The sequence below is a fragment of the Oryctolagus cuniculus genome, chromosome 1 (assembly GCF_051225735.1).
Source record: "Oryctolagus cuniculus isolate XC-2025 breed Fujian yellow rabbit chromosome 1, ASM5122573v1, whole genome shotgun sequence".
Classification (NCBI taxonomy): domain Eukaryota; kingdom Metazoa; phylum Chordata; class Mammalia; order Lagomorpha; family Leporidae; genus Oryctolagus; species Oryctolagus cuniculus.
Window position 1 is genome coordinate 50,960,075 of NC_142867.1, and position 226,435 is coordinate 51,186,509.

Below are 226,435 nucleotides of genomic sequence, written 5' to 3' on the forward strand. Positions count from 1 at the left end.
CACGCACAACCCATAAAGAGGTTTAGAGAACACGCCTGAAGAAGATCCTGGTCTATGGCCTTAGATAGAGACCCAGAAAGATGGAGCCTGGGTGAGGAATATACCCATGTGAAAGACCATGACTGGCTGTGGGGTCCTGAGTCCTCATGGAGACTCTCTCCAGAGGCTGAGGTGCTGTCTGTACAGCAAATCTGGCAGGGCAGCATGCCCTGTGAAGCCTGCTAGGAAGGGCTCTGCTGTTGCCTCTGGTCAGGTTAGAAAAAGCACACATTGATTCTGAACCGAGAGCTGAGCTCAGTACACGGGAGCTCTTTGAACTACCCTTGCAACTCTTCTATAACTCGGAGGTTAGCTCAAAATCAAAAGTATGAAAATAAGAAAAAGACCCTTCTCTGTACTCCCTCGTTCTTCATCTCCCAGGCCTACACACAGCACTGTTTGCAACTGAGCCTCATGAACTGTTTTCTTTGTCCCTCTTTCTTTAAGTCTTATACATGAATCACCCAGGCTGCTCCAGGGGCTTTGGCTGCTGCTCTCCCCCCTTCTCCTCTCCCTACAAGCAGACTCCTTTCTGAAAGGCAAATAATCAACTCAAATCATCTGACTTCAGAAGCCTTGCTTTTAACCACAGGACCATGTAACAAATGAGAAAACTGCATTTGTAGAGATGATATCAGGTGTGATATGATAGGAAATTTTGATGAAACAGAAAATTCTGGTTTCTGCCAAGATAGTAGACTAGTTTTCTCTTCTTCCTCCAGCATTAGCACAGAAAAACTGGCAGAAGTCAAGAGGAAAATGTGAGCTCCAAGGACAAACAACAGAACAGGAACTCCCACCCCAGAACGTTGCCTGGAACTGGCTTGTAGGGGGTGGGGGGCAGCTGCGTGGTGCTGAAGGCAGCCAAAAATGGCGCCAGCAGAGATATGGGAGCAAAACATTGAAGTTCTGCTTTCACCGCCCTTGGACACACCACCTTCTGCACCTGCACAGCCCAGCCGGGCCAATGCTGAACCACCAGGAAAGAAAGCCTGCTGGGACTGAGTTGAGGAAAATAGGCTGGATCTGTACTGCAGCCTGAGACACTCACAGCTACACTGAACCCAGCTCAACCTAGGGACCACTCCCTCTCCACGTCACTTCACCTAGACATTTCCAAGCAAAGCCCCAAGCAGTGGGTTTGAGGACCCCTGGCTTTCTGCCCGGGGGCCCATCCGTTGCCCTTTCTCCTTACAACTCTTGGAACTTTCCCCCAGTACACATTACCCAAAGTGGTTGATTGACAGCACAAGGGAAACTCCATTTATTAATCAAAATAACTAAATTTGAGGATGAAATTACTATAAAGAAAGACAAACGGAACAACCCCTGAAGCAGAAACATTGAAATTAATGATCCAAAAATATAAAATAAGCTAGCTAAATACACTTAAAGAGATATGGGGAGAAATGTGAGAAATATAAAGCAAGAACAAGGGAATCAGTAAAAGGTTCAAGTGGAAACAGTAAGTATAATAACTAAAGAGAACCAAAGTCAACCACACAACCAGTGGGATAAAAAGATGAATTTAAAGAAAAAGGAATTTGTGAGTATAGCATATAGATAGAAAATATGAAACAAAGCCAAGAGATACTAAAGAGAGAAAAATATATGAAATATAAGTGTCCCAGGGAAACATGCAGGAAAATTCTGTGAGAAGGTAAAGAACACAGCTACAACTCTGTCTGGAAAACAAAGGGTATGCTTGATAAAGGTAGGTCTTTATCTGAGACGTAAACAGTGATAGAAGTTAGCCAGGTGGGCATGAAACAGAAACACGTGAGGTTGGCTTTGTGGTATAGTGGGTTAAGCTGCCACCATGACTACAGCAACTCACATGGGTGCTGGTTCAAGTTCTGGCTGTTCATCTGATCCAGCTCCCTGTTAATGCACTTGGAAAAGCAGTGGACAATGACTCAAGTACTTGGGCCCTTACCACCCACATGGGAGACCCAGATGATATTCCTGGCTCCTGGCTCGTGGCTTCAGCCTAGCCCTGTCTTGGCCGTTGCAGACATTTGGAGAGTGAACCAGTGGATGGGAGACGTCTCTCTATCTCTCTCCCATTCTCTCTTTAACTCTGTCTTTCAAATAAATCAATCAATCGAAGGAAGGAAGGAAGTTTGAAAAAAGGGAAGAAGGAGAGGAGAGGAGAGGGGAGGGGAGGGGAGGGGAGGGGAGGGGAGGAGAGGAGAGGAGAGGAGAGGAGAGGAGAGGAGAGGAGAGAGGAGGAAGGGAGAGGGAGGAGGAGGAGGGGAGGGAGGAAGGAAGAGGGACAGAGGGAGGGAGGGAGGGAGACATTCCAGGCAAAGACAATAATTCTGCCTTTCAAATAAATCAATCAATCGAAGAAAGGAAGGAAGTTTGAAAAAAGGGAAGAAGGAGAGGAAAGGAGAGGAGAGGAGGGGAGGGGAGGGGAGGGGGGAGGGGAGGAGGAGGAGGAGGAGGAGGAGGAGAGGGGAGGGGAGGGGAGGGGAGGGGGACATTCCAGGCAAAGACAATAAGTACAAATGCAGGGAGGCACAGATGAAGATGATGACTATGATCTAGGAGCAGCTTGCAGCCCAGGCTATTTAAAGGACATTAACGAAAGCTGATGTTGAAAGGCAAGTGAGGGACAGATTGGAATGGGACGTGGGAGGCCTTTTCCCTTGGGAGTATAATTTCCTCTCATTTTAAATATGAAGAAATTCAGTTCAAACACATTTAGTGAGCTGCCCCGGGGCAGGAGTCCCAACTGAGTTCTTGCTCATTCCTGCATTCCTTGTCCTCTTACTCAATGGTGGCTCTGAGTTTACTTGGAGATCTTGGTGTTTGGCAGTCAGTTAAAAATGTAAAAGTAGGATCTGGCACTGTGGTACAGCAGGTTAAGCTGCCTCCTGTGACACTGGCATACCATATGAGAGCCAGTTTGAGTCCTGGCTGCTCCACTTCTGATCAGGCTCCCTGCTGGTGCAAAGCAACAGCAGATTATCCAAGTCACTGGGCCTCTGCCACTTACCTGGGAGACCCTGCTGTAGCAACCATTTGGAGAGTGAACCAGTGGATGAAATCTCTCTCTCTCTCCTTCTCTCTCTCTCTCCCTCTCTCTCTCTTTCTCTTTCTAACTAAAATGTTTTTCAAAACATTTTAACAAGTAAAAAGTCAAAGCAGCTGAGGAGTGGGTGAATGATGAATTCAGGATAAGATGCATTTTTCTCTGATGTGCTGGGTGTACAGTTGACTTTTAGTAATTCAAAGTTAAAAGTAAGAGGATCAAGGCTACAGATACAAATTTGGGGGTCAACAGTGTATGGGAGTGAATGGTGTTGCCACACTGACACCCCACATAAGGTTGGAAAACATTTTCTCAGGAAAGAAACCCAAACTGGGGGGGGAGGAACCTTGAATTCCAGGGGCTCAGAGAAGAGCCTTTTTATCCAGGAAGTATATGTGATGGCTTCTACATTGTAAATCAGGGATCTAACTCTTACAGAGGTTAAAGGACTTGCCCAAGCTCACAGAGCCAGGACTCAAAGGGTGAGCAGGTTGACTCTAGAGCCTGGCAGGTGGACTTCATTCAAGATTGAGCCCTGAGTGTACCCAGCATTCATTTTCCAAGCCCACTACTCAGAGTGCATCAGAGATAAAGGTCTATGACCTCGGTCCTAAGAAGCTTAAGAGTTGAGGTCAGCATTTGATGAGGAAGAGGGAGCCCTGGCTGCAGGTTTGTCACCACTTGCTATATAACTGTGGTCAAGTCACTTCCCTCCTATAGCCCCCATTCCCTCTATGCTCCCCATTCTCTCTGTACATGGAAGACTCCGTGCCAGGCAAGAGGCGGCTTCCAGTAGTCCCAATCCCCAACCACCAAGGTTGGCAGCAACCATTTCTCTCCTTCCAATGCCTCCCCTCCCCTCCATGCCAGCCAGCCATTCCAGCCTGAGCTTCCCAGCGGAGGGCGGGTGAGGATTGTTTGAAAAGACATATGGCATCCCAGTGTAGCCGAGAGTCCAATCTCAAGAGGAAGCCATTGTTCATTCATCTGGACCAAGTGACATTCTTTATGCAAGAATAACTCTTGATTAAAGGGTGAGTTTTAATGGAAACTAATTAGGCAAACTCTTTAGCCTGGGCATAATGATCAAATGAGCTGTCACACCGTACCTGATACAATGATCTCACTCGCTACAAGATTTTATTCCTTAGCAATTACACTCCCACATGGCACTGCGTGCCGTTATTGCCTGGAGCACACATGTCAAATTAAAGAGCAACTTATGCACCTGATATTTAATTATTGCCTAGTACTACAGACACCCGGGGAATGTCAAAGTGAGCAGTCCTGCTTGGGAGAAACAGAAACTGAAATCTTCTGCGAGGGAGCAAAAAAAAAAAAAAAATAGGGATAAAATATGTATAGGCTACTATAGTTTCTTATTCAGCCGTCTTACAATTCACAGTTACAAAACCTGCTCTCCCCAACCTTGAATAATTTACCATTTTTTTCCCTTCATCCAGAAAAGTCAGCAGAAGGAGAGTTGCAGGTGAAGGTGCTGGGACCCTATTGGTACTTGTTTGCTTATGTGATTGAAGCCATCTGGGTCTGGTCAAAGTTGAGTTCTCTGGCCAAGTTATTCTTTCCCTAACAGGCTCTGACAGGGGAGAGGGTGCCTCGTGTGCCTCACTAGCCCAAAGGGAAATGTTTGCCCTCCAGGCTAAGCACTCAGGAAGCGCCATCTTGCACTTCAGTACGCTTGGCAATACATTTAAAAAGTTAACCAAAGTTTGTTCCCAGCATGTTTGTCCAAAAGCTGGGAAGGTGAGAAGCTATGAAATTGTCAGGATCAGCCTCAATTGGGGGCTGCGCATTGGAATAATCCGGAGAACTTCTCAAACGTACTGATGCTCAGAATCTCATCACAGACGAATGCAGTTAAAATCCGGGAAGGGGACTGGATACCTTTGAAATCTCCCAAGAAGAGTCTAATGTTCAAGTAGAGTTGAGAATTGCTGAACTGGACAGCAACCAGCCAGACATAAAGGGGCAGTTATGGGAGCTGCTTCCTGTCCTCAAAGTGACAGGCTCCAAGCCTCTATGCCTTTGCACCTGCTGGTCTTGCCTTCGGAGTGACCACCCCTATCCCTTCTTTCTACCTGGAAAAGAAAACGTTCATCCTTCAACATCAAGTGCAAATGTCACTTTGCCTAGGAAGCCTTCCCTGATTTCCTCAGGAAGAGTGGCTTCAGCAGGAGCCAGACGTGGGTTCACTCAGGGATGGTTCTATCCCACTGCCCCGTCAGAGGGGGTTCCAGAAAGGAATCCCCGTGTCTCCAGCCACCATCTGTGTCCCCCAGCTGAGCAAATTCTGAGAGTGTCTTGGTCTCTTTTGCTCCACATAAAGAAATTCAATTACCCATTCTCAGAATTGCACCACCTAATACTAAAAGGCCTTAATAAGAGTGCTTTGTATTTAGTAAACGGCACAGCTTGTGAAAACCCCCTCCAAACATCTGGCAGGAGGCCCAGCAGAGGTAAGGCTGGAACCTCTAATGATGGCAACATGTAAACAAGTGTTTTGTTTCAACTGATAGTCATTAACTTCCAGTGTCAGCCTTATCCCCCAGAGGTCTGGTTCCTCAGCCTTGCAAAGGCTTCTGGGAAACAGCAGCCCAGGGCGGGATCTGTGTACTTCCAAGGAGGCTGGGGAGGGGGAGGGAGGCTGAATGCTTCTAATGAGAGGGAGGAGATCTGGAGACTCTATCCGCTTTCCAGGGACTTCGATACTGGATGAGGATTGACACAACTGTGTCACCAGCTGGGCCTGTGATTGGAGCCAGGAAGCCTCAGTTTCTCTGTCTGTCAAATGGAGTTAACAAAGATCTCTGCTTCACAGAGCAGTCATGAGAAAAGATGCAGCAGCCCGGCTCCTGGCACAACGCTGGCTTGCAGAAGGCAGTTGACAAGCGAAACAACTCTCTCTGTTGTTCCCTTCAGACATTCCAACTGGGAGCCCTTTTGCTAACTCAGTCAGGAAAGGCTCCTTGACCGCATGATCACTGGGCTGGGGTCTGTGGTGTTTGTGGACACGAATCCTTAAATAAATGCCATAAGGGAACAGGCTCTCCCTCTCTCTGACCACCAACTAGTGATCTGATCCTGAGTAACCCTTCACGTTCTAATTCAAGTGCAGCTACCAGTTCACTCAACAAACATTAATTGAGTAGCTACTATATTCCTGGCACTGTACACCCTAAAATGACTTAGGAGGTGTGGGGACACTGCGAAAGGAAGCCCCCCTCAGCCCTGCAGGAAAAGAGTCCTCCACAAGAGCTAACCAGTGCACTTACTCCCCATGTAGGATCTCTGTCCTTAATGTGTTGTACTATGTGAATTAATGGTAAAACTAGTATTCAAACAGTACTTTATACTTTGTGTGTCTGTGTGGGTGCAAACTGTTGAAATCTTAGTATATACTAAATTGATCTTCTGTATATAAAGATAATTCAAAATGAATATTAATGAAGAATGGGATGGGAGAGGGAGTATGAGATGGGATGGTTTGCAGGTGAGAGGGAGGTTATGGAGGAAAAAACAGCTATAATCCAAAAGTTGTATTTTTGAAATTTACATTTATTAAATAAAAGTTTAAAAAAAAAAAGAGCTAACCATGGTGACTCTTTCTTCTTGAACTTAATACGGGAGACTAAGAAAGTGGGAAGGGACTGCAATGCAGGCTCAGTGCAGACCGTGGCTCTTCCCACGGCGGGCCCTGAAGCTGGGATGACCACTCAGAGTTATTTCTCGCTGGAGGGAGGGGCCAGCCCGGATACCCCCCAGGAATCAGTCAGAGCAGGCTGCCCCTGAGCAGAGCCGGACCTGGAAGAGGCTGTTCTCTTCAGGACTCAGTGCACGCAATCAGCGCATCCCCATGAAGTTCCCCACAGCACACGTGAGCCGTGCCCTTGCTCTGAACCCACCTCGTGCCATGCCGGGAGCATCACTCCTGTCATTCTCTTTGATCGTCACAGTGCTTCTATGAGATAACATCTATGGTACAGAGATGGTCAAGCCACTTGTCCAAAGCCACAAAGGAGGGCTCTGTTCCCAGGGACCCCACCCTGCCCTTGACATTGCACTGACTCCTCCCAGGAAGTCTTCCTCTTCGGCAAGAAGCTCCCGCCGTCCTCCCCCAGCAGTTAAATGTCCCCATGGCACTCGCACAGCTCTCTACAAAGCCCTCACCCCTTGGCCTGCACACAGTCCCAGTAGCTGACATCTCTTTTCCATTTGCCTTGCCCCTGGCACCGCCCTAGCACTTTTCACTTATTTATTCCTCTAATCTTCCCAACTGCCCTCCGACATTTGGTTTGCACCATTCCTACTTCACAATGAGAAGGCTCAGGAGACACAGGACAGGTAATGACTTCCCCACGGACTCCCAGCCTGGCCTGGAATGCAGGAGTTCTGGGGCCAGACACAGGACCCACGTCCTCCACCCGGGAAATGTGCTCAAGTCTCACTCGCCTTTCCCACCCCAGGGCCTGACCCAGGACTCAGACATACTAAGTTCTTTGTAACGTTTTGCTGAATAACGGAATGCTGGCTTACACATAAACATTTTGAAAATAATTTGAGTGGATGTATATGAACAAATCCTGGAAGAAAAGACAAACATCGTTTGCCTTGTTGAAACATTAAGATCATGTGTGAATTTCATTCTTTTAATATCTGATTATTGATATTGTATTGGTTAAGAGTTCAAAAAGCATAGGAGAAACTTCCTCTCCTTTGTCCATCACTGTCAGGTAGGAAGAGTTCTATTACATTTCTGGCTGCATTATTGATGGAGTACAGGCCCTAGAGGATCGAACCCAGGTCAGAGCCCAAGTGGCACAGTAGGACAATGCCAAACCAATTCTAATATGAAAAGATCAAAATTCCTATCAACACTCCAACTTGGAAGTGACATTTGAATGGAGACCTGAATAGCAACAAGAAACCAACAATCTGGGAGGAGAGCATTTCAGGCTTAGAGCGGAAGTAAGTGCAAGGGTCCTGTGACAGGACTAAGGTTCTTGGTGTTCCCAGGGGCAGAAAGAAGGCCAGTGGGCATGGGAAGGAGGAGGAAGTGGAGAATAAGTTGGAAAACATCAAGGCCTGACCATCTGGGTCCTTATAGACCTTGGAAAAGGACTGTATTTTATTTCTTGTATAATGGAGAAAGAACCACTGGAGGAGTTTAACCAAAAGAGAAATGTAGGATGACTTGAAAGACTACTCTGGGCTGGCACTGTGGCTCACTAGGCTAATCCTCCACCTTGCGGCGCCAGCACACCGGGTTCTAGTCCTGGTCGGGGCGCCAGATTCTGTCCCGGTTGCCCCTCTTCCAAGCCAGCTCTCTGCTATGGCCCAGGAGTGCAGTGGAGGATGGCCCAAGTCCTTGGGCTCTGCACCCGCAGCACGCCGGCCACGGCGGCCATTGGAGGGTGAACCAACGGCAAAAAGGAAGACCTTTCTCTCTGTCTCTCTCACTGTCCACTCTGCCTGTAAAAAAAAAAAAAAAAAAAAAAAAAAAAAAAAAAAAAAAAAAGACTACTCTGGCTTCTGAGAGAAGAATGAACTATATAGGTAACAAAAATGGAGTAAGAGATTCAGTTCACTTTCTCTTGGGTGTCTGGCCTAGCCATTCAGCTCCTGTTTCCAACACCACTCAGCAGTCTACATACCCTAGTTCCTCCTGCTACCACCCAATTCTCCCCAGGACTCAACCCCCTCATGCTATTAGCTGCTTCAACCACCCTCCCACCTGCCCAGCTGGCTCTGCACAAGTTGAAGCAGGGTGGATCTTCCAGATCCCAAATAGGCACTGGCAAAGGTTTTATAAGATCCATGAAAGCAGAACACGGTCGGATACAGTTCATCTCCAGGTTTCTCTAATGCCACACAGAGTAACAGCTTCAGAGATATTGGTTGGGTGAATGATGGATGGATACAGATGTGTATGTGACACATCTTTGGCTGAGATAAAAGGATCCTCCAAAAACAATGAGGGCAGAGCCATGGGGAGAAGTTACAAGGAAGTTGCACCCCAGCAAACATCACCTTGTCTTAAAGGCTCCAGGCTAAGTGGGGTGAAGTGCACAGGGCTCCTCCTTGGGTCAGGTGGAAACACTAGGCTGCCAGGCTGGTTCATTAGTGGTCTGCCATCGCACATGTGCAATTGAGTAATTTCTATGTTAACTACCGCCTCCCAGCCATAATGAGTGCTCATAACTGTGTTTTATATAAAGCCGATTACACATTGGCACAGAGCTCATAAAGGGCCAGCGATTATGAACTGTGCTGGGGCGTCCATGGTGCACAGCCCCACCACCCATGTGGACGCATGTGAATTGACAAAGGATCCCTAAGTTGGAAGGGGAGGGAGCTGTGTGTGCACGACTCCCAGCAGACCAGGAAACGTTTCTGATATATGTTTCTCTCAAAGCATCCTGGTACCAATCCAGAAGAATTCAAGGCAGACTTGGAGCTTGATGAGAACACTAATCTAGGGGAAAGTTGTTTTCTAGAATGCTCTTTCATTTTCTCAGTCTCTATCATACTTACTCACACTGACCTGTGAATATAGAAACATGTACAATGTTTGACTTTTCTTTTAAAAGAATTTTATTTAAAAAGAGGCCACCTCTCATACCTGGGTTTGGTAATGAGGCAGTAAAGGATGTCAGAGGACTGGCATAAAGTCTGAATCTGCAGAATTGGGTTCCATTATCTTCCCCTCCACTTACTAGGCTACCTGGAGTCAGAGCCATCACTTTGCTGGGTCTCAAGCCCCTCATTCATAAAATTGGAGAATGGCAGCATCATTCCTTCCATTTTTGGCAGGGTTGTTGTAAGAATTAAAGTATAACAGGCCAGCGCCACAGCTCAATTGGTTAATCCTCTGCCTGCAGAGCCGGCACATTGGGTTCTAGTCCCCGTCAGGGCACCGGATACTGTCCCGGTTGCCCCTCTTCCAAGCCAGCTCTCTGCTATGGCCTGGGAGTGCGGTGGAGGATGGCCCAGGTCCTTGGGCCCTGCACCCACATGGGGGACCAGGAGAAGCACCTGGCTCCTGGCTTCGGATCAGCGCGATGCGCCAGCCGTAGCTCGCTGGCTGTGGCGGCCATTGGAGGGTGAACCAACAGCATAAGGAAGACCTTTCTGTCTCTCTCACTGTCCACTCTGCCTGTCAAAAGAAAAAAAAGTATAACAATAATATGTTTTGTGATTTGTTAGTTTCAGGCCCTTTATATGTGTTAATTCATTTAAACTTCTTAGCAACCCTCTGGCATAGGCAGTAGTAACATTCCTAGCCTTAAAATGTGGATACCGAGAGGTTAGGGTGTTGGTTTAAGGTCAAAGAGCTGGTTAGTCAAGGAGCCAGCGCCGAAGTCCAGGCAGTGTGATTCCAGAGCTAAAGAACAAGCCCAGTAGTTGGGACAGAGTGAGATTAACTACATAGAAAGAACCCACCACCTTCCTATTTACCACCTGCAGGCCAACTCTATGCACAAATCTTTGCTACCATCATCAGACCCGGTTCACTGTCATTAATAAAGGAATGGAAATGACATTAAGGGTCTCAGTGAGGCAGAGCCAGTATCTGGTGCCCCCAGGGACTAGGTGTCTGGGCTAATCAGGCAGCAGACAGAGCCCCTTAACCCCAAAGTAATATGGACACTAGGTTAGTGGGAAAAGACCACAGGGAGGGAGATAGGAGATCTGGACTCTAGTCCTTAACTGGTTGTCACCTGCCTGCCACAGAACCAATCAAGGTCCACAACCCCCAGAATTTGCCCAGAGAATGGCAGGTCCAATCTAAACTGGTGCTCGGATCCAGACATAACAAGTAAAATGCAGAGAAGAGAAGCAAAGACATTCGCATTGAAATGTGACTTAGACCAACCAAGGGGTCCTGGGTCCTATTTCACTCCAGTTTTCTTCCACCAGTCGCAAACCATGTTTGGATGACCCTGCTCCTTGTCCCAAGTCAGCCCCTGGCTCAAACATGGACACCTAGGAAGACAGGGTCAGGGTGCCAAAACTCTGGCTCAGACTCCCGGGGGTCTTTGGCACACCCCAGGGCAATCAGAGCCCCATTCTGGCCTCAGTTTTTCCCATGTGTAAAATGAGGAGGTCGATTAAACAAATTCTAATGCTTCTGACATCTTGAAAATTCCACATCCCCAAGCCTCACTTCATCCACAGCCATATACCAATATCCCTAGGGCAGAGCAGTTTCATTTAAGTCAAGAGCTTTCCCTGCACATAAACAAGAATGTAACAAAGGCCTCCTTTCTCTGACTTGTTAGCACTCTCACACACATGCTCCTACACCCTTACAATGCGCACACAGCCCACCTCCTCCGTAGTCACGCATAAAGGCACACACACAGGCCAGGCGAGGAGAGGCACAAACACCTGGACTCTCTAAGCTGCTCCTACCTCCCACCCCCTGTCTCACTCGCTCCCCACCCTACCCTCTCTGACTCCCCTGCTGGGAAGCAGTGGGGGCCTTACACGCCACTGTGAGCTACTTAACTTGATGGGCTGGTGCCACCCAATGGTCAGGTTCAGAAGTGCACCCTTCATTCCAGGACCCAAAAGGTACTGGAAAGTGCCCAGGGTATATTTGGTCTCCATCCCTCTCCTTCTCATGTGGCTGTATCACGAACTGCCCTAAATAGATGAGGCTGAATATGGTCTCAAAACCTTTCAAACAAAGGTTCCCTTAGGTGACTCCCCTAGTTCTTTCCAATGCTCGAGGGATTGCCACTGACACTCAGGACAGCCTTGGATTAGAGCCTAAACATATTTGGTGCAAACTGTGTGCTTAGCACCATTCTAGACGCTTTACCTGTCACGCCTACTGTCTTTACAGGCCATGTATCACTGTCTTCATTTTCAAGAGCTACAACCAAAAAGTACAGCACCATGATATGACTCCTGCTCTGTCTGACTGAAAAACCAGGGCTCTTTTCAGCAGCTATGTGGCCACCCTGCACACTCACCTTGTTATTTGTACCTGCTCAATTCTAATCATTCCTTCAGTCATCAATTCCTTCAATGAGCAATGATTGCGCACTGTTTATAGACCAGGATTAGGGGCAGAAGATCCAATAAACACAAAGGTGTGACCCTTGCCCTTAAGAATCCCCTGCTTTCCCAGAACCAAAGACCCTCATGTCTTCCTGGGTCCCTGACCTGATGATCTTAGTGGATCTTCTTTGCTAAGTTGGATAAGAGTTCTGAGAAGAGGCCACAGGGAGAAAAGTGAGCAAGCTCTAGCCCACGAGTGACAAGGCAGCTGCCCCACAGAGGAAGAGGGAAGTTGGCGTCCTTGCCCCCAAACCCCCTCACCCACACGCTGCTGGCTGGGAATGCCGCAAGCCTGTCCAGACCCCAGACCCACCTTGAGAAGGAAGGGGAGGGGAATGCAGTTATGTGGGTCAGAGCAGGTGCCTTTTGAACCACCCCTGAGAGGTGAGACAGGAGCAGCGGAAGCACATAAGTGCTGGAAGGTGAGGTGATAGAATAAAGCTTTAATGATAATTGGAGTTCTTACTTCAGAATGTTATTCTGACATTCGCAGCCCCCACAACCTGATTCCAACTTCCATTCCTAGTTGTCTGCATCTTCGACTATTTCCTCATGGATTCACACTGCTCCAGACCTACTTCCAATGCCCCGAACACACAGCTTACCAGTTCCTAACTTGTGCTCTTTCGTTTACTGATTAATGCACATACAAATAGAATAATGGAATCCTGGAAAGTCACACACTTGAATAAGTCATCCTGTCCAAACTTTGTGGCAGAAAAGAAATAAAGGCTTATTCAAGATCACACAGTGACCGTAAGGTGTATTATATTCATGGTCTAATTGGATTCAGATACTCCTTTCTAATGTGAGGACATTTTGCTACTTTCACTCTTGGTTTCCCCCATTCATGTACAATTTGATATTTATGTACATCTATCTCTTTTCTGAAAAATCTTTTCATCCTCCTCTTCTCTCCACTTACCCAGTTCAAACTCTACTAAAGTATAAGTCTTTGAAGATAGAAATATATTTTATTTTTCCAAAGCCTTAACTCTTAGTACAATTACTGATATGTAAATGCTTAAGATTGGATGAATGAACAGATAAATGGAAGAGTAGATAGTCAGGGGGATGGGAGGATGGATGGTTGGGTGGCCAGACAGAAGCATAGATGGGTAAAGCTGTTCATATTGGGTGCCTGAACTCACATCTTACTTAGTCTTCCTGTCTCCAATTTCCCCACAACCCAGCCTATCCTCCACAGTCAAATTAGAATGATCATTTTTAAAGACAAAACTGAGTCATTGTGTCTCCTCTCTAAAAGCAGTTAGAGACTTTCCTGTTATTTAATAGACAATTCGAGACTAGTTGTCATAAAATACTGGTCTTTTACATAGTTCACCAGGCTCACAAGCTACTGCCCTCCCAGTGCACACACATAAGCAGCACAAACACTAGGGACACTTGACAATATGCCAGTTCCTGAAAAAGCATACACATCCTCATTTTAAGGACTTTTTTCTGCCTTTCCCCAATCCTCACATTCCTTTCTCTACAGTATCAGAGTCTGTTAAGATCCTAACAATCCATCAAATCCCAATTCAGATGCCACCTCCCTAAGTTCTCTCCAATTTCCCAGTGAAATTGCTATGTTCAGAGCCTACAGTCCTTTGAGCTTTGGTGAACATAGGACATCTCGTTTTGCCCCTTCAAGAGTGACATTCTGAGGTCTTTATTCTGGATATTGTGGTTGGTCACTTTGCGTCCATCTCTTCCTGAAGATCCTTAGACACCAATATGACGCAAAAAGTGAGTGCTTATTCAGAAAGATGTCCTTACTATACCATATGCTCCAATTGTAACCAAGGATTCAGTTATATTTAACTCTAAAACCACTTAAATTACTTCCTAAGCCACTATAAATGGGAGCCCTACAGGACCTGGACACAATGTCTTCAACTAGAAATGGTTCCAGGGCAGGAACTGAATGGGACCGAATAACTGAAAACAATTTGTAATCAAAAGATGATCTCTTGAGGGAATTAAGACCCATGGAAAAGAACTACATCTCAAGGATGGAAGCCCAAGGAATCAAATTTTGAGTCAACATAAAAATATTTTTCATAATTAGAGCTGTACAATGATGGAACAGTCTGTCTCAAGAAGTCATGAGTCCTCTTTTTAAGAATGTTTAATAATTTATTTGAAAGGCAGAATTAGAAGAGAGAGAGAGAGGCAGAGACAGAGACAGAGACAGAGAGAGACAAAGAATCTTCCATCTGCTGGTCCAGTCCCCAAATGGCCTCAATGGCCTGGGCTAGGCTAGGCCAGGCCAAAGACAGGAGCCAAGAGCTTCATCTGAATCTCCTATGTGGGTGCAGAAGCCCTGGCACTTGGGCCATGTTCTGCTATTTTCCCAGTTACATTAACAGGGAGCTAGATTGGAAGTAGGGCATCCTGGTCTCAAACCTGCACACATATGGATGGCAAGGGTGCAGGCAAAAGCTTCACTTTCTATGCCACAATGCTGGCCCATGAGTCCACTTGCCCTGCAGATATCAAAGTAGTGGCTACAGTTGGTCATTGAGGACAAATCTGAGCATATGGGATCCTGTACAGGAGGCCACAGCAATGAGTGTGAGGTCAAACCATATAACTTGTAAGATACATTCCAGAACTGAGAATTTATGATCCAACAAACCCCCAAGGAGTGGCCCAAGAAAATTACCAAAACTATGAATTAACTTTTATTGCCCATTCCCAGCCTTCATTCTAGTGCTCCCACCCACACTGACTCTCCAAGATCTCTACCACCACAGAGTTGCTGGAGGTCAAAGATCCTCTCAATGGCCCTCTAATATCCCCTCCACCCACCCTGGAGGTCGCCTGTGTCTTGGTGGGCAGTTCTCATATACACCAACCACCAGAAGTTCTCAGTAGGACTGGGGCCAGGTGCTCAGTGTGGTAACCCACTTACCAGAGGGCAGCTTTCATTGGCTTCTCTCCTTTCCTTGTTCACTTCTTCATCATCTCACTGCCACCCGGGATCACTTTCTAAATAATCTACTTGTTCCCAGATCTTTATCTCAGGATCTGCAATAGGAGATACTTTTCTCAGCAGAGTCTGTCTTGGGGGATCCAACCTACCCTTCACAGTAAGAGACCAAAATACAGGCTTCAAGATTACCCAGCACTGCATAGAGAACACAGTTTGATGTTGGGCAAGGTAATAAATACCTGTGAATCTATTTAAACTGTAAAAGATGTTCAGAAGACCATCTTGCCAGACTTCATTGTGACACAGTTCTCTACGGTGATTAAGCTAATGATCTCAAGAACATCTTGGAGTACAGGATAGGTCCTAACCCCAATGACAAATATCTTTATGAAGGACAGAATAGAAGACACAAAGTAGAAGGTCTTGTAGAAAAGGCAGAGATGGGAGTGACACAGCACAAGTTAAAGGTTCCTGGAGCCACTGGCAGCTGGAACCAGCGAGAAAGAATTCTCCCCTGGAGCCTTTAGAAGAAGTTCAACCCTACTGACACCAGGATTTTGGATTTGAAGACTCCAGAATTTGAAGAGAATATATTTCTGTTGTTTTAAACAACTACATATGTGGTACTTTGTTTGGGAAACTAATACACAGGTATTATTTTCCTGGTTTCACAAATAATACAACCAAGGCTTATAGACAAGTAGCCTGCCTAGAGTCACTTGATCAGAATATGGCAAAGCTAAGATTTGAACCCAAGTCTACCTGAGAGTACAGTAGCCACTCAAAATCCTCAGCGAGTGAAATGAGCAGTGCAATGCACCTAGAACTACGTCTGCTAAATCCACACTCAGTGTTAATTCACTCCTTCTGTCTGAACTTGTCCTTCCTGACACCCATCCTACCCATTAACTATTAGAAGGTGGCCGAGAGTTAATAAGATAACCTGCTAAACCATAAGCTGATACCTCACTTCTCCTGGAGGGAGCTTCCACCTGGGATGCATTTACTCGCATGAAAAGATTCTTAAGAATTGACTTGTCTGATAAGTATTTCAGCTCCATGGCAGCTGGTAGGAAAGATAGATTGGGACTGTGCTTTGAGTTAATGTCACTCTGAATTGAAGATGTGCCAGCCTCATCAGGACAGCTTCTTTAATTAACCTGCTAATCCTGTCAGGGATTGGGTTCACTCTCTTTCTCCAGAAATGTGTTATGTGTCTCTTCTTTCACCACTTTGTCATTTGCTCTACTTCAACTTCAAGGTGTCCTTTAAGCTGCACTTAAAAAGACTCTCTGTCCTCCAAGTCAGCAGCTATTGCAAAAGTGGCCCCTCAAACACAGCCTCATTGCTGAATCATCACAGCTTTTGTCACAGTGCCTACTCATCGAAAACAGTCAGCAATTTCCATGCAATAAATACACCTCCAGCAACCACTGTGTGTCTGGCCCTATCCTAGGTATGGCAAAGAACCAATGAATTAGTCACATCCAGGTGCTGCTGCAGGCACCTGCTTTCAGGGTAGCAGGAAATAAAGCTGGTGACCACCATGTTTCCCAAACTTCTCACTTCATGGCAGGCACAGAGAATGACAATAATTTTCAGGGCAGATGGGGATAAATTCACAAGCCTACTTGTGTTCAGAGGCAATTAGATCAGGGGTTCCTGTTCCCCATGTCCATCAAATCATCCCCCCGGACAGGAGGAACAAGGAGCTCTAGTTGCTAATAATTCAATCAGCCTGTGTCAATTTGGAAAATACGCTATAGAAATGAAACCCTAGCTGTCACCTTTTCGCTTTGCACGCATTTTTGTTCCACAAATAGATTCTACAGCTAAAATCCAACATTGGCAATACTATTCCAATTTGTAGAACACATTCTGTTAATGAGGGACAATTTTTTTAGCTACAACCTTTACTCTCTTTTTTTTTTTTTCTTTAAAACTTCAGACCTAGCTACCTTTGGATGGATAGACGGGGCTCACAGGAAGCAAACAGAATGAGCAAGATGTTACTCCAAGATGATTGATAATGTAAATTCAATAGCTGATTCCACTTATGGTTTTGTGTGATGAATTGGGGAGGGAGATTGTACAGTCTGTTTTCTGATGAACTTTTATGAAAAAGATCCTCCAAAAATGGTTCTGATTTCTAGGGATTCCACATTCTGAACAGTTTTTGAAAATATTGAAACAAAGCAAGAACTAATTAACTCTGTCCCAAAAAGAACAAATTGGTGCTCTGGAGATTATAAAATCCCCCTGCATATGAATGAACAGATGAAGACGTTTCCTCTAAAGTTACCCTTAGCTGTACTGATTAGTAACCTGTTGTGTTCATCCATGTACTGGAGTGTTTTGGGGGAGAGTAACTTGGTGAGTCAACTCAGCACCATGAGGGACACCCTGAGAGAGACAGCACAACCCCAGTGGTTTCCTGTAAAGTGCCCAACACAATTCTAATCAATAGAAAATATCTGACAAATAAGGCATAGTCTACAAGACAGATATGATCAAAAATATGTCAGTATCTTCAAACTAAGGACCCTTTCTGTATAAAAGGAAAATAGAGCCTCATGAAAATTAAATGCAAGGCATGATCTTTTTTTTTTTAATCTTTTATTTAATGAATATAAATTTCCAAAGTACGACTCATGTGTTACAATGGCTTCCCCCCCCATACCGCCCCTCCCACCCACAACCCTCCCCTTTCCCACTCCCTCTCCCCTTCCATTCACATCAAGATTCATTTTCGATTATCTTAGTATACAGAAGATCAGCTTAGTATACCTTAAGTAAGTATTTCAACAGTTTGCTCCCACACAGAAACATAAAGTGAAAAATAATAGATGATTTTTTTTAAATGATGATGAAATCAGATCAGACCTATTGTCATGTTTAATCCCAGTGAGAGTCAAGTTGGGAATTGATAATTTCTTTCTTTTTTTTTACAGAAGATCAGTTTAGTGTACATTAAGTAAAGATTTCAGTCGTTTGCACCCCCATAGAAACACAAAGTGAAATATACTGTTTGAGTACTCATTATAGCATTAAGCCTCAGTGTACAGCACGTTAAGGACAGAGATCCTACATGAGGAGTAAGTGCACAGTGACTCCTGTTGTTGACTTTACCAATTGACACTCCTGTTTATGGCATCAGTAATCTCCCTATGCACCAGTTATGAGTTTCCAAGGCTATGGAAGCCCCTTGAGTTCTCCGACTCTTATCTTGTTTAGACACGGTCATAGTCAAAGTGGAGGTTCTCTCCTCCCTTCAGAGAAAGGCACCTCCCTCTTTGAAGACCTGTTCTTTCCACTGGGATCTCACTCACAGAGATCTTTTTGCCAGAGTGTCTTGGCTTTCCATGCAAGGCATGATCTTGAATTGGATCCTGAACCAGAGGCTGGTGTAGGGGATACTATAAAACACATGTTTGGGATAATTGATGGGAATTTAGTAGCATCTATCACTTAGTATCAGTGTTAAATTGAGTGATTTCCAATGATTGCACTCCAGTTACACCAGAAATGACTACCTTCGTAGGAAAAACACAAGGAAATATTAAGAAAGAAGAATAGGGTGATTTTTCTAAGAAAGAAGAATACATATAATGATGAGGAAAGATGACAAAATGTTACAAATATTGACAACTGGTATACAAGAGCTCTTTCACTGTGACTGAATTTTCTCATACAATTAAAATTATTTCAAGTTAAAAAATTGAATGATATGCAAATCCTGAAAAGTTACAGCTTGCATTTTCTATTGGTGCTTTCTCTCCCACTCACTATGTCGCTGTGCATTTTAAATAAATAGATAAATGTTAGAAACAAAAAGGTGAGCAAGACCAAGCTTCCAGTGGAACTTACATTCTGGTGGGAGTAAATGAAGGTCATGCTCGTCATAGACCAGATCCTTCTGCTTTAATGCAACACAGAAGAGAGAGCAGGAGCTCGAGATATAGAGAGATAATTACTTAAACATGGGGCCATTCCACCCACAATTAGGATGTGCCCTGGAGGAAGCCTGAAAGGGGAAATTGCGGTGAATCACCACTCTCTCAATTGGCTCAGTTCCCATAGGCTTTCATCATGGGGCTTCTCAAGCTCTCTGGAGTGCGATTCTATGAAATTTTCAAGGGTTGTTTTGGTTCTGAGACTTTTGCCTTACACTTCTGGAACATACACACATACTTCCTAAGGTGAAATCAACTAATGTGACCAGTTGGTGGATTCATGATGAAGCCTAAAGTTGATGGTGAAGGCAGAGAAAGTGGTCCATGTATAAGAGATAGCAACCTAATAAACTCTCTTTGTGTTCCTCAGTTCCTTTAACTACTGCTTTCTTGTTTCAGGAAGCAAAGCTCTGAGCTTATAGCACAGGCTGAAGCTATCACAGTGCTGAAGGACTTGACCTCCCAGAGGAAAGTTTACAAGGTGTATGAAATGTAATCTTAACTATAAAGCCATACAAAGTTTGGATTAAAATCAAATCTAGCTTTTTTATCCCCAAACCATCAGGGTTTTGCCCTAGTCCATAAGAGGCCCTCAATTACAATCTGTTGGTTAAAAAAAAAATTACCTTTCATTATGATGCATTTCCTCATTTTTCTTCCATATTAAGAGTGACAATTTCCATTTGTGATGATCAGCCACAACGTAGATGCAAATGTGCTAAGAAAAATTAGGTATATCGGAGCAACTGTCTCATAAAAGACCATTTTACATCCTAACCCAGCAAGCTGAGAATTACTCCTGCTCTATGTACTACATGCAAATGCTCAGATTATAGCTAATTATAATGTTGCAAAGCAGAGCCAAGAAACTGCTACAATACTCCTACTCTCCTTGGGGAACACACCATGAAAAGAACTTTTTTTTTCCCCTCCTTTGTAAATTACACTATGATATAATTGGGTCTCACTGTTCATGTAACACTTCGCTCAGGGATAACACAAGAGAAATGAACAATGTCTGACTAAGTCCCTGTTAAGATCATTAAATGTAGATCACAACACACTAGCAAGCTCCCAAATCTGGAAGTGTCACGGTAACAAAACCGGGAAAAGGAAAAAGTGACAAGTTGCGTCATATTATTTCTCACGTACAATAGAGTTTAAGGTAATAAAGTGTTAATGAATTCGGCTTTGTGTAGTTGGCATTGTGAGAGAACTTTTTTTTATATATTTTTACTACATTGTAGGAAAAATTGTCATATTCTGTTAAGCAGCTGTTTAGAGAAAAGCTTTGACAGTGTGTAATTGACTCTATTTTTACTGCATTTTCATATGGCATTGTTAGGATTATATACTGTACTGAGTTCTGCTTTTCAGTTCTACACTGAAAATTTTCCCTTGAACAAGTTTTCCATGGGGATGAATTAGAACTCAGCTAGCCATGGCCGGCGCCGCGGCTCACTAGGCTAATCCTCCGCCTAGCGGCCCCGGCACACCGGGTTCTAGTCCCGGTCGGGACGCCGGATTCTGTCCCGGTTGCCCCTCTTCCAGGCCAGTCCTCTGCTGTGGCCAGGGAGTGCAGTGGAGGATGGCCCAGGTGCTTGGGCCCTGCACCCCATGGGAGACCAGGAAAAGCACCTGGCTCCTGGCTCCTGGCTCCTGGCTCCTGCCATCGGATCAGCGCGGTGCGCCGGCCGCGGCGGCCATTGGAGGGTGAACCAATGGCAAAGGAAGACCTTTCTCTCTGTCTCTCTCTCTCACTGTCCACTCGGCCTGTCAAAAAAAAAAAAAAAAAAAAAAAAAAAAGAACTCAGCTAGCCAGGCACAAGTTGCACATCCCAGGCTTCTCCCACACCACCGGACTTCTTAATCAGAGTTCTTGAATTATTATCACAACACTTTAGACCATAAGGGACCTCTAAGAACCCCTGCAGAGCTGTTGAGGTGGTCACAGTTGTTCGCAGAGGTGTATCCTAGGCATTAAAACTGAAAATTATAGATGATTTTTCCTTTCTAGTGTTTTGCTTGGGTCTTTTGATTTCCTAGTTTATTTCAGCAACAGCATCTTTCTTTCATAAGGGGGCAATGTTTATATTAAGTCATCTCCTCCAACTCATATCCCCATCCTTCTTCTCATCCACCATATTGATTAGGTATTGCAAACACACTTGGTCATTACATTCCTAAGATCTTGGGCATTTTACATTTAGTTTTCGTTCCCTTTACATTCAAATCAATGTGTCACAGAGTCTAAGAAGACATGCCATCTTTGTCTCTTCTTTCCAACCATCTCTGACTGTACCAACGTAAAGGTGACTGAAGTTGAGAAGAGCTGTGGCAGTGGAACTATTGACCAATCATAATGACAGGGCACCTACCCATCAGAAAAGACACTGACTACCAACACCCCGTTCTGTCATCCTCTCTGGACATCAGCAGCAGTTAAGACCATTGCCTGCTGGAGTCAGAAAGGTTTGTGTCTTACTCTTGGTTGCATTATAAACTGACCATGTGATCTCAGATCAGTTAACCTCTGAAAACTCTTTCAAATCATTCTTCCAGGTATTATCACGATGAAATGAGATAACACACTTATAAAACACTTAGTAACATGCCCCCCACACAGGGAGTATTCAGTAAGTGATTGCAATTGCTGTTATGGACAAGAAGCCAGCACATTCTTTAAGAAAACTGAGGTAGTAATAATCTCAACAACTGTAAATTGATTCTCTGATTCTCCCACCCTCACCCCCATTTGTGCCCCTTCCCCTTGCCTATTCATACTTTTTTGTGACCTTGTGCTTGCTGCCAAATGAGTAGAGCAAACTGGGAGCTCAAGTTATTTGCAAATGCATATGTCAATGTCATAGGGTGAAAAGGGTGACATCATTTCCCATCTCACACACACACATACACGGGGAAATTGTATGGTATTTGTCTGAATTGTTGTACAGCTCTCTGAAAAAGGAAATGCCACTGTTGCTCAGTGTAGAGATGACCATGTGTGGATGTAGAGTGATTACTTTTAATTATGATATTAATAGCTATAACATGCAACATGCATATAGCACTCTTACATGTTATTTATATTACATATATAATATTTACTTATTAATTATATTATATATTTATATGTAATTATATGAATGGATTTACCCATATTGCAGGTCTACAAAACAAGTGGTAACATGATATCCGTTTTACAGGTGAAGAAGCTGACACACAGAGAGGTAACATGAATTGAATTGACCACAATCATACAGAAAGTAAGGAGATGAGCTTGGATTCACAAGCAAGAAATCTAGCTTCAGGAGTATGCTTTGACTGTTCTCTTACAACCTAACATGTGCCACTTATGGATTATTACTTCTGTGCCAGGCTATCTGTGTTGTGATGTTTCATTTATCCACATTTACTCAACATCATAGAGCTAGTAAAGAATAGAACTCAGCTGCACACTCATGCCTACCCTATTCCAAAGCCATGCTGAGAGTCTCTGGGATACACTAGGTCCCAAGCATAGGGCAGCTCTGGAGAACACTCCCAGGGACCCACCTTGAATGGTACTACCATTAGAAATGTTCCAGTCAACACCTGCCCATGCTTCCCTCTCCTTGCTTGGAATCCACACAACACATAGTGCCTGCATCTCAAGAGCTTGCTGTCTTGGGGCTCTCTTACCTTGTCACATGAGTTATTTAAATCTTTCAGAAGCAAAATGCAAGTCACTTGAAAGTAAAGCTCCTATTTCCTCTCTCATATCCCTGAGTACATGGTATGGAATGACATTAAATGGAAACTCTCATTTTCGGAACACTTTATGTGAAATCTAAAGAGTGGGTTTTCCACAAAAAAATAACTGGGCAATCTTTGCACCCCAAATCCTCAACCTTTGTCCATGCTCCAATGACACCTTCAGTAGGAAACAACCTTGTCATTCTTATCAACAGCAAAATTCAGCAGCAAAGACAATGGCATCCTCAGAAAAGCTTCCAATAAAACAGGTAGAGTCAGGAGACATCTTATATTAAATGTTCACGATAATTTTATTAAAGAACTCATCAAACCAGTGCATGATGTGACTTCAACTTCTGGATTTGATAACAATTCTAATTCTCTCCTGGAAGCCCCATGGTCACTGATATTACTTTGGCACTGGTTCTCACTCATTCTTCTAAGTGATCCTCCTGTCTCAGTTCATGACCTCTCTTTTCCATCCTGTCTACAGAAAAAACAAAAGATTGTATCATGGCCAAATCCATTCCCATTTCCTTCTGGGTATAGAGATAGTTGAAATACGCAGCCCATAGATGAAGCAGAATAAAATCTAGGTACCAGCAGGTATACTATCTAGTGAAGACACTCTCTCTGCTCTTCACAGATAGTTCCTTCCTCTGGAGTCTTCTGATGGCAGAAGAGACAAACAAACTCCCTCTAGCATCTGGTCCAAGAGCTCTAATCCCATTCGTGAGGACTGCATCTTCTTTTTTTTTTTTTTTTAAAGATTTATTTTATTTTATTTGAAAGAGAGTTATAGAGAGAGGTAGAGACAGAAAGAGAGGTCTTCCATCCACTGGTTCACTCCCCAGATGGCCACAACTGATCCGAAGCCAGGAGCCAAGAGATTCCTCCAGGTCTCCCACTCGGGAGACCACTCAGGTGCAGGGGCTTCCTCTACTGCTTTCCCAGTCCATAGCCGAGAGCTAGATCAGAAGAGAGGCAGCTGGGACTAGAACCAGCGCCCATATGGGATGCTGGCGCTTCAGGCCAGGGCGTTAACCCACTGAGCCACAGCGCTGGCCCCAAGGCCTGCATCTTCTTACACCTCCCAAAGGCCCTACCACTAAACACTATGACCTTGGGGGCTAGTGTTCAACATAGGAGCTCCTGGAGGACACAAGCATTCTACCTCTGGCCCTCAAAACTAACACCCTTCTCACATGAAAATACATTCATTCTTCCCCAATAATCCCCAAGTCTTAATTCATTCCAACATAAACTTCAAAGTCTGGATCGAAGTGTCATCTAAATATCAGCTCATTTCAAATATGGATGAGATTCAAGGTTTGATTCATTCTGAGGCAAAGTTCTCTCTAGCTGCAAGTCTGCCAAATCAAGTTTATGTGCTTCCAAAACATACTGGTGGATAGGCACGGATAGGCATTCCCATCCCAAAAGGGAAAAACAGACAAGTAGGAAAATGTAAGTAGCACCACGTTAAGTTGAAAACCAATGAGGCCAACAACATTAAATTTAAATTTTGGGAATCATCTTTGACTCCAGATTTTGCCTTATGGACACCCTGGAGAGAGTGGTTGTTTCCTAGACTCTGAGTAGCCCCATCTCCTGGCTCTGATGGGAAAAGTCCACACCACAGCCTTCACAGGTGAGGTCTTGTGCCTTTGGTTCCCTAGGGCTGGAGTTGCATGCCAACAACCCTACAATACTGTGTCTCAGTATAGTATCACTCTCACTCCAGCTCTTGTTTTTGCTCTTTTGTGCTCTAATTCCCTGATATTTAAATATTCTGTTCCTCTTCCTGGAGAGTCTGCCCCATCCCTATTCTTTTTTTTTTTTTTTTTTTTTTGACAGGCAGAGTGGACAGTGAGAGAGAGAAAGAGACAGAGAGAAAGGTCTTCCTTTGCCATTGGTTCACCCTCCAATGGCCGCTGCGGCCGGCGTGCTGCAGCCGGCGCACCGCGCTGATCCGATGGCAGGAGCCAGGTACTTATCCTGGTCTCCCATAGGGTGCAGGGCCCAAGCACCTGGGCCATCCTCCACTGCACTCCCGGGCCACAGCAGAGGACTGGCCTGGAAGAGGGGCAACCGGGACAGAATCCGGCGCCCCGACCGGGACTAGAACCCGGTGTGCCGGGGCCGCTAGGCAGAGGATTAGACTAGTGAGCCGCAGTGCCGATGCCCATCCTTATTCTTTATTCAGTTAATTTCTCATCCTTATAACCCAGCTCAAGAGATTTTTTTTTTTTTGAAATATCTGAAACCCCTGGGTCTGAGTTATTAAATAGCAGCACTGTTTTTTTTAAAGATTTTTTATTTATTTATTTTTTATTTGGCAGAGTTTAAGAGAGAAAGAGAAAGGGATGGAAAGAGAGAGAGAGAGATCTTCATCTGCTGGTTCACTTCCCAAATGGCTGCAATAGCCCAGGCTGTGTCAGGCCAAAGTGAAGGATCAGGAGATTCATCCAGGTTTCCCACATAGGTGGCAGGGGCCCAAGCACTAGAGCCATCTTCCTCTGCTTTTCCAGGCACATTAGCAGGGAACTGGATGAGAAGTGGGACAGTCAGGACTCAAACTGGCGCCTATATGGGAGTCCACCATCACAGGCACTGGACTCATTTGCTCCACCACAACATCGGCCCCTTAGCAGCACTGTTAACCTTTTGGGCCATTTAATTCTTTATTACAGGAGGTTGTCTTATATATTACAGGATGTTGAACAGCATTCTCAGCTTCTGCCCCATATATGCTAGTAGCAAGCCCCTACTTCAGTTATGAGAATTAAATATATCTCCAGACATTGCCAAATCATCTACAGTTGAGAACCATGCTTTGGATGGAGAAAGAGAGCCCTTCCCTAGCTAATACCCCACTCCATATTAGCATTTATCATATTGAGTTTTAATGGCCACCTTCCCTCACTATGCTGTATCAACATGAAGAGAAGGCTCTCTACCAGCACATTGAGCATGCCTGGTACATAACAGACTTCCAATAAATGTAAGTGAATGAATGAGAGTTAGACCCTCAATAATGGAGTGAATGCACCTCATCTCCTTCCACTTCCCTTCATAGCTATCCTGATTTATTCATTCTTCTTCAAACAAGTTCTCTCTTTGCTGGACTCCCCAAGAAGTTGGATTTTATTACAAATTGCCTCTGCTAAAGTCCAGATATTTGCATTTGATGAGTATCTCAGCCACCAAGAAAATCAAATTTAAACAAATTGAAAGGCAGAAAGACAGAGAGGGAAACAGAGAAACAGAGATACAAAAAGAGAGAGACAGAGAAAGAAAGACTCCCATATGTTGAGTCACACCCCAAATGTCTGCAACATCTAGGGTTGGGCTAGACAGAAGCCAGGAGCCTGGAACTCCATTGAGGTCACCCACGTGGGTGGCAAGGACTCACATACTGTTGCCTTCCCAGGTGCATTAGCAGGAAGCTAGATCAGAAGTGGATGAGCTAGGACTCCAACTGGTGCTCCAATATGTGATGCCATTATCACAAGCAGAGGCTTACTCATTTTGCCACAATGCCAACCCTGAGAAAGTCCAACATTTTGCTTCTTTTTAGGAATCAGTGTAAAATTTAATTTCAAGCTTAAAAATACTGGTCAATCTCTTCCCCAATAATGCATAGTGTTGCTCCTGAAACCTCAGCTCCTTGAGAGCAGCTCCCCTGTTTTATTCATTTGTATCTTTTTTTTTTCTTTTAATTTTTTGACAGGCAGAGTGGACAGTGAGAGAGAGAGACAGAGAGAAAGGTCTTCCTTTTGCCGTTGGTTCACCCTCCAATGGCCGCCGCGGCCAGAGCACTGCGGCCGGCGCACCACGCTAATCCTAAGCCAGGAGCCGGGTGCTTCTCCTGGTCTCCCATGGGGTGCAGGGCCCAAGCACCTGGGCCATCCTCCACTGCGCTCCCTGGCCACAGCAGAGAGCTGGCCTGGAAGAGGGGCAACAGGGACAGAATCCGGCACCCCGACCGGGACTAGAACCCGGTGTGCTGGCACCGCAAGGCGGAGGATTAGCCTAGTGAGCCGTGGCGCTGGCCCATTTGTATCTTTGCTCATACCCAGTTGGCCAGCACTCTTCTGTATGTACAGATGCATATGGGAATGAGCCCAGCAATATTTTCTGAATACAAGGCAAGCACATGCTACAGTAAACTCTGAGAAAGCAAGGGTGGTGTCTGTTCACCAGTGACTCTTCCAAGCTCTTAGCCTACAAATGAATGAATGAAAGATTGGATGGGTATTTCCTAAGGTATGTTTTCACACCTGGGCTGCTATTAAGCTTTTGCATCCCACTAGGGAGGATAAGGTCAAGAATTGGGAGCCACCCTTGAAGAGAGAAACTGACAAGTTTACATGAGGAGGAAAGCAAACTAGGGAGGGAGCCTGGAACCAGTTCAGAAGAGTACAAATTAAAACAACTGGAGAAGTGCTGAAGAGTTAAAATTGTATATGTGCGGGTGTAAAAAGTTAAGCTTAAGCTTACAGGTTTAAACCTTCCTAGTGCAGCTGTAAAAATAAAACAGTGAAGTAGCACCTTGACAGTAGGGACTCCATTTTGGAGCACTTGAGACTGCATTCTGGGAAAGCAACCCCCCCACCGTGAGACTCTGGTCCGAAACTATGATCTCAAATAGTCGGACAATAGCAGTGCACTACATCACCCTTGGCAACGCACAAAAACCCCCTAGCATGATTGCTCAAGCTTAAAAGTAGAAAGGTTGCACCTGGGTTACCTGGGCTAATAATGAAGATGTGATTTGTCTATGTCTTAAGATCATAATTGCTGATTGTAAGACTTTAGCAACTGCTTAACAACCGTGTATTCTCTTCCCCTTGCTGGTTTTGCGGTTTTTGCCTTTATAAACCCTAACCTTTGGTTATTCGGGGCTGCTCTGTTCATGTATGATCAGACAGCCCCAGCATGCTGGATAATCAATAAAACTTCCCCGTGCTGTTTGCATAAGAGACATGTCTCTTGGTGACGTTTTTCGGGTGGTCGACTCTCACAGTGCCTCTGTGGGGGCTTAGCCTGTAACTCCATGCCTCTGCAGAGCTGCCTTACAGAAGAAGGTTTGGACCTGTCTTGTGTTATCCCAAAGACTAATACAGAACAGAAGACATGGGTTGAGTGTCACTAACAGTGCAGAGTGTTTTATAGTCAGTACTGAGGAGGGAGGGAGAAATGGAAAGAGAGGAAGGAAGAGAAAGGAAGGAAGGGTATGAGCTGCCTCAGGTGGGTCTCTTCGCTATACCCTGTCAAGTCGGACTCCAAAAGCTTCCCACGAGGCTGGTAGGTGCTCGACACAGAGTAGCCACTATTATTAGGTACTGGTTATTGTTGGATCAGCTGATCTTGAACGTTTCTCCAGCCCCAGGAGTCCCGGATTCTCACTCAGAAAGCCCCCGAGTGTGATGCCTCCCTTCTTGGTGGCGATTTTGCCTTCTCGCCTCCATTGCCCTTCACTGCTGTCTCTTCAATCCTTCCACCTCACCAGTTCAAAAGACTTTCCCAACACATGACAACAAAGTGAAAATAGCAGAAATCAAGTCCCAAGTTTCTGTCAAACCACCTAATCATAAAACTGCCAGAGTCAAATGCAGAGTCTGTTGATCAAAAGTCCCTGTTACAACAATGAACTCCTGACCGAGAGCTTGAGTGGCCAGCTGGCAGTGACATTGGTCCACGTAATTCTGCACCTAAGCTGTCCTTCCAGAAATGCTTCCCGAAACACTGGCTCATACCAGCCTCCATGGTGGCTATCCCAGCACCACAGAGATGACGGATAGGCTTAGGCTTTTTTTCCCCCTCCTTTCAAGGAAACAAAGGTGTGGGAGGCCCAGCCAGGTAGATGAAACTCCAATTTGCAAACCCTTTGGGAGGGGTGATACTATAAGAATAATCTCTACCATTAATCAGGTTCAATCAGGAAATGTTCCTTCAGAATGTAACCATGCATAACCGATACCTCCTCTTCATGTCATTCTCTCTTATTCACTTCGTCACAACAAAGATACACACACTCAAGTATAGCACAGCATATTCATCCAAAAATATTTATGAAACACATACTGTCAGGAAAATCCTTGCATATATATACACAGACACACTAGGATGCACTGACATACACATTCCACAAATGAGGCACATACATTAATACATACAAATACAATTATGCATAAAACACATAGCAGAGTGGTTTGCACATGTGTATGATCATACAAAAGCATGCATATAACACTAGAGTCTTGGTGAAAGTGACAGAAACTCAATTATCATTGGATTTTATTAGAAGGAGAATTCATCACTCAGAATCAAGATGTGGTGGGACAATGAAGTTGGAGGCTAAGCAAGAATGTTGTTGGTCTCAGAATTAGCTGAACTGCAGAACTATAGCTTTATCAATTCCATGGCCCACTTTGGTCTCTATTCTCTAATCTCTACTTTTTTTCTTATTTGTTTAATTTTATCTGTTTTATTTTTTTTTGAAAGAGAGAGGGAGCAAGAGAGAGAAAGAAAAATCTCCCATTCAATGGTGCATAGCCATGCCAAAGCCAGAAGCCCAGAACTCAATTCAGATCTCCCAAGTGTGGCAGGTGCCCAAATACTTGAACCACCTGCTGTTTCTCAGGGAGCTCATTAGCATGAAAATGTAATGGAGAGCTGGCACCACGGCTCAATAGGCTAATCGTCCACCTAGCGGCGCCCGGCACACCGGGTTCTAGTCCCAGTCAGGGCGCCGGATTCTTTCCCGGTTGCCCCCCTTCCAGGCCAGCTCTCTGCTATGGCCCGGAAGTGCAGTGGAGGATGGCCCAAGTGCTTGGGCCCTGCACCCCATGGGAGACCAGGAGAAGCACCTGGCTCCTGCCTTCAGATCAGCGCGGTGCGCAGGCCACAGTGCTCTGGCCGCGGCGGCCATTGGAGGGTGAACCAACGGCAAAAGGAAGACCTTTCTCTCTGTCTCTTTCTCTCTCTCACTGTCCACTCTGCCTGTAAAAAAAAAAAATGTAATGGAGAATAGAACCAGGACTCAAACCCAGGCATTCCAGTATGGGATGCAGGTTTCTCAAGCAGTAGCTAAATGCTGTTCCAGTTTCTTCTCCTCTGATCTCTATTTTTCTCTGTGTCGGCTTCATAAGAAAGTGTGTGCAAAGTCAAATGTGAGAAACACAGTCACAGGCCTCCTGAACCCTAGTATGAATTTCAATAGATGGAAGTTACTACCAGTACTGGCCAGTTCCAAGATCAAAAATCCAAGGTAAGGGATTATTGATCCTAATGCCATCTGTTCTAGTCAGCTTAGGATAGGTTATGCTGTAGTAACAAAATTATATATATATATAAAAAAACACTTAAAATGTCCCTGGTTTATTGCCACAAGATTTATTTCTCATTTATGTAACAGTTTATCATAAGTTAGCCATGGCTTTGTCCCTAGTGCCATCTCCTTTCTGGGACCCAGGATGAAAGAACAGCCTTTATCTAAATATCACAAGTCTCCTGGCAGAAGGAAAAAAGAGATGGAAAGTTATGCAAATACCCTCAGAACTTCTGCTCAAGGATGGAATGTAGCACTTAGGATCTCACCCCATGGGCCAGAGTGAGTCTTTTGGTCATACCTGGCATCTACAGGGGGAAGGAGGCAATGCATTTTTTAAGAGTAATACAATCTATCACACCATCATCTCCTGACTCCTGTGACCAGATGAGTGTGAACTGAGACAAGAGTCAGGATCAGACTGGGCTACTGTGCTGAGAGTAAGAAAGGAAAGAGGCAGTTGCCCTAAATGGAGGGAGCTGGGCAGATAGTTTCATTGGGTTGCAGGAGTATCTTAATGAATTAGTGTGCAAAAATGTGCTTGGCTCAACACACTACACATCGCGAATGTCACCCTCCTATCCATCAACATAGACACAAACATGCAGGCATGTGCACACATGTGCATGCCTATGCACACATACAAATCTGTAGTGGTGCATGTGAGAGTGCATGCATGCACACACTGGCATCCAGTATACCTTCATTTACATGTGAACCCACACACACTTGCCACCCTCAGGCACACATGCACACTCCAGCTCAGCAGGGAGTGGCTGCTTCTGCGGCTAGAGAGATCAAAGGCAGCTGCTCCCTCTGCATATTTAAGGAGCCCCTGCTGCTTCACTGTAGCTCTTAGCTGAACCCCCTGCCTAGCCAAAGCCCCACTCTGGGAAATGCCTCCCACAGCCCCAACTCTACCCCAGGGAAAAGCCTTGGGAATCTAATCACTTCCTTCCCCAAGCCTTTTAGGAAGGACCCAGAGAGAGCCTCCAGGCAGTACTGGGGGGCAGTGACCTGGCCCCAGCTTCAGAGCCCCCTGCTGTAGTCAGGGGCATCCCCACTGGGGCAGCCAAGCTCAGTCCCAGGGAAGAAAAGCCACTGGCATTGGCCATTCATGGAGAACACTGATGCTGCCCAGACTTGAAGTAGGAATTGAATTTTTGTGGAACAAACCCCAAACAGAAAGCCAAGCCTGAAAAAAAAAAAAAAAAAAAAAAAAGAAAGCCAAGCCTGGGTCATATTCCCGGCCTTGCCACAGACTCATCTGGACAACTCCCTTCCCTCTCTGAGCCAATGTCCTAGAACTGTAGCAATTCAGAGCTAAGAGAAACCATCCAGTCCAGGAATGGCAAACACCTGGCACATCTACCCCTTGCCGCAACACTTACTATGCCAGACATCACTAATCCAGCTCAGCATCCTCTCTAGCCAGCTCTGCAGGCAGCCTCTGAACAATTGCTTTTTACAAAATACTCTCTGTGTGGATGCTAACTCACCAAAGCAGACACATGAACAGGAGCCCATCATCAATCCTAAAGTAATTCTGAGAACTCACTGAACCCATGAGGGAAATGAGGCTCACAAGAGGAGTCTTCTTCTAATCCCCCAGAAGTTAGGAGGTTGAGTTAGATAAACCCTCAGTTCTTGCCTCCTCTTGGGTACAGTTAGAAGTGATACGTGAGTTTCATCTTATTTAGTGTCTCTGATCAATTGGCTGCAAGAAACACTGTGTTGAGGATACTCCCAATACCAGGCCTGGGCTCAGTGGGTAAGGGCACCATGATCAATTACCAGCATTGCCATTAGCACTAGCATGCAGAGTGGCATACCAGGCCCCAGTCTAGGTTAAGCCTCATTTATATGGGAATGAATAATACTTTCATATATGAGGACAAGCCAGGTAATAATCCTGACCTGCCTGCAAAAGGAAATTTGCTTTTTCCTAGGAGTGAAGATGTTTTGAGTTGAACTCTGGGAGGTAGGTAAATGCTTGTTTAAAATGCTACTGTCAAGAAGGAGAAAAGTCATGAACTTGATAGCCAACCACCATCTCCTTATCCCTGGGATCCTGCAAGAGTTCAATTTTATTACTAACTCAATCTGCCCATCAGAAAATATGAACATTGTATTCATATCCATACTCTCCAGTTCCATGAATGTGATGATATCAACAAGACAACCATCACAACAATTTACTGAACACTGCTGGTTACACACTAATTATCTCAGCGTTGTCTAATTCCCTCCACATTGCTGCAAGCTAGGCTGTATACTGCACTTTACAGACCAAAAAAAAAAAAAAAAAGGCGATCAGGGAAGTTATGACTTCTTCAATATCATCAAGTAGTCAGAAGGTTGGATTTGAGTCCATATCTGTATGACACCAAAGTCTTTTTTCATTATACTAAGTAATGGTCAGGTCTGAGTTAAAATAAGAGACATAATGAGCTCTGTGAGTAAGAAGCCTGGACAGCTTTGGGAAAGGGGCAGAAGGAATGTGATACTGCTGTCTAAATCTTGGTAGTGTTTCCAACATACTTCACTTCTCAAACTGTGCACCCACTCTCCTACAAAATTTAATACTAGTCCACCAGTATTACCACATTTATAGGATTTGATAATTTATATTATAAAAATTGTATTAATTTAAATTTTGCTTGAATTGTACAAATTGTTTAAATTGCTGTTTAATATAATTTATTCCATCTTTAAGCAACAAAAGGTTTATATGAAGAGAATGGAAATGAAGAGAATGGAAAAAAATACAAAAAAGCACACAGAAGAAAATAAGAAACCCTCCTAATTTCCTAATCTCTCTGCCAGAAATAAGCATTGTTAATGCTATAATGCACAATCTTCCAGAACTGCTCCACATACAATTTTTATGTGGTAAATTTATTCCTCAATACTATTATTAAAGTTTACCTTTTTTAATGATATCTGATACTATTCATTTATATCACCATTTAAGTCAATATTTACTCAATGTTTACCAGTCCATTGTGTGTATATATCATATTTACTTAATAACTACTTAAAATTGGCACTTAGGTTGTTTCCAATTAAATGTCATCATCATATAGCTAAATCTTTGTACATCTTACTAATGAGTAATTTCTTTAGAATAAATTGCTAGAGTTTGAGGGCCAACTATATGAATATTTTAAGGATTTTGTTACTTAACCCAAATTGCCCTCCAGAAAAGTGTGTATCAATTCTATCAGCTTCTCCAGATCTTTGCCCCAACTGGACATTTCACTTTAAAATCTTTGCTTCTTAACACTTGTGAACATGAAAACAGAGTGATGCACTTTGGAAGAGTCCCCGGAGGCACCCATGGGCAGAGGCATTGACTGTGGAAATGGATGTGTTGATTTATTTAAGTGGACAAGTGTCAGCACCACTTGAAACAAAGGTGCTGATACACTAGATCATGTGACAACACTCTACACAATGGCACTGCTGTACTTAGATTGAACATACTGTAGAGTGCTGTCTCCCAGCCAGACACTAAGCCCTGTGAGGGCAGAGTCGATGCCATATTTATCTCTGAAACTTACTGGAGCTTAGAGCAGGATCCCACCAAGAAGTAGCATTTCTAAATATCGTGTCTTCATGTCTGTCAGTGTTGAGATGTATTGGGACTTAAAGCATCCAGCCTACAGTCCCACTAGAAATACTAGAAAGGGAGGTGGCTTGGCTCAGGAAGGCATGGGTGGTGTTTGTCTTCAGGAGTTCTAATCTCAAGTACTGACTCTTTACTTGGAAAAGTTCCTTAATTTTTCTGAGCCTCCTTGGCTCATCTAGAAAAAGGGATGATAATAATAATGATTCTACTAGTCTAGGGTAATTAATGAGGCAATGCAAGTGAAAGCCTTTACAAACAGGCACAGTAGTGATGTTCCCTGGCTTGTGGTTATACTGAACACTGGTAGTTGATTTATGGATGCCCCTCATCTGAGGCATAAAGGTAAACTCAAAATTAATCAGTTCAAACTTTTTTGCTTTTTGAAGATCCAAATGGGAGCAGACATTTGGTGTAGCTGTGAAGATACTCTTGTGATGCCTGCATTCCATATCAACATGCCAGAATTCAAGTCTGACCTCTACTTCCCATCCAGTTTCCTCCTAGTCCTTACCCTGGGAGGCCTCAGATGATGGCTCAAATACTTGATTTTCTGCCACCCATGTGGAAGACTCAGATTGAATTCTAGGCTCCTAGATTTGGCCAAGCCCTACTATTGCAAGTATTCAGAGAGTGAGCCAGCAAATGGAAGATCTCTCTCTCTCTCTCTCTCTCTCTCTCTCTCTGTCTCTCTCTTTCTTTCTCTCTCTCCTTTCCCTCTCTCTGCCTTTCAAATAAATGAAAATAAAGATTTTTTAAAGAGTATCCCAAAACGATTAGGGTTAGAGTTTCCAAGATTTGCAACATTGATGAAGAAACTTAAATATTTTTAATCTAAGTTATTATTGACTATAAAACGAGGAAAATAATAAAGTCTACTTCACAGAAGAAATAATACATCTAATGTGAATATCCAGTGAAATAAAATAAATGTGAGGGCTCAGCCCAGTCAGGAGGCATGGCAGGAACCAAAGAAATATCCCCTACTCCTTTCTATCAACTATAAACTTGATTCCCTTAAAAATCAGCTTCAGCACCCTGGCTGTCATCTTTTGTTGTGTAAAAAATCATCCAAAAACTTACTGGCTTAAAATAACAACTGCATATTTAGCTCAGAATTCTGTGAAATTAAATTTGGTCAATTTGGGCTGGGATCAGCTGGGTGGTTCTTCTGCTGGTCTCCACTGGGCTCATTCTTGTGGTTTTAGTCAACCAGTGACCTTGCTCCATGTCTGGCAGCTGACTGAAGGTTAGCAGGGGCAAAGGAGGTAGTGCTCCTTGGGTCTCATCATCCAGCAGGCTATTGGGGACTCATTCAAATGATGTTGCCTGCAGATGTCCAAGAGCAGTAAGAGGGATAGTCACTGAGAACATGGGTCCTAGTGCCCCTCTGGTCAAAGCTACCACACAACCAAGCCCAAATTCAAAAGGTAGAGAAATAGACTCCACCTCTGAATGGGAGGACTCCAAAGTCACGTTAGACAGTGGTATACACACTGGGATAAAAGAATTTCTGGCCATATTTTTAATCCATCTCAAAAGTGAATACTTCTTCTATGGCTGTCTGTACTCTGGGATCCAATAGTTCTCCCAGAAAGTAAATCTCTGTGTTAAAAAAAAAAAAAAGTCTTCCATACCTTTCCCAGGGTTCCCTCAAATCAGTGCCAAAATGGTGCCATGATCTCCAGCCTAGAAGCCTGCTGAGCAGGAAATGGAGACAAAAGAACAAATGCTTAAATTATCTGATGAATGTCAGATACATTAAACTAATTTATGTAATAATGTAAGCACAGTGATGGGAAGGTAATATGAGAGACATAAATTATACATTATTATTGTCAGCTCTAGCACTTATCTTAGTAGCGTGTCAAAATACATCCTGATATGTTAACATTTATAGAAATGAACAACAAGTGCTTGTGCTCAGGGATCCAGCAGTGAGAAGCTGGATGTAATTTGCATGTGTGCACCAAGCCGTCATTGTCTTTGCCAGTACAGACAAGGTAAGGAGAAGAGGGTGCCCTGGGTGCTCGACTTCCCCAGAGAGCCCTGGGATGGAATCCCCTGGGAATAGGTTCCAGGGTGTGGTCAATATAGGGAGCCATGAAAGAGCATCCTTTTGAGGTCAGACTCACAACTTACCAGGTTTTTGATCCAAATCATTTCACTTCTTCAAACCTCAATTTCCATACCTGTGAAATGGGAATAGTAAATCTGTCTTTGAAAGATGTCACAAGGATAAAATCAAATTATTTTGTTTTTCTTTACACTGAGGCATCCTTTGGGTAGTGGTGATGGGAGGCATATCTGAAGCAATCATAAATATTGTGCACTAAAGGAAGGCTATCCCAAGCACAGCTAATGACTCTAGCTATTCTTTTGTTTATTTATCTCCATTACATCCACCAATTACTTTCTGATGTTCTTCATTCCCTATTGTATTATGGACAGACTATAATTCTCATGTCCACAGTAAAACACCAGGAAGCTCCTAATTAGCAACATCCTAGGGCTAGCAAGATCCACGGGGAACTTCGCGTTGATCTTGGACACAGTCAGGGCCTGGCCTCTGAGGCAGGTGAGACAAAAAAATCACTAAGCATTAGAGGAATCAGCAAACAGGAGAGAAGCACAGCCCTGGAAAGGGAATCTGGCAGGCAGGTTCAGGCAGATGAGCAGCCATCCTCAGAAGGGATAACTCATGGATGACAGCCCTGGGCCACATACACACCCTGACTTCAGGACAGAGAACCAAGAGAGGGTTTCTAGCTAAACCAAAACTAAGCCCAGAGGAAGATAGGATGGTTGTGGGTGGGAGGGAGATTATGGGGGGAAAAGTTGATACAGTTCAAAAGTTATACTTTGGAAATTTATATTTACTAAATAAAAGTTGAAAAAAAACAAAACAAAACAAAACAAAAACAAAAACAAAACTAAGCCCTGAGTCTGAGCAACCATGCTACAGGAGACTGAGAGAAGAGGCAGGCAGAAGCTCAGTGGGCAGCCCCAGACAGACAACATGTACAGCCCCAGCAAAGTCAGAAGCAGACAACAGCTGTTTATATTTCGCCCACTCAGTGTCCCCACTGGTCTGGACACAAAGGTAGGCTGACTCTACAGTGGGAACAGAGGGGACAGAGGTGGAGCAGGAGAGCAGCAATGGTCTGGAGGCTGGAGACTGGATCCCTGGAGTCTGCCTCCCTTCCTCCTCCCTTTCCTTAAGACTGCTCCCTTCTAGGTCTATCATTCCTTCCAAAGATTCACTTGGGCCAGCCCAGATCCCCTTCTGGACCTCATTTCTCCACTCTAAACATGAGTCAGAGAGTCCTTTTCTCCTAGTCTATGTATCTTCTGGACCAGGAGGATCTGAGTGATGCCTTCTTAGATATGGGATAACTTAAATAAGTTATGGTTATGCCTCCTTAGCTACCTTGTCTGCCTCACCCTATCCCAGTCCTGCCCCTCCAACTCCTAGGACCTGTGTGATGAGTCCTGGGTTACAGCTATAAGTTTATTGGAAGTTTCCAGAAAAAATCTCATACTACTCATGCTCTGCTCTCACACACCCCTATATATTTGATTCAGAAAGTTTAAAATCAGTAATTCCTGGCAGTATGGTAGCAGATTCTAAAGGAAGAGTTTCACTATCAGGACATGACCTCTTCAAGGCCAGGACACTTTTGAAAAGAACAATCTATGGGGCCGGCACTGTGGCACAGTAGGTTAAAGCCCTGGCCTGGAGCACTGGAATCCCATATGGGTGCCGGTTCAAGTCTCTGCTGTTCCTCTTCTGATCCAGCTCTCTGCTATGGCCTGGGAAAGCAGTAGAAGATGGCCCAAGTCCTTGGGCCCCTGCACCCCTGTGGGAAACCCGGAGGAAGCTCCTGGCTCCTGGCTTTGGATCAATGCAGCTCCGGCCCTTGCAGCCATCTGGGGAGTGAACCAGCAGATGGAAGACCTCTCTCTCTGTCTTGCCTCGCTGTAACTCTGTCTTTCAAATAAATAAAATAAATTCTAAAAAAAAAAAAAAAAAAAGAGAGAGAGAGAAGAACAATTGTGTTACCATTTGCCCAGCAGTGCCTCATGCTTTAGAAAAAGATCAGAAAACATGTGATGACTGAGCAGTCATGGTTCTTTCTTAGGAGACATTTAATGGAGAACATTCTGTTGAGAGCATTCTGATTGGAGTCTCCAGACCAACACACAACATTCAGCCTACAGCATGGGTCAGCTAATGATAACCCTTGGAAGAAAAAAATAAAAAACAACCTCCTGTTTCATTTTTTAAATAAAGTTTTGAAAAACCCTAGCCATTCCCATTTTTTTTGGCTGTGGCTCCTTTCACATGACAGTGGCAGAGTTGAGTGGTTGTGATACAAACGGTAAAGTCCTGGGCAGAAAGTTTGGTCTCTGAACTAGAGAATCACAGAATACAAGGCATAGGCAAGGGCAGATTGCCCCAGGAACAGATCCTGAGTGCTCCATGCCTTTGCTTCTGTGACAGCGTGGTGGCTTCTCCAGTTTTCCCAGGCACTGTGTTGGCATAAAAGAGCACAGAGCCCCGCACCACACAAGGGCACGCCAGAAGGAAGGGATGCCCAGGAAGCAGGCTTCGGCTGGTGGGAAGGCCAATCCTCCCCCAATCGGATCTACAACCCCCCTGATACCCAACCAGCAGTATCGTTTTCCCCATCTCCTAGCAAAGCCAAGCAACTTTGCCCACCCATTTGCCATTCGACAAAGTCTTTTTAACAGATGACTTTTAATAAGTTAATCCATTCATTGTCTGGAGCTCTGCAAACTGACATAAAAGCACAATGACGCCTAATTAAACTTGTTCTGTGAAAACTAATTTGTCAAACCCAGAAGCACAGTTCATAGATAAATGCTAATATTTGAAAGTCAAATTAAAGTTGAAAAGGTTTGTAATAACAGTTAATTAACTCTTGTTTTGTTTTCCTTCACTGCAAACTTGAACCAACTGCATCGCGGGCGCCTCTTTAACATTTTGGACCACAAAGATAAAATTCAAAGCTTTGAGATACGCCTTTGATGTTGGTATTCTCTGCAGATTCGATATTATTTTAAGTCTCTTTGTTTAAAAATTCATTTTTATTATCCCTGCATGAAATGCATGGCAATTCCCCAAATAACGAGCCATCAGTGCAATTAACATCGTCGATCGACACCCGCGTCCTGATAATTAATACAGACGCGCTGCCTCCCCAGCGAGAACTGTGAGGGCTTGATTTTTCAGAGCAACTGTTCATTTACAGACTCAGCTTCAACCTAATGAAAATGGATTGTGAAACTTTAATGAACAAGACTTTGCTGTCATAATAATAAAGACTTTGAAACAACGCGGAGGCCTCCATAGCAAGCGTCTGGCGCTGTGCTTGTTGCTACGGTACATCAAACCAATTAAGCTGTATGATGAATATTTACACCGAGTTTTTTTTCAACTCTATGACATAAGATAAACTCGTAAAAGTGAGCATTAATTCTGCATCCACAGTCTCTGACATTACATTGCAGCAAAAGACGCATTTGCCTATTCAAGAGGCTGTGCCTGCCCACCTCTGTTTTGTCTTCATAAATGTCAACAAAGGATTAGAACGTTCTGAAAATCCAATTTGCATACACAGGTTATGAGTAAAAGTAAAAGGAAATTATCTTCCTTGAGGAGTGTATGTGTGTGTGTTTATGTTGCTTGTGTGACATGTATAATATTCCTCCTGTGGGCCTGTGAGTGAATATGCATCTCTGTACTTGGGGGAGTGTGTGCCTGCTTCATGCCTGTGGATCAGTGGTTGTATATGAATCATTGTGCATCAACGCATCTCTTTGGACGTATGTTTGTATATAAATCTATATTGTTGTCAATGTGTATCTGAGAGTGATTTTGCTGGTTGACTTGGGTTTATGTGATCATTTCTTGTATCTATTCAACAATTTTTATTGAGCATCTATTATGTACAAGACATGTAGAGTTACAATGATTATAAAATCTTTGAAAGCATATCTACTCAGAGAGTTATGGTTTTGTAGGGAGGCTATATATATATATATATATATATATATATATATCAATTAATAGCCAATCAGAGTCATGCAGGATAAGAAGGCAGAAAGAAAAAGTGTTTTTGATATGCATAAGTGGGGCATATAACTTAACCTAAGATCAGTTAGCAGAGAGTTCTTCAGAACAAGTGGTACTTGAGCTGAGACTTGGAAAAAATGAGGAATCAGCCAGGTAAATAAAAGGCACCAGGTGCTTTTGAATTCATACGTGTACCTGTGTACACACCAGATGGATTTTGTCCAGGGTCTGAGGTCTGTATGCATCCTGTGTATGTACACATATGCACCTCTGAATACTCAGGTCTCAGTACCTAGGAATGAGAACCCTCCCTGCCAGGCAACATCTCAAAACCAGAAACCATTCCTCTGCTTTATTAATAGTCAATAGGAGAGAAAAGGGGCATGCCTTGGGAAGGTGTGAGGAAGCAATTCTGGCTCTGAAGATCTGTTGCCCCCATTTCTGTTCTAACCCAAGTTTGCAAGCCAGGCTTGCACATTCCCACCATTGCCTGTGGCCTTTATTTATAGATGCTTTGAGCCTCCCAGGGGTTGCTAGAAAACGCATTTACTCTCTGGTGTTGGGCAGAATCTCATTAGTTTAGGATTTTTTGAGTCACACATTTCCAAACTTTTCCAGAAGTTCAAGTGCCATTTATAAGCAAACTTCAATAAGTTCTGAGCCTAGCTGTATCCCAACCACACACAGCTGTGCACACATATATGGACACAAAAGAGGAAGCCCTGATAAGAGTACATTTTAAAAAAGAAAAGAAAAAGAAGGAAGAAAACCAAGGAGTTAGCACTGCTAACTCAGATTTCCCCATGCTTCTCAGATAAGCCATATCAAATTCATCTAAGATTCCATAATTTGTTTTCCAGTTGGAGGTTACAATATAATTTACCCTGTGTGTCCAGAGTGCATCCAACTACAAGGAAGAAAGCAAATAAGACCTGAACCATCCAAAAGAGTTGTCAAGAACCAATGTACTCTATCCACAGGGAGTCCTTCAGGCATTTGTAAACTCATTTGACTCACAACATTCTTGCATGTTATTTTCCCAGCCTACAAAAGAGGAGAGGGAGCCAATTAATTTGTCGAGAAAAGCTACAATTCAGGGATGTGATAAACAGAAGTGGTGATGCACAGGTTTTGTTCTGGAGCCATCCATCAGTGGAGGGAAACTGTGCTCCCCACCTTTCCTGTGGCCACGCCAAGCAGTAGTGAGTGTCTATAGTGACAACCCTGAGCCACCCGGAGACTGTTGGTTGTACTCAGCTTTCTCTGGTTAAGAAGAATACCTGTCAGTCCTACAAAAGGTACAGATTCAGTTTTGCTAGCACATACCGAGTGCCAAATGAGCACGGGGCTTGCTGCTTCCACCAGTTGCCTCTCAGAATCCTTACGGAAATCCTCAGAAGTGGCATTTGTTACTTGTAATTTAGAAAAGAGGACATAGAAGCAGAGAGGAGCTGTGTGGAAAGGGGCGAGGATGGATTTATCTTTCTCCTTCCCAATCCTTCTTCCAGAGCGAGTAGACCCCGGGGCGCTTACAAAGGAGGCTTACGACCTCTCTGCACCTCAGCCAGCAGGTGGTGCCCCATCATTTTGAGAGGCTCCTCTCCCTTTTCACTTCTGTACACCTTTGGGCAGCATCCTAGCGCCTGCTTGGCCTCCCGTCTCAGGACCAGCAGAAATAGGGGATTCTGAAAGTGAAGTGTAAAGAAAGATACATGGCTACTGTGAGTGACACTGATCAGAGGACAAGCAGCCTCCCACACATCACAATGGCTTGGTGACATCTATACTCCCCCAGGTGTTCTCTCATCTAGTCTGCACAGCCTGACAATTTTATTAATGAGGGGTTTTCAAAAAGTTCATGGAAAATGTGTTTTAAGAAAAAAAAAATGTGGGGCCAGCGCTGTGGTATAGTGGATAAAGCCACCACCTGCAGTGCCAGCATCCCACATGGGCGCCAGTTCAAGTCTCGACTGCTTCACTTCTGATCCGTCTCCCTGCTAATGTGCCTTGGAAAGCAATGGAAGCCCTTGGGCCCCTGCACCCATGTAGGGGGACCCAGAAGAAATTCCTGGCTCCTGGTTTTGGCTTGGCCTAGCCATGGCCATTGCAGCCTTTTCGGGAGTGAACCAACAGATGGAAGATCTCTCTCTCTCGATCTCTCTCTCTCTCTCTCTCTCTCCGCCCCCCCACCTATCCCTCTCTGTAACTTTGCCTTTCAAATAAATGAATACATCTTTTTTAAAAATACCCATGTCCCATATTTCAGAACTCGAGTTTAAAAAAAGAAAGAAAGAAGAAAAGTGCATGGATTTCAATTTCTTTGCATGATATAAGCCCATCTTTCAGTTTCATTTTCCACAAACTTTTACAAATACACTGGCACACCGATGTATATTACAGAACTCATCTACACTGCACCAGTCGCCATGCAAGCATTATCTTTCATCTTTATAACGCAGTAATGTATCGCTAATCTTTACAATGTAGATAACATGACTCCAAGAAATATGAGGTTCTAAGTTTCACAAATTGGCCAAAGTAACAAAATCATGAGTGTCAGGACTAGAATTTAATGCAAGGATGTCCAACTGCAAGACAAGTGTTCTTTCTATTATATGATGCTGAGAATAAGTCTGCAGCCCTAAAGGGGCTAAGGCTGTCATATCCACAGAAAGCCATTCCAATCTGGGTTCCCAGTGCAGAAAAAAAATCAATTATTTCTTATCATAGGCTACTTAAGTAGCCCAGCTTCCTGGTAGGAGGCTCTGAAATTTTCAAGTGTGGAAAAAGACCTGGTTCAATGCCTCCAGGAGCAAAATGGCCTTGTGGTCCAGCCTAGAAATTTAGGACGAGAGTCTCCCAGAGTCCTAGCACCCTGAAGCATCATCTTGTCTAACATCTTTGCAACAACTCCATGGACCTTACTGAAAAACTCTGAGAGGCTGGAAACTCCCCTTAAACAGGACTTGTACCCTTTCGTGGGGCCTAAGGGGAGGCCAGGTGCTCTGGTCAGGTCTGAGCCTTAGCAGCCTCCACTGGTCAGGACTCTCCCTTCCCCCATATAATGTTCATTCCATCAGACAGCATCTCCTCACCTCCTTCAACACTGGGGCACAGGACCCTTAGGAATTATTATCCCAAAGGGCTAAGTATCTACAGAGTTCCTAGCAAAGTACCCCAGAAGGAGAGTCCACTTAGTATATGTTAGTACCACTATCATGGTTGTTGTTTAAAAACAGTATCACAGGGCAATTAGCAGGAAGTGCCACTGATGCCTGCTGAAGACCCTAAGCTGCCTTTGATGAACATAAATTGTGCTGAAAGGGGGATCTGGATCCTAATCAGGACTCCATCATTCAAGGTGATGAGGAGGAAGAGAAGGGGAAGGAAGGCGATGATTTTGATGACTAGAACCACATCGAGAGCAGCCACTATTTCCACCATGCTTCTAGAACCTGGCATATTAAATGGAATGCTTACTTTAGAATGTAAGAATGGATGATCTTATTCCACCCCACCTCCCATTTTACAGATAAAGAAACTGAGGTTTAAAGAGTTCAGGAAATTGCCAAGGTCACAAAGTCTGTGAGAGATGGGATCAGAATCCTGGTGACCCAAGAATCCCTGAGCCCTGGCAATTAATCACTGTGTGAAAGTTCCTATCACTCTCTTGCTGTGTGAGTTCGAGTTAAACAAGTCCCCTTCCTGTGCTTTAATTCCCCGTAGTCCAAGGATTTTACAGTTCCAGCAGGCAAAGAAATTACCCAGAGAAAGACAGCGGGGTTCCTGAGGAAGCCAAGTCTCCCAGACAGGGCATATCACCCTGTACCTTCCTGTGTATGATTTCCCTCCCCAACTGCCAGGGCCGCTATTGGACCCATCTGATCATGCAAAGCAGAATGAATTATTCAAGACCAAACCTACTTTGCATACCAATTCCATGTTCTTCTGTGTGGGAAGGTTCTCACCCCTTTTAACAGTTTAGAATAATGTACATCAGATCTCAAAAAAGAAAACAAAAGTGTAACAGAAAACTGGAGGAAGAGGAATGGGCTGGCTCTTCTGCTGGTTGCTCTCTCTGGCAGGGGCTGAACTGGGGCTGCCTGGAAACCAGGACGGCCAAGGCCAGGCAGGCTAGGAAGACTTCTGCTATTGGTACTGGGCAAGGGGTTCTTGAATGTCTAGATCATGGATATGTTGAGAATCTGGTAAAAGTCATGGACTCTCACTTTCAGGAAAAAAAAAAGGCAAACATAAAATTTGTTGCACAATGACCGGATGTTCCCCAAGAAACTGAAGCTCAGGCATGGATCCCTGGCTCAAATAAGAAGGAAGGGCTCAAGTAAGACGTATCATGGAGTTTAAGGCCCATCGGGTCTTTTGGGTATGCAGCTATGTCAATGAGCACTAGGGAAGATGCCTGAGTCAGTAACCCCCCCCCCCCCAAGTCAAATATAGTTCATTTGAGCTGCATAAAGACCTCTGTGTCCTCCATTGAGATGAAAGGTGGGCCAGGAGCCTCCTCAAGGCAGCAGAGCCTGCATGGGCTCATCTGAAAATATGTGTGGGGAGGGTGTTCTGCTCTCACTTCTCCCCAGAGAAACAGAAAGGCCTGCCCTGGCTCCTGACTCTCTCAGGAGACGTGGCTATGATTCCCTCCAGAGCTCCATGACATGCTTTGAATCTTTCCCACAAATCTTTTTGGCCTATGTTGGCTTGAGTGACCTTGTTCACGTAACGAAATAATACTGAAGACAGTGTGGAGCCAAAGAGAACCAGCAAGTCCACACCAGGTCTGAGTGTCAGGGACATCTGTGTGAGTGTGGGCGAAATCTGAGCAATTATGTGTAACATCTGCATGGGTGTGTTTGTGTAACAGGCTGAGTGTGTGTAACATCCAAGCGTTTGTGACATCCTGAGAGAATGTGTGTGTGAGATCAAAGTACGGGTATGTAGCACTGGAATAAGTATGCATACTTAGCTGGAGTCAATAAATGTTTAAATCTGTGACCTGTCAGTTGTGATTTGTATCAATTGCCCCTCTACAATCTGGTCTTACGCTCAGCCCAAGGGTCCCATCTTTGAAAATCTCACCAGGGCAGATGTTCTCTGGAAGCTTTTCTGCCCAGACTCATGGACCGTCACAGACAAGAGCAGCCAAATTCCTCCCCTCCCTGCTCTTCCGCCACTGTCAGCTGATACCCTGTAACCCCTTAGCAACAGGGGAAGCTCACCCTTGACCTTGGTGTCAAGCCAAGTTCAAGCATGATGCTCAAAGCAACTTTGGGTGTATTCAGAGCAGCGATAACTACTCTGGATCACAGGTGAGTAAAAGTGAGGTGCATAGCACTGAAGGGAGTGGTCTGCATCACACGGGTTAGGAATAACAGGGTTTGGACTCTTGTTCTCCTAATTCCAGAGTCGGGGCCCTTCTGATTATGTCATTCTCTTTCCAATCAGACTCTGCAGATATACTGGTCAGCTTTCCCCAGTCCTACTCTGGCCTCAGCTCACTTTCAAGCTGTGATCAAGAGCTCTCATATGAGCATTGATGGAAACGCTAAGCCTGTGACAGCAGAAGTACCTACACTCCATTTGCTGGTGACTTTGAGCCCGCTAGCACTGGGAATGACATGGAATGAAGAACACTGAGACCACCAGATGAGCAGAGCTATCATCTGATAGGTGCTTGGAAGGCAGGTTCATTCTGCTGGGTTTTGGAGATTGGTCTTATTTGGAGAACAAATGACATACAGCTTGCTGCATGGAAAGTCCTCCTATAAGAGCTACATCAGCCTTGTTTCATCAATGCCGATGCAGAATCCAGAAAGTCCAGGAAACAGCTAGCCTGGCTGAGCACTTCTTGTAGCTGTTTCTAAAGCTCTACCAGAAAAATGAGGAGACTCTAGCAACATCCAACAGACACTAGAAGGCATCTTACTTGACTGACACCTGGGAGAATGGATGGTTTCAGCATCTGCTGAGGCCACTTGAGGAGTTTAGCATTGGCGGCTGACTGTTTACTATTGCTTCCTCCTAATTTGGTTCAACAAGACCTGCACAGCCCATAGGTGTGCCAAACAATTGCATGAGTTAACACCTAGCTCATTCCCCCAAAGCATGTCTTCCTTTCTCAGAATTCCTCAACTGGACTTCAAACTCCAATGAGATTCTCCCTGTAAAATGGGAGCTCTCTGACTTCATGCCCCATCCTAACTCTGAGATTACACAGAACAATATCCATAACTGACACACCACTGTGAATCAGTCCATCAGAGCCTTTCCTAGGAGCAAGGTTTTATGAAAGGATGTGGGAAGCACATTCAGAACCTGGCCAAGGTGAGGGAAAGGTAGAGGAAGTGGAAACTCCGAGACCACAAGCTAAAATCCCAGACGATGGGCTGTACCGACATCTCAATTTGCAGAAGTCCTGTCCGCACACATTAAAAACGGTGATCGTTATGACTGAGCAGTAATGAAATGAGTTCTGCCTGCTGGACTCAGTTTTAAGCACTTCATATATATTAACTCTCTTAATTACTTTTATATTCAGCTCTTGGACTAACTACTTTGCACCAATAAAGTAATCCATGGGCTAAAAGATAATCAAAGTGGCTAAGATGAGTAGATATAATAGTGAAACTGTAAGAAACAAAGAAAGAAAATAGCCTATGGGTAATGACTCTGTGTCACCTATATTAGCTTGGAAAACACTTTCCTGCTCTTATTAAACTATTTTCATTGGATGTATTTCATCCTGACTGTCTTTTTCCACCTTGTCTAGAAAAACATCAAATGAAAAATGATAGATTTCTATTAGAAATAGAAGACAAAACCACCAGCACCACTATTAATGAGGTGATTTAAAAATATATATATTCAATCAAGAGTAATTGAGGCTGAACATAGTAAGTCATGGAAAATTATAAACTATGCCCACTCTAGGGCATGACTGACTATTAAAATCTTTTTCACACCATTGCCTACAGCAAGCAGCTGGGCACAATGCCATGATGGAGGTGGCAGCAGAATGGCCTCATTCCCTAGCCAGGCTTGCAAAGAAGAGGACAATCAGATGGATTACCAAATCAAATTTAACTCTTTTTATGCCACCCCCAAGTGGATTTTTTGGCAAAGAACAGCTAAGACTTCTCAAGAGCAAGTCTTGAGACAGCTTATTTATTTGAAAACATCTATCAGATAATTTTATTAAATATCCACCATCTAGTTTTGTATTAGCTATCCTATTTAAACAAGGAGATGTGGCCCATTTTACTGACTCACAGAGAAGCAGAAATGGAGTTAAGAGAAGTCCAGTGATCTCCCCAGTGTCACAGAGTTGATCTGTCACAGAGCAGACAGTGTATACCTTAACTCCAGAGTTCTCCTGACCCCACAGTTGCCTGGTTTGCTTGTACATTCCCAACCCTGGCTCAGTGCAAACCACCAAATCTCAGCGAACCAGAATTTCTGGCACCTGCAGAATTCCTTTAACTTCATCTTGCATTTTCCTCAGTTAGAAAGAAAACTTCCATTCAACCTTGGCAGTAGAAAAAATTGTTACAATGCCCAGATCTCTTCTGGAACTAGCCAGCACAGAACATAGAGTGAATTAGATGATTTCTCAGAAGGAACTACTTGCAGAAATAATGTCTTTGCGTGTATTTCCCACCGCACAAGGCTGGGAGTAGATTTGGAGGGTGAGTGGGAATCTCAGGATCCCAGAAAGTCCAAGTTCTCTAAGGCAGCCCCTTATCTTCTTGTCATCCTTCTGTTTCCCTTACCCATACTCCTTATATTATAGATTAGGATGTAGAAGGAGACAGAAACTTAACTTACTTGGATGTGAGCTGATTCTAGCATGTATTATTTGTTTCTTTCTAATAAATCCTTAATATGAGGCTGATTCATTGTGTTATGCTCTGTATCTTAAAAAAAAGAAAAGTACATGTTCTATTTGGGTGAAGTAATTTATTAGCTAGGTGCTATTTTGCCAAAGCTTGAGCACTCATGGTATGATGGAAAGAACTCTGAATCAAGCATCAGTTAACAAAAATTCGAGCCTCAAATCCACACTTGTTGCTAGGATGACCACTGAACATTATTAAAACACCTCTGAGTCTCAATTTCTTCAGCTTTGGGCAGAACAAATGATACCAATCTATGCCCTAAGATGGTTGCAAAGATCAAGTAATACAACAGCTATGAAGGTATCTGGAACATTTACAAGGGCTGTAAAACATGCGTGTATCACCATCTCTGATATGTGCAAGTCAAGCACTGCCTGGTCCAGAAGCAGAGTGGCATGAAAAGAACAAAAGGCTTTGGGATCAGACCAATGCTGGTTCAAGTGGTGAATCGACCATTGACTAGTTGGACGCCATAGAACAATTCGTTACCCTGAGTTTCAGGTTTTCACCTACAAAGTGAAAACAGCAATGCTCTCCTCACTGAGTTATGGGGAGCACTACAGGGGTGTGCTGGTGAGTGTGTAACAACCAGACATCTGAACAAACAACAGCAGCAGCAAAAACCTTGGTTTTCAGCATTTACTGATGTCTGCGGTGTGAAGATTCTGCATCCGATCTCATGTTGCCAACATGGCGACACCAAGTGCCAGATTTGGCAGTGGTGGGCATAACTGGAGCTCACAAGTCAGCCTGAGCCTGCCCACCCCCTAGCTCAGATGAATTCATTCCGATCTGGGACAGGTGCCCCTGGTATAGGAAACCAGTCACTTTATTTTGCTTGGGCCTTGTCCTCCAAAAGTCAGAATCTGTGGCAGACCCTGAAACAAGCTGGAAACAACATCTATAGCAGACTCATTACTGGAGCAAAGGATGTAAGCGTGATGCCTGGTACCACTGTGAGGACCACATGACTGGAGGATGGCGATCAGCAGAACAGGGAGGAAGCTTCCCCTCCAAGCCTGGACACCGAGGAGGACCTGGAATTCAGCCCCACTCTCAACATCGTCCAAACCCTCTTCACGCCACCATCACCTAGGTAACTGGGGCAGTGTGGGATTAGTTGCCTGGCAACAATGCCTACCACTCCATTCCTCAGCAAACCATGTGCCCTGACCACCGGTGACATTCCCTCCTGAGACCACTGCATGTCTCAGCTACCAGACCCTGGCTAAGCCAGACCCAAGGGCCATTTTCAAGAAACTGCCTACCCAGAAAGCCACAGTTTTGTGTGTTTGCATGGGAGAAAATCTTCAAAGACAAAGATCACAGTCAAGCATCCAGCAGACTTGAGTCTAGTCTCAGCTCCATCCTGGATCAGCTGCTGTGGGACCTTAAGCAGGTTGCTTAACTACTCTGAGTGTTTGTTTCTTCATCAACCAAGGAAAGCTTTTTCCTCAGATCTGTACAAGGGGTGGATTTTCTCTCATCTGCAAAATGGGAACATCTAATGCCTGCCACAGTTTCTTTGAATCCAAGTGTATGACAAGTCCTTTGAAGTATACAAATACAGGAGGAGACAAGGTGATTATTGTCATCGCCAGGAGGACTGGCATCATATCAACTTCCAGCCTCTGCAGAGTTCCCCCAGACTAGGATGAGGCCCTGACACCAGGAAACCAAGAGAAAAGCGAAGCAAAATCTCTTCCAGGACAAAGCAGGTGACACGTTCTAATGGACTCTGAAGAGGGTTTGTGTTCCTGCCCTGAACCGGCATAGTTGTAGTCATTTGTACCGGCAGCCCGGAATGCTGCCCAACAGCTCTTTTTGTCCGAGAAGGAAATTGGCAGCCCAGGGAAGTGAGCAGCTCTCAGGTTGGACTTGATTAGGAACCAATTTGGGCCTGTTAGCCGAGCCTCCAGTATCATCTCAGCCAATTACTGACCCAGCCTGGCCTGCAGCTGGCTGCTCCCTTCCAAGCCGGGCTCTTTTATTTCCAGCAGAGCACTCCCCTGTGCCTGAGGCAAGAGACCAGGGTGACTGTGCCCCATTAAAAAGATGGAGAGAGAAATAACTCACTCAGGAAAGTAATGGTGTGGGTGGGGCTTGAGCTGGAGCTTTAATTAAAAGAAAATTCTCAATAAACCGTCTTGTGGCATGCGTATAATAAGTATGGGAATTTATAAACTCTCCCCAGCTATGGGGCTCTGATGACTATTAAACTTCCCATCTGGCAGAGGAATTTTGGCCTGATGGGCTAAGTGTGCTGCTCCATCTCTGCCAAGCCAAACAGGCTGGCAACCCAGGAGGGAGGCCCCTGAAACCATGCTCAGACCTCCCCTGCACCCCCCTTCAAGGACTTCGTGCGTTGGGCTGTCCCCCAACCAGGGCTGGCCCTGGGAAGAACCATGTCTGCCAAAAGACTCCCCTCCCTTCCCCTTTCCCAGCCACTGCAAGAATCCATGCTCACCCCTGCCTCCCTTCAACAAACGCTGCTCCAAGGATTGCGAGGGAGAAGACCAAATCTCAGAACAACAAGCTGCCTCTCCTCCAGGGCTGGTGCTGCCTTGTAGGTTGAGCACCTCTCACTCTTCAGCACGCCATCCAAATCTCCCCACTGTCTGCTCCCTCTCTACTCTATTTCTTGCCACTCTCTGCTTCCCACACACCTCTCCATGGACTCTTCTCTTGCCTGTGGGTCTTTGCTTATACTGTTTCCTCTGCCTAGAACATCCACTTTCTTATATTCTTCCATGGTGTAGAGAAGTCATTAAGGGCATGGACTTTTGGGCCAATCTAGAGTTGCAATCCCAACTCTACGACTTTTTAGTTGTTCAACTTGGGGCAAGTTTCTTCACCATTAGTGCCTCCCATTCCTCAATGAGAAAATGGCTGTGATATCTACATCATAGGGTTATTATGAGAATTAAATGAATATGTGTGTGTATGTGTGTTTTACTCGGTGCATGCTATTATGTAGTTACTTGTTATTATTAGCCTTTAAGACAAATGTCACAAAGTAGGACCTGCAGGCCAAATCCACCTGCCTATCTTCATCAATAAGGTTTCATTAGAGCAATGTCACATCCATATGTTTGCATATCATCCACGACTACATTGCTGCTACAATAGCAGAATTGAACATTTATAACAGAGGTTGTGTTGTCCCCAAAGTCTAAACTCTTTATCTTCCGTCTCTTTGCAGAATAATTCCATTGACTCCTACTTTGAGATTCAGTTAGAGAAGATACTAAAACAAATATCCCCATCTCAGGTTGCATTAGGCCACCCCCTTCATCCTCCCGTGCCCCCTCCCCGCCATGGCTTTCTCCCTTGCATGCTTGTTGCATTAGTGCAGTGACCCATTGAAGCATCTGCTCCCACCTTGCACCAGAAGCCCTTCAAGGGAAAGAACCACATTTTCTTCATTTGCTTTCCCTCAACAAGGGCACACTACCCACATTATGAATAGTGGATGAACTAGGTGGGGACTACCCCTGGAAACACACAGAGACCCAATCACAAACTTAGTAAGCTCAACAATGCTGCCCAATTTGGGGTGAAGCAGACCGAGCTCACTGAGTGGGGTCTCCTGGGACATTTACATGATGGACCTCAGGCTTATCTGATTTTGTCTTTGCTCCCCAAGTCAGAGCCATTTCAGAATGAAGTAACTTTAAACACACAAGATGATGAGAGATAAGGAAGGAAACCTTGATGCACATACATATTTTTCATTATCATTAATTTTCAATGTGAAGATTTCTTCACCATCTTTCATTGACATTAGTGTGGTGCTCAGAGGTACTGGCCAAGCTATTCACATCACATTGAGGGAATGGTGATGATGAAGTGGAAATGGGAGTAGAAACCTAGAAACACAACAGAGAATAACATTCCCAGTATGGGGGCTGTGTAGATGGAAAGATTATCTAGTCTGAGGATTTTTAGAAATTTTTTTCTGACTACCTTCGGTCAAGAAAAGAAAGACATCTAAGCTTGAAGAGAAAGGTAGTGGGAGGAAGAGTAATATGACATTGATGTACACCTAGTGTCAGATTCATACAAACAGGAGCTACTAACTACTCAGCCCTGTCACCTGAACTGTTCTACGTCGTGCACAAGGCAAGGATCTGGCCATAGGTAAGCAAAACAAAAAACAAACAAACAAACAAAAAACAGAAAAGGAACCTTAGTCCCTGCCTTCAGGGAGTCCATCATTGAATCAGAGTTTAAAACCAGTAGGACTGTAATAGTCTTTGTAATCCTGAATGAAAACCCAAGCAACAATGGGACAAAGAACACCTGAGACTGGATGGGAACTACTACCATGAAATCTCAGTTTAACCAAAGATTCCCAGCTAGTGATGCACTCATCATCAGCAATGTTTAAAACAATAAAATATCCCATAGCAGAGAGATAATTCAAAAAAGCCCTTGGTATCTTTGTAAAAAGATTTAGCCTATGTAAATGCTTGCTGCATAAACTGAGTACCCAAGAACACTGAGCAATGGACCAAGTGAGATAACTGAGAGTTGTCAAGAGAACCATGGGCAGCAGAAATCCCAGGACTAGAAGTCCCCATCATCTCAGCATTTTCTGAAGTATGTTCCTTGGAATATTTCTAGACATTTTACCTAGAAATTGCTTAAAAGTTGTCTTTTTAATGAATGCTGCAATGTTTTGTTTTAGTGTGTTTCTTAGAGAGAGAGCATATATTATTTTGTAAGTGACTCTCATTAATTTGACCAGGAAACATCTTTTCTGTAGAGGGTCACCAAGCTCTCAGGTTTTGAGAAGCACAGTTGGCAATAAGGGTATCAATAACAGGGTGAGCTCTTTAAGGAAAGAATGATTTACTTATCTTTTTTTTTTTTTATATCACCACTGCCCAGGACAGAACTTGAAAAAGACAAAGTGCTTCTAAAAATGTCAGTGTTTGGAACTGATCCAAAGTAAGAGGCTGATGTCCTGAGCTTACACCATGAACCTTTCCTAGCCTCAGGCCTGTATGGATCTTCCCTCCCTCTATGGTTTCCAGATTCGAAATAAGCTCAACTAATACTAGGGGATTTCCAGAGGAAATTTAGGTAGCCCTGGAATTTGTCCCATCAGCTTTGGAGAAAGGGTATACTTCCCTGAGAGATAAGAGAGTCCAATTCTTTTGAAATAGTGACAGCCTATGGACCTTCCTTCAGAACCCCATGGTGGTCAACCAGCTCATGACTACCCCAAAGCAGCCTTCACACAAGAAGAATATCATGTGTCAATGTCATCTGAAATTAACAGGTTGTCCAAGCTGGTAGAATCTTAGATAGTGTTTTAGCAGAAATTCTCATGCCAGTTACAAATAAGTTTCAATAATTTCCATGAACAAAATTCCATAAACATTATTCCTGCACCATTCCATAGACTATTAAAGTGCCTGATAATTATAGAAATTCTTTTATTGGCTGCACTAATTTCCTCTTGAAACATCTCAATGTATCAACTCAAAATTAAGCATCGAGATTATGCAGTTGCATTTAAATATATTAATAATCATAGGTAAACAAACCCAAGGCTGAAATCATCCACAAAGAATGGGGGGCAGCTTGTTGGAGGTTCACAAACACAATGCAGGATAATTATATGCTGAAACACTTAACCTTGGGAACACACAGAAAATTTACAAAGATCAATTGCTCATAAAAAAAAAGAAAAAGTTTTAATCAAATGAGAGAGTTATCTGATAAATGGTTAGAAAATTGATGGGAATTCCATTTTGATTTGATTAGTTGTACTATTTTTATGTCTTGAGTAAACAGAATTTGATTATACCGCTGAGCTCTGTTTCTGCAGAAATATTACAAACCCATTAGTGGATAACAAGAAAGTGGAGGTGGAGGTTTCAAAAGACACTTTTAAAATTACAACCCACCTTATCATCTCCTTCTCCTTGTTTTCCAGCTGTATTAATTTACTAGAACTGCCATAACAAATACCACAGACTGGGTTACTTACACAACTGAAGTTTATTTTCTCATGATTGCTGAGGCTGGAAGTCAGAGATGGAGGTGTCAGCAAGGTGGGTTCTTCTGCAGTTCCTCTCCCTTGGCTTGTATATGACTTTCTTCCCCCCATGTCTTCACAGTGTCTTTCTTCTCCCCATGTGTGTGTCTGTGCCCTAATCTCTTCTTCTTTAAGGATCACCCATATAACCACACTGTACATTATTTCTCTCCTTGAAGACCTGACTCCAAATACAATCATATTCAGAAGTACTCTAGGTTAGGGCTTCAACATATGAATTTGGGTGGGACACAAATGGACACTAACATTCTCTTCCTTACAAAGTAGGATAATGTACCAAAAAATCATGAAAAAAATGTACAACTGCACTCCCCAAATCTGTCATCCACTCCAAATGACAAACATTTCTATGCAATAATCTCCTACATTTCTCCTTCAAGTCCTCAGCATCCCTCCCACGGATTCCTATAGCAGCTTCTATCCCTGACCTCTCCAATATCCAGCAGTCAGTGTGATCTTTCAACATAAAAACCATATAGCTGTTTCCTCAAAGCCTTTCCTGGATATTCAACCATCCCCAAGTGCTAAACCATTGTCATCCGTGTATTTCTAAAGGAAGAATCATCGGAAAGCTACGCTGACACAAACTTGGAAAAATTTTTGTTGTAGTATTGTTTCCAACAGAGAAAATTTAGAATAACCCAAATCGCTAAGAATAGAAGACTAGTTAAATAAACTCTACAAGTGTGTCTATGCATTAAAATATCATGTAGCCATGAGAAGGATGGGGCAGGAAATATGTTTATTGACAATGTAAAGATCTCTGTTGTCTTTTAAGTTAAAAAAAAAAATAGCCTAGTGGTTAAGATACCCACTCCCCACATCAGAGTGCCTAGGTTCAGCTCTCCACTACGCCCTTGATTCCAGCTTCCTGCCAACACAAACGCTGGGAGGCAGGGGTGAATGCTCAAGCGTGTAGGTCCCCGTCAGATACATGGGAGACGCGAGTTGAGCTCCCAACTCCCAGCTTCAGCCTGGCACAGCTCCAGTGGTTCAGGGCATTTGGAGAGTGAACCAGAGAATGGGAGATCTGTCTTGTCTATCTGTCTCTGTGTCTCTCAAAAAAAACAAACAAATAAGTAAGTAAATAGCATTATTTTTTTAAATCTAAGAAAGTAATGATGTATGTATATAAAATGTTTGTATATGAAATAATAGTCCTTATAGATGTATGAAAGACAGATTTACAGAAAGATATAGATCGAATTGTTACCAGTGGTTATTTTTATTGGGTTAGGTTGAAAGTGAATATTTTGTTTATTTTTCTGTATTATCTAACTTTTAAAAATAATTCTATATTGTTCATGTGATAAAAAAAATTAAAGCTTAGAAAGCAGAACTTCTATTATTTCCCTCATCCTCACAGATATAAGTTAAAACTTGATATCCAAAGAGCGTGACTTCTAAAGATCTTCATCTGGAACCAGACTATTTTTCCAGGTGCACCTCTCCCAACCCCAATCCATCACTCCATTTTCCCCAAAATGACACACTGCCTCCTATCCCAGTGACTTTCCCATGCTTTTTTCTCTCTACTAGATTATTTGTCCTCACACTCGTTGATTGCAAACTCCTCTTCGTTCTTTAAAACCCATATCAGGGGTCGGCGCCATGGCTCACTTGGTTAATCCTCCGCCTGCAGCGCCAGCAGCCCATATGGGCACCGGGTTCTAGTCCCGGTTGCTCCTCTTCCAGACCAGCTCTCTGCTGTGGCCTGGGAAGGCAGTAGAAGATAGCCCAAGTGCTTGGGCCCCTGCACCCGCATGGGAGACCAGGAGGAAGCACCTGGCTCTTGGCTTCAGCAGCTCCAGCCGTTGCACCCAATTGGGGAGAGAACCAACAGAAGAAAAACCTCTCTCTCTCTCTGCCTTCCTTCTCTCTTTATAACTCTTTCAAATAAATAAATAAATAAAATCTTTAAAAAAAAAATAAAACCCATATCAAATGTCATTTCCTTGTGAAGTTTCCCTACTCCTCAAGGCATGATCCCACCCTCTTCTAGATCCCCACTATTCTTTGTTTATACTTCTTTCACAGCAAGAGCCTTCTTCCATTTGGGTTACTTTTTATGCTCTGTTCACAACTCCATGAGAACTTCTAAGACAATATCCAAAAAGCCCATGAGATATTGGTTCCCTCTGCTAAAGAAGTAGCCTTGATGTAGAATGGGAGAATTAAAGAAATTCTGATTCCATCACAAAGGCACTCCATGGGTCCTCTTGTCCTCAATCAACCACGCTGTAGAATTCAGATTGTAGGCCAAGGAATGCTACATCCACCATCAGCCAGACCCACTGGAATGAAGAAATCAGCACAGAAAAGCTGCCTCCTTACACAGTGCAGGCCTTTGGATTTGGTTTGTCATTGTCTTGATCCATTTGGGCTGCTATAGCAAACTACCAGAGACCGGGTGGTTTCTAAACAACAGAACATTGATTTCTCGCAGTGCCAGAGGTTGTGAAGTCCAACATCAAGGCACTGGTACACTCAGCGTCCAGTGAGGGCTGGTTTTCTAGGTGACAATTTATTTGCTGTGGCAGGGACAAGGAGCTCTCTGGGGCCCTTTTTATAAGGGCATTCATCCCAGAGCTCATAATTTCATCACTTCTCAGTTTTCTCTTACTATCAATTCGAAGGTTAAGATTTCAGCATACAGATTTTGGCAGGACACAAATATTCAGACCATGGCAACCATGTTTCTGAGTCTGCATTTACTCATTTGCAAAAACCTCACCTCAAAACAAAACCAGCACTCAGTGGACTCTCTCTTAACAACTCTCATTCTGCACTTCCCGGGCAGCTGTCACCTCGGCCAGTGTGAGATCCCTAAGCACACTGCCAAATTCAGCTAGCATTTCCTTGTACTGAGACTTCCTCCGTGAAAGCAGCAGCTCCCTGGTTTTCATTCAGGAGAAAGCTTATCTACTTGCCCACTAGTAACAAACAGTTCACAGGCCAGCTCAGCCCACAGATCTCACTTTGCATGGTTTATTAAACATGTGCGAATTGTATATTGTGTTTCCTCATTGAGTTAGATCATTCATTCAGTAAACGTAAGTGTGCAGCTTGATGAAACTTTACATACACAACCTTTGTCTAACTACTACCTGCAAACGGAAATTTTCTAGAACCCTGTAAATTTCCTTTGTGTCCATCCCAGGGAATAACAGCCCCTCAGAGATAACCACTATGTTGATGCCTATCTATCATCATAGATCAGTTTTACCTGATCTGAACTTCATGTAAATGAATCATATTTCTTATTTGATACAAGGTGTGTCTGTGTTATTCACCCGTGTTATCACACACACACTAGTTCATTCTTCTAATGGCCCCTAACTTTGTTGGCATCTCGCTCCCCCTCCCTCTCTGTGCTCTCTGATCTGTTTTCATCTCCGTGACTGTACTGTACGTCCTCCAGATAAACACTTTTTGAAAATCCTCTCCCTGCTTCTTGGAACGCTTCTTCTTCCTCTGCCTACACTCAATTTCATTTCAGCCTTCAGGCCTCAGACCCAACCCCTCTTCCCTTGGGCTAGCCTTTCCACCCTTGTCTGAGACTAGCCGAGTTCCACTTTACATTCTCTGGGGTGGCCCCGAATGAAACCTCTCAGCCTTTCCCTTGACCCAGCTTTCACTGTGAGCAGGCCCCATGCTTGCTCTCCATGCTCCCCATTGTAGGCCATACCCAGCACTGAGGGTAGCCAGACATTCTTGAACAATAACTGAGTAAAGTATCCAACTCGGTGCTTGGCCAACAAAAGCTGGGCCGTTCTCTTCTCCTCTTATCAATCTCAGCCCTGTAGAGAAGGCCCTGGAAGACATCACCTCATGACTCTCTTTTTGCAGAACAATTTCTAAAATATTTCCACCATAGACATTCATTTGAGGTTGAATAAAATCTTGGCTTCATAAGGGACTGTGATATTTCTTTGACTCCTTTCAAGGTCATGGTCAAGGATGCAGCTAGGGATATAACGAGCACAGGAAGAAAAGAATCAGGATGAAGTGTTTACACTGGCTTTCTCAGGGTGGAGGACACTGTAAGTTAGGTTTTTTTTTTTGTATTTTAGTGCAATTTCAAAATTTTCTGTATTGACTATGCTTTGATTTCATTGTGATAATATAGCATATTTTTAAGGGAAAGATAGTCCTCTCTGTCTGCAGCAGAACCTGAGAAAACCTAATTGAATTTTATCATTGATGCCCACAGTCAGAATCCTATAATCCCTGCAAAAGATTCCCTTATTAGACAGCCTAATGGGAAGCCAAGGGAGCCCAAGCGGCCATGGGTCAGTCTCCTCCCCAGATCACAGGGTCCTTACCCATCTGGGACAGATCACATGGCTTTGGCCCAAATAAGCTGGAGAGTTCCCTACTCAGCAGAACTCCCTAGGCCTTAGGAAAAAAGTTGCTGCACCCCCAGACACAGGGAGGTCTGAGAGTCCATGCAACTATTCGAGAGCCGTTTTCCTGGCCTCCACCGTCAGGCTATTTTGTCCTCAAATAAAGTGATTCCAGCACCCTTGGCACCTTCTTCTAGGAAGCTCTCAGCAACAACCATCTCTCTTAAAATACACTCCCATGGGCTGACCACCGCATCCAGGAATCATTGCAATGTGCAAGCCTGTATTAGGACTAGCATCTCCTTTGTTCTGATGTTACACCCTCATTAATGTCAGGATCCAGCTACAATGGAGAGGTTCAGAGCAGAGAGCATCAAGCCAGACTGCCTCCTTCAAATCCCAGACCCAGTACCCACCGTGCAGTGTTGGCCAACACAGCCGACATCTCTGTGCCCAGATCCCTCATCGGCAAAGTGGTGATGAGAACAGTACCTTCCTCAGAGGGCAGAGAGGAGGATGAAGGGGTCTGCCTGTGAGAGCGTCAGAACAGCACCTGGCACAAGGTGAATGTCATGCAAATGTTAGCTGCGATTATTATCGTGAGTGAAAAGGCACCGGTTTTCTGTCAGCCTCTTCTGTTTTGTCCCTATCAAGAGAGAGTTTACTTCCCAGAATTCCGCACTGGCAGACACTAAGATTCAAGTTAAACCCCCGCAGGTCTCAGACTTTCCCCATCTAGGAACTGTGAGATGGATTCTTGAACCTCGAGGCAGCAAAACGAATTTGCATTTTTCCCAGAGAAATTCCAGCGGGAAAGTGAGACACAAAGTGAGAGAGGGGCAGAGAAAGAACAGTGACAGAGAGGCGGGGTGGGGGGCCGGGGCGGGGGAGGCAGACAGAAACAACAGATTGAAACTGCTAGCTTGGCACCAGGAAGGAGAGCCTCAGAAAAGATGTTCATTTCCCAGCTGGGTTTTGTTTCTGTGGATTTTTTTTTCCCTTCCTTCATTTGTGTTCACACTTCCCCCTCTTGTGGCTCATCAGAAAATCACAGGTGCTCCTTGTTTCCAAAGGATCTCACAACTGGTGAACATGCGGGGCTGGCAGTTCTGGCTAAGGCAGCTGAGTCAACCCCTACCTGAAGCCAAAGAAGAAGAGACAGGTGAGAAAGGGAGGCCAAACTGTTACCTGGTCCTTACTCAAGTTTCACATAGCCAGAAAGAATCTTCTCCTCCTCTTGTAGTCAAGACAGAGAAGAGTTCCCGGAATGACTCACAGTGCCAGGTCCTCTCAAGGATACTCCCAGAAGGCTTGAGGTGGAAGATGGATTCATTTAGGGACAGGCCAACAGGAGAGAAAAATGATACAGAATGGCCCAATGAATCCATCATCACTCACACTCACCTTGCTCCGAGCCAACTCACACCACAATCTGTAACAAAATGGCCCAACATCCAAGGGTTAGGGTAAGAGTCATCCTTTAATAATATCTTTGCCAACCTGTCCCCAGACCCTTATCCCCAGCAGAAGTGTTTATCTTCTCCTTCTCCACAGCACTGTACCTATGACTCTAATGTAGTACCGATCAGATCTGCTTCCTACTGTAATTACATGGGTCACTGTTTTATCAGCCCACAAAATAGCAAAGAGGAAATGGAAGAGACTGGATTTCATTCATCTCCAAAGACCTAGCCTCTAGCATAAGGCTTCTTGTACAAGAAGTGTTTGGTCAACCTTTGATGAACATGACCTCACCCGTGGGCAATGAATGGCTCCACTCCATGATACAGTGGCCAGTGAGGAGGGTCTGAGGGTGAAGTTGTCCCAGAGGGAACCCATTCCTTTCTGTGAGGATTTTGCATATAGAGACAAACATCTATTGCTCCATTTCAAATGTACAGTCTACCTGCATTGAAAAAGTAGTTAAATGATCTCTGAAACCTATTTTCAAATAGTTCAGGAGAAGAGGAAGAAAAGAGGGAAGAAAGAAAGGAAGGTAGAGAGGGAGGGTGGGAGGAAGTAGAAAAAGATGGAAAATGGAGAGATTTAAGGAGGGGAGGAAAAAGAAAGAGGAGAGAGGAAGACGCAACTGCACCATCTGATGAATCAAGCTGAAAGATACACGGATATTCATCGGACATGTCTTTTGTTTTTTATGCAGTTTTGAAATGTTAAACAAAAATTTGAGAAAAATAAAAGCAATGATTTTAAATTGGCAAATCAGCTTAAAAATACAGGAGATGCAAGTGTGAGCAACAAAATCAAGACACAAATTGAAATTAGCTTCTCAACCTGGAGACAGGTTGTAAGCCTTACAAACAAGAGGAAGTTTGAATACAAGTTGTAATGTTAGTGCATTTTTCATGGGAGAAAGTTTCTGTATTTTTCATCATATTCTCAACAGGTTTATAACATCCCATATCTCCCCAAAAAATGTTAATTTGGTAACCTAAATGGAACCCAAAGAATTGCTATTAGCAGGCTTGTAGGAATCAATAGCTGGAGATTGATGGACTGACTAATCAATTTTCAGAGACAAGAAATACCTTGGAGATCATGTAGCCCAGAACTGTGCATCCAGATGGGGAGCTAAGCCCAAAGAGAGGTCAGGGAGTTTGACACTAACAAATTTAACATGTTTCACTGCCTCATAAATGACAGCCAGGCCCACAATGAACGCCCTCCTTATACCATGGGGAATTTTTCGCGGAGAAAAGCCATCCTAAAAAACATTCTCAGACAATGGGCATCTTGTCAGGCCTCATAGACAAGGACATGCATCTTTGTTCTGAACCAGATGACCACATTCTTACAGAGCTGATTGCAAAGGAAGCTTTGGGAGGGGGTTATGGGTGTCTCGGTGGGACCAGAGACACTCTCAGCTGTAGGGTAGAAGGAGCGGGCCACTAACTAAGATTGATGGATGGTGCCAGCCCTGGCAGACCAAACACAATGCAGGGATGGCCAAGTGGGGGAACAAAATTAGTTTGCAAGATTAGAACGTATTAACACAAGTCAGACAACTGTCATGTCACAGCTCTTCACCGTAATGCTGATTGGCAGGCAAGCATTTCTGATTCTGATGGCCACGGAGGCGAGGCGTCTGCAATCTGTCTCGCATGACATCCCGCTGGCTGGCAAATCCCCCCTGCTGGAGAAGTCAGCTTTTCTTAGAAAACTGTGTCCCCTGGGTCTTGTTTGGCAGGCCCCCAGGCCAAAGGTGTGTGTCAAGGTAGTGAGGGCCGGAGGGAGTAGCAGTTGTCAAGAACTTCAGCTGAAGTGGAAAGCTGTTTTGGGCTCAATGCAACAAGTGCTTTCTGATCATTCACAGGCCTGGTATACTGGGATGAGGAAAGAGACACCATAATCCCTGTCTCAAGGAATGTTCATTGCCTCTGGGGATCCCACACCAACACATAGGGTCAGGTTCAACAGTGATACAAAGCAAAGCTGGAATCAGCAGGCCCATCTCTTGGCTGAGTCCCATCTATTTGACTATAATGAATGCCCACTTATCTCTGTCCCAATCACTCTTCAATGGGCCCTACATAAGGTCATTAGATCAGTATATAAATTTTCAATACCATTCAAACTGGTAGAAGTCAGTCAGGACTGACTTACACCCAAGTCCTAGCTGAAACTCTATTGGTTTGCATTGTTAGAAATTTTGAGTGTGGGTCTTCTAAATTAATTTGATAATTGATTTTTATCTATATTCATTAAATTATAAGTATTTTATTAAATATTGACTTTAAAGTACTTACGAAAGTATGTGTGTTAGCCTCGGCAGGGTTATATGGCAATGACAAGCACCCCTGAAATGCCAAGGGCTTAATGCAACAAATGTGGATTTCTCACTTCTGCAAAATTGGCTGCCAGTCTAGACACCTATCCAGGGTAACTCTTCCTCGGGCTGCTTTTATTCTGTGGCTTCTCTATCTCAACATGAGACCACTGGATGATAAGAATCAACTGGAAAAATACTCAATTCAAAAACAGACATGAAAGAAGATAAAAAGAAACAAAAGTCAAGATACACAGAAAGCACAAAATGAGGTGACAGAAATGAATGGTCGCAATAAGTGTAAATATACTGGGCCAATTTGAAGACAAACATTGTCAGACTGAGTAGAACTCAAAGTCAGGCAGCCCTCTCTGATCAGGAGCATACCACAGTAGCCTGGCATTCCTGGGTGTGACCTTTGGAACTAGGGTGTGACCCCACATGCGTATATGCCCTCAGGTAGTGGGCCCAAGGCTCCTTGGATTGTCTGTATCAATGCTACACTTTCTTTTTAAAATAAATTGCAAACTTCTTATGTTTGTTCTTGAGCTGGAATAATTTCAGCATTATCAAACTTACTTCTTCTTTGAATATTAGCTCCTACCCAGCTCTCAAACAATCTGTTTTGGTTGCCATTTATAAGTTTCATCACAAATGTGGTAAAGAAAAATTATGCCCAAAAGAGCTAGGATATATTTTGAAATGGAAGTTGGAGATAAATAGTTTTGTGGGTTATGCATTGGAACAGAAAGGAAGAATTGAGTTTTAATGCAAAGTTTTCAATCTAGGGTAAAAGGATGGATGGAGGGAATTGTCACTCTCCGAAATGAGGATGACCATAGTAGCACAGGAAAAAACCCTGCTGGAGATGGGAAATCATGAAAAGGGTTTGTGTGTAAATGTTTGGTAAAGAATTTCACAATAATGGAAACACTAACACTGAAAAATCTAGATCATTCCTCTTGAAGAAGACCTCAGGGACAATTAAATATACAAAAACCAGACAGAATGACTCATAAAATTCTATAGATACATACATACAACTTGGTCTGGGGAGTTTGAAAATAGTAAGTTCCAAGGATGTAGGATGGGATAATGCCAGAGAGCATGTTTACCTACACTGTAATGTGAACCATGCCCCCTGGGAATTGTGCAACCAATAGCCCTGATCCAACCAATTTAAGTCTCTTTGGAAGAGTGAGCATGGAGAAAGAAAGACAGTGAACCTGGGCAGCAGGTGCTGCAATGAAAACCTTCCTCGGTAAGAAATGACATGTTCTACATTAGAACTTGTCATGTGATCAAGTCCTACATTGGTTTGCAAGGCCAACTTGAGCAGAAGGTTTTATTTTGTTTGTTTCTTTTTAGTCACGGAAAGCCACATGTCTTAGATTTATAGGTAAAACTTTGATTTCCACAGGGTTGATCAACAAAGACTCGAATGACAGAGACAAACTAAATGATTTTCCATGGGATACTGTTCAGCAGATATTTCACTTATCCACGCAAACCATCTTCTTTCCATAGTAGGGTCCTCCTTTCCATTATTGAACAAATTTCCATGTCATTCTGGAAGAAAGGGACACCAAAACCAGAAGATATCCAAATACCAATCGGCCACAGGCAGGGAAAAAATAAAGCACCAGAATGCTGCCACAGAAGGGGGGAAAAGGCTTCCAGGAAATGGAAACATTGAAAGCCTTATACTATAAGTGCCTAAAGAGAGCAGGGAGACCTTGGCCATTTGATTACAGGTTAGGAAGTCGTAGTGTCTCAGAAGACGCTCACGACACGTCAAAGAATCATGACATCTCAGAGCTGTGAATGATTGGGTATTTAATAAGCTACTTTAAATTAAACAAGCAAAATTTTCATCAAAGTACCCATTCCAAAAGGATAACTGAATATTTGAGCACCTGGAACAGAAAAAAAAGGATTACTGTATTGATAGAATAATAACTGCTAATGAAATACATATACCGTTGAAGACAAAATTGTTGACATACTGAGTACACTTTCATTGTTTCACAAGCAATGATGGCAGGTTAATTAGGATATTTTATTATAAGGAATTCAGATTCAAATGAATGCAAAAATATAAAAATTGCAGATTACTCTGTATTTCTCTGTATGAATAACAGATGTTACATTTTTAATACCAATTTGAAGTTGCTAATGTAGGTATTTAGGATAATTCTTACTTCCAAACAGCATATTTTCAAGAAACTAAAGCTGTAAGAAAAACTCCCATAGTGTATGTTATTTCAGCTTCAATGACCACTGTTGTGACTGACTGAGTGAAACATAACAGACAGACGCTGAATAATCAGATAACTTGACCAATTCTGATAGGAACAATAGATACCTTGAAACTTACAGTATTTGACTCCTTGATATCATAACAACTATTTTATCTGCAACATTGCTTCTGTTTGGCTAAATACAAACAGTCCTTATACACCAAGGTATGACCTGCTCATCAGTTGATGTAGGATAATAAATTGTCTGAGAAAGGAAAAACAAAGAGAGACTTCTGATAGCTCCACACCACTACCTGAGGAGTGTTGCCATTCCACAGTTTAGGGAGGTAAAAGGCAGGCAGATCCCAGTGGTCTGCCTGAATTAAGAAGATGAAGTTGGGACTGAGAATCCAAGGCACTTGAATTCCTAGGATGGAAAAACAGAGAAGAGAGGGTAACGTGTGCATGTGTGCATACATTAGAGCTAGGGGAAGAACTACTCAAAAGGATTATAGTAAATAATACCTAGTGCTCACACAAGGCCAAGAATATTCCGTATTCCTTCTTACAAGAATGGAAAACATCTTATAATTCATAAGACATTGGATACACAGTGTTCAGAAAAGCACTCATGCCTTAGTGGGAAAAAATGTATACACAGACTAATGGCTACTCTGGTTCTCCCTAACAACAAATAAAAACAACCCTTGAAAGATGAAATTGTTTCAAAATAACTTTACTGCATCCTAGCACAAAGCTCACAAATGTATGCAGGAATATAAAAATATCCAGTTCTTAAGAAGTAAAATCCATACTGCTTGCAAACAAACAATAATAATCAGGTACTTAAAGACGTATGAAGCTAAGACCCATTATAAGAAAAACAACAGCAACTGATCACAAAATACTGCAGATGGTAGTTTTGTCTCGGAGAATATTAGTTACTATTTATGATCCATATGTTCAAGAAGGTAGAACATGTTAAATTAAGAAGATAGAGCATACAAAGATATGACAGACATTTTTCAAAGATTCAAACTAGGGCCAACCCTGTGGCATAGTAGGCTAAGTCTCTGCCTGCAGCGTGAGCATCCCATATTGACACCAGTTCATGTCCTGGATGCTCCTCTTCCAATCCAGCTCCCTGTTAATAGCCTGGGAAAGCAGTGGAAAACGGCCCAAGTACTTGGATCCTGGAGACCTGGAAGAAGCACTTGGCTTCTGATTGGCTGAGCTCTCGCTGTAGCAGCTATTTGGGAAGTGAACCAGTGGATTGAAGACCTTTCTCTCTGTCTCTCCCTCTGTCTGTAACTCTCACTCTCAAATAAATAAAATCTTTTATTAAAAAAAGATCCAAACTGAACACCTTAAAGATAAAGCTGAGCATATATTTATACGTCATTAACAGATTAGATATTGCAGAAGAAAAGATTAGTGAACTTAAAGATATAATAGTAGAAATTATAAAAAATAAAACAAAAATTTTAACAAAAACTGGGAAAAAAATGAACAGAATATGAATGAGCTCTAGGATATTTCAAGCAACCCAATATACAAGTAGAGTACTTGAATGAGAGGAGAATGTGTAAACCAAAGAACTCAAATAATGACCAAAATATTTTCAAACTTATAAAAATAACAAATATACCCAAGAAGAGGAAATAATTCATATCACCATAATCATATAAGAAAGCACATCATGGAATATCACAATCTAATAGCTTAAGACAAATGATAGAGAAAAAAATTTTAACTGCTAGAAATACAAAATTTGTTATACACAGAGGAGCACAGATAAGAATGATAGCAGACTTTTCATCAGAAAACACACACACACACACGAAAGCCAGAAGACAGTGAAACAAAAATGGTTTTTAGGACATGGGGACAAAAACCTACCAACCAAAATTCTGTGTCCAGGGTAGCCATTTGGCATAGTGGTTCAGATGCTGCTTTGGATGCTGGCATTCCATATCAGAGCTCCTACATTCAAGTCCCAGCTTTGCTTCTGATTATAGCTTTCTGCTCAAGCACAGCCTGGGAGACAGCAGGAGATGACTCAGTGGGCCAACCTGGATTGCATTAAGGCTCCTGGCTTCAGCCTGACCCAACCCAGGGCAATTACTAGCATTAGGGGAATGAACCATTGGATCATTCTCTGTCTCTCCCCGTCTGTCTGTCAATCTCTCTCCCCCCCACCTTCAAAAATTAACTAGCTGATTAATTAATTAAATTCCATATCCTACAACAAATGCTTTTACAGTCAAAAGCTAATATAATGCAATACTGTCTGATGCCTGTTACAAGAAACGTTAAAACAAATTCTTCAGGTACAAGAAAAAGTGATACTAGATAGAATTAGATAAAAATTAGATATTAGATGCTAGATAGAATCTAAAACACAAAGAAATGAAAATTACAGGCAAAAAGCATTATATTTTTTGCTTCACTGATTAACAGGGACTGGGGATGTAGGACAAACCTCATCATCTCTGAGTGTCTTACTATCCTCCATCTTCAATCCAATCATGAAATCTTCCTTTTCTAAAGTTACTTGCAAAACACATGTGAAGTAGTTAGGAGAGTGGATCGGATGTGAAGTTGAGCATCTTGAAATGCATGGAGGAAAAAAAATACCTGCCTTCTGAAACCTCTTCTACTTCATGATGAACAGGGCTCCAATTTCCCGATTGCTGTATATGCTGAAGCCTCTCATTGCTCACTAATATTGGGCACAAGTATCATAATGCATCCTTATAGACCAGTAGGGTGAACATAAGAATGTGTCTTCTAATTAGATACCACATAATCTGTGATAGCAACCAAGATATATAAGGAAGATATTTTCCTTTCTTCTGACCACTAGTTCTACCCATCTAAGAACAGTTTTATTTGCCTTTCATAGCTTACTCCTTGTAAAATTCTGTGATCCATCCCCAACCTGATGGACATGATCAGAAAGTCTGTAAGTGACCTGAAATTTGCTCACAGACCACTATGAAGGCCAGGGCAGTTTCCAAAGCATCTAGAAAAGTTTTTATTCTGGTGTGTGTCCCTGCCAGATTGTGACTACTGTGCCAAGAGGCTTTTTCAGAGCATATCATATCATCCATTGCTTGAATCCCATCCCTGATTGAAGATGAACACAATGTGATGTGCCCCTTCAATTCACAATTCAAAGTGTGAGTCAAGAACTGATCTGGAGAATGCAGAATGCTTCCACCACCTCCTAAGGAACATCTGGAGTATATGAATCCTCTGCTGCCTTTGTCTATTTCAATGCTTCCTTGATGACTGCTATCCACATTCCTTCTTTGACACACCCCCTGTGAATGACTGTTATCTCACTGAAGTTGGCTTCAAATCCAAACTTTCCTTTTACAATGTGTGTGCCCAGAATAAAGGCTGGACAAGGGCTTCCCTTCATCCTAAGCATGCCTTGAAAAATAAAAATCTTCCTCTTTTCTGGGTCCTGGTGCATCTCATTAAGGAACAGTGATCAATGTTCCTGTTGGTGATATCTACCCATTTATTCTCCATATTCCAAAATTCCATATCATTGTCAAAGACATTATGCACATACGATGCAAACTATGTGGAACTTCCCCTGGTTCTACAGAAATCTGAACCAGCTTATAAAATTCTTACTTTTATTTGAACCCTGATGGTATCTCTTTGCCAAAAATTGGAAAGACGCTGCTTTTAGCTTTGAGTGTGATATAAGCGGAAACTGGTATTTCTTTCTTCTGCTCTTAACAGCATAAATGTGCCTAAAAATGCTTATATACAGAGTTAAAATCATCACACCAGCTTTGAGGAGCATTAGATGATGTTCAATTGAAGAACAATAGGCTTAATGTCCCTTTTAACCCTCTGTTACTGTTGGAGTACCTCATCCTCTTATTAATTACATACAGATGTATGACATTTCTCTTTTCCTCTGAATAAAATGAGTATACCTTATATTACCATGAGACTATGAGTTAGACTCCATTTGTTTATAGATAAATAATTTTAGAAGCTGTACACAAATTGCTCTGTTCTTGGTCTCATTCTAGAGGAGAATTTAATGTTTTATTACATTCTAGAAAAATACAAATAACTTTTCATAAAAATAAAACTAATTCTTGGGTAGATCACTTTTTCTCCACAACTAAGAAGCATTTTGATATTAGCCCTTGTATTCTGGTGGAACAGCCCTCATCCTGGAAGTCACATCAAAACTCGAGCAAAAATCTGCTCATGTTCTCTGGCCTGATGAACTTTGTTCCTACGAGGACCTCCAGAAACTTCTCACCTGAGAGAATCACAAGACTCAGAAAATTGCATTTAGACAAAGGATTTCACGCACTTCTAAGTTTTAGATACATTTTACTATGCTGATTGGGAAAAAAAATGCTAAAATAAAAGAATACAGAGAGATAAAATTAAAGAAAAAAGAAATTAAAAAAACATATACCTGAATTGTCTACCAAATGATAGATTAAAAAATTATTTAAACATTAGAACCTAAAACAGTACAAAAGTCATGAATAAGTTCTTTGAATACACTAATACAATCTACAAACATCTGGCACACATGATCAATACAAAAGATACTAGAAATGAGGAATGGGACTTAATTTGGATTCAATAGAATTTAAAAGATCATAAGGAGAAAGTATAAAATCTTTATGCCAATAAATAATTGAAACATGAATTTTAAAATCCTCCCAAGAATACAATTTACTAAAAGTGACTCTTGTAAAATAAAAGGGGACTAGTCTAATAATTCCCAAAGAAATTTGAATTGTACTTTAAAATGTTTAAAAATCTTCTCATACAGAACCCTAGCAGCAGCATCTTACAGTTTTGCATATTATTCAAAATATTCCTATGTTGCAAATTATTCCAGAAAGAGGCCTTTGTAAGTTTCATTAACTTTGATCCCTAAACCTAACACAGACAAGTGCAGAGGTCTTCGGTCTCAAGCACATCCTTCACTGGAAGCCCCTTTGTATTCAAACAATGCATACAAGACCCAGAACCCATGCACTCCACCCAACCTGTACAGTCTTTTCATCAGATACTTTCAATTAATCTTATTTTTTAAATCCATAAAACACTCCTACTACTGTTTTATACAACATTTACTATGATGTATCCACATACCTGTCACTTTCTTTACTTTTTCTTTCCTTCTTGCATCGCAAACCCTCCTTCTAGAGGTTTCCTCTACTTAAAACAATCATTAGAATGGCAGTGGTTTGATGACAAATTATCTTAGCTATTGTTAATCTGAAGGTGTTACTTTCCCTTTACTCTTGAAAAATATTTCCAAATAAATAATTCTTTTACCATGTGGTAGGAAGAAAAATGACCACTCCCCAAAGGAGCACACAGCCTAATGCCTGGGATGGTGAATAAGTTACACTCATTGTATGGCCAAAGGGAGTCTGCAGATATAATTAAGGCTACTGAACTTTAAAACAGGAATATAGGGAAGCCTGCAGATGAGGCCACTCTAATTGCATGAGTCTTTCAAAGCAGAGGGTCTCTCTTCCTTCAGCAGAGATAAGCAACTTCAGAGTAAGAAGAGAGGTGCAACAAAGGGGAAGACTGAAGATTCCAAGCATAACAAGAACCTGAGATTCTGTTGCTGCCTCTGGGATACAGGGGCCTGTTTGCAAGGACCAGAAAGAAGCCTCCAGAACCTGAAGGTTGCTTCCCCCTTGACAACCAGCAAAGAAACAGAAAGTCTAGTCCTAGGCTGCAAGGAAGCAAATGACACCAACAACCTCAATGAGCTTGAAAATGCAGTCCTCCCAGAACCTGCTGGCCAATACTTTGATTTTAGCTTTTACCTGAAACTCGGAGAAACCACCTGAGCCCACCTGGACTTGTGACCCACGGAGATAACCCATTTGTGTTGTTTCAAGCTGATAAATATGTGATAATCTATTGACAGCATTAGAAAAGTAATGCCCACTACAGTAACAACATCATTTCACCTACAGCTTTCACTTTTGTTGTTGAGAAATCAGCTGTTGTTCTAATTATTAGTTTTTACAGTAATCTAGTTCATCTCTACCCACCTTTAACATACTGCCTTTGACTTCAATGTTCTGCAGTGTCATTTTTCATGTCTGAACGTGCTGGCGCATCACACTGATCCGATGGCAGGAGCCAGGTGCTTTTCCTGGTCTCCCATGTGGGTGCAGGGCCCAAGGACTTGGGCCATCCTCCACTGCACTCCCGGGCCATAGCAGAGAGCTGGCCTGGAAGAGGGGCAACCGGGACAGAATCCGGTGCCCCGACCGGGGCTAGAACCCGGTGTGCCGGTGCCGCAGGCGGAGGATTAGCCTAGTGAGCCGCGGCACTGGCGGAGTTCTCCTTTTTATTTTATTTATCATTAGAGTCTCTGAAAGTTCTTCAACAGTGTTGAACAATGTTGAGCCCTTACTTACATCTTCAGATATGGTCTCTGCCCAATTCTTTCTTCTCCCTCTTCTGGAATTGTAATTTAATATGTGTTGAACCCATTGACTCTGTATTCAATTTTTTCATAGCTTCTCTTCCATAATTTTTCCTCAAAGACTCTCAGATGTATGCTTTTTTCAGATATCTCTTTCAGCTCATCAGCTCAGTATTCAGCTGCTTCTGATCTGCTTTTAAAACCATCAAGTGAATCCTCACTTACAGTCTTTTTGAAATTAACTGAAAAGTTCGATTGTTTGTTTTAAATCCACTTAGTCCTTTTGGTAGTCTTATTCTTCTCAAATATTGTGAATCCCCTTTTTATTTCTCTAAAAATTACATATTCTAATTTATATTCTGTATAGGTATCTATGTTCAGTGTAGATCTAGTATAATTTTTTTCTCTTGACTTTCTTGTGAGTTTTTTGGACTTGGTTTATGTATCTTGGAACTTTATCTGTCGAACTGCTTTTTGAGGTCTTTGAAATTGTTTCTTCCAGAGAGAATTGGGCTGTCATCTGACTTAAGGACCACTTTCATCAAAATTCTTGGCCAGGAGATTTTTCTTTGGATCACTCAGATAACGTGAATTCAGGCTGAAAATTCATATGAAGGCCATCTTGTGGCACAAATTTCTCTCTTTATTGGTGCCAAGAATACAATCAGGAAGTTTTTCCTCCAACCTTCTGGGTCATATGTCTGGGTTTATTTCTAGCTCACCCTTACACTAAATATGAAATCCTTTATGGACCCAACATTTTTCTAGGGGCTTCTCTTTAAATTCTCCACATGCAGAAAGTTCTGAATTTTGTTTTAATTCACAGTACCATGCAAGATTCTAAAAGTTAAAAACTCTTTTATAATGGGTTTAGCAAATGCGCTCATAGTAAAAACCCATTTTGGGTTTCTACTGTCAGTTGATTCATGGCTTCTTATTCTTTTACCAGTTCATGCAGGTACTTTATAAGATATTATATATAATTTATTCAGTGTTTTCCATTGTCATCAGTAACATCAGTGTACCTTGTATCTGTCACACTGCTAAAAATGCAAGCTCCAGGCACCGTTCTGCAAGATGAGTTCTTCAAGTAGAGGTCAAGGTACCACCTACCTCTCTTCCTCTCTTTCAAGTACCTTCTGAGGAACCAGGACCCAGAAAGAAGGGAGCCTGTCCCACACTCCAAAAATTAGGTAAACTTACTTGCCTGCTTCAAATCTGCTAATTCTACCTGTCCCATTCCTGAAGCTCAATCTCATTCCTGTGTCTGTCAAATCCTGCCGTGCCTGCTCTACAGTTCTGAATCTTCCTCATTCTCATTTGGCTAACTCAAACCAGTCCAGCATGATTTCCATATCTACACAGAAGTATAGAAGTGGATTAGACCAGAAGTTCTCAACTGCAACTCATTTTTAATAAGCCAATTCCATTTTGGGAACCCTGACAACTTCCCCATCTCTTTCAGTATTCTTTGGGAAAAACACTAAAAAGTTCTACATCCTCTCCTGTGCTAAATACTGGCAATAGATTCTAGAATGTAGCTTGTGGTATGAGAGGAAGAACTCCAAACTTTGGAAGCAAGGTTTCTAACCCAGATCTTCCATTTTGAGTTACCACTTAAATTCTCTAAGCCTCTGTTTCTCTAAGCTTTCATTTCTTCCTTTGCAAGCATATCTTTGTCAAATTATTGGAAGTGCCACAGATTATTTCTGATTATTTTTGTAAAGTATTAAATTCACAGTATGTACTTATAGGGTGGACTCTGGTGCAGCAGTTAAGATCCAACTTGGGATGCCACATCCTGTATCCAAGCACCTGGGATGGAGTCCTGGCTCTGCTTGTGATTTAACTTTCTACTAATGCATACCTTTGGAGACAGCAGTGATGGTCAAGTACACCCAAATGGGAGACCCAAACTGAGTTCCTGGCTCCTGGGTTTGGCCTGGCCTAGGGCCTCAACAAATAGGAGTTCAGTCTATCTCTCCCTCTCACCCTTCCTTTCAAATAAATAAATTTTTTAGATAAGGCTTAGTTAGGTATTAAATTGCTAGAACAAAAAAACCCACACATATTATGGAGTTCATGTGGTCAAGATTGTATTACTCTATACTTTGAAGACTGGACTTAGAGCGATTGCAGGAAGAATGAGAAGACTTCATGGTCACATCTCTCTCAGCTGTGATGCCATAGTATTTGAAGTTAGCTAAGGCCAAAATGGGGCATAGATCAGTTTGGGATATAGAATGGACTAAAAACCAAAACAACAATAGTAAAACTCAGAATATGGTAGGAGAGAACTTGAATCAGAAACAGGCAGGCAATATCAGAGGAACAAATGCTAAGTACATGTTTCACACTGCTCTTCCCTTCCTCACCACTGCAGAGGTTGCTAATTAATAACAATGATAAATAATAACTATGTTGAAAATAATAACAGCTAAAATTGGCACTGTTCTAAGTTCTTTAACAAATTAATCTTAATAACAATCTATGGTACAGGAATTGCTATTGTGAGCATTTTACAGATGAAGACACTAAAGCAGAAAAAGAAATTTGTCCCAAATCAAGCAGGAAAGAGAGCCATCTGGCTTCAGAAGCCAAGGCCCCTTAGTCTATCTGATATACTGCTTCCCTAATGTGAGCATACTTTCTTGCTACTGTCAGAATTCCCACCAAGAGAGTCATGCTGGAAACCACCATCAATTATCAGAGTTGGCACATGAAATGTAATCTAATTTCCATCTTTGGTCCAGAGATTCCTGGCTTAGGGATTTATCCTAGTGAGGCACTGGTGAAAGCAACAGCCACCAATGTCTTTAGACCCCAAATTATTTGTAGCTTCTTTTTTAAAAAAGATTAGTTTTATTGGCTGGCGCCGCGACTCACTAGGCTAATCCTCAGCCTGTGGCGCCGGCACACAGGGTTCTAGTCCTGGTTGGGGCGCCAGATTCTGTCCTGGTTGCCCCTCTTCCAGGCCAGCTCTCTGCTGTGGCCTGGGAGTGCAGTGGAGGATGGCCCAAGTGCTTGGGCCCTGCACCCCATGGGAGACCAGGAGAAGCACCTGGCTCCTGCCTTCAGATCAGCGTGGTGCGCCAGCCGCAGCGCGCTGGCCGCGGCTGCCATTGGAGGGTGAACCAATGGCAAAAGGAAGACCTTTATCCCTGTCTCTCTCTCTCTCTCACTGTCCAGTCTGCCTGTCCAAAAAAAAAAAAAAAAAAAAAAAAAGATTAGTTTTATATATTTATTTGAAAGGCAGAATGATAGAGAAAGAGAGATTGATTCCATCTGCTGAAATTTGTATACCTTAAATAAAGTGTAAAAAAAAAAAGAATTTGGAGTCTAAGTTCTCCAAATGACCTCCTCTTGGCTCCTGGGTCTACATTTACATCTCCACAGGCTCCAAGATCTGGAGAACCACTTTGGATTGGACTTTGATTCTGGAGAGATGATCAGGCCACAAACTTGCATCCAGAGGCCACTGTATCAGAATCTGACACAATTTCCTTCCTGCTGTACAAAGGACGGAACAATTGCTGAGCTGGGTCCTGAAAACAAGGACTTTGTTTTGTGTGGTTACCACATGGTCCCTTCCTCTCTCTTTGGAATTTGACAAGCAAATTGGCATTTGTGTTGCTGAGACTGTCATAGAATAGTGATTGTTAATTATACCCTAGATGTCCTGCCTCATTCTGCCATAGATGTATTATGCTAAATGTGTGCAGTGAGCAAAAGATCTTAAATTTGATTTCAAGTTGCATATCTCAGCATGCTGCCAGACCCGCCCCAGGTCAGAGAGCGCCCCACAAGGCCTATTGGGAGTTCTCCTTCAGAATTCCTGGTTCTTACTTATACCAGGAAGTATTCAAAGGGTCCAGCAGATGTCAGTGTGAATTCTTAAGTCTCTCCAGGTTGAGTATTCGCAGATCAAATTACATCACTCACTGCCCTGGAGAGCTGTCTCAACGGGGTATTGTATGAGCCTTAGCTTCAGAGACAGTATTTTCCATAAAGATCTACTCCTCTAATTGGTAAAATTCTGACCTTACATCTCCACCCCAAAGCCACATGAATGATGCAGTCACAATTATAAAGATTCTTCAAGGGATGAGACAAGTGAATAAGGCGTTTGTTAAATATAGCTCTGTCTATGCCAGCTATCTGGTTTCCTCTGCATAACCTGTCTGGATTGACTCAGTGTCTCAGTTTCTGACCCAGTAGGCTCTCCCTTTATAAGCAGTGATGATCAGGGCATTAGTCTGATTACAGCTTCAAAAATCAGCAACCAGAGATATTACAGCCATGCTGGTCTTTGGTATGTACATATGCTCCTCTGAATAACTTTTTGATTTGTTCTGGGGTAATTTACATATTAAGAGAAGTACAGAGAACAATATAACAGACATGGACATGTCCAGATTTAACAAAAATTGGTATTTTACCATTTTTTCCATATATACTTTTATTTCATTATTAATTCAATAGGGACTTGTTTATCAATCCTCAATTACATTCCCTTCTCTCCCTCCCCAGGAGTAGATATTATCTTGAAGTCCGTGTGTATCCTTCCTATCTGTGTTAGTTTTCTGGGGTTGCATTAATGAAGTACCCCAAGCTAAATGGCTTAAACAACAGAAATTCATGGTCATACAGTTCTGAGGGCTGGGAGTTGGAGATCAACGTGTTGGCAGGGCCATGCTCCCTCTGCAGGTGCTAGGGAAGCCTCTCTTCTAGTGTCTGATAATTCCTTCATTTAGGGCAGCAAAACCCCTACTTCACATGGCACTTCCCCCATGTATGTGCCTCTGTGTCCAAATTTCCTCTCTGTTGAAAGGACACCAGTTATGTTGTTAGAAGTCCCCCTTAGCCCAGTATGACTTCATTTGAACAAATTAGAACACTATTTCCAAAGATCACATTCTGAGCCACTAGAGGTTCTGAGGGGGACAAAATTCAAGCCATAATGTGTAATTCAAGCATTAATACTTTCACCATATCTGACTTTTCCATAAACATTTTATAGAATTTTGAGTGTATTCAAGTTTTGTTATAAATGGTATTGTAATGTGTATGTCTTTTTTAACTTTTTTTTAACCAACAATACATGTATTTATTTGACAGATTTTTCTAGTTAATGTATAGTTCTTCTCTGCATCAATTTACCACTATCTCTTACCTCTGCTAAAATTTAAAATATCTACAGGGCTCAAAACTCATTGGACCAGGAGATAATAAAAGGCTTAGGCCCCATGAGCTCCCTGATTCTGGCCCTTGCTAAGGTGATAATGCCTCTTTAATTGTATTTTGTGTACCTGCAATTTCATGATTTCAGGCCTCAGCAGGCTCCACCATGAAGCAAGTTCCAGGCAGCAAGAGGAGAGTCGCATAACTGTTAAGAAATATTTTTAAACAACAAAGAAGAGAAGAGACATATTTAATTGATGAATATATCTTGAAATTTGAATTTAGCTAGGGAGAGCCCTGGGATGAAGGCTGCATGTCCCAAGCTAAAGGGATAAACCTGAAGTGGGTTTCTGTGGCCCATAAGGAGGAGTGAAAAGTCCACCAGTGGATCCAAGTCCTCCACAAAGCCGTCAAACCCAGGTGCCAAGAACTAGACAAAGAAGTGGCCATCCTGGGCAAGTCCTTAGAGAAAGTGAAACATCCACCGATGCCTGGACTCTGACCTCCCAGTGGGGGTGAGACGATGAAGCACTTCCGAAGGAGCAGTCCTGGAGGGAGAGATGTCAGTCACCACTCCTGAGGGTCACTTTCTTCCCCTTTGATGGTGCAGCATCCAGGGACATCCGGGTGTGACCACCTTCTGCTTTTTGTATCTCCATCTCCATTGCTCTTTGAGGAGCCCCCATGGGAGAGCTCCATGTCACTCCCAAATTCTGAGCTCTTAAGGAAAATGCTGGAAAAAATGAAATGCACCTTCCAGTGGTAGCAAATGAGGTTGTATGTGAATTTTAAGGAAAGACCTCCACTTTGCCCGCTTGCTACCTGGGCTTTTAAAACATCTTGTTCAAAATTCCATAAATTCTCTCCAAGCACCTCCACACAGAAGCACCAAGCTGACGTGAGATGGTGAACTACCCCAGGTGGAAGAAATTGCCACCCCCACCCCCACACCTTGTTCTTCAGTGCGAGTGTGGGTTTAGCAGAAAGCACAGCACAGCTGGGAACAGGGTGACACCCTGAAGCTGCACTTCTCTGAGCCTTCAATGAAGACGGAAACATAAGGACCCTCCCACAAGTGATGTGACTCTCAGGTCCCTGCTGTCATCCACAATCACCAGTGTGAGAGATGTGCCTGTTTCCATGCTGATGATGGGATGGGTGTGCTTGCCGTGACACTGCCTCTGTCTCAGGGTGGGGCAGACAGAAGCCAGGACTTAAGAAAAATTCTACGTCAACACATAGGTAAACTGACAAGATTTTTGTTTGCATGTGATGCCAAAATGTAGAAAGAAGCAAATTGTCTTTTATAGGTTTTTCTGTGCATTTCCATTGGAGATCTGCAGTTTCTTTGGAAGACATCAAATATGATACACATACACACACCCACATTCATATATAAATACCTTCTAATTACTGCTTTTACCAAACATATATAGCTTCCAAAGCTACATAAAAGTCGCAGTGAAGGAGACAATAAGATTGTGGACATAAATAGAATCACTACAAAGGGTTTGTTGGAAACTTCTAACAAAAAGAAATTTAAAGCAGTTGTTCCCAAAAGCTCTTTCTGCTTTATAAACAGGGCTGCTGATGTATAGCATCCACTTTTATCTGTGATGATTTGGTCTGAAACTAGAACAAGGAGTAGCTATTTTAGAGATTTTCTCGGTGTTGGTTAGGAATTACACTGGTTTTCTATTTCATTATTTAGGTTATATTTTATTCTCATCCTTATTTAGGTTATATTTCATTCTCCTATTCTCTTTCTCTCTGAAATAATTTATCTTTCACTGCAATTTTTATTTATTTATTTATTTATTTGAGAGCCAGAGTTAGAGGCAGAGGCAGAGGGTGATGAGAGAGAGAGAGAGAGAGAGAGAGAGAGAGAGAGAGAGGTCTTCCATCTGCTGGGTCACTCCCCAAAGAGCTGCAATGACCGGAGCAGGGCCAATCTGAAGCCAGGAGCCAGGAGCTTCCTCCCGGTCTCCCAAGCGGGTGCAAGGGCCCAAGGACGGGCTATCTTCTACTGCCTTCCCAGTCCATAACAGAGAGCTGGATTGGAAGTGGAGCAGCCAGGACTCAAAACAGTGCCCATATGGGATGCCAGCACTACAGGCGGCGGCTTTACCCACTATGCCACAACACCAGCCCCTTAATGCAGTTTTAACAAGTGAATAATTAAAATTATCTGTGTTTAAAAATTAATGAATTTTAAAAGTAAGCACTTTTTTAAATAAGAGAAAATTTAGAATTTGCCAGTGTTTTACTTTGTATAAAAATGAAATAAAACATGTGTAATAAGTATGATAGTTGTGGGCCTTTGATCAAATCCTGTCTTCTGTTACTAATTATGTGGTCTTGGACAAGATGTAGAGTCTCTCTAAACCTCAGTTGCCTTATTTGTAAAAAGGATCATAATCACTACTTAGCAAGGGGCTGGCCCTGTGACTTAGCAAGTAAGGCAGCCACTTGAGACACCGGCATCCCATAAGACCACTGGTTCAGGTCCTGGCTGCTCTACTACCAATCCAGTTCCCTGCCCATATGCCTGGGAAAGCAGAAGATGGCCCAAATACTTAGGACCCTGCACCCACGTGAGAAGCTCTTCTGGAAGAAGCTCTTGGCTCCTGTCTGGACTGGCCCAGCTCCAGTTGCTGTGGCCATCTGGGGAGTGGACCAGTGATTGGAAGATCTCTCAGTCTCTCTGCCTCTCTCTCTCTCTCTCTCTCTCTGTGTTACTCTGCCTTTCAAATAAGTAAATGAATCCTTTAAAACAATCTACTCAGCAGGAGTATTTTAGAAATTTAGTGTGGTGTAGGTACAGTGTCTGGCATAAAGCAGACGCTTATGCTTAAAACTGCCAGTGTTGGTGGCAAGAGCTGTCGTTTCTTGGATCCAAGTCCTGACTTTTCCATGCAATTGTTCTAGGCATATTTCTTTACTGCTAGATGCAGGATTTAGAGATGGGCCAAGATGATCTCTAAAGCCTTTGCAGGAGTAATACTCTCTTTCTCCCACACAATGGGTCTGCATTTGCAGCACTGTCAAGTGGAACCAGGCAACCAGAACAGAGGCAAAGCTGGGATGTGGTTGACTGTAACTGAAGTCGTGTTTACTGCGCACTTGCCATAAGGCATTGTACTAAGCCTTTCCCATGTGTTAAATCTCACAACAATCCTAATGATTAAGGCAGTCCTTATCCTATCCTACAGATGAGGAAACTGAGGCACAGAGAAATATGCATTTTCTCCAAGGTCATACAGTTGGTAAGTTATAGAGCCTGCATTCAAACCAAGATACCTATAGTTTAAACAACTCTAGACTAAGAATTTTGCAGCTTTTTTGGAATGGACTGACTTACAACTAACCCACTATCTTCGAGTCTAACATCAAAGATAATCCTAGCACTTACTCATTTTTATTCTTCCCTAACCCTAGAGCAGCCCCTTATAATAAGTTTGCTGGAGAATGATGATGGTTCTACAAAGGCCCAGAGCCAAAGCTACCTTCCAAGTAAGGGTCCAGTGCTAAGTTTCTACTTTCTTCCTAATTAGTTTTTGAAGGCAAACAGATGTGACTGAGTCCCTACATCCATATTAACTGATTTTGGAAATGCTCATTAACCTCTCTAAGCCTCAGTTTCCCCATCTGTGATGGAGAATATAAATGAGAATTTTCATAATAGCACCTAACTCATAGATGTGAGAATGAGAGGTAACACATGGGAAAATGACTGCCCCCAGGAGGCACTCATTAAAGAGAACCAGGATTAGTCCCATTTTGGGGCGGGGCGGGAGGGGGGTAGAGAAGATAAAGTTCAAATGAAGCCACTCCTTCAATTCTCACTTGTCCTGAGGCCGAGTGGGTTCTCAGCCCCAGGGTCCTCTGTTATGATTTCCTGCCTAGCGTGGCCCAGAAGCTGCTCCTAGGCGTGTGCAAGCTCTCAGTTGACACACTCCAAGGCTACTTTAAACTCAGTGGGACTCAGGGTCTCATCAGCTGAGGCTGAGTCATGTCATCCTGCCTGCCCTGCAGGGGAGGGAGGATGGGACAGTCTCCCCGCTTCCATGGCCTCTAACCGTGAACTCCATCCAGGGCTGATGTCATCCTTCCAGTACTCTTTTCAACTTTCTTCTTCAAAAGCTCTGCTTTTTGTATTAATATTATTTTTAAAAAATCTCAACTCTTTGGTCTGCATTTTCCATTCTTGCTCAATTCTTTTTTTTCCTCCTCCTCCTTTGCGTATTAATAAAGTTCCCTTTATGTGTAACACCATCTCTTCATGCTATGAATTTGCGGGTGTTACAAAAAGATGCTCTTGAAGGGACAGTAATTATTCGGAGGCATAATATAACCAGAGACAAGATGTGACCGATAAGGTCCTCTAAGGGCGAGATTCAATCACAGAGGATCTTACAATGCAGGCTTAAGTGATGTCCTTTGTGTCCCTGCACCTGTGAATAGTCTCAGGTTCCTCATTCTTAGATCTTTCCTTTCCATTCTGTATCACAATCTATGTTACAAAATTAGATTTATACACCTACCGCTCCCAACCCTCCTTATCTCAAGCAGAAAAACCCAAAAAAGTGCAAGAATATGTTCTTTCACTTAGTGCATTTTCTTTAGCTTCCCTTTTGAACTCCTGCCCCTTGAAGTAAAAATCTGGTGAAAATCATCACTTTTCCCTTTATCCTTCTAAAAAATGCAATTGTTGATGGCCCTGTTCTACCACACTGAGTGGCTGGAGACCCAAATGAACGGTGGAGAGTAGCGGAAAAGGGGGTGGGTGTGTTTTCAGTTCTGACACCTCATTTTGATGAGTGTGGGACTTGAAGAGATGAATGAGGGGTGAGGGAAATTGACACATTGGACTTTCTAAAATTGAGTGAGCAGTGGGAGAGAGTTCAGAAAATATGTCACTCAGAAAGTAGTGTAACAGAGAAGACTTGATGGAAATATAATCAATGTAGTGGCTTTTAAACATGTCTGAAAATTCTTTGCTGTTCCTTTCTTCAAATGTGGAGATTAATTCTCCTCCCTTGAATGTGGGCTAGGTTTAGTGATGTGCCTCTACCTAAGAAAATGTAGGGGAGGGAAGTAATCACAGCTATTTCACAGGCCAGGCCAGACCAAGGATGGATTCTGCCCTGCTCTCTCCTTGGATCACTAACCCTGTGGGAAACTAAATGCAGGACTCTCAGCCAGCCTGTGGGGAGGACTGTGTGAAGAGGAACAAAGGCCTCCCACCAACAACCAGCACCGTCTCGCCAGAGTGGTGAGTGAGCCATCATAGAAGTGAATCCTCCAATCCTGTTCATGTCGCTACATGAGTGTACCCCTGGACTACACCTTTTTTCTATATAACAGTTTTTATGGATTGAGATGTAATTTGTATATCATAAAATTCACCCTTTTAAAATGTGTAATTCAGTGGTTTTGGAAATACTCTCAGAGTTGTGCAACACTCACTACGAACTTCCATCTCCTCCAAAAGAAATCCTGTACTTGTCAACAGTGACTCCTCATCCCTCCACCCCCACCCCGCCAAACCTCTGACAACCATTCCTCTCGAACATGTACTTGGAGTGGAATTCTCTTTGTTTAACATTTTGAGGAACTGGTTTTCTTTTTCAAAGTGGCTGTGCCATCTTACATTCCTGTAAGTAACATACAGGGATTACAACTTCTCCACATCCTTGCCAATACTCGTCATCGTTGTCTTTTATTTTTGCCATCCTAATTGGTATAAAGTGGTATCTCATTACAATTCAGATTTGCAGTTCCCTAATGAGTGATGACACTGAACATTGTTTTATGTTCTTTTTGGACATCTTCATGTCTTCTTTGGAAGAATGCCTATTCAAACCCTTTTTCCATTTTTAACTGGGTTATTTGTCTTTTTATTATTACTGTGGATTCATTATTGATGGTAATGTCAATCCTTTATCAGTTGCAGGACTTAAAAATCCATTTTTCCCATTTCATGTGTTATCTTTTCATTTTCTTCATGATGTTCATTAAAGCACAAAAATTGTTACTTTTGATGAAGTCCAATTCATCTAGTGTTCTTCAGTCATTTGTGTTTGAGTGTCATATCCAAGAATTCATTGCCTAGCCAACACTTACGAAGATTTACACCTATGCTGTATAGTTTTAGCTTTTTTTTAAAGATTTTATTTGTTAATTTTAGAGGCAGAGCTACAGATAAAGGGAAAGACAGAGAGAAAGGTCTTCCACCCTCTGATTCACTCCCCAAAGGGCCACAATGGCCAGAGTGGGGCTGATTTAAAGCCAGGAGCAGGAGTTTCTTCCAGGTCTCCCATGTGGATGCAGGAGCCCAAGCACTTGGGCCATCTTCCTCTGCTTTCCCAGGCCATCAACAGAGAGCTGGGTTGGAAGAGGAGCAGCTGGGACACAAACTGCATCCCCTAAATGGGATGCAGGCGCCACACGCAGAGGCTTAACCTACTACATCACTGCATGGGCCCTATAGTTTTAGCTCTTACACGTATCATGCACTTTCCATTAATGTTTGTCTAAAATGTAAAGCAGTGATCCAACTTGAGTCTTTCACATATAGATATCCAGTTGCAGGTCTTATGGAAACTCCCAACTCCAATGGCTATTAGGCTGCTGGTTGGCATAGCTACTGTGGTTTTGAGACTACTGGTTTTCAAGGATACAACAGAGCTGTGGCAAGGGGTTTGGAAACAGGACAAGTTAAAAATACAACAAAGCTCACTGTTCTTTCTGAAACTTATCCTTTTTTCTTGCATAAACACTCCTTGAATTATTTCAAGGCTTTGATTAATTCCCAGAGTTCCAAAGAAGCTGATTTTAACAATCTTTGACAGTGTTCTCATTGCTTTTATGGAAGAGCAGACTTTGTGAGTCCTGACTCTGCCCTTCTGAAATACTTCCAACATCTTGGAAACTAATGAGAAATCTGGAGCCGTATCTGCCCAGATAAGCCATTCCTGAAAACCTGACCCACAGGAAATATAAGAACAAATGTGCTGCTGTTTGAAGCCACTAAATTTCAGGTTAATTTGCTTTGTTTGGTGGATAACATGCAATCGATCACTACTTTCAACAGTTTTGAAGGCTGATTGTGGAAACAGATAGTATTCCCTGACATGAAAACTTGAAGCATCAGATAAATTTTCAGATTATGGCTTCACCTAGGGTGGAACTTTGTGACCTTGGACACTGCTCAATAATAGAGTGAGGTAATGAGTTTCACTGAAAGTGAGTGAGCAACTGCAAAGGATTATTTTAGAGGGGAAATTGTCAAGGAGGTTAAGGCATAAAGATAGGTAACTACTAGATCATCCATAGTGCCATTTCCAAATTGGAGATGATGACCAAAATGATGAAAGCAATAACAATGACAACAACTTACATCATCTGGACAGTCTAACTCAGTAAGTTATGTAAGACACTATTACTAAAAGCAAGAGCTTTATATAAGTACTTAGAAGACCTTGATTTGAATCCAGAGTCTACCGTTTTCTTGCTACTTCAGCTTCACTGTCTCATCTATAAAGTTAGTTTTCTGTGTTTCCTTGTACATAAGACAAGAATGGTAGCTACTACACATGTGGAAGAATTGAATAAACAATATACTGAAATACATTTTGCTGTATATTCATGAGTTAACATATACAAAGATATGGAATAGGTGTTTGGAACATGGAAGCATTATACCGTGTTTTTATCCTTTTCACCCATATTACTTCAGGTGGGAGAATATAGACACTATCTTTATATTCAGCATAGGACATCAGAAAAGGCTCTGGTAATAGATGCTGTCAGGTTCAAATCAGATCCCAGCACCACTTACTAGCTATTATCGATGGGTGATTTATTAATATCATCATGTCATAATACATCTGGATATACTGATGATCGTGTGATTATTGTGAAAAATAAATGAAATACTACATTTTAGATGCTAAGACCAGGATGTGACACATTAGGTTAACACACACTGGTATTTGGGAATTCAAGAAATGTTTCTGGAGTTATATAAAGATCACATCACAATATGATAGCATTAAAACTTTCAGAAAGATTCAGAGATGTTTTGTGAAAACAATCAAAAGCTCTGACTTTTGCATCTGCCAATTTCGGTAGTATAAATTCTCCCACCAAGGCCAATTTCCAGCTAGCTAACGTGAGGTCATTGAATGTTCAGTTGGGAGAGATTCTCTCAGCTATTCCTTGAAGGCCAGTATGAGTCAGCTGTAGGATATCACTGCTTTCAAGCATCCTTTTGAAGAGGAATCACTCAAAAAAAACCTTCATCTTAGGATTCTATTCACCAGCAGGTGAACAGGAGATCACACAAGAGCAGAGGAGAGGCCAAAGGAAGCTGAGATTCTGGTGTCTTTGGAAATATTTTTGAAAGTCATTGTGATTTCTTATTAAATCACTCAGAACTTGATGCATTAATGTACCTATGAAAACAAGACAACTCTACGCAATTTTCATAGTTGGAAACATTTTTGTGGTATGAAACCTTGGGAAACAAGAATTTAGTTTAAGACACAATTTAATCAGAAAATCCAAAACACATTTTGCATGATTCTATTTATTAAAGAACAAACTTTCCTTCCAATATTCTGTCCAACTATGAAATTCATCTTACATTTTTGGAAAGAGTGAATTCAACTTTTAAAAAATTTCTGGACAGTTAAAATACTCTGTTTCCAAAAGTTTTAAAAAATGATAAGTGAGAGTAGAAAAAACAAGATGAAGTGAAATCGCTCATGACAATCTGTCATATAAACCATTATGCATTTCAACATCTGCAACTGAAAAGCCACAGAAGTCAAAAAATAAAAACAAAAAAGATTCCAAGGACCACAGACTGTTAGATGATGTTGTATAACATATTACCCCCTATTTCATGTAAAAAATAAATTAAGTATAAATAAGGAGGTGAGGAGAGCTGGTGTGTACTCAGGTGTGTCCACAGTGTGTACTCAGAGAGGGCATGAGTGGGGTCTGCGGCTTTCCTCTCCAACAGGCGCTACACAAAACTCTCCTCCATGTTGCTGCAGAGTAAGAAGGAATCCACAAGCCGGGGCTGGACCAGCTGCTGGAAGTCAGAGTCCTGGAGGCCTTCAGGGCAGACCCCAGCCAACTGACGCAGAGCAGCCTGGGGAGGAAACAGAAAGATGACTGAGCCAGGCTCCAGGGCAACGATTTCCTTCCACCACACGGAGAGGTGCGTTTCAGGAACAGTGTACTCACCAGATCATTTGAGCTGCTCACTATGTGGACCTCCAGGAAACTCAGTGATCATTTTGGCCACCTGGACACCATGGCAGTTTTATCACATGGTCACCCAGTTTCACCTGCACCTTGGTTACTGTGACACATTTCATCTGGAACTGTCTTAACGACTGATAATAATGGCCTTGCTGCAGAGACAGTCTGACCATCTGCTGTATACTCAGAGTTCCTGTGCTGACCTCAAGCTTCTCACACAGGAATAGAACTGGCTTCTGGTGTTTCTCTCCTACACTGGAGTCTGAGCTCACCAAGGGTAGAAATCCTGTTTTATATTTCTCTCCCCCATCCAATCTACAGCTGGCACCACAATGTTCACCATGGCTTTAATACATTTTTGCTGAAAAGAAATGAACATATAAACTGCTTTAAAGCTGAGAGAGCAACCTGAAACTGTAAATGTGACCCACGTGCCTTCCTTGACCTGCTTATATTGACTGAAACACACGGCATCCTAAGTTCTCCACGAATATTACATCTTTCCCTCTTCCTAAACAAGCACATTGAAGGTACAAGGCACCCCTCCTCACTCACTCCTGGAAAAGCAGGGAGTCGAGGTAGTACCCAGAATGGCAGAAGAAGCAAAGAAGGAAGGCATGCCAATACTTACTGAATATCCACACACAGTAGTCTGTTCATTCCCTACACCATTCTGCAACTCACTTTGGAAACAAGAGAATCGAGGTTCCGACAGGAAAAGCAGCCTTCCTCAAGATCACTCAGCAATCTTACTTCAGGACCTTCTGACCTACACACACAGGTAGGATGCTGCAGCCTAAGAACTCTGTTATACCGAACAAGGCAGGAGTAGAGTTCATTACCTAGACATGGCAAGTAGCCTGTTGCTGAGGAATCTGACCAAGGGCCAAGAAAGAAAGGAGACAGTGGTTTGAGCCGACTGATGGAGTCACAGTGCTGGCATGTCTATGGCAGATTAAGTATAAGGAATGTGTGCCTCTGTACACATGAGCAGATCTGAGATACTGGCGGCACAGAGGTGACTCCCCAAGGCTGGCTTTACTCAGTCTGCCTGCTTCTCCTAGGATGTAATTTACCCCAAGGGCTGAGCTCCATAGCACTTTTGACCCCTCTTGGGGCTCCAAATGGAAGGAATACCCAGTAGGGATGGAATTGGGGAATCATTTTACATGTGAGGATAGGAGGCCCTGGGGCATTCTGCATCATTAGAGGTAAAAATAAAGCAAGAGGGAGAGGGGACAAAGAGAGACAAGGAAATAAACAGAAAGCAGGTTGCAAAAGATGATAGCAAAGAGACAAAAAGAGGCAACAGAGAAACAGAACAGAAAGTAAATGCACAGAAATGAACTTGGTAAAGAAAAAGACACCAGGCATGAAAGGGTGATGGAGACAGCAAAGAAAATAGTAACAAAGGGAAAGTGCTTTTGCTGGGAGAGGGACAGGAGACAGGGAGGAGGAGGGGAGGGGGAAGAGAGGAAAAGGAAGTCGAGGGGGCCAAGGGGATGATGGGTGAGGGGGACAAAAAGAGGAAGATGGGACTGGCACCGCGGCTCACTAGGCTAATCCTCCACCTGCAGCGCTGGCACACCAGGTTCTAGTCCTGGTTGGGGCGCCAGGGTCTGTCCCAGTTGCTCCTCTTCCAGTCCAGCTCTCTGCTATGGCCAGGGAGGGCAGTGGAGGATGGCCCAAGTGCTTGGGCCCTGCACCCACATGGGAGACCAGGAGAAGCACCTGGCTCCTGGCTTCAGATCAGGGCAGCACCGGCCATAGCAGCCATTTGTGGGGTGAACCAACGGAAGGAAGACCTTTCTCTCTGTCTCTCTCTCTCTCTCTCTCACTGTCTAACTCTGCCTGTCAAAAAAAAAAAAAAAAAAAAAAGGAAGATGAAGGGAAAGAAGGAGAAAGTGCTAAGAGAAGAGACAACCCTTGGGAAGAGGGAAAATGGAAACAGATCCTCTTCTCTCCAGGGTCCCCAGAAAGTCAGCCAGACCTGAACCCCACACAGCACAGAGCACCCACTCCTCAGTGTGCACCACTCTCAGAGGACCCTGCACCCTTCCCTGGCCTTTCTCAGCCTCTGCCTCCCTGGGAGTGTGGACAGCCCATCCTCCCAGAGCCTCCTTCCCAGACGGCCTGAAAACACCCAGGGATGAACCAAGCCCAGCAGCCCACTGACAGCTGCTTCATTAAGGAAAAATCAATTCTGTCTGTGAAAGGCGATCTTCGGTGCCACCTTGCCAGACGCGGAGATGGTAATGGAAATTTCCTCCCTCCACCTGAACAGAGGCCTTTGGGGCTGGAAAGAAAGCTATGGGGAGGAGCAGGAAGGGTAGCTTCCAACTTCGTCTGCCAGGCAGGGCTCCTAGTGGAACCCATGTCACCAGCTGGGGATTGTACCCAGACATTGCAACCCTTCTGAAGCCAAGCCACAAACACCCACCATCACTGGGGGCTGCAGGTGAGTAGACAAGTCGGCCAGTCCCAAACTGAGGCAATAAACAGGCACCAAGCTCAAGATCCTATGGAAATACTAAGAGCTAAGGGCCCTTGTCCTAAGGAAGCTTCCCAGGCCAAAGGGAGAAATAATGCTTCCCCATGGGTCAATATAGTGAGACCAGGGCCACAGATGACCAGAAGAGAAAAACTGTGGCTGGAAACAAGATAATGTGGCCCTAAAGTCCAGACTCCAAGAGGCAGGCAGGCCTGTTTGAATTCTGAGAGCTTCCCCTCACATCACAGGGAACATGGTTAACACAACCTGTATCAGACAAGGTGCAACAAATCCAAGGGGGGAAGCCGGGGAACTTCTGTGTGCTCATTGTCTTTGCACCACAGACAGCTCCTGGGAAACTTGATGTGGAAGAGGCATTCAGATCAGAGCCCAGAATGATGGCAGGGCTTGAACTAACAGCTGTGGGGAGGGCACTTACCTGGGGCAAGGGCAAGGCATGGTTCAGGCTTGGCCAAGTTGAACAGGGCCTAGAAGCCACAGATCTCCGGACCCCAAGATTGGGTTAGGACTACACTGTCAAGGGCTGAACAAGGGCCCACAGATAATGGGCAACCATGGCAGGGTTCATGGACGTGTCATGATTATGAACTGTCGTTAGGAAAATTAACTCAGCAGTCACACAGAGGGTGGATTAGGGAGGAAGAAGCTCTCCATAGCATCTACCGACTCATTCACAAGAATAAATACAGTTCCCTTTCCACCTGAAAGTCATTGTAGACTTACACACAGTAGCCAAGCCCGCTGTGTGCTCTCCTTCAAGTGAATAGTAAAAATGACAATTGTCATAATAAGCCATCATATCTAAATGGGGCTTTATGACTACCAAAGTGTTTTCAATGCTAGCAACATTTCAGACTCAGGCAGTTACCAGCGGCTGAAGCTGTGAGGACAATCACAGCTGGGGCTGTCATTTCATCTTCGTCAGCTGTTGATTTCCCCCCATTTTGCTCATTAGTTGGGGCAGAATTAAGAGAGTCCGTGAACCTGCATAAGAGTTACATCCTTATTTCAAACTCTCAGTGAAACTTAGTGTTTCCTTCTGTTGCGAATGTAGCAACAAACCAGTAAAAATCAGATATTTTCATATCCCATGACTTAAAACGCCTCCAAGTAGCATTCACGGCAATCGGTAGTCAAGACTACAATGCTTATTAGACCCACTACTAGATCTGACTTAATGTTGATTGAAAAGCACATATATCATATGGTTAAATATTTTAATATATTTGGTTTCTTTCTTAGTTCTACACAGTTTATGCATTTAAAACAATATTCTGGGGTGAGGACTTGGCACAACAGTTAGGTTGCCAATGGGGACAACTGCAACCCATACTGGAGAATGTGGGCTCAAGTCCTGGCTCTGCTTGTGATTCCAGCTTCCTTCCTGCTCATCATACCCTGAGAGGCAGTAGGCAGTGAGAGGGTCAAGTAGTTGTATCCCTGCCATCCATAAGGAATACAATTCTGGGCTCCTGGCTTTGACCTGGCTTAGCCCTGGTTGCTGCAGGTATTTGGAGAGTGAACCAGAAAATGGAAAATCTTCATCTCTACCCCTTCCCTTGCCTTACAAATAAAATGGAAATAAATTTTTTAAATGTTCTGAAAGGGATCCATTAGCTTCACTAGACTGACAAAGGTACAAAGAGTTCAGGTTGCTTGTGTGACCCAAAGTAAAAGCTTCAGGAGAGTTGAGATTATCTTATGTTTCCCCCAACAGCTGTGTCCTCAGAGCCTAGAAAAGCTAACAGCACATACACTCATCCAGTCAATATTTACTGAATGAAATTTGTAGCACTTAATGACTTCCGCACTGTCACATGGCTCACCGGTGGTAAGACCAGGGCAGGTCTGACTGCAATGCCCTGCCATTTCTACAACCACACAGCACACACTAGGAACACCCAGAAATGAGATGCTCTTGGTAAAAATATGATGGGGAAGAAGATAACTCTGAAATGGCTTGCAGGATCTTTAACTCCTTAAGTGGCTCCACCTTTGTGTTCTTGAGGACCAATGATTTGCCACTGTCTTCTGGAAGTCCCATCGCTGTGATGAAACAATGGCTCCCATGATATCCAGGGAGGAACATGTGAACAAGCATGCTCCCCACCTGGTACCACTGATTCTTTCACGGTGGAGCCTCAGCGGCAAGCGGCTGAGAGGGGACTTCCCAGGATGCATTTTCTTGGGTTCAAGGTGAAGACCCTGGTAGCTGGCTAAGTAATCCCTGCTGTCCTGTCATGTTCCCTCTTTTCCTATTCCACAAAGGAGGAGCCCAGCAGAGGGGTAGAGGGAGGCTTTTCTCACCAGGTCCACTTGGCGGTAGAAAGGAGATACCATATGCTAGCTCCCCGGTTCTGCAGGAACCATCACAACCATACCACCACCTAGCATTCCACCTACCTGCTGCTCTGGTTTGATCTCTGTTTCCAGAATCTAAAAAGTTCATGGTTACTAAAACTGTGATAATAGGATGGGGGCCAGTTGCTCAGGCCCTATCTTTCATACATATGACCTCACTTAATTTTCATCACAATTTTGTGAACTGAGCGAAACAAGGATGATAATTATCACCATTTCAAAGAGAAAAGTTGAACGGAAGAGAGATTTCACTGGCTCACCCTGCATATGCAGCTCTCCAGGCCCCTTGTCTGCACTCTCATGGGCCCAGGAAACAGCTGGGGGAAGAACTTACCAGGCAGGCCACCAGCACAGCGTCACTGCTGTTCCTCTCCGACGGGGACCTGCAGAGCTCGATGAGACGCGACATACCTGTGGAAGAGCCAAGGAGAGACTCAGGCTCGGGATGCGAAGACCAGGCCAGACTGACACAGAAGCACTGGCTCTCTGCATACCCATGCCACACACGGGCCCTGCACACACAGGAGGCTCACCGGGAGGGCTCCAGCCTGCTGCAGAAGGGGACTGAGCCCACCTCCAGGAGTCTGCGGCGATTTTCTGCTGACCAACAGGAGTGGCACAGTGCAGCCAACGCCTGCAGCCCAGCAGCCCAGCAGCCCCAGCTATAGCAGCTGCACAGGCCCCGCCCATCTGAGAATGCAACTTCCTATTTGAGCACTTCCGACTTGAGCAGTGCTGGCTCTGGCCTTTATGTCTTTACCAGAGGAACTCCCCAGCCAACATTACATTTTTTTCCACAATTGCATGTTTCAATCAGAAAATATACTGTAGCTAAAATTATTGAAAACTACAGATTCTAACCATGCTTCCTAGAACTTTACAAAAGTTAAATAAGTGATTTTCAACACAGATTTAAACTATTTAAGAAAGCATAAGATCATAGCAAAAGGTATGTAGACAGCATCTGCGTGTTTTTCCTGCATCCGATCTCTCTAAAGCAGGAACCCTCCGCTGCCCCGGGTACCTCCTTCTCTCTCTCAGGGTACCTCGGTGTTTGGTGGCACTACTGGGCCTTTCCCTGCCTCCACTTAGAGTGCCCCTCCTCAGCATTCACACCAGGATGACTCCCCAATGATTCACCTCCTGGCTAAAACCTCTTGACTCGTGGAGATACACACGCGCTCCTTCTCCTGTCTGCCTAATTTGCCATGCACGCTCTCTGAGCACTGCTCCTGTAGCCAAGTGCATATCTCCTCATATCTCTCACCCCCATGAGGCTGTACGTCCCTGGGGTCAGGAAAAAATTATATCTAATGTTTCACAACCTGCAGTCAGAGCTTAGCACAGAGCGAGTGAGCTGTAAATATTTGTCATGTAAATAAGTGACTAAGTAAATGAATAAGTGACTTAATGAATGAGTTAACAGTGAAGAAATGGGGGCTGACGCTGTGGCATACTGGGTTAATTCTCCACTCGCAGCACCGGCATCCCATGTGGGCGCCAGTTCTAGTCCCAGCTGCTCCTCTTCCTGTCCAGCTCTCTGCTGAGGCCTGGAATAGCAGTGGAGGATGGCCCAAGTCCTTGGGTCCCTGCATCCACAAGGGGAGACCAGGAAGAAGCACCTGGCTCCTGGCTTTGGATCAGCCCAGTTCCAGCCATTGCGGCCATCTGGGAAGTGAACCAGCAGAGGGAAGACCTTTCTTTCTGTCTCTCTCTCACTGTCTGTAACTCTACCTGTCAGATAAATAAATAAAGATATTTTAAAAAAATAGTGAAGAAATGAAGTGATGAATGAACAAAAGGACAAATTAATGAGCAAATGAATAAGCAAGGAAATGAATTAGTAAGTGAATAATTGCGTAAATGTATAAATGAACAGTGAATGGAAGTATGGGGCCCAGGGACTCCACAGGTGAGTAATTGTCACAGCCAGCTTACTTCTCTGGGTTCCTCCCTCTAGGTGCTGTGCCCTGAGGCTCTGGCACAGCCTTTCCCAGCGCCCCAGCCAGCCCCTGCCCATGTCCACTGTTGCCAGCACACAATCACTCCAGCCACAGCCAACACCACTCACAGCTGAGACGCACAGCTTCCCGGGCCACCTCTGGGTCTCTGCTGAGCCGGGCCAGGGTCACCGCTGCTTTCTGCTGGACTCGCTCACAGGCTGCCACTTCGGCGGGGGTCCCAGACCTTGGCTTTTCAGACAGCATGCCCATGATGAGCTGAACCCCTAGGCAGGAAGCAATGAACACTTGGTACCCACAGGGCCAAGCTGACAGAGGCTGCAGGGCTCAAACAAAAACTGCCAGGGAACAAGCGGAATAAGGCACCTCCTCTCCTCCTTCCACTCCCTGGGGGTGTCCCTGGTTTCAGGTAACAAGTCACTATACTTGGAGGGGACATGGAGGCACATATTGATTTTTCCTAACCCTTTGAGAGTTTTTGCTACATGCCTAGCGCTGTGCTAAATGCACAGTAAATGCACAATCCTCTAAAACCTCCCAGTAGTCTCATGAACTAGTACTGTTATGATTCTACTTCAACGCCTGGAGAGAGGTGAACTGTCTCACCCACAGCCACTTAGTAAGTGGGGAGCAGGTGTTGGAACTCCAGTAACTGGTTACTCCCATCACTTCTTCAACCTCTGATGCTGCTTGCATCTGAGACAGGTCCAAGGGTGCTAAGTCCCCTGACAGAAAGCGACCTAAACCTAGACTGGACATTCACTAGATGAAGTGTTTTAGAGTAGACTCAAGCACTGGAAGAAGGTGGAGTGGTCAGAACAGGTGGCTTAGGCCCTTAGATGGCTCAGAAGCCTTCCCCAGAAACCAGATCCATCTTCTGATTGTTCTACAAACCAGCGTACCCACAGGCACGTCTGCCTGCCTGCCTGCCTTCGCCCACCCTCTCTGCAGGAGATTCCCCTCTCCATCCTAGTCTTCATTGGAATAGCTCCTGCTCTGCAGCTTTGTGGCAAAAACCCACCTTCTTCATGCAGCCTGTGACTTAAACCGTGGACTCTCAAAGTCCAGAAGGACTCCTACTGTCTTCCACTGGCCCCTCACTGCATCACCACCATTGCCAACTGCCCAAATCCTGCCTCACTTTTGTAAGTAGCCCCCTTATCAGACAGTCTTCACTTAAAACCTGGAGATGGCCACTGACCCCTGGAAGAGCATGCAGACTTGGCCCAGTGCTAATTCTGTGCCAGAAACTCTTCTAACACACATCAGTCCTCACATCTTCCCTAGGAGGTAGGGCCTGCTGCTATTCCCATTTTATAGATGGGAAAACAATGAGGTCACACGGTAAATAACAGAGCCATATGGTCTCTGCTCTACCACTCTCTCTCCATGGCATTATTGTACTGTGGATGTCACACTTCTGTCTTGCTGTCACTTTTGTCAGCTTGGGCTCTCCTTCCAGGCTGTGAGATTCTCCAGGACAAAGGCAGGTACATATTTATCTCTGTGTTTGCTTGTTAAGCACAGTGCTGGGCACATGGCCATCTCAGGAACTACTGGCCGAGTCAGCCAGCAGCCCTTCATAAACCACAAAACCATCTACAGACGCCAGCCATTGCAATCTCAAATTCATGGGCCTGGGGAGACACGCTCCCACTGACCATTTGAACCTGCCACTGACAGAACAGGGCACAGATGATCCCTCTCAGCCTCTAGGCCTCAGCTGGCTCAGCAAAATTTCTCATTATTAGCTCAATCACACAAAATTAACACAAAATGATGCCTTTCAATTAGACACAGAGCCATGGGGGATGGGCAAGGGTACGTTTGCTAAGGCAGCAAGGCAGGCTGGGCTTACCACTAGCAAAGGCAGCCACCAAGGCTCCCAGCTAACTCAGCCTCATTAGCGTCTCTGGTTTCCAACCAGTTGCTAATTGTTCCCTTATTATCTGTCCCAGGAAGCCCTCGGCGCTTCCTGTTCCCAGCTGCAAGGCAGTCACCTTGTCCTCCAGCAGAGGTTGCTCAGATCAGCTTCCAGGGCAATGAAACCTGGCCCCACCTCCACTGGATCTTAGGGACACACTCAGCACAGAGCAGAACAGGGGAGCCAGTGGGAGCAGACGTGCTCGTGCTCTCACTGCAGGCTCAAGGCATTCCGACGACCTGACACCCACCCTCACCCCTTCCCAGGCACTTTAGTTTTCTCCTGGGGGTAAATCCAGTAAGATGGAAACGATTTAAAGTTGGAATGCATCCCCTCTGAAAAATATGTGTACTCTGGGATCCTAATACCTGCCTTCTCCTCACCACCACCCATAGCCCCTTACCCTGGGGCTACCCCCCTCCCCCGCCTTCTTCTCCCTATGGTACTATCACCATATGACATTCTCTATCTTCTTGTTCATTGTCTCTCACTAGACTTTCAGCTGCAGGAAAGCAAGCAAACATTTACATATTGACCCTGCTGCATACACACTTATGTTTGTGCAAATGTGGAGACATGGGTATTTATGCACCTATACCTATGCATAAACATTCCTATCAGCATGAAGGCATGTGGCTCCCTATACCCAGATGACCCATAAAGCACGCACACTGCTGCAGACACACCATTTTCCTGAATGATGTCAGAGGCACACTGCTCCAGGACGGACATGTTTGCCAAGATGGTCACAATCTGGAAAAGAAAATTGGGAAACTAAGAAAATGGGCATCGCTGATCCAGATGGAGCTCTCCACAGGTGGTCAGTCAGGGGCTCAAAGCATCCCTTCATCCCATGACTCCTTACTGTCCCCCTGGCCACTCCTCCTTCCATCCTCATGGGCTCCTGCCACCAAGATGTGTTACCCCAGTGACCAATGTCCATTCACCAGCAAATGGTCCTGATGTCCCTCAAGAGCCCCAGGACCCAATGGAGAGAACAGTGACACAGGTGACACAGGGGCCCTGCCATTTTTCTGCATGGCCCCTCTGATCCCAGACCTTGAAATACAGACAGGATGGGCAGGTTCCTGGCCCCTCTAACTCTTCTGTGCTGGCTCATCCTTGTGACAGCTAGCACCTGCCCTGGATTGGGTTCCCCCATCTCCACTTCTCCATGACACTGTCTCCCACCTACTCTCAACCTGAAGTGAATGGAGAGTAAGGTCAAAGTAGAGCACTCTACTCCAAGCATCAGATGTTGCCTGGAATCTGATGAGGAAGTTCACACTCGCTCTGCTTGACAGGCCTGTGGTCTGAAAGCCTTGTATGTCATCCTACAGAAGTCCACAGGAGGGTGGGTTCTGCCTATAGGAAAGGGGCACTGACACCAGGTGGACTGGAGCTGTGATTACAACTTCATGATCTTCATGAGCTGCAGTCCTCTTTCCTTGAACTCCCCGGCATAGTCAAGAGAGCACAAAATTGAATTAATGGGCCAATAAAGGACCTATTCCAGGGACCCCAAACTGTCAAGGTTCCCAAACATCACTGGAATATATTAGAAATGTAATATCTATTAACTCAGACACTACTGGCATAACCAGCGAACTGAAAATTCACTCACTCTCAGGAAGCAGACAGCACTCTGAAGTGCTAATTAAAATAAATAGTTAAGCAAAAGAAAAACCCTTCTCCCAGGTACAAGTCAGTCTCTCCTCTCTCACTCTCTCTCTCTTTCAGATTCATTTTATTTATTTGAAAAGAAGAGTGACAGAAAGAGAGAGAGAGAGGAGAGAGAGAGAGAGAGAGAGAGACTCCTCAAATGGCCACAACAGCCAGGGCTGGGCCAGGCCAAATCTAAGATCCTGGAGCTCCATCCTGGTCCCCCACATGGGTGGCAAGGGTCCCAGCACTCGAGCCAAGTCCCACTGCTTCCCCAGGCTCATTAGCAGGAAGCTTGATCCGAAGCAGAGCAGCCGGGACTGAAACCAGTGCTCTGATATGGGATGCCAGGGTTGTAAGCAATGGTTTGCTTTGCTATGCCACAATACCTGCTGGATGTTCTATCTGTCTTTAAGTGTTTCTTCAGAGTGTCTGGCACAATCTAAGCAGAGGTGGTGCCCCCAAATCCAGGACAGTGATTTGCAGTCTTCTGAGGACAAGCTAGGCAGCTTCAATTCTGAAACTGGGCAGCAACATGATCTCTACTAAGAATGATGAATACGTCCATTATTCTGGATAATCAATGCACATAAAATCTCTTCTTTTACACAGAAACTTAAGAAAAGTTTGCCATCTCAATAGAATGTCTGCTTACCCCTTCTCTAAATGCATACTGAAGAAGGAGACTGCATTCCTAAGCTACTGTGGCATTTGTATGTGTCAGCAGCCCCTTCCATCTCAGACTTGGCCAGGGATCTGGATGGGGAAGCATGACTCCAATGGGTAGCTGGGGCAGAGACAGGAAAAAGACCTGGAAACTTTCCTGAAAGCAACCGTGCAACACTGGATGTTTTAAAATGGAAGTGACAAACTCACAATTTGTGTTTCAGAAAGATAATGAATTAATAGAGGTTTAGTTCTTAGAAGCTCTTTTTCTCCTCTTTCAGGACTATGAGTGCTTATAGTCAGTAAAAGGAGTTAGACAAAGACAAAACCCATCCTTCTGTGGACTTCTATAGGACTGATATACAAGGCTTTCAGACCAAAGTTTAGTCAAAGGCACAGTCAAAAAATGCAAGATTCCCAAGAGGCATAAAATGCAGAGTCTTGCAAGAGAGGAGAAATAAGTCAAGTTAGTGACAGATCGGAGTTCATTTGGTTTCCTCTGGGCTGTTACTGCAGCAGGTATCATCAGCCTGGCCTATCTGAACAAAGACACCTGCATGATATCTAGATTCATGGAGGAAGGGCAGGAGGGAGGAGGGGGGAGGGGGGAGAGAGGGAGGGAGGGAGGGAAGGAGGGAGGGAGGAAGAATGGAAGGAAGGATGGAAGGATGGAAGGAAGGAAGGGAAGAAGGGAAGAAGGGAGAAAGGATGGAAGGAAGGGAAGAAGGGAGAGAAGAGAAACTTTTGTCTGCAGCAACGGGTTCATTACATGGCAATTATTAGCTGTGTCACAGGCACAGGTAGGTCTTTGTGTCAGACTAATTTAGATCCTGTTAATGAAAATTACTTCCTCTTTACAGAGCCTATACCCCATGTGGTTTTCTGAGGTGCAGATGAAGTATTCAATTAAGCACAATTTGAATAAATGCCAATTATGATCTGCTTTGAGTCCCCCTTATGCAACATCTTTATGTGTACCGTGATGTGGAGGGGAAAGAGGTCAATGCCTCTTCTCAGAGCCAACTCCACGGCTGAGATTTTAGAGACAACTGGTTTACCCGGCTGCATGCAGGACAGCAGCACTGTCAGGGAACAGCAAGCAGAGTCAGGCAGGCAGCTTTCCCTGGTCCAGGCTAGTTCAATACTAGCTGATGATGTCAATTAGCTCCTATTTCCCATGAGGGGAATGACACTGTTTCCCCTGCAGCTATTTGGTGAACACAGAGGATATCATCAATGGGAGAGATGCTAGGTGAGAGGTAGTGTGGTATTGGGCTAGTCAACCAGATCAGCCTCAGTTCAAACACTCGCTTCACTTATTTCCTGTAGGGCTTTGGCCACATTATCTACCTTCCATGTCTTGGTTAATGAAGGTGTGTCAGTTTCCTGTTGCTGCTATACATAACAAATTTCCACAAAATAGTGCCTTAAAACCACACATCTTTATCTTGCAATTCTGGTGGTCAGAAGTCCTAAATGGGTATTAGGGAGCTGACATCAAGTGGTTCATGGGACTTCATTCCTACTGGAGGCTCCAGGGACCTAAGTCCTTGCCTTTTCCAGCTTCTAGAGACTACTTACATTCCTCAGCTCTTAGCTCCACCTCGCTTTCACCACTGCTTCCTTAACTGTATCTTGCTCTCTGACTCTGACCCTTCAGCCCCCCTCTTATAAGAATCTTTGTGGGTCTGGCGCTGTGGAGTAGTGGGTAAAGCCACCGTCTGAAGTGCCAGCATCCCATAAGGGCACCGATTCAAGTCCCGGCTGCTCCACTTCCAATCCAGCTCTCTGCTGTGGCCTGGGAAAGCAGCAGAAGATGGCCCAAGTCCTTGGGCCCCTGCACCCACATGAGAGACCCAGAAGAAGCTCCTGGTTCCTGGCTTCGTATTGGTGCAGCTCCAGCCATTGCGGCCATCTGGGGAGTGCACCAGTGGATAGAAGACATCTTTTTCTCCCTCTGCCTCTTCTTCTCTCTGTGTGTACCTCTGACTTTCAAATAAATAAATAAATCCTAAAAAAAAAAGGAACCTTTGTGATTACCTTGGGCTCGCCTGGATAATATTCTCATATCAAGGTCCTTAACATAATCACAATGTGCAAGACCCTTTTGACACATAAGATAATTTATTCACAGGTATGGAAGAGTAGGAAATGGAATCTGGCACGGCCATTATTTGGCCTTACTACAGGAGATAGAAATAAGATAATATATACAGCCAGCACCGTGGCTCACTAGGCTAATCCTCCGCCTGTGGTGCCGGCACCCTGGGTTCTAGTCCCAGTTGGGGCACTGGGGTCTGTCCAGGTTGCTCCTCTTCCAGGCCAGCTCTCTGCTGTGGCCTGGGAAGGCAGTGGAGGATGGCCCAAGTCCTTGGGCCCTGCACCTGCATTGGAGACCAGGAGGAAGCACCTGGCTCCTGGCTTAGGATCAGCGCAGCATGCTGGCCATAGCAGCCATTTGGGGGGGTGAACCAGAGGAAGGAAGACCTTTCTCTCTGTCTCTCTCTCTCACTAACTCTGCCTGTCCCCCCCCCCCAAAAAAAAAAGAAAAAAAAAACAACAAAACCCAATAAGATAACATATACAACTATTATGATTTATTGTTTCACTAAGCACTCAGAATCTGTGTTAAATGAAATGAACATCACACGACCCCAGGGAGCAGAGTCTGAAAGGACTCGGGCCCTGAAGGGCTATGTCCAGATGCACTAACTGAAATGACAGAATCGCCCATGGGGCCAGGCACTGGTGTTGCCCAAATGTGCTGCTCGTGGGAAATCCCTCCCAAAGGGAAGTAAGATGTCAGAGGAGGAGAAGCCCTTCTGACCAAACAAGTAATTTGGTGCCCACTACCTTCTGGGGCACTTTGAAATTGTTCCTCCTTTGGCTTCTAAAGGTCTTAGAAAAATTGAGGCAGCTAGTAAATTGACCCAGAGTAGCAGGGGAACCCCCCTCTCCATGTAATTACTTTAAGAATAAAATATCCTGTGCAGTAGGAAGGAGGTTGGTAAAGCCTTTTGATATCCACATATGCAGAGGAACACACTGGCCCAGAGCAGGTGTTCTGGAAACACCTGTCCACAGACCGATGTGAAGATATCGATCAGGCCCACCTCACTTCCTTAGAATGACCTCAGTGGTCAGTCCTGATCACACCCTGACCTGACTCTTCCTGGACTCCCTCTCATGTGTCATATAGGAAACTCATAATGAAGAACAAACCATGTGAAAGATCTGTGAAGAGTGCCCAGGACACCCAAATGGAGACAGGTGCTCTCATTTGACAGAACTTACAACACAGAAAATCTGACATAGATTTAACGAAAAGTTATTATTACTTCTATGCTGTGTAGGAATTAGGACAAAAAGGCCAACAGCGCATATAACTGTAATTAGAATTACTCTTTAATTGCCACATGGAACATTTAGATTTCTATTATCACTGCATTAACTATAATTAACAATGTCAGTGTAGTATTACCTATAGCAGTTTATACTCTTTCATATATGTCATATATGAGTAAGCATGGATATCAAAAAATTTTGCACCAAAATAAACATGTTAATTCCATTTTTCCATGAATTTTGTGAAGTACCCATGTATGTACTTGACAGAGCTTTATAAACTATGGAGGAATTTCAAGATGTCAGTCAAGATTACAGTCCCTACTGGCATTTCTGATAAGTGAACTCCTGCTAAGTGGTAATCAAGGTGGGTAGAAATACAATCTGGTCATTCTAAAATGCCATACAGGGTGGACATTTGGCAGTGGTTAGGACACCACTTGAGATGCCCATGTCCCATATCAGAGTGCATGGTTTGAATCCCAGCTCCTCCACTTTGCCATCCAGCTTCCTGCCACTGCATACCCTAGGAGGCAGCAGCAGGTGATGGCTCAAGTATTTGGGTCCCTGATGTGCACATGGGAGATCTGGACTGAGTTCCAGGCTCCTGGCTACAGCATGGCCCAGCCCTGGCTGATGCAGGCAATTGGGATGTAGACCAGTGGACAGAAATTTTCTCTCTGTCTGAACTGTGATAACTAATAGAGCACCTAAAAGGGGATCTATAGAAGTGAAATTAACGCTTCAAGACACAATGACTTTGAACAGCCCTTGTCTCGACTGTTGAGGAACATTTCTTTTTCATACTATTTGTTGAACTCTTTACTTAGTATAGAGTTAATCATGTGTATAAAGTTCATTGAAAATAGATCTTAGTAAAAAATGAGAATGGGAATAAGAGAGGGAGGAGGGAGAGTGGTGGGAGTGTGGGTGGGAGGGCAGGTATGGTGGGAAGAATAACTATGTTCCTAAAGTTGTACTTATGAAATGACTGAAGTTTGTATTCCTTAAATAAAAGGATTCTGGGGAAAAATTTTAAAAAATGAAAATAAATAAATGAAAATTTTAAAGTAAGCAAAACACCAGATGATATATTTCTATGGGAAATGTATATCACCCTCTATCTCAGTGAAACCAATTAATTTCTGAAGATTATAGAAAGTTATTCTCAGTGAAAGAGTTGGTGTGGGTTAGTCAAGATGCCCAGGTCTCTTCCATCCTGGGTTGTTACTGTTTGATGGGCAGAGCAGAAGTTCACCAACACACAGCCCACTTCCTATCTCCCTTTGTCATGTCTGCTGGATTCCCCAGGCAACACAGTCCCTGGAAAATATGCCCTGGTCATGAGAACGCAGGGCCCACAAATTGCTTGAGCACATCCACCTGCAGGCCACAGTTCCCTCCTCTGGATCAGCAAAAGGGGTGAACAAGTCCAAGCCCCAGGCTTCCCTCACCACTGTGCCAGTGAACTCCTGTAGGACAAATTAAGTGAAAGGGTTCTCGTTAAGATGTCCAAACAAAGGTGGACAAGGTGTAGATTCAAGTCCAAAGAGGCTCCATGCAGCACTGGCATCGTTGGCAGATTCATTACCGGAAGCCTCACGGGAGATTTAATCTCCTAAGTATTTGAGGAGGCGGTGAGCACTTCAGAACCCAATTCATCTTCTTTGTCTTCATTACAGAGAGCCCTCTGATCACCTCAATCCTCCCTCTGCTACAGGAAAGAGCCATTTGTTTCATTAATGGGTACACTCTCACTAGCTAAGTGGTTGCTCAGAGCCAGGGCAGAAGGTGAAGCCACCACGAGGACAGCAGGACGTGCCTGGCTCAGGCAGGGGCAGGAATAGCTTCTGATTCAAGCTGCAGAGAGAACTGCTCTCTGCCCAGACCTTGACCATGTTCTCCTGCTACACTGAGCACCCTCCTTCCTAGGAATCAGTGAGGCTTCGAGAGAAGGCCGGCTGCTCCAGGTGATCAGAAAGGGGTCTCTGCACAGAGTCACAGGATGTCTGAGCTGGGAGAGATCAGGCCCTGTCGGAGGTTCCCATTCAGTGCTCTGTGCTACACATTCAAGTGCCAATACCAACGCTAACCCTGACAGTAGCTTCCGTTGATTTTATAGTTGCTGTGTGCTAGGATCTGCACCAAGAGTTTACACTCATCAGCTTCTTTAATTCTTATTGCAGATTTGAAAATATGTGTTATGTATCTTCACTTTACAAGGGAAGAAAGTGAGACACAGATTGAATGGCCCAAACTGACATGATTATCAATAGGCGAAAAGCTCTGAACTCAGGTCATGTGATTTACCACTGGGTCTTAAATGAAATGACGGGAGTGAGCCATAGGAGAGGCACTTGAAGACACATCGGATAGGTGAGAGGCCAGGCAGATGGAGGCATCCAACCCAGGAAGCAAACAGCTTGAGTAAAGCAGATTACACCTGGTGGGCCTTCCAGCCTCTTCCCCACACCCAAAGGCTGTGAGAGCAGTGGGCATTGGGCAGCCCTCCCTCAGGAACCAACTAGGCCAGTGGTGAGCTCAGTAAATATCTGTTTCTATCACATCTTGTCTCTATGGGGGCTTGTCCAACTGTAAGGAATGAGAAAGGAAGACACTAATCATATCATGCATGGCTCGGTAGGCCAAGCTGAGGATTCGGGATAACTCACTAGTCATGCTTTTCTCTAGAGCAAAAGTTTTGAAAAATAATGATATTCACCATTTACTAAGAACTTAGTAGGAGCTAAGCATTGTATCAGGCCATTACATCTATTTTCTCATTAAACCCTCACAACAAGCCTGCAAGGTAACAATTCACGCCCCAATTAATAGATGAGAAAGCCAACACCCAAGAGGCTGTGACTTGCCCGAAGTCACCCAATTAGTAAATGGCCCCAGCAGAATCAACGCTCAGTCTCCCTGATCCACAGCACACTGCTCCCTTCACTTCATTTCAAAGGTGGCAGTGGACAAGAATCAAAGACCAAGGTCCGAGTCAGACCAGAATTTAAATGCTGGTTAGCTAGTTGCCAACCACACTATTTGGAGGACATTCTCATCTATAAATTGGGGCAAATATCACCAGCATCATAGATTATGGGAACCCTCATATACTAGAAAAGCTCTGCCTTGGGAGGGTCTGTGGTCAGCTGCCCTTCCACAGGTGGTTCTAAGGACAAGAAACAGCTGATGATGTGCTGCCCTGCTTCGTCCCTTTCTTGCCTGAAGCAGGCATTTAGGGAACTGGGCCAATGGTGCCAGCTCGAGGCTAGAGGCCCTAAGAAAGTCTGGGGAAGTATAAACGTGGAGCGTGCCCTCATAAAGAAAAATGTACATGAAATAACAGATTAGGAATAGATATCATTAGATAAGTCAACAGTGAGATGTGGGCTGTGACATATGGGTCTTATCAGAGCAGGCAATTCTAGAGCTCTGGAGCCAACAGGATAGGCCATCCTGGAGGTGCTGGCATAGGCGTTGGAACTCAAAGATGTGTCGGCTTCAACTAGTAAGGTGAAAAGAAACAGATGGGGGGTGGGCTAAAATTGTGGCAGTGATGAACTAGCTTGGGAATTAAAGGACCATCTAACTTACAGCTCAGGTACCTGGTGAAATTTACAGAGCTCCAAAATTCATTAGATCCATCCCCAACATGTATACACTTTGGAGGGGAAATAGACCTAGTAAGGCCAAAGGTGAGATGGCATAAAGTTCTAGAGAATCACAGAACAAAAGGTTTAAAAACCCCACTCATGCAAAGTTTTCAAACCCTTTTAGTAGCAAAACCCTACCTCACCCCAACAAAACCTTACATGGAGCTCAGATATAAAAAAAAAAAAAAAAAAAAAAAAAAAAAGAACTGTGACTGAAATAGAGACTGAGGCCCAGAATCAAGGCTCTGCCACAAGCCCCTAATTTGATGGAGGCAGACAGGGCAGCAAATTCACCACATCATTACAATGTTAGACAGGCACCAAGTCGACTGGAACACAGACCTTCCGAGGAGGTCCGGGAACCTTCCCATGTGTGTCTCTGCTTCCCAAGGTGGACAACCTGAGTGGAGATAGAGGAAGGCCCTGGAGTGGTTGGAATGAGCAAAGTGGTAGGGAGAGGACTCAGAAAGACACTACAGAGCCTATGAGAGCTGTTGAGAACACATTCTTTTAGCTTCCCACAGAATGCAAAGGCCAAAAGTCAAGAAAGGGGATTAACAGAACTCATTACATGCTGCTCGGCATGGTGTCCTCCCTGCCCTAGAAACTAAGTCCTGGCCAGGCTCTGTCTCCATGGTTACAGGCCGGCCTAAGCTTCTCACCTGGTCCCGAGTATAAGGCGTGTCCACTCTCTGCTTGTCACTGCAGGCTTCCAGGAGGACGCGGATGGCATTCAGCTGCAGGAGCATCTCACAGGCCATTGTGTCAAAGAAGGTGATGTTGGCAAGGGCCGCGGAGGCCAGCAGGAAGACTTCACCAGAAGAGGCCTCTTGGCACAGTTCTGGATGGCAAAAAAGATGAAAATAGCTTCAGTGCCCAGAGCTTCATGGAATGACCTCATTTGTTTCCCACGACAGCTCCGGGTGATCATTTGGGCAGGTGTAATAACACTGGTTTTACAGGTGAGGAGAACAGTTACTCTAAAGGGAATAGTATCTGTCTGCATCAGTGGCAGATCTGGAATTCGAAATCCAGTGTGTGACTCCTATTCACTCCTTCACCAACTGTGTCTCAGGCACCTCTGGTGGCAGGGTGAACAAAGAAAGCACAGCTTTGCCTTCGTCAAGCTCTACCCTACTAGTAGCCAAGAGAGAATGAAATTTTAAAGAAGTTTGTAGAAATAACTTCAAGTTCTGATCAATATTGGGAGGAAAATATGGAAGCACTAAGATAATAGCTAGGGACAAAAAGGGTGCATAAAGAATGGGTCACTAAGAATGGGACTTCACAGTTGAGTCCTTAAAAGAGGAAAAGAGCTAGTTGGGGAAATACTTAGGGGGAGAGAATGCTCTCAGCCAAAGGCCTAGCAGGTGTAAAGGCTATGAGGCAGCAAAGACCTTCTAGTCCATTCATGTCTCGGGTAATAGACACTACATTGCTGCAAATGTGCCTTAAGGAAGAGGCAGGCGGAAGGTAAAGTAGAATGATTCAACTTCTCCAGCTGTCATTAGCAAAGCCTCTGTACTTCCTTTTGGTCCCAAGATAAATATTACCCAGCTGAGGAAAGTTCTACACCAAGCCCCTGAATGTCAGACTCTTTGTCCCTAATCCTAGTGGTAATGGCCAGGTCCTGTGACCAAATTCTCCCACTGGAATTCTCCAATCTGGAATTGTACTTAGGACCAATAAGAAAAATCAACCCCATCCCTCTACCACCTATCACATTCCCTCATGGGCTCTACAATACCAGGAATGGACTCTGCCTCAGGAGGAGGCAAAACAGCCTATGCCCACGGTGCTGCACTCATCCCAATGGACCTGACTTCTGATCCTCAGCTCCAACTTGAGGACCAATCAAAGTGTTTCCTGAGCCCAAGATCTTTCCTACTTATAATACCTCTACCAAAATCACAAAAGGAGAGGCCACCATTCAGAAGAACAGCCCCAGGAGAGAAAGAAAGTTCCAGAGACAGAGTTGAGCTGTGTTCTAACCTAGCCCCTAAGGGGTTCTTGACTCCAGCCAGAGAGTTGGTATTCTCAGGTTCTGATACTGCAACTGGCCCCTCTTAGTCCCTTCCAGTGAATGCAGTAACTGGTCCCTGCCTAAAAAGGGACAGATATAGTCACACCTAAAGTGTGACTCAGGCCATTTAAATTCTGAGCACAAAGTAGAAAATTACTGTCCCCATTTACAGGTGCGAAGCTGAGCCTCAGAGGAGGCAGTAGCAGTCAAAGTACCACTTATGGAACGTTTACTCTGTGCGAGGCACTACTATGTATTTTTATCCCATTAAGTTATTAAGTCTTCACAACAGTTCAATTGTTGTCACATTTTTATAAATGAAGATGATAAGTGATTTGCCTGAGCCCTTATGAACAGTAAGGTAATTCCTGGGGCTATGATACCTAAATTCCCAATCTTCCTATACTCCAGGTTGCCCTTGGCTCAGCCCCGCACTGAATCACTGCCTTATTCTCAGTGATGCTCCTGCAGACCTAGGTTTCAGTTCTACCAGGAGAGGAAGGCTTATCTCTGCAAGTCTGCTCCCACAGCCCAGCTGGGGCCATTAAACAATCCAGTCTTGACCTACCCATTCAGGTATAGGACAATAGATTAGCCAAGAAATTGAGGACTCCTTGATTCCCCTCATCCAGTGACTGCTCCATCATCTGGTTTTTAGGAAGCTACTGGTGTCTTCCAACCCCTTCCAAGTTACTTCCTCCATCCAGGCTTTGGGATGAGACTATAGAACTCACCAGCCCAGTTTGCTGTACAACTTCTTCTAGGTCCCCTCATTCTCATGCAGTTGCTGTTGCTGCCGACACAGCAATTATTAACACAACCATCTAAGTGCCTTTTAATTTTGCTGCACATTTATTTGAACTCAGGCTGAGTCACCTGGGATGTGTTAGGGAGATTAAATTGAGGATTCTAGTGACTCATTTATAAATGTTTCCAGGGAATGGCAAGAAACTGGAGAACTACTTCCCACCAAAGAACAGAGCTCTGGCTTCCCGCCCAGAAGATATATTCCATCTGCTGAATCTTGGAGTAGACTCTACAATGCCCCTTATCAGGATGAAATAAGTAGGAGGACTCCCCTACTTCAGGGGGAAATTCAGCATGGGCAAAGAAGCAGGAATGGACATGTGAGAAGAGTGAAACATCATTTGGGCTATATTATGTTTTGGTTCATTTATTTGTTTTTTAATTCGTGATATTTATAAATTGAGGTATTTCCTATAAAATTTAATATTTATGCCTTCTCTGTAAAATGTAGGCATTTCCTACATGGCAACAATCAGATGGAGTTGACCAGTGACTGTCTCCTTTATGTGCTTTTCAATTCCATACAGAACCCAAACCCCTTATTTTCTTCTTCCATCTGACTCAACTCATTGGTGTTTCCTGTTGGTCTCTTGCGGCTATCTGTGCATGAGGCTCCTGGTACAAGTGCATCTTGATGATGTTGTGAGACCTTAAGAGTTCCTCAACCTCCACAGGCCTAGATTTCTTCCCCTAGCGTGATCTCTTGAGCTCCTGCCAGCCATGACTTTCAACAGTTGACTTTCATGGTTTCCCAATTTTTTTGAAAAAAGGTGACACTGACAGATGGATTTCTGCCAGCCTGGCCTGTGGGTACCACTGCCCTGGCTAGAATCATCCACAAAGTCAACTTAATCAATGTCTCCTAGGTGAAAAGTGTTTGCATATCTTAAAATTCTAGAGCTAGAAGGATCCTTGAGAGAAACAGGTTGCAAGCTTTCATTTTACACACAAAGAAAATTGTGAAGTGAGCTTGTGATCTGACATAGTAAGTCAATGGCAGAGTCTCACCTGGTTCCTGCACAGGGTTGCTACCCAACAACTCTTCATAGAATGGAGGAGTGAAAAGACAGAACCCTAAGGTATTCTGTGCTGCCCCTAAATCGGTGTTTTTGCAGGTATTCCCAGCTCTGATATGTTAACTCCAAACACTAGCCCTAAGGTTTCTAATAAAATTAATTAGAGTTCATTTCCAATAAAATGTGGATATAGAGACAGTGACAGAGTTAGGGATAGAAGTAAAAACAAAGACCAGCACCAGGGCCAGTACTATGAAAAGAAAGGAAGTGGCTTGCAAAGCAAGTTCCCTGAGGACTGTTATCCAGACAAATCCTTCTAGTTTCTGCAAGTCAGTAAAGAGAAACTAGAAGAAAGCATATTCTAGATATTGGACTATGACTCTCTTGCCAGGAAAACACACGTCTGCTGGAAGAGTCAAATCTTTCATGGCCACCTGATGAGAAAGCAACAGAGAGATCTCAATGGCAGACTGTGGAAAATTGATGCTCTCAGAGAAGTCACTGGCCAAAATCTTCGCTGCCATATTCTTTGGGTACAATAAATCCTTTGGAGCAAAGTCTATCAGAGGTTTTCTGGTCAAGGATCTGAACCTCAAAATTCAAGGGCCCCTCCTCCATAGACCCCTGAACTCCCTTCTAAAAGGCCAACTCATCCCAACCTGACCACAATTCAAGGTGCTTCTTAGAGGACTCTATGCATTTTCATCTGAGACTTTAGACAATAGAGCCCTTCAAAGCCTGCCTGTGATCCACCAATGGCTGAATTTCAGCCAGTGTGCTCATCCAGGAAATACGTGGGGTGCAATGCTTAGCAGACTGGAAGGCCTTCCTCACCTTCCTGAAAACAACCACCAACGCCCTCTCATCCAGGGGTACCGCCCACTGAGGGTGACTCACTGATGAGGGCTGTCACGATCTCCTCCATGCTCTCCAGGAAGCTACTGAGGTGCTGGGTGAAGGGCAGGTGCGGGGAGGTGACCTGGGCCACCACGGCCGCAGCCTCAGCCCTTGTAGCCTCTGAGTGGCTGTCGTCTGTCAGGATGTCAGCCAAGCACAAAACGCCATCCACCTGCAGATGGAGAAAGGGAGCTTCCCTAGGCATCCTGACAAGGCACCACTGCTCATGACAGTAACAAGACACACAAGTACCCCTACATGTCCAGCCCGGACTTCCTGGGACAGCCTGGAATCCAATGCGGAGCAAAGGACAATCCAGCGATGAGGCCCCCACAAAGACCCAAACTTGAGCAACTGGAGGTTGCTCCTTTGAGTCCACCAGAGATCAGTAACCTCCCATGGACTCTCTACATAGCAGACATCCATACAGTGTGTAGGAGCTGGATTGCAGTCACCCACCACAGCCAAGCGTAGTAGAAAGAGCAACCACATAGAAATTTCACATCCCCAAACTCCAGCCTTGGCCCCCTCTTCCCTGCCTCATGACTTGGCATTGGTCACCCAGCATCTCTGAGACTGTTTCCTGCCCCCTTCAGCAGAGTATGGAGAGATTAAAGAAACAAAGCAAACAATGACTGATCCAGAGGAGACCTCCAGAAATGCTGCCTTCCTCTTCCCTTCCTTGGATTTAGCAGTAGGCCAAACCCAACATCTTTCCTTCTCCATCTTCTTCTTGGTTTGAGTCCTGGCTACTCCACTTCTGATCCAACTTCCTGCTAAAGCACGACCCGAAAGGCAATAGATGATGGCTCCAATACTTGGGTCCCTGTCACCCACATGGGAGACCTGGATGAGTTCCAGGCTTCTGGGTTGGACCCAGCCCTGACTGTTGTGGACTTTCGAGGAGTGGATCAGCAGGTGGAAGAGTTCTCTCTCTCTCTCTCTCTCTCTCTCTCTCTCTCTCTCTCTCTCCCCCTCTCCCTCTCCCTCCCTCCCTCCCTCCCTCCCTCCCTCCCTTTCAAATACAAAGGAAATAACTTTTTACAAAGTCATGGGTTTGGCATTTGCACCCGTATAGTTTGGCTTCAAAGGCCAGGTTCTGAACAGGACATCCCACTGCCTCCTACAATGCGGCACCTGAACTCAGACCCCAGCCTCCACCAAGGGTCAGTACTTGAAATTTATTGGATGAAAAGGGAGCAGTAGCTTTTCAAAGCCAGTTCAGCTGCACTACTGCAGCCCCTCAGATACCCAGGACATGAGTCTGCCTGAGGATCCCACCAGCGACCATCAAGGAGAATTTCCCCAGTTAGGAGAGGGAGACACGGATGGGGCAGGGAGGAAGGAGAAGCATGCACGGATGCTCTCCCACCTGCCCCAGTCTGCAGCTCCTGTCCTTACATCCTCTTTTCCTGCCACTCAGCTCCAGCACCTCTCTCGAGGCCTGCATTCCGTGTGACTAATTACCACCACTGAGTTCTGGCCTGCCTTTAATGGCTCTTGGGAGCTGTAAGGTCCATTAGCTGTGAAAGCCTTTGGCAATCTCAAACTCCAAGGAGACAAATGTGGAAACAGGAGCTCAGGGAACTGTCTGTAATAAAACTCACCTGGATGTGCTTAATAAACAGGAACAAACAGCAGCAGCCAGCCCTGGCAGGACTGGATTTGCGCCAGGCGTCTGACAAGCAGGCCCTCAGAGAGGGGCCTCGTTTGGCCCAGGGAAGGGTGGGGGTGCCTCTGGGCCCAGAGACAGGAAGCAAACCTATTGCCAACATAAGAAACCTCTTAGGCCGTCTGCCCATCATTCTCTAGCCTCCTTCCAGCATGAATCATGCCCGTTGCTAAGAAACTATGGGGTCTCCAACAGGGAAATGTCTCAATCAAGCCAGTCTCCTTAATCTCATATCTTGGTTGCAGTTGGGGTTGCTACCCAGGTCCCCAACTCAGTTGGAAACACCAGTCAAACTAACTCAAATCAGCACGCTGCTGTATTCCCCAGCACATGCTTGGAGATAGGCCAATCTGAACAATCAGAGAGGCCACAGAGCGGATGTTCCCTTGGGCCGGGGTGCTGCCCAAGGCCGAGGCACAGACCTACTGTCCTGGCTAGAGAGCTGCTCTGTAAACACAACAAGCAAGATTTCCCTGAGCACATACTACATGCCAGGCCTGGGGCCAGCGCAAAGATGCAGGGTGGCGGGGTGCAGGGGTGGAGTACAGTGTGGCCTCCTATGAGGATGCTGTGTGGGGAGGCCTCTTGGAAGCCTGGTTCTCCTCTTCTGGGCTCCTGTGCCCAAGTACTTCTGGTGTGGTAGCCTCTGTCCCACTAAAGGGCCCTGTTGCTCCAGATGTGGACCAGATGCATCAAGTTCACCACAGGCTTCTGATGGGCAGATGCCTGCACCCCACCCAGACCTACTCCAGCTGAGTCTCAGGGGACACCTGGGAGCCTGCTTCTCAACAGGCCCATAGCTGATTTTTCTGCACTGGCAATTTGGAGCACCACGGCTGTCAAGAATCTCTGTTCCTTTGTCTGGTTCCCACGCTCCTCTGCCATTGCTGCCAACCCAGGGACTGCAAGGTTGCTCACTCTTGGCTGCTCCAGGCCAGGCAGCAAGTGGCTTTCAGTAAAGGGGATACATGCAAGAAAGTCATTTAGATCTAAGACTTGAGGGCACACTTTAGGCAATTAAAGGCAAAGGAACAAGCCTGCAGATGGAGGAGGTTGGTGAGCAGAGGCAGCTGCAGGGAAGAACAGCATTGGAGCAATCGTCAGCACAAGAACACAAGCTCCCCAGGTTCCCGGCCCTGCCGAGCATGCCCAGCCTGACGGGGACCCCAGGGCCTTCTTCCCTTTGGGTTCCCAGAGGATCTGTGAAGTCCGCCTCTACAATCACCACCAGCTCATTGTCTGGATCTCCTTATCATTTCTGTCGTACGCTTCAGGTCTCTTTTGGTAATTCATGGAAATAGATCATCCCTTCAAAAGAGAATATATGTGGCAAATTTATAAGGTGCAACAGATAATAAAATGAACATGTCTACAATGGTACTTCAAAAAAGTTCATGGAGGGGCAGCCACCTGGCAAAGGGGTTAAGACACTGCTTGAGATACCAGCACCCCATATGGGAATGCCTGGGTTTGAGTCCTGGCTCTGCTTCTGATTCCAGTTTCCTGCTAATGCACATCCAGGGAAGCAGCACATGATGGCTCAAGCATTTGTGTCTCTGCCACTCACATGGGAGACCCAGATTGGGTTCCCAGCTCCTGGTTTCAGTCTGGTCCAGCCCCAGGTGCTACAGGCATTTGGGGAGTGAACCATTGGGTGGAAGGTCTATCTTTCTATCTGCCTTTCAAATATATAAAATAAACATGTATTCTTTTTTTATTTTTTTTTTTGACAGGCAGAGTAGACAGTGAGAGAGAGAGACAGAGAGAAAGGTCTTCCTTTGCCGTTGGTTCACCCTCCAATGGCCGCCCCAGCCGGCGCGCTGCGGCCGGCGCACTGCGGCTGGCGCACCGCACTGATCCGAAGGCAGGAGCCAGGTACTTATCCTGGTCTCCCATGGGGTGCAGGGCCCAAGCACTTGGGCCATCCTCCACTGCACTCCCTGGCCACAGCAGAGAGCTGGCCTGGAAGAGGGGCAACCAGGACAGAATCCAGCACCCCGACCGTGACTAGAACCCGGTGTGCCGGCGCCGCAAGGCGAAGGATTAGCCTAGTGAGCCGCGGCGCCGGCCACATGTATTCTTAATGGATGGAAAATGGAACCAAACTGTAAGTTTATTTTGTTGCAAAAGGTTTTGAAATCCATATATAATTTTTTTTTCATAATATAGTTTTTCCTTGAACTTTTGGAAGACCCATTCATATGCAGGGATTTCAACATTCTTTTAAAACAAAATAAACTTATCTTTCAATTATATTTCCCCAAAACTTTCTGAGCCACCTACATATGTATAGGTGTATATCCCAACAATTATAGTCTTAGAAATTAAAAACAAAACTCTGCTGCAAACCTTGGCTTTCTTCTGCTGATGGTTATTGAGTTTTCTGCTTATTAGTCCCTTGTTTTCTTTAGAGATTTATTGTGTGCATATTTTGTTTAATTTTATATACTTTTACACTTGCCATAAGTACTATTATATTGCATACAGCAATTTCCTTTTCTCCCCAGTAAGCATAATGCTTATGAAATTCCTTCCTTTTGTTTTATGTGGCTACAGCCAATTTATTTTCTGTTTTATAGAAACCTTTTATTTAATAAATATAAATTTCATAAGTACAACTTTTGAATTATAGTGGTTCTTCCCCTCATACCCACCCTCCCACCCCCAAACCGTCCCACCTCCTACTCCCTCTCCCAACCCATTATTCATTAAGATTAATTTTCAATTATGTTTTTATAATTGAATATATAATTTTATATTCAGAAGATCAACTCTATACTAAGTAAAGATTTCAACAGTTTGACCCACACAGACACACAAAGTATAAAATACTGTTTGAAGACTAGTTTTACTGTTAATTCTCATAGTACAACACGTTAAGGACAGATGTCCTACATGGGGAGCAAGTACACAGTGACTCCAATTGTTGATTTAACAATTGACACTCATTATGACATCAGTGTTCACCCAAGGCTGTTGTCATGAGCTGCCAAGGGTATGGAAGCCTGTTGAGTCCACAAACTCTGACATTATTTAGATAGGGCTATAATTGAAGTGGAGGTTCTCTCCTCCCCTCAGAGAAAGGTATCTCCTTCTTTGAATGGCCAATTTATTTTCAACATTGTGTGATATTTCATTGTATAAGTTGATTGCAATTCATTTTTTTCTCTTGTTGATGGACATTTGATCAGTTTTCCAGTTGTAGCCATTATGTACAATGTTGCTATAAATACTCTTTTAGGTGTGTTCAAGGAACACTTGCCTGTTTCTTAAGGGGTGTTGATCTAGCAGTGAAATTCCTAGGGCCTAGGTTTGATAGCTTCAACTTTACTAGTACTGACAAACTGTTTTGCAACATCGTTGTGGCAATTTACACTCCCACAAACAATATATTTGCATAAGTTCATTTAACTCCATATCCTTACCAATACTTCCTATTGTCAGATGAGTGTAAAATTCTACTTTAATCTGCTTGTCTTCACTTAACCAATGAGGTTGAAAGGTTTTTCACATCATTTTGTTTTGCTTTTCTTTAGTTTCTTTTAACTTTTTTCGCAAGTCAGATTTCCTCTACTATGAATTGCCTGTTCACTTGCTTTCCTCATGTTCTCTTTGGTGGGCTTTCATAGGGACCAAATTTCCCTTGGCTTTAATTGTGAAGCTGCTGACTCACCAATGCCCTGCTGCCAGCATGATGTCACCAGGCCAAGTTCATCTCCACATCCACTATGTCTAAGCAGGCACAATGCAACCCAGATCAGCCCAGAAGGTCAATGAAGGGCCCTAATCTCCAGGCTCTGGACCTGAGCCAATCAATTAATCAATTCCTATAGCATCAGAGCATGCACAGGCATAGAAGTCAGATCTACCCAAGTCTTAACCCTGCCTCTGTCTCTTCCTTGCTGAATAAGTGTCTTACCTACTTTCAATGCTCATCTATAAAACTGGTATAATAATACCAATCTCACAGGGCTATTTTTCTCATAAAACAGAGATAAAAATATCAACCTCATTAAACAAGGGGTGCATGTGTAGCTCCTGCCACATGAAACACCATCACCCCTTCCATCCCCAACTATTGGCGGCAGTCAACTCTCCTAGTCCTGGAGCCCTGAATACCAGTTCACCTCACTTCCGCTTGCCCCAGTATCATGACTGAGCTTCTCTCCAGGGCCCCTCCAGGACAAGGATACTACTGAGAAAAGCAGTACTTTGGGTTGGGACACTCAAGTTTACCCACTTGTGTGGACATCCTGCAACCATGCAGACCAACAGTGGAAGTGATTCCTGCTTTAATTCAAAGCCAGGGACAGGAAGCAGAATAATTATGAGGAACTATTTCCTCAGAAAGGAAAGTAGAGGAAAATCAGTACTTTCCCTGCATTTTTGCAGTTCAATAAGCAGTGACTGAACACCTACATTGTGTCAGGTGCTGAACACAGAGATGAAGCAGAAGAGACAAAGACAGAAACAAAACATCACAAGTGAGACAGAGCATGAGAGAGAAGCAGTTGGGGGCAGAAATGACTGGCTAAATGGTGAGGATACAGGAGCTCAAGGAAGCAAAGACATTGCCCAGGCCACACAGCAAGTTAATGTCAAGGCCAGGGCTTCAATCCTGGTCTCCTGCTCTTTGACTTACACTTCCCTCAGCAGAGCCCTTGGGGAGGAAAGAAGGAAGAAACTGGTAGGAGGGCCAGGTTGGCAGGAGATGCTCAGCTCAGCTCCTATAATGGTTCCAGGAGTAGCCCAGCCTGAGGCCAGCTTCCTCAAACACTGGTCCCACTTCAGGAATGTCTCCATCCTCAAACCACCCACTTCCCATCCCTGGTCATAAACATAATGATGCCAAGAGAACAATCTAATCAACGCACCTTCAAATCCCTAAAGAAATTGCTACTGGAAGCACTTATAGATAATTAGCTTTTCCACAGAGTGAGCCTGGGCTGGAGGCCAGACTTTCCTCCTGCGAGGGCGTGCAAGTAGTAAGGAGGAAGGCCAGGCCTGGCCATCACCTGGGCAGCAGAGCCAATGCACCTGGAATGTGGACACAGAGGAAGCTGGAGAATGCTGAGATTGCCCTGCAGAGTGGGAAGAGGAGCATGGAACCCATGCAGCTGGAGAGCCCAAAGTGTACAGGAACCACCCTGCCAGACTGATGAGCAACTCTGTCCTGCAGGTTACTAGGAAAGCACCAGTGTGGCTCTATGCAACCATCAAAGGCACACAGGCTCATACACAAAGCATATCATCTATACTGGTCAGCGAGTTCTTAGTTTTGGGCTTCTTTGGGGCAGGGGGTGGTTGTTTATGTGTTTGTTCTGTTTTTAGTTCTTAGGCAGAGGCAGAAGAGCTGCTTGCTGGACTGTAACAATTACGCAGCACCACATGAATGTAGTGAACTCTCAACCACAGAGAGGAAGAAGGATCTAAAGACCTCAGAGTCTTCTCCTTCACTCCTCTGTCAGTTCAGACATCTAAAGGCTGCAGAGAAACACAAACAAGGGGGAAGCACAAGGCACTCAGAATCCTGTTCGTGGGTCCAGGCAGGAAGGATCTGGCTGTCCAGACTGGTTGGAAGGAAACATTCAGTCCTAATAAGAGAGGGGCACAGAGGCCGTGCCCAAGGAAGCAGACAAGTGAGGGGCCAAGTGACAGGGCAAAGCACATGGTGGAACAAATGAACCCTGGGGTCAGAAGCAGAATCTGAATGTGGAAGTGCAAGGCTCAGGACGGAGTCTGAGTCACACAAGGTGAAAGCCTGTCTCTCTAAAATGACGAGCTTGTTCCATGGCACAGTGGCAGAGCTCCCAGCTCAAGAGAAAGCCGTAGAAGCTAAAACAGGGCTTCAGACGGATAATATTACTTTCCCCCAAACTAATACATCCCAGGCCCCACTCAGCCTCTTTTGTTATTTCAAATCAGACTCTGGTTAAACGCCGAGTGCCAAAGTGGACAAAGACAAACATTAATATGGAACAGGGAAACACTGGATGAAAGGGATTATACTACCAGTTTGGCAGCAAGTCAGTGGGGGAGGGGATGGGAAGACAGAGAGGCAGAGAAAGCAGAGATGAGTTATTTAGGAGGAGAGAATTCATGGATTGAATCATTTAAGAGTATAAATAGAAAATAATTTCCCTGTCAAACAGATGATTTTCCTTAAAACAGATTTTCAAACAGATGTTCCAAAAGCGTTTGGGGGATGGGCTTCCCTTTGGACTGTGCTGCTATGAAAATATCAAATTTTCACCAAAGCACTGGTAGGCACAGCTGGGACCTGGATTATACCAAAAGCAAGATCAGTGGCTCTCAGCCTAGTTCTCAGATGATTGGAATCATCTGTGAAAGTTTTTAAAATATTAATATCTGGGCTTTCCAGCCAAGAATTTGAGTTTTATTATGGTAGACTCAGCATTAAAAAAAAAAAAAACCCTCAAATAAGTCTAAGACATATCCTGCATTGATCACCACCATGGTTTCAGAGGTGCCTGTAGTACAAGAAAGTTGCAAAATTTAGGAGTGAGGAGAGCCTGGACTATTTGCTGACTTGGTGAAACACACAAGTTACATTCTCTGAGCCTCTGTTTCTTAATACTTAAAATGATAATAATGTCATTCTTAACAATAAAATCATGAATGAAATATTGACATTCACCCTGAAATCAGCATCAAGACAGATCTACCCCTCATCACTACTCTCACTTAACACTGTACTGGGCAAGGCAATTATACCTGAAAAGAAAAAAGAAAGGTTTATACCTTTGATTGGAAAAGAAGAGGTAAAATTGTTATTATTTACTGATGATATGATCAGGTACACAGAAAACCCAAGAGTCTACATACTATTCAAATTAATAAGTGAATGTAGGCCGGCGCTGCAGCTCACTAGGCTAATCCTCCGTCTTGCATAGCCGGCACACCGGGTTCTAGTCCCGGTCGGGGCGCCGGATTCTGTCCCGGTTGCCCCTCTTCCAGGCCAGCTCTCTGCTGTGGCCAGGGAGTGCAGTGGAGGATGGCCCAAGTGCTTGGGCCCTGCACCCCATGGGAGACCAGGAAAAGTACCTGGCTCCTGCCATCGGATCAGTGCAGTGCACCGGCCGCAGCACGCCAGCCGTGGCGGCCATTAGAGGGTGAACCATCGGCAAAAGGAAGACCTTTCTCTCTGTCTCTCTCTCTCACTGTCCACTCTGCCTGTCCAAAAAAAAAATTAATAAGTGAATTTAGCAAAATCATTGGATGCAATGTCAAAATTGCATATTCTATATAATAGCAACAGTTTTAAAATAACATTAATGAAAACCACGGACATTAGCATAAACATATCCAGAAATAAACCTAAATAAAATGTGCAAGATATCACCACTAAAAACTCAAAACACTGCTGAGAGAAATTAAACATGGCCTATAGTAAGTAGAAAGATATACTATGTTCATTGAATGGAACACTCTGTATTGTTAAGACACAGTTCTTTTTTGAAATAATCCAAAATACTATAAATTTTAGTATATGTGCTGCCGAAGCGAGCACCCGAAATACTATAAATTTAAAGATACCAGTCAAAATCTCAAGAGATATTTTTGTGAATGTTGCTAAGCTGATTATAAAAGAAAAGGCACTTAAGAACTACCAAGAAAAGTCTTAAATTAGAACAAAGTGGTAGGATTTAAACTACCAGATATCAAAAATGTATAGGACTAGAGAGACCTACTAATATATTAGTACAAGAGTGAAAAAAAAAAAAAGACTAATGGAACAGAAAAAGAAGTCTAGAAACAGACCCATCTATCTATCTCCACTTTCCTTATAAAAAAGCCACTACTTTAATTTAGTAGTGAAGGGATGGTTTTTTCAGTAAATGATTCTGGCTCAATTGGATATCCTTAGAGAAAAAAAAAAATGACCCTATAATACCATTAAAAAGTTAATTTGAAATAAATCATAAGCCAAAATGTGAAAGGTAAAACAATAAAGCTCTAAGAATAAAATAGAATTATCTCCAGGACTTTAGCAGAAACAGTGATCCTTTAAATGGAAACAAATTAGTGCTAACTATAAAAGATCAACAAATTGAACATCAGTAAGAAAATGAAAAAGCAAACCACAGGTTGACAATACATATTATATATTAGATATGACACCATATTTTTAAAATATTTTTAAACGTTCATAAATCATAAAAAAAAAAACAATGTCTTTAAATGGCAAAAGTCTCAGACCAAATTTTACAAAAGAAGATATATAGTCAGGAAAAGAAAAGTGCTTAAAATCACTGCTCATCAGGGAAATAAAAACAGTAAAAGATGACCGCAAGGCAAGCAGAGCACAAGCAGCTGTCCCAAATCTACAGGCAGCCTAACTTCTCTGAAGCAGCCAAAGAGAGACCGAAACAGCCTTGGTAAACTGTGTACGTTCATCCTCGGTGTGTGTGTCTTTCCTCTCCCCCCTCTTCCTCCTCCAGGTTTCCACCTCTTTCTCATTGCCCTTCCCTCCCTGTTTCTCTGTGTCTCTGTGGACAACCAGAAGACTCACCCCTTGGTGTCAGAGACGGAAGATGCTGGCCCCAGTTCCGGGCTTTGAGGGCAAGCCTGCTGTCAGGGCCAGACTGTGCCCAGAAAGTGCCCCCCAGTCAAAATCTCCTAAACCTGCACCTTCATCCATCCTCTCCACATCCCGGCCCCAGAGCCCCACTTTCCTCCGCTCTCCTCCAAGCTAGCACTTGCCCCACTCCAGGAGCCACAGGGTGAGCCAGCAGGCACCGCTGCACCTGCCCAGTGCCCTGAGGGCCCTCCGCTTCCCTGCAGGCTCAGCGTCCTTTCTCCCTAGCACCAGCATCACCTTTCCTTCTGGCTTCCTATTTTCTGCTCTCACCAGATTATTTGGGGTCCAGGCAGGAAATGCACACTGTCTAGCATTTCACCCTGCCAAGCTCACTCTTCTCATCCCACACAGTCCCCCAAACACACACACACACACACACGTCTCCAATGCCAGGCTCCATCTGTGAATTCTTAGGGATAGAGAGGTGTGCAGCTCCCTTCTGGCAATTCCTGGAGGGACACCACCCCCTCAACACACCCCAGCTGCAGAGAACAGGCACCAGGACTCCCAGGTGTGCAGCGCTGCACCTGACAACTTCCGTTCCTCACATTACATTTCACAAAATGACTTGCTAAGTCGTTTGATACCAGTAGAACAGAGATCTCTATCCAACGAGAACATTCAGACTCAGGGGGATTAGGAACCCTCCTGTGGCCCCTGAGCACAGCAGTGCTAAATGAAGGGCTGGTCCCAGAGGGCCTCCACTGCCCCCAGCCCGATGGCCTCTACCCAGTCTCAGTGGCCTTTAGTTCATCTGGCGAATCGTAGACTGTCTCTCACAGCTCACCTTGGCCCACCAGCCACCCTGAGTCCACCTGGGAGCCTAAGAACTTGGACTCAGGGCCAAAGGCGTTGGAGGAAGAGATAGTAGAGAAGCCGGTGCAAATGATCAAGGCTAAGTGGTCCAGAAGGGGGCCAGGACAAGCCCGGTAGCAAGGTGTGTCCCCCTCTGTCCTTGCTGAGTGATGCTATGGGGATTCCTTTCCCCTCTTCCCACCCCATAAGGGCTGGAAACCATTCAAGGAGGCACTGCCAGGCTGTGTGAAGTCAGATACCCTGCCTTCTGGTCCCAGCCCTGTGATGCTAGGGACAATGTGGGTGTCCAAGTCACTTGACCTCTCTGAGCCCCTCCTTGTCACCTGCAATGGGGAAGAACTCTTAAAGCTGTATTTATTTAGTCCCGTGTGTGTAAGCCCATTCCCAGGTGGGCTCAGGGGGCTGGTGAGTGAGTCTCTCTGGGAGGAGAAGCTCAGACGAAGCTCTGAGGCCAGATGGTGCAGGCCACTGCATACAGTGTGAGATCCTAGCCCGGGGCAGCAGTCAGGAGGGAGGCTCAGAAGAGCAGGCAGCTGAGTCGAATGTCAACAGCTGCAGGGGGACACTCGGCTGGGACACCCCAGTACAGGCAGAGGCAGCCCCCAGACCCTCTGGGATGGAAAAATGGCCCCCACTGGCAGAGCACTGACCCATTTCAAGTTTAGCATCTGCAAGGCAGGGGTGACTTTTACCCGTGATGAAACTGGGATCAGAAAGGTGCAGGGTCACACACCTGCAGAGTAATTGTGAAGCTGGACGTCGAACCCAGGCCTGTTCACCACAGCACACCGTGCCGGAGGCAGCTTTCTCAGGGTGCACCTCCAGGGCCAGGGTGAGGGCTTGGATTTTGCCAGTGGGGACTGCAGGATCCAGGAGGGTTTCCATCCCAGGAAGGCATGAAACTGACTTTGGGGGGAGCCCGGGAGTCGGAGACATGCCGGATTGCAAGATTTGCCTACAACCTGCCCTGGAGGAGACTGGCTTCCTGGGAAGAAGCCCTCCTTGCCCTGAGTTTGTAAATCCTCCCTCCCCGCCACAGGACGCTCTGGCCAGGTCTGCTGATCCTGGGCCCGGACCCCATCAGCCTGAGCAGCTCCAGGAGCGAGCCGCCTCAGGCAGCCTGGAGGCGCTGCTGCTGCCCAACTTGTCCACCAGGGGCTGCTGTTGCACAGCGCATGGGGTCCCGCGCAGCCCCAGAGCACGGAGCCTGCTCCTACAACCTGACCGCGGTGCTTAGACGCATGGACTGCTCTGCTGCCCCAGCCCTTCTCTAAGCACATGGTGGCCCGGGAGAGCAAGGAGCAGCCCTCCAGCGGGCAGGCGTTCCTTCAGTCTGGACAGCACCAGTGGCTCATCTCAGCCTGGAGCTTGCGAGGTGGGGAGTGGGAGGCCGGGCAGTGTGCCGGATTGTGATCCTGCCTCCTCACGTCCTCTCCCATTCCCTTGCTGTAGACTTGGCAGAGGGGACGCGAACAAGCTCACTCACAGACCCCGGCCCCCTTGCCAGGCTGGGGAGGTGACAGTGCCATTCCCCACTCCTCTCTGCCTGTCAGCCACAGGCCCATCCCAGACAGCTGGCCTGGGACCCCTCAGCCCATTCCCCAGGCAGTTGAAGGCCATTTCCTGGGGGCAGGGGAGATGGAGGAAGGTGACAGGCATAGGTGGGCTGAGCCCCAAAGAGAGGTGGGGAGCATGTGGGCCCTCCATTCTGAGCACACTTTCTCCCTCTCAAAGATCCTCCATCCTTCCCTCCTTCCTTCATTTAAGTCAGAGTTACAGAGAGAGCAGAAGAGACAGAGATAGACCTTCCATCCACTGGTTCACTCCCAAAATGGCCGCAACAGCCAGGGCTGGGCCAGACCAAAGCCAGAGCCAGGAGCTTCATCCAAGTCTCCCATGTTGGGGGCAGGAGCACAAACACTTGAGCCATCTTCCACTGATTTTTCCCAGGCCATTGGCAAGAGCTGGATCAGAAGTGGAGCAGCCAGGACTTGAACTGGTGCCCAAATAGCATGCCAGCACTGCAGGCAGCAGCTTTACTGGCTAAGCCACAGAACTGGCCCCAATCAAAGATTTCTTACTGGCACTCGTAACCCCTTTCTCCCTGGTCAGCCTCACTTGTATGTAGGAAAGTACCCACATTGCTCTGAAGTCTAACACCACAGGGGCGGGAAGGGGTGGGCTGAGGGAAGATACCTAGGAGTGGGAGTTAAGAAAGCAGGGCTCTCAACCCAGTTCTATCTCTCCCGATGCCTCTCCCAGTGCTGTACAGCCTCAACTTGCTGCTGTGTAAAATGGGGCGGAGGTGACCATCTCTCCTGGCCTTCCTTAAAAATGAGCCTAAGAAAGGAATGAGCAAAAGGATGGGAAACACTGGTTAAAATGCTTTGTCAGGGGCATGCGTCTGGCCTAACCGTTAAGCCAGTCGTTTGCTCCAGTCCCACACTGGAGTGCCCGAGTTCAAGTCCCAGCTCCAGTTCCGGATCCCAGCTTCCTGTTAGTGCAGACCCTGGGAAGTCGCAGTGATGGCTCAAGTAATGAGTGTCTGCCACCCATGTGGGAGACCTGGATTGAGTTCCTGGGTCCTGGCTACAGTCCTGGCCCAGTCTTGGCCATTGTGGGCATTTGGGCATTGAACCAGAGGACAGGAGTCTCTCTCTCTCTCTCATAAACTCTGTTTATCAACACTTACTGTCTCTGACCATCTGCAACCACACAGGATGAAGGCAGTAGAGAGAGATACTATAACACAGCAGCTGGACGGAGCCTGCCCCACCCTGCCCCTCTTGCAGCCCCCTCCCTCCTGCCCAGGCTCTCTCTGTCTCACCTCTCATCCACCAAGCCCCGCAGGGGTCAGGGAAAATGCAAATAGATCACAAGAAGCTCCCCAGGGACCAGGGAAGGGGAAGGAGGGAGCGGTGTGGAGACAGGCAGCAGTTTTCCCGTCTCTCACCCTTGGCGATTTTCTTCTTGGACTTGAAATTGAGCCCTCCCCCTCTCTCCCTGCTCATCTTTAATTTCTTTATCGATTTTCATTAAACTCTCCCTTTGGCTCCAGTGCAGGGTAAACTAACTCCTTATTTGAAAAAATAAAGCACAAGCGAGGAGCTGGAACTAAAAGGAAGCTCTTTGGAAAGGGAGCTTGTCTTTGGCATTAACCATGGAGGAGGCAGGGACTAGAACCGTGCAGGACACTGTCCGAGCACTGGGCCGAGTGCCCCCCAGCCCCTTGTGGCCCTGGATCTGGAAGTCCCAGCCCCTCTGATCTCTGGCCTTGTGAGGGACCAGTCCCCAGTCCAGCTCTAGCCCCCAGCCCCCTCCAGCCCCACCCTGGTCGGCTTCACCCAGCCCTGGTGCTGACCCCATAGCGCTCTGACCATCCCCTTAGCCCCTCGGGACACCTGGAACCTTACCGGGGTCAAGGCAGACTCCCTAGACGCAGGTTCTCTGGGGACAATGCAGAGTTCTTCCAGGCCTCCCTGAGGAGGCAGACACATGGGCCAGGGAGGAAGAAAGAGAAACAGACCCCAGCAATGCTTCCTCCATGCAGGCTCCAGGCTGCATACCCCACCACGTGGCTGCAATGCATCAACACAGCAGCCCAACGAAGGAGATGTCATCCCCATTGCAGAGAGGAAGCTGAGGTTGAGAGAGAAGTGACTCGCTCTCCTAAACACCTCTGGCCTTCCCCAACCCCTGCGGGCCATGCCTTGGTGATGCCAGCTCTAGTCCCATAGGAAGGCCACCTGCCCAGGCCACGCTGGAAGACCTGGGTCCATCTACTCCCACTGAACTCTGTGATCTGGGGCCCTCACTCAGCCCCCGCTTTCTTCCTCCACACTTCTCCCATGCATGGTTCACGGAGCACTGCCTCCAATTCACTGAACGTGGAGCTCCTTCAAGACTCACAGTCCCACAGGCTGATCCCCAGAGGCTCTCTGCCTCTGCCAAGGCTGCTCTCCCAGGCCCAGCTGGGGGCTCCTCCCTGCTCCTTCTGGGCCAAGCTCTACTTCCTAGTGGCGCTGCCTTCCAGTGGCCCCAGCAAGACAGCCCTTGCCTCCCCCCTGCTATGCCGCCGGCCCTCTGCACACCCAGCCATCTCAGGAGCCAAGCAGTAGGTCAACTTGTGTCCCTCCCTGGAGCCCAGGACGGAGCTGCAGAATGAGGAGGGAGTGCCTGCTGGGGACACAGGGAAGGCAGGATAGGCTTCCGGAAGCCAGGCCATTCGGGGAGAACGCTGTGGCAGCGTGGGACCACCCTGAAAAGAAAGACGGACCCTCACAAGGCCCTTGGGACACTTCTGGAGTCACCTTTGCTGTTGTTGCAATCTGATGCTCTCCAGCCCTGCCCGGCTGCTACCCCCTGCCCAAGCCAACAGCAAGGCCCTGCTCCCAGGGAGCCATTCCCTGCCATCCCCACCGTGAGCGCCAGCTCTCCCCGGGGTAACGAGCAGCGGCTTGGAAGCAGCCAGGCCTGGGTTTGAATCCAATTTCTCCATTCATGGGCCGAGGAACTCAGTCTCTGCTTCTCGCTCCCTCTCCTGTTGGGAATGCTGTGGGCACTCCTGCTGCAGCCCCACCACACTTCTCCATGCTGTGCACCTCGCTGCCTCTTTGACCATGCCGGCCCCCTCCCCTTGGTGTGCCAGCCCTCCCTTCCTCGCCAGACTGTAGCCTTCCCAAGCCCACTCCTTGTCAAAGCCCCAGTGATCAGCAGTGTAACTGCCACCATCCTAATAGCGCCCATTCCTTCATGCCTCCTGTGTGCAAGCTCCATAGTACTGCACATCCATTGTCACTAATAGTCCTGGGAGGTATTCTCTTATGCTCATTCTACTGACCAAGGAATTGCATGTCGGGGCCAGCGTTGTGGTGTAGTGGGTTAAGCCTCTGTCCACAATGCCAGCATCCCAATGGGGCTCAGGTTCAACTCCTGGCTCCTCCACTTCTGAATCAGCTCCCTGCTAATGTGCCTGAGAAAGCAGCAGAAGATGACACAAGTGCTTGGGCTCCTGCACCCATGTGGGAGACCTGGACAGAATTCTAGGTTCCTGGCTTCGGTCTGGCCTGGTCTCAACTGTTATGGCCATTTTGGGAGTGAACCAACGCATATAAGATCTCTCTGTATTCACCCCCCCCCCTTTTCTCTACCTCTGCCTTTCAAAGAAAATAAAAATAATAAATATTTAAAAAATGAAGGAAGGAAGGAAGGAAGCAAGGAAGGAAGGAAGGAAAGAAAAGAAATTGCATGTCCAAGAAGCTAAACAAGTTCCCTAGGGTAACCCAGCCAAGTTCACAAGTTAGCGAATCTGGGTTCAAAGCCAGGATTTTCCAACTCTCTTATTGCCAAGTCTCTCCTCTGCCCTGGAGAGACAGCTTTGCAACATGAGGGACAAGTGACTTCCTAGAGTGAACCAGCTGAAGCACGATGTCATGAGACAAGTGAGTGAAGTTAAAAGTGATGGCGCCAGTGCTGTGGCATAGCAGGTAAAGCTGCCACCTGCGGTGCCGGCATCCCAAATGGGCACTGGTTCAAGTCCCAGCTGCTCCTCTTCCAATCCAGCTCTCTGATGTGGCCTGGGAAAGCAGTAGAAGATGGCCCAAGTCCTTGCGCCCCTGCACCCATGTAGGAGATCCAGAAGAAGCTCCTGGCTGCTGGTTTCAGATCAGCCCAGCTCTGGCCACTGGGGAGTGAACCAGCGGATGGAAGACCTGTGTGTGTGTGTGTGTGTGTGTGTGTGTGTCTGACTCTCTGTAACTCTGTCTTTCAAATAAATAAATAAATCTTAAAAAAAAAAAAAGTGACTGACTGGCAGACAGCAGGTGTGGAGAAGCAGAGAAGGGGCTTCACCTGAGGGACTGGATGAGCCCGTGGCTGAATCCCCAACCTCGGAAGTCGCCCGGTTCCAACAAGGTGTGAGCGTCACAGAGCAGGGCTCAGGATGGGTGCAGAGTCTGGTGAGGGCGCGAGACCCGGGCCTCTGCTGGGGGCTGTGCACAATACAGTGAGCCCTCCGAGACTGGAGGAAAAGGCAGAGGAAGTTGCAGGACAGAGACGCAGTTCGCCAAACCCAGCACTTTTCTCGCTGCCTATTAATTAAACAAATCCCAGGAAGGATGCCAAGCCAATAAATCAGGAAGGGGAGGCTGGGATGTTGACAGTTCCTAATTAGGCCAGGAACCGTGAGCTGTGGTGAGTTGTTGGTGGGCAAGCGCTCCAGCACGTGGTTCTTCCCCACCTGCCTGTCATTCTGTGGTTTCCACAGCTTAGCCAGCACCTAGGCTACCGCACCTCCCATCCTCCATACTGGCAGCTGCTGCTGGCCTCACTGGAGCCTTGGAGGCCAGCGCTGAGCAGCTCACACCAGAGAGGGTGGCGGGTGTCAGGGGGCACCCAGGGAGGGGCGAGGATGAGGGAGACGAAGACCTTCCCACCTTCCTGCGTGTTTCTAGAACGTCTCACAACTTTGGAAGCAGCATGATATGGAGGCAATGAGTGTGGGTGTTGGCATCACATCATCAGACTTAGACTCCCGGGCTGCAGAATGGTTAACAGTCCTGACTTTGGCCCAGCAGAACTGGAATTAAATTACTGCTGTGTGCTCCTGAGCAAGTTGCTTCACTTCTCTGAGTCTCCCTTCCTTCTGCAAACAACAGGGATGAGAACAGCATTCAGGGAAGGCAACTGTGGCCTGGACCGAATCGCACGGTGAAAGCAGGGGGCATAGCACAGCGCTGGCCCAGAGCAAGCATGTGAAGTGTGCTTGTGCTGGGTGTCACTGACCTGGCACCCCCCGCTGCCTGCTAGAACAGGGAGAAACACCTCCCGTAGATGGCCACACAGTCACTATGCTCAGCTTTGGGGACACAGTGATGCTGCACTGACTCAGCCATGCTGTTGTGGAGTGAGAGTGGCTACACACGACCAAAACAGGCAGCAGGCTGAGTGTGACCCACAGGCCATTCCATGGGACATACTGGGCTAGAAGTTGAGCTCCAGGAGATAAGGGGTTTGGCCTGATCTGTTCACTGCTGTATTCCAAGCACCTTAATGATACCTGGCAAACGGCAGATCCTTAATAAATATTTGAATATTTGCTGAGTGGTCGAATGCCATGCTGTGTGATGCTGTGGAAGCAGCTATTTTACTTCTCTGGGCCTCCATTTCTTCATCTGTGCGATGAGGATGCTTTCGAGCTTGAGACAAGCATCCAGTTAGACCAGCGTACTTGTGGAGTCCCTGTGACGGTGCTGCCACTGCAGGAGAGTGTAGTTCTGCCCATGAGCCCTTCTCGGGGAGTTCTACTGCTGCTCAGAGCCCAGCACAGGGGAGACGTTACAGGCCCCCTGTCTGACCTGCAGGAGGGGGTGCCCAGATGGACCGCTATCCCCTATGCCGCAGGTGCTCTGACACACAAGTGCAGGGACACATTCAGTGTTCTCAGAATGTGAACAGCAAGGCAGCAGAACAGGCTGGGCCCCAACTTGGCTCCAGCACTTACTAAGTGATTTTAGGAAGTTGCTTTTCAGTTTCTTTGTCTTTAAGATGGAGCTATTCAGAGTGCTTGCCTTACAAGGTTCTGGTGCATTAACCAAGGGATGTGTGTACTAGGTTGCCTCAGCACCTGCACAGGGTAAGCCCTAGACAAAGAGCATCCTTGCCTCCTCTTGTCCAGCTGAGCAGAGCCCAACTCTCAGGCCACGGCCAGCCTGTCTGGCCTGAGATGCAACCGGAGTTTGGAGCCGCAGCTGAAAGGTGGAAGGAAAAATCGCCTCCAGTTGTCCCAGCTGCACAGATTTTCAGATCTAAACAAAAAAAGCCCTACTTGTTTTTCTTCCCTGAATTTAAAACTTCCTGCTGTTCTGAAAATGCATGAAAGCAAGTGACCCACTGCCTTTGGAGGGCTGGTGATACCAAGCCCCCGCCCTTTCCTCCTTCCATTCATCGCGCCCACCAGAAACACACTGATTGGCCATTTGGCCTTTTTCCAAGGAGGAAGTTTTAAGGGAGAAGAGAAGAAACGTCAGCACATAACACTGAAGGTGCTCACTGCATGCCCATCACTGGACTCCCCCTGCCCAGGTCTCTCTGTCTCCTCTAGGTCCCCATCTAAGAAGGCACACTCATTTGCATGTCTGTGCTCACAGAGTCCACTGGAACCCAGAGAAGCACAATTGGTTTCAGTCTCAGGAGACCTGGGTCTGGATTCTGGCTGTTGAAATTTGTAGCTACACGACCTTGAGCACATCACTTCACTCCTTGGCGCACACTTACCCATTGTTCAACAGTACCAGGGCATCAGTACTGACCTCCTACTGCCAAACCCAGTGCTCACAGCAACTGAAGGTGAAGGCTCCCAACCCTGTGGGAAGGGGGCATTGTCCAGAGGGCTGGCTCAGGCTCCTATGCTATCATGCTGTGCACCCTTAGACAAATTGCTTCCCCATTCTGAACCACAGACTGTCATCAGTAAGATGAGCAAACTCCCCATCCACCCTTGGCTGACAGTCTCTCTGAGTCATGATCCCAGGACCCTGTCCCAGTGTAGCTGGAAAGAGACAGGGTGGAAAATAGGATGATCACTTGTCTAGGAGCCCAGACCAATGCGAAGAAGCTAGGAGTAGAACGGGGGATATCTGGGCGGCCAGCACCAAACTTCTGGACACAGAAACAAAGGAAAGGGGACAGTCTGCTTGCCCCATTCCCACCCAGAGCAACGCACAAGAGCAGCCAGAGCACCTACACAGGACCCCATCGGCACCACAACTGTCTTAAGACACACCCAGCCTGCCTGCTTCTCCCCCATAGGTTTTCATCCTCTTTCCTGGAAACTTGGTGGGAAATTCCAAAACATCAGCCCCGGCTTCCCCCACCCCAGACAGGCCCATCAGAGCACCTCCCCGACCCACCCTACCGTGTGCCATATTGACCCAACTGCCACTTGGATTTGGACTTCAGTTTCCATACCCAAGCCCCCTGGCCCTCAGTGGAATGGAACCCTACCTGCTCTCCTTCGTACGGCTCCATCCCCTGAGGAGTTGGACCCCTTCCTTCTCCTGGGGCCCTGCTGGGAGTGAGAGACCAACCACCCTGAACCTCAACACCACTCTCCACCCAACTTGCCCACTCCTGCTCAGCTCCACCCACTGGGCTCTGTCGCTCACGGCACCCAGGAGTGGCAGAGCGCACCTTTAGGCCTGGACTGGTCGTGCTCCTCAGTCTCTGTCCCCTTCACCTCTACACTCACTCCCACAGGTAAGGTTCCAGAAGCCACACCTGAACGGTGCCAGAGAGGAGGAAGGGCTGAGAGACTGCTCTGTGAAGAGGGCCAGATGGCCACCATCTTCCCGCCTGGCTCAGGGACCTGAGCTGGCCTCACCTTCTCCAGCTGATGGACACCCTCTTCCACGCAGCAGATGGAGGCCAGTGTGCGGAGCGCCTGGGGGTACAAGCACCGGAGGTTGTCCTGTCTGCAGACCTTGAACAGGGCTACAACACCTCCTTCCTGTCAAGAGAAAGAAAATGTCATGTGACCTCACTGTGGCACCTCCCCTGGGGCTGCCTGGAGAATGACTGACGCCCACACCCAGCAGACAGCTTCTGGGTCCACACTAGCGCTCACACACTCACAGCCATGCTACAGTCACGGCTGGCTCCACAATGTCCCTCCTGCTAATCCAAGACGGAGCAGGGATTCCTCAAATGCTTCTGGGGTTTAGAGGCCAGGGCCAGGTTCAACACCATTCAACATAGCTCTCATATCCCTGGCAACTCCTTTCAGCAGTGCCCCTACAAAGCAGACCTTGAGCCATCAGAAACATGAAGGACTTCAAAAAGATTGTGGAAAAATCAAAGGAAAAGAGAAGCTGATATTAGTGCAAAAATATTTGCAACTGGTACATAGATTTTTTAAAAATATCCATGTTCCACAAAATGTTTGAAACCACTTGTAGGTCCTAGAAACAGCTCTGAAGCAGGTGGAGGGAAGTGAAGAGTAGACGCCCAGCACTGGCTGGCTGTGCCAGCAGTCAGTCACCTTGCTGCTCCTCACACCTCCTTCCTCCAACTGCCGGGGGAGGCAGACAGAAGGAGACTTCTATTTACACCAATAACAATTTATTGCTGCTGCATGATGGGAAAAAATGAAGTCCAGGTGGGTAAAATTATTCACCCAAAATTCATATTATCCTTATTTTGACTCCTTTACTCTTGCTTGTAAAAATGAATCCTTTAGTGTGAGCAGAGAGTTCTCCTTCTGCGAGAGCTGTTTATGCAAACTTCTTTACCTTCTCTTGGGAAGTCTTGCCAGCAGTGTTTCCCACCAGGCAGAACTCTGGGAGTGTGGGGCTCATCTCCCGGCTGCCCAGCTGCGAGTCTGAATTATTCTGTAATAATCACTTGGAGCCTGCCCTAGCTCTGTGAGCACAGGTTACACAGGCGACTCACCACGGTGCCCGGCAAAGCAGTGACAACACTACCTCGCTATCCAGGCTGAAGTTGGACCTGCGTGCCTGGGTACTCACCTTGTCACTCCTGGGTCTAGCTAAGCCCATTGCACCTGTTCCCAAACCAAGAAAAATGTTGTAGACAGCAGGTGAATTCAGCACCATATCATCCTCTGACACATTTCTGAGAGCTCTGTCAATGGAAACATGTCTCGAGTATCTACTGCGCGCCAGTCCTGTGCAAATGACTGAACCAATGGTGAATGAGCAATGGGAAGAGAAAGCAGTGACCACCACGGCCCAGCAGAGATTCACCAAAATCACTCCACTCCAGATCTTCCCTCCCCTCCACTCCAAAAAGACCGGACCTTAGGCCTTTTCCTTCAAGGAGTTTATCTCCTGATCACAACAAGGATCAAGAGGAAGGCGTCCAGCTCGGGGTGTGGGATGATTATTTCTGACATTTTAAAATCAAGTAAGAGAAACATTTCTGTCCCTACTTTCCTCCTTGATCTGAAGGGAAAGAGGACATAGCTTAGGGCTGGTAAAGTCATCCCTGCATTCAACAATACTAACAATACTAGTGCTTACTACATGCCAGACCTTGGGCCAGGCCCTGAGCAAGACTGCCTCAGTCGCCATCCTCGCTGAGCTCATGGACTGGCAGTGCAGGCGATCTGAAAAGCAGGCACAAAGCTGTGTGTAAGGGCAGTGAGGGGCAGGTTCCAGGAGCCCCTAGCATAGGCTTAGAGGTTTGCAGAAGGATCAAGACAGAGACACTCAGATTTCCAATGCACATCATTACTCCAGGAAAAATCAGTCTGCCACATGATAAGACTCTTACCCTCTGACCCTTTGTTCCACAATCCTTTATCCCTGCCTTCCTACCTTCTCATGGGACGGCTGCTGAGGATCCCACACAAAGACCCTGCTCAGCGAGCCACGGGAGCCAAATCAAGTTATTCTTTAGAGAAGGAAAGAAACAGGAATCCCAGCATCTCCCCAGCCTGCCTCTGGTCATTAAAATAAGCTCCTTCCATATGAAAATACATGTGAATGTATATTTATATATGCATGTATTTAATCATATAAATTATATAAATATTTTGTTGATAGGTACTGATGGATAGCTACATCTGGAACAAAGAACACAAGGCCCAAAGCCAGGATGGATGTGGCTGCCTCCTTGGCTCAGGAGGCACTGAGCCCAGCACAACTATATTTAAGCCTCTGCACACACTGCACTAGACCCCCATTGTGTCCTTACCCAAGACTGTGAAAAATGTCCTTCTTAGCATTTTAGTTTCTGGGAGAGGAAAAGGGAAAGTCTGGGGCCTAGACTAAGAAAGACCAGATTATTATGGCCCAAAACCTGGCTTTGCTGCTTGTTAGCTTTGGCTAAAAAGAGGGTGATGACTGCGCAACTGGGGGAGCAACTGAGTTGATGTATGTGGAAGACCCTAGAACCTGGTTCAAGGCAGAAGCAGGCAATGGAGGGTTTCCTAGCTCCAAGGGCATCTTGTGCCCTCACAAAAGGAGTCCCGAGGGCTAGGATAGGTGAGAGAAAGGCAGTAATGTGGAGTGGCCTCATGGACCATTCTGAAGCCCCCATTCAGGACGCAAGAGCAACAGTCAGCCTTGAGTACAGCTGGGAATCTCCTGAGCTAGCAGAATCACACTGCTGGCTGGAGCTTGTTTAATTTTATAGAAAGCTCTGGGCTCAGAGCCCAGCTATATAACAGTATGAATTATTCACACAGGCTTAGGATGAGCTGTCAGAGCGCTGGAAGAGGCCACTTGTGGGGTATCTATTCTGGTGGTGGCAAGAATAACCAAGGAGAGAGAGTGGGGGTGGGGGGGCAACTTTGAGACAGCACACGGAAGGGAAGGTCTGGGGTCTGGGGTCATTCCGTGACCTTCAGAGGAACCCGAGAGCTAGACAGGACAAGCCTGAGAAAGGCTGCCCAGAGCCTCTCCTAGAAATAGAGAAAGGCCCCAAAGAGGTAGATGCTGGAGGCTGCTGTGAGGGACTGCCCCTCATCTGTCACAATGTTGGGACAGCTCCTGAGCATCCAAGGTGGGGATTACGCATCGGGCATGCCAGGGACGCCAGCTCCTGCCTCGCCGTCAGGACTGGACACCAGCACAGTGATTCTGTGTGAGGAACTCCCCTGGCCATCTTCCAGGCTGCAAAGATGAGAGGCACCACAGAATCTCCTCCCCGCTTCAAGTGTCTGTCCATTCTAACCCGAGAACCAGAGACACAAGGGTCAGTCGACCTGGGTAAAATCCCAGCTCTGCATGAATGTTTATGACCTTGGACAAGTTGTTTGCATTCTTTCCGAGACTCTCTTTTCCTCAACATGAAGACGGGAATTGGAATTCTAGCGCATCAAAGAAGTGTTGAAAGGATGATCTGAGATAAGGATTGGAGAGCTTAGCACAGTGCTTGATACACGGGAAGACTCAGTAAATAAGGAAGGATGTAGAAGAGGGAGGAAAGCAAGGGTAGGGAAGCGGTGAGAAGGGAGAGGTTGGTAGAAGGAAGAGATGCCCCCAGGAGCAGCTCAGAGCATAGCTGTGGTTGCCAAACAGCTGCTTCAAATCCCACTCTGTCCCTTGCTAGATGTGTGATCTTCTCACTGCCTCAGCTCCTCCACAAATATAGGATGGGGGTAGACATTGCACTACAGCAGACTGTTAGAAGGTTTAAAGAAGTAAAGCACTTAGAACATTATATGACACATAGTCTAATAAAAATGTTGATTTGGGGGCCAGCCCTGTGACGCGGTCCCAGCTCCCTTCTAATGCACCTGGGAAAGCAGCAGATGATCCACATGTTTGGACCCCTGCCTTCCACATGGGAGACCCAGATAAAGATCTGTGTGTGTGTGTGTGTGTGTGTGTGTCCCTCTCTCCCTCTGTAATTCTTTCAAATGACTAAATACATCTTTTTAAAAAAATGTTGAATTTGTTATTACCACTGCAACTTACTACAGCCATTGTCACCTCTGTCACCATCAGAGTTGACCACTTCCAGCTTCAGAAGTCTCAGATTGGCCGTTCTCCCTCTCGCCTGCCGGAGCCTCCCCAGCCTAGCCTTCGCCAGCCTCACACCTGGAGTGGACCAGCTGCTCACTGTGTGCTGCATCGGAAGCAGAGGAAGAGGATTCGCTGATGAAGAGGGAGATGGAGTTATTGTATAGGGGTTTCGCTTGGAAAGAGGAGGACTCTAGCTTTTAGACAACTGGGCTGGTAGCCTAGAAAAGGCATCAACTCCAAAACCAGATAAATCTGGTTTCAAGTGTCAGTTGCTCAAGACATCCAACTGCTGTGTCTTGGAGTCCATATCTGTAAAACAGGGTCACCGATGCCCATGTCAGAGAGAGGCGTGTAAACGACATGACACCTGTGTGGAAAGTGCCAGAACAGGGCTTGGCACAGGGAAGCAGCCAACACACAGTAATTCGTATTGTCCTTGTTGTTCATGTTCAGTGAGACGCACGTATCCCTGCGGCAGGCTCTGCGAACACTCAAAGGATCATTCCAAATCTTTAAACAAGTACTGTTTTTGAGAGCTGGGAGCTAGTGTTAGGGCAAACAGGAGAATTAAGTAGCAGAGGTAGGGGTGGAATAGTAGGAGGATTAAAGAGAGAAATGGAGAAAACAGTGAGTATATGAGGAAAATAGATCACTTACCTTTATTTTGAAAAATGATGGAGAATAAAACTAAAATTACATCCTGAGTTTTCCCATAAAAGCGCCAACCAAGCCAGGCAGCATGGTGGATTTGGAAGGCCTCTTAAATACCACAAAGCCCAGCCTCCTCAGATCATGAACCGGGAGCCAGTGCCCCAGTGGCCCAGCCAACCACCTCCAGTGAGTTCAGGACAGAGGTGGGATGAGCGCTGCTCTCAGGCCCCATCCCCAGGCCTTTCCACAAATGCAAATGTTTAGGATCAGCGCTAAAGTGGAGCTAAGTCCTCGTTCCCAGAGGAGGCTACCTCTGAGGGAAACACCAGCTTTGGCTCAGCCCTGAACAAGTGTCCCTTCTCTGCTTTTCTGAAAGAGGAGCGCAAAAGCAGGCAGGGGGAGCTGTCTACATCAAGCAGCACTTGAGATGAGATCTTGAGTGCCCAAGCCCTGGAACAGAACCCCTGCAGCTTCAGAGCCTGTGCCCAGCAAAGTTTCATCCCGAGGAACCTCAGAGATCTGTGCTTTTCAAAAAGTATAAAACACCTTCAGGTCCCATGCTGCCATTCAGAGTAAGTCTCACCTCTCCCAGGCCTCACATCCACACCTGGAGCCCAAGCCCAGCCAGTGTTTGCAACTCATTTTGGAAGGAAAATACAGTCATCATTTCAAAAGAAATTCAGCTAGCTTCCTTTGAAGTCAATCACTAAACTGATGCTGAAGGGTTGAAGCAATTGTCCGTTCCACCACAGCACCAGGACAGACCTGCACAGGGTCAGCATGCAGGAAAAAACTGAGAGGAAGAGGATGCAACCAGAGTTGAGATGAACTAGGGCAGGCATCTGGAGCAAAGCCACCAGTAAGGACATTTCTATCAATGCGTCTGGGATCGAGTCCCAGATCCACTTCCAATTCCAGCTTCCTGTTAAGGTACACTCTGGGAGGCAGCAGGTGATGGCTCAAATACATGGGCTCCTGCCACTCATGTGAGAGACCCAGATTGAGTTCCAGGCTCCTTCCTAGCTTTGGCTTGGCCCAGGCCCAGGTGTTATAGGCATTTCAGTAGTGAACCAGGTGATGAAAGATCTCTCTGTGTGTCTGTGTCTGTGCCTGTCTCTGTCTCTCTAAAACAAAGTGAAAATAAAATATTTTTTAAAAGAAGATTTAAAATGAATTTCTGAAATGGAGCCTGTTCCAGTTCAGCTTAAACTCTTCTCTCTTTTCATTTTTCTTGGAAAAGCCCTTGCATTTCCATTTGCAAGGAGGAGGAAAGCACTGGACAGGCACAGACTAGGTGGATTTAGGAACCCACGTGGTTTTGTTTTTTTTTTTGTGGTTTTTTTTTTTTTTTTTTTTGATAGGCAGAGTGGACAGTGAGAGAGAGAGACAGAGAGAAAGGTCTTCCTTTGCCGTTGGTTCACCCTCCAATGGCCGCCACGGCTGGCGCGCTGTGGCTGGCGCACCACACTGATCCGATGGCAGGAGCCAGGTACTTATCCTGGTCTCCCATGGGGTGCAGGGCCCAAGTACTTGGGCCATCCTCCACTGCACTCCCTGGCCACAGCAGGCCTGGGAGAGGGGCAACCGGGACAGAATCCAGTGCCCCGACTGGGACTAGAACCCGGTGTGCCGGCGTCGCAAGGCAGAGGATTAGCTTAGTGAGCCACAGCGCCGGCTTGAACCCACGTTGTCTTGATGCCTGCTGAGCACTGGCCAGCGTCCTTTGTGACAAAGTGACAGAAAGTCAAGTTCTCCTCCTGTTTTTCCAGAGCATATAGCCAGATGCTGAGGTTCACAGGATTCCAAGGGGCATAGGAGGAGAATGAGGTGCTGCACAGGGCCCTCAAGAATAAATGCCTCTGAATTTCAGGTATTTTTGTCATCTTTGTAGACCCATTCCTCCTATTTCTCCTGATAACACTACCACTAATGATTATGTGGTACAAGTTGTTATGGGCAAAGGATTAAGAGATATGGAGGGGAAGGCTCAATAGGCTAATCCTCTGCCTGCGGCGCCGGCACACCAGGTTCTAGTCCCAGTCAGGGTGCCGGATTCTGTCCTGGTTGCTCCTCTTCAGTCCAGCTCTCTGCTATGGCCTGGGAGTGCAGTGGAGGATGGCCCAAGTGCTTGTGCGCTGCACCTGCATGGGAGACCAGAAGAAGCACCTGGCTCCTGGCTTCGGATCAGCGCAATGTGCTGGCCAAAGTGCGCTGGCCACAGCGGCCATTGGAGGGTGAACCAACAGCAAAAGGAAGACCTTTATCTCTCTCTCTCTCACACTGTCCACTCTGCCTGTCAAAAAATAAAAATAAAAATAAAAAAAGAGATATGGAGGGGGCTTAATCTTTTTCCTTTGAATGGGGTCAGAAACATTACATAATCTTATACACAGGATGCCAATGGGCCAGATAAATCAAAACGCTATACATCAGGTGGTCTTTGTTTTAGACTTCGCCTGTGGATACCAGGGGTACCACAGCTATCAAGGAAGGAAGGACATATGGAGATAGGGAAGGAGGTTTGATACATATGATAGACACTGCAGAAAGAAAGATGGAAGATCTAGGGGCAACAGCCATCAAGTTAGAAATGAAATCAGAGGGGCTACCCACCAAGTCCCAGGTAAGGAAGGTGACCCTCTTAAGGCTAGGCAGCAAGCTAATGCTGGAGCCAGAACAGACCTTCCAAGCCAGCAGTTCCCACCGAACAAGGGATCTCCCTCTCCTTTCCCCTGGGCCTGCCATTTGGCCCCAGATTATGCAGCTCACCTTAGCTATGATGCGACACAAGGCAGCCCCCTCTTGGGTCAGGCTGAACAGGTTCCCTGTGCTGCACTCCGTCGTATAGATGTTGTCTGAGGCATCGATTTTTCTCACCAGTGCCTAAGAAGAAAAAGAAAAATCAGCCTATTACATACCCATCTGTGCTCTGATCATCTTCCTTAATGGAATACCCAGTGGACCCATGCCCCCAACAGTCCCCATGGAATCTACACTCCTGCTTCCTCTACTGCCCCGCGGTGGGGCAACAAGGCTCTGGCTTTGGGAAAGGCATGGACCTCGGTGAGGTCTGAGCTATATTTCAGAGATCAGGGCTCATTTCAAACCTAAGGGCTTAAGCAACACATTTGGAATGTATTTTCAGTTCAACTGAAAATCGGCTCTCAATACCTGCAGACTCACCGGATTATTTTCTTGAGCTACTCACTCCTAACAAGAACAGAAAATATCAGTGAAATAAACCATCATATTGAATACCAATGGGGCTGGAGCTGTAGTGCAGCGGGTTAAAGCCCCAGCCTGCAGCACCAGCATCCCATATGGGCACTGGTTCGAGACCCAGCTGCTCCACTTCAGATCCAGCTCTCTGCTATGATCTGGGAAAGCAGTAGAGGATGGCCCAAGTCCTTGGGCCCCTGCACCCACGCGGGAGACCTGGAAGAAGCTCTGGCTCCTGGCTTCAGATTGGCGTAGCTCCAGCCATTGTGGCTATCTGGGGAGTGAACCAGAGATGGAATACTTCTCTCTCTCTGCCTCTCCTTCTCTCTCTGTGTAACTCTGACTTTCAAGTAAATAAATAAAAATCTTTAAAAAAATAAAGAAAACCAATGAGTTGTCACAGCTATGACCAAAGAATCTGCTCAGTTTGGATGGCTATTATCCAATGGTAGACTCCATCTGAGTTACAGAGTGGGGTTAAGTCAAGAAAATCACTCTCCTGTGGCTTCTGTTCAGGTGACATCTCTATTAGGTGTATAGTCAGGCCAACTTAGCAACATGGGAATCCTGTCCAAGGGTGGGTAACTCAGTGAGGAATGCCATCCTGACCAAGGATCCAAAACTAATGGTTGGAGGCACTGGGAGTGACTGAACTAGGACCAACAGAGGTCTAGAAGAAAAGCAAATGCAAGATTCACTAACAAATAAGATATGAAGATTATTCCTAGAAGAGCTTTGCTAATTTCTGGAAAAAAACCTTATCGTGTAACTTGAGACCACTTCATAATCAGCCATTTGCTTTGGAGCATGTGATTTATTGATTGTAAATGAGTCCTGCCTGCTAATTAATACGAGTTACTCAAGTTTCTCCTAGGGGGTGTGCAGATAGAGGCTGGGAGACTGCCTTTGAAACCATCAGATGGGGAAGTTAAGAATTCCTTAGCTGGGTACTCTGAGCAGCCACGTGTGCCATTTCAGCTGCCATGTTTATTTTTTAAGATACAATGATGGATTTGTTTTTAAACAACCATGGTGTAATGGAAATGACACCTAAAAGGAAATGAGGACCCCAGGGTTCTACTGCAAAATAGGATGATTATAGATAATGTTAAATCAGGTGGTATTTCTCTGTTTTAGAAATAGAGATGTTTTCACTGCAAAGAAATGCTCAGATAAAAAGATTTTCTTTGATTGGACATTGAACAGTGTACATATGTAATAAAACATCGCATTGTACCCCCATAAATATGTACAATTTGTATATGCCTGTTCAATTTTTTAATTTAAAAAAAAAGGAGATCTGAGTTCTAGTCTTAGCTTGCCTTTAACACACTTTGCTAATGGAGTGTGCATATGATTCAAATCCTGGTTCTGCTACTTCTGTTTATATGTCCTGGAGCAAGCAATTTAGCCTTCCTTTGCCTCAGTTTTCTTATACATAAAATGGTGGAAACAACAGTGTCTACCTCTTAAGGTACTTGTGCCCATTTCTTAAGACTGTTAGTTTATACAAGGGACTTCTACTGGTAGACACAAATATTAGCATTTACTATTCTGTGATCTTGGGCAGTTGAGATAAATCCCATATACTTTGGCTTTCTCAGTTGTAAAGTGGTTAAACTTAAAGGAGTTGAGGTTCATAATAAATGGTTTTATCTCTTCTTTATTTAAACTCATAGGAATTCCTCACATGCATAGCATGCTAATCCTCTACATATAGAAGCCCAAGATTAAACATGTATTTACTCAAAGTACATTAAATATAAAAATCATACCCAAAGATTAAGCAGAGGCCCTTGAAGGAGAGTCAATAAAAGGTAAAATTAATAACTGAGACTTGTCACTACAACCCTCTACAATGAACATACTTCTTAGAATCTCCCCCATCATTACTGTAAGCAATCACACATGTGATACTTATGCTCATGTAAAAATGCAGATTTCATATATTGGGGTCCTGTACCTAAATAGTAATTACCTAATGTTCCTGATTAGTGTTTGCACTTGAAGCAAATTAGCATTACATTAAACAATTCAAACCCAATGTCTTTTGCAATCAGCTGCTAATATTAGACCATTTATGTCTGAGAATAAATTCATGTTAATGTCTATACACATATATACACTAATTACACCTCAGATATGCCTCATTTAATCAGATCTCTGACAAAGAAAAGTTGTAAGCATCTTTTCCAGAGCTTACATTTGGAAAGATACAAGACCAAACGCCCTACTGAAACACCACAATCTGTCAGAATAGGAAGGGTCAAAGCTTTTGTCCAATCCTCATTTCAGTTAGTGAAACTGACACCCAGAAACTTGATCTGGGGTAAAGCTAGACCCTGACCCCTCTGTACCTGATTTCTTATTTTCAGAGGTCAGTGAATCCATCTCCTTCCATACCTGCAGGACACTTCATGTCACCTGCACTAGCAGATGGAGGCCTCGAGGCAAGGATAACTAGCTGGCCGCATTAGTGGTTCTTACCAGTAGGAGAGTGGTTCTCCACCCTGGCCTCTCATTCCCATCTAACATTCTGTGCAGGAGTCACTAGGGCTCCTCCAACAGAAAGCATAGCTGACTGGAAACCCTGCTGCTCCTGACCTTGTGTTGGATCTTTCCCTGAGCTACTCCAGCTGTGACTGAGAATAGCAGGACTGGGCCAGGAGCCTCTTCTCTCAGGTGGCCGTGGCTCGGTTCTCTGTCTGCTTCTCTTCCTGCTCCACCCCTCCTTCCTCCTTTTCTTTCTGAGATGTCAGGCCTGCAATGTGCTTTCCAAACTGCAACTGCTCTCTCCCTTCTTCCTTCACAGGAATTGCCTACCCATTCCTGTCCTGATCTCTGTTTCAAACTAATACAGTCTCGAAAAATCAAGATCCTTTTTTTTTTTTTTTGCCCCCAAGAAATCAAGGAGACATTGGAGAAGTTTCAAAAATATGCTTCATCAGTCTGTATCATGAGAAGAGTGGTGAAAGAATGAAAACAAAATAAATAGCCTGGATAATAAATGTTATTAAAAGACAAACTAGGCAGATATGAGACAAACAAGTGAAAAAATTCTAAAGACCAGGACCCAGGAGTAACAGGAGTTAAGGAGATGTGTGCACTCTAACTGCTCTAAGTAAAAAATTGGAAAAGAATGATCTGTTTTGTTTCACAATAAGAAAAAACTGCAACCCAGTAAAATCTGTCTGACATGAGGTAGGCTCTCAGAGAGCAGGTGGAAATGAGTTCCTTGGAGGATCCTGGAGAATATTATGAAGCCTCCCCCTAACGCCTAAGATAGAGAGTCCATAACCAGACATGGCAGAGCAGCTCATCTATGCAAAGGAGTTCCTAAAATGTGACAGATTAAAAATGGCTACAGTCTTTTCTACTGCTGTAGAGAGATGTGTTCTGATTCTCCTTCCCTTGAATCTTGGTTGGCCTTAATGCCTTGCTTGACCAACAGAAGCTAACACTTGGCTGACATAATGTCCTAGGATTCCCAGGGCCAGATCATAATAAGCCTTGAAGCTTCTACCCAGGCTCCCAGGCTCCTTGAAACAGCCTTTTGGGAGCTATGAATTGACAGGTAAGAAGTCTGATAACTCTGAAACAGTCAAGTTGGAAATATATATATATATATACACACACACACACACACACAGACACACACACACATATATGTATACATACAAGATCTCTATCAATACTCTTAGCTGAGACCAGCCTTCTAGCCATGCCCTCCAAGGTGCCATACATGTGAGTAAAGCTGTATAGGCCTCTACAAACCATCTTCCAGCTAAATATCACCTCTGCTGATGCCTCATGGAATGGAAATCACTCAGTCAAGCCCTATCCAAATTCTTGGCCCTTAAAACCATGGAATAGAATTAAAGTGGCTAATGTTGGGATTTCTTTGTTGCTGTTTATTCTGTTTTTGTTTTGTTTTGATGCTTTAAACGTGTTCCAGAACATAGGAACAGACTACAGAGATCAGCATGCATAATGCTAAGGCTTACTGGATACACATCCAGAGGAAAGGTTTTGGATGTGGGAACATAACATCATTTCTGTCTCAAGAGAACATGCTGGAGAAATACATGAAGTTTGGACATACTAAAGAAGAGCTAGACAAAACAACAGCCTAATCCAAATGTAGATTAGTAAATGTTCAGATGGGAAAATATCTTTTGTGTGAGGATATCTAATTTAGGAAGATAAAAGTGGTTAAGATTTGTTGGATTTGGAGGAATTTGGAAGACCCAGAACTTAAGTGATTCCATTTGTCTCAATGAAGGAAATCCTAAAGTCTTTAAGAGTTGCTAGAAAAATAAAAGAATGTGCCAGAATGCAAAGGGAAATATAAGTGGGGAAAGCTGCTCAGATCCAGATCCATTTACTCTATGAGCCAGACAGAAAGACATCCATGTAAGAAGGAAAGTAAAACATTAAAAATTCAACTGAGTTCCTCTTAACAATTTTTTTAAAGATTTACTTATTTATTTGAATGTCGGAGTTGGAGAGAGAAAGCAGGGAAGAGAGAGAGAGAGAGCTCTTCTGTCCACTGGTTCATTCCTCAGATGGCCACAGTAGCCAAGGCAGGGCCGGGATGAAGCACGGACAAGGAACTCACACATGGGAACAAGTGCCCAAGCTTCTTTTAGGTCTCCCACGTGGGTTCAGGGGCCCAAGCGTCTAAGCCATCTTTTCTGCTTTCCCAGGCCATAGCAGAGAGCTGGATTGGAAGAGCAGCTGGGACTAGAACTGGAGCCCATTTGGGAACCTGCTGCAGGCAGAAGGTTAACGTACTGAGCCACAGCGCCGGCTCTGCTCCACTTTTGATCCAGCTCCCTACTTATGTGCCTCGGAAAACAGCAAAAGGTGGCCCAAGTGTCTGGGCCCCTGCCACCAGGTGGGAAACCCAGATGAAGCTCCTGGCTTTGGCGTGGTCCAACCCTGGCTCTAGTGGCCATTTGGGAAGTGAACCAGCAATTGGAAGACCTTTCTCTCTCTCTTTCTATAATTCTGCCTTTCAAATAAATAAATGAATGAATCTTTTTTTCTTTTTTTAGAAAAAAGAGATTGACAGAAGGAAAGAGAACAGTAGAGACATAGTTCATTACTGGGAAAAAAAAAAAAAAAAAGAAATACTACTCAAGCCTGAAATATTCAAAAGGTGTGGAAAGTTAGTACACTGAGAAGCACGTGGCAGAGGGGCTGGTCCTCACGAGGCCCACGGAGCCAGACCACAGGAACATCAGTTGTGGTCTCAGTTTAGGGATTTTCTGAGGCTGATTCTCCATATGCAACACAGGGATCTTAAGGGCTAACCAACTTTCTAGCAAGAGGCAAGGACAACAGCCATGACGATATAGAACTAAAAGTGCCTTTGCATCCTATCCCAAAGGAATAGTTGCTCATTTGTCCCTGACTTGAGAAATGAGTGACCTCTTACACATTTTGAATTCGATAGCTAAAATTTTTTGTCATACATTTAAAACACAATGTTGGAAGGGATGTAATTTCCATAAATATTGCCATAAATAAAACCATTACATCATTCTTTGAGATGTAGTCAATGGAATGTAAATACCAAAACAACTTGATACCATCATCATCCATTGAAAAATAACCTATTTTTCAACATTTTGCATCTTTTCTTCATTATATGTATATTCCCATTCTAATTTTCCCTCAGAATGTTACCTTAATATATTTATGTTTTAAGTGTTATATTGATCACCATTATCATACTTCCCATTGAAATTTGAAATTTAATTTTATTTGTCATTGTTTATTGTCTCCAAAAGTTTAAAAACATTGCCTTGATTGAGTTACCACTACATTTATTATTAGCATAATCAGTCAAAACAAAATAGTTTATAAATTTTGTTGAATGATTATCAATCCCAAAAATTAAAGTTTTGTTATAAATATATCTCAATGAGATGAATGAGGCTTTTATCCTTTTCAGATTTTCATATTCATACACTTATCCTTGACTGAATATTGGCTGAAAGCTATATGTTTAACTATAAACTCTGAAAAATCTTGTTCCCATAAATCCAAGGGGGAACAGGAATTTATACAGCCACATGCTCAATCCTTGCCGCACCTTCTAAATTATGTGACCTATCATCAAACACTATTTTTATTATCTGGAAGCTGATAACTCTTGTAAATTAGTCCTTAATTCTGGTGAGAACAATGAATTGGAAACCACTAGACTTGATTTACAAAAGAATTTGTTACCCAATTATTAGAGATGTTCCCTCACTCATTCTCAAGTTCTGAGGCAAATTAGAAAAGTACTTCATCAAGACTTATCAATTAATTATAAATAGTAATCATAGACTTTTATTTTAGAATATTTTGGTCACCCAAATTATTCAGAAAGAATCTGGAAAATTCAAAATGTTATTAATTTCAGTACCACCACACTTCTCCAGTAAAATATTTTGTGCTTCAAATGTTTCATCAAACCCTTGAAGCTACACTTTACACATATTTAATTTATAGAAAATACCCTAATCTGATTGGCAAAGACAGTCCTTTCAAGCCAAGCCAATCAGACAAGTCACACTTAACTTTCTCTCAATAAAGACCTGATTTCATTTTTAACTAAAAAATGTGTTGATATGTTTTAAGAAATCCTAGAAACCACTGATAAATAATTATGAAGATCATTCTCTAAGGTACAAATGTTAAAAACTGTTGATATTAAAATAACTTAGATCTAAAATAAAATGTATATGTTATAAAGCTGAGATAAAATTATGTACTGAATTTGTGACCCTGCAAAATAATATATTGCTAATGTTCTAAGTTACTATAAATCAAGGGCCAGCATTTCAGCATAGTGGCTAAAAACACTGCCTGCAACATGGGCACCCCATATGGACACCGGTTCCAGTCCTGGATACTCCACTTCTGATCCAGCTCCTTGCTAACGCACCCAGGAAAGCAGCAGACGATGGTCCAGGTCGCTGGGCCTCTGAGCCCATGTAGGAGACCCAGATAAAGCTCCTTGCTCCTGGCTCCCGGCTTTGGCCTGACCCAGCCCCAGCCACTGCAGCCATTTGGGGAGTGAATCAGCACATGGAAGATTCTCTCTCTCTCTCTCTCTCTCTCTCTGTGCCTTTCAAATAAATACAAATAAAACTTTTTGAAAAATTATAAATCTAAGAATACAATAAGAGACAGTGTTCCTTCAGTAAAGAGTTGTATACATGTATTGAACTTTGGTGTTTTTCTGTAGGAAATAATTAAAACAGAATTTTAAAATCAGAAATAACTTGATCAATTTCAGGCATTCTTATGATCAATCTTCCTTACATTTAAAGATGGAAAATGATATACAATGCTTAAGTCTAATTATAATTAGTTCATCTTAAGCAATAGTTTCATCTTCTGCTAACAGAGTATAAACCGATACAAATATTTCAAAGAATATTCCCAGAAAATGGACTTTAGCTGCTTTCTTAAACAATGAGTAGCAAATCTGAAGAAAAAATCATGTAAATCTTGTATCCATATTCAAGATGTATTCCAATACATCTTGAAATACTTGATTATTCTCAAGAACATTCCAGCTACATTTAAAAGAATTATAAATCCTTTAGAATTTTTGGATCTTCAAAAATGCTTTTCCTTCCAGCTAATATGACAACTGAGAGTTGAATATAAAAAACAGCTGAAAGGAATTGTTTTGATGGAAATAGTGCTCTCTCTGCTTTGATCTAAGGAGAATGTTTCTCAAGAACAATACCCTACAGTAGTCACACCATCCATGGGGCATGTGCTACAGGACCCTCAGTAGATACCTGAAATTCTGGCTAGCACCAGATCAAATATACACAGTTTTTCCTGAAATAAAGTTTAATTTATAAATTAGGTACAGCAAGAGATTAACAACCAATACTAAAGAGAACAATTAAAACAATAGACCATGGCAAAAGCTATGAGTGTGTGGTTTCTCTTTCTCAAAAAAAATCATAATTCCTCATTCCACTCTGGTAATATTTTCAGACCACAGCTGTCAGCAGGTAACTAAAAATCACAGAAAGCAAAACCTCAGATAATGCGAGCACTACTTTGAGCATAAATGGATGAAAGAAATCAAATAAGCGGGAAACTTTCAGAACCACCCCTCCAAGCACGCACTCACACGCAGTGTACCACATATCTGAATTCAGAAAATTCCCACACTGGAAAAAAATACACAATTTCTAACGTCTCTCTCAAGAGAAACAAGTGAAAAACAAGGAAATAATTCACAGGGACCTCAGGGTTTAACGGTTCATTCATGATGGCTTCTCCTTGGCTTGAGTCACCACTCTCTCCCTGAGGTTCCTTCATGGCAGTGCAACACCGTGAGATTTGGGATGGGTGATAAAGACTTTTTCTTTGGAGAGTGATAGAAGGAATATCAAAATCTCAGAATATTATTGGGAAGATTATTTTTAGGAAAGAACACAAATAAAGATTGGAGATCTGGAAACAGATTTCCTTGAAACTCTATATGCTTACATTTCTCTTAGGAAATATTTGGGACCCTGGATAATGCAGTGCAGTTAAAGCAAATGTGAAGAGCACTGGTCTAAGTCACTTCAAGGAGCTTAAGTCAGCATTTAGCAGAGGCTAGGAATGAAGACATCTTGAATATGCTGGATGGGAAAGAATGTAAGTCAAGCAAGTCCTAGTAAAGTAGCTGCAAATTCCTGACTTTGCAGGAAGATAAAAATCTTATCAAATGCCTTTCAGTGAGAAAGGAGACATTTTTCTCCCATATATGGTAAACACAATACCACAATTAACCTATAGTGCCTGCTTTCCCAGTGAGTGTCTATCCACAAATCTTTGTGGACTGTGGACAACAGAAACAAATTGACATCTTGCTGAGGCTGCAACCAAAACCATACCCTCAACCCGTCCACTTTCTCTCAGCCACAAACAAGAGTCTGTTAAGGCCTTTGGCAAATCCTTAGGCTGAGTCCCAAGGCAAAATGTTGCCTGGGGTCTCTGCCCTAGGAACTGAGGGTTGGCCTATTTTAACTCTCTATGACTGTAGGGCTAGTGCTGCGATACTATTGTGCATCCAGTGCACTAACAGCCCTTTCAATTTTGTTTGGGAGAAACTGAAAATTTCTGCTCAAAACCTTCCTGTTACTATACAAACAGCTTGAACTGCAGCTGCTGAAGGAAATACAACTTTATCCCACTCCTACCCTGCCCTGGGAGCCTCACCATGGCTGGCTGAGATGAAGAGAATAAGAAAATTGAAAAAATGGCATTTACCTATGGAGTTGGAACTTTGAATTATTCTCAAGAGTAAATGGATTCTAGATAGTTTTCCCCTTTATTTATCTTCCATGAAGTTTTAAAATAGGATAGGCAGTACATCAAAATTTTGCAAATCTTTATTTTTCTCATCTTGCAGTTACATTTGCATTGTGTTTATGTTGCCATTTAATCTCACTGCAGCCTCTGCTTACCAGTATCAGAAATAGCTGTGCAAAACCTGAGCTTGGAAAATACACGGCAACTTCAAGAAGTTCATGGAAAAACTAAGACAAACGTTTTATTTATTTTTGTCTAAAATTGACAGAGACACAGAGAGAGAGATAACTTCAACCTATTGGCAGACTCCCCACATGCCTGTGAGGGCCAGGACCAGATCAAGACTGAAGCTGGGAGCTGGGAATTCAACCCAAGTCTTCCACATGGGTGGCAGGATCTCACATTTGAGCTATCATTGCTGCCTCCCAGGGTCTGCATTGGCAGGACGCTCGAATCAGAAGTGAAGCCAAGAATCTAACACAAGTTTTCCAATGTGGGATGCAGTTACCTTAACCACTAAGCTAAGCATCAGCCCAGATGAGTCTATTTTGTGCAAAGAATTGTGAAATTTATGCATATTTTTCCATATTACTCATTTTCCATGAACTGTGAAGACCTCTCATGGAGTAGGAAGCAAATGTTGAGCTTGAGTGGCAGCAAATCAATCTAGGAACCAATTTAATAACCATAATATTTCTGAACCTTCTGTAAGCAAGGTCTAGGGTTGCCCCAAGGTGATTCCAAAAAGATCCGCAAAGAGGTGTGGGCTGTTATTCTGGGGGAATGGCTTCATGAAGGTGAGAAAGGACTGCTTGCACAGATGGCCAACCTGCTCCCCTAAGGCACCCCAACACACTCTTGCCTCCAACCTAGATAGGGATGTCGGCAACACCACCTTGCTGGCTTGCTCCCCACTCCTCTATGTCACTCACTGAGAGTGTGGGATGAGTTGTCTGGGAAGAAGGAACAGAGTGTGCTCAAATGAGTGCCTCTCTTCTCTTAGGAAGGTCCCTCTCATTTGATCCCTGTTGGAAGACAGGTGCATCCCTCAGGTGAAATCTGAGATTGTCCAATTCAACCAGGGACAAGGAGAAATTTAGTTGCAAGATAAAAGTTTTAACAAGCTCACCTAACCACAGAGCCAAAGCTATGCCTCTTAATCTATTTTATTAGGATAAATGTGAAACACTAAACAAAAATAAAAATGATTGATTCAATGAATAAATGTATGAATATAACATCTATCCACATGAAGCTGAGTCAAGGATTCCAAGATATGGAGGAGAGTCAACTGATTTACTAGAGCATGCCCTAAGTCATCCTCAAGTGAATGATTTATAAACCAAGTTTTCTCCCTTTATCTGCCACATGGCTAACCCTGTATTCCCAGATAGATTCATCATTGCTCATTCATTTTCCCATTGCTGCATCTTACCAGTTAACCTTTAACTATCTCCTTCCCTACCAAGTACTTAAATTATCTTAATCAACAATCAGGAAAGTAGAGGAGACCTCTTTAGCAAAGCTTGTTGCTGGTCTCTCTTAAGGCAAAGCAGGTCACTTATGAATAGAATAGATGACACACTCAGAAGGGTGCCACCAATCCTTCATGTATTATTTCATTTAAATTGAACCACATTCCACTGTAGAAGGGAGGTAATTCAGGGTCAGAGAAATTAAGTAATTTGCCCAAGTTTACATAACCAATAAGTAGAAGTCAGGATTTAAACTGATAGTCCTCCAAATTCCATGTTTAGTTCACTACTCCACAGTGCCTGAATTCATAGAATTACATCCTACCAAGAATGGAAGAAATGGAAGAAACTTTACAGTTCATTCAGTCCAACGTCCACCTACTGCCCATGTCCTCCCAGCCACAGCTTGCTCATCTCAGCAGTGCGCAGTTCCTAAGTCAGCTCCTTAAATTGCTGGCCAGCCCTGCTGCTCCACAAACTTCTTTTCCTAACATCTTATTTTTATGCCTCATAACAATCATAGATATTTATGGGGCTCAATGTGATATTTTAATACATGTATAAGTTATATATATAATGGTCAAATCATGGTAATTAGTATACTGTGTGCTAACAAACTTCTGTTTACAAGGATTATCTTGTAGATTCGATCCACTGGCCCAAACCTATCTTCCCTTTGGGTCCCTAAAGCACAGAACCTTCTAGATAGCACAGTTTTCAGCTTAACCACCCCCTGACCCTCCAAATATTCTGCAAAAATCTTGATCTTCAGCACCTCCTTTCCCCAGAAGCTTCCTCCAAGTATACTCATTGCCAATAATACACCGAGAGCCTGAAACTGGACAGAACATTCCAGGATGGGGAAGATCAGTGTAGAGTAGTGCTAGATTAATACTACCCCATTGTGAGCACCTATCACCATGTTGTGTGTGTGTGTGTGTGTGTGTGTGTGTATGAGACAGACAAAACGACAGACATGGGGGAAGAGAATGATTCCTCTGCTTGAGAACTGACAAGATGCCCAAGTGCTAAAAGGATATTTCCCAAAGTGCATCTCTGGAAACACCATCATCTCAGTATAAACAAGTAGGTCATTTACCAATAAAATAATAAAATCTGTGCTCCTGTTGAATATTCTATGCCAGGTATTGTGTTATTCACTAGAGATATCTGCATGAACAAACCAAACCAAAATTCCTTCCTATGGAAGCTACAAGACAGACAAGAAGTATTATGAGTATCTGAGGACCTTTGGAAAGATTTTAAGTGCAGAATGGAATGTCAAAAGAATTATGCCACAAAAAAACCGGTTTAATTAAATTAACTAATTGATTGATATGGATTTATTTAATTAATACAAAAACAACCCAAGTGCATAATCCTGTAATAACTAATAATCATTATTATTAGCATCCTAGGGGACAGCATTTGGGTCACACAGTTAGAACACTGAATACAAATTGCTCTGCCTTCAGCAAGACTATCTTCTGATGTCACCCATGTCCTCTGTGGAGTTTCTAATGTGAAGACTCTAGGGGTGGGCATCTGGCATAGCAGTTAAGACATTTCTGATATGCACTTCATATCACAGTACCTAGGTTTGAGTCCTGGCTCTGCTCCCAAGCCCAGCTTCCTGCTAATGTGCATCTTGGGAGGCAGCAGGTGATGGCTTAAGTATTTGGGTCCCTCCCCCAACATGGGAGATCCGGGATTCCCAGTGCTTCAATATTCTTCACCCATCACTCCCTTGATTTCTTCATCTTTTTTGTGTCCATGTCCCACTGCTCCCTCTGGGACTTGAGGGCTCAGTTCAGGGCACTGTCCCCAGCTTGAGCCATTACTGACCCTGCATGTGATTGTCAGCATTGGCTCATCAAGATAGAAGCACCTGTCCTAGTTCCCAAGCCTTCAGCAATCCCTCCCCTTTGTTCTAGACTCTCAGAACAGGGAGGGTATCCTTTGGGTGGTGGTCTGTGATTGAAAGTAGAACTGATGTGAGATGCTGGCCTAGGAGCATGGACCCAAGATAAAACTGAAATAAGCCAGGCCCTAAAGGCCCGTGCCCTGTGCCAAAGGAGGTACATACACGGGAAGGAGAGAGAGGGAACTGTGTCGGGAGAATGACTGAATTTGGAGAGAAGTCTACATGGAAAGGGATTGGTTATTTGTGGGAAAAGAATGGCAAATATGTAGCACGATATTTCTGTAACTATAAATAACATATAAATACCTTTCCTAATGAAAACCTTATGAAATCTGCTATCCTGAGAGGCTTTAAAAATAGCAGAGGGCAGGGGAGAGAAATGTGTATTTAACCCATACTACATGCATGTGCCAAGCCCCTTCCATATGTGTTTGCTCAGTCCTCTCTCTCCTCTTTCTGTGGATGAGGAATGGGAGGCTGAGAGAGGCTAACGAACTTGACGAAGGTCCTCTGGTAAACCAGTTCGAAAGGAGATCTGTCAGGCTCCAAATCCCTCCCACTTTCTGGAACCAACAGGAGCCTGCCTAGGGGCAGGGGCTGGACCTCATGCCTTTTCTAGATTTGGTTCTGTTGCCAAAATGTCCCAAATTTCCAGCCTTATTCTCTGCAGGCGCTTAAGTAAAGATCCACTGGGTACACTGTGAATGATAGTTCCACAAAGAAGACTGAAGCTGGGGCAACCATACTGAACATGTAATGGGAGATGCCAGGTTCTGCCATCACCTTGCTGTGTGGCCTTCAATAAGCATCTTCTTTCTCTGGGCTGTCGTTTCCATACCTGGGAAATGCAGAGTTGGGTTGGACATCCAGGAGGCCTCAGCCCAGGGCTAAGGATCTCATGTCACAGATGCTAGAGATGATTTTGGTGGACATCTTCCAAGAAAGGTCACTTTAGGGGACAGCGCTGTGGTGTAGTAGGCTAAGCCTCTGCCTGCACCACTAGCATCCTATATGGGCACCAGTTCAAGTCCCAGCTGTGCCACTGCTGATCCACCTCTGTGCTATGGCCTGGGAAAGCAGTAGAAGATGACCCAAGTGCTTAGGCCCCTGCACCCACATGGAAGACCCAGAAGAAGCACCTGGCTCCTGGCTTCAGCCATTGCAGCCAACTGGGGAGTGAACCAGTGAATGGAAGACCTTTCTCTAGTCTCTCCCTCACTCCATCTGTAACTCTAACTCTCAAAGAAATAAATAAAACCTTTTTAAAAAAACTTTAAAAATCAATAGTATTAAGTAGAACTGACAAAAAAATACTAAGAGGGATAACATATTAAGTTGTTCAGGGCAAGGGCTGATCACGTCACCGTTTCTCATGGTGTCCATTTCACTTTAACAGGTTTCCTTTTTGGTGCTCGGTTAGTTGTCAGCGATCAGAGAAAACATAAGATATTTGTCCCTTTGGGGCTGGCTTATTTCACTCAGCATAATGTTTTCCAGATTCCTCCATTGTATTGCAAATGACCAGATTTCATTGTTTTTTACTGCTGTATAGTATTCTATAGAGTACATATCCCATAATTTCTTTATCCAGTCTACTGTTGATGGGTATTTAGGTTGATTCCAGGTCTTAGCTAATGGGAATTGAGCTGTAATAAACATTAAGGTGCAGACCGCTTTTTTGTTTGCCAATTTAATTTCCTTTGGGTAAATTCCAAGGAGTGGGATGGCTGGGTTGAATGGTAGGGTTATATTCAGGTTTCTGAGGAATCTCCATAGTGGCTTAACCAGTTTGCATTCCCACCAACAGTGGGTTAGTGTCCCTTTTTCCCCACATCCTCGCCAGCATCTATTGGTGGATTTCTGAATGTGAGCCATTCTAACCGGGGTGAGGTGAAACCTCATTGTGGTTTTGATTTCCATTTCCCTTATTGCTAGTGATCTTGAACATTTTTTCATGTGCCTGTTGGCCATTTGGATTTCCTCTTTTGAAAAATGTCTATTGAGGTCCTTGGCCCATCTCTTAAGTGGGTTGCTTGTTTTGTTGTTGTGGAGTTTCTTGATCTCTTTGTAGATTCTGGTTATTAATCCTTTATCTGTTGCATAGTTTGCAAATATTTTTTTCCCATTCTGTCGGTTGTCTCTTCACTCTCCTGACTGTTTCTTTTGCAGTACAGAAACTTCTCAATTTGATGCAATCCCATTAGTTAATTTTGGCTTTGACTGCCTGCACCTCCAGGGTCTTTTCCAGAAATTCTTTGCCTGTGCCAATATCTTGCAGGGTTTCTCCAATGTTCTCTAATAATTTGATGGTGTCAGGTCGTAGATTTAGGTCTTTAATCCATGTTGAGTGGATTTTTGTGTAAGGTGTAAGGTAGGGGTCTTGCTTCATGCTTCTGCACATGGAAATCCAGTTTTCCCAGCACCATTTATTGAATAAAATGTCCTTGTTCCAGGAATTTGTTTTAGATCCTTGATCAAATAAAAGTTGGTTGTAGATGTTTGGGTTGATTTCTGGTGTTTCTATTCTGTTCCATTGGTCTATCCATCTGTTTCTGTACCAGTACCATGCTGTTTTGATTACAACTGCCCTGTAGTATGTCCTAAAATCTGGTATTGTGATGCCTCCGGTATTTTTTTGTCTGTTCCACTTAATACTTTTGGTTGAATACTGTAATCAATACACAATTATTCTTAAGTGCTGAAACTTAACTGAAAAGTGATTGCTGTTAAATATAAGAGTGGGAATAAGAGAGGGAAGAGATGTGCAATTCGGGACATGCTCAAGCTGACTTACCTCAAACGGTAGAGTTAGAAACATACCAGGGGATTCCAATTCAATCCCATCAAGGTGGCATGTACCAATGCCATCTCACTAGTCCCAGTGATCAATTTCTGTTCACAATTGATCATAATGATAGGACTAAGAACCAAAGGGATCACATAAACAAGAATAGTGTCTGCAAATACTAGCTAATAGAATAAAAAAGGGAGAGAATGATCCAACATGGGAAGTGAGATACACAGCAGACCCATAGAATGGCAGATGTCCTAAACAGCACTCTGGCCTCAGAATCAGCCCTTAAGGCATGCGGATCTGGCTGAAAAGCCCATGAGAGTATTTTAGGCATGGAAAGCCAGACACTCTGGCAAAAAAAAAAAAAAAAAAAAAAAAAAAAGACTAAATGAAAGATCTCCATGAGTGAGATCCCAGTGGAAAGAACAGGTCATCAAAGAAGGAGGTACCTTTCTCTGAAGGGAGGAGAAAACTTCCACTTTGACTATGACCTTGTCTAAATATGGTAAGAGTCAGTGAACTCAAAAGGCTTCCATAGCCTTGGAAACTCATGACAAGAGCCTAGGGTGATTACTGATGCCATAAACAAGAGTGTCAATTTGTTAAGTCAACAGCAGCAGTCACTGTGCACTACTCCTCATGTAGGATCTCTGTCCTTAATGTGCTGTACATTGTGATTTAATGCTATAACTAGTACTCAAACAGTATTTTTCACTTTGTGTTGCTATGTGGGTGCAAACTGTTGAAATCTTTACTTAATATATACTAAACTGATCTTCTGTATATAAAGAGAATTGAAAATGAATCTTGATGTGAATGGAAGGGGAGAGGGAGCAGGAAAGGGGACAGTTATGGGTGGAAGGGAAGTTATGGGGGGGGGGGAGAAGCCATTGTAATCCATAAGCTGTACTTTGGAAATCTATATTCATTAAATAAAAGTTAAAAAAAAACTTTAAAAATAGAAAAAAAGAAAGGTTACTTTAGCAACATCCCTCCAACCTGGCTTTACCGCTCCCCCCAGCCCAGCTGCACTGACCTGCACCTCCCGCGTCAGGGCCAGCTCCAGCAGCTGGCCAAAGTGCTGCCCCAGCGTGCTCAGGGTCTCACTCACGCAAGCCTTCATCGACTTCAGGACATGCTCACTCTCAACCTGGAGGCACCTGGGCAGGAGAAACAAGGGGGAGAGTCACTGGAAGAGGCAAGGGGTCAGCCCAGAGCCCTCGCAGGGACCGAATCTGGACCCACTCCAGACCTGGGGTGTGGTGAGAGTGGGCTAAAGGGAAAGAACTTCCTGCCTCCAACTCGCCCCTGGGTCCCTCAGTGTGCAGGGAAGTGCCAGCTGCCATGGAGTAACAGTCCCTGCCAGGGGGGCAAACGGCCATCAGAGAACAGCACATCCATCTCTGCAGGCTCCTCCCTCATGAACCACCAGCCTTGTGGCCAGAGTCCATCTGCTCCAGTGCTGGGGAGGGAGGGTGGAAGCCTTGTGGCCAGAGTCCATCTGCTCCAGTGCTGGGGAGGGAGGGTGGAAGCCTTGTGGCCAGAGTCCATCTGCTCCAGTGCTGGGGAGGGAGGGTGGAAGTCTTGTGGCCAGAGTCCATCTGCTCCAGTGCTGGGGAGGGAGGGTGGAAGCCTTGTGGCCAGAGTCCATCTGCTCCAGTGCTGGGGAGGGAGGGTGGAAGCCTTGTGGCCAGAGTCCATCTGCTCCAGCGCTGGGGGGGGGGGGGGGGGGTGGAAGCAGAGGGCTGGGGGCCAAGGCTTTGCCACAGCTCACTCTGGAGCTGGATGCCAATGCCTGCGGCCCTCTAAGAAACGGCTGCCTACAACGTGCAGCAAGCAGTCTTGAGGATTTTCTCTGGACAGGAAGAACAGAGGGGAATCAGGCTCACGTTTACCCCTGGGGCCTGAGAATGTCCTACCTAGGCAAGGCAAGCCAAAGCCCCCTGAGAGCCCCAGGCAATGCCAAGCTCCAAGTTTTGCCTTCAGGACATGGGGCTGGGAACGCTGTCAACAGACACTTGGAGGTGTGTACACACGACAGGGAGCGTGTGTATGTGTCTGAGTGTGAACAGAGGTATGTTTATACATGTCAAATGCAGGAAGGGGTGTGAATTTCTGTGATTGTGCAAGAGTGTGTTTATCTGTGCAGGAGCCAGTGAGTGTCTCTGAGCATTCGTGTCTATGGAAGGATGTGACAGTCTGCTCTCCCCTTGCCTTGACTTGGGCGAGCAGCAGGTCTCTGAAAGTTGTGGGAAATCTTCCCCTTGTTACCAACTTCTCAAAAAATCTTTCTTCCTATACCCCAGGCTCCCCTCTGCTTCTCATTTTATCCCTGAGACCAAAAGATAGGATAAAAAATTCCAAACAAATTATCCAAGCTTTCAAAAAAGTCAGAGAAGAAACCTCTAGGTGCCCCCGCCATCAGATCTCCCCATTCTGTTTCCGAGAGAAGGCAGCAGCTCCATCCTGGGCTGAAAGATGGGCTGGCAGACGCTGGGAGGCCCTGGCCCCGGACATACCTCTCTGTGATGGCCGAGAGCTCTGAGCACTTCTCCATTAACAGCTTCTCAACCTGCAGAAAAGCACAGCAGTTGTTCTCGATTCCATAGCGTTGGTGAGGACCAACTGCTGCACCAGCTGTTCTGGGACACAAAGATAAGGAACCAAGTACTCTGACTTGGGGAACAAGTACATCATAAACTAGATCCCTGAGTGATGCGGTGGCAAAAGAGATCACTGTCAGCTGCTTTGGAAGCCCTACAGGAGAAAACCGAGCAATTCCTTGTGCCGGGGGATCTGGGATACTTCAGTAAACACAGGCTACTTAAGCTGGGCTTTGAAGCACCACTAGAAGTTCATTGTCTGCAAAATGGACAAAGGACAAGTTAGAAGCAAAGAGCAAAGTACTCAGTTGAAAAGTGCATGAGGTAACACTCTGAGCTTTGAGAAGAAGGTTCAAAATCATGGGCTGTGTAATCAGAGAATCTTGGGTTGAAGCTGCTCGCACCATCCAGTGCATCCCTTCGGGCAAGCTAGTGAGCCTCTTGAAGCTCTGTGTGCTAATGAATAAAATGCAGAGGACAATTGTAATACATTTTAATCAACTGCTTTAGTTTATATGTAAAAACTCACTTAGTCCTCACAATAAGTCTATGAAACAAATACTATTATTATACCCACTAGGATCAAGGAACAGGACAGAAAGAAGTTAAGTACATTGCCAAGGTCACACAGCAGAGCTGACAGTTGGACCTAGGCAGCCTTACCTCAAAGTTGGTGTATTTAACCATTAGTAGCTTTGCACAGTGGTGGTGCCTGCCTCTCAGGCTGCACAGGTTAAATCAAATGTGTAAGAACACCCAGCACAAGCACTTGGTAGAAAATCAGTTCAGATTCTAATAGTCTTTCTCCACTCCTTTACCAAAGAGGGAGGGAGGGAGGCCCTGGGGCAGCAAAGGTTCACTCAATGCAGTCCAGACCCACTCTTCTCCAAGGCACCCCTACTCCCAGCACCCACCCACCTCCATCCCGGGGCAGCTGACCTGGCTCATTTCCTGTGAGGAACTCCTGCTGGCAGCAGTGTACTCGCTGACCATGGAGCGGGCGTGGCAGGTGAGACGCACGCTCATGCTGTGCACACGAGCCCAGCGGTCTTGGGCCAACTTCTGCCCGATTCTGCGCAGTTCAGTGCTGATGACCCAGCCCCGCTTGAGCAGCAACTGCAGGGGGTCCCCAAGGCTGGGGCCACCCGCCAGGATGAGGTCGCCCTGTGCGTCCTCCTCCAGACTGATGGGCTTTGCCTGCAGGACGCACATGCACTCACACTCGGTCATGAGCTTCAGGTCCTCCATCCAGCGCTGGACTGAGTCCACCTGCATCAGGTGCAGCCTGCAACCAGGGAATAGTGCCAGGAAGACCATCAGTACCCCACAGTTTCCAAGGGCTCCAATTCCAGTCCATCCGGTGTTTCCTAAGCATCTACTATACGCACTCAACACTGCTTCTTCCATTCATGAACCTTTGTTTTAGAGATAGTAAGATGGAGGCAGAGGCCAGTGCTGTGGCTCACTAGGCTAATCCTCCACCTTGTGGCTCCGGCACACCGGGTTCTAGTCCCGGTCGGGGCGCCAGACTCTGTCCCGGTTGCCCCTCTTCCAGGCCAGCTCTCTGCTGTGGCCAGGGAGTGCAGTGGAGGATGGCCCTAGTGCTTGGGTCCTGCACCCCATGGGAGACCAGGAGAAGCACCTGGCTCCTGCCATTGGATCAGCGTGGTGCGCCGGCCGCAGCGCGCTAGCTGCAGCGGCCATTGGAGGGTGAACCAACGGCAAAAGGAAGACCTTTCTCTCTGTCTCTCTCTCATTGTCCACTCTGCCTGTCAAAAAAAAAAAAAAAAAAAGAAGATGGAGGCGAGAAGTTTTGAGGATAAGTGATTAGACTAATAAATAACAAGCCATGAAGTCTGACAGAACAGCAGATGGTCTGTACAATAAGGGTGAAATGGAAATAGCCCAAATTATCAAATAACACATTAAGTGAGCTCTGGCATAGCAATGTGGTTATATAGTATACATGTATTTAAAATAATGCTTTCCAGAATATTATAGCAAATAAAAATGTGTATGTAAAACAAGGAAAGCAGTATGCAAAATGTAACTGCACACACAACAATTACAAGAATGTTAAATAGCTCTGTCTAGAAAAAATATATAAAGATATCTAAATGCTAAAGGCTCTTTGAGTTGTAAAACTAAAGTCTTTAATTTTTTCAACTTTTTACTAATTTCCAAATTTCCTATAGTGAGTATGGATGTCACTTTCATAATGGAATAAATTTAACTCTCTTAAGTATAACACCATGAGAACATAGATTAGTTCCGAAGATCTTAATCAAATAAAAATCACTCTAAAATCCCCTTAGTCAAATAAAAGCCAGTAATAGCAGATAATTAATGAAGCATTGGACATCTGTCAAGAGCCTTAGTTTAGTATCACATAAGTGCCAGGCTCTGCAGGAAAAACAGAGACGGAGATGTCTAGCCTCCATTCCCAAGGAGCCTTGACTCTGCCTTAAGAATCAAGACAAATGAATGAGAAGTTAAAAGCCAATAAGAGGCTTCAGCACCATTTTACAACAGAAGACATATGCAATTAACCATGAAGGCTGAGCTCAAGTCCCGTTGTCTCTGGCTAGTAATAAGCCTTCCGAAGAGTCTTTCTGTGGCTAATCCTACATCCCTCAAACCATTCTCCACCTGCCCTCAACTCACTCAATCATTCTACAAATAGGCCTGCAGGCTCTACAATATGACAAGTATAGATTGAAGACCTGGGCTGTGACAGCAAACAGATAATCCTTTCCCTTGTGAAAGTTAGATTTAGTAAGAGGACCATCAATTTTCAAAATAAACCAACAAGGTAGCAATATGTTGGTGGCAGTGAGTGTTAGGAAGGAAAAGAATAGAGAAGACACCTAGAATGTATCAAGGATGGAAGGGACAAACAGGCATTGCAGTTTAAAAAAGTGGGTCCAGGGAGGCTCACAGAGAAAGGGACATTTTGAGCACGATGTGAAAGACATGAGGAAGCGAGCCAGGAGGATGTCCAGTGAGCATTTGTTCCAGGGAGAGGGAATGGCAAATTCAAAAGCTCTGGGGCAGTGAAGTGACCTGGAGATGTGTGAGGAATCCCAAGGAAAAGTCAGCCAAGATGGGAGAAAAGGTAGAAGCAATGGGGGCAGGGAGGTGGAGCCTATAGGCCTGCAAAGCACAAGGTGAGGACTTCACTTTTATTCTGGGTCAGTACAGTCTAGGGCACCAATGAGGCCCTCCTGGTGAAGCAAAGCTATCAAGTACAGTTGAAGCAATGAAGGCATACTACAACCATCAAGGTTAAAGTCATGTCTTCATGCTTATGGATATTTAATGAGAAGGAGCAGCACTTTCTGAAAGATGCAGTTGTTTGGGTATAAAGCTTTCAGATGTAATTTTTTTAACCAGGTGGCATATAATGTCTAGCCATGGAAATTACGTGTGTGTTTGTCTAATAGGAAATTGCCTATATTAAACTATTAAAAACAAAAACTCACCAAAGATCTTTCTGTCTCGTTCATCTTTCATGAGGCTATTGTATTTTTTTTTACAGAATTTGCATATACACATATCTACACGTTTGGGTCTACGCATATGCATACAGACACAGATACAGAAAAGAGGGAGAAGAAAATCGCCTAAAATATGAAATCACAGCATGCTGCTTCCTATTCTACCTTTATAAACTCATATTTAGCTTCTCTGGGGCGGAACTGAGCCACATGTACTCTGTAGACCACTGCTAGTCTTCACACCTTATTATCACTCTCCTGTCATTGCACAGCCCCGCCCCCAGTTGACTCATGGTGACCTAGGAAGAGTCAGTTCATATTTTTCCCCACACTCAAATTCTTACACAGACCTATATTTAAGAATATATACATATATAGAGTTTTCTGACCCACTGATTGTTTTAGAAATATGACCATAATATATACACACCTAACCGTACTTTGATCTTCTTACTTAACACAAAAATCCCTCCAAGTCAACAGGATTCTAAAACATTATTGCCAAAGTCTAAAACTTATTCAGCTTTCATATATACCAAATTATCAAATAATTTTTTCCATTGTTGGGTATTCATTTTGTTTCCAATTCTTGATGACTATCAACAATGCAGCAGTAAAACATTCTCATACATATATGCCCTTTCATGTCAGTATCTCAAACCAGTAACACAAATCTCCAAGAGTAGAACTGTATTCAATTCATGTGGACATATTAACTTCCTAAAGCAGCAATGCTTCATATTCTCCAGATAAGGTATTAGGCTTTCTACCTAGATTCTGAAATGGGTTGTTCCTCTGCTCAAATACCTCAGTGCCCTCCCTCCCCACATCCCCAGGCCATTACTCCCTGATTAAGTAAAAACTCCAGAGCATAAGATAAGAAACTTCCATAATCTGCGCCCAGTCTCCCCACATATCTCCATTCTCCACCTTCTCCCAATTCTTAGTGTCCCTGTCACAAACACACTCTCTACACTTCAGGCACACTACACCCACCGATTTCCCAACCACACCACCCTCTTTCACAGTCCCTGGTAGCCTCGAATATACTTAAAATACTCTCAGACTAAAATCCCCTTTCCTTCTTCTCTAACTGGCAAGCTCCTATTCACTCTGCAAGACCCAGCTCTACTATTACTTCCTCTAGAAAGCCTCAGCCGAGCTCCTCAGTACCTCCCCTGGGTCCCCGCAGCATCCACTGGTGCACTAATAACACTCTTTCACAGCTGATATTTCTCTGAACTCTCAAGTCCCGGGAGGGCCAGTCCCATGCATCTGACATATGGCCTGTGCCCAACACGGATCAGTTACTCAGTTAATACACACCAAGACATGAGTGATCAAATGCCAGGCATTTATTGCTATACCTCTGTACCATACGGAAGATTTCATATGCTTTCCTCCTCACTCAAGCTACCCAGAGAGCACCCGAGGCTGACATGATTAATAAAGGAATATAAAAGTTGGAAATGCATATTGTGGTTGTGTTCCAGGGATGCACACCTGGGAAACAATCTGACCTAAGGCTCTAAAGAGGCAACAGATGTACTGGTCATTCCACCCCGTGACTCATTCGCTCCATAAACACTTCGCAGTGGATGTCTGCTACTTTGTCTTCCCAGCATCCCTTCTTCCCTCTTCTATCAATAGCAGAGACAACTCACACTAGCTACTCCTTATGTGGCTGCTCTGGCCTCAGGTTTTCCCTCTTTTTTTGAGAAAAGCCCCCCTCCTTCGGATTCTATGAGTGCCCCTGGTGGTCTTGTCTGAGCAGTGTAAAACTTCTGGGTTACAGTTGGTGGTTGATGGGGGTTGGGGTGGGAGGGAGCGCCAAGGGCCTGAACCATGCTGCAGTAATTCATTCTCTCCAATTGTGACACTTAGAACCAAGAGTCACAGAGACTGGAGTTACCACACAGGGGTCATGTTAAGGATAGTGACTTCAGTTGTTCCATGAGAAACCACAGGATCATTCAGGGAGTGAGGAGATAAATCCAAGAGTTGATTTCTATTGCTTAGACCAAAAGATCCTTCCCTAAAATGCAAGTGCACAAACCACTAGGCAGTGATGAGTTGGTGTCATTCCTCAGAGTAAAAGTCTTCTGGGAATTCAAAGGAGAGAGCCATCCCTTCCAGCTGGAGAGCAGGGCAAGGTACTTGGAAGAGGAGGCTGTGCAGCTGGGTAGGGTTTGTACATGTCAGGATAATGGGAGCAAGTTCCAGAGTGGGGCACTCAGCAGGACAACGGGCAAATCCTTTGGACTAGAGCTGTACATTCTGGAAGAGCAGGAGCTGCAAGGAAGGCAATCAGAAAGACAGAACAGGGCCCTGGTCTTGAGAAGCCTTGGATACCAGAGCAGCAGCAGGGTGTTTATGGTGCAAGCTCTAACAAGCTGTCAGAGAGGCAAAGCACAGCAACAGCAGTGGTGACCGAGAGGGCTGGTAGGCCACACCACACCCAGGAGAGCGCCTGACACAGCGGAAACCCATGTGCCTGGGCTCAGGGTCAGCTTTCCACATGACTTCCTGAGGAAGAGCTCTGGGACTCTCTGAAAAGAGAAACTTGGACCCCCTTACCTCTGGCCTGCAGGAGAAAGAGCCATCCCAGCCCTGCAGTCACGGAAGGGCTAGGAAACAAGAAAAGGGGTGTCAGGGCCACCAAATGCCCCAGGCCTGGGCTCATCCTGACACATCTGCTTAGATCCCAAACTCATATTTTTATCTAGCCCTCCACCCCCAGTGCACACAGATCTTGCTCCTCAAGATCTTTAAAAAATTAGAATGAAAGTGAAATTTCAGAAGCTGTGTTAATTAAAATCCTAGTTGATTCCTCACTCAGCTAGAAGAAGTAGAAAAAAACAAAACTATTGATTTCTCCAGGATCTGTGTTTTTGTGGCTATGTCTGTGTTTGTGAACAATTCATCTGAGTGGGTGTCTGTCTATATTATCTGGATGCTTGTATCTGCATGTGTGGGTGTCAGTTTTTGTTTCCCTACATGCACAAATACTCAGCTGAGTATGTGTGTGTTTATGGGTCTTAATGTCATATAAACTTGATGATTAAAAACAGTGGGGCATGGGCTACACTTAGCATCCCTCTGTCCAAGAAGAGAATATCAAAAGGGAAGAAATAAAGTAACTTCACAATGGAGAAACCTGGAAGACACCACCTTAACTAAGTGCTCGAGGTTCACCTCACCAAAGAGAAGTCATGTCCACAGCATGCATTCTGGTTACAGGATGATAAGAAGCCTACCTCCTCCCTGGGCATTCATCCTCCAAAAGATATAACTTCAGTCTCATCATGGAAAAAAACATCAGATGAACGTAAACTAAGGAATTATCTATAAAATACCTGGTCAATCCTCTGCAAAGCTGTCTGAGGTCATCAAAAACAAGAGGAGACTGAGAAACTGTCCTAGACAGGAGGAGACTAAGAAGTGATGACTAAATGTAATGTGACAAACCAGGTGGAATCCTGACACAGAAAAGGGCCATTCACTGAAAAAAAAAAATTCAAATGATATCCTGAGATATTAGCAGCAATATCTCAAGTAACTGCAACAGACTAATGCTGATTCCTCAGCTGTGACAAAAGCAGTGGGGAAATTGGATAGGGGGTCTACAGGAATATCCTGTACTATCTTTGCAACTTTATGTAAAACTAAGACTATCCTAAAATTGTAAAGTTGAGTTCTAAAATACAGAGTAGATAGGGGAATCCAAATGAATTTCTCTTCCCTCCAGGAAGAGGTTCACTTCCCTTGCTTCTTCCCCAACCCAATGCACAAGCCAAACCTGGCTGTCTCTCCAGCTTTGTGTAGTGAGTCCCACGGGAGGAAGACCTAGAAAGCCTATGCTGCAGAGAATGGGCAGGCAAAAACCGGCTAAAGAGCAAGTATTAGACCCCTTCTCCAAGAACCTGGGAGAGGAAGGAAAGAAAGGGGACTCTAGTCGGGCTGGCAGGTACAAAGTGTTCTCTCAGGGGAAAGGAACAGGGCAAACCCCACTGATATTTTTCTCCAGTCCAAAATGGCTGAATCCCAAGCAGGCCTCTTGTACTTGTGCTTGGCTGCCTTGGGGAGCCCTTCCTCAGAGGCCCTCTGCTTGGCTAATGGTGACTGTGCTCCCTCCTTATTCACCTGGACAAACAGGCCTAGAGCCAGATCCTCCTCAGGATGGAGCAGCCTGCAGTCTTAGGGCCATAAGCAAAGGAGGACCTAATCCAAGCACAAGCCAACAAAGCTTGTGTGTGGCCACCTGGAGGTACAAAGACCTAGCTCGCTTCCCATAACCTGTATGTCTTTGGGAAAACTGCTGTTTCATTATTTTTTCTTTTCCTGAAAATTCTGAAATGATATATATATATGTATTGAAATGTAATATATGCACATCAAAGTGAACAAATAACAAAAAATGCAGTTTGATGAATTTTCAGAAAGTCAACACATCCATGGGCCCAGAACCAGATAAAGAAACAGAATTATTAGGAGAACCCAGAAGTCTCTGCCCTCTTCTGGTCACTCGGCACCCTGACTTTAACAACGTAAATTAGTAGTCTTCAAAGTAAATTTCTTCACTTCTTTGAGCCTTGATTTATACCACTGTAAAATAGAAATAACAGAACCCTCTACACAGAGTTGAGGGAAGTATTGATTAATTAGTGAATGGGATGGGCCTAGCATACTGCATGACACAAGGAACAGTTCCCCTTGCTGCCCGTTCCCATATCAACATTTTCATTCCATGTGTTGGGCACCATGCTGCGTACTTTATATCAATTATTTGATTTACTCCCCAGGTCTTTTTTCTAACATTGGTATTATTGGTATCTCCATTTTATAGATGAGGAAACTGAGATACAGAAAAGTAAAACCACCCAGGTAAAAGGTGGTAACATTGATATTGAAACCTTGACCTCCTAGATTCCAAAGTCTGCCCTTAACCTGTTTGCTCCCCCTAACCCCTACCCTTTTCTAAAAGAAAAAAGTGAAGGGTGGGGGGGATGAGAGGAGTAAAGAAACAGCCTTGATCCAGGGAGACCAGGACCACATTCCCATGCAGGGGCTTCAAGCGCCATTCTGAGAAACAGCAGGATGAAGGAATTTGTGAGTCACTGACTGTCTAAACTCTGGGAGAGTGGCTGGTGCTGTGGTGCAGTGGGTTAAAGCCCTGACTTGCAGTGCTGGCATATGATATGGGTGTTGGTTCGAGTCCTGGCCACTCCACTTCCAATCCAGCTCTCTGCTATGGCCTGGGAAAGTAGTACAAGATGGCCCAAGTCCTTGGGCCCCTGCACCCATGTTGGAGACCCAGAGGAGGCTCCTGGCTCCTGGCTCCTGGCTCTAGATCAGCTCAGCTCTGGCCGTTGCAGCCATCTGGGGAGTGAACCAGTGGATGGAAGACCTCTCTGTATCTACCTCTCTCTATAACTCTGTCTTTCAAATAAATAAAATAAATCTAAAAAAAAAAAAAAAAAAAAACCTCTGGGAGAGAGGGTAGAGGAAAATGAAGAATGGCAGGCCCCAGGGGCGCAGACCTGCTCCAGGGTGTTCACTTGCAGGAGCCACCTTCCCGAGTGACAGTCTCAGAAACGAGGATGGATACGGCACAATGGCGAAATCACAATCTGGTTTTCTTTAAGAATGAGCTGAAAATAACTTATTTTTAGACACTGTACAGATCCCTCCTCTTTCATCCAGCAACACACACACACAGTGGGAAGAACAAACAGAGCAGACCAGTCAGCTGCGGACTCCCTGCCTCCTCGTACCCCCGCTCAGCGGCTACTCCCCACACCCTGTCTAGCTTGCACATCTCACTTAGGTCCGGGCCCACGCTGACCAGGCCAGGGAGGACACTGGGAGGTTATGGCCCACCAGCACAGAAATTTTAATGAAACAACTCTGTCATCTTAACTTTCTTACTTAAATGTGAGAAGATGAGGAAAACTTCTAGGAAGATGACAGTGATGGCAGCTTAGTTTTTAATGTCTACAGGTCTCCACACAAATACTGACAGAGCAACCAGATAACGGAACTCCCCTGAGTAATATTTACAACAAAACTGAATGACCAGGTATCTCCAGAAGCCACAAAACACAAGCAAGTGGAGACAAACCTCAATAACTGTGGGACCTGTTCGGTATCACTTTAGGACAAGAAGAAGGAAGTAATAGGGTGGCTTCAGACAACATGAGAAAGGAGAACCCCAAAACTGGGTACTTACCAGAAAGCTCAGTATGAAAATTTGAGAATAGTAGTTGAAAGTAGAAGGGTGCTGGTCTCTTTAACAGCAGGTGAGCACAAGGGGTCTACTGTGAATTCCCAAACCTCACCCAGCAGGAACCTCTTCTATAACCAAGTACCACATTAAACTTCTGGGAGTAGAATCAGAATTGGGTAGGACAAGTACAACAGAGGTAAAAGACAGAGATATTTAGATCAATGTGAGGGAAGGAAGCAGAGCTAAGAACTCGCCATATTTTGGTCTCTGGACAAAAACAAAAGTCAGTGGAGCTCTAGGAAGTCAGAAGAGCTTTCTTGAATCCTGTGTTCCTCTAAAAGTTCATAAAAGCTAATTTTACTTAAAAACGGGCAATAAAAATTATTGCAATATTATCCCACACATAGCTATTTTTAAAAGAAAATAAAGAGCAGAAACATAGCCCTTCAGTGAGAAAAGGCCAGGAAAATGCACTCATGAAACAGATAAAATCATAATTTACTATTTCAAAATAAATTTAAAAATCTTAAGAAAATGACATAAGACTTAGAAGAAAAGCATAAATTCTCAGGAAGGAAATTGTCCTAACCCCAGAAATGATCCAAAATAAAAGAAGAAAAATCACTTTAGAAACAAAGCCTCTACAAGAAACACATAATATCCTAAGAAGTCAAAAGTAAAAATTTTCAAGAATTTAAATGAAAAAACAAGATCAAAAGAATTTAATAGGGCTGGCGCCGCGGCTCACTAGGTTAATCCTCCACCTGAACACCGGTACCCCGGGTTCTAGTCCCGGTTGGGGCTCCGGGTTCTAGTCCCGGTTGCTCCTCTTCCAGTCCAGCTCTCTGTTGTGGCCCAGCAGTGCAGTGGAGGATGGCCCAGGTCCTTGGGCCCTGCACCCATGTGGGAGACCAGGAGGAAGCACCTGGCTCCTGGCTTCGGATTGGCACAGTGTGCCAGCCGCAACGCGCCGGCTGTAGCAGCCATTTGGGGGGGTGAACCAACGGAAAAAGGAAAACCTTTCTGTCTCTCTCTCACTGTCTAACTCTGCCTATCAAAAAAAAAAAAAAAAAAGAACAGAATTTAATAGAAAATGGCAAATATTAAAGTTATGTAAAGATGAGCCAACATTCACACAGTTAAAGTTACTGTGGAAAACACTCAAAGCACAGGAATAAAATAAATACTAAAAACTATATCAGGAAAACTTTCTTGTGGAGGAAAAAGGATTTTAAAGTGCATATTTGGGGGCATAGCAAGTTGTAGCACAGCAAGTCAAAGTCAGTGTGTGGGACACTGCACCCCACATTAGAAGACCTGGGACCATGCCACCCTTACACTTCTGACCTAGCTTCTTGCTCATGTGCCTGGGAGGCAGCAGATGACGGCCCAAGAACCTGGATTCCTGCCACCCACCTGAGAGACCTGGATAAAATTCCTGGACCCTAGCTTTGGCCTAGCCCAGCCCCAGATGCTGTAGGCATTTGGGGATTACCAGTGGATGGAAGATCTTTCTTTCTCTGTCTCTCCCCCTGTGTCTGTAGCTCTGCTTTTCAAATAAATTAAGTAACATTTTCAAAAAATTGTTAGAACTATATATACAAAGGACATACTTCATACATGAAAACAAACACATAAGACATTACTTAGTAAGATTATGGATAAGAGAAAACAAAGTCAGGAAAGAAAGGAGACAGACAGGAAAAGAAAAAGGGAGGGAAGGAGTCCTTTGAAGATCTAGAAATAAGTGCTTGTGGATAAGGGACAGAAAATTATGCTATTATTAGATTATTTCCGAGAAAATATTTTATATCAGAAAAAAATGTAGAGTTGTTGATTTAAAACTCTCAAAGAAATAAAGTGTAAGCCAAGGATTTTCTATTAATCCAAAGTGCTGTCAAGTGTAAAGAGAGAAGGAATCCTGAGTTCCAAGGGCAGAAGTGACATTGGTCAACAATCCTTCATGAATAATCGGGAAGCTAAAATCAACAAGCCCTGGACACTGATTCACACAGATGATGACTGAGAAGGAATAGCCAAAGATGATATCCAGATTTTAATGCGAGCACTAAATGGGTAGGAGGAACAAAGTGAGAAGACAGATTGACATAGGGTGAGTCCAACAGAACCACCAGCTCTTTTGTTCAAGAATTCCAGTCCTAGGCCCAGTGTTGTGGCATAGTGGGTTAAGCCATGGCCTGTGGCGCCAGCAACTCATCTGGGTGAGTCCCAGTTGTTACATGTCTGATCTAGCTCCCTTCCGATGCAACCAAGAAAGCAGTGAAAGATGGTTCAAGCGCTTGGGCCCCTGCCACCCACATGTGAGACCTGGAAGAAGCTCCTAGCTTCAGTCTGGCCCGGCCCCTGGCCATTGTGGACATTTGGGGATTGAACCAGTGGATGGAACACCTTTCTCTCTCTCTCTCTCTCTCTCTCTCTCTCTCTCTCTCTCTCTCTCTCTAACTCTGGCTTTCAAATAAATAAATCTTTTCCAAAAAAAGAGAATTCCTGTCCCTCTGTCTTAGAACTTCATTCCAAAAACCCCCAGGCATTCCCAGCATCCATGTAGAGTGTGCAGCCCACATACTCTCATAAGTCCCACTCTAAATATTTATTCACTCATTCAATAAATATTTACTTAATGCCCCCAATGTGTCAGGAACTATTCTAGCTGCTTGGGATCCATCGATGAGCAAAACAAATCAACATCTCTGCCTCTGTGGAGGGGCCACTGGAGCAGTGGGAACAAACAATAATAATCAATATAATAAATTTAGAAATATACTATGTTAAAAGCAGACTGCTTCCAGTAACAAGTAGAGGTAGAGTAAGAGTAAGAGGGACCAAGATTGCTCATGTGGGAAGCAGGGAGGTAATTACTATTTTATATAAGTCGTCAGTGTAGTGTAGTATCATTGAAGGTAGGACCTGGGCCAGTAATTTCAGGAGGTAACAGAATTAGCCATGTTGCAATGTGGGTACTGAGCAGTCCTAGAGGAGGGAACGGTTAGGGCTGGGCAAGAGTATGCCTGGTTTGTTTGAGACAGATCAGGGATGACTGGCTGGAGCAAAGTGAGCAGGGGAAAGCACTGGTAGATGGCGAGCTCAGAAAGGGATCAGACCCGATCACATGTGGCCGTGGAAGCTGTTGTAAGCACTTGGGGTTTTTCTGAGTACCACCAGGTGTCAGCTGGGTCCACCCAGCCCACACACCTCTCTATAATGCACCCTGGAAGATTCTTTCACTGAGTGCTTTCTAAAGCCAACACATAGAGCAATAGAGTGACATAACCTCTGCTATGCACTGAACTATAAACTATTTACCAAACAGTTAATTTAAGCATAATTATTTATGCAACAAGCTATAAATAATTTACAGTGTGATCAGTGTATTAACTTCCAACCCCTCTGCAAAGGGTCTGGAAGGGCCCCAGCCAAGTGTGACTAAAGGAAATGTGACTGTACCGATCTTAATATTTTCCAATGTTTTCATTGTCCTGCTTCCGATCCCCTTCTAAATCTCACGCTCATCCACACAGGACTTTCTGTGCATCAGGCTCCAAGGTCACATTTAAACAGAGAGCCTACCACACTTAACCAGTTCACAGCAACCCTGTTTCCAAGTTGGTGCAGACCTCCTGTGCAATATCAGACACATTAAGGATATTGTCTTCCCTTCAATGGCCTCTAAAAATAGAACCTTTATCCACCTTTTATTTGAGGAATGGTCAATTTTCTTCTGTGCTTCTCTGAACTCTCTCCCATCTCCATGCCATGACCTGCTCTAAGCTGTGGCAGTAGAAGGAAGTTTCAGGTTAACATTACTCAGAAATCCCAATTTTCAATGTTCACTCTACCACACAATGTTATGATTGGTATATGTGTTCCACATAATTTCTTATTAGTGTAACTGTTCAGATAACAGGGAAGAGAGAGAACCTCACGTTTTTGGATAACCCTTAGAGTGCTGGGGAAATGGAAACATGGACCACCATCACATCTTAAAGCTAATGCTAGGAGTAAGGGGGAATGGACCATGGCACTACTGTCACTTTGTTGCATCCATTTCTCCAGGCTGGGCTTGCTCTCAATCCATAGGAGGGTTACAGGGTAGAGCAGAGATTTGACTACTCTAACAAATCATTTTTTAATGTAACACAGTTCCAAGCATGCTATAAGAGAAACTATTTATTGAGTACCACTTGTGTACAAGACACATATAAAGTACTTGCACATATGATATCAAACTTATATGATTCCCATCTTACAGAGAAGGAAAAACCAAGGCTGAGAGAGGTGCTTACAACTAGTCAATGATAGTGCCAAGACTTCCGCCCAGGTCCACTTGACTCCAACGCCTAAGCTCTCACCACTCCTGAGTCTGTCCAGCATTCTAACAGTGCTCCCAGCCATCTCTATTCAGAAACCCAACAACACTGAATGTGGCTGCAGGCAACTGCTTCCAGCCCAGATGAACCAATGTGTACACAGAGCTGCCTCCTCTCCCTTGACTCAGAACCCCATCTTGTTTTTTGTTTTTTGTTTTTATTTTTTTATTGCCAGGCAGAGTTAGACAGTGAGAGAGAGAGAGAGAGACAGAGAGAAAGGTCTTCCTTCCGTTGGTTCACCCCCCAATGGCCGCTACGGCCGGCCAGTGCACTGTGCCAATCTGAAGCCATCAGCCAGGTGCTTCCTCCTGGTCTCCCATGCGGGTGCAGGACCCAAGGACATGGGCCATCCTCCACTGCACTCCTGGGCCACAGCAGAGAGCTGGACTGGAAGAGGAGCAACCAGGACAGAATCCGGCGCCCCAACCGGGACTAGAACCCAGGGTGCGGCACCGCAAGCGGAGGATTAGCCTAGTGAGCTGTGGTGCCAGCTTCAGAACCCCATCTTGTTAACTCTCAAACTCTGGCATTTTAGATGGACTCTGATTGAGGGGAGACAACATCAACACCACCTGGCTTTTCATGAAATCATGAATGCCTTACATCTAATCTCTTAAAAGGGTGTGCAGGAGTGGGCGCATTGCCAGTGTATGTATGAGCATCAGTATGAGGACAGCAGCAGCAAGTAGATCTGATGAAGAACCATCACTCCTCCCATGCTCACCTCTCAAAAGCTGTGTGCCTGTGCACAAGACAAGCACCACTGGAGCCTCAATTTCCTGACCTGTTCATGGCCCCCTCATTTCCAAACACTGGCCGAGCTTCACCGAGGTCTTCCAGTCCCCCGGCTGGGACTTCCAGCCTCTCACCTTCCGTGCATGCTGATTGCTTTCCCCACCTCCTCTTCACATTGCCTACCCACACGCATCCTTGAAGTCTTGGCTTTAATATCTCCTCTGAAGGTGCCTTCTATTCCTAGATGAGTTCACATCTCACGTTTACTAGGGGTCTATAGCACCCTCTCTTAAACCTGTCATGCTCCATCCCAATTGCTTCCTTGTAAATGTCTGCTTTATCCTGTAGACTATATGCAAAGCCAGCATGCTTCCCCTGGCACTGGACCTGACACAGGAAGATACATTCATGGAATTGAATTAAGTTTAAACATCTACCAGGGGCTGGCGCTGTGGTGCAGCAGGGTTAACACCCTGGCCAGAAGCGCCGGCATCCCATATGGGCACTGGTTCAACCCAGCCACTCCACTTCTGATCCAGCTCTCTGCCTATGGCCTGGGAAAGCAGTAGAAGATGGCTCAACTTGGGCTCCTGCACTCGTATGGGAGATGCGGAAGAAGCTCCCGGCTCCTGGCTTCGGATCGGCACAGTTCTAGCCCTTGCAGCCAATTAGAGTGAACCATCAGATGGAAGACCTCTCTCTCTGCTTTTCCTTCTCTCTCTGTGTAACTCTGACTTTCAAATAAATAAATAAGTCTTTTTAAAAAATCTATTAAATGGGGTGGTGATAACCTGTGCTATTGGTCTCATTGGATTGTGAGATCCGAGGGAGATAGAATCTGTAATCATTACAGGAACATTTACTGAAGACGCACCCTGTGCAACTGTCCAGTGGACCACTTTAACATGTTGTACCCTGTGAGGAGGGTACACCTGGGATTTTATTTTTACAGATAAGGAAACTATAGCTTGGAAAGAGTGGGTAACCTAGCTAGGATCACACAGCTTATAAGTGGTCAAGTTTGGCTCTGAGCCCAGCTCATTGGACTCTAGACGCTGTGTTCCTGAAGTGAACTATCTGATGAAAAGGCTGTGCTCTGTTCAAATACCAGGTTCAGCATGATTGGTTACACAATATCAATGCAGCCTCACATGTGGGAGTCTGGCTAGTCCTACTGTTTATCCTCAGTCTTTGTGGTGGTAACATGGGATCTGATGTGTACACCAAAACACATTCAGCAGGGCAAGTATTTGGCCTACTGGTTAAGATAACGTTAGGAAGCCTGCAACCACATTGGAGCACTTACCTGACTTTTGTACCTGTACTTTTGTTTATACCTGACTCTGGCTCCTGACTCCAGATTCCTGCCAATGCAGGCCCTGGGAGGCAGCAGCTGATGGTTCAAGTGATTGGGTTCCTGCCATCCAGGTGGGAGACCTGGATGGACCCCTAGCTATAATGGGCATTTGGGGAATAAACCAGGGGAAGGGAGCTCACTTGCTCTCTCTCTTGCTTTCCCATAAATAAGTAATTTTTTTAAAGGAAAGCAGTGAACTTTTTCATTCCTATTCTGTTCTCCTTACTTAAAGAAGAATACTTTTATTTGCCAAAGTGGAACGTTTGGGAGATTCTCAGGTCTAATGACTCCCTCACTATCCTGAGACCTCAGTGTGGTTCTGTGACATGCAGGTGAGGGTAAAGAAATCACCACTAGAGGGTTTCCAAGAGCTAGTTACAATACCATCTGCAAGGTTCCAGAAACTGACATCGGCCCCCGGAACCCGGTGGGAGGACCTGTTTCCCCCAGAAAGCCCTTGTTCTACTTGCAAGCCTCAGGCTCGGACCAAGGATTTTCCATCTTCATTTGTGGGAAGACTGCAGGAACAAAATATCCTCCACCTTGGGCTGCCCTGGCAGCTCTGTCCTTCAAAAAAACCCTCAAATGCAGGGTCCAGGAGACGTGTCCTATACCTGCAACTCCTACAGCAGCACATGGAGAGGCCAGGCCCGGAGCGTGACCTCCACATGTGTTCGGTGGGTCTGCTAGCACGAGCCTGTTCCAAGAGCTGAGGCACAAAGGTGAACAGGAGAAAACTCAGCCCTCATGGCACTCCGCCAAGACAGGCAGGGAAGCACCAACCACCCAATCTGGTAAATGGAACAACAGTAGCTAATGTGTTGAGTTCCAGCGTGGAACCAGGAGGGGTTGTAATCCTCCAAACATTTTATCTCCTCTAATCCTAAAAGGACAATTGCTACTCCTGTTCGGGGATGAGGAAGCTTCTGCTGGAGAGGTCGCGTGGTGTGCAAGTTGGGGAGCCATTACTCAAACCCAGTCCCCCAGAGTCCAGAGTCTCAGCTTTTATTAATAAACATTGCACGCTGTCAAGAAGCCATGAGCAGGACAGTTTGGGATCACAGAAGACTGAGGGCCTGACTCTGCCTGGGAATATTTACACAAAGGAAATGACATTTGCCCTGGTCCTTAGAGGACAGCAGATGGCTAGGACAACAAGGGCAAAAGGACTTCCATATACAGGAGACACCGTGTGCTTAGGCCTGGAGACACAAAAGCAGTAATATTACAAGAAGTTTCCCTGACCCAGTGCATCAGGGGCCTGTGCATGTGTGGCCAGGAAGGAGTCCAAAGAGAGATGGGGACCGCCTGATCCAAGACCATGAATGCCATGATTAAGAATTTGGATTCAATCCTAAAGGTAATTTGGAGCCACTGAAAGCATTTAAGAGGCGGACAGTGAGCTAATTATGCAAATCATCTGTAGAAAATAGACCAGAGCAGGGTTTAATACTAGACCAGAGGGTGGCCTGTTGTGAGATGATGGTCATAAAATGGAGAGAGAGGACAGAAGCCTGAAAAAGGCAGTGGCATGGGGCAAGAAGATACGCAGATCTTGGAGGGTGAAGAGGAGCTATGGGGGGCAGGGAGGGCAGGACCAGAGTGGGCTCCTGGGGAGTCTGCACTGGCCAGCATAGGAAAGACGTCCAGGGAACAGCCAGCTTCTGTTTCACTTGACTTCTGTTGTGAGGCACCTGTGAGGTACACAAGGCCACATCGGAAGTGGGGCCCAGGCCCTGCAGAGAGATGCCCCAAACAGGGCCCAAGCTTCCCAGGGAGAACAGCCATGGTGAACCCCACATGGCCTCATCACAAGGCCACCAAATCCCAGCCACGGTCACTGTGCCGCCACATAATGAGCTGCTCTTCTCAATGCTTGAGTCTACGGACTGTGGCTCATTAAGGTTTTGGACTGCATTAGTGCTGAACTTCCCATAATTGCATAGCTCGCCTGACTCTCTGTCATTAGCTCTCTGGTTCTCTGGGCTCCACCCCTCTTATTGGATTTGCTGATTGACCCAGCATAAGATGTCTGGTTAAATAGGGCCACCGGGCTATGTGGTGGGGGCTGCCCCTCCCCTGCCCGCCCCCCTGTTCTCAGGGGTTCACCTGTCCTCATTGATGAACTTCAAGCTGCCATCCCACTACACAGACAATCTTTGCTTTGCAAGAATAGTCGGCTGGTCCTATCACTCACAATGAGGCAAGGAACCAACAATTGAGGTCAAGGCAGAGGGACTGGAAATGAGTCACATTCCCTTCATGGTGGAAAACCACCAAGTGGGAGCCTGTAGTGTCTCTGGCCAAAGAACCAGAGGGGCCAGGGGCCAGGACTGGGTCATTGGATTTCCTCCTTCTTCATGATGAGCTGGAACCTACACCTGATGCTAATAAAGAGGGCCTCTGGGCCTGGGGAGCAAGGAGGGCATCTCAGATGGAGACAAGGCTCCCAGGAGCCCTACCTGGCTCCCAACAGATGTCTCCTCCCCAAGGCGCCTGTCACTGCTCTCTGATGGAGGCTTTCCCGGACATCTGGAATGAGGTGGCCAAGCCCCCAAATCTGGACTTTCTGGAGTCTGGCAGACTGCAAACACAGAGCCAGCTGCAACCACAGTCGTCTCCACATGCCACGCTACTGGCCAGATGACATGGTTTTCATTTTTTGTGCTTTTTTTAATACTGGAATTATCCAGGGTGGAGTAGGGCTGAGAGAAGAGAGTAGCCAAGTCTCATTCCAAAGGATTGCACTATGAAATAATGCTCTCCAGGACTGTTCAAAAGTCAGAGGGCATTAACTACCTACACAACAGAGAGGGAAGATTACCAAACACAGAGCACCTGCTGGGTACCAAGGTCCCTCTGCTCCCACTCTCGTAGTGGTTTGATAGTTGCATATTACATTCCCATTTTACAGGAGTAGAAATTGAAGCTTGGAGGCACTGCATAATTTGTCAAAGGCCTCACTGCTTACAATGATAAAAAGCTAAATTTGAGTGCTCATTACATTAATGCTTGAAAAAAATCCTATGAGGTTTTCATACTGAAACATGGATAAATAGAAACAAACATCCAGGCAATATGATACTAGAACCTTGCTCTTGACCATGACTGCTCTGCTCTTTGGCGGTCTTTAGCAACTTAGCTGATATTCGGACCTGTACATCTGAAGCTGGGCTCTTTCCACTACAAAGACTGCCCTTTTATGACACACTACTGCTTTTTTAAAGCTGTGATCATTTGAAAACGAGGCTGTATCTGGTCATTTTTCAAACTCTTGCCTCATGTCTTTCTGAGAGAGAATAGGATTTGTGTTATTAAAATTCAGGACAAACTGCAGTTCCATTATCCTCATCATCATGGATCTCTGATGAACATGTAGCACAAGCCCCACCAGGGCTAAGGGGCCAAGGAGCCAATATTAATGGTGAATAGCGGGAAGTGACAGTCTCTGGACTCTGCCCACCTTTGTGTCTCTCCTCCCTGTCACTGCACCTTGCCTCCTGGATTGACCACTTCATTCTTTAAAACTCATCACTGGGGAGTGTCACTGTGCCTGACCCTTTGGATGCCAGTGGGAACAATTTTCCCAGCTCAGCAGACACATGCCTGGCTTCCAGCTACTGGCACCAGTTCCCCATTCCCAGGTTATCCTGCTGGACTGGTATCCAGTGTTCCTTAAGTAGAAATCTATGTCTACTTTCCTTGCTCATTTTAATTTCTTTTTACTTAGAATAAAACTTCAATTAAAAAGTCTTCAAGGGGCTAACAGGTAGCCTGGTTGTTCAGATACGTGCATCTCACATAGGGGTCCCTGGATTTGCTCATAGGTTCCTAACTCCAGCTTCCCACTAATGTGGTCCCTGTAAGACAATGAATGATGGCTCAAGTAATTGGGTCCATGCACCCCACATGGGAAACCTGGATTGTGTTTCCAGTTGCTGGCTTCTGCCTTGGCCCAGCCCTGACTGTTAAAGACATCTGGGGAGAGAAACAATGGATAGGAGCTCTCTTCCCCTCATTTTTCCCCTCTCCTTCTCAAACAAATAACTATTTTTAAGAATTATAAAGCCTCCAAAGTCTGGAATTCATACTTTTCTGTCTTATTCCATTCCTCCTTTTGAATGATATGGGGAGTTCTCTGAAAAGAAGTGCTTTATATGCCAACAACTCTTTGTAATGGACTCCAAAACATTTACTGAGTACAGTTCAGCAAACAAACGATTATGGCTCACTGTGCTACATTTAACATTTCAATGTTAACAGAAAGGATTATGGAAGTACAGAGAAGGATTACCTAACCCAAGCTAGGGTATCCAGTAGGTTTCCCAAGTCAATCCCCATAGGATGCCCGCAAGTTCACCAGGAAAAACAGCAGAATCAGAAGAGGATAAAGTTTCAGTCAAAAGCAACACTGTGTGCACAGGAATGGAAGCCTGGAATCACACACTGGGCAAATGGCAAGTGCTAAGTGGAGCCAGAGTAGGAAGCAATGGTGAAAATGGCTGTGTCAAATCAAATCCGGAAGCATGGTAGAGTGCGGGGATCTGTAGATCTATCTGCATTACATTCCATCAAAGCAGGATACCCCATGTCCCTTAGAACAATCATTCTGGCCACATCAAGTAGCTTCCATAAAACCAAACAGGACACACACTCCCAAGCTATAAGGGCTCCCAAACCAGTATTTCTTGCAATTTCCACCCCAGCTACAAGGCAAACATTGGACCCCTTTGCACATTTCGTAGGAAGGTATGAGAAGACCTTGTTTTAAACAGCAATTGCTTTCCCAAACCTGTGGCACTAAACTCAGACTTTTTTGTCCAGTAAAGCGAGAAGGGCATCCAAAATTCACTCACAGGCTCCTAGAATGTGAAAGCTGGAAGGACTGCAGAGGTCTTTGGTCCATTGCCTCATCCTAAATAAGGAAACTCAGGCTCAGAGAGGAAGAGGATTGCCCATGGACACACAACATAGCGGAAGGCTGGCCCTTGGCTCCTAACCCATGCTCTCTATTACACTGGGCTCTCCTGCAAGAGACTTGATGATAAAACCACAGGCTTTTCTTTCCAGTGATCTTAAAGACAAAAAATATTTCCGAGTAATTCTTTAGAAGAAAAAATGAATCTTCAAGTTCTCTCTTTCAACCAATTAAATCTTTGGCTCCCACTCAGACAGAACACTTAATCAATTTAAAGCTCTATCTTATCCTGTCCCGACAAATTGCAGTTTTCTACCAAAAAGAATGAGAATAGCTTTCTAGACAGAGAAGAATGGCTTGGAGAAAAGAACAAAATTAAGCCGTTTAATTTCTCACACTCACCTGAGACTCCCAGCCAAGGGTTTGTTATTCATTCCTCGAAGATTTATTAAACATTTATTTATCTAACTATCACCTAGCAAGCCCCTACTGTGTGCATTCTAATCACAATCAGAAGCACAAACTTGAATCAGGTATCCATTTAGCCCTCAGGACATTGACCATTGGGAGGAGAAGGTGGCATACACATAAATCACTGTTGGACTACCCAGGATCTGGCCTAAAGCAAGTTCTCAATCCAAAATACAGATCATTTGAATAAGCGGTGAATGAATGAAGTGTGTCTCTCTACTCCAGACAGTTCCTACATGAGACCTGCCCTGGGGGGAGGACACAGAGCCTCTACACTGACCTGCTAGGGGCTGGATAGGAGGAGGAGCTCACAAAACACAGCTCAGGAAAGACAGGGCACTAAATAGGGGCAAGGGGCCTGCAGAATATTGTGACACTTCTACTACCTCTTTCTGGGCCTCAGTTTCCCCATGTTACCACCAAAGGACAGCACCGATAAGCTCTGAGAAAACTTCCAGCCACAATATTCAATGCCTCCATGATCCCAGTTCCCGGCACTATGTAAGAATTTCAATCCCACCTCTCTTCTTAAAAATAACTACTGAATCATGGCCCTCTGCCTTTTCAAGGTCACACCCTGTATTTCTGTGGATTTCTCTTGGGAAATGGGAGAAGGGAGGGAATTTGATTCTAGCTTTGATTGGCCTTCAGTTCAGCTTAAACAACAGAAAAAAATGTCCAATTATCCCATTGACAATTACAGTCTGCACATTTCACCACAGTCATAGAAAATGACCCAGTAGCATAAAACCAGCCACAAACCAGAAGTGCACACATGCAAGCCATTATCTACTTCGTGACAGACTTGCCTGCACCGGCCTCCATGGCTCAGGAGAGCTGGACGTCTCCTAGGTGGGGCAGCAGCAACCCAGGAGGCTGCCTGTCACTAGCTGCATCTGCACCCATCTCTGAGTCTTCTCAGACTCCAGGTGAAGAGAATCTGGAGGAAGAGATTCGTTCACAACAGCCCTTGCAGATGAGAGCCCCAAGTTGTACACATGCTACAAATCCATGCCTGATCAGCCCAAGAGGGAAGTGGATTAAGAACGTGTAAGTTCTGTGCAAGCAGAGACATGTTCAACCCAGTCCCCAGCACGTCCCTGAGCACACAATGCGAGATTTGCACTCAATAAATATTTGTGGAAAAATTTGGTTGGAGAGTAATGAACAAATGACTACCTGAATAAATGAGTAAATGATTTGCTTGTGTGATGCCCCATGAACACTGCAGACAATGACAGAGACTAGATAGGCTATGGATATGGTTTAAGTACCATCTAGCTACATCTATCCTAGCTCTGCTACCTATAAGCTCTGTCCTTTGGAAAATAACTTCCTCTGAGCCTCAGTTTCCTTAGGGATGGACATGGTGGCATGCTGCCCAGATTCCCTTTTATGGAAGGACTTGTTATCCTAGCCACTAGGAACATCATTAGTCAACAGCTTTTAGCTGCCTGGCCTTCCAGATACTTCAGAGCCACCTCACCTGAAACCATGTCCTTCCTACTTCTGCCCACATTAAAAGAAAAGTGGCTGGCACTATGACGTAGTGGGTAAAGCCACCACCTGAAGTGCCGTCATCCCATATGGGCGCCGGTTCAAGTCCTGGCTGCTCCACTTCCAATCCAGCTCTCTGCTATGGCCTGGGAAAGCAGTAGAAGATGGCCCAAGTCCTTGGGCCCCTTTACACATGCAGGAGAGCCGGGTGAAGCTCCTGGCTCCTGGCTTCTGATAGGCGCAGCTCTGGCCATTGCGGCCAATTGGGGAGTGAACCAGCGGGTGGAAGACCTCTCTGTCTCTCTCTCTCTCTCTCTCTCTGCCTCTCCTTCTCTCTGTGTGTAACTCTGATTTTCAAATAAATAAATAAATCTTTTTTTTAAAGTGCTCAACAAAATAAGTGTAATAGAATTTAGTCTGGCAAATGACAGTTCATGAGGTAGGCATCACTCAGAGCCAGAAGAGGTTCAGAGAGCTCCACAGCACAGGCGCAGGCAGCCTGCTTTGAGGTTTATGCTGGAGGAAGACGAAGAAAACACAGTTTACCGATTAGAGTGGACAGACCCTGATTAGAGATTAGTTGATGGATTCTGACTTGTAGTCTCTAGTTTGTTTTACTGTTTAAGATACATAGGAAGCTGGTTTGCTGACATAGGAACGTAAAGCACTGGGGAAGCCTCAGCCTACTGATTTCCCAATTAAAATGTTTTTTGGTGCTTGTTTGGTTTTGTTTATTTGAAACGCAGAGAGAGAGAGAGAGAGAGAGAGATCTATCCACTGGTTTACTCCCTAAAATGCCTGAAACAGCCAAGGCTGGGCCAGGTCAAAGTCAGAAACTCCATCTGGGTCTCCCATGTCTCCCTTGAGCCATCATCTGCTGCCTCCTGGAAGCATCAGCAGGGAGCTGGATTGGAAGCAGAGGAGCCTAAACTTGAACTGCTTCTTCTATATGGATGTCAGCATCCCGAGCGGCAGCGTAACCCACTGTGCTATAACACCTACACCTTAATCAAAAGTGCTTAACTTCTTCCAAAGACAGTTCAAGTTGGGTATAAAGGCTCTGGCCATTTTGGACAATGAACAACGACTCTAATTCCAAAGCTCCCTATGAGGTCAGCTGAGGCTGTCAAAGTGCCAGCATCACAGCTCGGCTTCACCTTCTACCCAGGCCTCCCTTCCTCTCCCTTCAATGGTGCTGACCCCACAGGTGCTGCCAAATGACCATCTATCTCCAAACTCCACCTCAAAGGCTGCTCCTCAGAGAACTTCAGCCCCTCACTGGCAAAAACATACATAATGATTGTGCACATGGGCTATGGTGAAGATTAAATGAAAGCTGTGTATAAAAGTCCCCAGCCCATAGCAAGTTCTTCAAAGAGTGAGCCAACTTTGGTAACTGCCAGCCCTTTACTCAGTACTCCCACTCTGACCCTTCACTGGCAGGAACCCAGAGAGAAAATATCAAGATGCCCTAGCTTGATTTCCAGGCAAGAGAAGCACTGGAAAGAAGTGAAGGATGGAAGAAGACGTGTGGACTTGGCTTTGTGAGGACAATGAGCTCCAACTCATCCTCCAGGGACCACCCCATGCAGACAATTAAACCACAAGACTTCAGGGTCATCAGGACCCTGAAGAAGATAAGGCCCACGCCACGTGGTAGCAGGCACAGCCCTGCTGGTGCATACAGTGGTGTCAGCACGCTGACCAGCACGGTGGCACCATAGCTAGGTTCCAGCACCACCACCACACTCAGAGTCTACTCCAGATGTGAACAAAGAGGCCCAGAGACAGAAGACCAAACAAAGACCAGCTAGGGAATAACAGCCACTGTCTCCTGTTGTCCAGGGAGCTCATATCTGGCCCCCTTCACTCCCACCAATTAAGCCTTGACCCTCTAGGAAAGTCCTCTGACCTGAGCAGTGAGCAGTGCTTCCCGACAGGAGGAGGAATTCGTTACTGCTGTGGGTATGGACTGGCGAGGGAGGCTGTGCACTGCAAAGCACCCTGAGGCCCTAGAAAGACCTCCTTCCAGGACCAAAGTACTTCCATGGGCTTGTGAAGCCGCCATCACTGCCGCCATGTTATAGAAGACAAAACTGGTGCTCAGACAAATTAAGCAGCTGTCCAAGGTCATAGAACTGGTAAGAAGTGGAGCTGGGATTTGAGTCCAGTGCTTTCAACCACTCAGGCCTATATTTAAGGATTCTAAGAGTAGAGTTATGTGATTTTGCTTTCTGGTTTCATTGTTTTGAAATATAAAAGTATCCCCAGAGATTCAGAGGCAATGAGCGTTGGTAACCTCTGCACTGGTCAGACCACCTGTCTTGGCCCGTGCCCTTAGATCAGGGCTGTTGCTCCCTGCCTCCTACTCTCTGCTGGGAGGCTGTGCCTAGAACAGCTCCTTTTTACTGCTACTTACTCACTAAGATTTCAGATACCAATGGTCTAACCCATACGATTCACCCAGGCTGCTGGATGATCCCATGCAACTTGACTGTACTTACTTATTTATTTTTGTATACTGAGGTGAACAATGGCCCTACAAAGTGAAATGCAGTTTCCATGGAACACAACAGAAAGAAGTCAATTACCCAGCATTACTTATTTATCAGGGAACAATAACCATGGTGTTATTTCCCATGAGAGGCCTCTGCAGCTTGAAACAGGAAAAAAGAAGGGGTGGCTGCTATTGTCTGCCTATAATGCAGCATCAGATTGGACAAATTAACCCCTCTGACATCCTGTAAATACACAAGAGCCTTCTCTGTGAACATGGCCCCACGCACCTTATGCTAGAACCTGGTAGCCCCAGGGATTGTATCCCCACAATGTTCCAGGTAGCCCCAACAAGACCAGGCTGTGAAGGTATTAGAGGGAAAAGCACCCAGTCTTCTCAGCACAGCCTGCCCCGTCAGAGCTGCACATAATCTTGTTCATAGGTTGCAGGTTTTATGGCTGCCAGAACTCTGGGAGTTAGGCTAGTCTGAGTTTTACTCCCAAGGTATTTGTTTTGTACGATCAGTTTAAAATCCTACCCTGCTTATGAGGGTAATAATTTGATTTCTAAATCATTTTTATGCAATTTAATTTCCTTTTACCATTAAACCTCCTGAGGAGGTAGAAAGTGGTAAAGAGAGACAAGTCAGTGGTTTCCAGGGTACAAATGGTGTGATCTTTGTCCCACAGACTGGACACTGAGGACCTGTTCCTCATCTGAAGGTTCATGTTGACTGAGCAGTGTCTGTGTATTAGACAGGAGCTTTATACGTATTATTTTAAATTCTCATAACAATTTAACCATGTTTGAATCATCCCCATCTGACAGAAGAAGAAACTGCAGCCCCAAGTTACAGCTAATAAGTAACAGAATCAGGAATCAAGTTGGGGCCAGCTGTGCAATGTAGCAGGTAAAGCCACCACCTGTAAGGCCAGCATACGATATGGGCACTGGTTCGAGTCCTGGCTGCTCCACTTCCAAACTCACTTACTGCTAATGGCCTGGAAAAAGCAGCAGAAGATGGCCCAAGTGCTTGGTCCCCTGCCACGTACATGGGAGACCTGGACAGAGCTCCTGGCTCCTGGCTTCGGCCTGCCCTGCCCTGGCCATGGCAGCCATCTAGGGAGTAAACCAGTGGATGGAAGACATCCCTATCTCTTCCCCTCTCTATCTGTAACTCTCTCATAAAAATTTTAAAAATCAAGCCAAGGCACTCAGAACTGCTAAACACAGTCCTCAAACTACCCTGTGACAATGGCTTTCCCAGTCTGTCCAGGCTCTGCTCTGACCATCAGAGCACCCTGCAGCCAAAGTTGCTCCACCCAACCCATTGCCTGGGGGCAGGGCAGGGCAGGAGAGACTCTGCTTCATCCATAATATGTCCACATTTTCCCAGTTCAAAGTCCTAGGCTATTGGGAGTCTCTGACTGTGACTTCTCATTTTCCCAGTGAAGCCACCTTCTGAGAGTGAGGGGTCTGCAGGAGGTTTCTGGAAGAATACTCTAAGATTGCCTGCAGGAAGAGCTCCTGGCACAAAAGGCAATCTGTGAACAACAGGTCCTATGCATGCCAGACACACTGCATGTATGAATTCATTTAGTCCTCATATCAGCCCTGTGAGGTGGGTACTGGGCTTATTCCCTCATTTGACACATGAGGGAACCAGGGCACAGATGGGGTTCAGGAACTTGCACAAAGCCACGTAGCTGGTAAGAAGTAGAGGTCAGCTTTGAAGCTGACTCATGTCCAAAGCTGAACCCACTTGCTTATCTCACAGAAGGCCATTAGCCATTCCAAACCAAGGTGGGCCCCGTCCCTGAGAACACACACAGATCCTGACAGGTCTGTATCTCACCACCTCTGGGTTCTGCCTTACAAACACTGCATGCAAAGATGACAGAGCCTCTATGTGGTTTTGCTTACACTTGGCTTCCAGCTGCACAGAAATTGTTAATTATATCCTAACAGTGTTCTCAGTCCTTTGGAACATACCTAAACTAACCCTATATCCTTAAACCTCTTTATTTTAAAAGCATTTATTTATTTGAACGGTGGAGTGATAGAAAAAAGGGGAGACATAGAGAGAAAGATCTTCCATCTACTGGTTTACTCCCCCAAATGCTTGCAATAGCCATGGCTGGGCCAGACTGACACTAGGAGCCTGGAACTCCACCTGGTTCTCTCACAAGGGTGGCAGGAGAACCTTGGCCATCATTTGCTGATTTTCCAGCTGCGTTATCAGAGAGCTGGGTTGGAAGTAAAGCAGCCAGAACTTGAACTGGCACTCCAATATGTGATACCAACATCACAGGCAGTGACTTAACCCACTGTGCCACATGCTGGCCCTGAAACCAAGTACTTGAGCCATCATCTGCTGCCCCTCAGGCAAAATGACAGGATGCTGGATCAGAAGCTAGGATCCAGGACTCAAACTGGCACTCTATATCGGATGCCAGTGTCCCAAGTGGCAGCTTAACCTGCTATATCACAATGTCCACCCTTTAAATCTCTATATAATGATCTCTTTGGGGGAGCAGACCAGTACCTTTATAGAGGATAACCCAGTTCTAATAAAATTAAATAATTCATAATTTTTCTCAATTTTAAAAGCAACATATACACAAAATAAAACACTCACAATCCAAACAAGCAGTATGAAAATGAAGGACGGAGTAAACAGATAACCCTGGTAATCCAGAGGTGGGGGGGGGGTGAATGTAAGATTTAAGTATACATATAATATGTAATACAAAACAAAACCATGAGTTCATATTCTCATAAAGACCACTCTGATTCTGTCATCTCAAAACAATCCCATCAAAATGTCTCGAGAAAAACAAGGCTAAGCAGAAGCCCTGATCACTCTGAGGTTGCAATTTTCCTCTGTGGGTCAACCCTACCATAGAGTGACCAACTGTCCACGCTTGCCTGGGACTGAAGGGTTTCCAGGGACACAAGACTTTCTTGCCAAAAACAGAGCAGTCCCCGGCAAACTAGTATACTTGGTCAACATGGATCTGGGCTCTGCTTCTTGCCTCCAGGACGAACCAAGTTAAATCTACAGATTAACTAAGCTCTGGTATACAGCACTTGTGCTCCTCAGTTTCCGTCTTTAGGCTAAAAGCTCCAAAGCTCTTCTCCCATTATTTGCTTCACCTGCTGCTCAGTGGGGGCCTCCTTCCCACTCCCCATCCTGTTCAACTCAGGCATCAAAGATCAGCTCAGGGTTATTCTCTCCTTGGTGACTTAGGGGAAAGAGAAGACCTCTGGATTTACACCTGCAAAAAGCTCAGGAGGACCTGCACCAATCCCAAAGACCCCCAGTGGCTCCAGCCCCTGGAGAGATCAGCCCCTGACCAAGAGAGATCAGGAGACTTCTATGCGGTCTCCTTCTTAGCAGCACACCCCTCTCAATTCTTTGTTCCATTGTCTTCCTCCACATTACACTGCAGCTCCTGGGGGGATGGGATGGCCCTGATTCTTCTCTGTCCCAGGGTCCAGTCCTCGCCATATTAACTGATTAAACGCAACATACCCACTGCCGCAACCCAGGTCTCCTCCACAGACAATGCTTGGAGAGATGGGGCCACTTGTAGCCTCAGGATTCTGAGGCTTGGCCTCAGCCAGAGTCCAGATGGGTGCAGGCCTGGCCCTCAGAACCACTGTAGAACTTACCGCTGCCCTGGCAGGGGCATGGAGTCCAGGTGGCGGCCTCCGGGCAGCGCCATCATGTTGATCCCAATCTGTAGCAAGGCCTGCCCACAGCGATCGGGACCCTGGAAGGCGAAGGCAGGACAGGTCAATGAGGACCTCACAAAGAGGATATGCAATCACTCTGTCTTCAGGATCCAGGCCACAGGAGCAAGGCAGGTGTGGAGGGCAAGCGTCCCAGCCTTCCTCTCCTTTTAAACTGACCTCACTGACCTCACACAAGTAAGGCAGGACTCAGGTCTGACCTTGGTTCTAAGTCTCTAGCACTTTATATGCTCTTGCAATCTTTTCTGATGTCTCATTTCTAAACATTTACCTGACCATTTTGGTCTGTACCAAATACCAGGACACATAGGCTAGCAAGTATTGCACAGGACATACTTGTACTAAAACAGTAGCCATGGTTTATCTGAGATTCACATTTAACTGGGTGTCCTATATTATTTTCTAAATCTGGCAACTCTACATGCTAATTCTCTAGCTAGACACCACCACAGCATTGGGTTACTCACTGTGATTATGCTTAGGTCTGTCTTGGAAAATTTGACCCTGTAATGGGTATGGTGGTTGCTTTCCCAAATCCATTCCACTTCAGCTGATGTAATGTCACCCAGACTGCCAGCTATTAGTTCAGGAAGAGTGTGGGACTCAGTTCGAGCCAATGAACCATAACAGGATTGCTCCTAGGAAAAGTTTTCTTCACCCTAACAGAGAATCACAAGGTAAGACACTCTCTCCAACTGGACTTGACCAGAAAGCATATCCACTTCATCGCTGCTAGAGATAACCTTGCAAATCATACCAGGAGTCAGTTGGTGGACAAAGATAACTGTGTTTCAGCACTGACCCACTGAATCCTGGAGTCTGGCCACCTTCTGGTTTCCTATTATCTAAGTAGGAGATCTCACTGTTTAAGTAAGTCTTGGTGGAGGATTTTGTTCTGCACACTCAAAAGCATCCTTACAGAGTTACCAGGTTCTGAGACTTCCAATTCCAGCACTGAGAATACATCTGGCTCACCTGTGCCTCACAGGTTGAACAAACAACATCCTCCTTCCCCATAAAACTAGCTGTCCACCTCTCCGTTCCCAGAGGGTTTTTTTAATACTCCCTTTCTTTTCATTCCCTCCTTGTCTGCTAACCCCTCTAAGTTGATAGGTAAACCCTCCCTAAGTGGAGATTCTGTCCCCGTTATCTGCATGCATCAACAAGAGACCCTTACTCGATGATTACAGTGGGAGAAAGTAACAGAGGAGGGCCTGGCTGCACACACAGTCTGAAGATGCTAGGAATAAGCAATGAAACAGTTAACCTGAAAAGTACAGGGAGGCAGGAGCACAAAACAGAAGTAGGCATTAGGTCATTCCAGAAAGTTACTGCCATTGCCTTGCTGTGAGCTCCACTAAACTGTGAACCTCTCGAGGCCAGGAACAAGGTGTGTTCCTGGCACTGTCAAGTGCTGGGCATTTGGCCTGCACTCTACGAGTCTGTTGAAAGAAGAGTAGAATGACTTATGTTGAGTTTCTTCATCTGCAGTTGAGGATAATACTATTTATTTTACAGGGATATTATAACGATGACATGAGGTCAGGAATGTGGGACTATCAGGCCAGAGTGAATGCTGAATAAATAGTATCTGTTATTATTAGTATGGCCTGACAGTCTGCCTGTATGTCCAGTTCTGTGGTCAGCTACTCTAAGGGAGATGCACAAAGAGAGATACAACGTATAAAACACTTTTCACAAAGAGTGCTCAATGAACAGTCATTATCATGTGTTAGCTCCACCTTTATTTCTATCATTGTCAATATTGAGAAAGTGTATCTTTAAAATCTAGTAAGCCAGCTGTCTGAAAAGGATAGCACAAAAGAAAAAGCTAGAAACAACAAAATGAGTTGCTTATTGCCTTTTTGATATGCTTAACAAAAGTACAAAAAAAGGAAAATAGCAACTTCTCAGGGTCAAAGCTAAGATGTGATTAGATGAGTAGATTTTTACTTCCAATCTTATCATGGGGGGAAAAGAGACAGTGTAAAATGTTGAAGTGGGAATTATAGCCTCAGGTAGGTGACAGACAGGGAGCTCCAAGGCCCTTTCAAGTTTGAGGCGGCAGGATTCTGTAGGAGGAGGTAAAGCATACCATGGAATACAGGGGACCCTCTGCACCAGATTCAGGTCATATGTGAGGGACTCAGAGAAAGCAGAGTTGTCATGAGCAGAAGCCAGAATGCAACATGCTGTGAATTTCTAGGAGGCAGATTCCAGAAACACATCTTGGTAACTACAAAATTTTAGAGCCAATTCCTAATTCTGAGGCTGATTGCTAATTCTAGAGCTGCCTCCCAATCACTGCTCTGTGAACCATTTGGAAAGAAGCAGTGCGTGCAAGAAGCCAGCCAGAGTAGAGGAGGAACAACACATCGTGCCACGCAATCTACTTCCCTTCTCTAGGGCTCTCTGAGCTGTGAGCTCAGGGGATGCAATAAGCCCTATATGTCTTAATCTTGGTTAAAACACTCTGGTGAGGGGCCCTTGCTCATCAATTCACCCACAGCTCCACCATGCAGGTGCAGCCTGTCAGTTAATAAAACCTTGCTTCCTGTGAATTTGTATGTTGCCAGGGGCTAGGGAGGCCTCTTGGGCACATCTGGGTTGCATGTGTATCGATGCCCTATCCACACACTGTTCTATTTATGCCTGTCCCTTTCCTGCAGTGGGACAAGTTTCCCCGAATGCCCGAAAGCACATCTTACTCAATGAGGGAATGGGCACAGGACCCTACACAATGACGAGCATGGTCAAGGGCCTGGATCATGAATCAGATCAGCTCTCAGAGGAACCACAGCTCATGAACATTGAAGATGAGGGCCAAGAGAGGAAGACTATCTGCAAGATGATATAGGAACACTAGGAGATTAACTCATATGATATTCACAAAATACCTGTAACTAACAATAGTTCATATCTAGTGAGCATGCACTATGTTAGGTACTGTTCTAAATGCTTAATACAGTATTAACTCATATACTATTTTCATCACCCCCTTGACAGTGATGAGATCCTTGAGATTCTCTAACAACCAGAAGGTGACAGAGGACTAGAATCCAGGTTTTATGACTGTAGGGGAGGTGCTACAGCAGGTGAGGGTGATGAGAACAACAAACAAGTGACATGTGTCCAGGCTCTGCTGGCAGGCACCCTACCTCCATCCCCCGCCCCCTTTTCCTTGAGCAACCTGCAGCCCCAGGGCGCCCTTCACAGACAGCCCTGCACTCTGGCCTCCCACCAGCACCCCTCACTGCTCTCACCTTCCAGCCCTTGAGCCCTCCCTCTTTACCCAGTGCCAGTCCTCAGTGATATCCCAAGGAGAGGACGATTCCTCAGATGAAAAGCAGAGCAAAATGTTGGGAGGTGCAGGGGCACAGAAAGTGGGGACTTTTCATGCATTGACTTGTTTTGTGGATTACCCAGACAGGAATGGGTCTGAAAGGGCCCTGGGGAGCTAAAACCACAGTCAGCTAAATCTTCAAAGTGTCAGCGGCTTTACAGAGTCCTGTTTCAAGCATGCAGCCTTCAAGGAAGCTCCTAAAGCCAACCTCATCTTCAGTCTGATGCCCTTACAGCCAACCCGTACCCACTGCCCAAAATCTGACTCACCCTGCTGAGCAGAGACCCAGAGAACAAAACTCCTCCAAGGCTACAGAGCAAGTTGGGAGACCAAGAATGAATTCAAGATAACCCCTTTGCCATACATGGTGTGTCCTCTTCAGTGCTGCAAAAAAAGAACCTGAACTGTGGAGGCTGATACATTCAAATCCTGACTCTGACCTTGGGAAAATCTCTGATCTTCCAAGAATGTGGTTTCCTTACTATACGTACTTCCCAAGAGCTTCATGAGGATTAAGGGAGAGGACTGATAAAATCCCTGTTACAGTGCTTGGTGCATTACAGCCTCAGGGAGGGAGAGTCCTCCCTCTTGAAGGAGGGGCTGAGAAACACACCTCCGGCAGCGATGCTTTGCCAGTAAGGGAGGTGAAAGACACAGATTGGAGTGGGCAGAGAAGAGGAAAACCTTTCCTTTGCCTCCCCTTGGGGGGCTTCCGAATTCACTGAAAATCCCACCGTGGATCCTGCAGCCTTGCTACTTCAGATCTCTGGGTTGTGACTTCCCCCAGGAGTGGCTCATTTACAGGAAGAACTGGAAGCCTGCAGTGTCTCTTGAATCAATGCTGCTGTAACAATGGTTCCATTTGGACAGCTAGTGGTGGCTCCCACATCCCATTACAGGCAGCCTGTACTCACCTCCCTTTAGCTAATTGAGACCGGGCTGGTGGAGGAAATGGAGGCTATTTACAGTGATTATTCTTTTAGAACCAGGAGCAAAGATGGTTTCTGCCGTTATCCAATGGGCTACTCCAGACACGGCTCAGGCACAGCGGGATTGCTTAATCTGGAGACACCATTAGGGCTGTGCACACAGGAGGGACAGCAAATATTGCGGGAAGCAGTTAAGCTCCTGCAGCAGCAGCAGCAGCAGTAGCAGCAGCAGCAGTGGGTGCAGGGAGGAGGCTGCTGGGGAGAAGGAGAGGCATGAGACTGGACCAGGCAGGGGTCAAGTGCTCTAAGTCTTCTTTCTTAAAAGACCTCAGAGAGCTCACGACCTGGAAGCAGCAGGGCTATCTGGCCATCCCACCATAATACATGACTCTGCATTAAGAGCTAAAAGGGCTTTTAGACAGCACTGCTTCCCCAGGAAAGGAAGAAGGGCTTTTGCAGAGTCTTGATGTCTGTTTTCCCAGCTGCAAAGTGGGAGGAAGATAAACGCCACCTAATAAGACTGTTGTGGCTACTCAGATAACCTGTGTGTAAACCTCTTTCTTTGTGGCTCCCTAGCATGTGAGCCCACTTCCCACATTTGAGAAAGATCCCTACCTTGTGAGCCTTAGAGCAGGGGAAGCCTGCTTCCCATACAGGAAGTGCCAAAGCCACGTACCTGTTACCCTGCAGCCACTGCAGCCGAAGCAAACTACGAGACTGAAATCTCGCCCATCAGGCACACAGAGCAGAAGCACACGACCCAGTTTTCACCAATTAAGGACATAGGGCTGGTGGCTTGAAACTGGGTCCTGCGGTGGAGAATCAAGTTCCCCATGCCTGGCATCCAGTGTACACCTTGAAAGGCCCTGTAATTTAGAGACCAGAAGGCTGGATTCTGAATGTCTGAGCTGAGAATTATGCTGGAGACCTCCCTTCCCCCGCTACTCCGTATCTCTCCATCTCTGTTGCCAGCTCCCTGGTCAAGCACACTGTTGTCCCTCACTTCAACCTCTTCAAGAGCCTCCTGGTGGTTTCTGCCCCTCACCACTTCTTTCCAGACCTGTCCCTTTCCAAACCACTCACACATACCCCAGAGTAAACTGAAACACAGATCCAAGCACCCGCTGTTTAAAACCCATCAGTGATATCCTGTTGCTACTAAGAGTCCCCCCAGCCTGGCACAATGCTGATCGTGATCAATAAACGATTGTTGACTTGGCTGGGTGAGTTTGTACTGAAGGAACCCTAGCTCCCTCATTGATAAACCAGAGGTGAAGGTAACTCTTTCACCATGTGGTTACAAGTACTAAAAAAGGAAGACCGTGGAAGGACCTTTGCATGCCACACACACCTGCATCTAAATGGCTCTGCATTTGAACACCCATGAGACAAGGCCACCTGTCCCTACTGAATTCTTAGTCTCTACTGCCAGGTCAGGCCCAGCTGAGCAGCCTGTCTCCCCACCCAGCTGTGTTCATCAGGCTCTCCCAGATGGACAGGCAGATGGGAGAAAAGGACAGTCACAGAGCTATATGAAAACCACAGTGGCGGGTCACCAAGGGAATGCTAGGGCCGGGGGAGGCAGAGGGCTTTAACCAATACTAGGTCAGAGTGGAAGGCGAGGAGAAGAGTCTTGGAAATGTTCTCAGTACACGTCCCCATGAAAGAGGAATGTGGAAAGAGCAGAGGAAGCAGAAAGGGCAGAGAGAAGACTGTGTGAAAGGCACAGATTGTGAGCATGGCAATATTAAAGAACTGAAGATGTTTCTAGAAGCTTGGGGCACCCTGGGCAGGTGATGGAGTTTAGAGAAAACCATATCTCTGCCCTGGGAAAGCTGAAAGTGGCCTCGTTGAGCTGAAGGAGGACAGACTTCCTAGAAGAGGTGATGTATAAACAGGGCCTTATATGCAGGGTGGGACTTTGCTGGATAAAGATGGGGCAAGGGCAGGCCCACACTGTGGCGCAGCAGGTTAACCTGCCAGCTACAAAGCCAGAACCCCATCTGGACACTGGTTCCACTTCCAAGGTAGCTCCTTGCCAATGAGCCTGGGAAAGCAGCAGAACATGAGCCACCACCTGCTAGGATCCCTACACCCACGTGGGAGAACTGGTTGGAGTTCTGGGCTCCTGGATTCGACCTGGCCATTGTGGCCATCTGAGGAGTGAACCATGAGATCAAATATCCCTTTCTTTGCACAATTTTGCCTTTCAAATAAATAAATCTTAAAAGGGAGGCAGGGGGATTCAGAGCCAAGGAGGTAGCGTGTAGGAGTGAGGTATGGCAAAGAGACCAGAAAATGCAGCAAGCACTCAGAGACCCAGGTCTCTCAGGAGGCTGGAAGGAAGGTGCCTCCAGGGCTCTGAGTACGAAAGGAACTGATTCTTCATACTCTATCCTGTGGGTTACAGGGAGCCATCATAGGTGTTTGAGCAGGGCAGCAAAGTGATCAGAGTGGAATTTCAGCCGCATGGCAACCAGTGAGGTAGATAGACCTCAGAGACATGACCAGTGACAGGGGTTCATTTCAGACACAGGTACAAGTGTCAGGGAGAGTACTGGGGAAGGAGAGGTAGGGCCCTCGGGGTAGAAAGAAGATCTGCAAAGGGCATTGGGTGGCTCCGTCCCCAGTCAGATTCTGAGCCTCTGCTTGACCTGTGTATGGTGACAACAGCCATCAGAGCTATTCAGCATGGCTGGCGAGGGTGACCAGCATCCTGCAGCAATCAGATACTTTAAGATCCTTCATTCCCAGGAGAGGTGCAAGAAACCAAGCAACTGCGCCCAGCTTGCCGAATGGACTGAGCCTCATGAAATATGGAGAGTGCTCTGGCTCCCTGGAGGAGGCCTGGCAGCCTTCACAGCTGTCAGGCGACAGAGCCCAGCAGGCAGCAGAGGAGACCTCAGTACTCACAGAACTGGACCTTAGTTCCTCCAGGCCCTGAAAAGCCTGGCTGGACAGCTCAGGATGGGTAGGACTGTATGTCAGTCCTTATCCTAGGTCTTACCTAGAAGGCAACAGGAGGCCTACCTACATAGATATGTCCGTGAACTTATCAGGGAGAAGACTATAGGTCCTGGGAAAGGTCCTGGCAGCCTTCCAGGGGGAGTGTCCATGGTACTCTTAGAATATTACAATAGAAGATTGTAATCTCAGAGATTACCCCTTGTAATAACAGCAACCACAACAATGAGGAGGAGGAGGAGAGGGAGTAACCCTTAAGCTTACTAGGTGAAAGGCACTGTTATAAATGCTTTAAATTTAGTCTTCAAAATTACTCCTGTTGTAGGTTAATTTTATTTATCCCTATTTTTCAGATGAAGAGTGGAAGCATGGAAAGGTTAATGTGGACAGATGGGAGAGATGTTAACAGAGAGGAAGAGACTTGCCCAAGGTCACACAGCAGGCTGAGCTACACCCAGACATGAAAAGGGTTTCCAGATCCCCATAATCCCCCACCATGGGAAGTCCAAATAAGGCTCTGCCTGGCAGGAGCCCGGAGAGATCCACCAGGGCCTCAGAATGGTTCACCTCGTTCCCCATCTGTGAGGCAGGCATTATTATGCCTGCTCTTTCTCCTTTTCTCTGGTTATCAAACAAAGGGAAACAGAGTGGACAAGGACATCTGAGGGTCCTGGTTGAATTCTGCTCAGCCCCAAGATGGGACAAGCAGGTGGGCTCAGTGGTACCCTTGAGTCCCTAGAGTTCAGAGAGGGCAATATGGTGTCAAGCTCAACCCACTGAGGCCCACCTCTTCCTGGTTTACATGACCACCCATCCTTTAATGGCTCCAACTTATCCAAGCAAACCACCAGGAAGCCTCCCCAAAAGGAGCTTGTGTGGCAGCCCCAGAGGCAAGTTCCAGCTCCTGGAGTCAGGGAAGCTCTGGCCACCCTCACCTGTGTCTCAGAGAGTGCCTTTCCTGGCTCCGGGGCTCTGAATGCCCGGCTGCCCATCAGAGAAGCATCCAACCTGGAGCTGCACAAAGATGCAGTAACTACACGTTGGGAGCTGACATGACTCTGGGGGTGCCCTAAGGGCCGAAAGTGAGAAACTGGCACCCAGCTCTCCCAGACTGTTGTGCAGTAGAGCCCCCAAGGGACGCTCAGCTGGTTCTTTGGATCACTCTCATCTAGAGCTGTGTTGTTTAAGAATACAGGTTCAGGGGAGTCATTTGGTGCAGTGATTATTATTTATGCTGCTTGGGATGCCTGCATCCCATATCAGAGCCCTTGGATTCAACTCTTGGCTCTGCCTCTGATTCCAGCTTCCTGCTGATGCACATCCTGGGAGACAGCAGGTTATGACTCAAGTAGGAGACCTAGATCAAGTTCTGAGCTCCTAGCTTTAGCTTACCACAGCCCTAGCTGTTGTGGACATTTAGCAAACAAACCAGTGTTTGGGGATCAATCTCTCTCTTTCCCTCTCTGTCTTTTTCTCTCTCCATTCAAATAAATATTTTGAGAAGAATATACATTAAGCAGTCAGACTTCCAGGCTCAGCTCCAACTCCCATTGGTTATTAGCTATGTGGCCTTGTGCATTAGACTTCTCAGACTGTAAAATGGGATATGTAACAAGGACAGAATGGAAATGCTGTGCCCATCAGTGGAACCAGTGGATGAAGTTCCTGGCACACAGTGGGGTGTGACATACAGATGGGTTCCATTCCTCTTCTGGTAAAGACAGTGCCTAGCAGTAGGGAGGTGGGAGACAGAGGCCATTCTGCCACCTCCTGAAGTCCAACTATCAGTTGCTTTTTACTCTTTAATATTTTAATTATTCTCTCTTACTGTCTAACTTTGCCTGATGTGAATGGTAGCCAACTGCTCCAATATTCCTTAGCTTTGATTTGCAAAAGTGAGAGACCTCTCCCACTGGGCCCAAGTCCCATGGTGCTAAAATTAACAAGCAGTATACTTTAAGCTAATGACTTACTGGTTGTGACTGCCACGAATAGACATAACTCTCAGATAAAGACCATTAGAGAAAATTGAATAGCTCCGATGTGGTGAAAACTTGGATACATCCTGTTTCATAAATCACCCTCAAAGGTCACACTGGGCAAGCTCTTTCCCTCTCTGAGTCATGATGAGGACCCAGGAAGAAGGGGTCTGTATACCCTTGGGAAAGAGAACATAGACAAGAGAATTGTACAACCTCTTAGAGTTTCACAAATATAATTTCCTTTCACCTCTGAATCCATGAGCAGAGGACAGCGCTACTTCAACAATTAGGATAATCCAATCTTTGATTTTATTCCTTTCCAAACCCTCCACCTTGGAGTTTTCTCAATAACATTTAGAAGGCTACATGGTGAGGTCATGGAATACTAAAAGCTCAGTATTGGGTTCCAATCCCAGTCCTGCCTCTTACTAGGCCTCTGACCTTTGCTTCTTCATCTGTGACACGGGAATAGAACCTATTCTTGAGGTTGTCGTTAAAAATCATATAAGCTGGCTGGCACCACGGCTCAATAGGCTAATCATCCACTTAGCGGCGCCGGCACACCAGGTTCTAGTCCCAGTCGGGGCGCCGGATTCTTTCCCGCTTGCCCCTCTTCCAGGCCAGCTCTCTGCTATGGCCCGGGAAGGCAGTGGAGGATGGCCCAAGTGCTTGGGCCCTGCACCCCATGGGAGACCAGGATAAGTACCTGGCTCCTGCCATCGGATCAGCATGGTGCGCCGGCCACAGCGTGCCAGCCGTGGCGGCCATTGGAGGGTGAACCAATGGCAAAAGGAAGACCTTTCTCTCTGTCTCTCTCTCTCACTATCCACTCTGCCTGTCCAAAAAAAAAAAAAATCACATAAGCTCGTGTATTCTGCATGATACTCAGAGCAGGTGAAATAATACCAGAGGCTACTCTGTCCCAGGAGCTGGTTAGCAGGTAGGAAGTTTCATGGTGTCCATCTTCGTGCCCAGAGAAGGATTCATTTCCTACCCAGGCCTCAGATCCAAAAAGGTGCTTCCCACCACAGGGGATTAAAAGGCAGAATAAATTAAATATATTGGAAAAAGACAAAGTCTCCCAGAGAATGGATTTGATTTTGAAAAATCTGCTGTAATAGAGATTACTATCGTTTCAGTGTTGTGTCTCTTTCAAAATCAGTAGATTGAAAACTAACCCCAATGTGATACTATTGGGAGTGAGGCCTTTAAGAGGTAATTAAGTTATGAAGACAGAGTCTTCATGAAGGGAATAATGCCATGGCAGAAAGGGTTTGCAGAAGGAGATTCATCATCTTGAACCTCCTGCCTTCTGCTAGGTGAGGATCCAGCCTTCTACCTCCCCAGAGGCTGCAGTGTGTAGGGTGCCATCTTGTAAGAAGAGAGACACCTCACCAGACACCAGGAATGCCTTGGTATTGGACTTTCTAGCCTCTGAAACGGTATACCAAAAAGTTCTGTTCATTACAAATTACCCAGTTATGCCAGTGTGTGGCATTCAGTTATATATAGCACAAAAGGGACTAGGACAGAGACCAGGCTTTGAAAAACAGTCGAAAATACTAAAACATTTTCTTTAATTACTGACATTTACCTCAAGGCAACAACTAATGCCCTACCTCACAATCTTCATGATCAATGTAGTGTGGGACATTCAATGGAAAATCCAGGCTGAATCAGAACCTTGGCTCCACCACAATGTTGAAGAGCTCCTACTAGCTCATTAGTGAAAAGTAACCCTAAGAACCCTAGTAACCCCAGGAACATCTGCGGAATGTTGTATTTTCTGCCTCCTGTGTATGTAGGGCAGGGGAGACAAGAGGGAAGAGCCCAACAGGAGTGAAGGAGACCAGCAATTCAGTGTGAGCAGGAATGAGAAAGAAGCCTCTGTATCCAGAGCACCAGCAAGGAGAGTTCTGAATTACTTCCCACTATAGTAGTCCCATCCAGTTTTGTGGCCTGGATTTACATGATCTGTTGCAGCAGTGGCGGGAATCAATTAGAAAATTTAGTTTCAAGAAATGAAAAAGAGTCTTGGAAACAATTTCAAGGAACAAAGGCTATAAAGTATGACTAAATTTAAGAAAGAACTACATGGTACATCTATAAATTAGAATACAATAATTAAAATGGAAAAACTCATTGGACAGATTAATCACAGCTAAAGGATAGATTGGTTTATTAAAAGATAGAACAAAAAACTTGTTCAAAATGGAGCCCAGAGGAAAATATAAGAGAACTAAATCTCAGGAACACAGAGTGATGTAGTTTAACAAGTATTTGTCACATTTTCAAAGAAAGAAGGAAAATTTGGGGGTGGGGGTGATATTCAAAGAAATAGTACCTGAAATTTTTCCCAGAATTTTTGAAAGACACAACTTTCAAAATCAGAAACCTATGAACTCCAAGCAAGATAAAGACAAAAGATCTACACATCCTACACAGTGCCCATGACTAAAAAACCTCAAAGACAAAGAGGATTTCGAAAGTGTCTGAAGGAGAAGGACACTTAGATTGGCAGGTTTCACTGAGCAGCAATGAGTGTCAGCAAGCAGTGGAAACACCTGGTGACAGAACACAACTGCCCTAAAACTCTGAATCCAGATAAGCAGTCCCCCAAGATGAGGATGAAATAAAGGCATTTTACACAAGCAAAACCCCATACTGAAGGGAACCTGGAAGCATCTACTTCAGAGAGAAAGGACTAGAATGTCAGGTGGACATTAGGAGATGCTAGAAAGAACGATGAGCAACGCTATTGGACATCTGATGAGTACACGGATTCTTAGTTCAACTTTAAATTTATCTCCAAACAAATTTTGACTGTAAGAAACAATTATATTTCATGTGTGGGTTAGAGAGAAAAGTAATAAATTTCAAACAATATATCTAAATTTAGAAGATGATGACTAAAACAAGTTAAAATGGTCTTAAGGTCTTCTAAGGTTCTTCTATTTGGGGAAAGGAAGAATAGCTATGCAAATTAACTTTAGGTTTATTGCGTTATTATTGTTACAATATCTAGGGTGATTAGCTAAAAGAATAAGCACAGAGATACAGAAAGAAATATCCCCTCTCTAGGTATCTAGAGGGGAAAAATGAGTAATAAAGAAAAACTCTATCAAAGAGAGAGAGAGAAGGGAGTAATCACAGTAAGGAGAAATGAGCTAAACCAGTCAGTTACAAACACAGATTGTCAAGAACCAATTCCCAGACACAGAGAGAGGGCAGGAGAAGGGAGAAGGGAGAGGACGGGAAGGGAGAGGAAGGCTCCCATGTGCCATATGCTGGCCACAAGACATATTTCTAAAACAAATGATCCAAAACAGCTTAAAGTTACAGAATACACACACTCAAAATGCTTCCCTAAAAAAACCTGGTGCTAATGTATTCATATAATACAAAATGAATTTTAAGAACATCAGCATTATAAAGATGAAGAGATTCACCACATAAAAATAAAAAGCTCAACTCATCAAGAAGGCATAAATAATGATGTACCAACAGCATGCTCTGAAGATACACAACTTAAAAATTGAGAGGGTTCAAGGAGAAATGAGCTGGGACAGAAACACTGCTGGAGACTTCAACACAATTCTGTCTTGAGGAGAGAGCAAGCAGAAAAATTACCAATAAGGATATAGGAGATTTGAATGGGACAATTAAGTTAGATTTAACATCTATGACAAGAACACCACATCCAATGTGTCAGAAGTACACATTTTTTCAAGCATGCATGAATGATTCTTTCTTTTTAATTGACTAATTTCCGGCTCTTAAAGCAAGCCTCAGCAGATTTCAAAAGTCTGACACACTATGGATTGTAATCTTTACCTAATATAAATGCCCCAGTACCTTTGAATATTTTTTAACAAACAAGTCAGAGGTCAAAGAGGAAATCATAACAGAAATTAAAAAACAAACCCAAATGATTATGAAAATATGTATATAAAAGTCATGTTGTATATAAAGTAGAATCAAAGGCAAGAATCAAAGCCTAATTTAAGCATTTAAATCTAATTTAAATTTAAATTAAATGCTTAAATTAGAAAGTGAGAAAATCTGAAAATTAGAAGAATATTTAACTTCTAACAACACCAGAAATTTTAAAAAGAGGAAAATAATAATAGTATCAGTTCATCATAAGGTGATCTCTAGATTCAATGCAGTTCTCATTTAACCCCCAGAGGGTCGTTAGAACTTGATAAGTTGAGTCAGAAATGTAGTCAGGATATCCTTGAGAAGGAAAGTGAAGTGGCTTTGCCTGCCAGATATCTAATAGTAAATAAATGGGGATATTGATTCGGGAATAAACCTGGAAGGCCAGGGGCTGATATGCAGCAGGTTAAAAACCAGTTCTTAGGATGCCCAAAGCCAATATCAGAGTGCCTGGGATGGAGCCCTGCCTCCACTTTGGCTAATGTGCACCCTGGGAGGAGTAGATAACGATTCAAGTATTTGGGCTCCTGCCTCCCACATGGGAGACCCAGTTGGATTTCTTGGCTCCTGGTTTTGTTCTAGCTCAAGCCCAGCTATTGAAGAAATTTAGGGAGTGAACCAGCAGATGTAAGATTTCTCTCTCTCTCTCTCTCTCTCTCTCCATCTTTCAAATAATAAATAAAAATAAACCTTTTTGAAAAAAAATAAACTTAGAGAACTGAATAATAGCCCCAAGATACACCCAAGCAGCTATGAAGTTTTATTAGTGACAAAGGATGAGGAGGCAGAGGGTGACAGAGGCAGAGTTCACACAACTGCAGATAACAAGCAGAATGTGAGAGGGAGCAGGGAGAGGCAGGTGATGCTCACCGAGGCTCCTTTTTGCCCAAACACCTCTGCCCCCTGAGTTTCCCTCTTGCTCCAGAGAAAAGATCTGGCTGTATTGAGCCAGAGAGAAACTAGTTAACTTTAAGAGCCCCTTTCTGCAGCCAGAGGGAGCCAGCCTAGCTCCAGGACCAAGCAGATGAAGCAGCTTCCAAAAATGAAAAAGGGAAGGTTAATTAAGAGATGCTGGGCTTCACCAGATACCTGTCACCCTGCTAAAACTGCAGGGAGCGGAGCAGGCTCCATATCCATGCTGCAGGGGCCTGCTGCTGCTGCTGCTGCTGTACCCTTTGCACATCTGGAGACAGGGGCCAGGCCAGCCCTTCACCCCTTCACACCGTACAGGTTTACGGTGGCAGATGTTCTCATGGTGGTAACTCCGTAAGCTGGTGAACACCACAACCCCTACCCAGACCCAAAGGGTAACACAAAAGAGCCCAGACCAGCAGCCAGGAAACCTGCAGCCTGGTCTCAGCCCTGCCAGTAACTGTGACCTTAGTCAAGTTTTTTTTTTTTTTTTTTTTTTTTTTTTTTTTTTTTTTTTTTTGACAGGCAGAGTGGACAGTGAGAGAGAGAGACAGAGAGAGAAAGGTCTTCCTTTGCCGTTGGTTCACCCTCCAATGGCCGCCGCTGCAGCCGGCGCACCGCGCTGATCCTGGCAGGAGCCAGGAGCCAGGTGCTTTTTCCTGGTCTCCCATGGGGTGCAGGGCCCAAGCACCTGGGCCATCCTCCACTGCACTCCCTGGCCATAGCAGAGAGCTGGCCTGGAAGAGGGGCAACCGGGACAGAATCCGGCGCCCCAACCGGGACTAGAACCCGGTGTGCCGGCGCCGCAAGGTGGAGGATTAGCCTATTGAGCCACGGCGCCGGCTCCTTAGTCAAGTTTTAACCTCTCTGAGCTACCTTCCTCCTATGCAAACTGGAGAAAATAATAAATATTTTATTTCTCACCACAGCTGTGGTAAAGATTGAAATGTACTAATGGACATGACACTGTGACACTGCTTTGTAGATTTATAAGAGGTCATGAAAACAGGAGGGGCTTTCTCAGGCAATATGGTCCATGGAAACAAGAATTCCAAGAATACCACCCAAAGGAATTAATGCATGAAACTGGAATTGCAGACAGTTTAAAAAAAAAAAAGTGTCCTGGGCCAAGATAAAAACCTAGAAGGCAAGGTCAGAATCAAATCCCTGTTGGCATGACGTAAGCACGTCTGGGGCACTATAGCAAAAACAGGTCCTCAGGGACTGTCTTATCCAACCCTGGAGTTTACATAAAAGCCCCGATATAGCAAATGACTTGTCCAAGTCACATAGCAAATCTGTGACACTGCCCAGAGGAGTGTCCCTGTCAGGTCCCTGATTGCTCCCTTGGAGGACACAATGACTCCACCCCTGGGCCTGGAACTGAGAGCTGGTTTTCCTGCATCTGCACACAAGCACAGCTTACTCCCCACCATGGGGAGCCTTCTACCAGCTCCACAGCACAGGTCAGACAGGAGGTGGTGATGAAGGGTTGAAGAACCAATTACACACCCAACACTGATGCTCTGGGGCCGGTGCTGGCAGGGTCTAAGGCTCAGATCCCCCTGACTTTTTGGGAAACTGCCCCCAGCTTCCACTCAAATGCTGAACACGGGGATAGAGGCACTTCAAAGGATGCTTCCATCTGAAATCTTGCTGTTAAACCACCAGATTCTGCATGCTGTGGGGACAGACAGATTTTACTTAAAGAGGTGGCCTTCAGATCCTTGGGACAGCACAGGATCAAATACGTCCCCAGCGGCCCAGCCTTAGGCCAGACCAAGCACTGGACTTAAGCCCCAAATACGCATCCCAGGTGCTCACCGCAGGCCGTGACTCTCCCTGTGGGATGCTCTCTCTCGAGCTGAGCAGGGGCTTCCTCCTCTTGCAGCAGCAGGCACAGGACACCTCAGCCCCTCAGCAAAACCATCTCTCTTTTTCCCTCTCAGCAGGCAGCAACAGCCTTGAACCACTCATGCTCATGGCCACTGGCAAGTCATTGCCAAGGGCTGCGAGAGTAACTGAGGTAGAAACTGGTCACAGGCCAAGCCACGTGACTGCACAAGGAATCCAGAGACTGGCGCTATTCCCATCAAAAGGCGGCTCTTTCTGATTCCACATTTGGCCAACGCTGAGACTCATCTACCATCCTGCCTCGGTCTGGGTCAAGAGCAGACAGGGTGGTCAAGAAGAGCATCTGCTCTGTATCAAGGAAGATGATCGAGCAGGAGGTGGATAAAACAATTTTGCCTTAGCATTTCCTCTTCTATTGCAAGATATATGCAAAGGCACAATTAAATAAAACCTAGCGATTCCTCCAGCACAAGTTCAACAAAATGCTTGACCTTTCTCTGCCACAAGCACGGTATGTGACCTTGGAGGATTTATGCCCCTTCTCTGGGCCTCTGATTTCCCATCTGTAAGAGGAGGGGGCTGCATTCATGAGTTCTTGCTCTGAATCTAACGCTCTTACAATTCAATGACCCCTCACGCCCACCCCCTGCAGAAGCTTGTAAAGGAGTCATTTCTGACCCAAATCCCTTTCTCCAGCTTCTCTCCAGAACCCAGGCTCCACTGTGTCCTTTACTCAAAGGAGACATCAGGGATTTGTCCCAGTGGCAGCTGCTTGTGTTAGCCATTAGAGCCCGCACATTATTGTACCCTGGCTACCGCATGCCTGAAGACCACCCCCCGAAACTGCCTCCAACCTTAGTGTCCCTTCTGGCCATTAACCCAAGAAGGCTCATATAAGGCAAGTGTCTTCTTGCTGGTCTCTGACCCTCAGCCTAGCCCTCCTGATTCAGATGTCAACTTCAGCCTCTTGAAATTCTCATTGCACCACCTCTGGGACTTCTGGAAAAAACTGTTGTCTCCCCAGCATCAACTCAGGTCTGAAGTCCTTAGCCTGGTCCTCATGCCTCTCCAGATCCTGTTTCCAGTCCACCCCACATCTTTTTGGCATCACCACCCTGTGTTCCCCAGCTCGTCCCTTACATTCAAGCTTTAGAGGAAAGCCCATGCTATTCTTTGGAACTGATTTACCCTCCCCACGTGTTGAGATTCAGATCAAGTGTGGACTCCACCAGGAAGCTTAATCTGAGCCCCAGCCCCAGGACTCCCAGAACACTGAAGTACTGACACCATTCAGCCTGGGCCTTCCAGAGCCTTGCTGGTCTCATGACAGACTGGCAGCCTCCCACAGGTACTTCTTGTCTCCCTACTAGGATCAAAATCCCACAAGAATATGCCTGTGTCAGCCAGCAGTTAGCACAATGCTCCCCACACGTAGCTGGTAAAGACTTATTAAAAGTTATGAAGATGGCTGCACAAACCACTAGGAGACAGAAGGAGTGAATGGCTAGTGAAGGGTCTCATGATAGGCAGTGATGCATAGATATTTGCACACTTTAAAAATGGATGGGTAAATTGATCAGGAAGCAGACCTTGGTCCTAGCTGCCATCACCACTCTCTTAAGTTACTACAATCGGTTCCTAATTCATCTCTCCTTCGCCCTACAATCTATTATCTTCGCAGCAGCCAGGGCAGGTCATTTCCTGCTCAAAGCCTTCCAATATCCACCCATTCCACTCAGATTAAAAGCCAAAGTTCTTCAAATGACAAAGCCTGCATGACCCGGCCCCCATTATTTGCACTGACCTCAACTGCTACCACTCTCTGCTTCTCTCACGCACTGCAGTCACACAGACATCCAGGCTCCTCAGTCATGCCTCAGGGCCTTGTCCCTACTCTTCCTTCCACTTGCCCTTCCTCCCCTGACAAACCGCCACAGAGTTTGTCCTTTCACTTCCTTGAGACCTCCGCTGCAATGTCTGCTTCTTAGAGAGACCGCCCCCCGCCCCGTATAAATGTGCAAACACCTCCTCCATCCGCACCCCCTACCATCCTGTATTCACATTTCCCCAGCACACTCAGTACAATTCTGCATGCTGCCTCTTGATCTGTTTGCTCTCCCTCTTCCCAAACCAAAAAACCAACCCTCCAAGAGGATGGAATTTGTTTTGCTCCCTGTTGTATCTCCAGCACCTAGAACCATACATGATACCAAGTGAGTACCGAGTGGATACTTGACTCAATGGGTGAAGGAGGAAGGAGACAGTGAGTGTGTAACTTAAGCCAATGGCACCTTTGGGCATTTTTCCAAGATGCTCTTATCTGATGTGGCTGCCATTGCCGCGCCTCTGACCAGCTGCAGCCCTGTCTGCCGCTGCAGCAGATGGACAGCACACGTTCTGGGGAGTTCTTTGTAAATGACAACCCTCAGAGGACTGAAAGAGCAGCTTCTGCATGGCTGGGGCCAGGATTAGTCCCCTGCCTTGTTTCTAAATGCCACATTTTAAAATCCTGCTCTCCCACCCTTTCCCCAGCCTCTCTGCAAATTCCACAAGGTTAAAGTGCAATTGTGGAGAATGAGAAAACAAAGGCATCCTCTTTTCCCCAGTGAGGCGCACAGGGAGCTGTGTTTCTCTTTTCCCTTCAGGCCTAAGCCCCTAGACCCTCTGCAGAGACCTGCTACCACCTGACATCTATCTGATCAAGGAACTCAATTCTTAAAAAACAACAACAAAAAAGACATTTTATTTATTTGAAAGACAGAGTTAGAGAAAGAAGGAGAGAGAAAGATCTTCCATCTGCTGGTTCACTCTCCAAATAGCTGCAAAGGCTAGGACTGAGCCAGTCTGAAGCAAGGAGCCAGGAGCTTTATCCAGGTCTCCCATGTGGGTGCAGGGGCCCAAACACTTGAGTCATCTTAAATGCTGCTTTCCTACAATTAACAGGGAGCTGGATTGAAAGTGGAGCATCTGGTACTAAACCAGCACCCTTACGGATTTCCAGTGCTACAGGCAGCAGCTTAACCCACTACACTACAACACTGGGCCTGGGGATTCTTAAGCTCCCAACACTACTGAACAGGGGAAGCCAGGAAAGCAGAGCATGAGACAAGAGAGGCAATCAGTGTGGCAGCTTCTGGTCTTCCATTCCTGTGCTAGCACCTGCCATGACACGTGGCCCAGCACTCAATGAGCACAGCGACATCTCCCCGATCCCTAATGCCCTACCCACCTGGGATTCTGGGCTGTGAGGACCTTGAGAGAGAGGGGTGAGTGAGAAGAGGGTGTGGGTGACACACCAGCCCTGAATCCTGCTAGAAATCCAACATGAATCTTTTTGTGGATAGACACACGGGTGACAGATAGGCAGGTGGGTTGCTAAGTGACTGGATAAAGAATAAATAGATAATTTTTTAAAAAAGAATAAAGAGATAATTAAATGAGTGAATGAGAAATGCAAGAGTGCGTGAGGTAGAAGTCCTCCATGGGCCGGTCTGTCCTAGTGGGAAAGACATCTTTGTAAGGCCAGCTCACCAGGTTCAGGAACACCCACTCTCTGAATTCCATGTCAGGCCTATGCCTAGTGCAGTGGCTCCCTCGTCTGCACAGCTGCAGCTACACTACTACCTCTGTGATAATGAGATTTTTTTCCCATTTTACAAAGGATGGGATAGAAAGGAGCCCGGCAACTCCTACCAAGGTAACTCAGCAAGGCTCCAGGAGGCCTTCACAGGGTTTGTAAGCTCGTCCATAGAAGCATCCAGCGGGCCAAGCCAGAACCACCAGCGGCCCCTCGAATCTCCTGTGTCCTCCCAAACCACAGACAGGGGTAAATGGAGGAGGTAAAGCTCAAGGATGTGACCCAGCCACATGCTCCAGGAGCTCTTTAGGATTATCCAGGAATCAGATGTACTCTTTATCAGTCACCCAGAAGCTCCTGAGTGCCAGCTTGCCTGGAAGGTGGTAGGTCTTCAGATAGACAAGTAGCTGACAAGCACCTCAAATGCAAGGTGTCCCCCAGTGAATTATCATTTCCTCCTGAAATCTTCTTTGTTCAAATTTTGTTCTAATGAACGGTACCATCACCTATCTGGTTGCTCAGCTGACTAAGTTTCATTCCTTCATTCATTCACTCAAAATATATTTGCAGCATGTGTCAGCAACGTGTTACCTGCTAGGATGAACGAATGAGCTCAATTGGACTTGGCCCCAGCCCCAGCCCCAGTGAGCTCATCATCAAATACAGAAGAAAGAGAGTAATTATTACAGAAATAAATGTAAAACTGTGACAAAGTCTTGAAGGAGGTCCACGGTGTCTTAAAACTCTGTAAAATGGGACCTGACCTGGTCATAGGGCTCATGGAAGCGGCATTAAGGTGAGGACTGGGGTGTGAGGAGGAGTCAGTCGGTGAAGGCAGAAAGCAACAGAAACGCAAAGGCCTCTGGGGGCGGGAGCCTCGCACACCTGAGAGAGACTGAAGCGAGGCCAGTGTGGCAGCAGGAGGAAGGAGAGGAGCGCGGTGCTGGAAGATGTGGGCGAGGGCAGCGGGGCAAACAAGCAAGACCTCACAGGGCTTCTTAAAGGGAGTTTGGTCTTTATCTTAGGATCAGTTGGAAGCAACTAAAGTATTCCAAGGAGGAAACTGATGTGAATGGAGTTGTGTTTTGAACTGCATTCTGGCTGCTGTGTGCAGAGCAAATTGGAGAACAGACGTGATAGACAGAGGTGGACGACTGAAGTGGCTCTTGTGGTCCAGGCTGAAAACGGACCTTGAACTAGTGTGATGCTGGTGGGGATGGAGAGAAGTAGTGAATACATTTATGAGATAACATCGACAAAAGGTGGGGGTGGATTGAATGCTGGCTTTGAGGCAATCATGCTGAAGATGACTTCCAGATTTCCTTGACTTATGAAGCTGCACAGATGAAGGAGTCATCCGACAAGATCTGAAGTACCCTGAAGAAGTACCCCGGAATGAGTAGGATAGGGTCGGGAAGCAGCCCAGGGATGCTGTTTTGAACATGTTGAGTTTGAAAGGCCTTTGGGATATGAATCTGGCAGTCCTCTTTACTCATTTATCCCCTCCCTCTGCATTCAGCAGCCACCGTGTCCTGGTGATTCCACCTCCTCTCCATCCTGACTTAGTTCAGGCTGATATAAGTATTGCCCAGATAATTAAAACAACCTGCAGACTCTCATCTTCCAAAGATATCCGCCTACACTGTGGGTCTTTCTCGACATCACCTCCCTGATGACCCAACCTAAAGTTAACCCCTACCCTATTACTCTCTGTCTCAGTAGGTTGGGATTTTTCTTCTGAAAACACCTAACGATTCGTCATGTCTATTATATAAATGTACATATCTGTCAGAGCTCTATTTGCTAAGAGGGCATAGAAGTGATGACACTTCAATTTCCATGAACACACATGGCCTCCAGATCTTGGCTTCTAAGAACCATCTCCACTGAAAGGATGCAAGGGATCTTTGGACAAACAGCTAATTCCAAGACTGGAGCAAGCAAAGAACAAAAGGAGCCTGTAAAGTCTTGCTTCAGCAAACAGTAAGGAAATGCTCAGAGAGGCATTAAGACGAGTCAGAAAGAAATTGAAGGGGCTAGTGCTGTGGTGTAGCAGGTAAAGCTACCGCCTGCAATGCCACATCCCATATGGGCACCAGTTCAAGTCCTGACTGCCCCTCTTCTGATCAGCTCTCTGCTATGGCCTGGGAAAGCAGAAGATGGCCCAACTGTTTGGGCCTCTGTGCTTGCATTGGAGACTCAGAAGAAACTCCAGGTTCCTGGCTTCAGATTGGCACAGCTCTAGCCATTGCGGCCATCTGGAGAGTGAAGCAGCGGATGGAAGACCTCTCTCTCTCCCTCTATGCCTCTGCCTCTGCCTCTCTGTAATCCTGCCTTTCAAATAAATAAATAAATCATGAGGAGAGGAGAGGAGAGGAGAGGAGAGGAGAGGAGAGGAGAGGAGAGGAGAGGAGAGGAGAGGAGAGGAGAAAGGAGAGGAGAGGAGAGGAGAGGAAAGGAGAGGAGAGGAAGAAAAAACAGAAGCCATCGTGTTGAACCTTGCCCTGATCAGATCTGGGACAATGTGAATATCAAAGTAAAAGAGACAGTCATTGATGATAGCCCAATAAATAAGGATCCATGAGCCCCTGGGTATAAGGAGGAAGGGAGGCCAAAGGAAATATTTTTCTTATAGTAGAATGACAACTAATAAATACAGAAGAAATGATAAATTTCAAATTATCAGTGATGATAAAATGAATGAGCGTAAACTTGGGGAGAACAGGATACCTACATAGTCTCAGAGTATCTCTGCCAATTGCTTACTCCTTTCAAAGCAGAAAAACAGTAATTTCACAGAGAAGCAGCCAGTGGTCATTACCTCAAGCTTCCATCACCAACACTGGCACAATCCCTGCATCACCTGCTTGCTGAAGAGGGTATAAACTCGCTTCAGTGGTATTCCTGCTAAAATGGGCATTGTGAGCCTAACCACACGGAACCATCAGACAAACTCAGACTGAGGGACATTTACATAATAGCAGGCCTACACCATTCAAAAATATAAAGGCAGAAAAAACAAAGCACAGGGATAGGACAACCAAATATAATCTGTGGTTTGGATCCTGAACAAGGTATAGAGATTGGGAGCTACAAAGACTCATTGGGACAGAGTTATACTGTGGTAAGACTTTTAAAGCAAATACATACTTAAGTATTAGGGGTAAAAATAAATCAGATCTCCAATTTACTCTTAAATTGACCAGATATATAAACACTTTTAGGCATATTTATATATGAGGGTATTTCAAAAAATTCATGAGAAGGAGAATTAAACAATAAGTCTTTTAGTTGCAAAATCTGGAATTCACACACAATTTTCCCATAAGATACCTTCTCCATAAACTTTTTGAAGACTCCTCATTTATAGGTACCTTTCTCTGAAGGGAGGAGAGAACTTCCACTTTGAATATGGCCTTGTCTAAATAAGAACAGAGTTGGTGAACTCAAGAGGCTTCCATAGCTTTGGCAGCTCATGACAAGAGCCTCAGGTGATTACTGACGTCATAAATAAAAGTGTCAATTGTTTTGTTAAGTCAACAACAGGAGTCACTGTGCACTTACTCCTATGTAGGATCTCTGTCCTTAATGTGTTGTACATTGTGAATTAATGCTATAACTAGTACTCAAACAGTATTTTACACTTTGTGTTTCTGTGTGGGTGCAAACTGTTGAAATCTTTACTTAATATATGCTAAATTGATCTTCTGTATATAAAGAGAATTGAAAATGAATCTTGATGTGAATGGAATGGGAGAGGGAGCAGGAGAGGGGAGGGGTGCAGGTGGGAGGGAAGTTATAGGGAGGGAAAAGCTATTGTAATCCATCAGCTGTACTTTGGAAATTTACATTTATTAAATAAATTTTTAAAAATTTAAAAAATCATTGTCTTCTAATAAACAGATTATTTTTCACAAAAAAAGAGTGTCAATTGTTAAATCAACAATGGGAGTCACTGTGCACCTGCTCCCCATGTAGGACCTCTGTCCTTAATGTGTTGTACTATGTGAATTAACGGTAAAACTATTACTCAAACAGTACTCTATACTTTGTGTGTCTGTGTGGGTGTGGTCTGTTGAAATCTTTACTTAGTATATACTAAGCTGATCTTCTGTATATAAAGATAATTGAAAATGAATCTTGATGAAGAATGGAATGGGAGAGGAAGTGGGAGATGGGAAGGTTGCGGGTGGGAGGGAGGTTATGGGAGGAAAAACTGCTATAATTCAAAAGTTGTACTTTCAAAATTTATATTTATTAAATAAAAATTGAAAAAAGACTCCTCATATATAATGAAATCATATATTTTAACAACATGTAATGTTATATAAATTATATAGGCAGTAGAAATATGTGTAAAATAGTATTCTTTTATAGTATTGTAGAGAGAGCACATGAGAATGATAAAGCAAATTAAACATCATGTAAACAACTGACCGATATGGATAAGGAGAAATTTCTTACATCAGTTTGGCAAACCTTCATTGAATTTGCTATATGAAAATTAAAAGTGATATAAAACAGTAAACATGCAATAAATGTTTGTTGAATGAATGACTGCACCTATATCCAACAATGACCTCCCCCTCATAAACTCCTCAGTGTCTGCCCATAAACATTATTATAAACATCCAGGGGCTGGCACTGTGGCTCTGTGGGTTAAAGCCCCAGCCTATAACGCCAGCATCCCATATGGGCGCTGGTTCAAATCCTGGCTGCTCCACTTCCAATCCAACTCTCTTCTATGGCCTGGGAAAGCAGCAGAAGACGGCCCAAGTTCTTAAGCCCCTGCACCCACGTGGGAGACCCAGAAGAAGCTCCTGGCTCCTGGCTTCAGATCAGCTCAGCTCTGGCTATCACAGTCATTTGGAGAGTGAACCAGTGGGTGGAAGACCTCTCTCTCTCTCTCTCTCTCTCTCTCTCTGCTCTACCTCTCTCTGTAACTCTGTCTTTAAAATAAATAAGATAGATCTTTTAAAAAAGAAAAAGAAAAATACAAACACTGGGGCTTAGCAACGAAGGCCAGAGACACTTACACAGCTCTTCCTACCATCTCCCGCCTCATCTGGCCACCGACTCCCCATGCTCCTGTCATACTGACCGCTCGATGGCCTCCAAGCTTACTACTGCTAGGCAACACCTGCTGCGTAGGCACAAGCTGGTCTCTCTGTCTGGATTGCCCTCCTGTTACCTTCCCAGCAACTTCTTGTCATCTTACCACATGCAAACCCAGAAGTTGCCCTCTGGCAAGGCCTCTCTGATTGCGCCCACTGGAGCTGACACTTGCACACTTTGAACATGCCCTACAAACAGGCTCTTGTTTATTTACTGGTCTCTCTGCCACATGGTCTCACTGCTGCTTGAGAACTGGGATTTTTCCTTCTCCCTTCTTTCCCCAGTGCCTTACCCAGGGTCCTAGCACATCAAGGGATCTCAATTAACACTGGGGGTGTAAGGAAATGAATCAAGAGGGACTGAACTTACTTAAGCTTTCAAGAGAGCCCCTGACTTTCATTATCTTCAAAAACTACAGGGCAGTGAGGGACACTAGTTCTTGTCTCATTTTATGCACATGGAAAGGGAGACACAGAGAGGGTTAGTTACTGAACCCCAGGTAACACAGGGTGCCAAAAACAAGTAGAGCCAGAATACAACCTCTCCCCAGCAGTGCGGTGTTCTTTCACAGGGACAGGAAGCAAGGATATCGTCTTTTATGGTTTGTCTATGCCATGCCTGACAGCATGTATCTGATGGAGTTTCTAGACATTCTGATAGAGCGCTTCTAGCATCACATCACACTGAATCACAGGAACTTCACAGATGAGGAAACTGAGCTCCAAGTCAGATCTGTCTAAAGCGGATTTCTCTGCACAGGGCCAGTGTTTACTGCCGGCCTCTGACCAGCCGACAGAAGGGAGAGGGCCGGAGCTGGCTGCTTTGACCCTCAACACTACCTTTCCAACCAGTACCACACACAGCCCCACAGGGCAGCTCTCAGCCTCAGACCACAGGCCCCGTTCCACAGGGCTTCCAAACCAGGATATTTGGTTTGTAAGACAAAACCTCCACTTCTCCAGCAGAGAGTGAACACTATACACAACCACCCAGCCAAACTGCTGACGCCCACAGACTCTGCATCCCGCTCCACGGGGTCTGGGCTGCCCAGAGACGTCCTCAAAGGATCCAGCACTCCCCCAGAGCTTGGCACGGCACAGAGGCTGGGTAGAGGCCCGAGTACCAGGACGGAGATTGCTCCGGGGGAGAAGTGAAGCCATGGGAGTCGGGTGCTGCCCCAACCCAGGAGGGCTTCCCACTCCACCTCCTACCACTGCTCCCACAGAACCACCACCTCCAACCAGGGCTGGAAATGACCGCGTTCTGGAAGTGGTGTTAGACACAGAGGGCAGGCCCTTCATCTTTTCCTCAGTTTACCCAGAAGCATGGCTCTTCGTGCTTTGGAAACTTTTGAAATCGCAGACTTCCTGCCCTCCCCACCCCACCCCCAGCGGTCAGTGGACACTCACTTACAGGTTCTGGAGTCAGAAGACCTTGCCAGCTCTGATGCCTGTTCATTTAACCTCACTGCACTTCCGTTCCTTTATTTTTAAAACAGGGGCACCTACGTCACACGGGACTGGTGGAAAGCTTTTGTGAAACAAAAGATGCAAAGATCCTAAAAAGGGAGCTGGCCTTCAGGAGACAGCAACTAGACGTGAATGAGCCACACTCACCCACCCCCCACCCCGCCCACGGAGGTACTGAGCGTCTCACATGATGCTCTCTTGCCGGATGCTCAGCCTGTTTTCACTGGTTGATTTTCAAGTGCATGCAACATCCAGAGCTTAAACAGCCTGGGGCCTCAGCAGAGATGCACTCAAGCTTTGAGCTAACCTTTGGAGATGACACTTTTCTGGGAAAGCACAAACCCCCGACCTTTAACAAGCCACCAACAAACTGCCCAACACACTGACACTGACTGGTCCCTCAGCGTCTGTGGCAATTGTGTCCAGGACGCCCCACAGACACCAGCATCTTCAGATCCTCAAGTCCCTTTAATGCAATGATGCTGGTTTTGCATCTAGCCTACCTATACACATCCTCCTGTAAACGTTTAAGTCCCAGATTATTTATAATCCCAAACACAATGTGGTGCCACGGAAATAACTGTTACTCTGTGCTGTTCGGGGATTAACCACAAGGAAAAAAAAGTCCATGCATGTTCAGCACAGGCACAATTTTCTTCTGAATTATTTTCCATCTGTCTTTGGTTGAATTCACAGATGTAGAAACCATGGATATGGAGAACCAACTGCACCGGGCCACAGGGCTTTCCTGTTTTTTGATCAAATGCTTCAGGGAGGATTAGTCTTGAACATGAGCAACAGCCACTGGCTTGGGTTGAGTTAACACATACTGAGAAGCAGGATGCCAGCATGCAGTCTGAAAGCCCCCACCTCTGTTGTTCTAATCATTCTTGGCAGCTAAGCACAGCTCTCCAGTGTTGCTTTGCCCAAACATCCACAAGGACCCTGGGCAGGGTAAAGTAAGGAGTCCAGGGGCAAATGAGTTAGAAGTTTCACCAAATGTACAAGGTGGCTAGAGCCTGCCCTGCAACCAGACAAGGTGCACCTCTGCTCGTAAGAGGTAACCAATGATCCCCTGGCCACTCAGTGACCTGAGATCCCTGATGGCCTCACAGGCCCAGGGGAGAGGCAGAAAACACCCATTGACCCAAGCGTCTCATCCCAAGTGCCCACCTACACTCCAAGCACCTGATCCCAAGCTCAAGTTCCAGGACAGCCACCCGAGATCAGACTTGCTGAAGTCCAGGCAGGGGCAGGGAGAGCTCAGAGCCAAAAGACACAGATCTCCTGGCCTCTGCAAGGGCGAGGCAAGGCACATGAGGAAGGGGCGGCCATGGGGCAAGGGCCAGACTTAGGGCAAGGGTCAAACTCCTTGGGGCACCCAGACACTCGAGCTTTTGAGCCAGGGAGGGGCTGGCAGCTGAAGCACTCAGACCAGAGGGTGTCGATCAATGGCCCAATTCATTCTCAACAATCCCCATTGTCTGAGCCAGCACAGAGATGGGCATTCTCTGGCAGAGCCACTAGGAAGAAAAGCCCCAAGACACTGTCGCAAATCAAAGTCCACAGACACAGAAGCCAAAATTGAGACATATGGTTTGAAAACCAGATGGAGTATTTGAAATTTGGGCTACCCCCAAAATTCTTGCCATAGGGCTCCCATCCTCAGAGACCAACAGAACCTTTATTATTGGTCAGTCACTTACTAGTCTGATCTCTTTCTATAAAAGATGTAGGAATTCATCAAAATTCATTCATTAAAAATGCATATTCTATAAAGCTATTAAAACAGAAATTGAAAAAGCACTGGCTCCAACTAACACAGTTACTAGAACAGGGCAAGATGATGGACTAAGAATCTCTTAGCAGCCAGCGTGAAAAGGGAAACAGAGAAATACTTCCCTCTTCCACCACCACTACTCTGCAGGAAGCCTGCTGGACTAACACCTGCCCTGATTCAACCACCTTTAAGGGGCAGGCCTAGGATGAGCCTGAGGGGAACACAGAGCTTGGCACCCACCTCAGGATATGAATGAATCCAACTTGCTCCCCTGCATAGCAATGGAGTTGGTACGGGAGAGCTCAGGCATCCCTCAGACCAAACCACAAAGTCTAAAGCAGAAAGTATCATTTTTCTAACTTCCCAATTGACAGAGTCTGGGCACCTCACGGAAGCCTGTACAGAAGAGAATGGCCAAGATGGGAGACGTCGGAAGCCATCATAGCACTAACATCAGCAGCTAGCATCTGGGAGCTGTGGGACCTCCAGTGGTTCCCACGGGAAGCAGGTTCTGTCAAGCAAAGAGAAAACGACAGAGAGAGGGGAGAGAAGCAGAGCAAAGATGCCTCCCCCAGCCGCAGGTGGGAGACACCAACTCGGGTGGGTTGATTCTGAAGAAAGAAGGGAAACAGCGCAGCTCAACTCCCTGCTCCTCCCTGTCTGAGAGTTGTCCCAGGCCCCAGCCACCTCACTGCTCTCTTGCTGCCGGGGGCATCCAGAACAAATGACAGGTGCTGAGCTGCACCACAGACCCCCTAGCCTGGCCGGCTCGCCTTGTGAAACTGGTCTTTTTGCCTCTAAAAGGGCGGATGCTGCTTCTAAGACCCAGGCCTTGAGGCCCAAGGAGGCTCTCTGGCTGAGCTCCATGGGCAGCCTCAGCTCCACATGGCATGGGTCACCTCAGTGGTGTCGTGTCACCACCTGCCCCGACACCCCAGCCAAGCCCCTGACTTTAGATACTCCCTAGTGGGCCAGGTTCATGGACCCATTGTCAGAGATGCTATATGCAGGATACAGGGCAGTAAAGAGGAAAGGGGATAGAGGGAGATGTGTAGGACCAAGCCAGGGTCACAAGTCTGTACCCATGCATTTTACAAATGCATATGTGTTGTATGCATGTGTTCCACAGGTGTACATGTTGGTCATGTTTGCATGGGTGTCTTGGGAGGCTGTGTGCTCAAGACCAGCATGGGTGGGCAGCAAAGATTTATTTCCTCCGCGTGAGAAGCTGCAAGTGTGTAGGTGTGCATGCACAGTGCGTGTGTGCAGGTGACTGCTTGGGGGCTCACCCCCTTGCCCTTCTTCGGGCATGTGAATGGGATCCCCCCAAGCAGTCTCCCCAACCCTGGCCTCAAAGAGAGCCTCATTCACTGCTGGGTTGAGGAAAGGCTGGGAACAGCCGTCCCGCCCTGAGAAACTAAAGCTTCCTGACCTACATGGAAGCTGCCCCAGCAGGGCAAGTCAGGACATCCTAGAAAGTGTGGGTTCAGATGACGCCCCTTATCCCCCAGCTTCGGCCTTCAGGGACTCACTCACACAGCTAGCACCCTCATGTGTGCAGGCATCCGCTGTGGGTGGAAGGATGCTGGCCTCCCTGCCCTATACAAGAATGCCCCTCCACGGGGCGGGCAGGCACGGCCCACCCAGGGCAACAGGTGCCACCAGACACACAGCCACCTGTGGGCACACTCCAGACAACCACACACTGACACAGACACACTCACACCCCGGACCATATGCTAGAAAATTCCACAAGTTGCCACTCCAGCCCAGGCCCGCTCCCTTCCACCGGCACACTCGCCCTCACAAGCGCCCACCCTGACCCACTCACACCTACTTTCCAAATAGTCACGAGCCTGCCCAGCCCCCAGCCAGGTTGGCAGCCCCAGCGCCAGCCCCTGACTCCTACCAGCCGGCCGGGCGGGTCGACTCACTCACCCGGCGGCGGCGCTTGTGAGCAGCCCGCGGTGGCGGCGCACAGCTGGAGCTCCCGAGGCCGCGGCGCGGAGTGGCCGCCAGCGCCGCCGCCGCCGGGCCGGCCCAACCCGAGGGCCGGCCGCTGCCCCCCGCCCCCGCCCCCGCCCCGCTCTCCCCCCGCCGGCTCCGAGGCCCTTCCCCACCAGCGCGCTCCCTGCCAAGCCTCTGTCCCGCGTCGCCCGGGCTGCAGGCGACTCCAGGCTGGGCCACGAGGGCGACGCGGAGGGGGCGCCCCCGACAGGGAATCCTAGCGCGCTCCTGTGAGGGGACGCTGGCGGCGTGGGGCAGCGGGCGGGCCTCATTAGGGACCTGGCTCCCCCTAGGGCCCGGCGGGAGTCACCCGGGAGCCGCGGGGCCGTCCCGGTGGGGGCGCCCACATGTGCCCCGTGTGCCAGCATCTGGAGAGGGGCAGGGAATGCGCGGTGAAGTGAAACGAAAGGAGGAGGGGTTTGGGCACAGTTCACAGCTGTGCCGAGGGAGCCGCCTGTGAGCAGCCCCCAAACGCCGGGAAGGCGACGTGGTTTGCACACTACAGGTGCTTCCCTTCCGAACCCAAGGCACCCACGCAGGTCATCTGGGCCGCGGCGACTGCTTCTGCCGCCCCTCGCCCTGGCCTCAGTGTCTAACGGCGATCTCAACCACAAACTCAGAAAGACTGCGTTTCTGAACTGGAGGAAGCTTTGAAGTCACTCCACCCTGCCACGATTTCTCGGGGGCCTGGGGGGCCTCTGTGCTCGGGAATCATCAAGAAAAGGCGGCCTGTGGCCTCTCTTGGACGGCATTCCAAAGCTGGAGCTCTCCCATTGCAGGAAGTTCTCTCTGGCCTCTAACCTGAATCCCTCATGCGCAGTCGATGTCAGTCTGCTCACAGGGTGTATGGGGGGGATTAATCAATTCCCATGACACATGACCATTCCGCGGTCCCATTGCGGCTTGCTCCTCCTTCACACTAATACGCCCTGGTCTCTTTTCCAGGCTGTGGCTGAAAAAGACTCTTGTGCCCTGTCCTTGAACTCTCGGCAGCTCCTGGCATTAACTCACCTGCCTCAGCTGTCAAGGGGCCCAAGGCTGGGGAGGTGGCCAAGCCATTCTGCTCAGAGAAGCCGGCTTTGACTCCAGCCTGCAGCCAGCCAGGGCCGGATTTCACTCCCTAGTTTCTGGAGAGAAGCTTCAGTCTCTGTCTCAACAAAGGCCTCCGGTCAGACACCTGACAGGCTTTACCACGGAGCCATGCCGGCCTCAGATTGGCAAGGTTTGCAGAATCTCCTCTTTGACTTTCTTTCTGGCAGGTCACGTGGAATGATAAAAAGTAGCCAGGAGCTTGCTCAGAGGGACCCAGCTCTGCATCCTGCCTCTACTGCTTTCTAGCTGTGTGTCCTTGAACAAGTCACTTTACCTCTCTGAGTTTCAGTTCTCCCTTAATAATCTCTGCCTAGCTCATAAGGTTGTTGAAAATAGGAAATGAGGCCAGGGATTTAAAAAAAAAAAGGACCTGGAAAGCTAAGGCATTTTTAATATGCTAGAAATAGAATGAGGCTTGCAGCAGAAACAGCATCCATGTTAGCCAAAAGCCTCAGAGGTATTTTATTTCCAGGTCCAACTTCTGTGCCTGGATTTCAGGACAAGAGAGGGGCAGACTTAGTCAGCTCGATGTTCCCCCTGGAGTACTCGGCTTGAGTTCTCCCCTCCCCCACCCCATTCCCCCGAACACGCATGCACACATCCACCTTCCCAGATACGTACAGCACAACACAGCCTCCTGGGCACCTGGACTCCCCATAGGCCCCAGCCACCTGGACCCTTGCTGGCTGCCTCTGCATTCCCAGGGGGCCGCCGCATGGCTCCAGTCTTAGCACGGCAACTCCAAGTCTCCTTACAGAAGCCCCTGTGCACAGTTCCTCTCTCCCTGCCCATGCTCCTGGGCCATGGCCCCTGGACGGCCTGGGACTCAAAAGAAAGCTGCCAGAAGCCTTCTCCAAGGCAGCTCAGGAGCGAGGCTGCCTGAGGGAGTGCAGTCTGGAAGCATTCTTCCCATCGACCCCCTCTTCCCTGCTGCCTGGCTTCCCAGTGCTTGTCCTGCTTAATTCTTAATGGAAATTCCATCCCCGGCGCCGGCCCTGGCTGGCTCAGGGAGTCCAGGCTTGGGCCAACAGCAAACTCCACCCAGAGAGAGGAGGCCTTGCTGGCCATACAAGCATATGCACACACACACACGTGTATACACACACCAGCAGAGGGATGCCCAGAGAAATTCACAAGCTCAGAGACTCTCACCCCAACACATTCGAATAAGCACCTCAACCATTAGTGTGTTTACCGCACTTCACAGGTGTCAGTTTGCCTAGTGCTCACATCAACTCTTCCTTCTGATGTTAGCCCCATTTGACACATGGGGAAACAGGCACAAGGGAGGTTCATTCAGTAACGTGCACAAGCCATCGGGGAACAGTACCCTCACACATAAACACCAGAAATTGCGCTAAGAGGCTCATGTGTATGGTTGTATTTTGCCACCAAAGTAGCTTTTGCAGAAATTATTATTCCTATGATACAGACAAGGACAATGAAGTCAGGTGGTTTGAATGACTTGTCTATGGCCCCACAGGTGTGAGATGAAAGATGACTCTAGGCAGATATACATGGGAACCCTTGTAGACATATAAGTAAAGACAGACACACACACACACACACACACACACACATACTGAAAGGCACAACCACAAACAGCTGCTCTTACCTAAAGTTGGAGCCTCAGGAATGGTTCCAGCTGCATGAGGCATAGTCCCCTCCAGCCCAATTCCATGTTCTTCTCCACGGCCTATGCCAGCTCTACCAACTTCATACATCACTCAGGAAGGCCACGTTCAGACCAAAACGACATGCCAGTCAGGCACGTCTGTAGTCAACCCCCATCTCCAGCTCCAGGTCCAGTTTCTCCGTAATACCCTACCTGGTCACTGAGAGAAAGCTCAGCTACACTCTTCAAACACAGTCACAAGCCCCTAGGAGCACCTCGGAGACTTTGAGCACTGCCCAGGAGATGGCCAAGGAGGAGGCCAAGGAGGACTCCCAGCTGCCACTGCAGGGCCCATGGACCCAGGCATGGCACAGGAGCACAAGCACCAGGAAAGACAACACAGGGAGTGAATCACATTGGAGAGAGATACAAAAAGACCATAGTGGAATGGGAAGAAAGAGGGGTTGGTTTGATCAGGGCCGTAATCTAGAACAAGCGGTGAAAGCCTGAGCCCTAAAAGATGAGAGCATAGACATGCAGAAGGGGGGATCAGTAGTTCAGCAATCTCAGAACATGTCCACCGCTGAGTTTCCATGCTGACATGTCTGACCCGGAACAGAAGGGCAGGAGGTACACTGGCCCAGAGCCTCCTGCCAGGTGGCACCAGTAGGGTGCCCAGAAAGACTAGTCATGACTGTTAGTAAAATGGCACAGTCTTATCTGTGGGGCAATCTACACCCCAGATGCCATCCTAGGCCCCAGCCCCTGCCGCCAGGGCTGAGAGCCAGGTGACCACATGGCCCAACCACCGGTGTCAGCTCCATCCCATCCTCATGAGATTTGCTGATCCTACTTCCTTGCCCGCCCCTCGGCAAAGTTTTAAGAGGACCTGTTCCTGAACACGTGGCTCGCTCGCTCTCTCTCTCACGCTCTACTTTTCCCTATTTTCCTTCTTCACCCTTCCCTCCCAGGAAACCTTTCCCTTACTCTGGTGTTTGGTGTTTTGTGGCAGCCTTACGATGACCAGAACAATCTCTATTGTCCCTGTGGTTTCCCCTACCCCAGGACCCCTGACCTGTTCCTGTTGTCCCAGCTCCACACATCAGCCTTTGGCAGAGACAGCTCAACATGGCAACTCTGCGGGGGCATCAGCATTGGAGAGGTTCTTTCTGTTTTTTGACAGAGGAGTGCTCAACCCTCACAAATGAAGGAGGAATCCTGGTGAGTCAGGCTATGACTGACGGACTCTAGGAGGCAGAGATATTTTAATCCCAAAAATTGCAGTTTTAAAAGTTCTCCAGTGATGTTCAGGCCATAGTTTTGTTGTGTCTGAATTTCCCAATCAATGCACAAGGCACAGTCCTGGATGCAAAAGCAGAGGTTTATTTGTTACCAGCAGGCTGGGACCCCCTACCCGCACACAGCCATTTAGCAGTGCACAGGCAAAAGGCCCTCTCATTTGCATAAGAGAGGTTTTTTTTTTTTTTTTTGGTTTTTTGTTTGTTTGTTTGTTTTTTTGACAGGCAGAGTGGACAGTGAGAGAGAGAGACAGAGAGAAAGGTCTTCCTTTTGCCATTGGTACACCCTCCAATGGCCGCCGCGGCTGGTGCACCGCGCTGATCCGATGGCAGGAGCCAGGTGCTTCTCTTGGTCTCCCATGGGGTGCAGGGCCCAAGGACTTGGGCCATCCTCCACTGCACTCCCTGGCCACAGCAGAGAGCTGGCCTGGAAGACAGGCAACCGGGACAGAATCCGGCGCCCCGACCGGGACTAGAACCCAGTGTGCCGGCGCCGCTAGGCGGAGGATTAGCCTAGTGAGCCGTGGCGCCGGCCTCATAAGAGAGGTTTTTATAGCCTCACACTTACAAGGGTGCAGGTCATCTCCTAGGTAGGTTACCTTCTTATTCTCTATATGGCAAGGTATTGGGACCTAACATGTTCATTGGTTCATTTAAATGTAAAGGCTATATACATTATGTGGTGGGAAGGCCACACAAAGGAGATGGCACGGGGAAGAATGGCTGGAAGCATCGGGCCATAAATCCCAGGGGAGCTGGTGGGGGGCAGGAGGTCATAAATTCCAGGGGAGCATGGTAGGCAAGCAAGTAGCCAGAGTACAGAAGACTCCAACTCCTACAGTTTCAGAAACACTGCCTTCTAGAATGAGAGAAAGTCAAGGGCCATTCCAGTTCAAAACTAATTTCTAACTAACTTCAGAGCCTAAATGGTTTCTCCTGAAAGTTACCTGAAGTTGCCTCTCAGCAGTCCCCAACTTCTATCCATTCGGCTTCTGCATCACCTTGCTCTCTTTTGATGGGACTTTTGGGAGCTTTATAATGGCTCTCCCTGCTTCAGCGCAGATCAAGACAGAAATGGCATCTGGCATAGCAGGGTGAAGCCCCTGCCTGTGATACCAGCATACTATTTGAGCGCCAGTTCAAGTCCCGGCTGCTCCACTTCCAGTCCCGCTCCCTGCTAATGGCCTGGGAAAATCAGTGGAAGATGGCCCAAGTGTTTGGGCCCCTGCCACCCAGTGAGAGACCTGGATGAAGCTCCTGGTTCCTGGCTCCAGCCTGACCCAGCTATGGCCAGTGTGACCAAATAGGGGGTGAATGAGTAGATGAGCAGATGAAAAATCTGTGTGTGTATGTGCGTGTGTCTGTACCTCTGACAAATAAACAAATAAATATTTTAAAAAGAGAGAGAGAGACTCCATCTGCATAGAGAAGGTTATCAAGATGAGGGGCCCACATGGTGGTTTTTAAGTACAATTTCAAGGAAAAAAATCTTGGCAATCAGATTGGCATCCAGTTACCAGGAGAGAACAAAACCCATCAAAAGACTTGATTTACAGTTCTCCATCCTGTCTGGCCTGCTTTGGATAAAACAAAAGATCATCCAGAAGGTGGGATAGGCAACTTATTTTCACCACAAGCTGTGAGCTCTGGAAGAGCTCCTTTGCTATTCTCATGGTAAATTTGGAGATTCTGAGGCAGGAGGTGGCCTGTGTGTTCTTGCTAGAGAGGAGGGAGGAAGAATATTTTACACCCCAAATTCCATTGGGGCCACCCTGACTACCTATTAACCCATCTGACTCCTCACACCAGACAGGCTGTGTGGGTGCACCACTAATTCACTTGGGCTTTGGCACATGGATCTCTCCAGGCCTTGCTTCATGATTCTCAAGAGGGAAAACATTCACAAATCCAGTGTGAGAACACGTGATATGACAGAGTGGAGTTCACGGAGCGCAGGGATTCTGAAACTTTGTAATGCAGCAGAATCACAGAGGAGGCAAAAGGCAGAGTTCCAGGCCTCCCTCTGAGGTTCCCAGTCAGTTGGGGGTGGCGTGCTGGAGCCTGTGGGCACCTCCTTTCCCAACGTGAAGTTCAGTGACTTCATGCTGTTGGCTTACATGTGGCTGCGGTGGGAGTATTTATTTACACACAGAAACTGAGCAAACATTGCAAACGGAGGTTTTCTTCCCTCTGGGGTTTGGGTGAGCCTGCTGTTGAGCATGTACTAGCACACCCTGGGGCACATGAGTCTGTTTTAAAGCATCCCAAGCAATGATGATGCAGGCCCACTTTGAGAAACAATGATCCTCTGATGAGGTGCTAACTGCAACTCCTCATCCTAGGATAAGTAAATTGAAGCCTAGTGAGGGGGAGAATCTTGGCCAAGGTCACTGAAATAGCCCCCCACCCCACCCCCGGGGTCAATCTGCTCAGTTCTGGGCTGTGGAGGCTGGGGGCTACCCTGCCTGTTTACATAAACTCCTGCTGCTCCTGTACCACCATCTGCTTTTGTGGTTTACTGACTAAATGGGAGGAGGCAGGAAGGGCCAATCAGATCACCTCCCGTCAGCATTTAGACGAATCACCTGCCTGGAGCACCCAGAACAATAGGCACTTGAATCTCAGCTGCTGAGAGTCCCCGGGCTGCCCTGACATTCCCTTGCCCTAACTGCTCAACTCTTCTTGAATCCAGAGAGATTCCCCCAACAGCCTCCCAACATGTTCCCTTCTCTTACTTAAAGTAGCAAGTTATGTTCCCTTACAACCAGAACCACCCTCAGAAACGCCATCTCAAAGCAAGTCAGTGCAAATGAGAACCCAGGTTTCCGGCCCACTTGACTTTCCCCTACAGCATGGCCTGCTCTCAGACACGACACCAAAGGATGAGTGTGCAAATGTGCTCCTCTCCCGGGCAATGGTTTCCAAAGAGTGGTCCTAGACCAGCAGCTTGGCAACACCTGGGACATTATTCCTAAAACTCTTGGATCAGAAGCTTCTGGGGCAAGAGTCCAGCAAGTTATGGTTGAACGAACCTCCCAAGAGATTCTGATGCCTGCTAAACTTGGAGAACCAGCACTCGAGCAGGAGGGGCCATAGCTTCTGCCTCCCTAACAATGAAGCAGGTCAGGAAGGAGAGTCCACCAGGGTGCAAGGCCACCACAGGCTGTGTGGTCAGTCACACACCCTCCTGCCCAGATTCCCTAACCCTCCACCTCTGGGGAATCATGGGGTATATACCAAGGTGTGCTTTACAAAGTCTAGGGGCCACATATTTCCAAAACCCGAGGCATGGCAGGAAAACCCCACTTCAGTCACTGTCTTATTGCTTAAAGGGGCAACCCAGTGGACCTTTCCTGGTCCTTTGGATTCCCAGAGGTCTGGGACAGCTTCTGGTGTCCTGAAAGGAGGCTTGCCAGTGAGCTGGCTCTAGAAGCTTCTAGAAGGCTCTAGAAGACTTGCCAGCCCTAAGTCTGATATTTCCTCCTCCTCTTGTGCTCCCCAGGCTCAGGGAGAAAGATGAGATTTGAGGACAATTGAGGAAGTGAAAGCTTGAGGAGAGGGAAAAAATAATAACATAAAAATAACAATTACTGGGGTGCGCATTCAGCTTAGCAATTAAGACACTCAGGACCTACATCTGAGTACCTGAGTCGGATCCCTGGCTCCACCTCCTGATTCTGCCAGTGCGCACCCTGGGAGGCAGTGTGAGGAGTCAGATGGGTTAATAGGTCCTCAGGAGATCCCAGTGGAACTAACAGGCTGCCCTTCTGAGCTCACAGCTTAAAGTGATAACAAGTTACCTATCCCACCTTTAGCAGGTCAGACAGGAAGAATTGTAAATCGGACCTTTTCATGGGTTTTTGCCCCTGCCTGGTAACTGAATGTCAATCTGATTGTCAAGTTTTTTTTTTTCTTTCTAAATTTTACTTAAAAACCAGAACACTAAGGGGTTTCTTGGTTTTTTTCCTTTCTTGGAAGCCCCCTTCATGCCACTCCAGCTGGAGGTCTTTGATTCTAATAAATACTTTTAACTCTCTCTGCCATCCACTTGGAAATTCTTCTTCCACATGAGACAAAGAACCGAGCTAACAATAATTTTTCCACAGCCATTTTCCGGTCACAGCAGCAGATGATGGCTCAAGTGATGGGGTTCCTGCACCCGTATGGGAAACTTGGATTAAGTTCCTGGTTTTTGGTTTTGGCTCTGCCATGCCCCACCACTGTGGCTATTTGGGAAGTGAATGAGCAGATGGACACTGGGCGTGCTCTCCCCAACCTGTCTGTGTGTGTGTTTCTGCCTATGAAATAAATAAGTAAAAGATTTAAATTTTTCTTTAGAAACTAATATATTAACACACAGTAACTTTCCCTGTTACCCAGCTCCCCTGAACTAAGTACCTCCTGGGTTTTACCCCATTTACGAGGAGGAAGTGCACCTGCGGCTGAAAGGCAATGACGAGAGGGTAAGGGCAGGTGGGAGGGCCCTTCTCTAAAGTGGGAGGCCAGGTGACTCGTGCAGAACAGAGAGGCGGAAGGAGGAGTGGAGCCTTGAGGAGTAGGGGGAACGACAGACCAGCCCCCATGGAAGTACAGAAAGAAGTAGACTAAGAATGACCAGAGGGGCCAGGCTACAGCTGAACCGTACACAAGCCACAACTTCGAGACCCCACCTCTGACTTTGGGGATGTGAGCCAACCTCAGAGACAATGGGGCCTGCAGAGAGAGCTGAGCAGTGCAGGCACTAGGGAGCCATCCAGGGAAGAAATTTCCCCACCTGCAGCTCCAAATCAAGGCAGGCCATTGAAGGCCCTCCCTCCGCCCAAGGCATCAAAGCAAAAACCTGAGCCATCTCCCATACCTCTTTGTCCCACCAGCCCCCTTCCCATGTACCCAGTGGGTCCCCTTTACCTGCAGGTTCCTGTCTTGACTGCCACCATCCCGTCAACCCCATCACCTCCTTCCTCCACTTCTGCTAACAGCCATTAACCACACACAGCTGCAGTCATTGCTTAATGATGGAAACAAGATCTCATCTTCCCCCAACCTACAATTTGTCAACAGCTTCTTCTTGTTCTACCTAAAATAAAAGTCACAAGATTTGTGCTCTGGCTCATGAAACTTTGCACGATTCTTCCTTTCATTAGGGTTTCCGGTCACATGTCCCTGAGAGGTTCCAGCCCCTCCCTGTCAGCCTCCTGTGAATACCATTCACAATTGAATGAAATTTCCTTGTTTATCTATTTGATTACTTCCTGACTCTTCCACCTTCCATGTCACAAGGCCAAGGTCCCTGTCTTTTAGCACGGTGCCTGGCATGTATTCCACAAAGTTCTACAGAATGGCTCCAGCATGTTGGAAGAAGTAACTGACCCATGCAGCAGATCAGAGAGAGCACCTGGAAATCAGATGCAAAGAGAGAAATGGGCCAAGGAAACCACAGCTCCCAAGGGAAAAGGACTTGGCTTTCCAAGGATTTTCCCTGAGAAGGGCATTTGCATCCTGGTTTGTGGGACTCAACAGCTCCTCTGTCCTAGAAGTTCTGTAAACACTACTACAATCTAACACTTTTTTTTTTTACTAAGCTTGCTTGAGATTTTTGTTTGCTTGTTTACAGGCTTAAAAGCCATGGTGGGACTGGCGCTGTGAGATTGCAGGTTAAACCACCACCTGCAGCATCAGCATCCCATATGGGCACCGGTTTGAGTCCTGGCTGCTCCACTTGCAATCCAGCTCCCTACTAATGGCCTGGGAAAGTAGCAGAAGATGGCCCAAATGCTTGGACTACTGCACCTTCATGGGAAACCTGGAAGAAGCTCCTGGCTCTTGACTTCGGACTAGCCCAGCTCCAGTGCTTGCAGCCACTGGGGGAGTGAACCAGCGGATAGATGCCCCCCTCTCTCTCTGTCTCCCCTGCCCCTTTTAAAACTCTCTCTCTCTGTCTCCCCTGACCCCTCTGTAAACTCTGACTTTAAAATAAAGAAATCTTTCTTGGGGGAAAAATTTAGTAGCCATGGAGCTGAGATTGTGGAGCAGCACGTTGTACTGTCGTCAGCGATACCAGCATCCCATATGGGTGCTAGTTCAAGTCCTGGCTGCTCCAATTCCAATCCAGCTCCCTGATAATGCACCTGAGAAAGCAGCGGAAGACGGCCTAAGTGCTTGGGCCTCTGCCACTAATGTGGGAGATCCATATGGAGTTCCTAGCTCCTGGCTTCAGCTTAGCCTAACATGGCTTTTGTGGTCATTTGGAAAGTGAATTAGTAGATGGAAGATCTCTGTTGCTTGCTCATTCTCTCTCTCCCTCCGCAGAGCTCGGCTGTTGCAGCCATTTGTGGAATAAACCAGCAGATGGGAGACCTCTCTCTCTCTCTCTCTCTCTCTCTCTCTCTCTCTCTCTCTCTTTCTCTCTCTCTGTAACTCTGCCTTTCAAATAAGTAATTTTTTTAAAAAAATAAGAATAATAAAAACCGTGATTCATACCCTTTCCACAGGTCTCCTTAAAGAAGATAGCAAGAGAAGGCCCATGATTTAGCAGGAAGCACAGGGGATTAAGATTCAAGGTGTATCTCTCATCTGTGTGACCCTGGGCAAGTGTCCTTCCTTCTCTGAATCCTGGACTCTCCAGCACCTGAAACTAAGAGTCCTTCCAGAGGGGTGGGAGTGCAGGTAGGGTGGGAAGAATCACTATCTTCCTAAAATTGTGTTTATGAAATGCATGAAGTTTGTAGACCTTAAATTGTGTTTATGAAATGCATGAAGTTTGTAGACCTTAAATAAGAATTTTCCAGGGGGAAAAATGTCCTTCCAGATGTATCTGAAAAGGACTCTGAACCCCTAAAGTAAGGAATGGGGCTGCCTTTCTGGCAGAACAGGTGTCTCGTACATTTCCATATCCCAGACAGGTTCCAGCAGGAAAAGAAGGCCACTCAGGTGGGTTTGGAAGACAACTTAATGAAGGGCTATTTGTGGCCAGAGTCAGGTGGTTGGCTGGAGGCATCCAGGAACCAACAGCTGTGAGAATCTGTAACCATTTATAAGGCTAGATAGTAAGGAGAGAAATGGCTTCCAGGTATTCCAGGGAATTGTGGAAGAAGTTACCCAGAAGGAGCTACAACCATAAAAGCATGGCTCCAAAACAGGGAGCCAGTAGGGAAGAAATTCCCTAACCTCTCTTGCCACCTCCTTTGGATCTCCAACCAGTGCCTTCAATGGCTGGACCCAGCCAGAGAGCAAGGGGCTTGAGTGATGGGGTCTGAGGACAGGCTTCTCAAGACACAGAGCAGGGAAAGTTGGAGGAGCTACCAGGGAGAGTGCATGGAACAATGAAATAATAACCATAACCCAGGGAAAACCAAGACCCACAGATGGTAAGGCCCACAGACTGCCTCTTATTTAAACCTCTATAGAGCCCTGAACTTTCCAGAGAGCCTGGATTTACAGCCCTTGGATCAGGGCCTGCCAAAGACACAGGCAAAGCTAAGCCATCAAGCACACACAACGGTTGCCACAGGAGCTTCCAGAAGAGTTCCACTACAAAATGAAAAATATGGTCATTTGAATAATTGAAAAGGCTAAATGTCAACCTCCAGATACATTACTGATGATGGATAGGTAATTGCCCAGAAACGACCCTTCTAATAGAAACCATGCCCAGCCCAGGACTTCATAGTAAAGAAGTAGAAAAAGATTTGCTTAAATTCCCTACAATTCTACCCTTGGTTTAAAAGATCTGGCCTCCCCAATACATATATGCCCAAGTCCTGTTAGGATGGGGTAAGAGAGTGGGTCAGAGAGAGACAGATTTCAATCCATAAGATTAAGAACCGTCTAAGAATAAGAGCATTCTCAAAGGATGTCTTACTTCAGAACATGGTGACCTCACTATTGCTGGAGGAAGTTTGGTCCAGCAAATGTTAACAAATAAAGGCTAACCCTATACTTAGCACTGTGAACATCACTTGGGATACAATCATAAGATTAAGGCAGAGTCTCTGACTTTGGGATGCTCACAGCTAAGCAGTAGAGAAAGAGATATAAATAGATCATTCTCATACAAAAGATACCTAATAAAAGAAATGAAGAGTTAAAATGACCCACTACAATTGTGAAGTTTGGCTTTATATATTGCGAGGCTGTGTTATTAGGTGCCTATACATTAGGATTCTTTCATCCTACTAGCAAATTTTTGATGCTTTTATCATGAGGTGACCCTCATTATCCCATGATGTTTTTGCCTTAAAGTTAATTATATTCAAAATTAATATAACTACACTATCATTATTGTGGTTGGGGTTTGCATGATATATTGGATATCCAAACTTTTATTCTATCATTGCTATATTGTTATACTTTAGACAGCTTTTGTAAAGAGCCTCCAATTAGGTATACTTTTTTTTTGACAGGCAGAGTTAGACAGTAAGAGAGAGAGAGAAAAGTCTTCCTTCCGTTGGTTCACCCCACAAATGGCCACTACCACTGGCGTGCTGCACCAATCCGAAGCCAGGAGCCAGGTGCTTCCTCCTGGTCTCCCATGCGGGTGCAGGGCCCAAGCACTTGGGCCATCCTCCATTGCCTTCTTGGGCCACAACAGAGAGCTGGACTGGAAGAGGAGCAACCAGGACAGAATCTGGCACCCCAACCGAGACTAGAACCTGGGGTTCTGGCGCTGCAGGCAGAGGATTAGCCAAGTGAGCTCCGGCACCT

General features: G+C 45.6%; 1 protein-coding gene and 1 long non-coding RNA gene across 11 annotated transcripts; both read right to left on the minus strand.

The window, feature by feature from the left end:
* Nucleotides 1-63,785: 63,785 nt before the first annotated feature.
* On the minus strand, nucleotides 63,786-69,488 carry LOC138849461 (uncharacterized). The gene is made up of 4 exons (XR_011388311.2): nucleotides 69,358-69,488; nucleotides 66,106-66,243; nucleotides 64,521-64,633; nucleotides 63,786-63,882 (listed from the first exon to the last, which is right to left on the minus strand). It is a non-coding gene; the product is annotated as an uncharacterized LOC138849461 (long non-coding RNA).
* A 14,930-nt stretch (nucleotides 69,489-84,418) lies between these two features.
* INSC (INSC spindle orientation adaptor protein) lies at nucleotides 84,419-223,701 on the minus strand. 10 transcript variants are annotated; one of them, XM_089328387.1, is made up of 14 exons: nucleotides 222,641-223,700; nucleotides 184,324-184,515; nucleotides 183,776-183,876; nucleotides 155,454-155,799; nucleotides 154,431-154,483; nucleotides 152,948-153,071; nucleotides 135,945-136,058; nucleotides 128,417-128,542; nucleotides 107,948-108,119; nucleotides 103,867-104,045; nucleotides 94,562-94,628; nucleotides 92,062-92,217; nucleotides 90,325-90,401; nucleotides 84,419-85,004 (listed from the first exon to the last, which is right to left on the minus strand). In XM_089328387.1, exons 3-14 carry the CDS (start codon nucleotides 183,829-183,831, stop codon nucleotides 84,876-84,878), a joined length of 1,599 nt encoding a protein of 532 aa, XP_089184513.1. In that variant the 5' UTR covers nucleotides 183,832-183,876; nucleotides 184,324-184,515; nucleotides 222,641-223,700; the 3' UTR covers nucleotides 84,419-84,875. The 10 variants fall into 10 exon arrangements, with proteins under 10 accessions (XP_089184513.1, XP_089184521.1, XP_089184517.1 ...); XM_089328395.1 differs by lacking the exon at nucleotides 184,324-184,515 and adding an exon at nucleotides 187,469-187,583; XM_089328391.1 differs by lacking the exon at nucleotides 184,324-184,515 and adding an exon at nucleotides 216,435-216,647.
* Nucleotides 223,702-226,435: the final 2,734 nt, after the last annotated feature.

Bases quoted from the DNA above. Each gene is read 5' to 3' on its own strand.
- INSC (XM_089328414.1), bottom strand. From the start codon at position 215,536: ATGCGGCGGCCCCCTGGGAATGCAGAGGCAGCCAGCAAGGGTCCAGGT. The intron at 155,800-183,775 runs GTAAGTTCTACA...CCCTGGTTGCAG, and splicing joins ATGCCCCTGCCAGGGCAGCG to GCTGCACCTGATGCAGGTGG. The intron at 94,629-103,866 runs GTGAGAAGCTTA...TTTCTTTTCCAG, and splicing joins CGCCTTATACTCGGGACCAG to ATTGTGACCATCTTGGCAAA.